We start from the raw sequence: 256,330 nt of genomic DNA, 5'->3' as shown, positions 1-256,330 counted from the left end.
CGAATTCCAATCTTCGTCTTGCGAGTTTTTCGTCTTGCGAAGCACGGTTTCCCATAGGAATGCATTGAAAATCAATCAATGCGTTCCTATGGAAACCGCCTTCAGACCAGGTCCGGGGACAGTCTGTCCCCCGACCTCTTCTGAAGGCCGGCGGGGGGCGAAAGTCTTTGCTCCCCCCCCCCGCCTGCCTTCAAAAGCCGTCCGGGATAGCGGGAAGCGCTTCCCTGCTATCCCGGACCGCTTTTAAAATGCTGGCGGTGGGGAGCAAAGCCTTTCGGCCCCCGCCGGCCTTCCTGGACCTCTTCTGAAGGCCGGAGGGGGGGAAAGGCTTTGCTCCCCACCGCCAGCATTTAAAAGAGGTCCCCGGAGATTTCCCTATGGGTTTCTGCCTCACCCACATACATATATTTAAAATCAGTGCTTTTTTCACATTATATATATATATATATATATTTGCTTTCGTAGATTTTCACGGGTACAGGAATGCAGGTTTTGGTGTCCTCGGGTGTCTTCCCGTGTAAAAGTTGGGGTGTCTAGGCGACGTTTCGACGAGGTCTCACTCGTCATCTTCAGGCTGGTGCTTTCGGCTTCTTGTTACTGGAACAGAGCAGGATCTCAATGTTTGAGTTCCTATAAATACTGTAGAGGGGGTGTGGTGTCTAGCCTCCAATGTTCTGGGCAGAGAGGAAGTTCCCAGGCTAGTGTGCCTTTTCTTCTTTTGTTCCTTAATTACTTGAGAGATACCTTGAGTGATTTCTTGAGTGAAACGTCGCCTAGACACCCCAACTTTTACACGGGAAGACACCCGAGGACACCAAAACCTGCATTCCTGTACCCGTGAAAATCTACGAAAGCATATATATATATATATATATATATATATATATATATATATATGGTACTCTCATTTTGACTCAAGAAAATCACCATTTTATAGTTCAAATTGGGGGGAAATAAATACTGCCAATGGACAAAAGTACAAAGATTCACAAAATGTTTAGGGGTATGTGTACCTCTGCGTACCCCCCAGAAAAAAGCACTGTGTAAAATCATAGAATTGTAGCATTGGAAAGGACCCAAATGGTCATCCACTCCAACCCCTGGCAATTTCATTCCTGGTGAAATCGTAAATTTGTGGAGCAAGACTCAGTTTGCTGGCTCAGTCCAGAGGCCCCTCAAGTCTGCCATGCTATTTCCAACAGTCCCCAGGCAGGGGTCTTCAGAAAACTCATGTGTCCTCAGCAACTAACATTCTGCGGTACACTGCTTCTGAGCATGGAGGGACAACTTTGTTATAATGGTTATTTTATTTTTTTAAAAGATATTTATTAAAGTTTCAAAGATTATATAAAAACAAAACAAAACAACAATACAAACAAACAAAAACAAAAAAAAACAAGTATAATTTCAATCCCTTATTTTCTTGTAACTTACTTCCCCAACTTCCTCATACCTCCCCTTTCTGTATTCCAATTTCTAATTATTAATTCAGCAAATCCTCTCCCTTATTTTTCATTTGATTTTTAGCCTTTCTTTTCTTTTTACTTAACCATTACAGCTGTAAACTACATAATTTCTAAACCAACGTCATTCTAACATTCATTAATTTTGCAATGTTTCTTAAGATAGTCCTTAAATTTCTTCCAATCTTCTTCCGCTGTCTCTCTTCCCTGGTCTCGGATTCTGCCAGTCATTTCTGCCAGTCCCATATAGTCTATCACCTTCATCTGCCATTCTTCCAAGGTGGGTAACTTTGTTATAATGGTTAATAATAATTGGAAGACCACACCCCTTCCTCGAAGCCATTTGTGGTTGGTGGTGCCTGTTAGGACTGGTAGGGAGACCAGAAGTATGTAGATGCAGCCCATAACAATGGCGGGCAGAGCCACCTCCTGATTGGTTGTAAGAAAGAAGGCGGGCCAACAGGGGCTGGTGGCTGAGGTTAGTGGAGCAGTCTGCCACTCACCTTTATGGGGCAACTTCCACCACTCAAAGCACCCAAAACATTTCTGGGTGGCTGTCAGAACTGCCTGGGCCTTGAAAGACGTAGATAGATTCGTGCCAAATGCACAGAACGGGTATTCATCCACGTTTCCCTGGCTTCAGCCTCTGCCTGAGGGCACCCAAGGTGATTCCCTTGGCTGTAACCCAAGCCTCTGGGGTGATCGTGCTCACCTCGGCCCCGGGCTGCAAACAGTCCCCAGCCCCAGCACTCTGTTTATCAGAGAACCCAGCAAAGCCAAAGATAGATCTGGTGGGGGTCAAAGAAGGACAGGTGGAGAGGAAAACCAGGAGACTGGATTTCTCCCAGCTGGGCCCAGGATTCTTCTGAGGCCCAGAGCCAGGAATAAATATGACACTGCTGACATCTCTTGTGGCTGGTTATACTCTCAGATGCCTTCCAGAGAGAGAGGCTGCAAAGCACACTATGCAGTTAAAGCACATCCCCCCCCAAGCTAAGAATCCTGGGAACTGTAGTTTGTTAATCCACAAGTCATGAAATCATAGAGTTGGAAGGGGTTCCCCAAAGGTCATCTAGCCCAACCGGCTGCAATGCAGGAATCACAACTAAAGAATCCTTATCCATCAAAGTGTGGTGCAATGGATAAGGGTGGTTTTGGTTTTGGTTTAGTATGAGGGAACCGAGGCACCAGTGCCCACCCCCATCCTTATCTATTTGCTTACTTTATTTTATCCAAACCTTCCTCCAAAGAGATTAGGGTTTCCTCCATTTGCGTTCCGTCTTCACAACAACCCTGAGAGGTAGGTTTGGTTGGGGGGGGGCGAGTAACCAGCCTAGGACTATAGCTGAGGGAGAGATGTCAGCATGAGTCCAAAGGTGCTTCCAGACTGTCGCCATTTTCAAGTGCGATTCAGGTTGCGCAATTAAAGCCAATTGCTTCAGTTTACCCACTGGCAATATATGTTTCCACGACAGTGAATCTTACTGGGATAAACAAGCTGACGTGAAGGGTTGAAGATAAGGATGATTTCCACCTTAGTCCTGGATATCACCCAGCAGGAAAAACTGGTCGGGCTGGTCAGTAGGAGCCAAAGTCCAACTGTAGAGTCATTTTCCTGCCCTGCCATTCCTCCTCCCTTGGTGCTTGTTTCCAAGCCCAAAACTTAGGCTTGGAACCTGTCAAGAACCCCAATAACAAACAGACCCTCTGAGCATACACAGAGAGCCCTTGCTTTTATGCTAAGAGCTCCACGTTGTCAGAATTTCCCCCTTACGTTTTGAGGTTATCTGTACAGCATTCGTTTAGAAAGCTGCTTTTCCTGTTTGAGGGAAGACATCTGACAAATCGAGGCTATTAGTTGGACACTAGTTTTTAAATTACCGGCAATTTATGTCTGTGGGGTGGTGTGTTGCACGTGCCGTACATTGCTTTAAAAAAAAAAAAAAAATAGGACACGCTTATGTCCCTTGAGCCTCTGGGGACAGAGTATTGTGGAAGCTGAGTTGAAGGAAGGAGCTTTTATTTATGATACTGAACCCTGTGACAAGGCAAGGAATGTGGCTTCAGTGAGGAATGAGGCAGGCTGGGACTCCTGGCTTCTCTGCCATTTACCTCTCCAAAGTACCACACAGCACAGTTTCTAAAATGTTTCTGGGGGGAATCCAGCCTCAACATTTGGCAGCCACCAAGATGACGAAGGCTGTGGAAGACCATTCCGGCAAAGTATCATGGGCACTGTGGCATACGCAGTTAAAAGCTTTGCAAAGTCACCATATCACACTAGTAGCTTGGCCTATCGCTCAACATCCAAAAAACCAAAGTGCTGCACCAACAAGTACAAAATAACCCCTCTGCAGCACTCAATGTTGTAATGTTAGAAAATATCAATCACTTCTCCTACCTGCGCAGTTATATTTCCATAAGGGCCGACAGTGATGTCGAAATCCAGCATTGCCTGAGCTCTGTGAGTGCAGATTTCTCCCGATTGAAGTGCAGAGTGTTTGAGGACAGGGACATTCTCAGGGAAACAAAAATGCTTGTTTACAAGGCTATTGTACTACCAACCTTACTGTATGCTTGCGAAACATGAACCACTTATAAACGCCATCTCCAGCTCCTCGAAAGATTCCATCAACGGTGTCTCCAAAAAATTTTACACATCACTTGGGAAGACAGGTGAACTTGAGAAATGTGCTAAGAGGAAGGCACGCTTGGCAAATCCACACTGTGATCAACTCCACAGTCACTTACGGACTCATTGTTAAAACCGTGTTTATGGAAGACAATCTTACTCAGCCACGAGTGATCACCAAAGAAAGAAGAAGAAGAAGAGATGCTTTCACAGGATCATAGCATGGTAAGCAACCTCAGAGGTCCTCTAGTCCAGCCCGCCCCGCCCCCGCCCCCCAATGCAGGACATCCGCTGCTCCAGCCTCCATGATCTGTAGCTGCTGTTTCATTGCTGGACAGCATCCATACTATACATTGAAAGCACATCACTCCCCCCACAAAAGGAGTCCTAGGAACTACTGTTGAAGCTACAGTTACCAGCACCTTTAACATACTATAATTCCCAGGAGTATTTAGGTGGTGGTGGGGTCTATGTGCTTTAAAAGTGCACTCAATGTGCTTTCAAAGTTTGGTGTGGGTGGTGTTGACAATACCAAGCTGGTCTGACTCGGAGTACAGCTGCTTCCTCTAGGAATCTTCTGGAAGCTCTTTCTTAGGTTTAATTGAAACGTCCTTTATTGAAATTTGAACTCCACCCCCATTGTCCAGCCCAGACACTGAGATCCAGCTCCAGGGGCCTTCTGGTGGTTCCTTCATTGTGAGGTTACAGGGAAACCAGGCAAAAGGCCTTCTTGGTAGTGGCACCCGCCCTGTGGAACGCCCTCCCATCAGATGTCAAGGAAATAAACAACTATCTGACTTTTAGAAGACACTGGAAGGCAGCCCTGTTTAGGGAAGTTTTTAATGTTTGATATTTAACTGTGGTATCATAATTGTTGGAAGCTGCCCAACATAGGAGCCAACTCCTAGGGGCTGTGGGGGCTTTGACCCCCACAATAAAATAGTTGAGGGGGCCAGGCCCCCAAAAGTTGATTCAAATGGTGTGTGTGCACTGTGTCATGTGATCAGTTATGTGGGGTGGGGCTTACCTTGGGCCCCCACAGTATTTTATTCAAGTTGGTACCACCTCCTGCTGCCCAGAGTGGCTGGGAAAACCCTGTCAGATGGGTGGCATATTATTATTATTATTATTATTATTATTATTATTATTATGCTTCTGCAGAGCCACAGAAAACACTTTTCCTTCATCATCTATCTGGCAGCCCTTCAGATATTTGAAGGCGGCTATCGAATTGTTTCTAAATCAGTGTTTCCCCAACCTCTAGTCATATATGTTGTTGGACTACAACAACTCCCATTCTCCCTGACCATTGGGCAAAGCTACCTTGGGTGATGGGTTTTGTAGTCCAACAGCATCTGGGGACCCAGAGTTGAACAACGCTGCCCTAATTCATCTCTTCGTCAGACTGAAAATACCCAACTCACAATTTAACACGTAAGTTCCTTTGCCATTTCTGGACACTTTCCAGTTTGCTAACATCCTTCTTAAATGATGGTGCCCACATCTGGCGCAGTGAGAGGTCTGACCAAAGCAGGATTGATCAGCCCCATTACTTCTTGTGGGCCCGATACTTCCGCTGATGCATCCTAGAACTGCACTGGCCTCTCTTTTTTTGCAAATGCATCGCACAGCTGAGTCACGTTGCTTGAGCTTGTGGCTGGCTAAAACTCCTCAGGTCCTGTTCACGTGCAAGGCTGCCAAGTCAAATTTCACCAGTCCTGTTCTCTGTGCCTCCAGGTCTTCCTGCCTAAATGCAGAAATTCATATTTATCTCTGCTGAAATTCAGGGGGGATGGGGGGTGTTTTACTCTTGTCCCAGCTCCTCGTCTTAGCTGTCAACATTTCCCCTTTTTTAAGGGAAATTCCCTTATTCCGAATAGGATTCCTCGCAAGAAAAGGGAAAAGTTGACAGCCATGCTCCTCGTGCTGTCTGGGTCATCTCAAATCCTATTTCTGTCATGGAAACCCAGGAGCATACCTAACAGGGGTGTTTACATGACAATTAATGAGCCTGAGTTACTCATGTCCATTTATTTTAATGGGCCTGTTCTGAGTATGAGTATGCTGGATACATAATGACTGATCTCCAGGGTTTCAGGCAGGAAGTTTTTCTCAGCCCTACCTGGAAACAGACCAGGTACAGTACCTGGCCAAGCATGGGCTCTGTCACTGACCTACAGTCATTTTCCTATCATTATCATTATTACTACTACTATTATTCCACCCCAGTTTGGTGGCACCTGTAGGCTTGATGAACTTCCCCTCAATCCTCTGCCTAAGTCATTTCAGCACCTGCTAAAAGCATTCCTGTTTAGACAAGCCTACACAGATGCTTAGAAAGCTGGGGCAATTTTAATCCTTTCTTTTGTATTTTAATTTTTGTATGTTTTTAAATAGTACATTTTTCTTGATTTTTACTGTTTTGAGTTTGTTTGTTTTTTTTGCAGTGTATAAATTTTATGAAATAATTAAATTCCAGGGTTCGATCTCAAGTGTCTGAGACTGAACACCCCATAATCTGGTAGCAGGTGATATGAAAGACAAATGGGACCTTAGCCCCCATCTGCACTGCACATTTAAAGCAGCATCAACCCACTTTCTTCAGTCATGGCTTCTTCCCCCAAAGAATCCTGGGAGCTATAGTTTGCTGAGGGTGCTGAGAGTTGTTAGGAAGTCGTCTATTCTCCTCACAGAGTTACAATTCCTTAGCAATCAATCTCTCATTCCAGAGAATGCTCCAGTTTGATCGGCACTCGCCACCTGAGTTTGCTATGACAGAGGGAGCAACAGTTACTGTGTGAACCATGGTTTGGTGCCATGTATTTCAGTCATTCGCTATGACAGAAGAAGTAACAGTAACAAGGGAGGGTGTTGCAGACCCTCCAAGGGTCCCTATTTTCTGGAGAAATCCCTGATTTAGAGAAGCTGTCCAGGTTTCTGATTAGATCCCGGAATGTCCCCACTTTTCCTTAGGATGTCCGTATTTTCATTGGAGAAATGTTGGAAATGTCCAAAATCCCGAGCCATCTGAAGGCAATCATGTACCTCGGGTTAAGAACTTAATTCATTCTGGAGCTCCATTCTTAACCTGAAACTGTTCTTAACCTGAGGTACCACTTTAGCTAATGGGGCCTCCCACTGCTGCTGCCGCGCGATTTCTGTTCTCATCCTGAAGCAAAGTTCTTAACCCGAGGTACTATTTCTGGGTTAGCGGAGTCTGTAACCTGAAGCGTCTGTAACCAAAGGTACCATTGTATAGGGAAGGGGGTTTTATGTTTGATGCTTTAATGGTTTTTTAGATATGTTGGAAGCTGCCCAGAGTGGCTGGGGCAACCCAATAAGATGTGTGGGGTATAAATAGCAAAATTCTCATCATGGAATGGGACGTCCCTATTTTCATCAAAGAAATGTTGGGAAAGGGGTGAGGGGCTGCTGGTTCTGCAGGCAAGGGGTGACATAACTGGGCTCCTGAGGCTCAATGCAAGCTTCCCCACAGGGGAGCCGCAGAAATAATGTAGTTGGTCAACAGAGCCATGGACTCAAAAAGGTTGAAAACCTCTGACTTAAACTGAACTGCTTTGCCTTTTCTTTTGGTCCCTGTTCCTGGCTGTTTTGCTTTGCTTTTTAAAGACTTATTTATTAGTGCTTTCTCCAGGAACCTCAAAGTGGTTTCCCATCAGCCTCTTGTACTTACCAGCCTGTGGATCCTCTAAGTGTTAACGCATCAGCAGCATCGCATCCCCTCAGAGGCCCCTTTTTACTGTTTTATTGATTGTACTATGCTCTCAGATCTGCAGGAGCAATGCATTATTATGGTGCCTTATGGCCTCGTGCCTGAGACAATATATTTCTCAGGTTGTCATATGGAAGATGTGATCTACATATGCAGCAGAGTCTGCATCTGAGGCCTGCTGGATCAGGCCCAAGCCCCATCTAGTCCAGCATCATGTTTTCACAGTGGCCAACTAGATGACTGTGGGAAGAAGGACCTGAGCACAGCAGCACTCTCCTCACCTGTGATTCCTGGTGAAGGGTATTCAGCAATAGGCTGGCCATTGTGACTAGTAGCCACATTTTCAAAAAGAGAGAGATGAAAAATATTTGGGGTCATTTTTTGGAAATCACACCCCTTTGCCCTGAAAGTCTAATCCCTGGGTGAGTAAAGAAGGCTGTAGGCACTTAATACTGGCCAAAATTCACTTTGTGCATGCTCAGAGACATTTCATTTAAGCTGCTAGACAAATCATCCCCCGGGCTAAGTACAGTTCGTACCTTGGTTTTCAGAAGGAATCCATTCCGGAAGTCGGTTCGACTTCCGAAAACGTTCAAAAATCAAGGCGCGGCTTCCGATTGGCTACAGGAGCTTCCTGAACTCAACCGGAAGCCATGTCAGGTGTTCGGCTTCCAAAAAACGTTCACAAACCGGAACACTAACTTCCAGTATGTGGCGTTCAGGAGCCAAACCGTTCGAGTCACAAGGTATTTGAGAACCTAAGTACAACTGTACTGGTATTGAAAACCAGCTTCAGATCCTTCTCCTTCCCCAGGCCACCAGGGTTAGATAAGCCAAGAATTTGCCCCCTTCTCAGGGAGAAGGAGAGGGCTGGAGAGCCCGGCAATACACTCTGTGTAGACTGCAAAGGATTGGCTGTAGGCATGAGGATCACAGGTCCAGCATCTTAGGATTTAGCCATTAATTAATCATACATCTCCATTTTGCCCCCTGTGCTTCTGGGGCTGTGGGTAGGGCTGCCATATGTCCATAATTTCCTGGATATGGCTGGGATTCGTCTGGCGAAAATGGCACCTGGGCAGAATTTTAGAAAAGCAGGGGGAAAATGTCCCGGAAACCCTGGGTGTATAGCAGCCTATATCGGAAGTATTTATTTTTGGCAATTTGGTTTAAAACTTCCATTGGGGGGGGAGATTTTGCAAAATCTTTTGTTACAGGATTTTCACTTTTTGAAATATGGCAACCTTAGCTGTGGGAGAAAAAGAAGAAGTGGGTAGTAGCAGCAACTACAGGAGAGAAGACTCAACTGCCTACACTACAGGGTTGTTGTGCAGCAGCTGGGAAAGGAAGGAGGTGTGAGAAGTTCTCCTGAGCATCCGTGCACACACAAGCACACACTGCACCTTTGTCTTTTTAAATATATATATATATATATATATACTTTATTTAGAATTCAGCAATAACAAAGGAAAAAACCACAGAAATTGCAACATCCATTCATTACAATTAACCAATTTTAACAATATGGACAGATCGTGAAGCTAAGGCTCCAATGCTTTGGCTACCTCATGAGAAGAGAAGACTCCCTGGAAAAGACCCTGATGCTGGGAAAGATGGAGGGCACAAGAAGAAGGGGACGACAGAGGAAGAGATGGTTGGATAATGTTCTCAAAGCTACCAGCATGAGCTTGACCAAAATGCGGGAAGCAGTGGAAAACAGGAGTGCCTGGCGTGCTCTGGTCCACGGGGTCATGAAGAGTCGGACACGACTTAGTCGAACAACAATAAATAGTAATAGAACAATTACACAACATCACTTTTAACTTACCGAAGTTTTCATATTACACTTTCATCTCTTTATCTCTTTCTTAACAGTGACAAAGGGGATGGCCTGTGTAGAAGAAGAAAATTCAGGTTTAATTTGTGTGGCAAGCTACACCTGTTGAATCTTCCCTCTTCTGCACAACTATTAAAGGTTCAGATCATCAGACATGCAGGAAGGAGAGAAGCAGGTGGAATGAGGAACAAACCACCAGACTTTTCGGGTGGACGAAGGGTGTGAACGAAAAGCAGGATGTAATTCAGGAGCAAATATCATTAGGTCTTTTCCAAGAAACCTGTTTGAACGCTGGGACATTCAGCCAAGGCACATGAGTGATGATTTGCATGAGCATGTGCTGAACAACATTTACCTTCCTGCTGCCCATACAGCACCTCAAGGCAAAAGAGATCAGGGTTTCTTCAACTTTATTAGCTGTGTAAAGGACTCAAGTCCAACAGGTGCAGCTTGTAATGCAAGTTGCCACTTGCTGGCACTATTTAAAAGTGCAGGATGACTGGTTCCAGTATTGACTGGTTCCAGAATATTTTAATATTATCTAAAATCTGCATAGAATACAGTCTGCTTCCATAAGTAGTGGGATTGTTTCCAGATCTTTTAATTGTATTATTGTTTGCTTGTTTGCTACTGTAGGCTATTTTGGCAGGAAAGGCAAGCAAGCACCTTCATTACACTCAAGACCAAGTCCTAAAACAGCTGCTCGGAATAAAACCCAGATTTATTCAAGACACACACAAAATCTACTTTATGTAATTTTAAACAGTGTCGGTCCAGTATACCTGAAGGATCATCTCCTCCTCCATCACTCTGCCCAGACACTGAGGTCCAGTGCCAAGGGCCTTCTGGCAGTTCCCTCACTGCGAGAAGCCAAGTTACAGGGAACCAGGCAGAGGGCCTTCTCGGTAGTGGCACCCGCCCTGTGGAATGCCCTCCCACCAGATGTCAAAGAGAGAAACAACTACCAGACTTTTAGAAGACATCTGAAGACAGCCCCGATTAGGGAAGCTTTTAATGTTTAACAGACTATTGTATTTTAATATTTTGTTGGAAGCCACCCAGAGTGGCTGGGGAAACCCAGCCAGATGGGTGGGGTATAAATAATTTATTATTATTGTTGTTGTTGTTGTTGTTGTTGTTGTTGTTGTTGTTGTTAACAGCCAACATTGAATCTCATCAAACTGCCTCAGACTGAGATACCTCACCTGTAAAATAGGGTTTATAATTGGGGCTATCAGTGAAATTTTGGGGAAGGTGGAAGAACTATTGTTCAGCACTTGTAAAGCTTTTGGACAACCGCCAGTCAGTCACAGAGTTTCCTTCCTCACAAGTGCTTAGTGTGGGGTGGGTGTTGCACTCACACACAAGGTGCTTCCCCCCCCCCCTCCAGAGTCCATATGACAACATAGCAACAAAACTACAACCCCCCTCCCACACTACCCTTTGGGGGGGGGGCGGAATCCAGTAAATTTTTAAAAAAGGAAATTTAAAATGGGAAACACCTGATGCCAGCAAACAGCTGCAATATTTAAATGGTGTGTTTGTAATATTAACACACACACACTCAGTTCAGAAGCACCCCCATTCTCCCCCATTGCCCTTCTGTTATTTTGCTATCTCCCTTGTGTCACTGCCTAGATTGTAAGCCCCTTGCAGGCAGGGACCTGCTCTCTCATTCTCTGCAAATAATAATGATATAACGCAGGGGTGGGGGAACCTATAGCCCTACAGTCGTTGCCAGATTCCAGTTCCCAACAACGCCAGCTAGAAGAGCCATTGACCCAATCCAGCAGTGCACTCCTATGCCCTTATGTACGGTAATTGCTGTCTGCAGGCTGTTTGCATCTTTTATAGACTGAAGAACCCTATTATACATGTTGATGCTGCTCTGTGCATAACAACTTTAACCTCGTTTCCCGCCCTTCCTGGTGCCGGCAACAAGCACCTCTGCTCGTTCCTACCTTGCAAGGCTGTGGCGAGGATCAGCAGATAGCTGCAATTAAAAAACCGGCCTCATTACTTGTAAGAGGCATAGTAATGAGCTTCGGTGACACAGAACTCGCAATGGGCACTGAGCAGCCTTCCGAAACGTGATTACTCCTAAAAATATACAAAGGATTACAACTCCCAAAGCAGAAAGAAGAAAGTAGGAGGGAAATAGCCGTGCAACGAAAAGAGCGGGGGGGGGCAGAGAGAGGAGGTGCAGGGGGGTCTGCATGATTTTTCCATGGGGGGGGCAATGCAAGACATTAAAGTGAGGGAAAGCAGGCTACTTTCTCACATACACACAAATTGAGGGGAAATAGTGGCTGTACACAGGGCCGAATTTAGGTTTGATGAGGCCCTAAGCTATGAAGGTAATGGGGCCCTTTATATGCCCAGCTGTCCTTTGTCAGCAACAAATTGTCACTGGGTTTTTTGTGTTGAATATATGCTGTATGAAATTTATGTACCGAATAGGTATAGAAAGCCATTTGCATATAGCAAGATATGTATTTTATCAAAGTTTTCTTTTGTCCTTTAATTTTTGGGGGGCCCCAAAGAGAGTGGGGCCCCAAGCTATAGCTTGTTTAGCTTATACGTAAACCCGGCACTGGCTGTATATGTTGTTCCATGGGGAAAGGAATGGGTCTATTTGGGGGCAGGGGATCTGTATTGGTTTGTTACATAAAATCAGTTTGATCTAGATACATAATAGCGCGTGTGCATTCTGCCTCAGTTTTTGAGGTTCTGCAAATGCTACAACTTTAGTCTTCTCTGTGGGGGGGGGGGAATCTGAGGTTTATCGTTGCGGGGGGTTGGGGATTACAGGGACACACTGCTCTGTAGGAGCCCAACTCTCTTAGGGGACGAGGTCCCTTCGCCAATAAAACATTTGAGGGGGCCGCCCCAAAGTTGATGGGCACTGCCATTCAAATAGTGTGCGTGTGCTGCGTCTTGTGGTCGATTATGCGGGGTGGGGCTTACCTTGCCGCCCCCCAATATGTTATACAAGTGAGCACCACTGCACTGCTCAGACGTCTCTGAGAAGGAGCCAATCGACGGGTGCTTCTCCCTTGCTTAAAACCCATCTTTTCTTGCTAGTGGGAAGAGGCAGGTGCGAAAGAGGGAGGAAGGGAGGGACTGATGATGGAGAGATGGAGAGATGCTGGAGCCTGGGCCCTCTCTCTCCCTCTCTCCCTCCTTCCCTCCCTTCTCCATCCGGCCCCTCCAAAGCGAAAGTCCGTCCCCCAGCGGCGGTGTCGCCGTGACGACCGCGCCGTGGCCCCGCCTCCCCGCTCGCCTCGCATCCTGGCTCCCTCCTGCCGTGGTCCGGTGCCAGGGCGTCCGTCCAGCCGCCCGCCTGTCCCATCCATCCTTCCCCCCCATCCTTTCCTCCCTGCCCAGGGCCCCGGGCTCCGGCCGCGGGGACAGCTCCCAGGCTGGAAGAAGGGCAGCCTGGAAGGGGGGTACGGCCATGGAGGAGGGGGCCTCGAGCCGGGCAGCCCCGGAGGAGGAAGAGGCTGCCGCCGCCGCCGCCGCCCCCAACCCCTTCGTCCACGAGCTGCAGTTGACCCGCCTGCAGAAAGTCAAGGTGAGCTGCGGCGGCGGCGACGACGAGCGAGGGAGGCTCCCCGCACCCAACGCGCGTTTTTCCGACGGGGCGGGCGGAGCGCAAGGGCGCGCCCGGGGGAAGGGAACAGCGGGGAGATGTAGCTGGACGTCGAGGGGTGGAAATATAGGGGGCCGCGGCGATCGGTCGGTTCTCTCTGGAAATGTGGGGTGGCGGGGGTGGCGTCGTCTAGGAAAGAACAGTCCCCTGTTGGGGAACGGGTTGCTGTGTGGGGGCAGTGCTCCGTGGGTCGAAGATGTGGGGCTTTTCTTCTGACGTGGCCTTGCTCGGCTGTGGGTCTCCTGGAAGTGAAGGGCGCTTGGAGGGGAGGCCCGTGGGCCATCCGAGGAGACCCCTGGAGGGGGCGTTTTGGTGGAGTTTTAGTGGTCTTGGCAGGGATGTTGTTTTAAAACTGCGGGCGATCTGTTCGTGCCTCCGTGGGCTGTCCTGTAGGAACTGCAGCGCATATGGGGGCTGGTGCGATTTCTTGATGGGTCTCGCAGGGAATCTTCCCTTCCCCATCCCCAGGTAGCATTATGGAGCTTGACTTATCTTTTTTGGGGGGGGGGGTGATTCTGTTGCTATGGTGTGCCCTTAGAAATGAAAGAGAGTTTTGCCAAGCTGCGGGTTGCCTTATATAGGTCTTCTGGAGTTGGGATGCCCTTAGTGGAGGGGGGGGCATGATGAGGGGGGGTCCTATAGGGCTTTAAAGGTGATGACCAGTTGTATAAAAGGGTTTTTGTGCAGAGGACAAGGCATTTCTGGGTGGGTGGATGTGTCGGCGTGTGTGTGCAAGGTTTGCCTCCCAGATTTTTGCAGTTTGGGGGGTTCCAGAAGGAGTTTACTTTGAGCTGTGTGTGACACTGGGACCCATAGATTGCCGGAGTGTTTGTGTGTGTGTTTTTAAAGGGGGCTACTGTAGGCCTGTCATGATGATGGATGGGATTCCTTGAGGGACTGGAGTTTTAGCAGGGCGAGACAGCATGGAACGGGGGTCCCGTATAAGAGGGCCAAATCGGGTTTATGGGACTGGAACAGGTCCAGAAGAAGCGCCAAGGGGGTCCAGAAGATCCTAGGGATTCCTCTCCAGTAGGATCTCTGCAGAGCCTCTAAGCTGTTGGACAGGCGCTGTTTGTTTCAGAGAGGCAGCAGCAGATTCGGGAGTGCTTTATAGGGTCAGGAAAGGGCAAGGGCTTTGTGGGGGCCGCTGCAGTGCATTGTGGGTGATTATGCAGTCCTTAGCGAGCGACAAGGTTGCTGTAGGGTCTGCCCCCTCTCCCCAAACAAGCAGGGCAAGTTTTACACATGCAGAAAAGACCCGCCCCCAAACCACTGGGGACAAAAAGTGGTAGAATAGAGGATTTCTATATAGAGCAAGTGCAGGATGCCTCCTTATGAGGGTCACTTGGGGGGGGGGTTCCCTCTTGGCTTTTGGAGAAAGGAGATGGGGAAGAACTAAAGTCAAAGTGATGACTCTCTGCTGCTTCCCCCTTTTTTGCTTTAGCCATGCGGCATTGTTGAAAGGGGGGGTGCGGAGGAGAAAAGGGAGGCAGTGGAGAATGACTGAGAGGCCTATTGAAGCAGGAGTGTTGTGCGTCTTTCCAGGGGTTGCTGCACCGGGATCTTGGTGCACCCCCATAGCGGGGGGGGGGGGGACAGAGAGAAAGAAGCCCGGTGGTTGGATTACACTGGCAGTGTGGCCCAAAAAAAGCAATACCACAGAGCGAAGGCAGCAGCAAATGATCTCTTCTTCCACCCCCACCACAAGCAGCACTTGCCGTTTGCTGTCTTCCTAGTTCTGCTTCCGTGACTCTGTATTAGCTCTCACAGTTGTTAAGACTCTCCTTGGCAACAACAGGGACTGTTTGGAGGGCGAGGGCAGGTGCCCCTCTTCCTCACATCCAGCCTTGCTGGCCTTTATTCTTCTTCTCAGCCTTGGCATGAAACCCCCCTGCCCCTTCTCCCCTCCCCACGATGGGTCGTATGCCCACTCCCCAGTATGCAAGCTCCCCCTGCCATCCTGCCCTGCAATAACTCTTTTATTATTCTATTGCTGAGTCCTCCTCCTCCTTCTCTCCTCCCCCCACTACCCGCCTGCCGCCTGGTGCTAAATATTCCCATTTGTGCTTGTCAGCTGGACAGATTTAAACTGAATTTTTCAGTTCCCATAGTGCTGAGAGTGCAGAGACACGATTGCCAAATTATATGTATAAACACACACACACACACATATCTATATATAAACCATCAAACATACATAAACAAACACACACACTTCCATGTATTTCGCTGTAGCTTAGAACTGTAGTTGGAAGGGCCCCCCAAGAGATATTTAGTCCAACCCCCTGCAATGCAGGAATCTTCTGCTCGGCATGGGGATCAAACCCAAGGCCCTGAGGTTAAAAGCCTCATGCTCTACTGATGGAGCTATACCAGCTTAAGGCAGGGGAGGGGAACCTGAGGCCCCTGTGAGTCGGATGTGGCCCTTGAGAGATCTGTGGCCCCAGCTTCACACCCTGAGAGTCTATGTCAGGGCAGAACAAGTCCTTGATCTCTGTTAAGACCACTTGGTTGTCTGGATGGGAGATAAGAGAAGGGTTTGTTGTTATTTAGTCATTTAGTCGTGTCCGACTCTTCATGACCCCATGGACCAGAGCACCCCAGGCACTCCTGTCTTCCACTGCCTCCCGCAGTTTGGTCAAACTCATGCTGGTAGCTTTGAGAAGGGTATGTTTGTAGAAATCTGCCTAAGGAAGGGCAGTAATATTTACACTTGTCATCCCCACTCACTTTTGCTTCTGTCCCTGCCTGCCCGCCCAGTGGCATTGGTCCTTCACGTTGAAACGAGGTTCCCCCACCCAGTTTAAGGGCTGGGGGTGCAGAAGGAAAAGAGAGCCTTGCTGTAGGACAGGGACAGGGGGTCAGCAAACTTTTTCAGCAGGGGGCCAGTCCACTGTCCCTCAGACCTTGTGGGGGGCCGGACTATATTTTGAAGGGGGGGAGAGAACGAATTCCTATGCCCCACAAATAACCCAGAGATGCATTTTAAATAAAAGCACACATTCTACTCATGTAAAAACAGCAAGAAGGCCCCACAAATAACCCAAAGGTGCATTTGAAATAAAAGGACATATTCTACTCATGTAAAAACACGATTCCTGGACCGTCATGATTCCTGGACCGTCCGCGGGCTGGATTGAGAAGACGATTGGGCCAGATCCAGCCCCCCAGGCCTTAGTTTGCCTACCCCTGCTGTAGGAAGAGCTGGTAGCCCACTGGCAGAGAATATGGTTACATGCAGAAGGCAACAGGATCAACCTTTGGCATCTTCGGGTTAGATGGGGGTGGGGAGGGGGACTCCCAGTCTGAAACCGAAGAGCCACTGCCAGTCAGTGTAGGCTGAGTGGAGTTTGATGGACCAATGCCTTGACTCAGTGTAATCATGTTTCCTGCGTCGTTCTAATGCACCTATCTTCTATGTGTTTACAAAGTTTGCAAAGAGGTAGGAAGGCAGATCCCTGCCCTAAGGCCAGCAATGCAGAACAGCCATCTCTAGCCAGATGTTTTGGACCATTGGTCTTCAGCTGTCATGTTGGGACCAGCGTTCGAAATTCGACAGGTGCATTTTGCACCTTGGCTATCAGCCACTTGAGACCAAGTGAGGGATGGTCCAGGTGCCAGGATGTCTTCTGACGTCTCCACCATCTGGAGGTGCATGCCTGGGGATCCTTGGGTCTTGGCTGTTTCCGCACACTAGCAACGCATCCTGTAGAAGTCTATCCGTTATATTTTATCTGCACCATCAGAATGAATTTCAGGAACCAAAAAGTCGTATTGAAAAATACAACCTTTGAGCCGTCTGGCACAAAAATGGCAACTAGGCAATCCATGTTGGCGGCCATAATCCTGGTTTAAGGAGCCATTTGGCACCTAGATTATATATTTGAATTTCTAACACTGGTTGGGACCCACTACTGGGGTTAACTCAAGGCCTGATCTAAGGTGAGCATCAAAAAAGGAGAATTTGGTTCCCAAATACATGTTTGGGTTAATTCAGGATCTTTGGCTTGAAAGAGAGAGAGAGAGAGTTTGGATTTGATATCCCACTTTATCACTACCCGAAAGAGTCTCAAAGCGGCTAACATTCTCCTTTCCCTTCCTCCCCCACAACAAACACTCTGTGAGGTGAGTGGGGCTGAGAGACTTCAAAGAAGTGTGACTGGCCCAAGGTCACCCAGCAGCTGCATGTGGAGGAGCAGAGATGCGAACCCGGTTCCCCAGATTACGAGTCTACCGCTCTTAACCGCTACATCACACTGGCTCTCATTGTGAAAAATGCTGAAAACTACTGTTTTTGCACTGCAACACCCACCAACCTTGACCATTAGACATGCTGTTCAGAGTCTGATGGGAATTGTAGTCCCAAACATTTTGAGTGGGGGCAAGTTGGGGAAGACTGGTCTGAGGTGCAGCAGACAGAAAACAGCAGAAGGGACAGGAAATGGAGGGACAATGTGCCATTATTTCAGTTCCCAGTTATTTGGCTTAAATTACAATTGGGTATGAGGATTAGGAGGTTGTGAGAAAAGCTTCATGGAAAAAGTGGAATTTTTGAGGTGGAATTTGATGGAATATAGAGTCCAAAATTCTCTCTCCTCCCCCCGCAATGAAAATACAGTGGTACCTCAGGTTAAGTACTTAATTCGTTCCGGAGGTCTGTTCTTAACCTGAAACTGTTCTTAACCTGAAGCACCACTTTAGCTGTGCCGCCAGAGCACGATTTCTGTTCTCATCCTGAAGCAAAGTTCTTAACCTGAAGCACTATTTCTGGGTTAGCGGAGTCTGTAACCTGAAGCGTATGTAACCTGAAGCGTATGTAACCTGAGGTACCACTGTATAACTGAAATGGCAGGTGCATAAGGAATGCACACTGTCTTTCATGGCTAATCTCAACCAGATCAGACCCCCATTAGTGCATATGGGGCGGGAAACCACCTTGCCAACTTCATAATTGCGCATTGATGGGGTCTGAGCAACGCTCTAGGAAAGTGATCTTGAGGTCATGGAGATCAGGCAATGAACGCAACAGCGAAAAGGGCAAATTCCCTGCTTGGGGATTATTAGAGAAAGATCTGAAAATAAAACAGGCGGTATTGTAATGCGTTTATACAGGCCAGCACATTTGGAACAGAGGGACAGAAATTATCAAAGCTGGGGGGAGAGAGAGATGGACAGAAAGAGAGAGAGACAGAGAGAGAGAGCACATCATTCCATACAGAAAGGGTAAAGCATTGGGGCTTTTGCATTAGGAAAAAATGACTCAGGTGAAGGGAAGTGGCAATGTTAAGATTTCTAAGAGAGATAGAGTGGCCTGGTTTTAAGAGTGCCTTCCTCTAGCTCAGCCTTCCCCAGCTAGCACCTTCCAGATGTTGTGGGGTTCCCAGCTCCCATCAGCCCCAGCTAACGTGGCCAGTGAGCAGGGATGGTAGGAGCTGCAGTCGATCAATACCTGGAGGGCAACAGGTTCGGGGGGGCTGCTCTCTTTGCAAGTGGCTTCAGCATGAAGAGCAATCTGGTCCAAGTCTGGATTAAAGATCCTTAAGGAAGTGAGAGCAGGAGAAGCCGGGGCACTGCCCATCAGCAGCTAGCAGCAGACCGCAGATTCATGCAGGTCGCATGGTCCTATGGCTTTTCCCTTACGCTTTCAAAATACTAGAACTAAGAGTCACCCAATAAAGTTAATGGGCAGCAGAACTGGGACAGACACCGTGCACAACACCTGAATTGTTTTTGTGGAACTCCCTGCTGTTCTGGATCCGTCTCAAAAGGGGAGGATGCAAATTTGTTGAGGAGGGTTGGTCAACCAAAAGCTGCTAGCCAGGATGGCTAAATGGAGACTTCGTGTTCGAAAGCAGTCTACCTCCGAATACCTATTCCAGGGGAGACAAAAAAACAGGAAGGGAACCATTGCATTCCATGTCCGGACTGGGAGTCACTGGGTTGGATCCAGATTTAGTTGTGTTCAGAGTAGACCCATTGAAATCAGCTGCCTTTGCCAACTATAGGTGCAGTACCATGGTGTAACGAGGACCGTGGCTCAGTGGCGGAGAATCTGCTTTGTATTTCAGTGTTCCCAGGTTTGGTCTGTGGCATCCCTGGGTGGGGGAGAGCCGTCTAAAATCCTGGGCAGCTGCTACCAGCCAGTGTAGACAGTACTGAGCTAGATACACAAGTGATTGAAAGAAAGCTTCATTTAATTTCAGCAGGTTGACACTAAATATGATGAGATGTGGATCCACCCCACTGTTGGAAGAGGGCGCTGCACTGGATCATCGGCCTGATCCAGCCAGTCTCTCCTTCTGGCCTTCACTTCTCGCCTGCTTTGTCCTGGGAGTTTTGATTTAATTTCCAAAATGAACAGCTGCTGGGATGCCGATCTGCCTGGGAGCCATTTATTGTGTGACCTGGAAGGTCCTGTTTCATTCTAAATCCTCAGCCTGTCAGGCCTTCCTGTGGATGCTGTTCAGCACTGAAGGGTAGCAGGGCGGGGACTGAATTAAATCGGCGATTTAGATTATGATTCAAATCACTAAATGAGGGAGAAACCAGTTTAAATCAGGTTTTCCAACGGTAATCCATATATATTCTTATTTTTATTTTTTAAAAGATGCATATTGATTGGTTAATCTAATCCCTAAAGCCCGTTGACAGTTAAATATGCAGGTGAAATTGCAAGGGGAAGGTGCACTGACAGAGAGCAGACTTCCTCTTTCATTTCTCCCATATTGCGTCACACTCCTGCTATGCAAACCGAAATCCAGAGTAGCTAAACCATAAAAAGAAACAACTCCCTGTAGCTTTTGTCTGTTTTGAGACAAAGGGCCCCGAATCAAGGGGAGAGCTGCTTGTTTTATGCTTTCAGAAGACATAAAGGAAACATCCTTGTTTGCTTACGGAGAGTAAATATTCACAATTTGAGAACTGAGCAAATTGCAGGACATTTTTTTTAAAAATGGGAGCATGCAAGTTCTGCCCGGGCAGGAAATATCTCCCAGTGCCGGAAGGTGCAATGATTTGTGAGTCCCCAGTATCGAGCCCATGATAACAAAGCCCTATGTGATCAGTTCCTGCCATATTTAGAGTGCTTGATCTCAAGCCTGGAGAGTGTGCTCACACCCACACTGTGTACCGTATTTTTCGCTCTATAAGACGCACCAGACCACAAGACGCACCTAGTTTTTGGAGAAGGAAAACAAGAAAAAATATATTCTGAATCTCAGAAGCCAGAACAGCAAGAGGGATTGCTGCGCAGTGAAAGCAGCAATCCCTCTTGCTGTTCTGGCTTCTGGGATAGCTGTGCAGCCTGCATTTGCTCCATAAGACGCACACACATTTCCCCTTACTTTTTAGGAAGGAAAAAGTGAGTCTTATAGAGCAAAAGTACGGTATTTAAAGCACATGGCTTCCCACAAATGAACCCTGGGAACTGTAGTTTGTTAGAGGCACCGGGCTTTGTGGGTGCATACTATAGTTCCCAGGATTGCTTGAGAGAAGCTGTGACTGTTTATGTGCTATAAATGCGCCTTAAATGGTGTGGATGGTTAGTTAAGGAAGTTCAGGGAGGAATATTTCTTTTACTGTACACCTTCTTTCTGACAGTAAGAGCTGTTCGGCAGTGGAACTGTCTCCCTCGGGAGGTTGTGGACTCCCCTTCCTTGCAGGCTTTTAAGCAGGGGTTGTATGGCCATTTGTCATGGATGCTTTAGCTGAGATCCCTGCACTGCAGGACTAGATGACCAGCTGATCCTTGGGGTCCCTTCTAACTCTGCAATTCTAAGTCTATTATTCCTGCAGCCCTGAAAAGCCATTCTGGAGGGTCTGGGGAGCTCCTGAATTGAGTGGGGTGGGGGGAAAGATCAGAAACCAGGAAGACCAAGTATTCTTAAAAGACTGGACTAACTTTTTAAATTGTTTGAGAGACCACTGTAAACAGCTGAAATCATTGGCAGGAACACAATGACACTTGTAAAGTAGCATGAATTTTGGATACAGTGGTACCTTGGGTTAAGTACTTAATTCATTCCGGAGGTCCGTACTTAACCTGAAACTGTTCTTAACCTGAAGCACCACTTTAGCTTATGGGGCCTCCTGCTGCTGCCGTGCTGCCAGAGCACAATTTCTGTTCTCATCCTGAAGCAAAGTTCTTAACCTGAAGCACTATTTCTGGGTTAGCAGAGTCTGTAACCTAAAGCGTATGTAACCTGAAGCGTATGTAACCCAAGGTACCACTGTACTATGATCATATAATAGATACCGTATGTTCCGGCGTACAAGACGACTTTTTATCCCTGGAAAATCACCCCAAAAGTCGGGGGTCATCTTATACATCAGGTATACGCACTGGGAAGGAGGAGAGGGAGCCGGTGAGCAGAGGCGCCCCTTCTGTCGTCGCTCCCCCTCCCTCCCCACAGAAGGGGACGTGGAAAGTCCTGAGCGTGGCACTTACCCGCCCACCCACCAAACACCCCACCTTAGGCTGCTGCTGCTGCTGCTGCGACGGCAGAGGAAGCGGCGGGGTGCTCACAATGCCCCTGGCGACGCTAAAACTCTATAACTCTAAAACTCTAAAACTGAACAGCAAAAGTTGGGGGTGGTCTTATACGCCCAGTCGCCTAATACACCGGAATCTACGGTAGATTAAAGTAAAAGATGCAGGAATAAAATTTAGAAATGGAACCCATGGAGGGGAGAGAAGAGGTCTGAAGGTTCAAAAGAACCCTTTTTAAAATTTTGAAATAGTTATGTTTGTTGTGCACAACTTTTATGTCAAACTAATTTAAAAAATATTTTTAAAAAATGAATTGGGTGGGATGGGGATCAGGATCTATGTGGCGGGGAAGGATCAGAGGAGGCAGGAAATTTTCCTTCCTTGAATGTCCTTAACTTATTTTACCACCCAAGCCTGATTTTGGAACGATTTCTCCCCGAGCAGCAATCCCCATTCCATACCCCTCCTGCATTGTTCAGGAGGGCCCAGCCCCATAGTGGGCTAGAAGGGAGGGGAAACTTATTTCACTTAATGTCTCTTAGGACCCAAGCCATTTCCCCCCATGACTCTTTATCGCACCCTTTGGCCCAGTGGCCTGATTTGGACATGCATTTCATAGCTTGCTAAGCCATTGTTGAGCACCTCCTCTGTGGCAGCATTCTGATCCTCCTTGCCTTAAACTACAGCTTCCTCTTATGTCCAAAATGGGGAACTGGGGTTTAGGTTGTGATTCTTATTTTCACTTACCTGGAATAAGTCCCATCGGTCTTGCATCTCAGCAGACGTGCATAGGATTGGGCTGTGAATGCATGTTTACAGCTTGCCCAGGTGAGCATTCCTCCTGGTTTGCTCACACAAAGTTGATGTGAAGGTTAGATTATATTCCGTCTTTACTGGTTAGTTTGCAGGGCGGTTATACAACAGTGAACACTGGTTCTGGGTTGTCCTCATTTGCTTGTGGGGTGCTCTTCCCTTTCATCATTCATGGACCCCATAATTTTCCATGCATTTCGCGGTCGCTTTCCAAACACCACAGAGTCTGGTTCATTTTTTCAGAAAGTCAATTTGTTGCACTCAGGCAACAGGGCCCTTTAACCCGCTTTCATTACATGGACCTAAATTTTCGGTTGGTGTTTGAATCCCTCCCACAAAATACTAACAGTCCAAAGGGACTCATAGTCTCTGGTACAGTGGTACCTCGCAAGACGAATGCCTCGTAAGACGAAAAACTCGCAAGACGAAAGAGTTTTTCGTTTTTTGAGTTGCTTCGCAAGACAAATTTCCCTATGGGCTTGCTTTGCAAGACGAAAACGTCTTGCAAGTTTGTTTCCTTTTTCTTAAAACCGTTAATACCCAGGGAATCCATGCTTCGCAAGACGAAAAATTCGCAAGACGAAAAAACTCGCAGAACGAATTAATTTCGTCTTGCGAGGTACCACTGTATGAGAACATCGCTTTCAATCTTGGTCCATGCGTGGCTTTGACTACGCATCTGCCCTTGGCCCATGGACTGAAATGCAACTGCTCCTACCTGTTTACCGCCTAGCTGCCTGGATTCTTGCTAAGGCTTGAGGGAGGTTTGGCCATTGCTTGCTTCTCTCATCTTGTGGCAGTGAGTTCCTTCTATGAACTCTGTGATGTGTTAGGAAATATGTCTGAAAGCTCCCGCTAGTGAGTTTCATTGGATGGTTCCTGATTGGTTGGTTTATTTAGACAATTTATATACTGTATGGCTTAAACACAGCCATCTCTCAGCAGCATACAGGGAGTGCCATACAATGCAAATAAAAACCTGTCAAATCTATAAAATCAGAATTTGGTTTAGCATGCCCACTGGACTGGGTGTGTGTGTGTGTTGAGGTTTTGTTTGCTTTTGTTTATTTCTTAATTAATGGGTGTGATTATTGCTTTGTTTATTATTTGAGTATGGAGTTTTCATTAATTAATTTTATAATGAATGATTTTAGAGTGTTGTTTGTGTTGTACTTTTGTACTGTTTTATTGTTGTTAGCTGCCCTGAGCCCGGCTTCGGCTGGGGAGGGCGGGATATAAATAAAAATTATTATTATTATTATTATTATTATTATTATTATTATTATTATTATTAATTGATGTTAAAAGATAAAGGGACCCCTGACAATTAAGTCCAGTCATGAATGACTCTGGGGTTGCAGCGTTCATCTAGCTTTAAAGGCCGAGGTAGCCGGCATTTGTCCGCAGACAGTTTTTCCAGGTCATGTGGCCAGCGTGACTAAGCTGCCTCCGGCGAAACCAAAGCAGCGCGCATGGAAGTGCCGTTTACCTTACCGCCAGAGCGGTACCTATTTATCTACTGGCACTTTGATGTGCTTTCGAACTGCTAGGTTGGCAGGAGCAGGGACTGAGCAACAGGAGCTCACCCCATCACAGGGATTCGAACCGCCGACCTTTTGATTGGCAAGCCTAAGCGGCACAATGGTTTAACCCACAGCGCCACCCGCGTCCAAAATTGATGTTACATTATATGAAACATTAATTTGTTATATAACACACACACACACTTTCCCCCCAAAGATATTATGTACTGTATGTCTTTTTTCTTTTTTTGCTTTATCTTCATAGTTTCCTTCGGGTTACAAGCGACTAATAAGTCAAATGAATGAGTGGGATTTCTCAAAAAGTTTTCAGTAGATGCTGGAAGTTCAGCAGGCCTGTCGTGGAAGGCAATGCTGAATGCTCATTCTAGCATTATGAAGGAGAGAGAATTGCCCAGTTCTCTTCTTGCTTCCCATTCCTGCCTTGCACATGTGGGGTGGAGCGAGAAGAAAACCACTTCAAAACAAAGGAATGTAGCAGCTTAAACCTGCTTGACTCACATCCTATTCTCTCTCCCTTTCTTGACCTCCCTGCAATCCAAACAGAAACGAGATCCCTGAGTCATTGTTCCTATCCACATTCACAGTTTACTGCTGCCTTTTTTTAAAAAAAAAAAACAAAACCCCTTCTTTGGGATCTGTGCAGTGCCGGAAGGCATGAAATGAGACCTTATTTACCACCGGGGAGAAGCTGCGCATGTCAACGTTTTCAAGTGGTTTGGAGACCTCCAGTTTAGAAATCCAGCTCAAAGCAAGGTCATTCCTGATGCTTTTCTGTCCATATATGGGACTATGGAAGAGTGGTGCACATTGGAACAGGCGCTTCCAAACCGTGTTCCACAAGCTTCCTTCTGATGGTCTAAGGAGTGTCTGTGGATTTGTGGCTGAAGGCAGGAGAGAGAGCACACCCATTGCATTTAATATACTGTATTTTTTGCTCTATAAGACTCACTTTTTCCCTCCGAAAAAGGGAGGGGAAATGTCTGTGCGTCTTATGGAGTGAATGCAGGCTGTGCAGCTATCCCAGAAGCCAGAACAGCAAGTGGGATTGCTGCTTTCACTGCGCAGCGATCCCTCTTGCTGTTCTGGCTTCTGAGATTCAGAATTTTTTTTTCTTGTTTTCCTCCCCCAAAAACTAGGTGCGTCTTGTGGTCTGGTGCGTCTTATAGAGCGAAAAATACGGTACATACTGATTTTTGACTGCTTCTTTTTTATTTTGTTGCATTGAAATCCAAATTCTGTGGAAATCAATAAAATGCAATATATAAATGACAATAAAAAACACAATTGAAAATCATACAGCATCTAGCACAGAACGTTATGATTTGCTACAACAGGCAAAAAAAAAAAGAAGGAGAAATAGTTCAGTGGTCTGTGCAGAGACTCCACAATTTTCAGATGGGGTGTGAGGGGGCAAGTTTGGAGACTACTGCTTTAGAATCCTTTGCAGTGTTCAGGGGTTCCATAGCAAGCATTTGGGGGGGTTCTCAGGCTCAGAGACTGAATGCTATTTATCAGGCCCTCAGGATGCTCCCAGACCATGCCCCCCCCGGTCCTCCTCCACATCCCCCCCCCAAGTGCTTTGGCCTGACTGAAATGTGTCCTTGAACTTTAAGTAACTCTTCTTGCTTTTCTGGATGGGAGGATAGGGACGGGTTTGTTTAGAAGAGAGAGAAAAGACATTTGTTTGCCTGGAATGTCAGCTGTTGCACAAAGCGAAGACAGAGAACCTGTGAGCCTTTAGATCAGTATTTCCCCAACTTGAGTCTCAAGCTGGTTTTTTTGGACTACAATTCCTATCATCCCTGACTACTGGCCCTGCTATACTTAGAGATGATAGGAGTTGTAGTCTAGCAAGACCCAAGTTTGGGAAATCCTTCTCTCGAGGTTGCTGGACTCCCAACTCCCATCAGCCTCTAGCCAGCATAACCAAGGGTCTGGGATGATAGGAGATGTAGTCCAACAATGTCTGTAGGGTGCCACGTTTCTCATCCCTGGTACACAGGTTAAGAGTCACATCCATTGTGCTACGTCCTGCCCCTTTGGCCTTTGGCTCCACCCACCACTGATATGTGCCCACTGTATCTCTTAACAATTTATTCCTTTTCTTTTTGTCTGCATCTGCAGTGGGTGTGCCTAGGTCACTTGGTCAAACCCAATGTAGCAGTGGTCTCAGAAAAGCCCATTCATGGAAGAGTCTGGCTGCTGCAACCCTGTATGAGTCACTGCCCTGGGCTCATCTCTACCCATTCAGGGGGCCTCACTCAGGACACATACAGAAGCACGGCTCCACTGAGAACAGCAATTCCTTTCTTTTTCATACTCTAAAAGTAAAACCCTTAGGAGGGGGGCTGTTAAGAGTTCCTCTCCTTTTATTAAATAACGATTTCTGTGTGTTGTCTGACATTTGGAAAAGCACGGCTTTATTTATCCTCCGCCCGTGCTGCTTCTGCCTTGCTGAATGCTTATTTGCCACCTGCTCCTTTCCAAAGATTGCTCTTCCATTGAACACACGCTGTAGATTTTACCGAGCTCCTTCTCTTACATACAAACACACCTGTCTCCTGCCAGATTTCTTGCTGCAGATCTGCCCACTGTCCTGCAGCCCTGGTACCATTCCATGCCTGCTTCTCCCGCATGCCTTCCCTTTGCCCCCTCCAAGCTTCCCCTCATTTCCCCTTCCCATCCTTCAGCCCTCGCAGGCTCCTTCCCTCCTTCCCATAAACAACGCAGGCACTTCCCAGGGGAAAGGTTACTAGCGGTCAGCGCAGCGCAAGTTCTTTGGGGGGTATTTATGTCCAGAGAGGCCCGAGAGGGGAGTCCAGAGTGGGACCAGCTTCTCTGCAAGCCAGGAATTCCAGAGCAACGGCCACTGGGACACGGGGTAGGGTTGTTTCCTCCTGCGGCTGGTTTGTGAGATCACACAATATTAGCCTGATTCTTTTAATAGTGGGCTGGCCAGCCTATGCTAGTTAACGGATGGCTCATTTTAATTTGCAGACTCACAATTTAAGGCTGCTCCTTTATTTATTTATTTTAATTTTGGGGTTTCCCCACCCTCTCGCTGATTATCGTCATAGGGAAAGGAAAAGGCAATTCTAAAACAATATAGACTCCACAGGGAAGCTATTTTGTGTTCCGTTCCAAACCCTTCCCAAAGTCCTGTTATAAGGAGGTTAAAAGCGACACGGGTGGGCTGTGGTCTAAACCACAGAGCCTCTTGGGCTTGCCAATCAGAAGGTTGGCCGTTCGAATCCCCTTGACAGAGTGAGCTCCCATTGCTCTGTCTCAGATTCTGTCAACCTAGCAGTTCAAAAGAACGCCAGTGCAAGTAGATAAATAGGTACCGCTGTGGCGGGAAGGTAAACGGCGTTTCAGTGCACTCTGGTTTCCATCATGGTGTCCCGTTGTGCCAGAAGCATGCTGGCCACATGACCCAAAAAGCTGTCTGTGGATAAACGCCGGCTCCTTCGGCCTGAAAGCAAGATGAGCACCTCAAACCCATAGTCGCCTTTGACTGGACTTAGCAGTCCGGGGTCCTTTATGTTTACCTTATAAAGAGGTTACTGTAATCTTTGCAACTGGTTGATTTTTTAAAAGAGAATTGAATAAAGTAGTCCTTTCCAACTTGCTCCCCCCACTCAAAAGGTTATGTACTCCCAACTCCATAACCAGTATGACCAAGGGTCAAGATGAGTTAATATATTTATTGCTGGAATAGCTCAGTCAGTAGAGCATTAGAATTTTAATCTCAGGAACGTGAGTTTGAGCCCCCTGTTGGGCAAAAGTCTCCTGCATTGCAAGGGGTTGACCTTCAGCGTCCCTTCCAACTCGGTGATTCTATGGTTCTATTGCATTTCTACCCCACCTTTTTCTCCAAGGAGCTCAAAGTGGCATACATGGTCCTTCCCCCTCCTCATTTAATTCCCACAATGACCCTATGCGGTAGGTTAGGGTGAAGGGAAGTCACCCAGTGAGCTTCATGGCTGAGTGGAGATTTGAACCCGGGTCTCCCAAGTCCTAGTCTGCCACTCTAACCACTGCACTATACTGGCTTTGTTCAACTGTTCCAGACCTAGACCCACCTCTGACTCCCAACCTGAAACTGGAGCCCCCTTTCATGTTTTCACTTTTGATTCATACTTAATAGTGCACGCCATTAATCCCAAAACGGCAGTTCACTGAGCAACGTACATACTGTTACTTCAGCATTACTAAATGAAAACTAGTCCTGCAGTGTGTCAGTGCCCAATTTGCCCTAATGGACCAGCCTTGGCTGATTTCGGGCTTTCCCACCCTTCGTCCTGGCAGAATGAGGTGGTAAAGCAGAGCTTTCCAAACTGTGTGTCACAACATGTTAGTGTGTCAGCTGCAGTGTGCAGGTGTATGGTGCGAAGGCTCCCTGTGCGCCTCCCGGAGTTAGAAAGGGGTTAGTTTAATCTCCGGTTTGCTAGTAAAACTAAATTGCTATACAGTGGTACCTCAGGTTAAGAACTTAATTCGTTCTGGAGGGCCATTCTTAACCTGAAACAGTTCTTAACCTGAAGCACCACTTTAGCTAATGGGGCCTCCCGCTGCCGCCACTGCACGATTTTGGTTCTCATCCTGAAGCAAAGTTCTTAACCCGAGGCACTATTTCTGGGTTAGCAGATTCTGTAACCTGAAGCGTCTGTAACCTGAGGTACCACTGTACAGTGGTACCTCGGGTTACATATGCTTCAGGTTACATACGCTTCAGGTTACAGACTCCGCTAACCCAGAAATAGTGCTTCAGGTTAAGAACGTTGCTTCAGGATAAGAACAGAAATCGTGCTCCGGCAGCGCGGCGGCAGCAGGAAGCACCATTAGCTAAAGTGGTGCTTTAGGATAAGAACAGTTTCAGGTTAAGAACGGACCTCCGGAACGAATTAAGTACTTAACCCAAGGTACCACTGTATTGCGAAATGATGCGTGTCTAAAAAGTGTGTCACCAACACGAAAAGTTTGGAAAGTTCTGTGGCAAAGTCTCGAAGTTATAGAGTGAACTGTACCACCTTGGCTTTCAGGTGGAGGACTGAGTTTAAACATCCCCCCTCCCCCAGTGCTAACCTCTCCAGCAACAATTCCCTGCAAGCTGAAGAGAGAAAAACGCTCGCTCTGTCTTGTGTGGGTTTTCTGCTTATAGAGGAGTCTGTGAGCAGCGCAGGGAAGCATAAAAAAAATGTGACCTGTCAGCTGCAGTTTCAGTGGCGCAGTCCGTTGTATCATCCTGCTCTGCTGCACGTGCTGAGCGAGGGCTGGATCCCACTGCGTTCAGGGGGTGCTTACCCTCAGGTTAGTGGTGCGGAGAACTGCAGCCTCAGGGCCAAAGCTCGACGCGACACTATTCGTGCAGTTAGCAATGGTGTCAGTGGCGTAGCGTGGGTTGTCAGCACCCGGGGCAAGGCAAGTAATTTGTGCCCCCTAACCCGTGGATTTGCACCCCCTAACCCTAACCCCCAGATGTTGCGCCCGGTGCGGCCGGCCCCCCTGCACCCCCCATGCTACGCCACTGAATGGTGTCTTTGTCAGTAGATATATCGGGAGAGACAGACCTGAATGGAAAGGTTCTTCTTGTTTTTAAGCAACATCCAGCCTCTCCCTTTTGCCCTCTTCCTTTCTGTTTCATTCTTCACAAACTTTATACCATTTGGCTGTTGTGGGACTTGGGTGCATTTGTGCCAAAACTGTCTGGCATGCCTGGTCCCTCGGTTCATGCTCTGTGTCTGTATTGAGTGGGGTTTGTATGGAGAAAATAAAGCTAATTTAGCTTGGGGGGCAGGGGCAGGGGCAAGGGGCAGGGAATCTGGATGCTACTTTGGCTTTGCCTTGTAAGTATATGTCTTGTCTTGGATCCCCGGAAAGCACAGATTGCCTAAGATAATGACATACCCATCTTAAGTGCAATGCAGAAAAATACTTTCCTGGTTGCTTGTTCTGCCTTCTAGCCATGTGTTTGCAGGGAACAAGGGACAACTGCCATGAAAACAAAGAGTCTCTCTGTATACAGTGGTACCTTGGGTTACAGACGCTTCAGGTTACAGACACTTCAGGTTACAGACTCCGCTAACCCAAAAATAGTACCTCAGGTTAAGAACTTTGCTTCAGGATGAGAGCAGAAATCGTGCAGCGGCAGCAGGAGGCCCCATTAGCTAAAGTGGCATTTGAGGTTAAGAACAGTTTCAGGTTAAGAACGGACCTCCAGAACGAATTAAGTACTTAACCCAAGGTACCACTGTAAATGCATGGAGCTAAAACTATATGTATATTTTATTTATTATTATTATGGTTGTCAGCAATGCATTCCAGAAGCAAGGGCTCCCTCCAGACATTCTTTCCGCTGTGCATTCATGATTATTTGTGCTCATGATAGTATGAGAGTGGCTAGACATGACCCTGCTTTCAATAGCATTTGGTCCTGCAGAGGTTTCAGGGAGGACGTGACGCTTTGCTTCTAGTCAGCGCATGTCCTCATACCTCTCTGCTGAATTCCTGTAACTTTTCATACCACAAATGCTCCAGTTTATTTTTTGGTGGCGCTTTTGTTGCACAATAGCACCGCAGGAGTGATCCTCTAGGCAGCAATAGTGCAGTGCAGTTGAGGAAGGATTGCAGAACAAGAAATAACAGGGAACACTGTGTGGACCCTCCAGTATAAATCCACCCCTAATTCACTACTATTGCAGATCCAACACGGCACACAGAAAAAACGGGATGCTGTCTTCCGGGGCTGCACTCTTGTGTGAGATTGTGGCCCCGATAAAAGCACTTTTCTGGGCACAGTGCCCCAAAACACACAGTTTGGTGTGCTGCACAAGAATGCGGCCCTGGAAAATCACTTTTGGGGGGTGAGATTGCATCCTGAAATTGCACGAGAGCACAGCTCTTAAATTGGCCGTTGTTTTCTCATGGGGAAAAGCAGTATGTTCTAGTTTGCCCAGGACAGTTGTGGGGTATGCTGTTGTGCCAATGACATGTTGCAGAATACATCTGCTTTAAAAGCACCAGTTTAGAGGGCCCCAAGTCCTATTGGGTTCAAATAAATGTGCATGGGATGGTTGCCATACCAGTAAATTCTAGAGTGAGCCTGTGTTTCCTCCTCAAAAGTAAGCTCCACGTGGGAGTTCACTTCCTAGTAAGTTTGCAGAGGATCACAGGATTTAAGACCTATTAGGCACAATCAAATATACTTCAAAGTAAACATATAGGACTGTAACATATAGGACTGCATGCTAAATCAGTTAAATTTGTTTACACTAAAATATTAATGGAGTAAGCATTTTGTTTCCCCCCTCTTTGTTAATAAAGGATGTACGTATTTGTCATAGTGGGAGCTATCTTCGAAGATGCATGCCATCCTATGTGAAATAGGGTGTTTTCAGAGACGGGGGGGGGGGGTTGCCTTTTCAGTGATGGAGCCTGCCACCTACAGATTTTTAAAGTTCTTTTATTAGAAACAATTATATAAAAAATGTGTTGCCCTATTAATCAAGAATGCTTTTATCAGAATTAATTGAAAGGGTTTTCATGGGGGTTTCATCTAGCCAATTAATTAGCTAAACATTCCACCCTACACTGAACTCTGGAGTTCTTACAGAAATTCTAAATCCAGTTTTGCAGTGTTATTTTATAGCATTACAACAATCACTAGGGACTCTACAGACTCTCTCTCTCTCTCTCTCTCTCTCTCTCTCTCTCTCACACACACACACACACACACACACACACACACACACAACACCAACACAGTGGCGTAGCGTGGGTTGTCAGCACCCGGGGCAAGGCAAGTAATTTGCGCCCCCTAACCCGTGGATTTGCGCCCCCTAACCCTAAACCCCAGATGTTGCGCCCGGTGCAGCCAGCCCCCCTGCACCCCCCACGCTACGCCACTGCACCAACACACTAATCATTAGTTCCATGATTGTGCCCCTGAAGTGTGGAATTTGTTGTTGTGCATAGCAAATTCAACATCTTGGGAATCTCTGCCTTAAGTTTTGTTGCTGTTTTGTTAAACAGAAATAAGTCTCCCGACCTTAAGACTTCAGAGAAACACTTTGGAGTGTGTGGCTGAGCACGTATCTCACAAACTGGTAACAGGAGGGCAGGTTGAGAAAGCAGATGTAGAATACATTTTTACGCTAAGGAAATATCCTGGAAACTCTTCTTAAATTGAATAACTAAGACCGGATTTCAGAATTCAGCTTCTCTGTTCGCAAAATGTGGAATCGCTCGCTCAGACAGACAGTTTTCACGAGGCTCTGTGGATTGTCCTTTTGTCAGCAAGCACGGAATCAGGCCAAAGAGGAGGAAGGATTGAAATCCAGTCATTACCAGGTTCCAAAGGGACAGATGAAAAAAGCCGGGCTGGCAGTATGGCTCACCATCAGGACACTGAATAAATCTAACATGTGCCCTGGCAGATGCCACCGTTTTGCCGGGGCTGTAATCCGTGCAAATCAGGGCTGGTGGTCCCTGCAGAGTACACGTGATTAGCCTAACTCGATGCCAACCGCACAGCCTGCCTGCAAGTCGGAGCATGAGATATTATTAGAAATAATTTCCTATGGCTCACAAAGTGAAACAAGGATGGTTTTGTTAATGAGAGGTCAGGTGCCTGAGCTGGGCTGGCGGCAGCACCCAGCACCCTTGGGTGGCTGCTAGGAGCCAAGCGCCCTGGCAGCTGCCCACCAACACTGGCACCGGTTTGAACCTGCCTGCCTGCCTCCTGCCCCTTGGCTGGGAGCTCCTCTGGTATCAGCTAGCTGGGTCAGCCACTTGCCATTGTAAGGCCCAAGTTGTTTGTAATGCAAAGCCGAACCGTAGTTTAGTGTGAGCTAGCAGGTTCCTGGAGAGGAGATTGTAGCTACTTTGTTTCTCCCTCCATTGCACTGCTCTAAGCCATGGTTTGGCTTCGCATGTTGACTGATCCTGGGCTCATGGTTCAGCTTTCTTCCAGGCTAAACATCATCCACCAGTTCCCCTGCTTCAGCTGTCTTGTAAAGATGTACAGTGGTACCTCTAGTTGCGTTCCGCTCTTGTTACGGACTTTCAGCTTACGAATGCGGCAAACCCAGAAGTGTTTACTTTCGGGTTCGCCACATGTGCATAAGCGAACTGTGCACTTCACGCATGCACAGAAGTGATCTGCGCTTTGTGCATGCGCAAAAGCGCTCGATCGCGCTGCGCACATGCACAGAAGAGGCACTCTAGTTGCGGACTTTTCGGGGTGCAAACGGCACCGCAAAATGGATTAAGTCTGCAACTAGAGGTACCACTGTATCTTTTTGCCCAGGCTTTCGCTCGACCCACAAGATTTGACTCTGTTGTTACTGAATTCCTGTTGTTATAATGCTGCCTTCCTTTTTCCTTTTTGGTATCTCAGTGTTACTATACAATTGACTCGTTTTATGTTGTATTTAAACAGATTTTTAAAATATTAAGCGGTGTGGAAACGATTATAAATAAAAATAACTGAGAGCCCTCTTGGGGAAATGCCTTGTTTCAAAATGTGGCATTGAAATTCTTGAGTAAAATAAATTCAGAAGTCTTTCGGGGGGTGTCTTCTGCAGTTTGCTTTTAGCACCCTCTACATCCCAGAGGGTTTTGCAGTTTCTAATTCCTTTTTGTTTGTTTGTTTACTTTTTCAAGTGTATTTCACAATGTTGTATATTATCATCTTTTTTATGTATGTAATCAACAAGCAACAGAGCAAAGCCAGCCCCCCCAATAATTATTCCATTTTACAGTTTTAAATCTGGAGAGATCTAAATAATAGATTTAATAAGCATATTAATATTACACCCCCCCACACACACCCTATCTTTGTCCCAGACTTAAGGTGATGGCTATCCCTGAGGCGGGTTCCTCATGCAGGGAGAAAGGCTGACCTGAGGCTGGTCTTTAGGACCTCTTGGTGCTCCCTCCGGTCTTACGATTTTCTTATATTCTCCTAAAAACAGCCCGACACAAGGGACTTGACCTGGGCTGCCTTCTTATGACGTGTCTCCCTCTGACTTTGCCTCTTTGCAGTTCTATGTGCTGGGAGCTGTGCTGGCCCCGATCCGTGTCGCTCTGGCCTTCGTGGTCCTGTTCCTCATCTGGCCCTTTGCGCTGCTCCAGGTGGTGGGATTGCCGGAGGAGACCCTCCAGGAACCCTTTTCCGGCTGGAGAAAGTAAGTAGTGGGCCCCGCTCCGTGGGTTGCCTGGGCCTTTGGACCCTGCTGTGCTCGGCTCTCCTAATGCCCCTTCCTTTTGTTTCCTGCCTCCCCATTTCTCCCCCCTTTTCAGCACAGTTTCTCACGGTTCTGTCTACTTCCTGAGCCGCCTGATGTTCTTCTTGCTGGGCTTCATGAGGATACGGGTCCGGGGTCAAAGGGCTTCACGGCTGGAAGCGCCCATCCTGGTGGCGGCCCCTCACTCAACCTTCTTTGACCCCATCATCTTGCTGCCCTGCGACCTACCTAAGGTGGTCTCTCGCACCGAGAATCTCCATGTGCCCGTCATTGGAGGTGAGTGACTCCAGCACAACAGACCAGGGCTGTGGGGAGGGAAGGGAATGGGGCGGCCTTGCAAACAGGAACCCATCGGCAGGAAGAGGTTGCTCTGCAGCCCTCTTGGAGCAATGCCTCTGAAACGAGGACCCCATCTGATTAAACATTTGAAGCTGTACTATGCCACTTTCGATAGCCACGACTTTCCCTCAAAGAATTCTGGTAGCTGTAGTTTGTTAAGGATGCTGAGAGTCATAGGAGCAAACTGCTAGGGACCGAGGTCCCTTTGCCCACACCCCAATAAAATATTTGAGGAGGCCGCCCGCCTCAAGGTTGCCATTCAAATGGCATGTGTGTGCCGTGTCATGTGATCAGTTATGTGGGATGAGGCTGGCTTCTCCCCACCCCATATTTTATTCAAGTTGGCACCCCTGCAGAGAGTTGTTAGGAGGCCCCAATTCTCCTCACAGAGCTGTGATTTCTAAAGTGTTCTAGGAAGAGCGCTTGATTGTTATACCACTTTGTGAGGGGAATGGGGGGGGGTGTCTGTTAACACTTGGTAAACTACATTTCCCAGGATTCCTTGGGGAACATAATGGCTGTTTAAAGTGGCACGATACCGTTCCAAATGGGGCCCAGGTCTTCCCATACCTAGGTCAACATTGTAAATGCTACACCCATACTGCCTCTCTCATATCCTGGCATTTTATTCCCCAGGATGGGCTGAGCCTCTTTTTTTCATGAAATAATGTGCAGGGGTTAGCAGGAACAAACCCCATGTGCTGCCCTGCCCCGTGTCATTCCTACTGAAGCAAATTTCTCCTCAGTCCGGCTAGCTTCCAGTCTCATTCCTGGGATTTTGGGGTGGGGGGAAGTGCTTCAAATTACAAAGCATATTCAGGTGAGGCGAGGAAGGTTGGTCTTCCCAATCCATTTCCTGTTCAGGGAAGTGTCCAGAGAAAGGTCTTTAAATGTAAACACAACAGATACGTGAATGAATGCATGTGGCTTCCCTGTGACAATTTGTGTGGCGCTCTCTTTAAGACAGTTTTGTATACTCATCTGATTCTCCCCAAATCTCAACTTTTTAAGGGTTTGGGGAGGGGGGTTGGCAAGGGGGTGGTTTTTACTGTTGGATAACTCCAAGTTCGTGTCAAAGCTTTGATGGCAAAGACTTTAATTTCAGCAGACCGGGTGGCTTAGGAGGGAAAGGTGCTTGGGAAATAAAGAATGCCTCGTAATGTCTGTGTCAGTAAAGCACCGTATAATAATAACCAAGGGGCTGAGAAACAATGGTGGGCGGTGGACGTCCCTTTGCTGCCTCGCTGGTGGGCTTTCGATGGGACCACCTCCATGAGACTCTCTAAGGTGTTGAGACCACACTGCGTGCCACTAACCTGGGAGGCTTGAAAAAGAGGATTGGACCAATTCATGGAGAAATTGGAGACCAATTCAATGGCTGTGCTCTGCCTCCACAGTCAGAGGCAGCAGTGCTTATGAATACCATTGGCCTAATCCAGGAGGCCCTCCTGATGTTCTTATAATAGACAGCTCTCTTGGCAGTTCTGCCACTGCCAGAAGCATGGGAAATGGCGACCTGGAGAGTCCACCAACCTCCGAGGGAGACCGTTCCATTGTTAAACAGCTCTGCCTGTCAGAAAAGTTCTTCCCGATGTTTAGTCGGAATCTCCTGCCTTGTAACTTGAAGATTACTTCGGCAGTAAAGTATTTACAGTGGTACCTTGGTTGTCAAACTTAATCCATTCCGGGAGTCCGTTCGACTCCTGGAACCGTTCAGAAATCAAGACACGGCTTCCGATTGGCTGCAGGAGCTTCCTGCACTCAATCGGAAGCCGCATTGGACATTCGGCTCCCCCCCAAAAAAGTTTGCAAACCGGAACACTCATTTCTGGGTTTGCGGCGTTCGGGAGCTGATCTGTTTGGGAGCCAAGCCATTTGGGAACCAAGGTACCACTGTACTGGGATGTGCTTCTTTTGTTGAATCTACACTATTCAGGTTGGAACAAGTTTGTTTTATTGTGTGTGTTTTTAATACATTGTTTTGCTTTTAAAGAATAAATATATCACTGTGTCACCATGACCTCCCATGGGACCCAGTGGCTAAGGGTGGGCCAGAGATCTGAAATAAGTTGATTAAAATAAAACAAGACTTCTGGGGAAGCTGGGAAGCTCTGCTAAATGGGCCTTTGGTCTGATCCAGCTGGGCTCTTCGTATGAAACACTCGTTCAGATCGCCACAGCGATTTCAGATTTAGGGAAAGCTTCCTTAGGCCAATTACCAGGATTGAGGTGTCTGGCGACGACCCAGGGATGCCCCTAAGTCCACCCCTCTCTTCCAAATCCCATTTCTCTTTCTCTTCCACCCCCACTAGCCCTGCTGAGGTTTAACCAGGCCATCCTGGTCTCACGGCACGATCCGGCTTCTCGCAAGAAGGTAGTGGAGGAAGTGAAGAAACGGGCAACTTCCCAGGGGAAATGGCCGCAAGTAAGGTTTTTACAGGAGCTGCAGTTTGCATTCCTGAGTTACCGGTTTGGGTCCCTGAGTAAGATAATCTGCTTTATTTCCCCTTCTCTTGTTTGCAGGTACTTTTTTTCCCAGAGGGAACCTGCTCAAACAAGAAAGCCTTACTGAAGTTTAAACCAGGTAAGAGCCTGTGGGGAGTTGGGCAGATGAGCCTGTGGACAGAAGTGGGTGCAGGGCATTTTAGCTGTGGTAGGAACTCTACTCCTCTCATTCATGCTGGGCAGGTAAAGGTAAAGGGACCCCTGACCATTAGGTCCAGTTGTGGCCGACTCTGGGGTTGCGGCGCTCATCTCGCTTTCTTGGCTGAGGGAGCTGGCGTACAGCTTCTGGGTCATGTGGCCAGCATGACTAAGCTGCTTCTGGCGAACCAGAGCAGCGCACAGAAACATCATTTACCTTCCCGCTGGAGCGGTACCTATTTATCTACTTGCACTTTGACGTGCTTTCAAACTGCTAGGTGGGCAGGAGCAGGGACCGAGCAATGAGAGCTCACCCCATCGCAGGGATTCGAACCGCCGACCTTCTGATCGGCAAGTCCTAGGTTCTGTGGTTTAACCCACAGCGCCACCTGGGCAGACAATCCAGCAAAAATGGGGGCACAGCCTGGGTTTACCTTCAGCCACCCATAGGATGACTTGCTTTTATTTTAATTGATTATAGTTTGTTGTTGTTTAGTCGTTGAGTCATGTCCGACTCTTCGTGACCCCATGGACCAGAGCACTCCTGTCTTCTACTTCCTCCTGCAGTTTGGTCAAGCTTTTTGTCCATGGAGTTTTCTTGGCAGTTTAGCAATTCTTTATTGTACAGTCGTACCTTGCAAGTTCAACTTCCAAAACGTTCGGAAACCAAAGTGCAGCTTCTGAAAAGGCTGCAGGAAGATGCTGCAGCCAGTCAGAAGCTGCGGAAGCCGCGCCGGATGTTCAGCTTCCAAAAATCATTTGAAAACTGGAACACTCATTTCCGGGTTTCAATTGTTTGGGAGCCAATTTGTTTGGGAGCCAAGGCATTTGAAATCCAAGGTACGACTGTAATCTTAAATGTAAACTGTGTAGGTGCAAATAATAATTTAATTTGCAGACATTTAAGTGTTAAGTGTAAATAATAACTTAAATTGCAGACATTTAAGTTTTCTGTTTACTGTTATATTCCAATGGATCATTTAATATTGCTTTAATTGATATAAGTTGTCTATTTGTAAGTTACGTTTTTATTATATATATTTTTACAGTATTGGGTCAGATTGCTATTAGGTGTGTGGCCTTTGCTATCTATTTTGCTGTTTCTTCAGCTCGCAAAACCGCCTTGTGTATAGCAATACAAAAAGGCGGTACACAAATTAAAAGTGACTTGAAAAGAATGAAACGAAGGACACAAGAGCAAGTCTTGAGGGTGTGTGTTCTTCATCCTCAGGTGCCTTCATATCTGGTGTCCCCATCCAGCCGGTCCTCATCCGATACCCAAACTCTCTGGTGAGTCTACAAGAACATTAGGGAAGGGTGGGCAGAACATCTGGTTGGCAATAATAATAATAATAATAATAATAATAATAATAATAATAATAATTTATTTATACCCTGCCCATCTGGCTGGGTTTCCCCAGCCACTCTGGGTGGCTCCCAACAGAATATTAACAACATGATCAAACATCAAACATTAAAGAGCTTCCATCCCTGACATCTCCAGGTAGGGCTAGGAAATATTCCCTGTCTGACACCCTGGAGAACTGCTGTAAGTTGGTGCTAAGCTATATAGACCCCGTGTTTTGGCTTTGCATCGTTCCATTGCTAATGTTCCTAAAGGTACTGATGGTGAGGCAGCTGAAGAGGCTGTATTTCAGTTCCTCCGCACATGCGTACAGCTGTGCACCTGAGTTCGATGCCATGACAAACCTCCCTAAATATTATTTTAAAAGTGCTTCTTTTCTTTATAGGATTCGACGACATGGGCATGGAGAGGACCTGGAGTGTGAGTAATTGACATGGGGGCATCAAATCTGGAACACTGTGTGCACTGGTGTGTGGGTTGGGGTGTGCTTGTTCTGCAGGCTGATGGGGGCTTGGTTTGTAGCCAAGCGTCACCTTCCATTTTTGTCCTTTCAGGTTAAAAGTCATCTGGTTAACAGCATCTCAGCCCTGCACAACAGTGGAAGTAGAGGTAAGGAAATGTCTCTTTTTCCTTTCCTTTCCTTTTTGCACTGCAGCGTCCCCTACTGTGCCACGCTTCCTAATGCAAAGTCCCAGATTGCCCAAACACTTTAGGATTCAGAGTCAGAATCCATAAATTCAGATTCAGTTAGCTACCCACTCCACTTCTTGAAGGGAGTAGTTTTTCAACACCCCTCATCCCCACCACTAACATGGTAGAACTCTTTTTATCATATGCAATTATGGGAATTTCTGGAAAATTTGAAGCCGTAGAGAGGGAGAAATGTTTTGCTGCTGTTTTTTTTTCTAAGGAAAACAGGGTGGAACTTTAGAGGGGAATTGAAATATATGCAATACTCATTTGCCAAAGGTGAACTCATTTTACTACTTTAACTGCATAGAATGCACTATTTAGCAGCAGGGGTGGCATGCAATGTACAGAGCAATCATAAGGATGTTTACTCAGAGACAAGGCCCACTTTTCAGTGGAGCTCACTCCTAAGTAAAGGCTCACTGAAATTTCTCTCCTACTGGAAAAATGGGGGTGGGAAGTCCTAGCAGAGTGGGGAAAGAAAGTAGGGGGAAAGCTGTGGGGTTTTTTTCCTTCCCAGGAGGTTTCGTGGACCATCACAATTCTTAATCGCATATCAGACCCACAGCAAGCCATCTCTCCCCGATTGGGCTCATAATTCTTCCTGTAATTTTCAGTTCCTCCCAGTTTATCAGCCCAGCGCTGAGGAGGCTGTGAACCCCACACTGTACGCTAACAATGTCCAGAAAGTGATGGCCAAGTAAGTATGAAGAGGGAGCAGGTCTTCATAGTTTGGGGGGAGTGAGGGACTTTGGTAGGCTGGGCATGGTGCAGAATCCTGTTTAAAGTTCTTGCTTCCCCTCAAAGAATTCTGGGAAGTGAAGTTGACCCTTCAACAATTCCTAGCACCCTTAACAGTTCCCATAAATCTTTGGAATTACCGTTGCCAGGAATCTTTGAGGGGAAGCGATGTGCTTTCTGTGGGTGGCACAGATACCAAAGAGGCCCAGAAATGAGGAGAGGCAGTGACTGTGTGGAAGAGATGAGGCGAAAAAACTAGACCCAGGCCCCAAATCAAGGGCACTCCCCTCCACTACAGCCCCACAGATTGCATGGACACAATCCAAAGTCATCCATTCCACTTTATAACAGTGTGGAAACTTCTGCTGCTTGAAAGCTGTCAGAAGCAGCCGCAGGGACTGTGAGCATTTAAACCTGAGGGAAATGGGGAACGTGGTAGCTGTAGTCAGAACAAGAAGAAGTAGCAGGTAAAATAAAGAGAAAGAGAGAGGCTTTTCTGCTAGCAGGAAAAACCCCATCACCCTTAAGCAGCTGATTCAAGTCCCTGGTGGTTAATGTCTGGGGGAGACGATCAGGATGTTTGTGGGCAGGAAGTGTGACTGCAGCATTGGCCCTTGACGCAAGTTGATGGGAAACCCCTCCTCTTATCAGACGAGGCCTCAATTTGCTACTTAGACCTCCCCCCCCCTCCTTTTCTTTGCCTCTTGCCCCTTCTCCCTTTTTTTTGGCCAGAGCCCTGGGAATCCCAGCTACAGATTGCGAGTTTGTGGGCAACCTTCCAGTCACCGTCGTGGGGCGCTTGAGAGTGGCCCTGGAACCACGCATCTGGGAGTTGGGCAAAGCGCTTCGGAAGGCCAGGTGAGAGGCCGCATTTGTGTGCAGGAAGGTTGAAGGTTCAGCTCCAAGCATCCCCAGTTAGAAGGATCAGGAAGTAGGGGCTGGGAGAGATCTTGGCTTGAGATCCCGGGAAGCCACTCTGAACCTGGTCTAGGTGAGTCTGTTCTCTAAAAAAAGAGGGCGGAGGGGCTGGGAACACACAGGAAGCAAAGGAAGATGTCTCATATCACACTCTTGGTCCATCTAGCTCAGTGTTGTAGACTGGCAGCAGCTCCCCAGTCTCTCCCAGCCCTGTCTGCAGATGCTGGGAATTGAACCCAGAACCTTCTATGTGCAAAGCAGATGTTCTGCCGCGGAGCAAGGGGCGTGCGTCACTGGCAGTAGAAAGCCACAAGTTCAAGAGTGCATGAGAGGGTCCCACATCGGGGCCAGCCACAGCATGATGGTCGAAGCAGCGGTGGTGCCCAGGATGCCACGTTGCCATTTTCTGACGGCAGCTAAGTTTCCCTTCGGTCTCCTCTTGCGATGGGCAGACATGTCCCCTCATCATCTATGGCTGAGTGAAGCATGTGGGGAAATCCAAAAGAAGGGTACAGTGGTACCTCTGGTTGCGAACGGGATCCGTTCCGGAGGCCCGTTTGCAACCTGAAAGGAACGCAACCCATGTCTGTGCCTGCGTGGGTCACGATTCGCCGCTTCTGCACATGCACGTGGCGTCATTTTGCGCGTCAGCAAAACACGAAAGTAACCCTTTCCGGTACTTCCGGGTTGCCGTGGAACGCAACCTGAAAACGCTCAACCTGAATCAAATGTAACATGAGGTATGACTGTACTTGTTACGGTAAATGTGAAAACCTTGCTTTCCTTATTGGTTCCCCCCCTTCCTGCAGGTGCCCGACAGGGGGAGTCAAGAGCCAGCTGGATTCCTTGCCTGCTGGTGCATCAGGGCAGCTAGGGCCGAAGGAGCTGGCTCATTGGCTGGGGCTGGCCTGCCCTGAGGATGTTGAAGGGCTCTGCACCTATTTCCAGCAGGTAAGTGGGAGCAGGAAGGAAAGCACAGAAGCGGTTTGTACAATCGCAAGTCAGTGTTTTAAACCCAAAATGTCCTTGAGGGTTTTGGCAGCACGGCGGTATGCAAATGTAGCAAGTACAGTGGTACCTCTGGTTAAGAACTTAATTCGTTCTGGATTTCCGTTCTTAACCTGAAACTGTTCTTAACCTGAGGTACCACTTTAGCTAATGGGGCCTCCCACCACCGCCACACGATTTCTGTTCTTATCCTGAAGCAAAGTTCTTAACCCGAGGTACTATTTCTGGGTTAGCAGAGTCTGTAGCCTGAAGTGTCTGTAACCCAAGGTACCACTGTAAACGTGTTGGGGTTATTGTTTTTTGTTTGTTACTATGGTATTTATTTTTTTGTTTTAATATTGTAAACCAGCCTGTGATCTTTGGATGAAGGGCGGCATAGAAATTTAATAAATAATAATGATGCGTTTTACTCTTTGCATTTATATCCCACTTTTTCTCCATGGAGATCAAAGTGGTTCTCCCCCTCCTAATCTAATCCCCACAACAGCCCTGTGAGGTAGATTAGGCTGAGAGGCCATGACTGGCCCAGCTTCAGCTTCATGGCCAAGTGGGGATTTGAACCCTGGCCTCCCAGGTCCTAGTCCTAGTCTGACGCTCTAACCACTGCACCACACTGCCTTTCCAAAATAGAAAGGACATGGAAAGATGTGGTATTCAATGAATATCCTGAAACAAGGGGAGATGCTTTGTGAAAATGGCTGCAAAAAGTCTAAATCACTGTTAATGTGCTCCCTGATTGGCTAAGATTGGCCATTGTGATCTGCATGGGGAAAGCCGCCATTGTCTTAGCTACGTAGGCCTAACTTGCCCTTTGTTTTGCCTGCACATAGCCAAAATCTTATGGGAAACAGAATGGGGGAAATAACAATGAAACAGGGGTGAGCTATGGCTGTGAACAGCTTCACAAAAAAAGGTGATTTTAAGGTTATCCAGCCCCCTGTCCAATTTGTCGCTACTTTTTGAGGTTAAAGTTGAGCCAGGAGAACATCTGGTTCAGTGTGCAATGCATTTAGTCCTCTCCTTCTTATATCTCTTCCCAGGATGCCGATGGCAACATGGACTCCCGGGAAGTGGCCCTAGCCCTAGAGGCATTGGAAGGAGAGCACAACCCACAAGAACTGACGTTTCGTGCTTTTAAGGTAACCATTGTGGTTGAGTTCGATGGAGAGAAAGTCAAGCTAGTGATTTGATGGAGACAGAGAAACCCAGTTCTCTGCTAAACATCTAAACAATGAGTTGGATGGCACTGGCTAGAGGGTATGGGGTGATGCCTAGCCCTTCTGGCTTGTTGCTTCCCCCCTGCATTCCACTCCCCCAGCCATTTTTCTCAGCATCTTGGTTGGGGAGAAGCATTCAGGGAGGGGAGTTCTAGGGTGGTCCCTATAGGACTTCTGTCTACGTGAAGCACAAGTGAGATTGTGAGTTTAGAAAGGGGTTAATCCAAGTGATGGACGTCATGGCTGCGTGCTTCTGTGGTCTAAACCACAGAGCCTAGGGCTTGCCGATCAGAAGGTCGGCGGTTCAAATCCCTGCAACGGGGTGAGCTCCAGTTCGGTGCCAGCTTCTGCCAACCTAGCAGTTCAAAAGCACGTGAAGTAGATAAATAGGTACCACTCCAGCAGGAAGGTAAATGGCATTTCCGTGTGCTGCTCTGGTTTCACCAGAAGCGGCTTAGTCATGCTGGTCACATGACCCGGAAGCTGTCTGCAGACAAACACCGGCTCCCTCGGCCTATAGAGCGAGATGAGCACCGCAACCCCAAGTCATCCACGACTGGACCTAATGGTTAGGGGTACCTTTACCTTTAATCCGAGCGATGGAAGACATGGCTGCATGTCTCTGTCGGTCTGGGTGGGCTATAGAACGAAAGGGACGGGGATTGGGGCAAAGTGGACCGGACCAAAGGTTTAAAGGGGAAGAGCCTCTGCTGTGGCGGGAAAGAGGGCATTATATGCAATGTTGCATTCAGAGTTCATATCTGTGTTCCTGACATGCACACCCCTCTCTACAACGCCAGCTCTTCACGGAGACAGACGGTGAGACAGAGAACAGTCGGCTTTGCCAAGATGGATTCTGCGCCATTTTGCGCCTCCTGCTGGGCACACCAGGTGCAGATGGGGCCGAACTCTATAGTCGACTTTGTGGGGACCACAGCCAAGATGGACTGACCCTTGGTGAGATCCCTCATAAAAGCGGGGCATGGAGTGTCGTATGTTGAGTAAATGAAGGGCACGTTAACATCAAGTTTTGAGGAAGAAGGGTGTTGGGTTTTGAAGACTCCTAGGAAGTGGGTACAGATCAGGGTCTCATCCACACCATATATTTTAAGCATATGGCTTCCCCTAAAGAATTCTGGGAACTGTGGTTTGTTTGTTAAGGGTGCTTGGAATTGCAGCTCTCTGAGTGGGTGAACAACAGTTGCCAGGAGTCTTTGGGGGAAGCCACGTGCATTAAATATATATTCAAAAAGAAAGAGGTTGCTGATTGGGTAGAAATGAAATGAGAAGTGTGATGTGTTGATTTTGGTCAGCTCAGCTAGGGAAAATGACGAGGAAGACCCTCTGGAAATGTGGAGATTGAGGGTTATGGGAATGATTATGGAAAAGGATTGGGGACAGCTATGATAAAGGGCAAAAAGTAAGGAGGTTGATAAAAGCTGCAGGAAGAAGTGTCAACCCCAGGGTGTCCAACATGGCATCTGTCGCTGGCGCCTACAGAGTCATCTTCTCCCTCCCTGCTGAAATTTGTTGTGAAAGATGCATTCTGCTGTAGCTGGTAGAATAGCTGCAATGTTTGTCAGCCCACAAGAGTTTCTCAGGTTTGCAAATGGGCCCATGGATCCTGAAAGGGTTTCAGCGCCTGGTCCATACTGACGCAACTTCTGATGCCAGGGGATTCTCCTACGGCTACCCATACACCACTTTTACACTGATATTCCTTATTTGTGCTTTTTATCTCGTGGTTTTTATCTTGTGAACTGCCCCGAGATCTTTAGATGAAGGGTGGTATATGAAGCTAATCAACGAAGTGAAATATTCACCCTGCTTTCCTTTTTCTCTCTTACCCAGATGAGTTCCAAGACTTCTCTCTCCGCCACCCTGACTATGCCCGCCTCTTCAGCACGTACCTGCGCCCCCCTGTGGCGTGCACTCTGTCCAAGCCTGGCCTCCCACCCACCTATGCTAATGGCGTTCCTGCCTCCCCTCCCAAGAGCAAGGCAGACTGAAAACCCCCTGAAAACTCTTTAGCCATGTGTATACAACGAAACACACACACAAACACACACAGCCATGCCACATCCTTGGCCACGCAGACCCCGCCCCTCCTGCTCGCTTGCTCGCTCTCTGCCGCCACGGTGGTTAGGCAAAGGGGGGCGGAGACACCCCCATCTCAGGGCAACCGTAACCGGGGAATCACAGCCGCAAGTTCTTTGGGGATTGGGGCTTCTCTCCGTTTATTTTAAAAGTTTTATTTTTGTTATGTTTTAATTATATCATTTTATCTTACGTTGTTGATATTCTGTTTTGTTTGTTTGTCAATGGGAAGGGAAGGACGGAAGGGTGAGATACTGTTGCTTTTCGTTTTCTTTTCTGTTTTGTAAAATATAAAAAGTGCTATTTTATATATAAAATAAATATCTATATCTCTATAATAAAAAAAGATATATGTATTAAGTTTTAAAACAAAGGTGGTTCCTGATTTTGTTTGTTTGCTAAGACAACTTATGGAAGACTGGGGGAAGGAGTTTGGGCTGTGGGTGCAGATGATGGAGGCCACAGCTTGAGTTTTAAGGTTTTTAGTTCAAACGTTGGAAGTTGGTCCATTTGGGCAAGTGGAACACTGACCCAGCATACACTCTCTCTGCTTTCAACCATCCCCTATCTGCCTGCCTTCTTACTTGCAACCAATCCAGGGACTGGCACTGCCAGTCACTGCCTCAACCAGCGGCTGGCATAATGGGACACCATCACTGCTCACCTGATCTCTGGTTGGTCGCATCGCTACTGCATGCTAGGAGAAGGAAGGGCAGCACAACAGCACTAGCAGCCACAGCGCTGTGCAAGCACGCTGGCAGAACCAATCTTGGGTTCCTGCTGGCACGTTTGCACCGCACCAACCTCCCCAACCTTTTGCCCTCCTTTACATCCCAGTAAGCAGTGGTGGTGAGCAGTGACATCCTACCTTGCTGCCTGCTACTGCTGTAGTCTTGGTGTTGCCTCTGTAGAAATCAATAGGGAGGATGGGGACAAGACTAGAATTAGTCGGCTCCTACTTGAAAATGGGTTTGGCTCCAGCTCCTGTGGGTTTCCTTGCCTTCTGCCCTACCAGCCCCAGTGGCCACCAGCCTAGTCGGCTCCTACTTGAAAATGGGTTTGGCTCCAGCTCCTGTGGGTTTCCTTGCCTTCTGCCCTACCAGCCCCAGTGGCCACCAGCCTCTGTTGAACTCAAGTGAGATATGCATGTTACGTGCCGAGGTTGGATTCAACTTGGCTATAAGACGAGAGCAAAAGGTTGCGCTGTGTCGCCAGCCTCTTAACAAGAGTGATTCTATCCAGGGCTCTGTCCAGCCTGAGACTGGAGCATTGTAGCATTATTCAGAGATGGGGAAGAGGGTTAGATTTGGGACTGGTTGCCAGCCCTGAACCTGTCACATAGCCAGGAGGTTCAGGACGATGAGTAAGGGCAGAAGTATCATGTTTTCTTCCCTTTGCTTCCTGAAGCCTGCCTGTGTAGTTCAAATAGGGGGATTTTTAAAAGCTCATGTCTCCTCCCTTCTCAACCTTAATGCTCGCCTCCAGGATTCTATCAGCTGAAGAAGGCAAATCCCTATCCCTGTTGTTTTTAAACCAAAGTGACCATTTCAAAATTTTATAGGCTTGGTAACCACTGACTGCAGGCCTGTCTCAGGCTGGAGTTGCTCTTCTGTTTTATTACACACACACGCACCCTATTTAATTTTATTTTTAAATCAAATGTATACGTTTCCACAGGTATGCAGAAACAAGCACTGCCTTCCTTTTCAATTCCAAAACAGATCGGCACAGGATAACATGAGTTCAATATTAGGCAGGCTAGTAGTCTCTAAGGTGGAGCTTTCAGAGCCAGGCTTCCAGCCAAACAAGTTGCATTCAATATCTCTTTTAATTTGCTAAGAAATTTGAACGAATGCAGGGAGGGGGTCTGTCAAGTCCCACGGGAAGCGTATCTAGGCAGATCGTGACTTGGTCAAGGTATTTCGGCGCAGTCTTTTTCCATGTTATTTTGAGTAATGGCAGGGCTCTGAAATCTCAGCACAGCTGTCAGCTGCCAAAATGGAGACTTTAAGAGACTTTACCAGGGTTTGCTAGAGTTAGCCTCCATTGAAAGAAAGGAGCTCTGCTACTGGTTGCGAAGGCGCTTGCTCCTCCGTGTACCTGAGCCATTGTTCTTTCTCTTGTGACTGTGCTGGGCGGCTGTGCTGGCTTCTGGACTCCTGTTTGGTGGGGTGGTGGAATTCTGGGGCACCTGCGCCCTCGTGGAATGCCTTGTCTTAGCACCTTGCTTCCCAGCATCCGTGGGTGAGGAGGACAGGGTGTCCCCTTGTTCCCTTGCGAGAGGTGCAAGGGCACTGTGAGGGGAGAGGCTGAGCTTGGAGGCAAGCAAGGAGGAGAAGCTAGATAGCTCCTCATCCTCCTCTTCGTCGTCTTCTTTAGCGCCATATTTAAGGATGTCTTCCACGCTTCCTCCGGGGAGTTCTGGAAGCAGGCCTTTTGCCACGGCGACTCTCTCAAGCAAATCTTCCCCTTCCCCCTTACTCGAGTTCTTTGCGTTACTCTCTGAACTGATGAGCCCCCTGTGGGCTTTAGAAGGGAGCAGATCGCTAGACTCAGATCTCTGACTGGGCTCATCATTTCCATGGCTGCCTCCACTGCTTCCTCCACCTTGTTGTAGTGGAAATGCTGCTCCCCCTTTCCCAGAACTGGCAGCCACAGGAGTGTGAGCTCCAGCTGGACTGCAGCTGCCTCCATCAGCTTCCACTGTGGCAATGTAGCCTGAAGGGTTTGGCGTGGGCTCTGGGTTCTGCTTGTCCTCTGGAAGGTTTTCCACCCAAGGCGTGACTTTGCACTGATCTGTAAGTGGCCACTGAGACTTCTGGAATTTCTCAGGACACTTCTGGATGCCTGGAGATTGAGGCTCCAGTACTGAGAGGGTGAAATATGGCACATGCTCAGAATCTGTGCCTGTGGGCTGCTCTTCAAGCAACCCTATCCGACTAGAATTGGATAAAGTCAACTTCTGTCTGTTTCCCTGGCTGAGTTCAACATGTGACTTTTTAGTTCCTTCATCTGTTTCCAACACGGGTGAGTCAATGGACTGTTGGCCATCTTGTCTGGTGGAAATTGGTTGTTTGTCTAATGATATATTATCTGCAGGCAACTGTACACTTTTGACTGATGCCGTTGTCATTTGCTTCCAGTTAGCCTCTGGCTTCTTCTGAGATTTGACTTGTGTTTCTTGGCCATTGAGGTGATTCCCATGTCCAGAGGGGCTCAATGCTAGACTGTCTTGTGCTGCTGAGCTTTTCCCACATGGCTCGATGCCTCCAAACTGAGTTACAGTTACATTAGGGGTAGGTTTTGCCCCTCTATAAATGCCTTGGGACTGGAGTTGATCTTTGGCTACTTCTCCTTGACAGCCATTTAGCTTTTCACATTCAACCTGCAGGAGTTCCTGTTTTATCTGGTTGTCTGGGTGAGATGTCATCTCATTACCTTGACAGTCAAGTTCTCTTCTACTGGAGATTTCCTTCGGCCCCCTATTACTTTGAACTAGGAGTTGATCTCTGGCCTTTTCTGCAGAGTCAACATTTTGTCCCCCATGCCCATTCAAAGTCATCTTAAGGGTCCTTTCTGCTGCTATGCGATCTCCTAATAACATTTTGTTTAGGCCTTGACGATCATGGTCGGTCCCTTTTGGATCATCTTCCTGTATTTTCCAGACAGCATGAGCCTTCTTTAGACATTTGACCTCCCCTCGTTGGATACCATCTTGTTTTCCACATTTATTGTGGGGTGGTTCTAGATTATTCCAAACCAGCTCCATCCCATTATGGAACTGTCCTTTGACAGCAAGGCTGCCTTGCCCTGTAGCATGCTGCTTGACCTTGCCTTCTTGGCCGCCATCTTGTTTTGAATGTTCCAAGGCATGGGGCCTTGCAATACCTTGCTTGGCTTTGTTGACCCCTTCAGATGTTAAGTTTCCAATAAAGTTTCCAGTAATGCTGGCATTTCCTCTTAGACCAGGAGTAGCTTCCAGTGTGGCCCACTGGCTATGAGAAGAGCTTCCATGACTTTGATCCTGGCCTCGTCCCTGTGAGTTCTGGGTTTCCTCTTCATCTGTGCTCTTCAGGGAGAGTAGCAGGTTTGCTTCCTGAGAGTCCTGGATGCCACATTTGTGAGAAGAACTCTCTGCTTTTGGCGGAAAGCCTTGTTGCTGCGAATGATGTGCCAATGGGGAACTGGTGGCTGGCACAGGCAATTCTGGCTGGTTGCTTCTAATGACTTTGCTGGTCAAAGGCCTCTTCAGGGCATGGCACGATGCATCTTCTCCTTTTCCATTACCACTGACCTCGTCCTCTTCCTCAGACTGCGATGGGGTGGAGTCAGAATGGGATGTAGGGTAGACAGAGGGCTCCCTTTCTTCTTCCGACAGCGCCAGGAGTCTCTTCTCTGTCAGCTGTAGACAGAAAGGAAAAAGGAACAATTCAGAGTAGCTATGGGGAAAGTCTTGCCAGTACTGTCTCTCAGCCCAGCCCCGTAGTGGGATAATTCTGTGCCTCCACAGCCATGTGCAGGTTCAGACCTTCCAAGTGTCCCTATTTTCCAGGGACAGTCCCAGATTTACAGAAGCCATCCTGGTTTCTGATTTGACCCCAGAATGTCCCACTTTTCCTTACAATGTCCCTATTTTCATTGAAGGCCATTAGAAGACATATTCCCTTTATAGGGAAGTTTTTAAATGTCTAATTATGTTTTAAATACGTTGAAAGCCACCCAAAGTGGCAGGGCCAGTCAGATGAGCACAGTACCATCATCATCATCATGAGATAGGATGTGCCTATTTTGGAGGGAATGAGTTCTGGTCTGCCAATGTCACTTTATGTGGCAAAAATAGGATTCCATGCATGATGGGAAATATGCTATGTCCCCATTCAGTGTTATGGTCAGTTTCCAGTTGTATGGGTAGTAACCAACACAAAATGGTTGGGACAGTCTTGACAGTGGTGAAGGGGAGGAGATAGTCCTCCAATTTGCACCATGGCCGTTATGACCAAACAGCGGCTTTCAAATGGAAACAGAAAATGAGGCCTCTTTGTCTTTTCCACATGTTTCACATACCTCTCTGCACAAGACTTCCAAACCACAGGCTGCTGTGGCTAGAAGACACAGTGGCAAAGCTGACATAACCACGGCTGCCGTGGTCTGAACTGGCCACATGAGCAGGCCAAAGCTGCAGCCTTGAAACTCCCTGTGTGTCCCTATTCCTACCCCATTCTCATTCCATGTGTTACCTGATTTGGTGTTAAGTTTAGCTCCTCCGCCAATTCCTCCATCAGATCTAGAGGATCCTGGCTTTTCTCTGGAGACAGCAAGTCAGCCATAAACTGTGGATGAATGACAGCTTCAACCTGTCGGGGAGAGGAAGGGGAAGCATCATGGCTTGTGGTATTGAGCCTGGCTGAAAAGGAGCAAAAGTCTGCATGCCCAATCCTCACCCGAGAGATAATGTAATAACTCGTTTGTTTAGAAATACTGTTAAAGATCTGGGTTAGGGGAGAGATCCCCCTAAAACCTAGGAATGAATAAATGCTAGGATATTGATTCATTGGGAAATGGATTAAAACATAAACTGCAGGGATTTCCTGGGCTGGCTTATGCAAACCAACCTTGTGAGATGAGATACAGCTAAAGGTCCATTAACTTCTTCCCCCCCCAGGTGTGAACAGAGGGATTGGGGAGGCTGCCAGGGTAACGCTGGGGGAGGGCAAAGGGTTTTATGGGAAGAAGAAGGGGAGAAAGGACCTGAAATCGATCTTGGAGAGAGGTTTCCTGGAGGTTTCCTGCGCTGCTGCCTATGGAAATGTCTATGCAGTAAGATCTGGACTCCCTCCACACAGACTGGAGGTGTAAATAGGTGAATAAATCATATTTCTTTAGGCACAACAGCCTCCACTGTGTCTTCTATTATCCAAAGGGACACAGACCCTCTATGTGTGCCCGGGACCCCATGGGCTCTTGCCATCACTCGGCAGAGAGAGGAGTAAGATGCAGGCTTTGGGGAAGTGAGGCTTTGTCAGCAGAGGAGTTTCCAACCTGCCATGGTTGGATAAGACTAAAGTGGATTCTGAATTGTAAGAGGGGAAGGGTTAGTGGAGCTAAGGTGAGGTTCAGGTGGTGGAGACATGAAGCAGGGAAAGGAAGTGGCTTGATGAATGGAGAAGGAAGACAAACTCAGCATATGGAATGTTGTGGTCCAAGGAACGGGTGTGGATTGAGACTAGCCTTCCCCAACCTGGTGCCCTCCAGATGTGTAGGACTCCAACGTTCATCAGCCTCCGACAGCATGGCCAATGGTTGGAGATGATAGGAGCTGCAGTCCAAGAATCTCTAGAGGGCAGCAGGCTGGAGGAGGACTACAAATATCGGTTTATGATAAAGATTAGTAATAAAGGGAGGAGTAAAATACAAAGCTGCTTTGGATAATTGCTTAGCAACACTCAGTAGTGCGCAAAAGCTGGGCTTGTGCTGTTATAGCTACAAGATACAAAAGTCAAAGTTGGTGGTGGATGCTAACCATGTGTTGTGTGTTTGGCTGCCACCATTTAAACATCTAGTAAGATTTACCCTGATGATAATGATCGTATTATGGCCCCCTCCAGGCATACTTTCTTATGGTGCATTCATGATAATTTGTGCCCATGATGGTATCAAGGCACTTATACATGATTGCGCTATCAATGTTGTTTGTACTTACAAAGGTTTCTGGGTGGACATACTCCTTTATCAGTACATGACCCTCCTGAAATCCTGTAAATTTTTCATTCTACAAATATTCCGGTTTGTTTGTTGGTTGTCCTTTCGTTCCGCTACAGTGCAATAATGCAGTAACACAATAGACAGCAATAATGCAGTAACACTGGGGAAGGATTGCAGAACAACTAATAAATCAGAATGATGTGTGGGCAGTCCTGTATCAATCTGCCATTAATGCACTATTATTGCATTAGTGACTTGTTGCAGAGTATACATGTAAAAAAACCAACAGCCTGGAGAGGGGCTGAGAGAAGGGCTGCAAGATTTACATTTGCTCCATTCCCACGAAGCAAACGCCACTGCTGTTTACCTTACAAACAAATTCTTCATCATCACATAACTGATCGATATACTGCAGCAGGGCAGGATCTGGGAAGGCCCCCTCTTCCTGCTCTTGGGGGTTGCTGCACACCCCTTGTTCTTTCTTCTCGTCCTCTTCCTCCTCCCAACTCGTGTCCAGGCCTTCCATGATCTCAGCATACTGGTGCACCGCCTCGGCTGGGATCTCCCTAGGCGCTCCTGGGGTGGAAGTGCTGGGCGGACGCCGCTGGCGACGCCGAGGCTGGCGGCTCTTGGAAGCTGACTTCTTGGGGATGTAGACTTTGGGGGAAGCAAGGAGATCATGGAGTCAATCCTACATGAGTACACTGGGCTAGGTGAACTCGAATGGCGCGTGCAACTCAGTGCTGACCTATCACAGTAGTTCAAATGGAGTGAAGGCATTTCCTGATGGGTCCAAATTTACTCCACTTTTGGGAGGAGATGGGCTGCCATCAGGCCCCGCTTTCCCCACCCACCCTTTTTTGCCTTTGGGTTGGCAACTGGGAGAACAGCTAGCACTCCGCCAAGAGGGCCTGCAGCAGCTGATCTCTGCCTAGGCCTGGAATAGGGAGATGGTACCCCCCCCCCAGCATATCCTTACAGGCCTAAAATGGTTGGTGACCCCTGCTCTCAGTATCTTGTTGCTAAGAGGAAGTGCTCAAAAATATGTTGGCAATGCCAGACGGTGTCTCAGAAGCCAAGGCTCATGGGGAGAGAAGCATAAACAAGAATTTGTGGGCTCAGTGCTGCTGCATAGTTCCATCCCTTAACTAGGGGAACCGGAATCAATTGCACAGCAAACAGAGTTAAATGTATTTAAATCTGTATATATATATATATATATTTGCTTTCGTAGATTTTCACGGGTACAGGAATGCAGGTTTTGGTGTCCTCGGGTGTCTTCCCGTGTAAAAGTTGGGGTGTCTAGGCGACGTTTCGACGAGGTCTCACTCGTCATCTTCAGGCTGGTGCTTTCGGCTTCTTGTTACTGGAACAGAGCGGGATCTCAATGTTTGAGTTCCTATAAATACTGTAGAGGGGGTGTGGTGTCTAGCCTCCAATGTTCTGGGCAGAGAGGAAGTTCCCAGGCTAGTGTGCCTTTTCTTCTTTTGTTCCTTAATTACTTGAGAGATACCTTGAGTGATTTCTTGAGTGATATCCTGAGTACCACTTAGGTGGGTCATTAGGTGTGGATTAGTTGCTAAAGTCTTTGTGTCTTGACCTCTTGAACTTTGTGAAGAGTTTTCCTGAGAAGATGGCTGTATTGCACTTAGTTGTGCTTTGGCTTGGCTTCGTGTATAGGGGCGAGCTGTGGTTTTGTGGCTTGTGTCAGCCAGATCTGTGTAGGGATTGCAGGGGGGTGCAGCATCCGGAGGTGCCACCATGGATTGGCTACTGGATGGTGTCAGTAATTCATCTGTGGAGAGGGTCTGGGTTTGGGTCTGGTGTGGTTGATTGGTGTTGGCGTTCTGTGTGCCTCTGGATCTGGTGTCAGTTTTTGTGGGGAGGGCTAATTTCCAGATGTCTGGCAAGCGGGATGTGTCGTCACGCTTGTTCATGTTGTGAGGGTGTTTCTCTATCTCGATGGCTTCCATGATTATTCTCTTGTGGTGATGTTCCGTGTTAAAGAGCAATTTGGAATCTGCAAAATTAATTTCGTGTCCTGTTTCTTTCATGTGTTGGAAAAGAGAGGAAGTTTTTTCTTCTTTTTTGACGGCATTCTTGTGTTCTGCGATACGTGCATTTATTCGTCTGTTTGTTTGTCCAACTTTGGCTCAGATATGTTGACGACACCTTTGTAATTTGGCCACACGGGAAGGAAAAACTGGATAGCTTCCTCACACATCTCAACAACTTACACCCCAAAATACAATTCACTATGGAAATAGAAGCCAACAACCAACTTCCCTTCCTTGACGTCCTAATCTACAAAAAACCTGATGGCTCCCTAGGACACACTATCTACCAGAAAAAAACACACACCAACCGCTACTTACATGCACAATCACACCACCACCCTGCACAAATAAACTCCGTAGCCAAGACTCTCATCTCCAGAACCAAACGCCTGGCTGACAAAGACCACTTGACAACTGAGTTACAGAATCTCTCAAATGTGTTAATTGCCAATGGATACCAGCAAAACAGGATTACGAAGCTAATCCAAAAGGAAACACCCCCCAAAAACCAAGACACAGAAGAAAACAATGGCATGGCCCTCCTTCCTTATATCAAGGGCACTACAGATAAAATTAGCAAAATCCTCCATAAACACAATATCAAAACAGCCTTTTGCACCAACCAAAAAATAGCCAATATCCTCAGAAACCCCAAGGATAAAATCCAGTTGGAAAACCAAGGGATCTATGAAATACCCTGCAAAGTCTGCCCAGCCACGTACATTGGACAAACAAACAGACGAATAAATGCACGTATCGCAGAACACAAGAATGCCGTCAAAAAAGAAGAAAAAACTTCCTCTCTTTTCCAACACATGAAAGAAACAGGACACGAAATTAATTTTGCAGATTCCAAATTGCTCTTTAACACGGAACATCACCACAAGAGAATAATCATGGAAGCCATCGAGATAGAGAAACACCCTCACAACATGAACAAGCGTGACGACACATCCCGCTTGCCAGACATCTGGAAATTAGCCCTCCCCACAAAAACTGACACCAGATCCAGAGGCACACAGAACGCCAACACCAATCAACCACACCAGACCCAAACCCAGACCCTCTCCACAGATGAATTACTGACACCATCCAGTAGCCAATCCATGGTGGCACCTCCGGATGCTGCACCCCCCTGCAATCCCTACACAGATCTGGCTGACACAAGCCACAAAACCACAGCTCGCCCCTATACACGAAGCCAAGCCAAAGCACAACTAAGTGCAATACAGCCATCTTCTCAGGAAAACTCTTCACAAAGTTCAAGAGGTCAAGACACAAAGACTTTAGCAACTAATCCACACCTAATGACCCACCTAAGTGGTACTCAGGATATCACTCAAGAAATCACTCAAGGTATCTCTCAAGTAATTAAGGAACAAAAGAAGAAAAGGCACACTAGCCTGGGAACTTCCTCTCTGCCCAGAACATTGGAGGCTAGACACCACACCCCCTCTACAGTATTTATAGGAACTCAAACATTGAGATCCCGCTCTGTTCCAGTAACAAGAAGCCGAAAGCACCAGCCTGAAGATGACGAGTGAGACCTCGTCGAAACGTCGCCTAGACACCCCAACTTTTACACGGGAAGACACCCGAGGACACCAAAACCTGCATATATATATATATATATATATATGCAAATAAAATGTATTGAAATCTGCATAAAGTCAGGTTTTCTTGTAGCAGAATATGGCTCAGAGTTGCGATTTTAAAATAAGCACCACACAGTCTCCTGGGCATAGGGAAGAATTAGCACATGGAGACCGTGTGTAAAATGAACCAGGAAGTCTTTTCCATGTGGGGTTTTATGATCAAAGGCGTACTAGCTGCCTGGGGTGAAAGCATGCCAGCCGGGGAAGCAATATAGAGTGGCTGGGGAAACCCAGCCAGATGGGCGGGCTATAAATAATTAAATTAATTGTCATTATTATTGGGAGGAAAGAAAAGGAGCTCATTAGCCATTTGCATACTAGTTCCCCATCAGGTCCTCTTCCTATTGGCCTTGGATGCTGATCCATTAGGTCAAAACGGGGCACTGCCCCACCAACCTCTGTCTGCCTTCAGCCAGCCCTCACCTGCCTGCCTTCTGACTTACAATCAATCTAGCGGGTGGCTCCAGCTGCCATCTTCCTTCTCCTTAGCCCCAGAGTTGCCCCTTGTAGAATTCAGCAGGGAGGAGGAAGTGGGGAGGAAGACACTAGAATTGGTTGGCTCTGCCGTCTTTGGTTCTGCCTCCACCTACCATTGAATTCTCTGCCTTCTGTCCTACTAGTTCCTAGGAGCCACCCCTGTTGGCCAACAGTTGGTCTAGATGGGTAAGGGTTTTGTTCAAAGTGCAGAGGATTGTGGGAGGAAGACACTACCTTGCTGCTGCCCAGACTCAGGGGCGGGGGACGGAGGTGGCTTGTTGGGTTTGGGAGCTGGGGCCTGGAACTGAGAGCAACTGGCCAAGAGCTTCATCTTCTGGATCTGTTGCTCCTCTTCTGCTTCGAACTCCATGAACCTGAGAAAGGGAAGGGCAGAAGAGGGAGGGTGAAGTCAAAATGAAGGGACCCTCTTCACCCGCTAGCCACCCATAAGCCCATATGTGGGTGGGGAACTCTTACTTTTCTGCCATTTCGTAGAAGATCATGCGCTCAAAGTTGCTGCTGTGCTCCCATTCTTGCACGGCACGGGGAACCCCATCCTCCAGGGTCATGTCGGGACGCAGGCGTGCCAGTGAGCGGAGGACGGGGCTGCAGGGGCAGGACAATGATGTCACATCAGTGAGAGCAAAGCTTCTAAAATGGGAACAGCAACCCTTGCCTCTATGGTCACACCCACACCAAAAATCTAAAGCACATTTAACACACATGGCTGTGGCATAACTGTCCTCATATAACCAGCATGCTTAAGTCTAATTCATGAAGGGGTTAAGACCATAGAGTAAGATGTGCTGTCAAGCTTAGATAGGTCACGCCCCCTCACCTTGGGGAAGGTTTATCAAGCTCAGATCGCATGGCTCAAGCAAGTTATCTTTGTGTTTCTATGCAAATAAATTAGAATCATTCACCACTTTGGAAACTAAGTTTGACAGCCTGTGTTTTCTTACTGCTGTATGGGAAAGCACATGAATCTGACCTTTGAATAAGTAAACTTTTTTAAACTTACCATACACGTGGTCTCTTTCTATGATAGAGGGGGATGTTGGAAGCAACTTAGAAGGGGATATTTTAAAGCAACCTATATTTCCACACTTTTGTGGTTTTAAATTTCTCCAAACCTGGATCTACGCATCCAGGGAATTCTTCTTTTTATTTACCATATCTTTTGCTTCCCAACAATGACTTTCTCCAAAGAATCCTGGTAACTGTAGCTTAACCCTCACAGTACTACAATTCCCCACACCCTTAGCAAACTACAGTTCCCTAGTTCCTTTGGGAGAAGCCGTGTGCTTTAAATGTGCTTTCACATTTGGGTGTAGTTCATAGCCGTTCACCACCACAACCACCCACAACTTTGACCATCATGAGATTTATGGAGCCGTCTCTAACCCCAATTTAGCTCCTTAACCTCACTTGACAGTATAGGCAGTATAGCCTAGTGGTTAAAAGAAGATGAGGAGGAGACCTTCAAATAGGTGCCAAGGAGTGTTGTTGTTACACTGGTACATGGGTTTGAATACTTTGGAAAGCACCCTTTCTGCCGTGGAGGAACCTTGAGCGGTTGTAGCAACCCCTGATTGCAATTTGTCAATACTTTCAGCTTATGAAATGAGCAGAATTAAGTGCTAAAGCTACCTCACCCCACCCCCTGGTTTTAATTATACCACTTCAGGTTGCAGGTCCTGGATTGCATGTCTACTCTAACTGAAATGTGTTTTTCACAGGGGAAGGGGCATGCATATTCAAGGGCAGTGTGGTCAGGTAGGGGGTTACTTCTTAATTCTGCTGATAAACAGGAAAAACTAGCCCTTTAGATGATGGCAGTGTGAGTTGATACCGCACTTCAACAATTTCCCCAGGGTATGAAATGGGAATTGCCATGAGGTCCTGGGTTGGCAAAGTTAGGATTAGTGTTCAGATTTCAACCAGGGCTTCAGGGTTCATAAAGAGAAACATTCAGAACTCCCAAATCCTTATTTTGTGTGCAGAGTTCTGCCACCAAACTCATTTTGCTTATGACTCAAGGCCTTCCCTCTAACTTCAACCATTCTGTGTGCTGGATTCAGTGCCTTTAGAAAACAGTGGGATCCCACATCTCAGTACCAATGATTTTGCTGTCTCAATCAATAGTAACCCAGGGCTGACCAATCCCCCTGCCAATCCTCACAGTTTGTTATCTGCTTACTATCCCCACTCTAGGTCACCCTTGTCTCCCAAACCAAATGATCCTTGCCACCAAGACCCTCACATGAAAAAACAGGCGAGAGCTTCGGCATCAGGCGTGGCAGGGAAATGGCGCCTGGCCAAGGCCTTGTAGCGTTGCCAGCGCCGATAATTCTCATAGACCCCCTTGGAGGTACAGGCAAAGGAGGCATCACTGGGAGGGGGCGCTCGGGCAGATGGCATGGCCTCTGGCACTCTCTGTTTCCTACCACTTGGCTCCTCGCCAGCTTTGGCCAGCAACACTGTGCGGATGCCGGGGCCTGCTGGCCCATCCCGACGCTGGGTGGCCCAGCCCAGTGGCATCCCTGTCAGAAAGAAAGTCTGGGTCCGGGGTATTTCCTCGGCGCCCCCCATCATTGGGCCTTCTCTTTTTAACTTGATGATCAGCTTGCTCCCCGGGGCATCGGCTGAGGTCACAAGCAGAGCTGTCCCAGGGAAGGCGGGCAGGAGCAGCGAGGGGGCGCTGGGTGGGCAGGAAGGTGGGGCAGGGCCCGGGGTGTGGGCCTGAGAGGCCATGGCCCTATGGGAGAAGGAATATGGAGCAAAGAGAGCTGTTCAAAGGAACTGGGGCCCTGTCTCTGTTTGCTCCGTGAAGTCCTGTTGTGGGATTGTTGACGGAAACGAATCGGATACAGGTCCTTCTGGGAAGTTCACAATGATGCCATTTGGTTTCCAAGAAGATCCATCATTGTTGACTCAACTCTAGGTGCGAAGGTTGAAGGATAACAATTCCAGAACCTAGACACCTTGGGGGTTCCAATAAGGGGGAGGAAGTTAAAGTTCTAACCTGCAGGTCTGATCTCTATTCTGCATGCTACGTCTGATTTCATCTTCATACTGTTTCCTGAGTATCCGCATGTGCAAGGGCTGTTAATGGATTCCACAAGGAGCAGGTGTTCCACTCAATCTTAGCATTACCTCCAACGTGGGCTGTCAACCTTTCTATTGGCTCCCGCTCCTGGGTCTTTAACAACAGCAGGATCTGCAGAGATAACAAAACAGGTGACAATCTCCATGCTGCAAAACACTTCTCTTGATGATGTCTCCAACCCACCCTATTATTATAAATAAAAATATTATTGTTGTTGTTGTAAAGATTGGGCATGATTTTTCTTGATTATCAATTGCTCATCCTACCTCTGTCTATAAACATTTGAAAATGAAAAAGCAACGGGGGAAGCTGACCAGCATCGGTCCACAACAAAGATACACACCTCTCCCAACCCACATCCCCAGAAATGATGCAAGAGGTGCTACCTGCCCAAATCCTGCCCAAATTAAAATAGCAATACAGTAGTTGTTTGTGAGGTGCTTGTTGACTTGTTTTGTGTCTGCTCTGACATCGGGCAGCAGATGCAAGCACAGGGTTATGCCACTTGAGGGCAACAAGCAACAAATCTTGACCAGTTTGAAACTGTTTAACTGCCATGGCTTCCCCTGTGGAACTTTGAGAAATAAAAGTTTTGAGAAGGTACTGAGAATCTGAGAACTGGGGAGTTGGAAGAGACCAGAAGAATTCTCTCTCAGGTGTGATGATTTGACAGAAGTTTCACCTGGGCAGTGTGTGTGTGTGTGTTTTCTGCTTTTTTTCTGCAAAGCAGGAATTGTATCCAACCAAGTTCTTTCCAGAGCAAACCCTTAGAATTGACCCATAGAGAAGGTGTCACAACTGAAAAGTCTGTCTTCCTGGTTGCCTCAGTAAAAAATCTCTGCAGTTTACGGCACAACCAGGAGGCCCTCCCCTAATGAGATTTGTGATCGGGTAAGCAAATATGGACAAACAGCCTGGTCTAACATTTGGGAGGATTTTATTAAGTCAATGCTAAAACCTTAAACCTGCCCAGCAGCATATTATTATTGCCCAGCACAGCTGCTTTAAGACTGGAGTAAAGTTGGTGTCATAGGATGCCCCATTCTTCAACCTAGCTGCTGCATCCTCCTGCACTTCTGGATTAGCCTTCAGGGCAGCCTTACACAGAGCATGTTACCACAGTCCAGCTTTGACATTAGCAACCCATGAGTCACAATGACAAGGCTATCCTTGTCTAGGCTATCCTTATCTAGGTCTGGAGGCCCTCCTAGACACTGTGACCTCTTGTGCCTCCAGCAATAAAGATGGATGAAAGAGTACTCCCAGACTATACCTTCTCCTTTTGAAGGAGTGCAACCTTATCCAGTTCTGGAAGACCTTTCCCATTCCCAGACATGTGAACTACCTGCCCATAGGACTTCCATTTTGCTTGGATTCAGTTTCAGGTTATTTACCCTGACTGCATCCAGGCAATGATGCAAGAATTGCACAGCCACACCTGACTAAGATGTAAAAGAGAAGCCCAGGCAGGTATCACCAGCAAACAGATGCCACCATGCTCGAAATCCCAAATGAGAGCTTAATAGATGTTCTTAAATTATCGCCTCCTGTTTTATCTCCCCTCTTAATTCTTTGGTTTAACTATTCTATATGGCTTGGCTCTGAGGCTTATTGGAACCCCAATGACATACAGCCATTCCCACAACTAGGCCTATCTCTTGTCCTCTCCTCTGCATGTAAAACTTTGTTTGGCCATCCATGGGCTCCTGCTTATACCCCATGCTTAACATCTGGTTTGAATCAAAGAAATGTAGAGTTGAAAGTGACCACGAGGGTCATCTAGTCCAACCCCCTGCAAAGCAGGAATCTTTTACCCAAGATGGGGATCGAACCCACGGCCCTGAGATCCCAGCACTTCAAAAACTCCTCCTTTGCCCTCTCCTGCTGGAATCCTGTGCCTGCTTCTTGACCACTTAGAATCAGGCTACTCAGCTTGCCTTTGGGCCCTTCGAGATGTTTGTTTGTCATGACAGGGAAATGCAGAGGAAAGGTTGGGAACAGCAGTTGCTTGAAGCAACGTGATCTAACCTCCTTGCAAACCTGCAAACCGATCAGGATGAATGCTCCCAAGGCGCTCCTTGTCTCAGTAGGCCACACCCTCTTTGTGATTTCACCTGGCAGGTATGTGTCCTTGAACTCTGACGATACCTGGAGGGAGGATAGATCAGGGTACAAAAATAATTCTACTTTAAATATGCAAGCCTTACATTTATTATTCTGCACACTTTTGACTCGTGCCCTGACCACTGATGGCATATGGCCCCTGGAAGGCTGCCCACAAGGTAATGTGGCCCTGAGCCTGAAGAAGTCCAATGCAGAGCTTGTCTGAGGCCCTGGGCAGGAGTCCCCAGTCAGCTGGGAGGCACCGAGCTTCTTTGGCATGACAGTGTTAAGTCCGGCAGGCCTCTGGCAGGGCCCTCTGGGTACCTGCCCCACGCCTACCCCCCAAGCACATGTACCCACCTGCCCACCCACTTCTGCAGAGGTACAGATCAGCACATTATTTGTAGAGGTGCTTTTAGTAGAGAAAGATGCAAACTTTCAATAGGGAACTCTGGGTATGTTTAGCCTGGAAAAGAGGAGACTGAGTAGAGAAAGGATAGCTATCTTCAAATATCTAAAGGGCTGGCACTTGGAAGATGGAGCAAGCTTGTTTTCTCCTGCTCTGGAGGGTAGGACTGGAACCAATGGATTCAAATGGCAAGGAAGGAACCCCAAACTAAACCTTAGGAGAAAACTTTATGACAGTATGAGCTGTTTCACAGTGCAGTGGTCTCCCTCGGGAGAATGTGAGCTCTCCTTCCTTGGAGGTTTTTAAACAGAGGTTAGATGGCCATCTGCCATGGATGCTTCCGTTGAGATTCCTGCATTGCTGGGGGTTGGACTAGATGACCCCGGGAGCCCCTTCCAACTGTACAATATAATTCTAGATTTGAGTCTAGTGTGTGTGGCTAGAGCAGATAGACTACAATTCCCAGAATGCATTGAACCAACAATGACTTCTGGAGCGGAGTACTGTACAGTATGAGACTCCGGAATTCTGAAGCCGAAAGACTACAACTCCCAGAATGCTCGGTTTCTTTACGAGCTCCTTCATTGGCAGATTAAGGCATCCTGCTGGAGAGGAAGTGGGTGGGGCTAATGTGCACGTGGGTTGTATGGAAGCGCGTGTATATTGGTAGGAGGAAGCTCTTTTAATCCGTTTGCAGGTATATTGCTAACGCTTTCATAACCCGCAGCAATGTTTCTGCAGTACTACCTCGATGAGCAAGGAAATAGGGTCTACACTCTCAAGGTAAGGATTTCACTTTAATGGCGTTTGTCTCTCCGCCCCTCCAAATTCTTAGTCCCTTTCTCCTTCCTGATGCCCCCCAAATCCAGATGCTATGCATATCAATTCTTGTTATGCTCCATCCAATACTAATACACTAATAATTTGATTATTTATACCCCACCTATATGGCTGGGTTGCCCTAGCCACCCATATCTGGCTGCAATTAATCTTCTTTCCCTATTGTTTCTTTTAAAGATCGTCATTGGTTTAAATGTGGAATTATCTGTGCAAAATCCGCATGCTACTTTGATACCCAGATCATAATTTAACATTGTGGTAATTACATGGCTTTCGTTTGTGTATCCCCCCCCCTTAAGTTAATTAAATACTTGTTTTTGGTCCTCGTGAATGGATTGGGGAGGGGTGTAGGAGGAAAAAGATTGTACGGGTCTAAGTGATCTGTTGAAATCTTAAGAAAGAGACATGTGTGAGTTCTCGCGATCATGAAAAATTGTATTTTTATTAACTTGTTTGTTTATTAGAATATAAGCACGTGGGTGGGGAATGCCTTGTTTTGATTTCATGAAAGGCACACTAGGAGTGTTGCGAGGCTCAGATTGGGAAGATGAGAAGCATGTATGTCCTTTTCAGTACCTTGGAAGAAAGGTTGGACATGAAGAAAATAAATGTGATTTTAAGATGGAATGTGTAGCTTTCAGGGCTGGTTTGGTTTTTCTAGGATTGTAGTTGCTCACATATAGACTGCCAATATTAACATACACATTTAAGCCAAGATTGTTGGGATATTGCTGTTGTTCTTAATCTCAGCTGACAGTGTTTACACACATACGTATACAGTGGTACCTCGGGTTAAGTACTTAATTCGTTCCGGAGGTCCGTACTTAACCTGAAACTGTTCTTAACCTGAAGCACCACTTTAGCTAATGGGGCCTCCTGCTGCTGCCGCACCGCTGGAGCCCGATTTCTGTTCTTATCCTGAAGCAAAGTTCTTAACCTGCAGCATTATTTCTGGGTTAGCGGAGTCTGTAACCTGAAGCGTATGTAACCCGAGGTACCATTGTACATATATATACATATACATATATATTTAAAGCCCAAGATTTTGTATGCTCACAAATTGCTGTGCCTTCTCTTCCCTGCTTTGCAGAAGGCGGATCCCACTGGCCAGCCAACGTGTTCAGCCCATCCTGCCCGCTTTTCTCCAGATGACAAATATTCCCGACACAGGATCACCATCAAGAAACGCTTTGGAGTCTTGATGACCCAGCAGCCTCGGCTCGTTGTGTAAACTGCTTGCCATCCATTCTGGTAGGGACCTCTGCAGCCCATGGAGATGAGACAAGCTTCCAGCTCCAAAGCAGCCTCGAAGACGTCGACACAAAAAACAAAAGCACCAGATCTGCATTTCTTCATTCCACTTCATCACTCAGACTTCTAGAGAGCCACTACTGATGTGCGAGGGAACTCCTGCAATCTTCAAATGAGCTTGAATTCCTTCAGTTGCACCTGCTTGCCCCCTTGATTCTGGAAATAAAGCAAATGAAATATTTCATTTTGTTCCTTTAACATAAGAATGCTGGTGGTGTTGTCTGAGTAGGAAACCTGGAATCTAGCAAAGCATCTGATATTGGGGGGGGGGGTCATGTTGTGTAGTGAATCACAAAGCAGAGGGGGCTTCTCATCTGAAAAGGGAAGAAGCACTTGTATATCTCAGAAGTGGGGAAACTAGTGCTCCAAGTGTCCCAAGCAGTGGTGTAGCAGGGGGGGCGGCTGCACCGGGCGCAACATCTGGGGGGGGCATGCTCGTTCTCTGCCCCTACTAAAATCCATGGGTTAGGGGGCGCAAATTACTTGCCTTGCCCCAGGTGCTGACAACCCACACTACGCCACTGGTCCCAAGAGGAGTGTTCATGTTCAGGGTCTCTCCTAGGAAGGCATTCCACTCCTCTTTCTGTTCCCTCTTCCACTTTTCCAATCTCCTTTCTATAGCCAGTGCTCCTCATTGGGCTCTTTTGGAGAAGATGCCCCACCCCCTTAGTTTGTTTAAAACAAAATGTGCTTCTGCAAACATCTGGGTTCTCTGAACCATGCCAATAACTCTGTCTTGTTTCTCATTAACATTGCTTTGATTACAGTCCTGGCAGCACTCACTAGCTGAGTTTGCTTGGAGAAGGAGCAAACTGATACTGCCTCACAAGCAATTCAAATCCATCACAGATGTTCAGTGGAGGATATTAGAGCAGGGGTGCCCAAACTTTTTTCAAAGAGGGCCAGATTTGATGAAGTGAACATGTGTGGGCCGACCAAAGTTGTTGAGCTCTTTTTTTAGGATTGAAGTTGGTTTTTTTACAATTTTACTACCCCACAGTTTTCGAGCTTTCTAGGATTGGAGTTGCTGGGCTTCTTTTAAGGATTTTACCCCAGGACATATGCTGCCTCAGGGGCCGGATTAAATCAGATTAGGCCCCCAAAACAAACTTTGGACATGCCTGTATTAGGGTAATATTTGCCAACCTAGCACCATCCAGATGTTTTTGGCCTACAGCTCCAATGTGCTACCTGAGGCTGATGGGAGTTGCAGTCCAAAATACCCTCAGGGTGTTAGGTTGGTGATGGATGTACTAGATGTGTGCATGACAGACTTTTTTGCCCCAACAGATGAAGACAGAAGAAATGAAGCACACAACCCCAGAACAAGATGGCTGGGTTTTTGTGTGTGTGTTCTCTCACGCCTTCTGTTCCTTAGTCTCATTTTCTTTTGGTAGTGCTTTTAAGCAAGTTGTTGCTCTCCACTTCCCTCTGGGAGGCAGTATGTAACCAATACTAATTAGCATTGGTGTTCCGTGGAGGAGAGTGATGGCTCAAATTTGAAAGATCAAATACAAGCTTATTTGCCTGACAGAGAAGAATAACAACACCAATTCCTACAGATAGACAATACCAGCCTCTTTACTGAGTGGTTTGCATGGCTGGCAACATAACTGGGCCTAATAGCGCTCCACAACCTATGTCTGTCAAGGGACTAAGCCCAGTTTGCTGTCTGCCTGGGATTGCAGATAGGTTATGAATCACCTGGCAGGTCACTTACATAGCTGCTAGGCAACACTGGGTTACAGGCTGGCTGTAAGCTATTGTGTTTCATTTATCAGTCACAGTGGGGAATCCAGCAAGGAGATCCAGTCTCCTAGCTCCCTGTGTACTATTGGACACCGCTTTCTAATCGGAGGATAGGAATTCTTGCTGAACAGAAAAGTCTTAGGAAAGGAACATGTGCAGAAAGGGAATTATTAGGGTCAGAGCATCTGGTCAAGGATCTCTCGGATGGCATTTTAATCAAGAGGTCTCAGAACCGCTTGCCTATAGTGATTGTGATGACTGGGTTAGTTCCTAAAATAGCAGGCTTCAACTTTTCCAGACCCAAGCTCACCTTTAATCCAAACATGCATTTTGGGACCCATTTCTTATTTTTTTACCACCTATTTCTATGGCTGCTGCTGTAACCAATCTTCAGTTTGGCAACGATACAGTAGTGGGTGTTTATTCACCAGTTGAAGTCTAATGATGTAAATTTAGCAATAATTGGATGCTTATTAGCAACCAGGCTAAATTCATGGTGCTGGTATCCAAAGCCCAAACAACTTCAGACCAGGGTGTCTAAAATAATATTCTTAATCATTTTTTCCCTTTTTGCATTTACTCTCATTGATTGCTTGGGGGGAAAACCCTATTTTATTTTTGATTTTACAGCACTCAACAATGAATATAAATCTACACAAATAAAATTTTCTGCAACTTCCCTTCCTCCCCTTATGAGGATTTTTATTTTTCTGTCATTTTCTTACTGCATATCTAAATAACCTTTTTACAAATTTATCCTTTATAATTCCTTTAAATTTCTTACTGCTCATGTTTATATTAATCCTGCTAATGTTTTTCGTTGTTTACAATTTGTTTTCATATATTCAATAAATCCCCCCCCATTCTGTTACAAATAGTATCACTAGATCTCTTAATCTTCCAGCAAGTTTCGCCATCTTTGCATATTCCATCCATTTTAATTACCAATCATCTCTTTCGGGGGCCAGTTCCTCTTTCCAATTTTGGGCATATATCATTGGGCAACCATGTCTGCATACAGAAATAGATTTTTTCTGTATACTAAGAAGAAAAGCTACTGTTTTTTTTAACAGATTATTTTCAACATTACCCCCATTCATTATGGATCGTTTCACATAAGGCTTTTGCAATCTTACAGGACCACCACATATGAAAAAGGTCACTTATTTCTCTTTACAATATTCTTATACCTTATATACCCAACTGATCGCTGCACTCTGCAGGAGACAGCTTTTTTCAGATAGCATCCAGGGGTTCATTCAATATGATATAGGAATAGGGCCTTTAGTGGAGGAACCTACTCCTTGGAATTACCTCCTGTTAAATATTAAACTGGCACCATCTTATTGTCGATTTGGCATTACTGAAGACTACCTGAGGAATAGCTCAATTGGTAGAGCATGAGACTTATTAATCTCAGGACTGTAGCTTCGAGACCCGTGTTGTGTGAAAGATTCCTGCATTGTAGGGAGTAGGACTAGATGATCCTTGTGATCCCCTCCAACTCTCTGATTCTAAGGTTCCTCTTTGAAGAAGCCTTTTAAGTAGATTGATTTATAAAAAATATTTACATATACTGTTCATTTAAAAGATCAGGCTAGTTTACAACAATCCTTTTCATAAAACCATACAATTAAAAAAAATATCAACTAATACTTGCAGAATGATATTTTATTGATTGTCAGCATAAGCTTGGTGGCAGTCTGTAGACTATATGGGTTGGTGGTTCAACCCATATAGCCTGGGTCAGGTTTCCTGCATTGCATCCCTTGGCATCCCTTCCAACTCTATGATTTTTAGATGTTTTCATTGCACTGATATGTTTGCTGCCCTGGACTCCTTTTAGAAGGAAGGGTGGGATGTAAATTTAATAATGAGTAAATTTGCCTGAGAGTGGGATGCTGGGAAAAATATTCTATGAGTAATTTTGATGAGCTCCTCTCCCTCGTTGCTTGTGATGTGTCTTGGACGTAGCTTGGGGGAATCTGTGGTCCTCCAGATGTTGTTAGGCTCATTTTCCTTCAGCTCCAGCCAGCATAGCCAATAGTCAGGAATGACTGGAGTTGCAGTCTACCATCCTCTATATGGGCACAGATTAGCCACTCTTGGTTTACCTACAAATACACAGTGTCCTTTTCTCATCACCGTCCTTCAAGGCATGCTAGCCCTTATGGTCAGGGTTTTGTCCTAAGAAAACGGAGTAGCGCCTTTTTCTTAATCCCAATATACCTTAATTTGTAATGTGACATTATTCAGTGACCTATAGAAGCTGCAAAATAGTTGAACACCAAAGGTGCTTTGGTAGGGCAAGCCCTGGCAGCTGCCAATTTGGGGTATCATGAAAGGGCAGAAAATTGTTTATTATTACTGCATTTTTTGCGGCAAGGGAAGGGGTACTTATGGGATTTTCTGTGTCAGGTGCCAAAATAACTTCACTTGTCTTATTGTGCATTTTAACCTTGGGAACACCATTTGCTATGAAGCCTCAGGTAGAAAACCACCTAGGCTTAGGCCCTGTGCTTTGGGGAGGCAGTTAGCCACATGTTCCTGCTGAGACGCATTTTCTGCTCCTGGTTAGCAAACATATAAGCAGGAATTCAGAGGGGGAATATTAAGCTTTCTCCCTCATTATAAATTTTATGCTCTGCCATTGTGTTACCTCACTCCATTTCCCGTCTCAAAGCCGAGATGTTTACAGCTGGTCAGAGCCCAAGGGCAGCTCTTTTAAATGCCTCTTGCTCGCTCACATCCTGCCACTGAAACCACAGCAGAAGTAGGGGAAACCAATCAAAAAGCTGTAAATGGAAAGCCTTCTGTTGTTTGTTCTCAAAAAGCAGAAGGGCTGAATGGAGGCTGTGCATAACGAGTTAACAATTTCCAGATCAGCCCCCAGCCTCGCAGTTCTCTTGTGCTGTTCAGGCTGATTCAGCCATTTTGCTGGCAAGGGTGTGTAAATGGAAATAATTTTGTGACCTCAAGCATGCATAGCGTGAGCTTGGGATGTGCAAGAAGCAGAATGCACATGACTGACTGTGCTGCAGGGTGGCAACCACCATAGTCAGGAATATTCCTTAGGCTCATGTAACCATGTCCAAAACGCAGAATCCCTCTCCATGTTTCTCCTAACACCCAGTTAGGGTTATACTCCGAGTCAATGTGGTGCAGTGGTTCGGGGAGCATAGGACTCCATTGGGCAGGACCCAGGCTCAAATCCCCAGCCAGTCTTAATGCCCACAAAGTAAGTTTGGACCACTCTCAGCTTAACCCAGCTCACAGAGTAGTTGTGAGGATAAAATGGAGGGGAGAACTGTGCTGCTTTGTGCTCCTTGGAGAAAAGGTAGTATAAAGAAGTATAATAAATAACTCAAAAAGCCAGTTTGTTATTTAAGACGTTTCAGGGCTTAAAAGCACTGCTCTGTGTCTATTCCAGATACATTTTTTATACAAGTTGTGGTCATTCTGTGTTCAGAAGAACTTTTTACTTTGATATCTAATACCATTTCATGCAGGGGTTCCTGGTCCCGTGTGTGTCGGTGGAGCACATATAACCACGCCACACCCTTCTTCTTCTTTTCCCATCAAGGGGTAGTCAGAGGGAAACTGCCTCTGGCAATGAAAGCAGAACATATCTCTAATTGCTAGCTAACCTTGATGGCTAAACCACTTTTAAAGCCATCCAGGCTGGTGGCCATGCTTATACTTTTAATATAGCAAGGAAATCCTATATAGGTCAACAACTGGATATGGTTGAACTTCTGACAAGGCGATAGGACAATGCAGATTATCAGTTTTATGGGTACTGGCGCTCATATTTTACATTTTCCAGCGTGGGTAGCTGTACTAAGCAAAAAACAAGCCAACCATCAACTGTATTTGCAGTAGCAACCTATCCTCACAGGGTTGTTTGGGATTACATGAGGTGGGAGGGAAGAACCAGGTACACGGCCTGGAGATCCTTGGGAGAGGAAAAAGAAGGTGCAATAAATATTAATTAAATGAAAACTGGAAAGTGCCTTGCGGTATCTTAACGATAGACAGCAAAAAAAATATTTTACAGCATAAAGCTTTTGTGGTGTGCAGCCCACGTCCTCAAATTCACACAACTGCAGCAGTCCATGAAAGCTTATGGCACAAATAAAACACGCCACTTGCCTCTAAAGGTGCCAAAAGCCTTATATTTCACATGTGGAGATACAGTGGTACCTCAGGTTAAGAACTTAATTCGTTCTGGAGGTCCGTTCTTAACCTGAAACTGTTCTTAACCTGAAGCGCTACTTTAACTAATGGGGCCTCCTGCTGCCGCCGCGCCTCTGCTGTGTGTGTGTGTGTATAAAGGCGCAGTCTTGCCCTGAAGCCACACTGCACAGGGCCAGCCATACAAAAAATTATTTATTTATTTTTACCATAATTTTTATTATTTCTCTCCCCGCCTTCCTCCCGCCCCCGGTTCTTCTGTGGAGAAGATGAAAGCCCAGCAACAGCAGCCGCTGCTCGCTCCTGCGCACGCGCGGGGAATCAACCGCACGGGCGAGGAGGGGGGGCACCGGGGAGGATGAGGACAAGCGAGGAGAGTTACACGCTTCGCCAACCCCACCTCCCCGCCCCCGCCCGCCCGCTGCCCGCCTCCTCCTCCTCCGAGCCGGCATCTGAGATAGCGGCAGTGGAGCTGCGCGCGCGGGCAGGAGCTAGAGCTGCCTGCAAGCTGCCGCCGGCGTCACCGCAGCGGCGATCATAACAGCGGCGGCCGAGGTGGCAGCGCACGCACGCACGCACGCGCGCGAGGGACACCTCGGAACGTTCCGAGAGCAGCAGCAGCAGCGGAGCGCGCGCCTGAGGTAAACAATTAACGGTCACTTAACTGCCGCTTCTTACTTTCTCGGGGGGCTCCCATCGACCCAGGGGCTAGTGGTGGCGGTGGCGAAAGAGACAGGGCTGCGCACGCGCAGTTTAAACATCACCCCCTCCCCAATTTCTGCACAGTGACGGGGCAGGTGTGGAGCGCACACCTCTTATGCACCTCCTTTCCCTCCCCATCTTTTCCAAGAGTTATTGTACCTTCTCACAGTGGCTCACACTTAAGCTTTTTTGGGGGTGGGGGGCTAATAATTTATGTGGGGCAGGCTTGCTTGCTAGGGTGAGGGAGAGCTTCCTCGCCCCACCTACCCTTGCCCTGCACACCTGGCGCAAGCTGGAGAGATCTTTGCATGCTGCCACTCGCACCGTTTGCCTCTCTGCCCTTGGCATTGCTCAGCCTCGCACCACCCTCTCGCTTGCAGTCCTTGGGTGCCTTCTCTGATGCGCTTGCCTCTTCGGTTGATTCGCAGAGCACCCCCCCCCTTGCCACCTCAGAAGACGTGCACCCCTTTGCGCTCTTGAGGGCCGTGCCAAATTGACATTTCCTCTTGCCTCTGGAGTTGCAATGGGTGGCGCATGCATGCTTCCAAACTTGGCTCTCCGGGAACAGTCTTGCCCTCGCTGTCTTGAACCTGCCTCCGAGCCCTTATGGCATAGCATGTGTGTGCCCAAGTGTGGGAACTTTGGGGGATTGGCGCAATACACACCACGGGGTCCCTGTGTGGAAATGACTCATCCCTGCAGTTTCAATTTTGTGTAAGACACTAGACTTACATCTATATCCACTCTTGTTTCTCCAGGACCACCTAAGAAACATAACGTTCTTTTTCACGCTGTTGGGGAGCTGCAAACCCTTGTACTAGGCCCCATCCAGGGGTTATCTTCTCATACCAGGACCTTTGAAAAGCCACCAGAAGCCTGTGAAGTAATTGTGCATTACTTTTACAAGGGACAACATCATAACAGCTCTTTGTGTTTGTTTTCAAAGTTCTTGCACTGGGACATTTCTTCTCCTTGGACTGAGATATGAAGGTTCTTTAATAATTGTTTCCAAGCCAGATTTCTAAGGGATATTAGCAATGAAGAAAACCCTCTTTCCTTGCATGTCACACTGGAAAACAAGTGGATTATTATTGAACTTTCACAAGGAACCCTCTAGCCTTTTTGTGTGCTTTGCAGATCTTTGCACTGAGATTTTCCCAGGCGGGAAGAAATTACCTCTATGCATTTTGCTGTGCCAAAAGATATTTGCCTCATAAACAAAACTTAACCGGGATCTGTGCGACAGTCTGTTACAACTCACGTTAATTCCAGGAGTTTTGCAGTGCGACCCTTTGGTAGACAAAGATTACAGTCAACGTTCCTTTAGATCCATAGGCTCCCTCTGAACAGGAAACTGCCTTACTTGCCTGACAAATGGGAATCTTCAGACTAATCACTCATGAAAATTGTTGTCTTGACAAAATCTTAGGTAGCATCTTCACTAAGTCTTCAGCTCTGCTTGTGGAAAATACATCTGATAATCATTGATATCTAGATACAAAGTTGTGTCTGACCGTTTGTGAATAAATGTGAGACATGAATCTTTCTCTTGAGAGAGAGTACTTAGTAACCCTGTTGGTGTCTGCTCTTTTGGGTGGTCTTCTTCTTCTTCCTGCTTAGCACTCCAGGCAACTCTTGATTAAAGTCACCAAGGAAGTAATTATTTCCCCCCTTCCATTCCTGCTGTCAAGATGGCTTCTGTCCGGTTCATGGTCACTCCCACTAAAATAGATGATATCCCAGGCCTGTCAGATACCAGCCCAGACCTCAGCTCCCGCTCCAGCTCCCGCGTCCGCTTCAGCTCCAGAGAAAGTGTCCCTGAAACAACCCGCAGCGAGGGTGCCAGTGACTTCTCTAGAGCAACCAGTTCACTGGCCACTGAAGCAGCTGAGCCGGCCACTGACAAGACTACCAATCCCCGCACAGATGCGGCTGAAGGTAGGTTGTCTTTGGCATATTGGGTGGGAGAGGGGACATTTGAATGGTAGAGGCAACCTTGTTAATGGAGAATTCTACCTATTACCACCTTGGGGACTTGATGGAGGTGCACAAAGCTTAAATAGAGTTTACAGCTTAGAAGTTCCAGAAAGGACTGCTCAAGTCTTGGCTGTGCTGCAGATACAAAAGGCTATCTTCTGTGATTTGGGTTATGCAAGGTGGGACTGAAGGTAGAGGGGGATCTCCTGTGGGTCTGACAATTTATGCATGTGTTTTGAATCAACTGTTTTCTAGCAGATGGTGTTTTCAGACACGAGTGGATTTTTTTGATTCACCTCTCCAAAATACATAACCTTGATGTGGCCCCTTCTTTTATGTCAAGGGCTTGGCTGTATAGCAGACAGAATACTTCACTACCAAAATTTCCTCATCCCTCTTGCTGGGAACAGCTCTTGGCTTCCTATTTTCTAAAATGGGGAACATGCAAAGTAATTCCCTCCCCCCAGGCCATAATTTCTTTCTGAGGGTATCTGTGCTTCTGCTTTGTCCAGCTTTTCAGATTATCTGTACTTCAGTTTTGTTGTTGTTTTTTTTGTGCCAGGAATTGCTGAGCAAGACTCATGGGAAATGACTCTGGAGAATTTCAGTTCCCCTAATCTTGTTGATTTCCTTGTCTCATGCATTTTAAAACGACAGAATATGTCTGAGGTCAGACTGGTCTTTGCTCTATCACCACTGACTTAGTCACATCTTCTACTGTGGAGTTTATGAATAGCAACATTAAACTATCAACAGTCTTTGTAGATTCAGCCAGATTCTGATCTGTAAGATTTACTAATCTTGTGATAGATACTTCAGAGACACTTTTTTGTTTTGTTTTTGAGATACGTGCACATAAAAGGGCATTGATAGGACACTCTATTCATTTACACACACCACACACACACACCCCAACCTTATTCTGGATTGTGTTGGTTGTGAGACAGTAGCATGATCCTGGCCCCACCCCCAAAAAAACTGAAGATGAGAATGAAGAAATGCTTCACTAGATTGTGAAATAATAAAGTTGTTTGCAGTTGATGTAAATTGGGATGGGAAAGTTTTTGAAAATGATATACATACAGTAAAATGTACCATAGGTGGAGTGAGACCTGTAAATATCAATTTGCTTGCTCAGCTGAGATTAGCAAGAATGACCTCGGGGCAGTTTGGTAGGAAAGCTTCTGTAAATTTGATTCCTCTCTATTTATCCATATTTAGCTACCCAGCTAAATGTCCTAGTTTATTGCACCTATTTTCTTGATTAAGGCAGCAATCATATCAAGATCTACTGGAATGAGCAGATTTAGGATCCAGGGGATCTGTAATTGAGTCAGGAGGTTCCCAGGACAGCTGGGCTATGCTGACATTGCTCATCCTTGGCTCAGCCAAAGGTACACCGGTATATCTCCCATCCCAGCCGAGCCAGGCCCAGTGGATCTTAAGCCAGCATAAGCCTTAAAAAAACGAGGCATTCTGGGGTAGGACTAGGGGGTAAGGGGGCACTTAGACTGGAACATAAACCTGTTCAGCTCAGTTACATGACCTGGCTACCCAGCATAAATTAAGCTGACACAAGGGTGATGTAATCAAACACTAATTAACACATAATTTATCCTGCCTTAACTTTACACCAGCTTATTGTGTGTAGGATTACTTTCTTAGGGAGAACTATTTCCCATAGCTATCCTTCCACACCATAGTCACACTTCTTCCATAGACGTACTTGTTATTCAAAGAACAAAAACAAATTCCCATTCAAATACCCTCTGTGCTGTTTCCTTCTTTTCTACAGAAATGAATGCAGTACATGTCTTATATGCAAAAAGCCTGCACTCTACCTTGCATCTGGCTTCTGTAGGCAAAAACCAAGGGAATCTGTGACTCCGCTGACGCATGGTAATAAGATCAATGGTTATAAAATTAACTCACAGGAGTCAATACTAAAGAATATTTAATATCTGGTGGCGTCCTTGGTGCTATTGCCTTGCCAGTGGCCACCTTTTTTTGTTTTACTGATTGTGCTCTTGTGCCTTTAAAACAAAGTGGACAGACAGAGATATAAAACAATGAAGGGTGTTATTATGGCCCCTTAAAGACAACAGATTTACTGTTACAGGACTAGATGGTTGGACAGTGTTCTCGAAGCTACCAACATGAGTTTGACCAAACTGCAGGAGGCAGTGGAAGACAGGAGTGCCTGCCGTGCTCTGGTCCATGGGATTACGAAGAGTCGGACACGACTAAAAAATAACAAAAGATTTCATGAACTACAGTATATTTTACCAGAATAATTGTAGATAGGTGTGAGATTGGCTCTTCTTGAGCTGATGACTTCTAGGCTCAGGAGGATTCTAGTCTGTCATGTGGCTTGGAATCCCTTCAGTTCCTAATCTTATCATGTGTCTCTGAGGGGAAGGGAAGTATGGGAATTAGTGTCTCAACCATGGGACTTTTACTTTGGGCTCTACAGTAGCATCCTGACTTGGTTAGTCACACCCTTGCCTATTATTAGAACTGATATTCCCCCAAGGGGAGCATCACTACTTTCAGGTTTTAGTTTCTGTTTCTTAGCAGTTAGGGCTAAATTATACATTGCTTTAGTCATGTAGTTTGCCTTAAATGCAGGATTTTTCTTTCACAAATAGCCACTGGAGATGCAAGCAGATTGGGGCCTTGATGTGGGAAGATAAATTACCCTTTGCCCACCGCTGTGGGTTAAGGCTCTCCAGATGGTCCTAGGCCAGTGCTCCACATAACCCAACCAGGGGTCCATTGCTACCATAGAGATAACAACATGGTCAAAAGTAGGGTGCCCATGGCTTGAGTTTTGAAAAACAGGGTCCTCAGGTAATTAGGAACCATTATCCTAGGCTGATTGATGGCTCCACCATGCTTGTGAAAGAAAAAACTTGCACTTCAGGGCAACCCTTGTAATTAATGCAACCTGTAATTTGTCCTTTGTATATGCCTGCCAATTTTGCTCCTTTTCTGCCACTATACGATACCTCATCTCTATGCATCAGTCTTTGTTTTCTAGTTTGCTTTTTTACATCTTACCTGCAAAAAAGCAATTGATCTAAAATAACCTCAGGAAACAATTGGACTCATTCCCATCAAATCTAAGAGTTGGCTTACATCATAATATCAAAATAGTATGTGGGCTTTCGCTTCACCTCTCCTTCGGTTTTAGGGCATTACTGTAAGTCTGGAAGCTTAGTTGTGGACCTACGTGCATGTATGCAGGTTCATGTGCATGCTTTAGTAGGTCTTCCATAGCTGATGGTGTTTTAGGCTGTGACTCTAAGCTCAGCCTGCACAGCTTGTGACCCAACAAGCTGGATGCAGCTCACTAGGCGTGTATTGTGGCCTGCCATATGCTCAGTATCTTCTTCCCCACTTTTTGAAATCCTAGCAGTAGAAACAGGAGATTAATGACCCCCCTCAATGCATAACTGGTGGGCTGTGTTCAGCTTGGTGGCTCACAGCTTCTGCATGTGTGTTTTAAGGACAATTAAATGAATTTAAATCCCATTACTTGCTCATTTCAGTTGCCTGATGCTCTTATACTCTTTTGCTCATTCTTCTTCTTTCTTTATTGGGTTAAAACATTGTGTCATAGGTTGCAGGGGCATTGACATGACCTGTAAATGGTCCTGACTTATATTTGAAGCATTGGACAAGGTAGCATTTAAGGTTTTGTTTATTTATTAGAAAACGTGTACCTCACCTTCTATTGCAGTCAGAACGCTGAGGGCACCTTTTCCAGTTTATTGCAGCCCTGCAATAATTGCAATATCTTTGGGATTTTCCCCCACAGGTAAATGCATTTAGGTTAGGGCTGTAAACAGTTTTGAGGCATGTTAACAAGTGAAAGTTGGTGGACCAGCTTTTGCTTCTATCTTAGCTGAACATTAATGTGCATATTTTCTCCCCTGCATATTGTCAATGTCTCAGAAAGTCTAACCCTTCAGGTTTAAGGAATCATTTGCTGGTACTACATCAGCCAATCACTATTTCCTCCCCCACTCAAACACTTGATTTTCTAGGCATCAGTTTACAGCAGTCATTTATACTCCTACCCCCTCTTCCTTTCAGATCATGTTGACATTATATGCAGACCCACGCTGTAAATGTAGGTCATCCTGCAAAAAACATGTTTTGCTCTTTGGATTTCCCCCCAATGGACAGAGTGCCTGCTGTTTTGTCATTTTTCTCTTCTGGTTAAATGCCCTATCATTGGAGACCCAACCCTTCTGAAGTTGTAAATGAAGCCAGAAAGCCTTCTCTCCCCCAAACTCCAAATGCACATGTATCAGACTAGATAAGTTGTATAGTCAGCCAGCCAGTGCTTCAGGGACTCCATGTCCCTGCCGCCTAGGCTGGTTTATCTCCTCAGAGATACCGGCTGTCGTTTTCAAATGGGAAACTGCTCTCTGCTGCTGTGTCCTTGTTGTGAAAATATTTGTGATTTGTAGAGGTTGGCAATGAGGGTGATGGCTCCTCAAGTCAAGGATGTGTGTAAAAGAAAGCTATATTCTATGTAGGTGGGAAAACAAATTCTTTAGTCTTGGTTGAGTATTACTCTCTCCCCCACCCCTGCCCCAGTACATCTTAATTTACATTTGTCAGCTCCACACACCCCCATATACTCTTGGGACTTATTTACATATGCAGAATTTGGTTAACATATAATAACTTATATAAGCATATGTACTCAGTTAGGGAAGGTGTGCACATGTACACACAGACGTTGCAAAGCTTGGTTTTCAGGACACAAAGACCCCCAGGTTTCCAGGCGCAGGTTTGTAAATTTGTATGTAAAGGTTGCTTTGTTTACTTTTGTTCTTAATTTGCACTTAGGTATGGTCCTGGATATTTCTATGGGCATTTTTCTGTCATGAGCAAACACCTTCGCCTACCATTGCTCACTATTTTTTGTATTCCGGTCCATAATACTCCCCATTTTCTCTGCACAAGATGGCTTGTGTTTAGGGAATACTCCAAGGACCCTGTTGTGCTTCTAAGAGAGGCAGTACTAATTTTATCCTGGTGGACACCTTGGGAAAGAATGGAGAGTGCCATTTCCAGTAATACAGTATGTCTCTTTGGCAGATAGGTGCAAACAGATAAGTGCTAACTTTCTTTATTAAATCTGAAAGCTGGAATTCTGCTTATTTGCCTAGCTCACATGTTAAATGCCATTTTGTCTATGACCTAATCATGTCCACACAGATTTCCCAGACAATAGCATCTGGTGTCCGTACTTCTTCTGTTCTTTGTTTATGCCAGATAACAATCTGCTTTCCTCCCCCATTTTTGTTTTCTCCCCCACTTTGATCCTGTAACAAGAAGCTCTTTGGCTGCTGCTGCCTACGCCTGTTTCATTTCATATGCTCAGCAGAACCCCAGAGTGGAGAAAGCTGTTGTTTCTTAGATGTGCACTTTAGCCCCCAATCCCTACCATTAGATCAGAGAGTTCACATGCCCCTTTGGTGCTGCCTCTTGTGAGGGGAATGCCACATCCCTGTGAGCTGTGGATAAAGAAGTATTCAAAGCACATGAAAGGTTAGCCCATCAGCCTGTAGTAACTTGGAGAATATGTCCTGAGAAGTTTATGTTTGTTTTATTCTCTCTCTTACCTATCTTACACTTCTTAGATGAATGGATGCCTTTTGTGAAATATGAATATGGTGCTGTTGAGTAAATGTATGCAAGTTTCAGCATAATTTCACTTTCCCACACATTGTCTATCATTAGATGTCATCTAGATTTTCACAAAAGAACTAGTTGCAAAATTATGGAATTGAAACAAGTCCAATAGACTGTATGTGGATGTCCTATATACCTAAGGAAGAAGGACCTACAAAATCCTTGTTCTTGAAGCTAGAAGATGAGTATGCAGGGACAAAGCTCACACTCAGCTGAAGATTCCTAACTATAGGATGCAAAGAAGTGATGATGCTCCCGGGAGGATTGCCTGGGTGGGAAAACGCGTGTAATTTGGAGGGTTGCTTTTCTTTATACTTGAACCTGCTCAGTTAAGGGTTGTCTCTCTAGTAGTAAGAACAGCGCCTCACCTTTTTGGCATGTGCGTATCATGTGTTTGGATCCAGGTATAGTTAAGAAATTGTTCTTAATGTTAGACTTAAATCTGTCTTAGAATATTTTATGGCTTTTTGGCTTTTCCCACCATGTTTTGAATGAAAAACGAATCCCTTCCCTGAGAACTTATTAAATTTTTTTTTGAGGATTCAGCATACCTTCTCCCCTCCCCAACAGACAGACTTTTAGCCTTTTCTCATACAATATACTGGGTAGACCCTTATTTTCATCTTCACAGCTGAATCTTTTTCAATTTCATAATACTGTAATAAAACTGTAGTATAGGCTTAATGCTTTGAAGGGTATCCACTGTCAAAATATACTACCTTAGGGGCAGGAAATCCTTTTTATTCCAAGTGCCACATTCCTTCATGGAGAACCTTTGGGGGGGGGGCACATACCAATGGTGTATATGGCCAGAGGTAGTAGTGGGTGGAGACAGGGATAAAACGCAGGCAGACCAATTGTTGACTTTTGTATAGCAGGCTACATTCCAGCCACACAAAATTCAGACGTTTCCACACCTAAACACATGCACACATCTCTCCATCCAGGCAAGCAAGATACATTATCAAGTTCAAGGAGTCACTGCAACTAGGCGAAAGCACCTGAGGAGGGCTCAGAGCACAACTTGTGAGGGTGTGGTTTGGGGAGGAGGCATGGCCTGAGGAAAGTGCTCAGAGTCAGATAAGGAGACCTAGAGGGCTACATTTGACCCCCTCCCCCCCATGCCTGAGCTTTCTCCTTTTCTTACTATCTTGTCTTTCTGTTTTGCCTGCCTCAGAATAGCAAGCTGAAATCAATTAATTGGATTTCCTTGTACCAGCTCCATTTGTGGTTTTTTGGTCCCCCAAATTACTGAATTGGTTGGAATGCATTTGGAGACCTAAAGGGCTTTACATTTGATGCCTCTGCTCTAATGTAACTGATGTGCTGCAGCTGATGCACTTAGGGAGGTCATTAGTAAATGAGTTACTCTGGACTTCTCCAAGAACCAAGATTACGGTCTGTCCTGGCTTTGCCTTTGGTCTTTGTGCTCCTGGATTTAGTCAGAGTGGGAAGTTGGAAGGGCAAATCTGAAACTGGACACTTAAACATTTGGTGGCCATCTGTGTATTTACTTTAGGAAGCTAGTTTGTTGAGCCATTAGGATTCCCGTGGGTTAGTAAGAACAAAAAGCTCACCTGTTGCAATCAGAAGTAAATACAGGGCCCTTTGTAGTAGTCTGATGCTTTCTGTAAAGACTCTTGGAGAACTAAATAGATAAGACAAAGAGCTTTTTAATATTCTGAACAGTAGTAGTGTTGTTTCATCATTAATAAATGGCCAGCTATAAATCCAAATGCTTTCTACAAGCAGAAGAATGACCCTACGCCTACGCCTAAAATTCTAGTATCTTAACTAGAATCACAAATGTACCTGCTGTTCTAGGATAGCGTGGGCTGGGGATGGAAAACAATACATGAACAATGTAGTGGCTGTGAATCTCACTGCTTGACATCCTTTGGAAGTAACTGTTAGCCTAACCTAATTTACAGGGTTCTTCTGATAAACAACACTCTGAGCTAATTGTTACAAATGAAACAAATAACATGATAGCTTGTGAATTGGTACAGCAGTTTTAGTGGCTTGGCTGATGTGGATCAAATAGAAATGTTGCAAATGTATATGGAGAAGCAGTCATGCAAGTGTCATGGTTCAGTTGTTGTTGTTTAGTCGTTTAGTCGTGTCCGACTCTTCGTGACCCCATGGACCAGAGAACGCCAGGCACCTCTGTCCTCCACTGCCTCCCGCAGTTTGGTCAAACTCATGCTGGTAACCTCAAAAACACTACCCAACCATCTCGTCCTCTGCCGTCCCCTTCTCCTTGTGCCCTCCATCTTTCCCAACATCAGGGTCTTCTCCAGGGAGTCTTCTCTTCTCATGAGGTGGCCAAAGTACTGGAGCCTCAGCTTCACAATCTGTCCTTCCAGTGAGCACTCAGGGTTGATTTCCTTCAGTATGGAGAGGTTTGATCTTCTTGCAGTCCATGGGACTCTCAAGAGTCTCTTCCAGCACCATAATTCAAAAGCATCAATTCTTCGGCGATCAGCCTTCTTTATGGTCCAGCTCTCACTTCCATACATCACTACTGGGAAAACCATAGCTTTAACTATACGAATGGTTCAGTAGAGTGAGTGAATTCCCCCCCCCCCCTTGTTTGTGTCACAGACTGATTTCACTGCCCAGCACACAGCAGGTACTCTTGAATGTGTCCCTTTTGTTAACATGTTGATGTGTGAGTGTTCCTGTAAATAGGCAAAATGACAAAAGACAAGACTGACTTCAGTAGACACTCAGGAAATTGTAATGGGCATCTCTTCTTCTTAGCGTTACATCCTGCTTAATCTCTTCTGTGGCCAAAACTTATAGAAAGGCTCTAGTCCAGTGTTTCCCAACCTTTTTCTGACCATGGCCCTCTTCCGACCTTGTTTCTTTCCTGTGCCCCCAATAAGTACAAATCAATACAAATCTGAGATTCTGCCCCCCCAAAAAAAATCCTGGCTATGCCCATAACCTGCCCCCCACGTCCAACTGGTAGAAAGGTAGCTATTTGAATGTTTTATTTGTAAATAGAACATGCTTTATTTATAATTTTATAATTTATATCAAATACATTTACATAAAATTCTAGGAACATAATGAAATATTGTTGAAGCAGAAAAACATAAAATCATGGAGCTGGAACGGACCCCAAGGGTCATCTTTCTAGTGCAACCCCCTTCAATGTAGGAAACTCAGCTAAAGCATCCATGACAGATGGCCATCCAACCTCTGCTTAGAAACCTCCAAGGAAGGAGAGCCCAGAACCTCCCAAAGGAGATCTATTTTCCATATGTTATAAAAAGTAAACCACTTATTTGACCCCAGTTACCTGACACAGAGGGGGAAACGTACAGATACAGTCCAAAAGGCACACAGGGAGTTCTGTATATATGGGAGAATTTTAAAAAGTAAGTGGTCCTCACTGACCTGGTGCAAAAAGATCTTGTCATCTGGAGGAGCCTAGGCTGCCTAGATAAAACACTATAGTCCCACATATCCATATCTGGGAGTAAGACCCACTAAACCCAGTGCGGCTATCTTCTAACTAGACACTGCGTTATTTACTAGATGCAAGTCAGCAGGACCAAATGACCCCGTTCGGCTAGGCGCTGTGGTGGATTTCCCCCTGCGCCTTGCAGAGCCAGGCCAACGATACCGATGGGCCCTGTGCCCCTCAGCAACATCCAAAAGTGCTGATCCACTTGGCGCTGGGGTAGATTGCCCAATGGGCACAGCACTAGCGGCAGCAACAAGCAGCTCTGGCTTGTCCAGCCCTACCCATTGCTACCCCACCACCACAGTTGCCTGACCTGGGGGTTCTGGATCATGGGCTCTACTGATCAAAATGGGAGCCTCAGTGATCACCCTCTCCCGCGGGAAACAAACCAGGACTGCTCAAAGCAAATGCACATGGCAAAAAGGAGTGCTAGGCTCTTTTGGGCTAGCCCCTTACCCACTTGTGACTGGCCAAGCAGGTAGCCAGCCAATTAGGATTCCCCCTTCACTTCTCACTTCCCTCTGTGGCCTCCTAGCCTCTTGCGCCCCCCCCCCCCCATTTACACACTTTTCACCTGGGGGCCCCTTAGTATATCCTGGGGGGCTCCAGAAGGCCATATGGCCCCTAGTTGGGAATCACTGCTCTAGTCTTTCTTCATATTAATCTAGCCTTTCTAGCTTTCCAACATTTTTCATCAACTGTAGCAGTCCAAACTGAATGGAGAACTCTGGTTGTGGTTTAATAATAAAATTAATCCTAACAATTGTAGACTCTGAGAGATTTAGACAAGCTTAGTAATTTTGTGTGTGTGGATAAGTAACTTGGGAGGCATTCATACAGTATTTATGTATATAAGTGCCAATAGCAGGGAAACGAAGGAGAATTGTGACAAAGGAGAAAGTAGGTATTGATAAAATGTTGCAAATTGATAAACTATTTTTATAACGGTAACATGTTTGGATAGGTCTGTTGTACAGTGCACATTTGACAGAAATAGAGGTAAATGAACATCAATAACTTTTCAACTTAAGAGAATAATACCCTTTTTCATCGCTGGTATTTAACCTTTGTGAAGACGCCGGTTTTAAAGTTCTGCTATAGTCATATCTAATAAATGAAAATAATAGAAAATAGCTCTATGCACTGGTGAGTGTATGACATACAGTATCTCAATTATCAATGAAAAATTAATGGCTACATTTCAGGACTTTAAATGTTGTCAGAGCTGTTGAGTCTATACCCAGGTGAAGAAAATGAAGAAAATAGTAATTAAGAAAGATATGCAAGAGAAGATGAAAATAGTTTGATATTCTGCTAAACTGCGGCAAAAAACTGATTGTGGCTACAGCCCTCTATATACATACTTGAGAATAATTTCCACTGAGTGAATGTGTACTGATGATGGTACTGATGTGGACTGATGATGGTCCAATTTTTAAAATACCAAGTATTTCTATAGCAAAAAAGGAACATTCTTCTTAAATTTCTTTTTTTCTAAATAGGTTAGTAAAAGTAGCACGGAAGGATGTTATTTACCATATTTTTCGCTCTATTGTATGCACCGGACCATAGGACGCACCGGACCATAGGAGGGGGAGAACAGGGGAAAAAAAATTTTCCCCCTTGTTCTCCCCCTCTAAAAACAAGGTGTGTTCAACGTGCGTTCACCTGAAACCTCCGGTGGAGGCTTTGGGTTCCTTTCAACCTGCTGTTTGGGGCTGGCGGGGGGAGAGCGCTGCTTCCCCCCCCCCCCGCCAGTCCCAAAGACCAGGTCGGGGAACAGCGTGAAGGCGGCGCTCCACCTCCCTCTGTCCCCCAAGCTTGTGGGGCTGGTGGTGGGGAGAAGCGCTGCTTTCCCCCACCGCCAGCCTCCAAACCAGGTTGAGGAACAGTGGGAAGGTGGCGCTCTGCCTCCCCGCTGTCCCCCGAGCTTCTGGGGCTGGCGGTGGGGAAAGCAGCGCTTCTCCCCACCGCCAGCCTTCAAACCAGGTCGGGGAACAGTGGGAAGGCGGTGCTCCGCCTCCCCGCTGTCCCCTGAGCTTGTGGGGCTGGCGGTGGGGAGAAGAGCTGCTTTCCCCCACTGCCAGCCTTCAAACCAGATCGGGTTTGGAGGCTGCTATCTGCAAACCTTGGGAGCCCGGCGGGAACTCCCGCCAGGCTCCCAAGGCTTGAGGATATCTGCCCGAAGCCCGGGGCGGCTGCGCAGCGCTCCCTGGGCTTCGGGCTGCAGGCTGCTATCCGCAAGCCTTCGGATTTCGGCGGGCACTCCCGCCACGCTCCGAAGGCTTGCGGATAGCTTCCTGAAGCCTGGAGAGCGAGCGGGGTCGGTGCGCACCGACCCCTCTTGCTCTCCAGGCTTCAGCGAAAGCCTGCATTCGCTCCATAGGACGCACACACATTTCCCCTTCATTTTTGGAGGGGAAAAAGTGCGTCCTATAGAGCGAAAAATACGGTAATCCATTATACTGGATATAGTATTTTTCCCCATATAAAACAACAAATCTAGAGTAAAAACAAGTAAATTGCAGCAAAATGTTAAGGAAGGATAGCTGGCACATGTGAATATTTCCGTCTGCTATATTAACTGTGCCAGGTCATTAGTGGGAGTAAAATGACGATAATGCTAGGTTGTGGAACAACCTGGCACATCTACGTCTTTAAAGGTACTGTCCTATACACACTTACGTGGGAGTAAGTCTCACTGAACTCAATGGGGCTTCCTTCTGGGTAGGCAAACGTGTAGGATTGTAAGAAAATATTTTTGATATGGGGAAGAAATATCTGGGATGGATGTTTTAAAGAAGTTTTTTATCATCAAGACTTACCGGTAGTTATTGCCAGGTATGTTAGTGTTCTTAGGAAGTGGGAAAGTACCATCATGACCAGATTTTAAGGATTTTATTTAAAATAATTTACCTTTCATTGTAAAAACAAGTCAGTTTACAAAATAAAGTCAATAAAATAACAACAAACCATACAAAGAGCTATCCACAGTTCATTAGATCAATACTAGGGATCAGTGCTTGGGAGTGCCAACATGAATGAACACCTGCACCATAAATAGGTGCCTGCTGTATTACCAACATATAGGATATTAATTTATGACACTGCATTCAGTATTTGCCGATACAGTTTTGATGTTACAAGAACATTAAACGAGACACATTAAACATAATAACCAGAAGTGAGAAGTGGTTAAAATAACTAATTGTGAGCAAACATTTCAGAGTCTCTTCTCAAATGTTTACACTATTTATGGTTACAGAGATATAAATACAGAAGGCAACGGGAGAGAAACTTGCAGACCAGCATTCCTGCTGCACAGTGGAAATATATTTGTGCCACAGGGGACTTCAGTTTCAACAGATGCAGCAATAAAGACAAATGTTTACAAAACAGTAAACAAGAACCATAATTAGGAGTTTTAAAACAGAACAGCACATTAGAACATTTTGTTATTTTTGAAGCCCACTGGTTTAATTTTTGCTGAACTCATGGTTCTTGAGCAATTGGAGGTAATGACATAAAACATGGTGTGACTCTGTATTTAATTTGTAATTAATAAAGAGCAGAATCTGGCCCTTGCTTCATTGAGTCCTGAGAGTTAAGAGGGTCATTGAACTCCATACCGTGGCAGAACTTACTCAGACCTGTATAGTATAGCTCCCCTCAGCATGTGACATGCTGACCTCAGTCTCCTTTCATTCCACTTCGGGGCATTAGCTTGGACCTACATGCTTATAGAGCTGGAGTAAAGATCAATGGAGGAATAACTGGAACAGCCAGCACTGAAATAGCAGAAGAAGATACAGCCAGATTATAATCAGAGGGTATATGTAGTGATTTGCAAATTGTTGGTTAGAATAACTTGCCAAAGGATCACAGGAACTTTATGAGTTCTGAATAAAGAACATTCTTTTTGGAGATATATTTTGGGCTCTAGTCTCCAAGCTGGACTTCTGACTCCTTTATGCTTTCTGAGGATGACGTTTTCCTCCAGTTCTGATGAGCTCTTTTGATCTTGAACAAATGCTTACATTTTATAAGAAGAGGGGATGTGTGGGACTCAAACCTGTCGAAGATGCATGGCACTGATATTGTAACCATCATAGCGTCAGAGGGGATTCTTATTTGCAGGCACACTAGATTCCAAGGATGTTTTGAAGTGTGCAGTGTACATGCAAGTCTACGGATCTCATATGCAACCTTAACGCTTAGTTTTCTGACCTTTTGACGTTGAACCTTGCTGTGCTCTGGAATTTGGCTCCCGAGGGTTAATGCAGTAAAAAACAACAAAGATAAAATTCAAATAATTTATTATATTAAAAAGAGAATTAGGATACCTATTAAAAAGTATTGGCACATGCTTTCATAAGCAACCCACCAATAGGCTAGTTTTAAAGATTTAGCATAAATAAAACATTGCATAGAAATACATACCATAGCTGGAATGAAGGGAAATTGTTTAGGAAAATTGATAGAAAACCAGCCATAATTTTCTCTGAAACTAGAATATGCAGAAAACAAGAAAGTGTAATGATTCTAAAAGCTGCTTTAAGAGCACAACCTCCTACAAAAAAACAAAACAAAACAAAAAACTACAGGTGTGCATGTGTGTGTGAGTGAAGGAAGGAAGGAAGGGGGGGAAGGAAAGAATCCAATTTGGTGATATTGATAAATGAACAAAGTTCATTTATCAAGTGAACAGGGAAAAGGTCTGGCAAAGAGTTGGCTTCTGAAGGTGTTAAAGCAGCTTGCAGTGTGAGCTTTTTGACTTTATAGGAATAGTGGAGAGAGAAAAAGTAATCGGCTGAGGCAAGGGTAAAGAAATAGTCTTTGGCGCTGGTGAGAAGTCCAGTGAAAAGACATGAAATGGACTGTGAGCACATGAGAGCCAGTGTGGTATAGTGTTCTTAGACTGTCAGGTTAGGACATGGGAGGCCAGGGTAAAATCCTGTCTTCCTGATAGTTGCATATGATGGTATTCAAAGTTTTTTTTAAAAATACTACCAGCCAGGAAGAGCTTGTTCTAAATTTTTGAGAATTGGTTTCTAAAATACATCTTCTGCCTGCTGTCCAGCTGGCTGGCTGGCTGACTAGTTGAAAATACATACATACATACATACATACAGGCATCATTTTATTTGTATGCTGCCTTTCCATTATTAGAACCATGTACAAGGTGGCTTGCAACATGAAAAAAACAAACCACATAATTACTAATGTAACAAAAGTAGGCATAAACAATAAATAAAATATCAAAAAGTACACAACCAAATTAAACAGTTCCCACCTAAACCATAAGATCTAAGATAAAGATACAAAAAATGATATCAATAACAGCAGCAGCATTACCCCCAAAACAAAACACCCTAAACAATACTCCACCCCAAGAGACTGTTTTGCAGCCTCAGCTTTGTAGCTGGAGTCAGTCAGTCGGCCCCAACCACCCAAGCCAGGTGGGAAAAGTCCTGCAAGACAAGGAATCATATCTTCCAGGACTCGCCAAGTAGCATATATTTTGCCTCAAGCCATTGAAACATCTTGGCTAGTTGAGGGAAGAAGGGAGGAGGGGTTTTCATTAACATTTTAGCTGATTATCTCCTGGCTTAACACTTCCAGAAGGAGTTTACAAGTGATAGGGGGATGACAGGATGGCAAAGATTTTCAGAGGAGACAGCAATCAGTAGAATTAGCAGGAAACTGTAGCCTGTACCTGAGAAAGGAAGCTGGGTTTCAGCTTCAAGAGGCAGAGAAGGAGCCTTCCTTATGGATTTCAAGTTCAAGAAAGCATTGTACCAACTGTCACTTCTGTACTAGAGCTTGAATTCCATAATGGAGGCTCCTTTGCCTCTTGAGGCAGAAACAGAGCTTCCCTTTTCAGGTACAGACTACGTTTCTTAAAGCAAAAGCTAGATTTTAAGAGTAATTTGTAGCAAGGGATTTGCCCTGAGTAATTGCATTCTAACATACTGGTTACTGGAATGAATTATGAAGCTCATTGTTGCAGTCATTAACTCAACCTTTAGGACGACCACCCTCCATGTGTTCCTCCCTGCATGCTCCTTTAATAATGCGAGGCCCTTCTCTGTATTCCTCAACTCCCCAAGGCCTGGCAGATGGCAACAAAAAGTAGGGCACACCTTGTGGAATGCCCTCCCAGTTGAGATTTGCCAAATCCTGACACTTTATGGTTTTAGGCATTGGCTCAAACCTGAGTGTTTTTAAAGGACCTCAGCTAAAAAACTACTTTCTCTGTGCCTTCACTTTGGGTCTTTTTGTTTGTTTGTTTGTTTGTTTGTTTGTTTCGTGTTTTTTTTGAGGGTTGGGAGTTATGAGTTCTTTCTGTTGCTTTTGGAAATTTTGGGTTGCCACTATGCTGGTGTTTTCTGATGGTTGTCTTAATTAATTTAATTAATTTGATTTCATGTTGTGTATATATATGCTGTAGTAAGTTGCTTTGGAGGGACGCGGGTGGCGCTGTGGGTAAAACCTCAGTGCCTAGGACTTGCCGATTGCATGGTTGGCGGTTCGAATCCCCGCGGCGGGGTGCGCTCCCGTCGTTCGGTCCTAGCGCCTGCCAACCTAGCAGTTCGAAAGCACCTTCGGGTGCAAGTAGGGACCGCTTACCAGCGGGAAGGTAAACGGCGTTCCGTGTGCTGCGCTGGCTCGCCAGATGCAGCTTGTCACGCTGGCCACGTGACCCGGAAGTGTCTGCGGACAGCGCTGGCTCCCGGCCTATAGTGTGAGATGAGCGCACAACCCTAGAGTCTGGCAAGACTGGCCCATACGAGCATAGGTACCTTTACCTTTAAGTTGCTTTGAGTTTCTTTCTTTCTTTCTTTCTTTCTTAGGTTTTTTTTTTGAAATATTAATAAATAAACCTGGTTCATTGTGTTCACCCCTGTCACCTCAAAGGAGGTGACCACGCCACACTTCTGACCAATGACATCTGGCAAAGACAGTGCTCTGCTCCCCACTCCGACCCCCACTCACTGGGTGGCATCTTTCAATTTGAAATATTTCTCTCTAAATCCATTCTGAAAGCCATGAGTGATGGAGATGATTCCAGTGTCACTGATCCTGACAAGCCTGTGCTGGGTTGAGTGTTTGCAGTACTGGCCTCACATTCCCAGTTTAGCTGTCTTTTAAGCTGATTATGGCATTGGTCCTAATCTCAGCATCTTGAAGGTATAAATAGCTTGGGTGAGATTTCTGAAAGTAGAACTGGAACAACTGGACTTTTCTAGATTGGCTGCCTGCCTGAATTATTTTAGCCCACTAGAGTGTGGTTACTTTTACTAAATGAGTATTTAGAACAGGGGTCAGCAAACTTTTTCAGCCTTGGGCCGGTCTACCGTCCCTCAGACCATGTGGTGGGCCGGACTATATTTTGAAAAAAAATATGAACAAATTCCTATGCCCTACAAATAACCCAGAGATGCATTTTTAATAAAAGGACACAATCTACTCATGTAAAAACATGCTGATTCCCGGACCGTCTGTGGGCCGGATTGATAAGGCGATTGGGCCAGATCCATCCCACGAGCCTTAGGTTGCCTACCCCTGATTTAGAGTGCTAAAGGCTATATATAAAGATATAAAAGTATTGCAGTCTCTGTCCAGTAGACTTAAAATGTACATCAGTTATACAGAGCAGGTTGTGAACCACAGATATGGCTGCTAGGTGGTTGTGTGGAGTCAGAAAAGAAGAATTAAAAAAAAAATTGCTGAAAACTTGTATCTTGAAATACAGTGGTACCTCAGGTTACAGGCGCTTCAGGTTACAGATTCTTCAGGTTACAGACTCCGCTAATCCAGAAATAGCACCTCGCGTTAAGAACTTTGCTTCAGGATGAGAACAGAAATTGTGCGGCAGCGGTGCAGCAGCAGCGGGAGGCCCCATTAGCTAAAGTGGTACCTCAGGTTAAAAACAGTTTCAGGTTAAGAACGGACCTCCGGAAGGAATTAAGTTCTTAACCCGAGGTACCACTGTACCTGGGAAGAGGCAAAAATATCTTAACCTTTCACCCACCCATTCCATTATCTTCATGTTTTTCAAACTTAGGTCTCCAGCTATTGTTGGACTACAACTCCCATCATCCCTGACCACTAGTTTTGCTAGCTAGGGATGATGGGTATTGTATAACAACAGCTGGAGACCCAAGTTAAAGAAACACCGCTTATCTTTCTTCCTCTTCTTCTCTCCCCTCTATTCTTCTTTTTCTACTCTTTTCCGAGAACTGGAGGTTCTACCCAGGATTTATAACTCCCAGATATTTTTTTCTTGGTTCAACCACGTAAATGCTGTTCCAGGAACATCACAACACCAGCTCCGATTCTCTACTGCCCACAATTCTTCTATAACCTGGGAGGATTTTCTCCCCATACTAATTGCTCAAAGCTTCTGGGAATATTTAAAAGCAACTAGGGACCCCTCTGCATTCAATTGCCATTGTCATGCAGGCATATGCACTGTGAGTCACATTATGGCTTTGGGGGAAGGCATTTTGCCCAGATTAGACAGTCTTCTGGTAGGGAGTAGGCTTGCTTTGCTGAAGTGCTTAAATTTGTTTTGTAGAGTACATTTCTTGTCCCACAGGCACCACTAGTATGGCTAGACCTAAGTCACTCCTATTCTTTGCTTTATAATTGATAATTACTCATAGTTGGATTCTTCAAGTACATGCTGGTTCCTGGCCCTCTGTTACATGACCTTTACAGCTCCTCCCAGCTTCATCCTTACCTAGTACCCTGTGTGTGGTGTTTGTAGAGTTGCCAACCAGCTCTCATGCCTGCAGGCATGTTGTATTTCCTCCCCAGCCCACAATGGAAATGTTTCTGTGTGGCTGTTACTTCATTGCCCTAGCTTAAAGGTAGCTGCAAATCAATGCTCTGGAGCTGTCTGTCTCCTATCTCACTGAACTGAAGGCAGCAGTAGAGGAGGGTATAATCCTCTTAGCACCAATGTGGTAAATATGCTTTCTGGCATGCGTACACCAGGACGCATCCACTCACATACTGGTGGAGGTGTGTCTTTCTAACACGCACACAAACCAGCACACACCCTATCCCTCCCATTCCTCAGGGGTTGCCTGTCACCTGATCTACCAACCCTTTCAGTTCTTCCGTTTCTGGCCTGGGAAGAAAGTTTTGCATTGAACATGCCTCAGTTCACCGTGACAAAGGTAGAAGATGATGATGAGGGGGAAGTGCAGGAAGGCATGCAGAAAAGAGCCAGCACAGGGCAGATCTGGAAACCTAATGAGACTGCCGGGTCAGGTAAGCAAGTTAGCTTGGATCTCTTTCTTTGAGATTTCTCCCTCTTCTCTCCCCCCCCCCCAACTTTTTACTTGGGAAGCTTTGATATGGAGAAGTAATGTTACTAGACTCTCCCTTTCTTGTCTGCTAGTAGGCAGCCTTTGTGACTCCTCTAGTTTTGTTTCCAGTTCTAGATATTGCCAGATTCCCCTTCATCGCCAGTAGCATTCCCAGTGTCTCTGTTGCTTTAATTCACATTCCTCCCACCTGACCTTCTATAATCCAATGGTAGACTCTTTGTTAGAATTCTCTGGTTTGACCTTTAGTCAAACAATAACTGAATGCCAGGGGGCTGATTACTGATGTGGAACAGAAATATAATCAAATGGTTAGAGGAGGCTATTGAGGTTTGGCGCCAGGTCTGAGCTCCCTGTTCCACTTTCGGAAGGAAATGGGGATCCACGCAGTAGTAACAAAGAGCCAGGACGCCTAGGTGCTATTTTCAGCTCTCGGATAGGAAAGCTGTCTAGAACAATAGAAAACTATAGGTTCTGATTCCCAAGCAATCTTAGGAATATCATCTAGACGTTAGAGTAACGTAGAATTAGGCAACAACATTTTCTAGTACCATAAAAAACCCTTAAAGCTGCTCTGCATCTCACCTTCTGAGCAAAGTTTCAGGATATCCCCTTCTTTATCTCTTTAGGTTTGCATTCATTCTAGCATTCACAATAATAATAATAATAATAATAATAATAATAATAATAATAATAATAATAATAATTTATTATTTATACCCCGCCCATCTGGCTGAGTTTTCCCCAGCCACTCTGGGCGGCTCCCAATCAGTGTTAAAAACCGTACAGCATTACATATTAAAAACTTCCCTGAACAGGGCTGCCTTAAGATGTCTTCTGAACGTCAGGTAATTCTTTATCTCTTTGACATCTGATGGGAGGGCGTTCCACAGGGCGGGCGCCGCTACCGAGAAGGCCCTCTGTCTGGTTCCCTGTAGCCTCACTTCTCGCAATGAGGGAACCGCCAGAAGGCCCTCGGCGCTGGATCTCAGAGTCCGGGCTGAACGATGGGGGTGGAGACGCTCCTTCAGGTATACAGGACCGAGGCCGTTTAGGGCTTTAAAGGTCAGCACCAACACTTTGAATCGTGCTCGGAAACATTGCATGTAGCTGGTGGCCAAATATCCGTTCCATACAGGTGATACCTGTGTAACATTTTCTCCTAGAGTAGGTTTCTCCTCTAGGTTTCTCCACCTTGCTGTCTTTACATTCTTTCCTATGCTGTACTGTCTTTCTGCTTTCCAGTATCAATTTTCTTGTGATTCCTATTTAACTGTATGAGTAGGAATTGCAACAACACATTTGCATTGTGGAGTGCATCTGTTTAGGATTCCAGCCAAGATACTCTGCTCTATTACCCTATTGACTGGTAGTTTTCCATCCCTGCCCCTCCAAGAGTCAGCCAGCATTCTATGACAACAGAGCATGTCATTGTTAAGCCATTTTGGGTGTGTCCCCCCATTCCCATTTTATTTATTTACTTCTGCAAATCTTGGAGTTCTGCCAAGCCTGCTGATTGCTCCCTCTGCAGAAGATGCTGTTCTAGATACATAAGGATCCACATGTTTTGTTGTTGCTTTGAGTCTTGAGAAATAAAGAAAGGGCTTATTGGTCCCAGCTTAAGAAAGGTTGTATATCTGTTCTTTTCCATTATCTTCTCCATCCCATTATTAGTAAGGCTTTGCTTTTGCCAGGTGGGAATTGGGCTGAATAGTTTATCTTCAAAGTGTTATTCTTCTCTCAGCACCAGCAAGTCCTTTGATTTGTTAAACTAAAGTTTTCTCACAGCTTTGTCTCTTATTTGTTCTGTGGATTAAAACCACTTTATGTGGATTAAAACCACTTCGTAAAAGTCTCACTGGTTTTGGCTGTGGTTTTTACTTCTGTTAGAGTGTGGTTAGAGTGTTGGACAATGACCTGGGAGACTAAGGTTCGAATCTCCACTCATCCATGAAGCTTACCTTGGGTTGTCTCTCAGCCTAACCTTCCTCACATGTTTTTTTGTGAGGATAAAATGGGAAGGAAAGAACCATGTTCACCACTTTGCGATCCTTGGGAGAAAAGGTGGTATATAAAATGGATGAATAAAAGAATGAAAGGAATCTTACATGAAGTGGATGTGATGGTGTTAGTAATACAACAAGCATTTATTTATCACCTAATTTTGCTGTTGGTCTAGAAATGGTTCACATTAGTCTGTAAAGTGGTCTGTCTCATCCTCCTGCTCCCTATCACCCAAAAAGGTAACTCACTATTATTCCCATTTATGGGGGGTTATTGAGTTGTTGTTGCTTTTATTTTGATTATGTACTTTGTGGTTTTATATTCCGATTTTATCCTGAGACCTGCGGGTATAGGGCAGTATATAAATTCAATAAATAATAATTATTTTACAAACTTGGACAAACAGCTTGCTTAATGCCACCCATTGATTTTTCTTATACTAATAAAGTAGGGATCTGAACCCAGAATGAAGCAGGACTCTAGGCTGCAGAAGATGGAAAATTAAGAACATAGACTCCAGGGCATTTTTCTTACTTAGGAAGGAATAAAGTGGCAAGTAGATTTGTCAGTTAGGAATTTCTTAGTTACAGTATTGACAATAGGCAGCAACCTACTTTAATGCTCTTTGTGTGTTCATCCTTCCTCTGTGTGATCAAATGTACTGTACTTGAATTATAAAGGTAAAGGTAACCCCTGACCATTAGGTCCAGTCGTGACCGACTCTGGGGTTGCGACGCTCATCTCACTTTATTGGCCAAGGAAGCCAGCATACAGCTTCCGGGTCATGTGGCCAGCATGACTAAGCCACTTCTGGCGAACCAGAGCAGCGCATGGAAACGCCGTTTACCTTCCTGCCAGACCTATTTATCTACTTGCACTTTGACGTGCTTTCGAACAGCTAGGTTGGCAGGAGCAGGGACCGAGCAACGGGAGCTCACCCCGTTGCGGGGATTCGAACCACTGACCTTCTGATCAGCAAGTCCTAGGCTCTGTGGTTTAACCCACAACGCCACCCGCGTCCCTACTTGAATTATACACAGTTGCAATTGAAAAGTGACATGTGAACAAGAGGTGGTACCAGTGCTACTGATCTGCCAGCTACGTAGTTGGATACCAGCCCTATTCATGAAAATATCATTCAAATTTTGTCAATGACTATGGCAATTAAAGGCTGTGCATTTTGCTGTCTGCAAAACCAGCTGCTGTGTTTGAGAGACCGAGAAATGGCATGTGCTTTTGTGTTTTTGCTCTTGGTACTGACAGTGGGTAAGGTTCTTGTGCTGCACAATGGCTCAGATGATTTGATTTAGGTTCTGTCTGAGAGAGCTGACTGTGATCTGGCAACCCAGGTTAAATAAACTCTTGGTGCCCACCCTATTCATCTTTCTGATGCTGCCTCACTCATCAAAAGGCATGGTGTTTGTGTGCTCAGTCACTCTCTACATGCACACAAATAGCTACAACCATGGGAGTGTTCAGTTTACTTTTTTTTTATTGGGGACAGGGTGTTACATCACACACTGTTCCCCCAGTGAATGCCCTTTAGCAGTTCCTTGTTGAAGAATCAGCGGGGCATAGTCTGATGCCTTACGCTTCACCCTCTAGCCTGCCAGTGCCTTGAATTCCTTCCCACCCCCTTCTCCCTTCTGGGCTTCGGGTCAAATTGAAACTCCATTCAGGCCCTATCTGCCCCCACCTTTCCTCTGCAGCTAGTAGTAACTCTGAACTATCCTGCCAACAGCTGCACCTTTCCCATCTGTTCCCTATCTGGCTTAGTTCCCAACCTTTCTCCACCAGCAGTCTCTGCTGACCAAGGACCTGATCCTGCATTTCCACAGGAGGGAGGGAAGTGTAGGTGGGCAGTCCTTCACATTGGGGAAGAGACTTTTCTTTATATGCCAGCTTATTCCAAGAGCTCATAGTAGGTTGTAGCAGCTGCTAAACGGACACAAGAGAGTCATCCTAGGTGTGCTGTTTTCACTGCCTACTTAGCCTCCTACTTGGCCTGCTATTTGTACACCTCAAATACCGTACACACATCTCTCTATATAATTTGGCTTTGTATACATAATAATAGCCATAACCAAGCAATTTCATTATTATTGTTGTTGAAAGGAGAGAGAAAAAAGAAAGAATAAAAAAGTGAAGACAAAAAACAGAACAAAAATAAGGAGAGACAGAAAAATCCCCTAACACATTAGTGTTACATAACGAAAACAAAAAACAGATTATCCAATTTAACTAGTTTTGAATATAAAAACAGAAAAAATAATCCAAATGGAAAAAGAAACAGAATGACTTCTGGAGTGGGCTGAGCTCAGTTTTCTCCTCCTCCTTTCCTATCAGCTTGACTCTGACTTGTTAATATTTTATTCAAAAGCGGTGATGACTTTTGCTGCTTCACTAGTCAATAAATAGGTGATACAGAACAGGCATAGGCAAATTTGGCACTCCAGATGTTTTGGGACTACAGCTCCCATTATCCTTAGCTAACAGGACCAGTGGTCAGGGATGATGGGAATTGTAGTCTCAAAACATCTGGAGGGCCGAGTTTGCCTATACCTGATATAGAATGTTCTCTTGCTGATTTTCACTGCTGACTGTTTATACCCCAATCTACTGGCAGAATGCCCATACTAGCAAAGCAATTATCTTCAACAGTGTATCCTCTTATAGTTAGTTAAGGGAGTAATTCAAAGCTTTGTGAGTTTGACCTGAATCTGAAATACAAAACTTTGCCTGGAACTGAATGTAGTATTTCACATTCTTTGCCCTAGGAAGGGCTTTTGCGTTAACAAATTTAGAGCGCTCTTAAATCACATCCTTGGAAAAGTCCAGAAAGAAAGATATATTCTTCTGTTCCCTCTTCACTGGGGCTTCCATTGATTTTTGGCAGAATTCGCGCAAGAGCTCATCTCTATCTTGAACATGCACAAACTTGACAATTACTGTATTTGAGGGAGCCCACTTCCTTTGCCTTTTCACTGGGATTTTCAAAACGTGTTCTATGTCAAACTGATGTTGAGCTGGCAGAGAGAGCACCTCTGTGACCTTGGGCAAATAACATTGTTCTGTCCCTCTAAATAAAATAAGAATCATAAAGACCTTTCACTACACGCACAGAGAGGGAGAAAATGTGTACTCTTCAAATCACTTTTTTATTCTGGATGTAGTGGTTCTGAATAACTATCAGCCCTTGGATCCATATTTTTTGTCATTTGCACAGATTAAGGTTGTCATTCCACACAAAAGCTTGCTTTGAGAAACTCCCTCTTTGTGGCACACCTTAAAGCATTCTAATGGTGTCGTTCACCTCTTGGTAAAATGAGTCAGAATTGAAGGGCAGGGCTTTTTGAAACCTAGAAGTTAAAAACTACTATGGATAGCTATTTTAGGGGCTAAGGTTAACCTTGGAATGGAATATGAAGGGCAGAAACAAGCCTCTTAACATTAGACCTCCCAGGCTGAGTAATGCAATCACATGCCCTCAGCATGACAATCCTAAACTCAAACCCTTTTTCATAGAATCATAGAGTTGGAAGAGACCACAAGGGCCATCGAGTCCAACCCCCTGCCAAGCAGGAAACACCATAAGAGCACTCCTGACATATGGTTGTCAAGCCTCTGCTTAAAGACCTCCAAAGAAGGAGACTCCACCACACTCCTTGGCAGCAAATTCCACTGTCGAACAGGATGTTTTCTGACCCTCCAAAGTACCAGAGTCTTAAAAGGATTTGCTCATTATTGTGCTGCTATCAAGATGGAAAAAAACAGAAGTGCACTTCTAGTCTGACCTAGACTATGTACACACATCCTTCCTGGTCGGAAATGTCCAAATCCCAGGATTCTCCATATAATCTCTATTTATCCCAGGCAGTTTGAATCCCTTTATCCAGACAATGAACAGAAACAATGCTTTCTGTGTAGGGCACTGAGTGCAGACTCAACAAACAAAGGATGCTTCTGCTTCTGAAAGTTGAATGGTGCCAACAGGACTGGGGAAATTGCCAAGACTGGGGTGGCTGACAAGAGCAAAGATAGGTTGTTGAACAGAAACACATCATTTGTGTTTGATCCCTCATCAAACAGACTTTGCTTCCATCTGTCTGTTCTGAATGATTTGCTGTCTACTCTGGCACCACCCCCCCCCCCACATGTTCACTTTGCAGGCCTTGATAGGTGTGATACACTTCACTGAATTTGCGGGCCTCCAGCTAGACCCATGGCCTTGCATCCCCCTGTTCCTCACTGCTTGCTGTTGCCCCAGAGAAAGGCACCATTTGGAGCTCTATTCATGTGGACCTTGTACATGTCTTTACATTTTGAAGAAACTGCCTCCCCACCCCTTTCTCCTCTTTTAAAAATAAATAGTTGCTTCTACCATACCTTGTCTTGTTATTATTTTTGCACCTTTTTTCCAATACCAGGCCCACCCACAAGGCATAAGGTGTAAACATGCATAAACAGTAAGCAATATAAAATATCAAAATAATAAACAATCTAAGCTGCAGCAGCACACTTGTATTACCAAAACTTATTGAAACATAAAAAATTACAAAAGTGAATGGGCTTGTGTCCTCCTTGGGAGAGCAGGTTGGGAGTCCCTTCCAATTACTTTATGAATGGTTTTGTGCTGCTGTTTGCAAGTACACAGAATGCGTGAATGGATTGGTGAAAAGCACTGCAACTATCCCCTAAATTGAATTGCTGGATCTTCCTTTAGGATTCAAGTCAATTTTAACCCCTTCCCGATTTTCCATATACCGTACTTTTTGGAGATGGAAACCCTATGCCTACCCTAAAATGCACTGTGATGTCTCTAGTCTCCTTCCCTTGGTTGTCACAATCCATTTTTAAGGTAGGAAAATGAAATGATTCAAGCAAATCAGGTTGTTGTGATTTTCCCCCTCAAAAATTCATTGTTAAATGGGTTTGACACTGCTACACCTATATATTACCAAATCTTTGCCTTCAGGGTCTGGAGTGTTTGCATTTTTATTACAAGAAACCTCTCTAGAGAATTTAAGGCTCGATTTGTCACAGAGTCAGGCAGGGAGACAGTGTGGCATTCCCTAAAGGGAATTTATTTTATTTATTATTTTATTTTATTTGTTTATTTAGTTTAAGGTAAGACTTTGGAAAGTAAAACCAAAAGTAGGGAATTAGTCTCCTGCATTATTTACTGTGTCAGGTAAGGACAAACATACATAGAATGATGTTTATCTGAATAAAAAAGATGGTGGGTAGAGATTCCCCCATAGCCCAGTCAACAGTAATAAAATTCAGAGGTGGAGAGGATATTGGGGAGAAGTCAACACCCATCTTGCATGTCTAAACTGTAATAAGAGTGCTGTTGATCTTTCCCACCACCATTTTCACAACATTGAAGGACCCCAGAGTTCCGGCCACACTACTCCCTACCCCTACAATCTTATCACTCCAGCAGGCCAGACAAGTCATAAGCTATAGAAAACCACTCTGTCCTGGGGAGGGGAGGGGATGCTAGCTAGTGACCACAAGTGACAACCACTATGCACATGAAACAAAGCTCATTCACAGAGACTGAATCAACATATCTTAATAGTGGTAGAGGGTGGGGGAGATATTGATATGATACTGTCCTGTTGATTTTGCTGGCTTCCCTTCTCAACACAAAAAATTACTCCCTTTCCCCAGTTGTCCATTACCATAAAGCCTGAACAAAGCCCGGTGGGGAAAAAGCCCTCCTCTCCCCTTTGAGTTACAGAGTGTTTTCAATGGTGTGTGGGAGGGAAAGGAGATAAATCCTTTCTATGCTACTTCTATGCTACCCCGTTGCAGCTATTCTTGTTTTGAAATCACAGCTTAATACTATTATTTTTTTACTCCTTACCATTTTTGTTGCTGATTGTGATTGCGGGGGAAGAAAGCCATTTTTGAATCTTGGGGAAGTGGGAGAGAGAAATTTTAGCCCATCACTTTATTCCCTCATTCTCCCTTTATTTTGCTATTCATTTTCTTTCCCGTTTTCTGTTTGATTTTTCAGATGTGAGTCAAACTTCCGTCACAGGGGAACAGTATCAGCTCTTAGGTACAGTATTACAGGACTTCCGTGTGTGTGCAGTATATATGTCTCCTGTGTCTATCAGTGTTGCCCATTGTTAGACAAAGGTGTATGTGCCCCATTGCTAGGGGACAGGTGAAAAATAAGTTCTCTGTGTGAATGCATGTGTGAGAAAGAATGACTAGTAAAGAAAATGGTATATGGTGTAACCATCTTATGTTGAAGGCACAAATGTCCCTGTGTGTGTGCTCTAGGGCAGACCTGTAGATAGCCACTCTACTGGTTGCCTGTGGCAAGTATTATCCAGATGAATAGAGTACTTCACAGAAGTTATTGTTTAAAAGCCATAAATTGCTAGCAAGTACAGACTTGCTGGTAATTTTTTGTAGGCTGTTGAAAAACTGCTTTAGGCAAAAACCTTCCTGGAATGCTCTTGTTCAAACTAGATTTTTATAGCATTTAATTTCAGCCTAAATTCTTTTCACCAAGGGATGGTAGCCGTCTCTCTGTTTACAGTGCTCTTCTTTGAAGATCAAGGTGACATTGAATTCAGACCTGTATCACATCTAACACTAAGAAGTGTTGTCCTAACAGGGATCTGCTTTACTTGATTGTTCCAGAATAACAACCTTTGAACTCACTGCTGTATTTTATACATTTGAGGAAGTGATCCTTGATGGTTTAAAGACAGCCAATGATCTTTGTAAAGATCAAGGATTCTTGACTTGGAATAGCCGATTGCATAAGTAGTAGCAGGATTGTTATCTCTGGTATGTCATAGTTAGTGCATTTAAGGTACCCTGGAGACATAGTAAGCAGGGGTAAGCTGCTGAAGTACTCAGGAACTCCTTGTTCCTATACACTGAGGATGCTATCTAATAATAAAAATTCAGAGAAGCCTCACACTTGATTTGAATAATGGATTCTGCATCTTTTTTAAAGAAAACCCCAGAAATAATTTCCATTAATTTCATTTGCCTTTTCCCATACACAGCTGGCCTGTTGCCATGATTTGTATGAGTGCTTTTCTCACTCCTTTCTCACTCCTGTAGCCAGAACTGGATGAAACATTTCCTGAGATTTATTATCCGCTTTGTTCTGAAAGTTGAAGGAAACAGGGTGGGGTGTTAATCCAGCACAGCCAGGTGCCAAGATTCCATGCCTCAGGGTTGTTGGGTAGGCCTCAGTAATAAATGTTGTGGTTCCTTGCTTGCGGACAAGCCTGTCTCTATGATTTACTAATTTTTTGAAGAGCACCCAGCCCTAGAGTATTCACTTGCATATCTGCATTCTGTGAGATGGAGCTGGAGGGGAGAGAGGGATGTTTTCTCATGTGGCACAGATAGATTTAGAGTTCAGGGGCTAGCATATGCTGATGGTTTAGAGAATGGGCACCAGGTCTCTGCGGTTCTGTTTCTGGATATATGGATCTGATGGGGTAGGAGAGAAATGAAGGCAGCTAGTAAAGCAGGGTACAAGTAGAGATTGGAATTCCTTATTCTCAAACTTTGAGACAGTTGGTATAGTTTTTAGCTTTCATGGTTGCACATAAACTTTGGAAAGTATGGTAAAATTTCAAAAAGGACTGTAAACAAATAAAGAGGCAGCTCAGCTTAGGCTACGTGTACAACATACATGTAAAGCACCTTCCACACACACAAAAATAATCGGAGCCATAGGTTTTAAGGATGCTGAGACTTGTAGCTTCATGAGTGGTAACCTATAGTTCCCAGGATTCAGGGTGGAGGGTGGCTTTAAATGTGCTTTAGATGCATGATGTGTACACAGACTTTGTTAGCATTTAAAACTGCTGTGATTTTTAACCTTCATTCAAGGACTGAGTACAGCTTTTCACACCTGAAGCACTTATAAGAACCTTACAGGAGGACTACAACGTGCCCCTCTTTAATTTGGAACACACCCTGTTCTTGAAAATTAACAGGCAAACAGCTTTCAAGTACATGCAATTTAAATATGCAAATTGCCATTGCCGTGGTGCTTGTTAGCCTTTTCCTTACTGGTGAATTCAAAGTATTGCATTTGAGGGAACTTTTCCTCCATATGAGGCTGTAGCACAACCATGCATGTAAGTTTGCTAAACTTGGCTGCTTTCCTGTCCGTCTGTCCTTCCAAACACCAGGGGGGAAAAGAACCTCCAAAGCTGCATGGGACTCCCTTGCCTATCCCTTCTGTCTTGGCAATGGTATAAGGCAAGGAGAAGTGAATGCTTGACAGCAGTATTACCCAGATGATCTTTCTAGCCTCAGATTCCTTATGTCTGTGTAGCGTATTTCTCCCCTAAACCCCTTGCCTGCTGCTCACCACAGACCCCACTCATATGGGGACAATAGTAAATGCCCTGTGGTAAAAATTAGTGTCAGCAACTGAGCAGGCAAGTAGCTCATGATCTGAAAAGATCTAGGGTAAAGATGGGGGAGCGACTTTTCATACCAAGTGGACTGCAAGAGTACTTTGACAGGGAACCCGTAAGCCACATACTGCCTTGTGCGTGGTACCTTCCCAAGGCCCGCTAAGTGAGGCTCTGGGCTTTGGAAAGGGGACACAAAGTCCTGTCAGGGTCCTTGAACCTTCATTCATCCCTTCCCGAATCCCAGCACCTACCTTATCTGCTTTCTGAAGGCAGTGCAAGGGCTGTGGCTGGGTGTAGGCACCAAAAAGGCCGTGATGGACTGCCTTGATCTAGGGTGTTTTTCTTACTTTTCCCACTGCCCAGTTAGAGTTCCAATAATCTAAATGTATGAACAGCACTAACTCTTTGCTGGACTACTCCTTTCCTTCCATTTGATCTCTCTCTTGTTGCAGATCCTGGTCACAAGAAGGATCCTCATAATGCCTATCTCAACAATATCAACTACGAAGATGGCGATGAATTCTTTGACAAGAATTTGGCACTTTTTGAGGTAAGATCATTGTTGGTGGGTTAGTTCTTCCTGCCTTTTGCCTTCCTTCCTTCCACTATGTGTGTCCATATATGTATTAATCGGTGTTAGATATGAAAACTAGGAGCTAAATGGTACCTTAAACCTAGGTTAGGGGCACAACAATGGAATGTCTAGGCACAATTTTTCAATAACAATAATACAAAGCTGAAAATTAATAAACTGCAGCTAAAATATTATGTTCATTTTTCACATGGTCTAGTCCTTCCCCTGCCCACTCCCCTAATAATTCTTAAGAGGGTCTCTTCTCCAGTTTCCAGAGAGTGGCTGGAAGTGGAGAGGCAGAAAAAGGTCCTCTTTTCCTTCCCCTCAGCAATTTTAATCTGAAATCTTAGGCACAGTGCTGTGCCTAGAGCTCAGAAACTGCCTGCGCTAATGAAATTCCCTATTGGAAAATGCACCTAGAACAATGGGAGTTTCAAACACTGGTTTAAATCATACCTTATAGCCTTTCATGATAGCTCTGCTCTGTTTCCCAAGGCTATGCATGGTTGTTGTTTTTAATTTCGCAAAAACACAGAAAAAGTTGCAAAGGATTGGGAACTGTGACATGGGAAACTGCATTTTGGAAATCTTACGTCTCTCTTTTATTTTTTAAAGGTTATTTTTTAACTCTCATAGCTGCAGCGATGGACTTGAAAATGTATAGGCAGGGATGATAAATCTCTGGCCCAGGGGTGAACAACCTGCAGCCCACCAGATTTTTCTGGACTACAACTCCCATCAGCTCCAGTCAGCTAGCCAGTGATGAAGGCTGATGGGAGGTGTAGTCCAACAACATCTGAAGGCCTGCAGGTTGTGCACCCGTGCTCTGGCCCATGGGCCAATCTTGACCCACAGAGGGTCCAATTTGGCCCATCAGACCTTTTTCCCCAAGCTGCACCTACTTGCCAATCAGCTGACATTACTGGGTGATGAGGTTCAATCCTGATGGAGGCTGCTTGGCTTTACTGCAGTGAATGCACTGACAATGCAGACTTCTCACCCCACCCCTGTGGGGAGTGAGCTAGCAAAGCAGGCCCCTGCAGAGAGCAGGATACAACCCTTTGCTCATCAACTGGTAATCAGAGTATTGAGTCCTGCTGGAATGAATGCATTGGCAAAACAAATGCCCCTCCCCACCAGCCCCCAGCTGATTTTGACAGGTGGGTAGGATGGCCTTGTTAGTATTTTTACTGTATTTGTTAGAAGATGTGTTTTACAAAAAATAAATTGTACTGGGGAAAGAAAACCAATATACAGTGGACCTCTGGTTACAAATTTAATTCATTCCGGGGTCCATGCACACCCTGAAAAATCCATATCCAGAGGTGGCCCTTCTGTGCATGTGCGAGTGGCGAAACCTGGAAAAATACTTCCGGGTTTGCCACTTTCGCAGTCTGAAGTTTACGTTACTTGAGAGTAACGTAACCCGAGGGTCTACTGTAATGTAATGTAACAGCTGCTAAATCTTGTGACTCCAATTAAGGTCACAGAAACGCTGAATCGTTGCTTTGTTAATTGGTTAACTCCCTTTAAAAGTGAGCCTGAATGTGTCTTTGGTAGTGATAGGAGGGGTGGGAGTTGAAGGTTGGTTGCTTTGCTGAGTGTGGAGACTCCAACAACATACTGCTGGAGGAGTGGTAAGGACAGACAAGCTATAATTTCTGCACTGCTTAAAGGAGTTTTAGAAGCAAGAAGAGCCTCTCATGGGTTCAAGAGAGTGAAATACAATGCATCCAACTCCGTATATATGTATAGTAACTTGTAATAGTAGCCATCCTGCCAGTAAAGAGTCACCTTCAGAGTATTGTGTGTGGAGTCTACTTCATCCCTAGGGTTTTGAGGGTGAAACCTCTGTATCAATCTGCATAAATCAGAAAAATAGCTAACAACCCCACAGCATCACAATGACAGAAGTTCGACAAGGGTGGCCCTGCTTACCTGACAAGGTGGGCCCACGGGGGTGGGGAGAAAGTTGTCCCACCCCTGTGGCAGAGGAAGGAGGTACAAATTGATCAAAGATTGCAAATTTGCCTAATTTAGCAAAATGTACTATACAGATTGCAGAATTCAGAATTTCTTGGCGTATAAGTTGTGGGTTTTTTTTTTTTTTAATGTTAAGGTTATACCATTTCTGTCATATTCTGCTATCCTATTCTTCATTCCCAAACTACTATAACCATGCTAATGACTAGTGGTTTTTTGCCTTAGGAAATTTTTCATATTAAGTTTTAATGTCTACTGCCATCCTTTCTACTTTGCAGGAGGAGATGGACACCCGGCCCAAGGTGTCCTCCCTGCTCAACCGCATGGCCAATTACACCAACTTGATGCAGGGAGCCCGTGAACATGAGGAGGCTGAGAATGTCCCTCCAGGCAAGAAAAAAGCTATCAAGGTAAGGAGCTTGGTGATAGTGAGATACTAAGGCAGTTAGAAGTGGTAAGCATTTGAAGGTAGTGAATGAGTTGATATCCAAAACTGAAAGGAGTTGATGCTTTCGCCATGGCTGCCCTACAACTATGGGGCTTCCCTTTCCTGGAGATTTTCCAGAACAAAAAACTGTGCTTCTTGAAGTTTAAAACACCTTTTTGTTTGAGATGGATTTTAGCCACTGGTCTTAAGGCAGCATGAGGTAAACCTCAAAAAATATTTTTGATTTCTTGACATTTTTTTGAAATTTGTAGGAGCCAGTTAAAAAATAAATACATCAGATCAAATAAAAGCCCTGCTCAGAATTATGCAAAATGTTCAGATTCCTAAGCCACCAAATCAAGCTCTGAGGTATCTGAGTAACCAGGTACCCAGGATTTTCCCCTAGTCCTATGAGCAGGGCTTTAGTTTTTATGTGTTGCCTATTTGCAATTGATTTTTAATATGACTTACTATATGTGCAGTTTGGGACGCAGGTGGCGCTGTGGGTTAAAGCCTCAGCGCCTAGGACTTGCCGATCGAAAGGTTGGCGGTTCGAATCCCTGCGGCGGGGTGCGCTCCCGCTGCTTGGTCCCAGCGCCTGCCAACCTAGCAGTTCGAAAGCACCTCCGGGTGCAAGTAGATAAATAGGGACCGCTTACCAGCGGGAAGGTAAACGGCGTTTCCGTGTGCGGCTCTGGCTCGCCAGATGCAGCTTTGTCACGCTGGCCACGTGACCCGGAAGTGTCTCCGGACAGCGCTGGCCCCTGGCCTCTTAAGTGAGATGGGCGCACAACCCCAGAGTCTGTCAAGACTGGCCCGTACGGGCAGGGGTACCTTTACCTTTACCTTTACATGTGCAGTTTAGTGCTGTTACCTGCTCTGCACTTGGTGGCTGGGTTTGTCTGGGAATTCAGACAAAGGGGTGGGGTTGTCAAAGAGAAAGATATCTGAATGCCAAGTAGCAGAGAAGTCGTAGGTATTTAAATCACGTATGCAAAGGATGAAGAGCAAGGTAGGGACAGCAAAGTGGAGTAGGTTTGGTTTTCAGAGCTTGTCCTTTTCCTTCCAGTCTCCACAGATGGGCACATTCATGGGAGTCTATCTGCCTTGCCTGCAGAACATCTTCGGGGTGATTCTCTTCTTACGGCTCACCTGGGTGGTGGGTACAGCTGGCGTGTTGCAAGCCTTTGCCATTGTCCTCATCTGCTGTTGCTGTGTGAGTTCCTCTCTCCTACTGTCTGAATCATGTCCTGGTTTAGGGGTTTTAATGTCTTAGAGAAGAAGATTGGAGTGAGCAGTCTGGACCACAGCATGGAGATGGGGGCTAAATCATACTTTGTGACTTTAGCAGGCCACAGCTGAGATCCTAATGTAAAAGTCATAAGATCCCACATGCATCCAGCTGTGTCATGAGGCCAGTGATAGATTTTATTTCCACAACTTGTCAGATTTTCTTTAGCTGTAGTTGTATCTTATGGGAAATTGCCTATTGTCCTATCTAACAAGAGTATAATTGCACAACCAAATGAATGAAAGCCCTTTAAGATTGTGTGTTTTTCTTCTAAATCCTCCTGTGGTCTTTTCTCCTCCTCAGACTCTGCTAACAGCCATCTCCATGAGTGCCATTGCCACCAATGGAGTTGTGCCTGGTGAGTACTTAATATCTCAAGAGCCATCTTCTCCCACACTTCCCTGCCCACCAAATACATTCATCTTCAAAGGCAGCCCTGAGTGCTCTCACCATCAGAACTTAACCAAGTAACTAGTTGGGACAGGTCCTTTTCTGAGGTGGTGCCCAAATGGTGGAATTCTTTCCTTAGCATTGGTATCTGGTGAACAAGTTTATCTATGTCAGATGACATTCATCTTGTCATAAAAACACAATGCCTTATAGTATTTGAGATCCACAAATCCACTGAGATCCACTGCTTTGTTTTGTGCTACGCACTGGCTAACTCAGTTGATTATAACCTGTTGGTTTGTTTAATTTCATTTGGGTGCTGTCCTGACAAAATTCTAGAAATAAAAAGTTCCTCTACAAGCAGATGTTTAGGATGTGTAGGAAGTGCAAATGATAACCCTTTCCCCTGTCTGCAAAGTCTCTTGACCTCCTACCCACTGCTTTATTTCCTCTTCACAGCTGGGGGTTCATACTTCATGATCTCACGAGCTTTGGGGCCTGAGTTCGGAGGAGCCGTTGGACTCTGCTTTTATCTGGGCACCACCTTTGCTGCTGCAATGTACATTTTGGGAGCCATTGAAATCTTCCTGGTAAGGGTTCTGCTCCCCTAAAATTAACGAGATGCAGTGCTCCATAGTTGTGAAACAGGTGCTATTCCACACAGCTATGGCCACTTCCAAGCAGCCTGACAGCCTTGAGCGGAGTGAGCACTTCTGCTAATCTTGCAAAATCCATGTTTTCCCCCTCTATCTGCTGACCTTTCTAAAAGTGACATGTGTCTCTTCCTTCCCTCTCTCAGATGTACATTGCCCCTGAGGCAGCCATCTTCCATAGTGAGGATCCCTTGAAGGAGCCAGCAGCTATGCTCAACAACATGCGGGTGTATGGCTCAGCCTTTCTAGTGATTATGGTGCTGGTGGTGTTCGTCGGTGTACGCTACGTGAATAAGTTCGCCTCTCTCTTCCTTGCCTGTGTCATCGTCTCAATCCTGGCCATCTACGCTGGTGCCATCAAGTCCTCTTTTGCACCTCCCGACTTCCCGTAGGTTATCAATATACTTGGATATGATTCATTGTGACTTCTCTTTTAATCAGTCTGGGATGTCGCAGATCCTACGAGAAGTTGTTGGAATATGTAGTTTTGTGAATGTGCATAGAGTTGTCTGTTCTGTGGAAGGGTTAGGGATCTTTGGTCACAGTTTTTTTACAAGACTGCAACCATCTCTCCATAGTTAGATAACTTCAGTTTCCCATGCCCTTGGGCAACTTAAGGGTTGGGACTCTCAAATTTGTTTCTGCATGCCTTGGCCTCTTTATAGCCTAATGGGTTTGTTCATCTTTTTGTGTCTCCTCTCCATTCAGCGTGTGCATGCTGGGGAACCGCTCTCTTTCCCGGCACCACATTAATGACTGTGCCAAGACGGTGGAGCGTGACAACATCACCCAGCACACTGTCCTCTGGGAGTTTTTCTGCAATGCTACCAAGCACCACAATGCCTCCTGTGATGATTATTTTCAGCACAACAATGTCACCGTTATCCAGGGTATCCCAGGGCTGGCTAGTGGCATTATCACTGGTGAGAGATACCTTTCCTTCCCTGTCAACAGTACACTTGGGTTTCCCCATGTTGGGACAATCCAAGAGGTGTCCTACACACTGTCTAGATAAACAGCCATTTCCCTTCCCTCCCTAATTGAGGGCCTGTGTTGTGTAGTGGCATAAATAGCAACTGGGTGTCCCTGCGACAGTCACCACCTCTTAGCCTAACCTATCTCATAGGATAGCAAGAAGAAGTTTGTAGACCACTGGAGGAAGGGTGGGATGATGATGACAGCAATAATCGTGGTGGTTCTGGTGGTAATAATAATAATGGTATTGATAATTGCAGAGAATCTTTGGAGCAGCTACTTGGTGAAAGGTGAAATAATTGAGAAACCATCATTGCATTCAGCTGATGTGTGGGGAAGCCTGAATCAGCAGTATGTGCTGGCTGACATCACCACTTCCTTTACGCTGCTTGTGGGCATCTTTTTCCCTTCAGTCACTGGTAAGAGCTACGTTGTTGCTATGTATTGTTCAGAGGTGTCTCCAGAGACAAACCGTTCCAGAAGTGTAGATAGCCAGCTTTGAATCTGGAATGCTTGTACTTAAAACACAGGTCTTTCTGTGGACTCTTGCAGTTTTCAGCAAAGCACCCTCTTTCAGCCTAGGAGTAAGGACTTAATATTGCCCCATCTGTGAGCTGAACTGGATGCAGCTTTGTTGCTGCTGTTCCCCTCTAATGGCCCCGTTTGATGCAATATTGTCTTTCTTCATATTGCCTAGCATAAGATCAACTATTTTTTTTCTTTTACATCAGGTAATAGATCATATGCAAAAATTATTCAAAGGTTCAGTATAGTTTCTTAGCAGTACCTCCTTTGGTCACAGAATTTTGTTTTCTTGCCCTCAGAAAATCTTTTTTTTTTTTTTTTTTTTTTTTTTGTCTTCACAGGAATCATGGCTGGATCAAATCGTTCTGGAGACCTAAAGGATGCCCAGAAATCTATCCCCATTGGTACCATCCTGGCTATTCTCACCACCTCCTTTGTGTGTATCCTTCCTGGCAAATGTAGGGTCAAATAAACAAGGGATGGATAAGGGTGGGATGGAGGGATTTGGTGCCTGTGTGGGAAGGATGGCTGCCCTTTTGCATCCTTTGCTGTCTTGCAAGAACATCTTACTGCTCCTTGACCATTTGACACATCAGATCTTAGCAACGTAGTGCTGTTTGGGGCATGTGTGGAAGGTGTCGTGCTCAGAGATAAGTAAGTAGTAACTTTCCCTGGTGCCACAGTTCTCAGATATAAATCAGACGTGAAATTTCTATTTTGGATTCAAATTTTAAGCTGTGTTCTTAAAAGGCAGTTATGGCTACCAACCTGGATGGCTTTAAAAGCAAATTAGACAAATTCATAGAGGAGAGAGCTGTTAATGGCTACTAGCTATTATGGCTGTGCTTTGCCTCCACAGCTGTAGGCATTAATGCTTTTGAATACCAGTTGATGAAAGCCACAGGATGGGAGAGTGCTCTTGTGCTTGAACCCTGCTTGTGGGTTTCTCACAGGCATCTGGTTGGCCAATGTGAGAACAGGATGCTGGACTAGATGCGTCATTTTGACTAAAAATGTGGGGCCCTTTTTAGGGGCAGAGTCTCAACTCTTTGGCACATATTTCTGGCCCACTCATTTCTCAGCCATGCTGGATACATGCTGTTAGCCTGGATCCAACCCACAGAAAGGAAGCTGGAGAGAAAACTGAAGCTAGAATCCTATATCTGCTTTCCTGGGAGCAAGTCACATTGTACTGACTAAACTCATAGGATTGTACTGTTAAGTTAGTTGCATCTATTCCTTTTGAAACCAATGGAACAAATGCAACTAACCTAGTTTGGATCTAATCCTGCATCTTCTGATTTCTCTGTGTGCTGGACCATTTGTTTCTGCTGGATCTTTGTACTTCTCACTATTAGCCCTTAGACAGATACCTAATGGCCTCACGTTTGCTTCTATTGGGTAGGTTTGGTGATACAGTGAAAGGGAATCTGGTGGTCGGGACCCTGTCCTGGCCCTCCCCTTGGGTCATTGTCATCGGTTCATTCTTCTCCACGTGTGGAGCTGGGCTGCAGAGCCTCACCGGCGCACCCAGACTGCTACAAGCCATAGCCAAGGACAACATTATACCCTTCCTGCGGGTAAGAGTGACAACTGCTTATTGAGTTGCTGCTGAAAAAAGCCTTGGTTTGTCCCAAGTAATCTGTTTCCTTATTCACTCTAGGTATTTGGCCATGGAAAAGCCAATGGAGAACCCACGTGGGCCTTGCTTCTGACAGCAGGCATTGCAGAACTGGGGATCCTCATTGCCTCTTTGGATATGGTAGCACCCATCCTTTCCATGTAAGTGCCATATTTATCATGGGTTAGAGTCTCTAGGAATTGTACACTGCTGAGACTATTTTCTGTTCTCCCCTAGGTTCTTCCTGATGTGTTATCTCTTTGTCAACCTAGCCTGTGCATTACAAACTCTGCTACGCAGCCCCAACTGGAGACCCCGCTTCCGGTACTATCACTGGTAAGAGGCCACACTACCTAGTGAGTCGGAGGAGGAAGGACATTGGCGAGTTCTACAAACAGACGGGGGAGAGAGGGTGCAAATTCAGACTCCTGAGTTCTGTGTCCTGTTGTACAAAATGGGTTTAGCATAAAATGAGGGAATTGGGGCTGGACTCCTGGCCCTGTGTATTTGGTATGTCTGCTGACAAGTACAAAAGGTTCTCTTGAATGGAATCCAGCACCCTGAGACTCTGGGCTCACATTTTAAACAGCAAACGAAATAAACAATAGTCTGCATGCTTTCCTCCCTTCCCCCTTTCTCTTCTTGTAGGGCACTCTCCTTCATGGGCATGAGCATCTGTGTGGCACTCATGTTCATCTCCTCCTGGTATTATGCAATTGTTGCCATGGTGATAGCTGGAATGATCTACAAATACATTGAGTACCATGGGTGAGTGTCTGTAACCTTCCAGAGCTCTAGCTTTCTAGCCCTCTTTATCCAGCCTCATACTCCACAGCCGGGGAACAGCAGGGGGAATTCCTTGCAACCACACTCACTCACTCAGTCTCCAGTTGGGTGAGAGCGGAATAATTTCCTTTTTGGAACTTTTGCTGAGATCGTGAGGGTGAAAGTTCGGTTGTGGGTTTCTGAGGCTCAGGCTCAGGAAATAGACGATTGCAGCCAGAAGTTTTGGGGCCTTTTACCTTCAGTTGCAGGATTTTTGTTTTCTTTTTGTGAGAAATGCAGGTCAGAGGGCATGAAGGCTTGGAATCATGATCCCTTTCTTTGAATGTTGAGGTTGGAAGTCACCACACCTGACCTCTTTTGTGATGCAGCCTTGTCCTCCTGCCTCCTGCATGATTGCCTTGGCCGCATTTCCCCCTCTGCCAATGCTTATGGAAAGGAGGGGCACTGAGTGACTTGGCTCTCCTTGAGCTCATTTGGCTGAACATTTTCTGCATCCCCCCCCCCAGGGCCGAGAAAGAGTGGGGCGATGGCATCCGTGGCCTGTCCCTCAGCGCAGCCCGCTTCGCCCTGCTGCGTCTTGAGGAGGGGCCACCCCACACCAAGAACTGGAGGTAGGAAGAGACTCTATGCTTCTTCGTTTTGCCATGGGCTGTGTGTGCCACATGCAGAGACCTTGTGCATGCATACGTGTATTTGTGTGCATGTGCTGTGGAGTGCTCCAAACGTGCACACAAATACGCTCTTCTGGGTGGCAGCTTGAACCCACCTGCTACTTTGCTCCTTGTATGTGCATTTTGGACTTTCTTTTCTTTCTTAGGCCACAACTGCTGGTGCTGCTAAAGCTGGACGAGGATCAGCACGTGAAGCATCCGCGCCTGCTCACCTTTGCCTCTCAGCTGAAAGCTGGAAAGGGCCTCACCATCGTGGGCTCCGTCATGGTGGGCAACTTCCTGGAGTGTTACAGTGATGCACTGGCTGCCGAGCAGGTGAAGCCCACTGCTACTCACTGGATTTCATAGGTCAAATAGGAGGTGTAGGCACTGGGGTTGATCTGGCAGTCAGGCCATCAGACTTAGAAGCCCTACTTCCTGATCCTAAATGAAGAGGACAGTTGTGGTCATTCAGGCATAATGAATTGGGATTATTCCTTTCCAATATTCAGCAGATGCAAGAAATGTATGAAGCTGACTTATACTAGTCAGACCATTGTTGTCTCTAGCTCGGTATCATTCACACTGACTAGAAGTGACTCTCCAGAGTTTTAGACAGGGATCTCTTCCTGCTTTACATGGAAATACCTAGGATTAAACTCCATTGCCGTATTAGTTCCTGCTGCAGAAACCTCCAGAATATTGATTTCAGAAACCATTTCCTCAGTAATATCCCATCTCCATAATGCCTTCGACCCTGAAGGACAAGCTTTTAAATACTTACGGTAACCAACTTAAGTGAGTTGGAGTTCAGCAACACAGGATTTCACTGTGGCAAAGCATTCACCAGGTTGGGGCACAGAGTGCTCTCCATACTAATGCCCTCCAGCAGCCTTAATGTTTCTTGTTTCAGACCATCAAGCACCTGATGGAGGCAGAGCGGGTGAAAGGCTTCTGCCAAATTGTGGTGGCTGCCAAAGTGCGAGAGGGCATCTCCCACCTCATTCAGTCCTGTGGGCTGGGTGGCATGAAGCACAACACGGTTGTCATGGGCTGGCCCAACGCCTGGCGCCAGAGTGAGGATGCCCGTGCTTGGAAAACCTTCATTGGTAAGGCCTCTCCCATAGGGAGGTGAGAGGGAGGGCTTCCTCGGTCAAGGGATCCATATTGCATTACTCTCTCTTTCTACCCTGCAGGCACTGTCCGAGTGACTACAGCTGCTCACCTCGCCTTGCTTGTGGCAAAGAACGTGTCCTTCTTCCCTAGCAATACAGATCCTTTCCCCGAGGGGAGCATTGACGTCTGGTGGATTGTTCATGATGGTGGGATGCTGATGTTACTCCCTTTCCTCCTCAAGCAACACAAGGTGCTGGCGGGGGGGGGTATCACTGGGGGAGATGAATCAGGGGGGGAAGGTAAACCGGTAGATGGGGCTGCTAACCCTCTTTTCCCACTTTAAAGGTGTGGCGTAAATGCAAAATCCGCATCTTCACTGTAGCCCAGCTGGAGGATAACAGCATCCAGATGAAGAAGGATTTAGCAACCTTTCTCTATCACCTCCGCATTGAGGCAGAGGTAGAAGTGGTGGAAATGGTGAGAGACAAAACAGGCAGAGGAAGCCAGGAGGGGTTAGGGGCATTAGTTGGTTTTTGTTTTTCCTGTGGTCAGCAAGTTAGGCGTCACATAGTCAAGGGCAGGACTTGGAAGATTGATTGGTTAATAGAGAAATGAAGTAAGGGCTTGGGCATATGTTGGATATAAGAAGCTTTTCCCTATCTACTTGAAATCATACCCTGATGCCCCCTGTTTTTTCAGTGTTCACCTGTAACTTCAGGCAAATTGTGAATTGTCTTCCTGTCATCTCTCCCCTCCCCTCCCCTCCCCTCCCCTCCATAGTAACAGGGCGTAGCTACCCAGATCTTTGTTGTATTTGTTCTCTGCCTTTCAAAGAAACTACTAGTTCTTGCTTTGTAAGCCACAACATTCTGTTGCTCAGAGCATATCTACAACTGTGCAGATTCCTAGAGAAAGGCACACAGACTAATGCATGCATCCAGTTCTGCCATTTTGTTGCACTAGGAAGAAATCTGGGCATTTTTGTGCATTCTGAATGTACCAAAGCTGGCCAGAGGACAGATCGTCTTGGCCCCACTCTGTGTATGAGTTTACACTTTCTTGTCTCCCAACAGCATGACAGCGACATTTCTGCCTACACCTATGAGCGCACGCTGATGATGGAGCAGCGCTGCCAGATGCTGCGGCAAATGCGTCTCTCAAAGACGGAGCGGGACCGAGAGGTGAACTGGGCTGGGAATAAGTGGGAAGGGAAGGGCTGAAAGATTAGCACTTCCTAGTTCCTTCTTCACTGATCTTCCTAGGTGCTCCCCATACAGGCGCAGCTGGTGAAGGACAGAAACTCAATGCTGCGGCTGACCAGCATTGGCTCAGATGATGACGAAGAGACTGAGACTTACCAGGAAAAGGTGCACATGACGTGGACCAAGGACAAGTACATGGCATCCCGAGGGCACAAACCCAAGACCTTGGAGAACTTCCAGGATCTGCTCAACATGCGGCCGTAAGAATCTGCCAAGTGCCAGGACACTTCAGCCCATTTCTGTTCACTTAACTCTTTCCTGAAGTTCTGTCCTGCATTTTATGGCTTCCAGAATCCTTTTGGATAGTAACAAATCTTATTCTTTTTTTTTTTTTTCAATCTTAGCATGCTTTGGGGTCACACTTCTGCTTCTCTGTGGCAAGACCACCTTTGACACTTTTCTTTAGGGTTAGGAGTCAAAAGAGAAAAATGTCCTTGATACTTCTTCACATTTCCAGCTGATTCAATAACCATACCATCAAATGTTACATTATTTCCACTGCTTCTATTTTGGCAGCATAAGGCATTCTGTTTGTTTCCCATCTCGTGTGTGGTCCAGACCCTGTTGGCCTCTTAGATTGCTGCAGCTGCCATATTGTATCCATTCCCTCCTCCAATCCATATGTGTCTTAGTGCTTTCTCCAGTTTTCCAGAAGCCAGATCTCTGAGCCAAAGCTTCCTGCAAGTGTACATCCATAGGCATGCCTGGTCTTGGTGACAATTTGTCTCTTCCTTCCTACGACCCAGGGACCAGTCCAACGTGAGACGTATGCACACAGCTGTGAAGCTCAATGAGGTCATAGTCAACAAGTCCCACGATGCCAAGCTGGTACTGCTCAACATGCCAGGCCCACCACGTAATCCTGATGGTGACGAGAACTGTATCCTTTTCTTCAGAGTCCTGTCTTTTGCTGGGATGCAAGACAGATTGGCGGTGGCAACAGGACTGGGGTATGTGTGTATATGAGAGAGAGAGTGCGCTATTTCCTTGACTGCCTTCTAACTGCAGATATGGAATTCCTGGAGGTCCTAACAGAGGGGCTGGAACGTGTGCTGCTTGTGCGGGGTGGTGGCAGCGAGGTCATCACTATCTACTCCTAGGGGAGCGAGGAGGGCTTCCTCCTGATAGACTCTGTTCTGTCAAATTGACATCTGCTTCCTGCCTGTCACCACCTGCAACTTGATCTCCCAAGGAAAGCAGCTATCAGTGTCACACCTCCTATGCTTTCTTTTCCCTGTGGCAGTTTGGGGTTCTTCAAATGGGGCGATTTCCCCTATTTGGAGACTAGAGTTGACATTTCCCCATGCCTTCCGTAAAGGTACATGCCGGAAACTGCATAAGCTTGTCACGAAAGGAGATTAGACTGGATTGGGCTGGGAGATGGCTGGATCTTCCCTTTAAAAAGCGTAGGACTAGTGAGGCAAGTATTACTTTGGAGGGATTAAACAGAGCAAAAACGTAGGTTGCTTCCACCTTAAGAGTTAACTACTGCTTCTGCCCTCTGGTGGGCATGACAAAAATGGAGCAACAGGGTCCTCCTACTGCAGAGACTGTTACATTTCATTGTTGAATCAAGAAGAGGAGAAATGACTGCTGCTTGGAGGACATAGAGGGAGGGAGATGCAGCCTCCATTGTGCCACTTTCTTCTGGTCAGTGCCAAAGTCTTTCTGCTATATTTCCCTTGAAATCAAGGGGAGGGACAGCATTTCGGAAGATGGAACTGACTCTTACAGTACTTATTTCATACCCTAATCCCTTGAGGGATTCCAAAACTCAAATTAATTGTTGGCTGCGTGTGGGGGGAAGAGTTGACTCTTAAGCCAGGGTGCAGGTGGCATATTGATGGAGGGACATACATAACTGTTCTACTTTCTTTTCCCTATGGTCCTCACACTCCTATCTGGGCAAGGAAGCTAGACCAATTTGCCAGGTCCTTCTCTGTAGCGTCTGGTTGCTGTTACAGGTTGAGAGAAAAAGGAGACAGCAGCCTCTCCTTTCTAAACCATAGAAAGAGAAGCAGAGCAGCAATATCTCCTGACCTTTGTAACATGCCCTCCCTGCTCCCAAGTAACTACCCTTCTCTTCCCTCAAGCCTGGGCCAGAGAAGGCTATTGTGACCCTATCTGTGTCTATACTGAGGACCCACAACTTGCTGTTTTTTGTGAGTGTTGGGAAATAAGTCCTTCCTACCCCTACAGAAGCAAACACTGGAAAAGGTGCTGTGCTGTTTTGTCCAACCCAATTTCAATGATGGATGTTTAATTCTCCTCCTCCTCCTCCCACCACTTTGCTCAAGTATAGTATGCAGGGACCACTCCTCTTGGGGGTAGCCTTAAAGCAGATTCAGCTCCAGCCTCTCCTCCACTTTTATTTTAAAAGGGAAGTTCATGTTAAGTACCTCACCTCTTATTTTGGGGGAGGTCTTTTAATTTATTGGGGGGGGGGAATGACCTTGTTTACATACAGCATCAAGTTTTGGGGTGTGATTTTTTGCTTCCTGAATTATGTAAAGAATAAACTTTTTATATATAATTCTTTTTTTGAAGTTGTGATGATTCATTATGTCGCATTCATTCAGGCTATACCCGCTATTTTTGTTTATCTGTTAACTGATTAGCTTCTGGTATATATACCTATACTTGGGTTCATTCCAGTCTGGCTATGACACTGAAACTTCCTTGGCTGCCCTGGTTGATGACATTTGCCAGAATAAAGGCGATGCATGCGAATGGCAGTGGCGGTCAGAGCAATTGTCGGCATCCCCCCGCCCCCCCCCCAATAGCTCAACAACTCTGGGCGATCTCCCATTTCCTTAATTTGGGGTCCCAAAAAATAGGGATTGTCATACACGGAAAAACACGGTAGTTATGGGAGGGTACTGTTTAGCACCATGGGAGGTGTCATGTGGTGTCTCACAGGGTTCCATCTTCACCTGCATGCTGTTTAACATCTATATGATGTTGGTCATTATCAGGAGAGCTGATCATCAACATGCAGATGAAACCTAGCTCTCTTTTACTACAAATAGTTACATATTTATACTCCATCTTTTTCTCTGACGGGACTCAAGGTAGCATACAGCTCTCTCTCCCACCAGGATGAGGCGGCAGCTGAGGTATTAGACTGGTGCTTGGAGCGGATAACAGATTGGATGTTGAGCAGTAAGTCAAAGCTTAATCCTGAAGACAGGTGTTGTGTCCAGAGTTCTCATGTCATAGGAGGTGGGGAGACTGCCTGTTCTAGACAAAGGAGATGCAGGGCCATGCCTCTGGCAACACAGAGACCCTCCCAATATTGCTGTCAAGTTAGGGACCCTTTCTGCACAGGCCTCTACATGCATAGCTTTCTCCAGAAGCTGGAACTATGCACAACTGGCAGGCAGAGGTGGGGTCTCAAAGGCATGGTTTTTCTACATACTTTACCTTTTCATCTGACTAATATTTGAAGGGGCCCCCTGTGTGCGAAACAATAGTGCCTTATTGTGAACATTTTCAAGGTACTAGAGCATCACCTCTCACCCCAAGTGCCTCATGCCCTTTTCCAGACTATTTTGGAATCTTAAGAGCCAGGAACACAGCATTTACTTGAATGTAATATGCCATCAAATCTAATGCGCACCCTAATTTCCATGACATAGTTTGGCAAAAAAGGTGCAGACTACATTCATGTAAATACAGTATGTGGAACAGAGAAAGTAGCCTTCCTTATACCAGCTCATCTAGCTCTGTACTAGCTACTGTCCTTGGCTCTCCAGCACTAGAGTTCACCTGGCACCTGTTCTTTTTCTAAATGGAAAGAGTTAAGGACCTGAATGTGTGCCATCACAAAGTATGATCAATACATGTACACATTATGTAACATGAATTTATCAGCATGTAGAGCGTCCTGTACCCATTTTCAAGAAAGCTGTGTAAACATTAAAACACATGTGCATAACACTTTTATTCTGCTTTCACCACAACGGGGAAGGTGAAAAGAGCATGTCAGGATAAGCCTTCTGCTCCTCCCTCGGCAGAGAACATCAGTCTTTCACATTCTGTCTGCATCTTCATCTGTTATTCCACATAGCACCACCATGTAATTAGGACCCAGCAGTCTTATTAGGAGCGATGGCAGATGAGTATTCTACGGTAGCAATCCAGACATCTAAAGCAGCAGTTGGTTTCTGGAACTGGGTTGGGTCATAACACTAGACCCCCACCCGTGAATTCCATGCGCTGGCCATAAAAAAAGGAAGTGTTGTCAATAAACCTGAGCAAGCATCATCATAGCTTCACGGTCCTTAAAAGAAGGCCCCCAAGCACTGGGACAAAGACTGTGTTAAACATCCTACCATCACTGCTTTAATTTTAAGCACTGAGATTTTGTAGCAATAAGAATCCAGAAGGGACTGAAGTGCTGTTCCACGGACATTGGTACAAAACATCCCCATCCCCAGTGGCGTAGCGTGGGTTGTCAGCACCCGGGGCAAGGCAAGTAATTTGCGCCCCCTAACCCTAACCCCCAGATGTTGCGCCCGGCCTCCCCTGCACCCCCCACGCTACGCCACTGCCCATCCCCCAGCCTTTTAGAGTACACCATGGACAGTTAGAACATGTCATCTGAGTGGGGAGGGAGAAGATCACCTCCATTCATAAACACGTATTCCTCAAAATGTCAGACCCTCCATACTCACCTCGGGTGGCTCAATAAAAGCTAGCCAATCAGAGGCGTGAGTTGGCAGCAGCCCCATTGATTGGCATTTGTAAACCGCCAAGGCCAACCCTAAAAGGTTGCCAATTAGGTATACCAGGCCCTGCAGGAACTTCTGGCTTGAACTCTCAAGTAACTTGAAGGCTGTGGGGACAGCAGAAAATAAGTCAGAGGCAGACCACAAACATGCAGCACAGGCCCAGCTTGCTGGCCTGTTTTCACTTCTGAATATTTAGTCAAACAAGGTAAAGTACTAACTACAACAGAGTTAACATCTGTTAGCATGTTAGAAAACTATCCACACAAGAGACAGAAAGGATACCTAGCCATGAATTTCTACCCTAGAGGGTTTAACCGTTCAGTCGCACGACAATGGATGAACCCAGTTAAGCATGTTGAGGAAAGTTAGTGAGCAGAAGGTTCATCAAGCATTAGGTATTTATACTGAAGAATCCACTTCTGAACACCCACACTTCAGATGAAACTGGCTGTGTATGAATTCTCCAGGCCTATGTATAGCATTTTAAAACAGCCTACACAGTGCATAGCATTCTCCACTTCTATTGGCGCTAGATGGTTGCTTAACTTCAATAATAGATTTGCAAGAACCCCTGAGATCTGCACTTTTTACCTGGTATGTCCAAACCACCACTACAAATGTACATTTGTACATTTTTGTATTAGTTTCTCCTAATTACCTGTTATCCTCTAGAGGTTTGCAGGGCCATATACTGTACATAAATTCCTACCACATTTATTCTTGCAACAACCCTGTGCATCTCTAGCAGATAAATTCACGCACACATACCTCATTCACACAACTGTTCCTGGATGACCATGTGCAAGAACCCTCCCTCACTGGAGGAATCCTTTAATTCCTCATGTACACTGATGCAATCCAAACCGGGAGCAGTTTTATCATCCCTTCTGTTAGTCTGTACAGGACTATTCTGCATTTTCCTCAAATTCCCAGAATGCACAGTCTTTTCAACTGGGACCACAGACAAATCCCATGAGGCAAGAAGTGAAGAAAGCTTGGGATAAAAACACAGTTGATGAAAATACACTTACTGGCAGAGATGGACATGAGTGCTTGGATGGGCCTCCAGGCCATCATACAGACCATCATAGTGGGGAAGATGGAGATTGTGTTGCCTGCCATGTACATGATAAATAAGTTCATAGGGATTTGCTTCAGGGGGCCTAGAGCGATATCCCAGCAGCGCTGAAAAGGTGGAAGAGAAAAGGAAGTAGAATCAAAGAGCAAACTTTATTCACGTTCACCTTGCCTTCTTCAAAACTCACATGAAGAGGGTATCTGGTTCCAGTGTTCTGCTCAGCACAGAATACCAAGAGATCCCGTGGAAAGCCCCCCCCCCCCCATTCTTGCACTGCACTACCTTTTCTACTAGGATACGATCCGTTTCCTGGACGCTTGTGTCTGGCACCTGCTTGTCTGAGTAGCCGATGGGATAGAGGGTGTCTCCCTGGCCACCGCTCCGGTCACTCCGGCCTCTGGCAAGAGAAAGGGATGGGTCACACCTGAGCTAAATTCATATACCTGCCAGAGACAGAGCTACCCCTGGAATCAAGCTAACTGCTAACACCGGGAGATGATATAGAGACCTCCAGTTCAGTACATACCTGCTCCCACTGCCTGGACCACTCAACTCAATGGCCCATTTGAAACGCCGTCCGCGGTTGGTAACTAGCCCCCCAGGGGTGCTCATCGCTGCCTAAGGGAGAAAAGAAGGCATAGACAGACACTAAAAGAGAACCTCAACCAGAGGTTGAAGACCTAAGCCGCTTGACCCTTCCACATACTTCCAGTGACTCCCAGGGAATCACAAGCTTCTCCAATGCACCCTGCCTCCTTCCCATCTCCAGCTCTGATAAACCAGTCATTTCTCAAGTTAGGGGCTAACACTGAAATGGAACCCAAGAGGACCCTGGGTTTGGAAGTCATGTCAGCTGAAGATTCCCGGAGTGGTTTAGGATGAATTGCAAGGTCTTAGCCTCAATTCCCTATCTCCAAAACAATGTGAAGTGCATCATATAGAATGCAGGATGAAATGTCAACAGCAGCCTAAGCCACTCTTCTCTGTCCCAATCCCACACACCTTGCACATCCTGATAAAACTATCCATTTCACTTGTGTAATAGTATTTCTGATCATCTAACAAATCCACCTTCACACTTCCCTGCTTCTCGTTTACCTATTTCTCTGTATCCTCAAATCAACTTGCCGCTCACAATCCACATAGGAATCTTACCAAATAGCCCTTTAAACCGATAAATGCCCTGTCTCCCACCTACAGACCTGATAAAATATTCAGTCTGCTCTCCCAAACTAGTCTGAGCTGTCATGGGGCCTCCCCTGACACCTTCGAAGCACCCCCATTCTCAGCTTCCCTAATAGTTATGAAAGTCTGATCCTATTCCTTTCTCAGGGTTGTCAGTCCCATTAGGCAGAAGTAGCTTATTGTGAGTGTCGTGACAGCCCATTGTTGTTGATATCTGCTGTACTATTACATGCAATGATTATTGGGGATGCGAAACGCAGGGTCTGCTTACAGATTTATTATTATGAATTATTATTATTTTATTAATTGCAGCAAAACATCTTAGGCCAGCCTGGCCCTCCTTTCAATCCAAGTCATGCATCCCATGACTGCATTCTTTTCTCCTTCTCTTCCCTTGACCCACAGACCCCATGAAGACTTGGGGAGAGGACACTTTCCGCCATCAAGCTTTCCTAAGCCACTGCTGCTAAGTATTCCAAATAACATTCTTGCTGGGTTGATCACGTATCAGCTTTTGCTCACAGTCAAGCCTGCTTGGAGGCCTGGTGTCAGGCCTAAAGGCAGGGTGCTCCAAGCACGAAGAAGAGCTCATTTTCAGCATATAATCGGCATTACATGCAGCACATTGAGGTTTGGACTGAGGTGAGGGAGAATCAAAGTAATAATTCGCGTTGTCTCATCCCCCCAGAATAATAATAATAATAATAATAATAATAATAATAATAATAATAATAATAATAATTTTCAGGGGGAGAAAAAGATAAAGGAACGATATAATATCTGGACTCGTTGCTGTTGTTACTAAGAGGGGAACTGCAGCTTCAGGCGAAGGAGCCAGTAGGGAGGGACAAAGATACCACCCCCTCCAAATCAGAATCGTCCTTCCCTGCAACAAAACCTGCTGGGCCCGCGAAACAGCCACTGAATAGGATCGCCTACCTTTGACGCCCTCGCTGCCTCTTCGGAAACGCTCTCGCCCCGCTGCCTCTATGGCCCCGGCCGCTTCCTGTTCCTGTTTCCGGTGACGTCACCAAGAGTGGAAACCATGGCAACCCCTCTCCCCAGTCATCTCGCCCTTTAGGAGACAAAACGATTCTCCAATAGTAAAAATTTTTTCCTTTGCATACGTGTGCGTGCGTGTTTATAATACGCTTCGCCCCCCCACCCAGATATGTCGCTAGACACACAAGCCCTTCTTCACTCTTCCGGGTCGACATTAACCCGCTTCCCTCGCGTTCCGCGGATGCCACCATAGAGGTTCCGAAGAGCAGAGCGGCACAATTTGGTTACCTTTCGTAAGCGAGTCTTTGCCGGAAGTCCGGGCTTCTCGTTGGTCTAGCCGCTTGCCTCCCCTCCATCTCTATGGTTTTGATTGATCCGTGGGCTTGTTGAGCGTCTTTCCCCGCCCAGCTTCTTCAGCTATGAGAGTCTTAGTGGGTGAGTTAGGAAGGGGCCTGGGCGGAGAGGGGAGCGTGGGTGGGGGTGGTCCAGAAGACCTTGTTACTGTTGCTGTTACATCATCATCATCATTATTAAAATGCAAAAGGTTTGGCTAGCTTTTGTTGCAAAGGAAACCGGGAGTTGGGTTGCTGTTTGGAGGTTGTGATTTGCAGCCAGCTTTGAGTTTCAGGCAAGCAGAGTCCAGGGGCATGAGCACCACCAAACGGGAGCCAGTGGAGTGCGTGTCCTTCCTCCAGGCGAGCAGACCCCTGAGCAGAATCTGTGGGTTTCATGTCCATTATCTCAGGATGTTGCTGGCTCTCCTTCCTGGTTGGTTTTTATGCAGAACTTGGGTGACCATCTGTCATGGATGCTTTAGCTGAGATTCCTGCATTGGACTAAATCAGGGATCAGCAAACCTTTTCAGCAGGGGGCCGGTCCACTGTCCCTCAGACCTTGTGGGGGACCAGACTATATTTTGGGGGGGTATGAACGAATTCCTATGCCCCACAAATAACACAGAGATGCATTTTAAATAAAAGGACACATTCTACTCATGTAAAAACACGCTGATTCCTGGACCGTCCGCAGGCTGGGTATAGAAGGCAATTGGTTGGATCCAGCCCCTGGGCCTTAGTTTGCCTACCCATGGACTAAATGGCCCTTCCAGTTCTACAGTTCTATGATCTGGCTACTCAATTTATTGTTATACTTTTTCCAAAGATCTCAAAGTGGTGGACATGGTCCTCTTCCTCACAGCAAATTTGCAAAATAGGTTAGTCCAAAAGACAACCTCTGGCCCATGGACACCCTGGCTGAGTGGAGATCTGAACCCACAGCCCCATGCCCAGAGCTCTTGACAATTTCACCAAAGCCGTGTCACCTAAATAAGGGGCAAGTGTCTTTACCTGGCAAGTGAGGAACAATAGCGTCTTCCACCTGCCCTGCAATGCTTGTTTTAGAGACTACCACCTTTTCTACCCAGCTTCTGAAGGAATGAAAGGGACACAATTACCGGTACCTTTCTTCTTAACTTATTATTTATGTATTAAATTTGTTAGTCGGCCAAAGGGATTTACAGTGAAGGCAACAAGCAGACAACACCCTCCACACCAGCCCCATACAATAGATACATTAAAACCAAGAGGGAAAAGAAATGCATCTCACCCACTTCAAAAAGGTCACAATTAGTTAAAGTCCAAAGCTTGGTTATAGAAGAAGGGGTTTTTTTTTTTGTTCTGGTCAGCCTGAAACAGACAAATTGCATGGGGTATGTGCAGACATGTTGGACTAGATGACCCTTGGGTCCCTTCCAACTCTATGATTCTGCAGTAAAATATCTCCATTGCCCACCTGGCTATTGGTTTGCCTCAGGTTCTCAGTGATATTAAGCATCACTCAAACAGCTAATGCATTCATCTGTAATCTTATGCATACTTATAAAGTTGGGTGAGGTCTTATACAACATACCCTTTATGCTAGGCATCCCCACACTATTTCACAAGCTGTAAGTCACCCAGAGGGGCTGGGGGAAACCCAACCAGATGGTTGGGGTATAAATAACAAAATTATCATCATCATCATCATCATCATCAAAAGTTAATTTTTAGGGTGGGAGGTATTCTGTACATGCATAGGACTCAGCTACAAGATTTGTTTCTTTGTTTGTTTTAACTCCTAAGCACATCTACTCAACAGCAGGTCCTATTAAATTCAGTGGGAAAGGTAAAGCCTCTTGATTATTTTAATATATATGTTTTTTTAACATATCATTTTCAACAGTAATTAAGCATACTTTTACATCTTATTCAAATCTTTGGCTTCCATCAATCCTGTCTGAAAATTTTCCAATCTAATCTCTCAGTATGCATTTCTTATCTTCCCTATTACATTTCAAACTCATAACCAATATATCTATATTTTTCTACTTTGTAACACTTCGTATATTTCTCCTTACAAAACTTCTTGTAGTCCTACTAGCATAATTTGTTGATTACAGTTGCTCTTCAAATATTTCATATACTTCTTCCAATATTCTGTAAATCTCTGGTCCCGCAGGTTTCAAATCCTTCCTGTCATTTTGTCCAATTCTCCATAGTCCATTAATTTCTGTAAAGCCCCTTGATTATTTGGGAGATGGTAATTTTTTGTGTCACTACCACTTTCCCTCTCATTGCCTGGTGAGCTGTCCCATTATCTCTCTGTATATAGCCATTACTTACAAAAATAAAATCTGCAATTACATTTTTTTTCATATTGAAATTAGGTGGTGGGACTGGATTTGTCGGCAGAGCCTTAACCCAGTTGCTGAGGAGCCGAGGGCATGATATCACCCTGATTTCCCGCCATCCTGGAAAAGGGCGGACTACCTGGGTATGTGATGAGGGCTTATTTTAAGCATGTGCAGAATTTCCACAATTCCCTGGCTCTGTCGCTGTGCTTTTAACCTGGGGGTGGCTAACCCTTTTCAGCCCCGAGGGCCACACCACCACCTTCCAGCTCCTCCAGGGGCCACATGCCGGCACAGTGGACGTGACCAAAAAGGCACAAATTACAATTGGCCTCCAGAACAGGCTTCAGAGAGGCGGTAGGAGGGGAGCCACAATTAGCCATCCGCTGTTCTTTTAACTTAAGGGTGGGTACCTCAGGCCAGAAGCCCAAATATGGCCCTCTGAGGTTCTCTGTTAGGCCCTTGTGTTTCTCCCGAGGCCACATCCTATCCCAGACGCACATATGCTAGGTAGCTGTAAAGTACTGGGGCCAGTAGAACAAAACAGAAAAGACAGTTTCACCCCTGGATGCCGAGTTGCATATTGGTAGAGAGAACCAATCAGGAGTGGGATGGGCAAATTTGAGTGGCAGGGGAGGCGCTTGTAGCTAGAGAGACTAATGCTACACATTCCTCCTCCTCCTCCTAGGATGAAGTTTCCCGCTTGGGGCTCCCTCCTTGTGAAGGTGTGGTCAACCTAGCTGGAGAAAATGTCCTTAACCCCCTCCGTAGGTAGGTCCCTGGATGAGATCACTCAGGGTGATTAATACGACTTTGCAGCTGACCCTGTTACCTGTATTCCTAGCTGTGGTATCAAAGCTGAGCCGAGGGGAAGGAACAAGCAGTTGATAGGATAGGCCCAAGGGACAGTTGCCGGAGGTCTAGTGGACAGAATCAATTCCACCTGATCGGTGGAGGGTGGAAGGGATTGCTCCCACTCAGGGTGGTCCAGACTGTGGGCCGCACATAGAACAAAAACTTAGCGAGCTGCTCTGAGACTTGTGTAAAAGCCATTATGTACAGTGATACAAGGATAGTTTCTTCCAATGCTGCAGGTGGAATGAGTCCTTCCGCCAGGAAGTGGTTGCCAGTCGGATAGAGACCACAAATACTTTGGCGAAAGCCATTGCAGGAGCTGAGCGCCCACCTTCTGCCTGGATCCTTGTCACCGGCGTAGGTATTTACTTCCATGCTAGCTAAAACTGTAGCTTCGCTATCCACTTGGTGGTTGCTGGTAGCAAAATAACTGTGGGGGCAGAGAGGGTGAAGAAGAACTCCTCACAGGACCTGGGGACAAGGAGGGGTGGTGTGCTGTTGGCAGTGGGGGGAACACATACGCAGGGAAGCTGGGAGGTCCCACAAGGGCAGGACATCCAGAGCTGGCTAAAGGCAGAGTGGGCTTACCAAGGATTTAAAGTGATTTTTAGAAGGGCTTAAGTGAAGGATGTGTCAGAGAGATAGAAGCCTAACAGAAAGACATGAAACTGGGGGAGAAACAAAAGGAAACAAAAGGGCCCTTCAGGATTGTCACTTCCGAAGTTAAAAGCAGTTGGGGAATTTAGGAAGCCTTAATACAGGTTTCTTGTGATATAATTATTCAGGGTTGGCTGGTTAGGTAAAATACGGGCATAAGTCAAGTCACACTATTGGTAAAAGGTGTGTCCCAACCTCAGGGTACTACAGACCCAGCCCCACCACTGAATACACAGAAGAGAGTCCTGGCGGAGACTTTGATTTCTTTTCTCGCCTGGTGACCCGTTGGGAGGCAGCAGCGAAAATCCCCGGTGACGCCACACGCCAGGTGGTAGTGAGATCTGGTAAGTTGGGGGGGGGGGGGGAGTAAGGGCCAACAATGGAGAAAAGGGCATCTTTGGAGACATGAGGTCAGCTTGGATGTGGCATGTGAAAGCCCAGAGACATGAGAGGCCGAGGGTGAGATCAAAGCTCTCATAGCCTCAGTGTCTGTGTGTCTGACTCTTGAGGCTGATATTCCTTCATACAATGTGGGTGAGAGTAGCAGGTGCTTACAGGCTCCTGTGCCCCAATTCAACTGTCAGAACTGTGGTCTGAAGGCATGATTTGCAGCGATCCCACTGAAGCCACAGGCTTGAGACCACATGGGAACTCCACCAAAACTACCATTCCCCTTTCCCAGATTCTATTAAGAATGTGCCACAAATGATTGTACACTTGAGGCAGATGGGAAGGGTAAGAATCCTGTTCTTCTTGCTGAATCAACCATCTGGCTCCAATAGGGCCAGCACACTTTTCCTCTTCGCTCACTGTGAGTGTGATTTAACTTCCAGACCTGTGTAAAGCCAAGCCCAGGAGATGCTTCTGTATAAGCTTGTACAAGCTATAACCCTGTGCAACTAACCTGCATGGCTTCCCTATAAGTGTTTGCCGTTTGCCAGTAAGCTTGCACTCCCTGAGCAATAATTTTTATTTGTTCTCCGTCTCTTTGCCTCCAGGTGTGGTGCTGGGCAGAGAGGGCGGAGCTGTTGCCCAGATGTTGTGGCCCTTTCGCCTCGGCCTGGGAGGCCCCATCGCTTCTGGCCGCCAGCCTTTTCCCTGGATCCATGTGGCCGATTTGGTAGGCATCCTGGCCCATGCGCTGGAGCGGGAGAATGTCCAGGGGATCCTGAATGGCGTCGCACCATCCGCCGTTACCACCACCAATGGGGACTTTGCCCGGGCTATGGGGTCGGCCCTCCAGCGGCCTGCCTTCTTGCCTCTGCCAAGCTTTGCTGTGTCAGCCATCTTTGGCCCTGAGCGGAGTGTCATGCTACTTGAAGGACAGCGCGTGATACCCAAACAGACTCTGGAGAGCAACTACCGCTTTGCCTTCCCTGATCTTCCCTCTGCCCTCCAGAATATTTTAACCTGACCCAGGAAAAAGTGTGTCTAGTAGTAGTACCGTATTTTTCGCTCAATAAGATGCACTTTTTTCTTCCTAAAAAGTAAGGGCAAGTGTCTGTGCGTCTTATGGAGCGAATGCGTGGTGCCTGGAGCCAAATTGCCCAGGGGCAAAAAGCAGACCATGCACTTTTTTTTTTTTTTTTTTGAAAGGGGATGTGGGTGTTGAAACAAAGCCGCTGATCGTTTGCCGATTGGGGAGAGAGATAAGGGACACTAGAGATAAAGGAGGCTGCCTGGGAGGGGGGAGGTAAAGACAGTAAACTTGCAATGGGGGGAAACAGGAAGACTAAAGCAATATAAAAGAAAAAGAGGAGCAAAAAACTGCTCCAGCTAGGGAAAAGACACTACACTAAGGCAAACAAGAGGGGAGGGAGTGTTGAAAGGAAACAGCTGATTGTTGGGATCGGAAGAGAGATAAGGGCTGCTAGCAGAGGCTGCATGGGAGCGGGGAGGTAAAAGCCCATGGATTCTCAGTATTTTTACATTGGATCACCCCAAATTCACCATCAGATCACATAGCATGTCCATGGCTACAGCCTGCACCCAAAAAATCATGCACCCACTGTTTCATGGGGCCACAATGGTGCATAAATGTGGTTACAAAGCACGGATCCACATGGATCCTCAGGATTTTTGCATTGGGTCACCCCAAATTCACCATCAGATCACATGTCTGTGGCCACAGCATGAACCACAAAAATCATTCATCCACTGTTTCGTTCAGAATATTTTTTTTCTTGTTTTCCTCCTCTTAAAAACTAGGCACATCTTATGGCCAGGTGCGTCTTATGGAGCGAAAAATACGGTAATTCCTTGGTAGATAAAATCTGCTGGTTTCCTCCCACCCCGCTGCTTTATTAAGTTTCGGTTCTGTTAGTTTTTGCTGACAACACACACAGGAAAAAGAAGCTCGTGGGCACCTTAAATATGGATTGTTGCAGACGCTTTTGTTAAGTTGTTAAGGTTCCCCCAGATCTGTGCATGTGTGTGTACACATTGTAATAAGCCATTCAAAGGCTTTTAGGTGCCTGTTTCCTTTGGCAAGATGGGGTTCAAATGACAAAAGGCACAGCCACTTACTCAGGGTGTGTGCGCGAACATGCACAAATATAAAATTTGTTTTCTTTTGTAAGAATAAAAGCTGCTGATAGTTGGAATAGCATTGTGGAAAGAGGATTTGTTTGCACTGTTGTTTGTTCTTTGGTGGAAAGTCTGCCACACTTTCTGCCTAATGTTGAGTCAGACAGTTGGTCCATCTAGCTCTGGACTGTTTACATTTACTGGAAACAGCCCTCCAAGATTTCAGAAATGGAGATTTCAAAATGGCACCTCCACCCAGACGTCAATGTACAGCTTCCCACCCCACCCTCACCTCAGGAACCCTTGTGCCACATTTTGCAGTGGTGTCTCAAGAGGCAGCCAAATCTGTGACAAAAAAATAGACAAAGTTACATCAAAGTGATGTTTGTCTGCCATCTTGATTCAAAATGGTGTCCAGTGTTCAAATGACAATGGAATCTGCTGCCCATGTTGGGAACTCCCTTGCCAAATTTGGCAAAGATATCTTGAGATGTGACTGAACCAACGCCAAAGAAAAAAACGAGGTAAGTCACACCAAACTTACATTTTGGTCCTCCATCTTGATTCAAAATGGTGGTCGCTGACCAAACATTGATGAAGAGCACTACCTCCATCTTGGAAACTCTTGTGATAAATATGATGATGATATCTCAAGAGGTGCCCAAATATAGAGAACAGACAGACAGATGCACCATTCTCATCACCTATTTCAATCACACAAGGACCAGAATAGCCACACACAAAACACAAGCAAGCCCATACGTTTTTCGTTTTACTGATTAAGGTTGATGCACAATGATTAAACAACTAAAGCTTTTATTGACTGAGACTGATTGAATGAGGCAAACGGGTGACCCTTGAGATGCTGAACTACAATTCCCAACATTCCTGCTCATTGGCCATGCCAGCTGGTTAGTTTGAGTTCATCAATACCCAGAGGGCACCATTTTGGCTGCTCCTGGATTAAAATTTTATTCAGCAATACGGCAGCAAATTTAGAACCCATGTATGGTGTAGCGGTTGGTTCTAGTTACAGATAGATAGATACGGTTGGTTCTAGAAATCATAACAATAATTTTATTTTTCACGCCATTGGATGATAGGGCACAGGCTATATGCTCAGCTGCTTGAAATCATCTGCAGTACAGCTGACCATGCAGCATATTTTGGAGAGGGCCTGTTCAATCTTTTTCTGTCTAGAAGTGCTCTGCTTTGTCTCATCTTCCACATATGCTCCAGGGGGGAGATGCTCATCATGTTCTTTGTTGTCACCTAAGAAAAACACGAGGTTGTTTCGTAAGAACTGTGTTACAGGATGATGGATTTGGTCCATCAGAACTCTTCTTAAGTTGAGGCATCTAATCATAAGCCTGCATTTTTATCAGAGCTTATATATTTCGATCAGGGCCTGTATATTAAAATGAGCTTAAAGATTTTCAAATGTTTCATGCCAGGCAGAAGACTAAAAAACCTTGGCAAGATGTTTTTCCTCCTAGACAAGGGGGTCCCCTGATTTATAGCAGAAAACAATTCTCAAAGTCGTAAAAAGGGAATTACAGGCTGAGAGCGAGGACACTGACCCTACATATTACAGAAGATAAAAAAAGGCTGAGAAAACATAATTAGGAGTGGGTAAATAGTAAAATAACACCATGTGCCTCCCATTAAAACTTGAGCCATATTTTCCTAAGGTTGAAAGGTCAAGAGCAAATTGAAAAGCAACTGGTCTGGCTGGCAGAAAGAGAGCATTTTTGGGAAGTCTTTTCTAAAGCTGTTTCTTAAACTGAGATCCTTTTAAGATTTCTTTTCCTTTTAAAAGGTTATTTATGTATTAAATATATTGGCTTAAATGTAATTATGCAAAGGATTTAAGAAATGCTAGATTCTTATTTCATATAGTTGTAAGAGTTGTAACTATCCTGAAATTAAGTCAGCCACCAGCCCAGCCTCCTGCCAGACAGGAGACGCCATCGAGCACTCCTGATATATGGTTGTCAGGCCTTTTGTTTAGACACCTCCAAATGAAGGAGATCTTTCAATGTTGATGTGAACTCAAGATCCTTGAAGATAAAAAGTTAAGATTAACCATCTGTTTTGGAAGGCAATAGGGCAAGGAGGGCAAGAGGTGAGCTGGTAATTAAGATTCCTTGTTGAGACACATGTAAGATATATTACTACTTATTTGTCATTTATAGATATAAGAATATATAGCTCTTTGTGTCCCATAAAAGGACAGAAGGAAATGGGTGTATCTTTTGTGATTGGTTCTAGCAAACAGCCAATAGGAATTTCAACCAGGCTGATTGGACAGAGGCAGCCACAGGAGGAGCAAGGGGGCTGGATTAAGGAAATATAAGTGCTGGCCAGAATGGCAGGAGGCCAGGCCAGAGCTTGGTAACCATATACCACTGTGCCTCTCATTTATTTGTCTGACAAATAAATTACTATTTTAATTTCTCTATTGCTGCGTTGAATATTTCATTCCAGCTAAGCGTTAACCACAAGCAGGGTGCTACAAAGTCAGGGGCGACTGGTTCTGATTGCCTTGCCTCAAAAAAGGATATTGTAGAGCAGGAAAAGGTTCGCAAAGGGGTTCAGAAATGGATCAAGGGGATGGGAGAAGGTTCCAGCACCTGGGGCTTATATGCATGGCAATAAAAAGCTATGCCTGGTGTGAGGAAAAGGAGCAGAATCTTTTCATTCTCCCTCATAATACTAGAACTTGGAGAAGCTGCATGTTGGAATATCTGGGATGGACAAAAGAAAGTACTTCTTCAACCAGCCCATAATTAAACCTATGGAAATCGCTCCCTCCAAAAAAACTGGTGATGGCTCTAACCTGGATAGCTTTAAAAGAGAATTAGCCAAATTTAGGGAGGCTAAAGTTATTAGTAGCTACTAGCCACAGCAACTACTTTATTTATTTATTAGATTTATATGCCGCTCTTCATCGTAAAATGCCAGGATGGTTTATAGAATAAATCACAGGATAAAAACAAGTAAATAAGTAAAACGAAACAGCAAAACAATGCCCCCTACCTTCCCACGGACACATTTAAAAGGCTGTAGAATATTAATCAGCCCAAGACCTGGATGAAGAGGAACACTTTTGTTTGGCACCTAAAAATAGATAATGAAGGTGCCAGGCGAGCTTCCCTGGGGAGAGTATTCCACAGACAGGGAGCCACTACAGAGAAGGCCCCGTTCTTATGTTGCCACCGTTCGGACCGCTTGAAGAGGAGGCACATGAAGGAGGGCCTCAGACGATGAATGCAGAGTCTGGAAGATGGGTGGTTCCTGAGGCACTGCAGTCTTGAGCCGTCTTAAGGCTTTATAGGTCAAAACCAGCACTTTGAATTGGGCACAGAAGCTAATTGGGAGCTGATGCAGACAGCGAGGTTTTTTTACCTCTTCTGCACAGCAGTTGCTGAAATCTCAAAGGTGGACTGCACTGTTGCACTCAGGTCCTGAGGACCATTGTGAGAACAGGATGCCGGACAAGATGGGCCCGGGGGCGCCGGGTATAGGGAACACAAGGGGTTTCAGGCCCCTCAATATTTTGAGGCAGGGGGCTGAGCCTCCCCGCCAATATTGAGGGGGCCGTCATCCTGTGCCGCCACTGGCGAACGCCAGCACTGCCAGGCAGTTTTTGAGTCCCCAATGTTGGGCCCAAGTCAGATAGGCCTTGGGTTTGGTGTGTATACACACACACACACACACACATCCTGGGCCAAATTGCAAGTGTTTATCATTGGTACATGAATCTCTTAGCAGCTTGGACCCAGATTCCTTAAGGGATCACCATGTTCCTTATGTGCACATTGAAGCTTTTGGGTCAGCTGAACATGTCCTTTCGCAAGTGCCACGTCATGTTGCTCCTCGGGAAGTCGATCTTGCGTGGAAGCCCATATTTTGGGACGTCCTGCCGTTTAACCTTGGGCAGGTACTTTATTATATATTTTAAGTGGCCTCCACTTGATATATCAATATCAACAAGTCTATATGGGCACACAGTTCAGTCATGTGTAATTGCTTGGAAATTATGTTGATTTTACATGTATTCTATTGGATAATTCATGTCTCTGTTTCATGTCCGTGATGTGGAGATTTTTTTTGAAAATTAAGCGTTTCATAGCATTTCTTAAACAAATAAATAGTGTGTGTCGGCATTGGATGTACAAGACACACACAAATATTTCCCCACCTGTTGAAATGATTTAATAAGGAAATATAAGTAGAGAAATAATTAATAATTGCAGTTGTACCGTACAATTCAAGGAACAACAAACATATTAGCATATCTTGTAGGAATCAAGCATTGTCTCCAGCTAAGTTTTGCTCCGAGTGACCGCATAGAAATTATTGGACCTAAGTCAGTCATGCCCATTTATTTCATGGGGCTGCTCTGAATCGGGCTAGCATATATCGGGCTAGTCTTTCAAAAACAGAAAATATCTTACTTCACTTGCCCAACTCAATTTTACCACTTGACATCTTTCAGCAGGGCCTGCAAGACAGAGCTGTTCCGCCAGGCCTTTGGTCAGGGTGCAGCCTGACTCCCTCCTTTGGCAATCTTTACAAAACTTTAGTTTATGGTTGCCATCAATTTTGATTTTAATTATTTTTTATAATGTTTTTATAATGTTGCACTACTTTAGTGTTGTTAGCCGCCCTGAGCCCGGCTTCGGCTGGGGAGGGCGGGATATAAATAAAATTTATTATTATTATTGTGTTACTTTTTTGATAATAAACTAAAAACCAAACGTGACTATATCTCAAGTCTTTACCAGCACTTCCCATTTTTAAAAAAGAATAGTACCGATTTCAAGGCATGTTTTCCCTCTGCCAACCTGAGCCTTGCTTGGCAATCAGGAGCCCAGTTCCTTATACTACTTTAGATATATCCCAATATTACCCCGACAACATTGGCTTCCTGTGCAAAGGATTGCCCTATTGGAGTCAGTTTCCCCTGTTTCTTTTATTTATTTTTAACCAATTATGTAAACCTAAAATTTAGTACAGTACAGTGGTACCTCGGGTTAAGTACTTAATTTGTTCCGGAGGTCCGTTCTTAACCTGAAGCACCACTTTAGCTAATGGGGCCTCCTGAAAAGGAAAAGAGATGGGAATATAGACAGATACCCCAAGAGGCAGATGGAGTCCTATCTATGTATACGGTGGTACCTCAGGTTAAGTACTTAATTCGTTCTGGAGGTCTGTTCTTAACCTGAAACTGTTCTTATCCTGAAGCACCACTTTAGCTAATGGGGCCTCCTGCTGCTGCTGCACCGCGGGAGCACGATTTCTGTTCTTATCCTGAAGCAAAGTTCTTAACCTGAAGCACTATTTCTGGGTTAGCGGAGTGTGTAACCTGAAGCGTATGTAACCCGAGGTACCACTGTATTTGGGGGGGTTTTTTTGCCATTCATTAGCAGAGGCCGTGAACCAAAGTTTGTTTAAATTGAGCATAGGCTCTGGCCTTGCCATTGTCCTTCCTTGGGCTGACCATGGTAGCCAACTGACACAGTAAGAATCCAGAAAACCGAACACCCCACATTTAGCTGATGTTAGCTACTTCCAGTCAACAGCCTTGTGTTGTCTGAAACCTTTGAAGGACACCCAGAGATGATCACCGTATTTTTTCCGTGTATAAGACTATGTTTTTGGGTAAAAAAAGAGGCAAAAATTGGCTGTCATCTTATACACGGATAGTGAATGCGGGGGGGGGGGGTGTCCATGTGATTAATGGCAGCAGCAAGCAGGAGTTTGGCAGCGGCGATTGGGCAGGCGATTGGTGGTTGTAGCGAGGCCAGCAGGATATTGGTGGCAGCGGCGAGGTGTGCGGTCAGCAGTGGCTGTGGCAAGCGATTGGCAGTGGCAGGCAGGCGGGTGAGCGATTGGCAGAAGTGACCTCCCCCACTCCCCAAAAGCTAAACAATGTCTTAATTTGGGGTTTAAAAAAATAGGGGCCGTCTTATACATGGGGGTGTCTTATACACTGAAAAATACGGTAAATCCCGCCAGGAATTTTAGCCCTCCATGGGAAAAAGCTGAATCATTTCAGTATGGCAGTGCCACCTGGTGGAAGCAATAGCAGAAATAGCAGGGGACACATAGACTCCATTCATACAAGCAAGTTTAATACAGAGACTGAAGAATATAGTCCAACAGGTTAGGGCGGAATTGAATTTGTTCCCAAAGCTTCACTCATAATTTTCTTCTTTAGTGCTGGGCAGTCTCCAAATGTCTGAATATTTTTGAAATGCCCACCAAATATTTGCTGCTTGTATTTGACATCCTGATGGCACCCAATGTCAGTGAGTTGAGATTTGCCACTAGTTGACCTGCAATGGCATTTAATATTTTAACACCCGAGAGTTTATGGGATTTCTAATTTGATTTCACTAGGTCATGTTCCTCCTTGGATCCCTTCCTTGGCTTCCCGTCCCATATCCACCACAACTTCCTTCTACTTACATTTGCAGCAGGAGTTGGGAACCTCTGGCGCACCGGTCCAATAGAAACCTGAGCTGTGTGAGCAAGTTTCCTAGGGGGAATGGCTCACACTGCAACCCAATCTCTGCAGAAGGCAAGCTTTGGGTCTGCTGCCTATCAGCGGATGAGTAAACAAACAAACCCCTGTGTTGCAAAATATGAGTCAGCAATATCAAAAGCAACACAATGGCCAGAAACAATAACACTGTGAAAAACTTTATGGAATAATACAAAACATCAAAACTAACAAACTGAAGTCTCTGAACGTCTCTGAAAGTCCTTAAATGAATCACGGTGCCAGACTTTACCCGGCAGAGAGCAAGCTGTGAAACTTTGTATAATCAGCAAATGTCCAATTCTGATGCCCAACTCTGAACACCGCTGAACAGTGTTTCCGGATAGCAACTACTGTTTTGTTGAATTCTTCATCAGCCAACAGTGACTACATAATCGCATGAGCACTGTTCCAGAGTATTTTTCATTATATCTATTCAAAAAAAGATTGGTTAATGAAGAAATTACATGTCTTTCTACTTGAACTAATTGGCTGGTGAAGAATTCAATGAAACAGTAGTTGTTATCAGGAAACACTGTACAGCAGAGTTCAGCGTTGGGCATCAGTTGGTTTCCTCACCCCCTGCCTCCTTGCAGAAAAACATTTGGTCACTTTGGGAGTCAAAATGGTTGCAGGACGGTCTTCCTGTGCTGCTTCAGACATGTGGTCCACATAACTATGCACTGTACATGCTTGGTTGGTACATTTATTATATATATAAGACCTTAATTTTTTTATTACACCTGAAGTAGGCAGGTGTCAGAGACTGGCTGGATGAGGACGAGTGGTGGCAGAAAGTGGTCCAGGAGATACCACATGGGGAAGGTGTTTTTGAACCAGGTTCAGACTGGTGGGACAGGGAGGAATCAACATCAGAGAGTGGGGGTGAAGGGGAGAGGCTTGTAACAACAGGCGCTGATAGAGAAGGAGATGGGGGCGTGTCTCCACGCTCTGCAATACGGTCCTGGTTCAGCTACTTCCCGTCCTCTCTCAGCGCAGGAACGTAGGGCTGACAAAAGACTGGAACAAATAAGAAAAGCTGAGTCGCAGCAGAAGAATGCACAAAGGGAGTCATAAATAGGGGGAAGAAGAAGAAGAAGAGTTTGGATTTTATATCCCGCTTTATCACTACCTGAAGGAGTCTCAAAGTGGCTAACATTCTCCTTTTCCCTTCCTTCCCCACAACAAACACTCTGGGAGGTGAGTGGGGCTGAGAGACTTCAAAGAAGTGTGACTAGCCTAAGGTCACCCAGCAGCTGCATGTGGAGGAGCGGAGATGCGAACCCGGTTCCCCAGATTACAAGTCTACCGCTCTTAACCACTACACCACCCTGGAAGAGGGGCCAGAAACTCAGCTTCTGCAACTGACTCACCAAATCCTGTGCGTGGATGCTGTCTCCCTGGTTGTCGAGCAATAAAACTAATTGTTGCCAATTCGCTTGCCCTCTTCAGATTACAGCTTCTGATAACCGTCAGCAGGGCTTTTCTGACAGCAGGTCAGCCCAGCTTAACACCAGCCAATCATAGAATCATAGAGTTGGAAGAGACCACAAGGGCCATTGAGTCCAACCCCCTGCCAAGCAGGAAACACCATCAGAGCACTCCTGACATATGGTTGCCAAGCCTTTGCTTAAAGACCTCCAAAGAATGAGACTCCACCACACTCCTTGGCAGCAAATTCCACTGTCGAACAGCTCTTACTGTCAGGAAGTTCTTCCTAATGTTTAGGTGGAATCTTTTTTCTTGTAGTTTGGAACCATTGCTCCGTGTCAATTAATGCTTTCATGGACTGAAACTGATTGGAGAATGTGGATCCTCCAGATGCTTCTAAACTACATCACCACTGACAATTGGCCATGCTGACTAGGGCTGGGGTGAGCTGGAACAGCATCATTTTGGCTACCAACAGATTAAAGCTTTATTCAGGAATCTGGCAACAAATTTTGAGCCCATGCATGGTTTAGCAGTTTGTTCTAGAAAAACATTGGTATTTTTAAAATTTATTTATTTATTTATTTCACCGACTACAGAGACGTGAAATGTTATTCATCCGCACAACAGACAGAGTTCAGCTGTAGTGCAGCCTGCTCGACAGGACTTTTTGTAGAAATCCCTGTCTGGTCTTATTCTCTTTACAGCTCTCTTGGCTTGGGCATGTTGTTCCACTTGCTTTCCTGCACCTCCTTCATTAAAAAAAGAAAACAAAATAATAGCATAGGAAATACACGAGGTCATTTCATAAGAACTTTGAGCAAGATTCTGGATTTGATGCAGCAGAACTTCTCTTAAGTCAGGGGTGTCTAAGTCCTGGTCTTCCCACGTCAAGAAGCGCTGGAAAAGGTTACCAAAACGATCAGTAGGGTAGAACAACTGCCATATGGAGAAAGCTCACAACCTATGGGGCTGTTTAATTTAGGGGAAAGGCAACTACAAGGAGATGTGATAGGGGTTTATAGCATTTTTAATTTTTTTTTTAAGGTAAAGGACCCCTGACAGTTAAGTCCAGTCACAAATGACTCTGGGGTTGCAGCGCTCATCTCGCTTTACTGGCCGAGGGAGCCGACGTTTGTCTGCAGACAGTTTTTCCGTGTCATGTGGCCAGCATTACTAAGCCACTTCTGGCGAAACCAGAGCAGTGCACGGAAACACCATTTACCTTCCCGCCGGAGCGGTACCTATTTATCTACTTGCACTTTGAGGTGCTTTCGAACTGCTAGGTTGGCAGGAGCTGGGACCAAGCAATGGGACCTCATCCCGTTGCGGGGATTTGAACCACCGACCTTTTGATCAGCAAGCCCAAGGCTCAGTGGTTTAGACCACAGTGCCACCCGCGTCCCTACTTTATAGTATTATGCATGTTGTAATAATATCAGAACTTGGGGACATCGAATGACGCTGAATATACCCCACCTTGAGCTTCTTGGAGGAAAGGAGAGACATAAATGCAATGAAATCAAATAGAAACCACATATTCCTAGCTAAATTAAGCCCTGGCAAACAGGCCCTTTAAGAGAGAAAGCACTGTTTTGGGTTACCTGAGACATCTTGAGAGTAAATGCGCAGAAGGTGCCTCTGGATATGAACTCTATGGCAACATTTGAAGACAGCCTTCACGAACTGTCTCCTACATAACTTCACAGGCGATTCTTGTGTGATGGAAGACACGGCCATCACAAGGCATAAGGGAGAGGAACCCGGCTGTGGCAACCTTCTTTGTGGTTCAGAAAGAGTGGTGCTGTAATCAGAGTGTTTGCAGGAAAGTGAGCAGCTAATCCACAAATATAGAGCTGCACTTTCTCCCCCACTATAATAGATACAGGCCATCCACTCATTTCATTAGATAGGCACCATGGTCACCACACATTTATTACATCAGCTTTGCCTTGTAATACCTTTCAATAAACACACAAGACGTAACCGGAAGTACTTTTAAATAAATAAGGTATACTTCATAGTATCAAATTGTAGATTTCGACGGAAGTCTCATAAAGTTCAATGAAAAAAGCAGAAGACCCAGTGGAACTGATTCTCTAGTCAGTTCATGCATAAGGTCCACACATGTATAAGTGTCTATTCCACCTGTGTGTTCATAGAGTCCAATAATCCACATGAAGAGTTGTTACAGTTCCACAGAATCCTTTCACAGAGTCTAAGACAAGGTTTTCCGGAATATTAGCCTTGTTTCACCATCCTAGGCTTCATCAGATCCACTATCCTGTAATATTACATATGAGCCTGTACTACTGATGAAGCCTAGGATGGCAAAACAATGCTAATATTCTGGAAATCCTTGTCTTTGTGGAAGGATTCTGTGGAACTGTAACAACCCTTCATGTGAATTATTGGACTCTATGAACAGACACTTCCGTTGAAATCTACAATTTGATACTATGAAGTATACCTTATTTATTTAAAAGTACAGCCGGTTATGTCTTGTGTGTTTATTGAGTATATTTCATGTAACCATAGGTTTGCTGTTGTTTTGGAATACTTTTCCCCATTTTTATTTTCCTCAAACAGCTACTGAAGTGTATTTATCTGGCCCTTAAGACGATGGAACCACAGCAGATTTATTGTGGGAATATGGTCATTTGTCCATAAGAGCATGGGCAAAAGTTCTTATTATTGCAAGGATGATTTCATAGTAGAAAGCATTGCTTGGAAGCATGAGCAGCGCATGGACAGCTCATGCCATCCAATGATTGGTCCACGTAGTATAACATGATCAACTGCGTGGTCTGGTGTGAGAACATGAGACTAATGTATTGTACTGTCTTTTATCTGCTGACTGAGGCAAAGCTCTCTCCTTGAATTTGCATCTTTTCGTGGACACACAATAAAGGTTGGGGCGACAGCAGCTTCTAAGAGAGCTGCGGCCAGATTTCTTCAACCCATCTCGGCGTGAGGCTGATTATTTACGGATGGCGAGCTGGTTCTCGTCATTTGGTGCCCCGTGTGACTACCTTTGGACTCCACGTTGTTTCTCATCGTCCAGTGCTCACCACACCTTTTTCATCCGCTTCGGATCCCAGTGAGCGCTCCCTGTCCTTCTGCCTTTGTGGGGCAGTCTTTTTTGGACTTCGACTGATTTCGGACTTCAGGGCTGCGGCCCTCTCAGCACTCACCGCGCCCGGCACGGGTTTCAGACGCGTCTTTCATCCATTTTGGATCCCCGGTGAGTGTTCCCGGCCTTTTTGCTATTATGGGGGAGTCTCTTTCGGCGCCACAAAAGAAATTTTTTGATGTACTTAAGTTCCTTCTTGCCAGTAACAACCTTGTTGTACTTGATGCCGACCTCAAAGCGCTTATATTAGCTCTGGACACCCACTGCCCCTGGTATCCTCAAAATGGCACTTTGAATTTAAAAGACTGGGAAAAAATAGGGCAATTTTTCCAGAACCATCCTAAAATTGATATCAAAGTTTTGCATGCCCGGTGTAAAGTCTACAAAGCTATGTCGAGCTTAACTCCTGCAAATATCCTCCTGGCTGCCTCATTGCCTGTTTCACCTGTCCTTTTGGCTCCTCCTTTGCCTCTGCATCCCACGTTGCCTTCTTCGAATCCTCCGGTTTATGTCCCTCCAAAGCCCCCACCTCCTCTGCCCAAGGCATCTGGCACCGCTTCCACCCCACTTCAAGAGGCCCTTCGCGCCGCTGCTCCGTTGCTGGCCTTTGATTCTACAACTCCTAATCTCTTTCCTGTGATTGCTCCTGCCGCCCCGGGGGGAGGCCCAGCCCGGCACGAACAGTTTGATTTGAGATTCATAAAGGAAGCTTTGTCTTCTGTACCTGATGACAAAAATGAGCGAGATGGCCGTTGGGGCAGCATCAGACAGGATCCTACAGAGCCTTCTGGACAATTTGTCGATCGCTTGTATAACACCCTTAAGCGACAAGTTCAAGACATGGCAGCCCAAGAAGTGATTGTTCGCCAGCTTGCGTTTGATAATGCCAATGAGGACTGTAAGCAAGCGCTGCGCCCTTTGATGACAACTCCCAATATAGCCATTGCAGATATGCTTAAAGCCTGCCAATCGGTGAGGACTGATTGCCTGCTAGCCACGGCTTTGTCCACCACCGTGTCTCAGAGTCCTGCCAAGGATAAAACCTGCTTTGGATGTGGTGAAGTGGGTCATTTTCATGCGCAGTGCAGATCTATCGCGCAGCAATGTCACCCCAGCACAAAGTGCCCCATCTTTGATACAGGCCAGGACTTGTCAATTTTATGAAGCACATCTTAGATCTCACACTGGCCACCCTGGGTATTTGGCAGAAGGGATTTTACGCCTGCTGAACTTCACTTCGTCTTCGCCCAAGGAGACACCAGCGCCTTGCAACCGTATTTTACGCTGTCTGCCTGTGGGAATCTGCCTTCTGACCTCTACCCGCCCTGCAGCTGGAGACATCGCCATATTGACGTGCCCTGGATGGAGTCACCTTCTACAGCTGTTCCAGTGTTTCCCAGCACGTTGAAAGGCCATCTTCGTATCTACCGCATTGGCCCCCTTCCCCCTGGGAAGCCACTTCAACCACCAAATATCATTACAGTTTTGCTGCCTCTTGCTTGGGAAATGAGCCTGGCTTTGAAGGATGCCCTCACTATACTGGCATCGCTTGGGTTTTACCCCCCATATCTCTTCTTCTTCTCTCCTCCCTCAGGAGTCCTGCCCCATGGTGTGTTCCCCTGAGCATGTACAGAAGGCTGTCTTGGAACTGTTGTGGACTCTTGGCAGGACAGGGGGTGAGGAGGTTTCAGTGTGTTCCAGTTGTTTCTTTCTTGTGCTTTGGCATGGTTCCCAGACAGAGAGCAAGTTGCAATGTGGTTCTTTAGCAGGGCCTGAGAAGACCCTCTACCTTGTTGCAATCCTTTTGGTTACAGCAAGCGGGATATGTTTGGCTAGTGCCTTTCAGCTGCTGAGAAAAATGATTTTGAAATAAATGTCAGAAATAAGTGATGTAGCGCTTAAATTTTAAAAAAATGTTTTTAGATATAATCCTTGCTTCCTAAGATGGAGTTTGTGCCTTGATTCATTTTCATTGTTGTATGTATATATCTGATCGATTGACTAATATCTCTGCTACTACTGATTATATGGAACAAATGATAGCCCATAATCCTTTGAATCCACCCGAAGGTTTTGATCCATGGAATGGTTGTTTTCTTGGCTACCTAATAGAACATGGTTAAGAAAAATTTTGCTAATTGTACTAATGGTCCCTCTTATAATATAAACAAGAAAAGAGGGGATGTGGGAATATGGTCATTTGTCCATAAGAGCATGGGCAAAAGTTCTTATTATTGCAAGGATGATTTCATAGTAGAAAGCATTGCTTGGAAGCATGAGCAGTGCGTGGACAGCTCATGCCATCCAATGATTGGTCCACGTAGTATAACATGATCAACTGCGTGGTCTGGTGTGAGAACATGAGACTAATGTATTGTATTGTCTTTTATCTGCTGACCGAGGCAAAGCTCTCTCCTTGAATTTGTATCTTTTCGTGGACACACAATAAAGGTTGGGGCGACAGCAGCTTCTAAGAGAGCTGCGGCCAGATTTCTTCAACCCATCTCGGCGTGAGGCTGATTATTTACGGATGGCGAGCTGGTTCTCGTCAATTTATGACTTTACAGGGTGCCAGCAGAGGTGTTAGTGCATATTTGTTGCCAATTATTTTACTTTTATTTTTGCATTGTATGTGGTGTGTGTCCAGTGGAGTAGCGTGGGTTGTCAGCACCCGGGGCAAGGCAAGTAATTTGCGCCCCCTAACCAAGGTAGGGGCAGAGAGCTGCTATTTTACTTTTATTTTAGTATTGTATGTGGTGTGTGTCTCACGTTGCAAAATGCAATCCCTCCTGCGTGAGAGAGCAAGTGAGCATTTGGGTGTTGTTGGGAGAGGCTATACACCTCTGTTTTGTTGCTTGGACCAAAATTGTAATCTAGGAAGATGATGTGATGGTTCTTTGTTTGTTTTAAAATTCAAGCAAGGATGAAATCTTGCCTGTATTAAGAGCCCCTCCAGGCTAGTGGGGTTTTCTTTGTGTGTGGCTGCATCCTGCAACATGTCATTGATACAATAATTGTGCATTAGTAGTGGATTTATACCGGGCAGCTGACACAATATTATTTACATTATTGCTCTCTGGATCTTGCTTTGAAGAAGAAAAAAGAGGGATGAAACAGATGGGGGGGGGTTCTTATTTTGGGGATTATTTTTTTTTAAAAAGAATCTGATATGAAAAGAAAGGTTGTACAGCACAATCAACAGGCGGTGAAAAGGCAGAAATGTAAAGGTCTGAAATTGTAAGTCTGCCATTGTAGTTGTACAGTTTAAGCGACAGCTTTTTTTCCAACCAGAACTCGCCGGAACTCAGTTCCGACACCTCTCAGGTGGGCACCATTGCCATTCTCAACTCTTCCTAGAAAAATGGCACTGGTTTAAGGACTATTAAACATACCAAATATTAGCCTATCCTGCGGGAACCATGAGCTACATCCAACTAAGTTGTACTCATAATGAACCCATTAAAGTTAATGTACCTAAGTCAGTCATGCCCATTAACTTCATGGGTCCGCTCTGAATAGGTACAGCATTGGATGCAACCCAATGTGAGTGTTATTTACATATTTTTTTATTTATTTTCAATGCCAGATTATTAATATTTTATGTATATATATGTATGTGTGCGTATATATATATATGTATGTATGTATGTATATGTATATGTGTGTATATGTGTATATGTGTGTGTGTGTGTGTGTGTGTGTAATCTTTCTTAACTTGTCCCCAACTTAATCTTGTGTTATTTTTTTCCATAATAACTGAAAACCAAACCTGATTATACCACACCTCTTACAAATTATCACAGAAGGCTTCCTATTCTGATCATTCATGCTAGTATTAATTGGTATTGGAGCTTTTTTTATTTATTTAAATGAAATCAGTATTTTCTTCATGTGATCCATTCCACCCGTCTCCCCAACAATACTAGAGAGGCCACACAGGCCCTCCAAATGTCCCTATTTTCCAGGAACAGTCCCAGATTTATAGAAGTCATCCCAGTTTCTGATTTGATCCCAGAATGTCCCACTTTTCCTTAGGATATCATCAGAGAAATGTTGGAGGGTATGGAGTTATGAGACCCCTGAGCTAAGGAGATCAGCAACTATGCAACCTCTTGAAGACATCTGCAGGCATCTCTGTATAGAGAATTAAAAATAAAAATGTTTTTGTGTGTGTTTATATATACTCCCTACAGCATTAATGTCTCACATCAAATATAATTGATCTGTAGGAAGGATTTCATGATCTGAAAACAGAAACGATGTATCAGGTATGTGTTTTGGTAACCTAAAAATATTTAATCAAAACAACAACGCAGGGTGTGAAGTATATAGTCCCACCCTTTATAACTGAATCACATTTTCATCTTTAATGCCGGGCATTGCTCAAAAACTTTCCAAATACCCACCCAATATTTCTTGCTTGTCTTTGCAATAAAATATTTTCACTACATGCAGGAAGTCCCAGATTCAAGTCCCAGCAACTGCAGACATGGCTGGGAGAAGCTTTTGGCTGAAACCTTCAACAGCCGCTGTCTCCCTGGGCAAGCAATACTGGCCTAGATTGGCCAGACACAGTATAAGGCAGCTTCTTATGGAGGTATTGTACAACACATAACACCTCTTCACCAGAAAACCTCCCTTCTGCACCACCTGTGCAAACAACTAACAAAATTACGGGCCCATTTATAGGACACATTTCCTTTCCTCCGTTCACAAATCTGTTATGACTAAGATGTCCACCAGGCTCATGAAAGGGCTTTTGCATCTTCTATTGCGGTTTTATGAAAAGCCTTCTGCCTTACTCCCTCCACAAGCCCTTTTCATTACTCGTAACACTGACGCTTCCCCCTTTGCATGCACTCGCTCATGATAAAACACGTTGAACGCCATGAGGACGGCCCATCTTGGATGGGGAGGTTTCAGGGAACGAAAAAACCGGCGGTGAGATGTCTTTGTCATAAACAGAGGCATCCTTTGCTATAAGCAAATAATAAAACTGGCTCTTTTTCATGTCAGCAAATGGCTGAACTGCCTACTTGGCTCACAGGAAGAAGAGACTGGAAGCACCCTCAATTCTAGACCCACTGGAGTTGGGGAAGAAGAGGCAGAGGAAACATCCTTCTGTGTTATGCCTGTCCCACGAGTGGTTAACTTTTGACCCTCCGGGTATTACTGGACTACAAATCCCATCCTCCCTGATCACTGGCTATGCTGGCTGGGGTTGACAGGAACAGGAGTCCAAACAATATCTGGAGGGCCACAGATTACCCACCCCTAGGCTGCCATTCCATATTTCCTACATTGCTCCCGTTTCCTTGTCTTTTTTTTTAAAAAAAGATTTTTATTTATAATTTTCATTTATAACAAATAAACATTTCAAACGGAATAAAACAATCCTTACATATAATACCTTGACTTCCCTCCCCATCTTTCTGCGGTTCCTTAAATTTACTCTGGTCAAGTATTAGCCGCAAGATCATAGATGAGGCAGCAAACTATTCTCTCGTCACTTTTTGATTTTGGATCTATCAACAGCAGGGAGGAAAGTATGGCTTGTGGACAAGCCTCCCTGTGTTAATAGTAGCACGATTAAGGGCCCTTCCGGACATTATTTTTATTGTGCATTCTTGATGATTTGTGCTCATGATGGTAGCAGGGTGAGTACGGTTTGTGCCTGCAGATGTTTTGGGTCAGACATGCTGCTTCATTTCCTTTTTTAAAAAATAGATATTTATTTGGTTTATCAGATTAAAATGTTACGGTCACATATCCAACATACAACATAAAAACAAGATTCCAAGGAATCTCGTGGACTTCCCTCCTCCCCTTTTGTGGGTCCTATTGTTAATCATTTCCTCCTGCATCTTTTATAATAATCCAAATCTTTTACCTCTCCATTGTATCTAAAATTCCCCATTAAACTACAAGTGATATTCCACCCTACTAATAATTTTAACTGTTTACAATGGTCTTTAGGATAAGTTATAAATTTTCCCCATTCCTTATTAAAATTTTGGTCTGCCTGATTTCTGATTATTCTAGTCATTCTAGACATTTTGGCATAATCCATCAACTTGAAATATACATAAAAAATAAAAATAAATGTCCAGTAGCACCTTAGAGACCAACTAAGTTTGTTCTTGGTATAAGCTTTCATGTGCATGCACACTTCTTCAGATACGATGGACTTCCATTTCATGTGGCTCAGTGTGGTGCCTTCCATGGTTCTAGATTCAGGTAGGCAGCTGTGTTGGTTTGACACAGTCGAAATATATATAAAAAATAAAAAAATTGTCCGGTAGCACCTTAGAGACCATCTAAGTTTGTTCTTGGTATAAGCTTTCGTGTGCATGCACACTTCTTCAGATACCAATGAAAGCTTATACTTCTTCAGATATGCATACGAAAGCTTATACCAAGAACAAACTTAGTTGGTCTTCAAATGTCTTCTGAATGTCAGGTTCCATAGTTGTTTATCCCTTTGACATCTGATGGGAGGGCGTTCCACAGGGTGGGCGCCACTACTGAGAAGGCCCTCTGCCTGGTTCCCTGTAGCTTTGCTTCTCGCAATGAGGGAACCGCCAGAAGGCCCTCGGCACTGGACCTCAGCGTCTGGGCAGAACGATGGGGGTGGAGATGCTCCTTCAGGTATACTGGGCCGAGGTGGGTGGCTTCTTCCAACAACACCAACACGCTCACTTCACACACAATGGAGGAGTTGTCATTTGCGACGTGAGACACACACCACACACAATAAAAAACCCATTTATCGGCAGCAAATATACATTAACGCCACCGCCTAGGTTTGCACCCTGTAAATTTACAAATCTGTTGCGATTCCATCATCGTAAGGGCTGAACAAATACACTTTAATGATCATGGTAAAACAAGCATGGGGGGAAAATCCCCCAGCACTTAGGATATTACAAGGAAAAGCTGATGTAATACATGGTGACCTTTGAAGTGTGGTGACCATGGTGCATATCTAATGGAGTGAGTGGATGTCCTGTATATATAATAGCTGGGGAGAAAGTGCAACTCCATATTGTGGGTTAGTTGTTCACTTTCTTGCCACACTCTGATTTGAGCACCGCTATCTATCTGAACTATGAAGAAGGTCACTGCAGCCGGGTTGCTCTCCCTATGCCTTGCGATGGCTGTCTCTTCCATAGCGCAAGACTCACCTGTGATACTGTGTGGGAGAGAATTCGTGAGAGCTGTCATCACTGCTTGTGGTGGAGTCCATATTCAGAAGCGCCTCCTGGCCATCTACTCTCGAGATCTCTCAGGTAACCCCAAAACCGTGCTTCCTCTCTTAAAGAGCAGGTTGAACAGGGAATCAGGCAGAGGGCCTTTCTGGTAGTGGCACCCACCCTGTGGAACGCCCTCCCATCAGATGTCAAGGAGATGAGTAACTATAGAACCTTTAGAAGACATCTGAAGGCAGCAGCCCTGTGAGTTTTATTATGTTTTTATATACGTTGGAAGCCACCCAGAGTGGCTGGGGAAACCTAGTCAGATGGGCAGGGTACAAGTAATAAACTTATTATTATTAATTCTTAATAATTTAGCTAGGACAATGTGATTTCTATTTTGTTTATTTAATTACATTTCTATATTCTCCAAGGAGCTCAGGTTCCAGTGTAATGAGAAAGGGAGAAAACAATTTATCCTCTTTTTCTACAACATGCAGAATTTTATGCACCTCCATCATGTCTCCTCTTACTTGCCTTTTCTCTAAATTTAAAAGCTGCAAATGTTGTAACCTTTCCTCATAAGGGAACTCTTTTTGGTCACCTTTTCTAAGCCCTTTCCAGTGCTAGAATACCCTCTTTGAGTTGAGGCGACCAGAACCGTTTGCCCTTGACTTAAGAAGAGTTCTGCTGGGTCAAGTCCAACACTCTGTTTGAAGTTCTTACGAAATGACCTTGTGCTTTTCCTTGTGTTTTAATGAATCAGATCAAGGAAACCACCTCCAGAACGAAGATGTGATTTTTGACCAAGCCAGGGGAGCCGTAGGGAAAAGAGGGCTTCATTCCGTGGAAAGAAGACAGAAAAATCCCTCTACCCTCTCCATAACATGCTGCACTGATGGCTGTACTTTAGATGATCTCCGTTTGCTGTGCTGACATCTCATGTCTCTGTACGCAGTGAAATGAAAAATTAAATAGCATTGTTTTCTTGAACAAACTGCTAAACCATGCGTAGACTCCAAAATTTGTTGCTGGGACCCTGAATAAAGCTTTAATCCAGGGGTAGCCAATGAGCTGCCCTCCAACTATCGTTGGACTACAACTCCCATCAGTCCCTGTTGACATGGCCAATGGTCAGCAACGATGGGAGTTGTAGTTCAGCATCATCTACGGGGTCCACATTCCCCCTCTCTACCTAAATCAGTTTCATTCAATGAAAGCTTTAGTTGATTAACCCATGTGGGTCAATTTTAATCAGTGAAATGATAAAATTAAGGGCTCACTTGTGTTTTGTGTGTGGCTATTTTCATCCTCATGTGGTTGAAATAGGTGAGGAAACTAATACAGAATATTAAACGAAGGTTGGCCTCCTGATTTTTTGCTTTCGATAGCTTTTGCTTGTTAAGTCTCTCTATTCAATGTGGGTTGAAGTTTGGCTTAATTCTGAAACTGTTAAACCATGATCTCCTAGTTAAGGAGAAAATGGTAAACCATAGTTTACGGAAGCTTCCTAGTTTATCGCTTCCTGCTGCAAAGGGCAGAGAGGTCAGTTTATATTTCAGTCTTTTAAGACCTGGATGTTGTTGGGATACTGCCAGGGAGACAAAGGCCATCATGCCCCCACGCTGTCTCTGGACGATCCATCGATCTCCCGTAGAAACGCAGTATCAGTCAATTAGTGACACAAGCCTCAGAAATAGCTTTCTACATTCCAAGGACTGGTGCACACTCTATCAGCAGAGTTCGCACAACGAAAGATGCACTCAGGAGAGCATATTTACAACTTTATTCAGCGTTGGTCAGAACAAAGAAAAAACATGACTACCTGTCTGTGTGTTCAGGCACAGAGAGAAAACAACAGCTAGATACAAATCAGTAACTTCCTGTGAGCAGGAAATACGCAGACTGTGACTCAAACAACAGCCTGCTCCCTGTTTAAGGTGGAACGGAAATATCTTAGCAGATGTAACCATGCTCAGCTTCATGTGCATATGCACCTCGGCTCCCTGAAGGTTGAAAGTTACAACATGCCTCAGGATGTAGGACTAGCCAGCAGTCTGGGGTCCATGATCAAGAGGCAGATAGTACAGTATCCTAGAGGACATAAGAGATAAAGAAACAGGCAGATAGACAGACAGAGGAGATACTAGCATAGGTCCAGGGCATGGAGAAGTCTAGTTGGACAGGAGACTTTCAGGACCATGGACAGATCACTGGGTCTGAGCAACTACAAACTGTCACTATTTTCCAGGGCCATCCGGATTTGTCCGTATCCCTCCAATTTCCTTCAGGGAAATCCAATCTTTACTACTGAACCAGAGCAAATGCCAACTAGATCTTCTCTGGATGGATGTTTTGCACCGATTTGTCACTGAAAAAAGTGGGATTTCCCAGGGAAAGCTGTGAGGAAAGGGCAAAACTGCCCAGACCCCGGCTTAGAAAGCGAGGGACAAGTGGGAAACTGCCCGAACCCGTGCTCTCTAGACAAGGGGCAAGTGGCAAAACACTGAACAGAAGTTGATTTGGCATTCTTGAGGAACAACCTCCCACACAAAAGCTGGAGTTTGTGGAGTGAGGATCGTAAGGGGAAAATGCACTAGGAAATGTGGAATAACAGCTTCCTGAACCTAAAAGGTAAAGGTAACGGACCCCTGACAGTTAAGTCCAGTCACGACTCGGGTTGTGGCGCTCATCTCGCTTTGCTGGCCGAGGGAGCTGACGTTTGTCCACAGGCAGTTTTCCAGGTCATGTGGCCAGCATGACTAAGCCGCTTCTGGTGAAACCAGAGCAGTGCACGGAAACGCTGTTTACCTTCCCACTGGAGTAGTACCTATTTATCTACGTACACTTTGGTGTGCTTTCAAACTGCTAGGTTGGCGGGAGCAGGCACTGAGCAACGGGAGCTCACCCCATCACAAGGATTCGCCAACCTTCCGATCTGCAAGCCCAAGAGGCTCAGTGTTTTAGACCACAGCGCCACCTGCGTTCCGGGACCTAACCTCCCTGTAAACAGATCTGAACAAATGCTTGGTCTAAGCTCTCTGCAAACAAATGCCCAAAATGAGCAGGATCTCTAGAACAAACCCCAACCTCAAATTATGCCTCTCCTTCCAGGCCCTGACTGTCTTTCCTCTATTGCCTGGCTACTATAAGAACCGAAGAAGAGAGGCCTGCTGAATTAGGCCAATGGCCCATCTAGTGCAGCATCCTCACAGTGGCAGACCAGATTCCTGTGGGCAGCTCAAAGCAGGACCTGAGCACACCAGCTCTTGCGATTCTGTGCAATGTGCGTTCAGAGGCACCCTGTCTCCAACAGTGCCCATTAGGGCTGGGTGATATCTGGCTTTCAACATGGTGATATATCACCAGCTAAGCATCACGATATACTGATATATCACAGTGTCTGAAATAAGGATGGTGCTATAGAGAGGCATTGGCTGGCTTCGCGGTTTTCCCCACACTGTGATTTTTGCATAGTGCACACACCCTCACAGACGTCGTGATTCATGATACATTGCCAGGAGGAAAAACAATGAAACCAATATGACAATATGGATTTCAAACTGGTTTGGGGAGGAATACAGCCGTACCTTGGTTGCCGAAAGCCTTGGAACTCATACGTTTTGGCTCCCAAACAATCAGAAACCAGAAGTGAGTGTTCTGGTTTTCTTTTCTTTTCTTTTTTTTTTAAAAAAGGTAAAGGGACCCCTGACCATTAGGTCCAGTCATGAACGACTCTGGGGTTGTGGTGCTCATCTCGCTTTACTGGCCGAGGGAGCAGGCGTACAGCTTCCGGGTCATGTGGCCAGCATGACTAAGCCACTTCTGGGGAACCAGAGCAGAACACGGAAACGCCGTTTACCTTCCCGCCGGAGCGGTACCTATTTATCTACCATACTTGCACTTTGACATGCTTTGAACTACTAGGTTGGGAGGAGCAGGGACCGAGCAACGGGAGCTCACCCCATCACGGGGATTCGAACCGCTGACCTTCTGATCAGCAAGTCCTAGGCTCTGTGGTTTAACCCACAGCACCACCCATGTCCCTTCCAAGTGTTCTGGTTTTCAAATGATTTTCAGAAGCCAAATGTCCGGTGCGGCTTCCACAGCTTCCGATTGGCTGCCGGAGCTTCTGGCAGCCAATCAGAAGCCATGCTTTGGTTTCCGAACTGTGTGGAGAGGTACTTCATTTTGTCTTGCCTTGAATTTCTAACATCTTGCTTTGCTGAATATTCTCGAGTTCTAGTTTCATGAGAGGCTGGAAAGCATTTCTCTATCCACTTCCCCCGCAGCATGCAAAATTGCACCCAAGGCAGCTGCGTTGGCACGTGGAGGGAAAACAAATTCAAAACCTCTCTTGCATGAAATTGGTCACTAGGTGGCACTAGAGTTTCGGACTTGCCTGGAGCAAGGTCGGGTGGGTGGGCAGTGAGTTATGAAGGGGAATTTCCCACAGAAAAGGAACAGCGTCATCTGTCAGCCCCACATCTGGTTTGGTTTGCCACATTGTCAGTGCGCAGAAGAGAGGGGACTCCAAAGAGACCTCAGCTGTCACTGGTAAGAACGCTGGGGTGGAAAGTAGAGGGCCCAGAAATCTGGGGTGATGGCAAAAAGGGGGGTGGGGGTGGGATTTTCGCTCCTCAGAAGATTGGCTGTGTTTACGGCTGCCCAAATTTGATTCAAGGTTTTCCCCAAACCTTAGCTTTGGGGCCTGTTTCCAGTGGCCTTGGAGTAAGAGGAAGCGAGGGAGCTTCTGTGCATGTGCAAAGCACATGGGCAGGGGGCAAATTCAGGGAGGAAAAGGTTATCAATGGCTTATGAGCTTTACCTCCACAGTCGGAGGCGTTGATGCTTCTGAATATCAGTTGCTGGAAGCCACAGTGGTGAAGAGTGCTCTTGCCCTGGGGTCCTACTTGTGGGTTATGTACGGACCTCTGTTTGGCCTCTGTGAGAACAGGATGCTGGACCAGATGGACCACTGGCCTGATCCAGCAGGCTCTCCTTATGTTTCCTTCCCTGGTGACAAATCCCAGAATAGTAGCCTTGTAGGGATGCGGGTGGCGCTGTGGTCTAAACCACTGAGCCACTTGGGCTTGCCAATTGGAACATCAGTGGTTCGAATCTGCGCGACGGGGTGAGCTCCCGTTGCTCTGTCCCAGGTTCTGCCAACCTAGCAGTTCAAAAGCACACCAGTGCAAGTAGATAAATAGGTACCGCTGCGGCGGGAAGGTAAACGCATTTCCGTGCAATCGGGCACTTGCCACAGTGTCCTGTTGCGCCAGAAGTGGTTTAGTCATGCTGGCACGGAAGGCTGTCTGTGGACAAACAGTGGCTCTCTCGGCCTGAAAGCAAGATGAGCACCGCACCCCATAGTCACCTATTACCATGGGTGTAGCCTAGGGGGTAGGGAGGGGAAGCTGTCCCCCCCAATCAATAAAAATAAATAAAAATACAAAGCAAACTGAGGTTCTTGCTCCCCCAAAAGACCTGCTCCCTCCTCCCAAAATCCTGGCTACAGCCATGCCTTTGACTGACTTAACTGTCCAGGGGTCCTTTTCCTTTTTACCTAGTACAGTGGTGCCTTAGGTTAAGAACTTAATTCGTTCTGGAGGTCCGTTCTTAACCTGAAACTGTTCTTAAACTGAGGTACCACCTTAGCTAATGGGGCCTCCTGAGGCCGCCGCATGATTTCTGTTCTCATCCTGAAGCAAAGTTCTTAACCTGAGGTACTGTTTCTGGGTTAGCAGAGTCTGTAACCTGAAGCGTCTGTAACCCGAGGTACCACTGTAGTCTTGTTTTATCCGTCATAGTGCAGACAAAAGAAGAGCCTTGCAGGACTTTAAAGCAGAGAAGGAACCTCAGGTGAACTCCATTTCCCCAGGGCTTCTCCATCCAGCCCTCAGGACACGGCCCCCCCTTCCCCGTTGGTTCTGCTTCAAACCCTCCTTCACTGTTGTTGCCAGGAGAGAACGAGTCCTTGAACTCAGATAAGGCTGCTTGGTTGCCTGGATGGAAGAGAGGGGTGTGTGACTGTGTGTAGAAACAAAGGAAAAGTTCACATTTGTAGTTCCTCCCACTGCTGGCACCAGGCCCCTGGGAAGTTGCCTGGGAAGGACTGCGTCCCCTGTGTTGATAAAGGTTCCCAGCTTCTGCTTTAGAGATTATCAGCTTTGTTGTGAGAAAAGCTTTTGTGGGATAGATGCCAATGTTGTGAGAGCCTGCGTGTGTAGATCGAGTAAGCCTGGTTCTGTGTTTTTAGGCCTCATTTCAAGCAAGGCTTTTCCCTTCCCACTGCCGTGTAAAATTAGCATATAGGGGGACCCTGTTAACATGCATTCTTGCTGCCGTTGTGGGTGGTCATTGCACTTATCCAGTAGCAATCAGAAGCAATTTCCCTCCCTGCAGCCAGCATCTCTCTCCTCTGCCTGCCTGTATCTGCTATGACAACTGAACAGTATGGGACTTAATTTTAAGCAAGCATGCAAATGATTGGCCTGTTAGCTCTCAGAAGTCTCTGGGCTTATCCACACTTAACTTTTGCCCTGTTTTTTCTAGGCAGAGGTCTGTGTTTGTTTGTTTGTTTGTTTGTTTTCTCGTGAAACCCAGCCATGTAAAGCTGAATCAGAGCAAGCATCAATTTGAATTTTCTGTGATAGACATTTGTTCCGAGCTTTAAAGAGTGAGCTTTAAAGAGTGGGTTTTCACGAGGAAAGCTCCGGAGCAAAAAAAGAAAAGAAAAGCAAAAAGCAGGGGGAGCTCAGATATGGGTCTTGAAATTGTGGAATGTGGTTGTGGATAAGTACTCAGAAAATACTTTTGTGTTTCTGCCACATTCATTGTGGGGCACGCCATGAGAAAGAATGGTGTTAAAGAGTCATAGGTTTGAGCCCCACGTTGGCCAAAAAGATTCCTGCATTTCAGGGGGTTGGACTAGATGACCCTCAGGGTCCCTTCCAATGCTACAATTCTATAAATTAAAATGTCTGACCTCAGGGCAGTTCACAACATGAAATTGCAAAATACAAATGCATCCATTTACGCATTTGCCATGAGATGTCGCACAGGAAGCAATTCATAAATGGAATTAAGTGAACAAAGAGATACCTAAGACCTTCCAGGGCAGAAGGTGTGACTGTTAAAATAACGTAGGGGCTGATGGAGGTTACTGTGCAGTTGTTCGAAAGCACTCTGCCCATGCTCAAGCATACTCCTGAGCCTCATTCTTCCTTCGCATGTCCCAGGGCTGAACCCCTGATAATGAAAATAGTGTCTGGGACCTAGCTGTAGCTCAGTTAAGCTATAGTTGCAGCAGAGTTAAACTATAGAATTGGTTCCCGCAAGAGCAGGGTGGATTTGAATTAAATCAAATCAATTTAAATCACGATTTAAATCACTTGTCAGTAAGACTTGATTTAAATCATTTTTTTTTTTTTTACAGAAAGACTCATTTTTGCATATTTAAAACCAGATGGTTTCATTTTTGGGATAATAAATTTTCAGAGTAGTTTTTACAGTTATATCAAAAATTACTGATTTGGTTATACTATTAGAAATACATTCACAGATAATTATGAAATTATTGTGAGGTTTAATAAATTAACTGTTTATATTTGGACAACTTTTCTGCTTTACTTTATTGGAAGTAATAATTTTCTTAATAACAATTTAAACAATTTATTTAACTAAAACAATAACATTATAGCATATGTATGGTGGTGCTGTGGGTTAAAGCCTCAGCGCCTAGGACTTGCCGATCGAAAGGTCGGCGGTTCGAATCCCTGCGGTGGGGTGCGCTCCCGCTGCTCGGTCCCAGCGCCTGCCAACCTAGCAGTTCGAAAGCACCTCCGGGTGCAAGTAGATAAATAGGGACCGCTTACCAGCGGGAAGGTAAACAGCGTTTCCGTGTGCGGCTCTGGCTCGCCAGAGCAGCGATGTCACGCTGGCCACGTGACCCGGAAGTGTCTCCGGACAGCGCTGGCCCCTGGCCTCTTAAGTGAGATGGGCGCACAACCCCAGAGTCTGTCAAGACTGGCCCGTACGGGCAGGGGTACCTTTACCTTTACCTTTATCCATATTTGTTAACTGATATGGATTTTTTAAAAACCAAAACCTTAGACCCAGTTTTAGCACACATGAAAAACGTAAAGCAAATCCTTACATCCTGATGGAAAGCCTTTGGACCAGGGGTCAGCAAACTTTTTCAGCAGGAGGCTGGTCCACTGTCCCTCAGACCTTGTGGGTGGCCGGTCTATATTTTTTTTTGGGGGGGGGGATGATGCAAGAGCACCATGAGCCCCGGTGGCTGTTTACCTGTGTCTTGTGAGAGGCAGGAGCTGGCAGTGGCAGTGGAGGGACAATGAGTGGTGCGCGAAAGGGGCTCTGGAGAGGGGCTGCTTAAAATGGTGGCTGCTCGAGCGCTGCTGCTGCTGGCACGAACAAAGCCCAGCCCCCTTCCTCCTCTAGGCAGGGCGGGGAGAAGCCAGGAGGAGGGAGGGAGGAGGCGCCGGCGCCATGGGAGGGAGCGGGAGGAAGAGGGGAAAAAACATACACGCTGGCGATCCATGTGGCGATTCCCGGACCGTCCGCAGGCCGGATCCAGAAGGCATTTGGGCCTTATCCGGCCTGCGGACCTTAGTTTGCCGACCCATGCTTTGGACTATAATGTAACTTAAATAGAAAACTATCTTTTTCTTAGAAAGAGTTTTTCACCCAAGGCATTTTATTTTTAAAATCCGATTTAATTTTTTTAAAAAAATCTGATTTAAATAAAAAATCTAGTTATTATTATTTTTATCCACCCTGCACAAGAAATAGTGATGGTTGCCAATTCTGATCGCTTTAAAAGATGATTATACAGATTCATGAGAGACAAAGCTATCAACAGCTGCAAGCAAGAATAGCTGTGTTCCAGCTCCACTGTCAGAGGCATTATGCACCTGAATACCAGTTCCTGGGAATGTCAAGTGGGAAGGCTGCTGTTGTGTCCAAGTCCTCCTTCTGGTCTTCTCATTGGCATCTGATGTGAGAGCAGAATGCTGTGTCAAATGGGTCTTTGGTCTGATCCAGCATGGCTTTTGTGTTCTCAGACGAAGCCCAAGAAGTAAACAGGTGCCTAAGGCTGTGCACACACCATTCTCCCCACTAAAAAGAATCCTGGGAACTGTAGCTCACCCACAACGGAGCTACATTTCCCAGCACCCTTAACAAACTACTTTCCCCAGCATTCTTGCGGGAGGGAGGAAAACGTGCTTTGAATGTATGTTGTGTATGCAGCTGAGGCTAAGTTTTTGTGGTAAAAAGGGGGCTGTTTGGGTGCTGCACCAGGGGCAACAGCAGGGACCCTCGGAATCTGCTTGTGGTCTACATAAACAAAGGTGAGAGGCTCCCCATAAGTAGCCCAAAGTGGGGGAACATGAATGTGCAGTACAGGGACTGTTAACAGAGAAATCTGAGGGCTCGCTTGGACAAAAAACAAGGACACCAGCCAGGAATACCAGAGCAAAACAGCAGCCAGTAGGCCGGGTTTTTATTGAAGACTGTCGCGACAGGACACCCTGCCACAAGGTGAAACAAGATGGAAGCCCCGAACAAAAGAAAACCCAAACTTTTATTAGCTGCTAATCCCCACGTTACACCCCCCCAACTACATCACTAATACATCATGGTTACATCATGAAAGGGGAGGTCTGGGGGCAGTAAGCTGAGCGTCCTGGACCCTGCCCCATGGTTCCCCTTGCCCTCCACCAAACACCCATCATGTGTAACAAAAGATATATTTACATTTCCCTGTTTCCCAGCCAGGTTAATCACATCCTTTTGTCTTCATCTGGGTTTGTTTTTTTCTGGAATGGCTACCTGTCTGGCACTCAGGTATCAGGATGCCAGAAATTATCACTCAGGCAGAGGGGCTGCTGAGGAGCTGAGCTCACATGTCTATATGAATTTCTGAATTTTCCCCTGTGAGCCAGTACACAGATACATTTATCAGTGAATTGTTACATTTTGGATTGTGCTGCAGAGGCCCTTTGAATAGATAGGAAAAAACTGTGATGAAGTGTTTTGTGGGGACAAATCACAAAAGTCGCAAAAGTGATTGTGCTGATTCTGGTAGTAGGCTGCATGTGCATGATATCTGCTGGAGGGGCAACCCCCCCAAAAAAAAAAACCTATACATGAATTCCTGCAACAGGACATACTTTTAAAACAGCAGCAAGCTCCAAGCTTAACGTGTCAGAGTTTCCTTTCACTGAATTAAAAAAAAGAAAAGGAAAAGACTGAGACAATGGTTACGACGAGAGAAAGAAAGGAAGGGGAAAAAACCACAACCCCAAGCCAGCTGAGTGTTACTGCTTGAGCCACACCTACCTCTTGGCCAGAGGATTTTGCAACCTGGAACTTCCCCAGTGAGCTCTGGGTCTGTAGGGCAAAGGCATGTATCTGCGGAGGTGTGGGTGTACATGGGTGGAAGCCAGGAGCGAGAAGAAAACAGTCCATGGAACACAGCCTGTCCTTACTCCTTCCAATAGTCTCCAAGAGCAGGGCATCCCTTCCGTGTTCCTTTTATCAGCCCCGCTATTAACAATGTCCAGGTGCAAGAGACATTCCTTCCGTAGCCAAAACAGCACCACCCACGTACAAGGGGGCAGATAGTGGCATGAAACCTTAAGGTTACAGAAGTAAGAAAGGAAAAAAACCTAAAACCCACCTAGAGTACAGGCACTGCTGTTTTTCTAGAAAAAGAGGTGCCAGAACTCACCACGAATGCCTCTTTTATAATGACAATGGCATCTGCCTGAGAGGTGATTGAACTGCTCAGTTCCGGTGAGTTCCAGCTGAAAAAAATCCCTGAATACAAATCGAAGGGAGGGGAAAACCCCGAACATTGCCCAATGAGGACTGAGCAACAGGGGTGCCCAAATGTTTTTCAAAGAGGGCCAGATTTGATGAAGTGAACATGTGTGAGGGCCAATCAAAGTTGTTGAGCTTTTTAAGGATTGAAGTTGTTGAGCTTTTTTTTTACGATTTTACCCCAAAATTCTTGAGCTTTTTATACAATTTTCCCCCAAAATTCTTGAGCTTTTTATACAATTTCCCCCCAAAATTCTTGAGCGTTTTTTTGAGCCTTTTGGCAGATTTTACCTCAGGAAGTAAACTGTCACAGGGGCTGGATTAAACCGACTGGTGGGCCAGATTAGGCTCCCGAAAAGGACTTTGGACATGCCTGGAGTAAGACAAAAGAGTTGACTAACTGTTGGGGACAGGTGGGGACTGGGTGAGAGGGACAATGGAGTACCATGGACATTCAGGAACAGCAGAGCAGGGCACTGCACACTGCAACATTTTGTTGCAATTACCTCTTGATATTACTTTCTCCACACATTTTAGCTGGCCTCAGTAGCCAACCCAAGTGGTATGGTCGCCAGGGTCCTTCTCCTTTCTGCAAGTGTGTGTATGAGTGTATGCAGGGGTTACCCCTGGCTCTGCACTGCACCTCAGGAATTTCATGTTCAGAGCTGGAGAGGGGAGAGTGGTGGACCTTTCCCACAGTCACAGGCATGCTTTCGAGAAGTGCTGCCCCCACCCCTAGCAGCATGGTGCCAGTGTGAGGGTGATAATGCCCCCCCACCTGACCCTAAGACAAAGAGGAGGCTTGTCACATGGCTGAGATTTGATTGGGTGGGGGGGCACTTAGCAGGTGGCTCTGCCCACCTAAACATTTCCCATCTTGCCCTTTTGCGACCACAGGGCAGGAAAAGGGGAGCAGCCGGCAGAAGGCTTGCAGGTCTTTGATGTTCAGAACTCAGGAATTAAACAACAAGAAGAATTTTCTGGGGGCAAGAGCTGTTTGTCGGTGGAACGGACTCACTCAGAAGCTGGTGGGCTCTCCTTCATGGGGAAACTTTTAAACAGAGGATGTGTTACGAGTGTGTACCTGGATTCACACATGCGCAGCTGACACTCATGTTTATTCATGTGCACACTGCTGAGAGGTCTAGGATCTCCTGCTGGAGTTATGATGTGCGCTTCTTGTTATGGATGTGTGCGTCCACAAGGAACTCTCACACAAAGAAAGAAAGAAAGCTTGGTTTATTATAGAAAATAGGAGTGACAAAATATATAAAACTGCTGCTTTGGATGGCAAAGTTGCAGTCTAAGCAGGCAGCAAATTGCAACACATACACACCTCGATTAACGAGTAAAATATTCCCTAACTATTCTAAGAGGTCTACAGAAATGTGGGCATGAACTACAAGACCTGTCCTTAGCGCTGGGATAAGCGTTGTCCTGTTGGAGCCAGAAGAGCCAAATGATAACCTTTGAATCTAATGGCTTTTTAATATCTTTTTGCCAGGGCATGTCAATGGAGAGGGGAAGGGGGGCTGTGAAATGAGCGGTTCCTACAATTTCCATAATCCCTTCCAAGACTTTCCTGCCTTTGTTCTCACCTTGACCATCTTCAGTCATCCTGTTCTTGCTTGCTTAAAAAAAAAAGGGGGGGGGGGATGAAAGACTTTTGATAATGGTAATGGCAATCCCTTGTCTGAGACCTGCCTTCAAATCACCATCATTGTGGGGATGGGGATCTCATTGTGTGTCCTGTACTACTTGACAACTCAATTTGCATGTGTCAGATGTGTGTGTGAACTCAGGATATTCCTGAATGCCTTTCATCTCTCTCTGGTTTTGGTTGCCTGCCTATTTGTTTCTGGGTTCGGTGTAAGAAGTGTTAATGATCTTAACCATTTAGAAGATTAGAATTTTAGATTCTAGTCCAACTCCCTGCAATGCAGGAATCTTTTGCCCAAAGTGGGGCTCGCTCATGCTGTAGCTTCAGAGCTATCCCAGCAGAATTTAAAGCCCTGGTCCCTGGTTTGGGACCAGGTTACATGCACAGAGGCCTTTTTGCAGTATTTAGAAACATAGGTAGGGCGTTGCTTGAGTTGATAGACCATTGGTCCATTCTAGCTTATGCCTGCCAACACTGACTGGCAGGGGCTCTCTGGCGTCTTTCAGACAGGCTATTTCCCCCAGCCCTACCTGGAGGTGCCAGGGACTGAACCCGAGATCTCTTGCGCGCAAAGGTCGTGCGCCACCACTGAGCCACGACCCCTTTCAGCAACGGTCCTTCCTCCTCCAATAATTTCTGGTTGCGCAGAACTCTCCCCATACTCAGAGGCCGGCTATTCCTCACAGCTCCCTCTCCTAGGGAAGAGAGGAGGAGGAAGACCCCCCCCCCCCCGTCCCTGAATTTCGCAAGTAACGCGCTTCGTATTGCAAGGGAGGAAGTTTAAAAACTTGTACAGGAAGCTTTTTGCAAAGTGAAAGCCCTCCTTCCTCCCTGGACCGAGACGCGCCGCCCAGCAGGGAAACTCCGCGGCTGCTCAGGCGTTTCCGCATCGCTCCAAAATGGAAGCTGAAACTCGGGTCGAGAAGCGATGAGAAACAAAACCAAAACCGAGACGAGGCGAGAGATGGGATTGGCTGGATCCTCACCCTCGGCCCGGCGTTGCTGGGACTCCCTCGCCGACTCCAGCGGGTAGGAGACGGAGGAGAGCTGCCAAGTGTCGGGGAGGCGGGTGAGGAGGGGTCAGGGGGATGGGTTTCCCGGGATCGAGGGGGTCTCCTTGGAAAAAGGAGAAGCGGGGCAGGATCCTTCTCCCTGTCACGAGTGGGAAGGATCAGGCGCGGAATCGCCCCTCTGCCAGAAAATGATTACATGGTGTAAAAGGACGTGTAGCTATGAATTTTAAAAAGGGGTGTGTGTTTTGGAGGGGGCGCATTCAAGAGGAACATTTTTTTTTTTTTTACGCTTAGGGCGCAACAGGCGCTTGGTCAACAGTGCGCAGATTTTTAGGCTGGGAGGGAATCGGTTGTAAACAGTGGGCGCTGTCAGAGGCAGGAGAGGGTTTTCCAGGAGCAAAGCTCGTTCCGTTGTTTGCAAGGCCCTTTCTGCGTGAAAAGGCATGTCACGGGGGGTGTGAGCTTTTGTTTACGTACATCCGACTGTTTCCTGCCTCGGTGTTTTGTCTCAAAGCTTCTTTGAGACAAACCAGCGCTGTTGTTTTGCCCGATGGATGAGCCGCAGGATTTCACTTCGCTTTTAAGGCTTTGCTGTCCGTTTAAATATTCAAGCTCTTCTCTTTCCGCTGAAGGATAGATTTCACGTTTATTTTACAAAATAAAAATGGAGATCTATGTGTTTTCCCCAGGGAGAATAAATTGTGGCTTTAAGGTGCCGCAAGGCTCTCTCTTAAAGTTTGCCTACAACAGGCTAACTAGCCTTTTGCTCCGGGTAGACATTGATCCTTCTGATATTGGTTGCATTTATGTCCTGTGGCGGTTCAGATGTTGTTGCAATCAACTGTCCCCATCCCTGACCATGGGTTAGACTCGTTGGGATTGTTGGGAGGTAGAGTTGAGCAACATTGGAGGGCCACAGGTTTCCCCCCTCCTTGACTTAGATGTTGTTTCATCTTTTAGCAATGTTTCCTTATACTGAGTCACTCTATTTTTCCATTTAGCTGACTCAGCGATTCTCCCGCTTGTTTTAGACAGGTGTGTCCAGCCCCACCTGGAGAAGCCGGGAATTTAAACTGAGACCTTCTGCAAACAAAGCAAACTGCTTCCATTGAGCTATAGCTCTTCAGCATTTATTTGCGAGCACAACAATTTCCTATAACCCCTGTCCCTCTTATGTTTCCCTTGCTCCGCATTAAGAAAACTTTATTTATTTGCTCCATTTTTGGCTCTCACGCTTCTCTATTTTATCCTCACGACAACCCTGTGAGGCAAGCTAAGCTAGGAGTGACTGGCCCAAGATCACCCAGTTAGTTTCGTGACTGAGTGGAGATTTGAACCCGGAGCTCCCTGTCCAAAACTCTATACCACACTGGCTATAGGGACGTGGGTGACGCTGTGGTCTAAACCACTGAGCCTCTTGAGCTTGCTGATCAGAAGTCTGTGGTTCGAATCCCTGCGATGGAGCGAGCTTCTGTTGCTCTGTCCCAGCTCCTGCCAACCTAGCTGCTCAAAAGCATACCAGTGCAAGTAGATAAATAGGTACTGCTGTGGCGGGAAGGTAAATGGCGTTTCCATGAGCTCTGGTTTCCGTCATGGTGTTCCATTGCACCAGAAGCAGGTTAGTCATGCTGGCCACATGGCCTGGAAAGCTGTCTTTGGACAAACGCAAGCTCCCTCGGCCTGAAAGCGAGATGAGTGCCGCAACCCCATAGTTGCCTCTGACTGGACTTAACCATTCAGGAGTCCTTTAACTTTACCTTTACCACACTGGCTCTACCAATAACAATTTTCTAATCAATTCTGTCCAATCCCTGGCTTCTTTCTAGTGTAATTATCTGGCCTGCCCTCACTACAGCCCTGTAGGGTCAATCATTAATTAGTGTTCCCTGTTTACACAACGCAGAAATGTGAGAGCTGGTTTATGCCTTATTAAGAAATTAAGAAATTAGGTACATTACTGCCAGTACATACCCCCCGCCCCGTTCTTTGTAACAGGACTAGAAACTTAATTTAAAAAGTAAAACCCAAAAATTCAGGAAAGAAGCCCAGAATCTATCTGTGGGACAAAGTCCGAATACTGTATTGACTATTAGTTAACTTACTATATGCACATCCTGCATTGTTGAACTGGCTTAGGGCTTGCAGTTCATTCCTTCCTTTTCCACCTGTGGCCTTATTCCTAATACACAAATGCTGATCAGGGTGGCACATTAGAACCAAAGACACCACTGGCCCAGGCTGCTTTCCCTATATTTTTTCAGCTTACACTTTCAAATAAATAGTTTTTGGCCCTCTGGATTGCGGAGAAGTAAGTAAAGAGGTATATATAAGCTGAGACCCCCCTGTTAGTCCTGCCGGCCGATGTTGGGCCCATAAGTCCAAAGGCACTGGATTGGTTGACAAAGCCCTAGGTGCCTATTTTTAATTTTTTTATATATAAACATAAAGTTGATTTTATGTATGCATTTGTTATTGACTTAAATTGCTAGATGCCCAAGAGGAAAATTGCTTGGGTCTCTCTCTTTGTATGTGTATTGTATAGTACTTTTGACCATGTTTATCTTTTGGTTGGGACGCGGGTGGCGCTGTGGGTTAAACCACAGAGCCTAGGACTTGCCGATCAGAAGGTCAGTGGTTCGAATCCCTGCGACGGGGTAAGCTCCTGTTGCTCGGTCCCTGCTCCTGCCCACCTAGCAGTTCGAAAGCACGTCAAAGTTCAAGTAGATAAATAGGTACTGCTCCGGCTGGAAGGTAAACGGCGTTTCCGTGCGCTGCTCTGGTTCGCCAGAAGCGGCTTAGTCATGCTGGCCACATGACCCGGAAGCTGTACGCTGGCTCCCTCGGCCAATAAAGCGAGATGAGCGCCGCAACCCCAGAGTTGGTCACGACTGGATCTAATGGTCAAGGGTCCTTTACCTTATCTTTTGGTCACAATATTTCTGGCTGTGAACCTCTTGGTTTTGCTTCTACAATATGCAAAGCAGCCCTTTTACATGTTGCTTCCACTTACGCTCTTCCCCATGTTTTAAAATAAAACCAAGCACCAGACCTCGCTATCTCATAGCTCAGGGCCATGTCAGTTCCACACTAGAAACGTATTAAAGGACTCTAGCAAAAATGCATGCTTCAGGTAGGTCAAAGGATTTGGCAAGTCATGCATTGCCTAATTCCTCTTGCATTGCATTTTTAAACAATCCTATTTTTTCGTGATTTTTTTTTTTACATTTTTTATGTAGTTATTTTTTCCCCACAATTCATTCTGAATTTGCTAACCTTGGAACGGCGTGAAAATGTTATTCTGCAGCTTCTTGGGCTTTTGTGGGCCTGGCTACTTCTTAACTAGGATCTTGGTTGCTTTATAAAAAGAAAATCAAGAAGAATTGGAAATAAAGGTCTCTAAGTATTGCTTTGCATTCAGTTCCACATTCTGTGGATTTTCTGTGTGCCGCTGAATTGCAGCTTGCGTTTTAGCTCCTGTGAATCTTGTGCTGATGAGCCAGTGTGGTGTAGTGGTTAAGAGCGGTTCGCGTCTCCGCTCCTCCACATGCAGCTGCTGGGTGACCTTGGGCTAGTCACACTTCTCTGAAGTCTCTCAGCCCCACTCACCTCACAGAGTGTTTGTTGTGGGGGAGGAAGGGAAGGAGAATGTTAGCCGCTTTGAGACTCCTTCGGGTAGTGATAAAGCGGGATATCAAATCCAAACTCTTCTTCTTCTTCTCTTCTCCTCGTCTGCTGTCTTCCTTTACCTGCAGAAGTTGCATCTTCTCCCTTGCTGCATTTCAAATTCAGATTTCGTCCAGAACCTTCCTCCCCCCATTCAACCTGTGCTTTTGTTCCACAGTTCGTTATCCACGTAACGGCCTGCCTCATCTCCGGAAGGGAAACGTGGCCCCGCGGCCGGTGGTCGTGATCTCCCGCCATGACGAGCAGTGGCAGGACCCTGGACGAATTTGCCGTCTCCGAGGAGGTGCGGGAGTTGGTGACCCAGCAGCGCCCCAGGATCGAGCAGCTCTTTGGGGTGGAGCTGAATGTCCTGGGGGTCCTGGGGTCGGCACAGAGCCCCAGCGAAGACCCCCAGGGAGAGAGGAAGATCTGGCTGCAGCTGCAAGGATGCAGAGAGAATTTGCAGAGGGCAAAGGTGCGAGAGGGCAGGAGCGGAAGGGAGGGAGGGAGACGGTAAGGGCTTCTGTGGGTCTCCATGAACTAGCCCAGGTGCCAATAAACTTTTTCAGCAGGGGGCCAGTCCACTGTCCCTCAGACCTTGTGGGGGCCGGGCTATATTTTGGGAAAAAAAATTAACGAATTCCTATGCCCCAAAAATGGGACGCGGGTGGCACTGTGGGTTAAACCACGGAGCCTAGGGCTTGCCAATCAGAAGGTTGGTGGTTCAAATCCCCACGACAGGGTGAGCTCCCGTTGCTCGGTCCCTGCTCCTGCCAACCTAGCAGTTCAAAAGCACATCAAAGTGCAAGTAGATAAATAGGTACCACTCCGGTGGGAAGGTAAACGGCGTTTCTGTGCACTGCTCTGGTTCGCCAGAAGCGGCTTAGTCATGCTGGCCACATGACCCGGAAGCTGTACACCAGCTTCCTCGGCCAGTAAAGCGAGATGAGCGCCGCAACCTCAAGAGTCGGTCACAACTGGACCTAATGGTCAGGGGTCCCTTTACCTTTACCTTATGCCCCACAAATAACCCAGAGATGCATTTTAAATAAAAGCACACAGTCTACTCATGTAAAAACAAACTGATTCCCGGACCATCTGTGGGCTGGATTTAGAAGGCAATTTGGCTGGATCCAGCCCCCGGGCCTTAGTTTGCCTACCCATGGACTAGCCTTTGGAATCCAGGACAGAGACGCCACCCACTGGTCCCTTCTGCTGTTAAAATAAGCACCTAGCACATCTGGAATATACGAGCATAGGAAGCAGCCTTATGTTGAGTCAGCCCATTGATCCAGCTAACTCAATATTGCCTGCACTGGTGGGCAGCAGCTCTCCAGGTTTTGGGACAGCCCTATGTGGAGATGCTGAGGACTGAATCTGGGATCATCTGCTTGCAAACAAGATGCTCTCCCACTGAGCCACAGCCCTTCCAAAGCACGTGGCTATATATCACCAGGAGATTGTGAGGAACAAGTCTGGGACCTTCTACATGCAAAAGCAAATGCTCTGATGTTGATCTATGGCCCCTTGTAAAGAGCAGAAGTGGGCATTATACCCTGCATGGGAATGCCACCATGGCAAAACTCCCCTGCAAAGGTCATATCTTCCAGCACCATTGTATTCTTATGTACACAGGCCTTCAGCTGCTAATGACAGGGAGTGGAGAAACTCACTATGTCATAAAACCACCTTGCATGGTATGTGTTCCCAAAGGTGGTGGGGTGGAGGGGTTGCTCATCATGGAGATACCAACTGCAATATCACATATGCTCTATTTTCCAGGAATACATCAAAGGTCTCTGTGCGCCGGAGCTGAGTGAAGAGGTTTACTACCCCAAAGACATGCAGTGCATATTTCTGGGAGCCCAGGGGTTGTTCCTAGACTGCCTCACCCAAGGGACATCTGCCAACCTTACTTTCCTTCGCCCTGGCACTCTGCTAGTCTCTGGCTTGGCTGAATCCTTCGTCATGGCGCAGAGCCGGATCCAGGACTTTGTGGAAAAGCACCAGAAGAACCTCAGGCTGCCCGAGGAACAGGAGACCCAAGTCAAACGGGCCTTCCTGGAGCTGGTGGAAACCTACAATGACAAACACGCTATGGACCTCTTGATCCTTCCCACTTCGGTCAAGGAGGAGTTGCTAAGTTTGGTGAAGGAGATTCAGGAAGAAGCTGGGGAGCACAGGCAAAGGAACGGATGTTGGGCACCAAGCCTCGGGCAAGACCATTTGGTGGGCTGGGAAACTAACATGGGTGGTGGCGGCAGGCCTCAGTCTCCGAGTAAAAATACCTTTGGCTTGCCCATGGGACTCAGTAGAGTCCAAGAACAGAGTAGAACTGGAGACTCTACCATTGATTTGCCTGCAGGCTTTGCTAGGCCTGAAGCATCTCCTCACAAGTCCCCACAAGAAGCTACACAACCGCAGTACTCTGTCAGGCTTCGAGATGTTAGGACTGACTTGCCTGTCACGGTTGGTAGGCCTCAAGACCAAACTCTACCTCAGGTGTCAAGGGGTGACTTCCCCAGAGGCTTTGGTGAGCCTGAATTCCCCAGTAGGCCTCAACACAACCTGTCTTGCTTGAATGGTCCTCAGGGTTGGCCTGAGGTGACAACCCCTATGAGGCCAGCACTTCCCAAGAGTTCCCCTAAACCTATTCCAAATGCACAGGCTCGGTTTCTTCCTGGTTATGGAGGCCAAGCTGAGTCTTTGCAGGATCGTCACGAGGGGAAGGATGTTCTTTGTGCAAGGGACTCGAGCCCTGCCAGCTTGCCTGAGGAAACCAGTGAAGAGGAGCCATCGTCAGATGTCCTGTTGTCATCGTGGACGGAGAAGGAGTTCAAAATGAGACTGAACTTCTTTAAAACCATGGGCTATGAGGAACGGGTGGTCAAGAAGATACTTTTGGAGGGTGGGGTATGTGAGGCACCTTCAACTATCCTGGACAGGGTCCAGATGGCAGAGGCGTCTCAGAAAGAAGGGGTTGTCCTCCCTCAGACGGAGCCTGGGGGAAGAGAGCGCTCTCTTTCTCCACCAGAAAAGAACCAGGATGAAAATGAGTATCTCCGGGAACTCATCAAAGCAGCTGCTGCCAACTGTGGCCACTCGCCAAGCGAGATCCCCACAGAGATACAGACAGGAGCCCCATTGGCAGGTCTGCTGAGGCGGCTCAATGAGAAGGGGGAACACCAAGAGGAGGCTGAGGCTGGAATTGGGGCCTCAGCAGCAAAGCTAGAACATGGAGGACACCTTGGTGCCCGGAGGGCAGCCATCTTGAATCACAGGGAATCTTCGCCTCAGAGGCCTCAGGAGAGAGGGGGGAACAGTGGGTCCCCTTTCCACGAGGGCGTCAGTTTGTCCCCAGTCAACCCAGAAGTTGCTGCTTTCTCTCCTTCCCCCAGTGGTCACCTGTTCTCGACGTCCGATTCTGAGGGGAGCCAGTCGGCAGAAAGCAGCAGCTTAGGGCTCCCCCACCAAGGCTCTGTTCCTACAGTAACTGGAGCCCAGCGCTTTGAGGAAGCCCTCCAGACTGAGTTCAAGCTCAAGTTGACCAACACGCCAGGGAAGAAGAACCTACGGATGATCATCATTGATGGCAGCAATGTGGCCATGATGTGAGTGGTGTGTTTGTAGGGTAGCTCTTTAGTATTCATTCGGAGCAAACAGCATTTTGGGTTTTCCCCAGATTGCCTTTTGTTCTGATCTATCGCTAAAGAATGGTTTTTCCCTTTGAAAGGAGCAGGGCAAGGGGAAAACTGCTTGGATCTGTGCCTAGAAAGTGTGGGTCAAGCGGAATACAGCTTGGACCCATGCTTTTTACGCATGGCCCAAGCAGAAGTTTTCCCTTGATCTGCTGTGTATCTTGCTTCCTTTGCTGGGATAGCCAGTGGATTCACCTAAGCGATTCTTCTTATAGTCCTGCCATTTTGAGTGTCATCTTCTGTCCTCGTAGGCACGGTCTGAACCAGTTCTTCTCATGCCGGGGCATCGCTCTGGCCGTACAATATTTCTGGGACCGTGGGCACCGGGAGGTGACCGTCTTAGTACCTGCACATCGGATGGAAGAAGACTCCAATGTGAGAGGTGAGAGATGGCTGGCTCCCACCTATTGGGTGAGAACTCAGACGATATTTTTTTTGGGGGGGCAGTGCTGTTGCTTTTTAAAAGCCATTAACTGATTATTTGGATTGATCTGTGTGTTATTAAGAAAGATAGGGTGATCTGCTTTTAATTGATTCAGAGACAAGTGGCCTCAGGCCCCCCGCTGTCAGAGGGAGTGAGCCTCTGAAGACCAGTTGGTGAGAATCTTAAGTGAGGAGAGTGCTGTTGCATAGGGCTTCCTATGGGCTTCTGGTGGGCCACTGTGAGAATAGGATGCTGGACTGGACGGACCTTGGTCCTGGTCCAACAGGGCTCATTGTATGTTCTCATGTTATGCTCCATTCTTAAAAGAGACATTCCCTGCTATTTCCAAGATCAACTAGAACACCTCTTCTAAGATGGTGCCAGATGCATCCATTGAAGCTTTGAGTGCGCATAAGTATTTTCATTAAAAATAATTAGGGATGGGGGAAACCTATGGCCTTCCAGATGTTATTGGGCTCTAGCTCCTATCAGTTCTGAATATTGACCACCCTGGACTGAGTTGTTGGTGGCTGGGGTCCAACAACATTAGGCGGTCTAGAGATTTCCCCAGAACTCATGCCAGCATGAGAGTTTTAATCTATCAACATAGAATCATAAAATTTGAAAGGGACCCCAAGGGTTGTCCAGCGTCCCCCCTGCTATGCAAGCATTTGGAGGGCACTAGATTAGGGAAGCCTCCCCATACTTGGGGGAAGAACATCTGCCTTGCATGAAGAAGATGACTCCAGCATTCAATCCTTGGCATCTCCAGGTAGGACTGGGATAGAACCCACTAAGGTCGATGGACCCAATGGTCTTGCTCGGTTTAAGGCAACCTCCTGTGTTCCTCATGAAAGCCATCTACCTACTGAGGTCTAAGTCTTAATTGGAATCAAGGACACTTACTTCCAAACAAACATGGTTGAGATCAGGCTGCAACTGCCGCAGCCCCAATAAGAAATGAGGAGTCATTGAATGTGATGTTGGCGTCTCAGCTTCAATGCAAGTATCATTCCTCTTTGTTTTTTTCCCTCTCCCTTTTCCCCAACCACAGAGCAGCACTTTTTGATTGAGTTACAGAACCTGAGCATCCTCTCCGTCACGCCGTCACGCAAAATAGATGGGAAGGGCATCGTGCCGTACGACGACAGGTCAGCGGAGCTCTCTGAACTTACCATAAAGGCAATTCAGCGTTTCTCTGTATCAGACATAACACAAGTTCGCCTGTCGGCACCGAGTGGCTGTTCCCTGTGTGAGCGATCTCCCTGATCTCCCCCTGCCGTTGGTCTAACTCCTGCGAGATCATGGAACGTTCAGCTAACATTTTAAATATTGGTGGGGAAGGAGTGGAATGCTGGAGCTCAGTACAGCTCTGCAGGAGAGACGAAAGGTCTGTTTGGTCTGAGAGTTTAGCCAAAGGTTGGACAGAATTGAGGACCCACTTTTGTTTTTGGATGAAACACCAAGGTCCACCCAAAAAAATCAAAGGAATGACATTGGGGGCGGAGCCAGATGCAAAGTGGTGCTGGGGTGGTGGTGGAGCCAATTATCTGCTGCGCCCCATGAGCTCATGCACTGTGATGCATGTATAAATTCAGATCTTCACCTGCGTTACTACAGAACAAGAATTCCAACTGGCCAATTTGTGTGGGGAAGAGAACTCTTAACTCAGGCATAGGCAAACTAGGCCCTCCAGATGTTTTGGGACTACAACTCCCATCATGCCTGACCACTGGTCCTGTTAGCTAGGGATGATGGGAGTTGTAGTCCCAAAGCATCTGGAGGGCTGAGTTTGCCTATGCCTGCCTTAACTGTTGTTAAAACAACTGGGTGTCAGAAACCTTCAAGCATCGAATCTCCTTCCTGCCCAGACCTGTTTTAGTCAATCAGAACATATCTGTTCACTTGTTTAGTCGGTGGAAGGGTTTGATCTCTTCTAAACCGATCAGTCAATAAAACATTGCTGTTTCAGTTTTTCGCTTTCTTCAAGGCGAGCGGTGGTGGGTTTTTTGCGTATGGCGGAAACTGATGAAAATATCCTCTCTCTTTCTGGTCTTTTTTTTTTTTTTTGCTTCAACTTGGACCTTCCCTGGGATTTCCCCCAGGTTGGGCTTTCCAGATGTCAAGTCACCGGATATCGCTATGCTTTGATGAGGTCACAAGTATGAGGGTTTGGGGCAGAAGTAGGAAATGACTCTGCCAGCAGATGGGCCCGGGGTGGGGGTGGCAGGCATGATTTTTTAGTCATGGTGTAACTGACAAGATATGAAAGGGTGGTTATCACAGAAAGGAACTGAAGCATGTTGTGGCTACCAAGACACAGAGTGAAATTCTGAAGTGATGTCAGTCACACCACAGAGAGTGATATTCCAGAACCAAATTCTCAAATGTGTTCCGTTTCCTTGGTATATTTTTATCCTTTTTGTTCCGTTATTTCCTCACAACAATCCAATGAGGTAAGTCAGGTTGAGAAAGGGGGCTAGGGATGGGGGAAGCTGTGACCCTTCCAGAGTACTGCTGCACTCCAACTCCCATCAGCCTTAGCCAGCATGGCCAAATGGATGATTGTAGTCCGGTAACATTAGGAGGGATTTGAACTCTGGTTTCCCCGGTTGAAATCTAACACACTAGCTACTGTGCCATCCTGGCCTGGAATGGAAGATGACATCATTGCAGTACGTTTTCCTTGGGTTCCAGTTTTTGTGTAAACTTGTAGCTTTATCAGTAAGGAGATCAGTAATGGCAGACAAGGTTCCTTGAAAGATAGCATTGTTTTCTTTTTGTTGATCTGCTACACACGCACACATGCACAAAGTTAGGGTGAACCCTCGGTTTAAGAGAGACAGCCGATGTCTAAAAGGCTTTGCCAGTGACAGCATTAAGCCCAGCCTCTGTCCCAGAACCCTTTGCAACATGGCTGTGGTTCTGTGGCAAACCACTAAAATTTAAAAAATATTCTATTTGACAGGTGTTTTCTTCCCTTTCTATGCCCGCAGGTTCATGCTCAAACTAGCGGAACAGACCAACGGCGTCATCGTCACCAACGACCAGTTCCGGGATCTTGCGAAAGAGTCAAAGAAATGGATCCGAATCATTAAAGAAAGGTGCTGTGGGAATTGGTGACAGAGTAGCCCTCTTCTCTTTCCTTTTGACCCCTCTCAATTGTGCTGGGCTTTCACCCTCAGTTGAGCAGGGCTGGGGAGAGTGGGAAAAGGATGCCCACCTTCTCTGGAGAGCTTTGGTTGCTATTTGATCTGTGGCTTGGGAACTGGGTAGATGGGGGAATTTGAAGAATTGTACTCTGGCCCCTGGGCTTAAGCAGAAGGGCTGCAGTTTAGTGGTGAGAGGCTCATTCCCTGGCATGTCCAGAAATTGCTTTGGGGAAAAACAACAACAACCTGCCTTGTTGTGTATTTTACTTACGTATTGGTTTTTATGTTGCAAACTACCATTTTGGCACAGAAGTGACCTGTTAATTAATAAATGATAAAAACAACACCAAGGTAGATGAACCAATAGCCTAAACTTGTACACACCACACATTTAAAGCACATGACCAAAGAATCCTGGGAATTGTAGTTTACCTCCTCACACAGCTACTTTCCCCAGCACCCTTAACATTGTTCAAACAGCTGAACTGGCCTCCCAGAGCTACAGTTCCTGGAGTTCCCTAGGAAAGAGAGATGATGGTTCAAACACTGGGAATTATAGCTCAGCACATGTAATGAACTACAGTTCCCAGGATTCGGGTGTGTGTGTGTGAGACCATGACTAATGAAATGGTGTGTAATAATGAACCGTGCAGATGTGGCCTGAATGCCACTTCTTCCTCTAGGCAATAGGAAGTGCCCGTCAAACTGGTTTGGATTCGGGGCCCCTTGCCTTAATACATCTCATCCATCTTTACTTTACCCTTCTTGACTCTCTCTTTTTGTGTACCATCCAGCCTTCTGCAGTACATCTTCGTGGGGAATATTTTCATGGTTCCCGATGACCCCTTGGGACGAGACGGGCCCACCATAGCAGAATTCCTGAAGAAAACCCCCAGGTATGCACCCACACGTGGAACAAGTGATCTAGCTAAGTGGAGTTGGGAAAGGCATTTAACATGTTAAAAAGTCTCCATGGACCGCAACAAGCAGCTGTCCCTAGGAAAACACCCTTTGTTTGTGTCCTCCGCTTTCCAACCACAAAACAGAAGTATATATATTTCAGTGCATGGGGACACTGCTCCATCTTGTGGCCAGAGAAGTACGTGGGATGGAGCTAAAACAAACCTGAGTGAAAATTATACTGCTGCATATCCTTCCAAGTTCAGCTTGATTTGCAAAAGGGTTCAAACGGCAGTTGATATTTTATAATAGCAGCATTGAGTTTTAAGATACAAAAGGGAAAAAATAGGGAGTGGAAGGTAAACATAGTCAGGTCTTGGATATTTTATATTGCTGCATAATAGCCAGGGGCAGCTCTTGGGACAAAGTTAAACCAAATGGCAACTGGTCCCAGGGAGGTTGATTCCGTAGGCCTCGCTTTCTCACCTCTCTGCCTGAGGCAGTTATGAGGAATGGTCAGTTATGGAGGCAGTTCTGGGAGGAGAGGAGCTAAATAGCAGTTGGGTCTCAGAAAAGTCAAGGCAGTGGGCCTTGCTTTTTTCTTTTTACCTTGCCCTCAAAAGCTGCCTTGTTTAATGGCCAATGATGGAGGCAGCTCTGGGAGGAGACGGTCAAAATGGCGGGTTGGACCCTGTGGCAGAGAACGCCTCATTGTCTTGCCCTGGTGCCTTCTGCAACATGGGTTTCTCCCCCCCAAGACTTGAACCTTTTACAGTGGTACCTCTAGTTGCGGACACGATCCGTTCTGGGGTGCCATTCGCACCCCGAAAAGTCCGCAACTAGAGTGGTGCTTCTGTGCATGTGTGAAGCACGCAGAACGTTTCTGCACATACAGCGTAACCCGGAAGTATACACTTCCAGGTTTGCCACATTCACAAGCCGAAAAGATGCAACATGAACCTAACGCAACACGAGGTATGACTGTAGTTAAAAGGATTGTCTCCACCATCTAAACCCTTCCTGAAACCTGCTTTATGTCCCTTCACCATTGCAGGACCAAGGCCCCAAACTGCCACTCCTTCGCTGGCCGGTCTGTGCCTGTGCCTGTCCCCGTGGGCCGTGCCTCGCAGACAGAGGTCCTTCAGCTTCGAGACAGGAAGCCACCCGGAGGGTTGCTTGTGGATCGAAGGAAGAGCCATAAACAGAACTCGCCAGAGGAGCAGCTCCGGCCCAAGGACGAGACCGAGCGGCTGAGGAGAGATCTCCTGGAGATCTTTGTGGGCCACGACAAGAAGGTTGATTTTGTGCTCATGCGGGAGCCTTGCTGCCATGACCTCAACAAGCTTTCGGAGGCGATACTCAGCCTCAATTTCTGAGCCAGAAAACTTTTGTTGCCTCCCAAGGGGGTTGTGCATTTATCCATGCAGCTGCATCCAGAATGGGCTCGCCCTCGCTGGTATGACTGGTTTTTAGCGCCAGCTGTCTGTTCCTGAGGGATACAGAAGAACCTTTTGCTACCTAACACCGCGTGGTAGATTATTTTCCCTCAGAACTCTCTTAGTACGAAAATCACAGAGCCATTGGTGGTTCTCCTCATTAGCCAGTAGCAATAATGATCAGTTCAAAAAGCACCTAACATTAAGGTAACTCAGGGTTTAAGATACTGCGTGCCGGGGGGTAGCCAACAGTCCTGCTTACTGGATGTTGTTGGACTCATCCCTGACCATTAGTTGTGCTGGCTGAGGCTGATGGGAATTGGGAGACCAACAATATTTAGAGGGCACCATGTCGGCAAGTCCATATGGCCAGCCGAAGCTACACAGAGCAATACGGCCCTGCCCTTCAACCTTCATGGTTGGGCAAGTCTTCACTGTGAATTTAAACTGCTTTAACTGTCATGGCCTCCTCACACTACCACAGAATTGTGGGAAATGTTCCATGAGGTGGATTCCTGACAGCATTCATAAGCCTCCACACAATATTACATCGCCTAGGAGTCTGTGGGATAAAAAAATAACATGGCAGTTATATTAATTCCAGACCAACTTAAGATGTCTTAGGGTTAGTCCAAGGACAGCTCCTTGGAAGGCCCTTGTACACCTTCCAAGTTACGGAAGAAATCATAATGCGACACGCAAGGGCACTTATTCATAAACTGGAACTGTTTTAGATGATGTCTTGGGCTGAATGAAATGTCTTTTTACCGTTTAAAGAATCTGTCCCATAAACATTCTTGAGCACACTTCCTAAATTTTAAGACAGTAAATATATATACATATATAATATATATACTATATATACACACACACACACACACACATTCTGAGATTTTAATTTCTTAAATTTAAACCCAACATGTAGATTATAGTGTGCTCTTTCAGTTTGAGATAACAAATTATTATTTTCATATATATATATTTCCTTTAAAAAGATGAAATGAAAATTCTTCTCCGTTACTTAGAAAATGGCAAAATATCCAATTCCATTCCCAATCAAGGAAAAGAAGAAATTTTGTTTTGTTTTCCTGGGATGTTTTGTTTTTACAAACAAAGCTGGACTGTTTTTAAAAGCTAAAATAATAAACCTGTTTTCTTGACCTAGCTACATGTTTGTTTCATGACAGAATTTGAAATTTTACAGGATTCATAAAAATAATTATTAAAAAAATAATAAAATACAGTGGTACCTCGGGTTACATATGCTTCAGGTTACAGAGTCCGCTAACCCAGAAATAGTACCTTTGCTTCAGGATGAGAACAGAAATTGTGCTCCAGCGGCATGGCGGCAGCGGGAGGCCCCATTAGCTAAAGTGGTGCTTCAGGTTCAGAACAGTTTCAGGTTCAGAACGGACCTCCGGAACGAATTAAGTACGTAACCAGAGGTACCACTGTATAGACACCTAGGAGCCCTCATACCAGACAATGCTCAGGAATTCTAAGAAAAACCTGTGCTTAAGATCAGGGCAGTTTTGAAAGCTTCAGCCTACCATCTTCATTCAAAATGATGTCAAATTTTATCCACACATAGCTGACAACCTGCTCCTTGATTTCAGGAACAAACATGCACAACTTGGTTATGTTATCTTAAGGGGAGGTGCCCAAATGCTTCCTTCCACTCTTTTGTCTGGCCCAAAAATATTTATCCTGCACTGGCAATCCCTGGGTCAGATTCAGACAAGTGTTCTTCCTTCCTTTGCTTCCTGTTCATCCTGCGATCATTGCCTAAGAGAATGCCAGCCACCAGGACAGTTCTTCAGCGGCACATTGTCCACTACTAGGGACAGCATGCAAAAAGCGTGAAGGGGGAGCACCCTGGAATTCCTCAGCACAACACAAGCAAGGACACCATCGATATGCTCTCCACCCACAACTTTGAGGGCATTCGCTTTCCATGCAAGAGGCCCCAATTTCAACCCCCAACAGCATCTCCAGGGTCAGGAGAAACCATGAAGAGCTGCTGCCAACCAGCATCAAGAGTACTGAAGTAGATGGACCAATGGTCTGGCTTGGTATAGGACAGCTGCCTGCTTTCCTCCTCTGAACAGGGAGCTTCTGAGGCAGCTTTCTAAGAACGCTGTCTGCAAACTGCAGCATGCTCAGAAGCAGCTGCCCCAAGACCTTCCTCACCCCAGTGTGGGAAGGTGGAGAAATCAGAGATGTTTCAGGGCCACCAGATACTCAGCATTCTGTAGCTTTCCAGTAGGAGTCTCTGTAACCCAGAGGGGGTCAACAGGAGCAGCCACATACCTGGCCCCACGGGATTCTGGGTACTGCATTCGCTTCCCGTCTCCTGCAGCAGACCCCGTTTCTCCAAGCATGGATGATTGCCATCAACTGCACCCGGTGTAAGCTACTTGCTTTTGAAGGACAGTGACCTAAGCCTTCTCATGGGGAGAATGTAAATTGGGGTTGAGGAAGCTGGCAGCCTTCCATATGCTGGCTCCCAACTCCCATCAGCCCCAGCCAGGATGGCCAGTGGTCAGGGATGATGAGAGTCCTCTGGAGGCCCCCATATCGTCCATCTCATGTAAAAGAGTTGGACTGTAAGCAGCCAAGTGCTGCACTTTATCACACACTAACATCTCCTTCCTTGGAGGTTTTTAAGCAGAGGTTGGATGGCCACCTGTCATGGATGCTTTAGCCGAGATTCCTGCATTGCAGAGGGTTGGACTGCATGACCCTTGGGGTCCCTTCGAACTGGACAATTCTATGGTTCTAAGACTTTCTGAAAACAAGTAAGCAAGCTGGCGTCATCCTCTGAAGAAGCGAAGCAGAGAGTGAACAGGGCACCAATTGAGCACCAAGACTTAATGTTGTTATCATTTATTATTATTTGAACAGTAGTGGTTTCATGACCTCCACCAAGTGTGACACAGGCCCCTTCTACATCAAGAGAAGCCCAGCAACTTGTTTTACCGCCTGTGAAATGGGTGTAACAATGAAATAAACAGGAAGCACAGCTGGGGCAGGGCAGGGAGCAAGCAAGCAACGCTCTTGTTTTATGCACAAGCCCAACCAAACAAACATCAGATTCTTGTCGCTTAGTCCTTGCATCAAGAATCAACCGGTGGCAGAGGTATATGGGTGGGTGGCGAGGGGCTTCGGGTGACCTTCAGGGACCGGCAGTAGAGGAGGGGCTCTTTGCCCAACCCCAGCTGATAATGCCACCAGTACAGCTTCTGACGGGGTTGCAAGATCACCCGCAAAGCCTCTCCTTCCTCAGCTGCCTCCTCCCACTCTTCCTGCTCCGTCCGAAGCCCCAGACCACCATAAGCGACGGGGAGGGAAAACTGGTGCTGGAGAAGGGAGGCGGCCAAAGACTCCGGATCCAGAGATCCAGAGACGCGGTATTTCTGACTGAACGCCAGCTTTGAGGAACCAACTTTGCGGGTGATTTCGTGGCTGCTGGGCATGGGCAGGTCTGTGGCGTTGGAGATCAGCTTGAGGCATTCCCAAGCGCCAAAGGCAGCCCCGTGGGTGTGGCCCAGCCCCCCAGGAAGGAAGGAGACCACGTCAGGGTGGACGGAGAAGGTCTCCTTGGGCCCTGCCGCTGCAAAAAGGTAGCCACAAAGGCCGTTTTCTTCATCCATCCTTAAGCAGGCGAGGTGGCTGGTGTCTGCACCATAGTAATACAGTCCGTTGAGAAGTGCTGGCTCCAAGCAGATCTCCTTAGCGGTGGCCCCAGTGGCCAGGTCGGCCACGGATAGGACCACTCCACGTGTCAGGAAAAAGATGAAGAACCGGCCCTCGCAGAAGGCATAATGGTTGCCTCCTTGGCAGCTGGGGTGCAGCGGGAGGGTACTGGAGGGCGGCTCGGAGCTCAGGTCAAGCACTTTGCAGAACGAGTCCCCACGGAGGAGGTAGATGGCGGAGCTGGTGGGGTCCCCCACGTAGTGGTCCGCACCGCGGCAGGCCGGGTGCAGATCCCACACTTGGAGGTCCTGCCCCAAACGGAAGTCGAGCGCTTGGAGGAAACAACCCAGGTCCGAGCGGACGACGAAGAAACCGTGGCGGGTAGCAAAGATGTCTGTGCCACGGGAGTCTGCCCGAGGCACAATGGCAGCCATGGATGTCCCGGGGCAGGGAGATGCGGAAGAGGTTCTTATTGACAGGTGTTAAGAAATACAGGTTAATGGAACCTCCAGGTCCAGAGGCAATCGATCACGAAATGTGAGTTGCTGTTGCTGGTAGAGAGGGAAAGGGAAATGAGAAATACATGTTCAGTTATACAAAGCAATGAAGTGACCCTTAACTTAGGGCTGGGTCCTGCTGTGTTAAAAAAAATGTGACATTCTGTGCCAGTGGCATCCAAACTACATACACCTCTGTTGAGAACATCTTATTTTGCATTATTTTCTGCCCCTTTAAAAAGCAACAATGATATAGCATAATTTGTTCTGATTTGGCTCTAAGGTGCTGTGCAGAGCCCAGTGAAATGTCATTTGATTATTACCCACCTGAGATCTTGGATTTCTTCTGCCTGTGTGCTTTCTCAATGAAATCTTTGCAAACCTGTGGGCCACAAGCTCATGTGTGTTTGCAGTTACACTTATATGTAAAGCTGAAATTCTCAGAAAGCTAGATTCTGCACCTGAGCCCACCGTGTAAGGCCCCCTAACCTTACGGCAGATTCAAGCGGGAGATCATTACCCTACATCATTCAACAAGTTCCTACTGAATACTTGAACAGCCTGCTTTGTCCCTAAGGTAATCTTGTGTACCCCTGTGTCTAGTTTGATTATGAGAAATAGGGCTGGCGTTCGAATCTCAAATCCAGATAGGTGTGCTTTGTTGTATCTGCAAACACTGTGCCATGACAGATGTTTTAATTTCATTTTCCTTTGGAAGTCAGCCATAATTTTTTCCTAGGGCATCTCCACTGTTTACATAACTTTAGTATGCATTTGTGCCTAGGGCCTCGTTTCCCAGAGATTTGGCTTGTTAGCAGCACCTGACTGGACAATGTTATATGCATATACTGTTAAATGTTCCCCTGCCTAGATTCATAATGCTGTTGTGGCAATTTGAGTTGCAAATACTGAGTACGCTAGCGATTATCTATAAATCTCAACAAGACAGCTCAGTTGGTACAGCATGAAACTCTTAAGGGTCGTGGGTTTGAACCCCACATTGGGCAAAAGGATTCCTGCATTTGCAGAGGGTTGGACTAAATGGCCCTTGTGGTCCTTTTCCAACTCTACAATTCTGGGATTTCATAAGCAAATAGTGTGTACAAGCTGAATACTGGGAAAGGTTGCAGCTCAGAGGCAGAACATCTGCTTTGCATGCAAAAGATCCCAGGTTGAACCCCAGCATCTCCAGGTAGGAATGGGAGACAAGCCCCAGTATGAAACCCTGAGGAGGTGCTGCCAGTCAGTGTAAACAATACTGACCTAGAGAGACAAATGGTCTGACTCGGAATTAGACAGTTCCTTGTGTCCCTGTGAGATTGCGCTTTTAAGAGGCTCAAAACCGGGGATCAAGGAGTGTGGTTTGCAATTCAGGCCCCTTGGGGTGGGATTATTCTCAGCTATGGAAGACCAATGACCATTGGATGTTTACAGGCGCCAAGTGTCCTATTAATTAACGAGATCTGGCACAAGAAGCAAAAACATAACAGGAAAAGCTTTCCCTGTGCTGTAGGAGGTCAGGGATAACATCATTGCCATTATCCTCCTCCTGCCTCTCTCCATATCACAAAGAAACTGTGCCAGAATATTAAGAGAAAGTGGCAATCTTAAGAGAGAGTGTGGCATGGTTTCTTAAGCTGCAGAAGGCTAGGACCCCCCAGATCCAGAATCCTGTGGCATTTCTGCAGGCCATAGGAACGGTGCATGAGGGATTCTATTCCTGCAGGGTCACTCCTTGTGGGCGGAACTGGGCCAGGAACCCAGGAATCCTGGGCTTCTGTCACAAGGGCTAAATCCCAAGCCCAAGGCTTTATTTTCCACAGAGCAGGCTGAAACACGAGCTGTGAGCACAGAGTAACTATCACAACAAGTTAATGATAATCACAGCCCTTCTTCCACTTCCCAATGCAAAATTAAGTGTAGTGGAGCTTCAAGAAGGAAGATATTCTTCTCCCCTCTAAAGCCCCATTCCAATCATTCTGCTGGGAGGGAGGGGACGGGGAAGGAAACTAACGTGCTTTTAGGAGTGATCTAATAATTTTTAGAAACCACCTGAAGCTCCCCCCCCCACCTTTTTACAATCAAGCCGGGGATAGCTTTCATGAAAACAAAACAATCAAATGACATCACCTCTCTCTCCTTCTCTTTCTTTGCCCCCCCCCCCCGACTAATTTTCAAAAATTAAAGGATTCGGCCTTTCTAACTCACGGTTGTTAGCACCATCGCCACCATGCCCCCCATCCCCAGGTAGGAACACCTAAAACTTCTCACACACCCCCATGGCACCCCGCTGCGTGGTGGAGGCAAAAACAAACAAACACACAACACAGCATGAGAGGAAGCCTGCAAGCGAGTGACAACAAGCAGCAGAGGTCGGTTGGAGCAAATGCAGCTGCAGAAAATCCTCACCTGGTTTGCAGCCTCTCGCGCCAATTTCACCAGGGCGCAGCGGCTTCCCGGACTGCAGTCGCTGACAGTCGGGCCACTGCAGCTTCCCGGAAGAGGCTGGCGGAGAAGGCCGGGCTCCTCGGCTCCTCCCTCCCGAGGGGGAGGAGACCCAAAACCAAACACTGTAAAGCATGGGTAGGCCCGGGGGCCGGATCCGGCTCAATCGCTTTCTAAATCCGGCCCAGGAATCAGCATGTTTTACATGCGTAGAATACGTCCTTTTATTATTTAAAATGCACCTCTGGATTATTTGTGGGGCCTGCCTGGTGTTTTTACATCAGTAAAATGTGTGTTTTTATTTAAAATGCATCTCTGGGTTATTTGTGGGGCATAGGAATTCATTCATATTTGTGGGGCATAGGAATTCATTCATATTTTCCCCCAAAATATAGTCCGGCCCCCCACAAGGTCTGAGGGACAGTGTTGTAAAGACAAGGAAAGTTTGTGCGTAGGCGGGTGGGAAGCGGAGTTTGGGTCAGGGAGGAGGGTTCTTTGAAGGACGGCCTCTGTTCCGACAGCTTCCATCCCAGGAGGAGATCTAGGGGGAGATCTGCTCCCCCTTCAGCAGATCTCCGCCTAGATCTTCTCCCCCTTCAGGATCTTGGCGTGAAGCGAAGCCGCGGAGCTGTCCGCGCCGAGCATAGGCGCAGGGGGGCGTGCAAAAAAGTTGGCCACCCCCCACGCCACACCTCCCATCTTTGGGCGCCGCCGGAGAGAGGTGGGGGGAGTCTACGTAGTTCGGCTTGGGGGTGGGGGGAGGGCGGCAAGTTGGTATGTGCCACTGCCCGGTTGTGTGTACGTGGGCAAATTCAGGTGGCAAATTCAAAAGTGCAGCGTCCCTTCGCAGCCACGCCCCTTCTGAGGTTATACAACCGGCTGAGATTATGCAATGATTATTAGGCATGTGTATTGCAACAAACGAGACAGAGCTCCACGCTGCCTTTCAGTTAGAGCTGTTATTTTCGGTGCAAATATACGGGTGAAAAACTTTGAGCTTCCTTTCGCATGTCTTAATTTGTGTTTTCACCGCGAAGTTCCACCATACGCAACAGAACTTTCACTCGATGCTCTTGAGAACGGAGCACTCCCTGTTTTGAGGGTTCCTGAGTACTTAGCTTTGGAGCATGCAGTGGGCATGCTAGGGTGCTGGAGACAGTGACCCTGCGGCAGAAATCCAAGGCTAGAATGGGGGCATAGAGGCTGGCTCAGTTTCCTCCAGTGAGCTTGAGGGCCCACACGAGTTCCTACCCACCCACTCCGGTCATCCTATATTTGCATCTATGCAATTAAAGTTGCATATGCAAACTTGTGTCGTGAAACAATACCTCAAGTGTTTTACATACCAAGCGACGTCCCCTTGTTTTAGCTTTAGAAATGTGCAACTCAAAGGCTGGAAGACAAGTCAGCCCCACACAATGCTCTGTAACACAGTCATAGACCACAAATTCATTCTTGTATGGTAAAACACCGGCATAGGGACAGTCCCCCCCTACCCCAATAAAAAAAAGAAAGCCACTGTCCCTTTCTCTGGTAGTTTTGCTATTCCAGGGTCCCTGGAGTTCATTTGACCCCTAGATGAGCTTGTAAACCAAGAAAATCTTTAATTAAAAAATACATTAAAAATAAATAAAGCTGTCAATCCCCAACCCAGATTCTTAGGAATGCATATGAAATAAAGCCAAGGAACATCAATATATAATCAGCATTTATTAATCATCATCACTAGGAATCATAAAACACAAAAAATAAGGAATACGGCTGTATTGTGGAATCATCAAATGCAGAGGTTCCTCACTGTCAAGGGAGGTGCACTCTGCACATGTCCATGTCATGTATTTCTGGGGCTCTGAGCTCCTAATTAATTTTTTTTGTGCTATTCCTCTAATTTTTTCTACGCCTGGGCCTTTTCCAACCCAATTTCAACCTATAGGTGTTTATTCACCCTCTGGATAAACCCGCCAACCCTATAGAGTCAGGCCTGTCACTCTGGACCACTCTGCTCTAATTCCCTGCATCAAGGCTGGAGGGGTGGGGAATCTATTTATTAAAACAACCACAGAAGGAATTCTCAATCTGTAGTGAGATTTGATGGGCCCTCTATTCAAGCAAGCATTAAAAGCATTTTATTAAGCTTTTGTACACACACACACACACACACACACACACAGCACCCCCAGGAATTCTTTCCAATCAGGGATGAGGAACCTTTAGCCTTCTAGATGTTGCTGGACTGCAACACCCATCAATCTTGACCACTGGCTGGGGTTGATGGGATTTGGTATCTACTAACATTGCGAAGGCCACAGGTTCCCCCATGCCTGGTTTGTTTATTTATTTAAGCATTTATCAGTTGGTAGTGTACAGAAATACATCTAAGGGGAAAAGGGTGGAAAGTAATGGGGAGCTGGAGCCAGCTGTTATTTAGGATGAAGAAGGCAGGGGGACCTTAGTCGGTGGGTCGCAGTCAAGAGTGACCTCAATATCCCTGCAAAACAAGATGACCTCCTTCCCTAGCCCTAGCTGATACTGCCACACATAGGCAACATCTTCAGGCTGTAGTATGAACTTCAGGGTTGTCTCCGCCTCACGGGCTTCCCCCCATTCCTCCTGCTCTGTGTTAAGGCCCACACCGCCATATTCGGTCGGTAACGCAAACTGGGCCTTGGCCAGCGCCATGGCGACGGAGCCTGGCTCAGGAGAATCTGGCAGGGCTGCTGCCACCCAGCTGCGCCCGACGTCAGCCAGCTTTTCTGTGGCGCAGCCCACTTTCCGGGACACTTCCTGTAACCTGGAGACAGGGATGTTGGAGTAGTTGTGGAAAATGTTCAGTAGTTCCCAGGCCTTGAATGCGTCCCCTTTGCTGAGGCCGAGACCTCCCGGCAAGAAATTGAGGACGCTGGGGTGGAAAGAAAAGGCTTCTCCGCTGAAGTTATCCCACAGCTGCCAGTAGAGGTAACTGCGATGGCTTCCCATCTTCTCGTTGGACCACTGATGGTGTCCTGGCTGCGCGTCTGGATCTGGTTCCCCTGTGGTCAAGTCCTTGACTGCCGTCATGGTGCCCGGGCTTAAGATTATGCCAAAGGAGCCACCAGAAACAACGAAATAATGTTGCCCAGCGCAGCAGCTGGGGTGCAGGCGGCGGGGCTCTCCGCTGGGCTCGGTGTGAAGGTTTGGGGTTTCCAGGAGTTTGTTGTCCCGGATGACATAGATGGTGTTGTGCCAACGGGAGCTGAAATAGTGTTCGCTGCCGCGCAGGGAAGGGTGCAAGGGCCAGAGCTCAGCGCAGGGTGAGGTTGGCAAACCGGAGACGAGCAGGTAGCAGTTCAGATCAGGGCGAAGAATCACATCTCCTGCCCTGGTGCTGAAAATGTGGACTTTGGGGACTTCCTTCTGCAGAACCATCGCAGTCAAGACCTTCAGGGGGCAGAGAAGGTAGAGAATGAGAAAGGAAGTGACTTCGTTTTTAGAAATACTACTACTACTAATAATAATAATAATTTATACCCAACCCCACTGTGGCTCCCAACAGAATTAATGATGTTGATGATAACAACAACAACAACAACAATACATCAGACATTAAAAACTTCCCTAAACAGGGCTGCCTTCAGATGTCTTCTAAAAGTTAGATAGTTGTTTATTTCCTTGTCATCTGATGGGAGGGCATTCCACAGGGTGGGCGCCACTACCGAGAAGGCCCTTTACCTGGTTCCCTGTAACCTCATGTCTCGCAGGGAGGGAACCGCCAGAAGGCCCTCGGAGCGAGACCTCAGTATCTGGGCTGAACGATGGGGGTGGAGACACTCCTTCAGGTATACTGGGCCAAGGCCATTTAGGGCGTTAAAGTTCAGCACCAACACTTTGAATTGTGCTTGGAAACGTACACCTCTCTCTGTCTTGATTAAATCTATTCCAACATAATTTATACAATTGGCCCACTTAGCTCAGTGCTGTCTACTCTGACAGGCAGGGGCCCTCCAGGGTTTCAGACAGGAAGTAACTCCCAACGCTTCCTGGAGATTCCAGGGATTGAACCCAGGACCTTAGACATACAAGGCCGGCGCTCCACCACTGAGCTACCATCTAAGATTGTGCTCCCTCCTTCTCACACACAGTCCTCCTGTTACAAAAGTTCTGAACTGCATCAGACTTTCACATGATGTGAGCAAATTCATCACCCAATAAACCAAAAATTTATTTGCATATTGGATGTTATACTAATGGCACAATGAGCAATCACCTCCAGGTTTGGTGTGTGTTGCAAAATTCCCATTAACAGCAAGCCAGCAGATCTGTCGCCTTGTAATCTAGTTTGCTCAATATGCATTTGAAATATCCACCTTTCCCTTCTGTGCAATGAAGAGTTCTGTGAAACCAGGAGGCCTGCATATTCCTTTTTCAGTTAAGACAGTCCAATAGAAAGATTTTGCCCACCTCCAATTCTTTGCAGACCAATACAGTACAGCCCACTAGGTACTTAACAGCCACACTTTCCTGCCACAGATTCATAGTTGGCATGAAATAAACCCCTCTATTGAGGACAATGCATATTTTATTTTGCCAATAAAGGGCTGAGTGCCCTCATTCAAAAAAAACAACACACTTTTTTTCATGGCAGGGCTTCTGTATGCCTCCAATGCAAGGCAGAAATTTAACAGGTGCAGCATTTGAAGACAAAGTGGTTGGGGAAAACATCACCTGTTCAGTTTTTGCCTGGCATGTAATTGTTTAAAACACAGGCAACCTCCTAGCAGCAAACCCTATGCAATCCTAGCCCCACCCATCTGACAATTATTCAGTATATTCTATAACACCCCCATCTCCCCTTCCTTTTCTATATTCCACCCCCTTTCCCTCCATTCCATATGCTCACAGCTCTTACGCCAGGCGAGTTGCAGTCGGAGAAATTCTGGGTTAATGCAAGTCAAAAAGGCTTGTTTATTTCTAAGGGCTTTGGCTCCTCCCCTCTCAAGTGACCCCGCCTCCCGAAGCCTCTCTATGCATGAACTCAAAGCTACCTCAGCATTTGTCTCCCGCAGATCGTCACTCATTCTTCCCTCCCCAACTACGAAGTGGTGACTCCCTATAGGCTGGCTCCAAGATTCCCCCTTTCCTCACCACCCAATTTTCTTGAGAATAAGGTGGACTTCCTTATCTGCTTCATTCATATGCCAGAGGGTTGCTATCAGAGTTTTGCACAGAGCTGGTCTGTTGTGACTCTGATGTGTGTGGTTTTCCCCTAAAAACTGATGCACCGCTCATTCCTCCCATCCCTGAGCCTTGTTGGTCTTCAGTGGGGACCTGCTAGTCTGGGGCTGATGCAGCAAATCTCTCCGTTTCTATTGGAACCCCAAACTTTACCTAGGAGTGTGTTAAGTTGTGGGTGAACATATCAGACGACATAGCAATTCTTCAAACAGCTCTTGTTTATTCACAGGCCAGAACAGAACAGAACTGAAGGGTTCAGCCAGCCTGCTTATATAGAGCTCCACTACAACGCAACTGTAACCACTTTCTGTAACTATCCAATCACTGAACGTCACTTTCAATCCCTATTTGCTTATGTGGACCTGAGTGAAAACTATCTACAGTATCCCCCCGCTGGCCCAGGGTGAGAACGTCAGTACATAACAGAGTGTGTTAAGAGGCATATGAACAATCTATAAATGGAACACACAAATTTCTAATGCAGGGAAATGGATAGTTTCAGATTATGACCAAGAGGAGGCGCAGGTTCAACAAGCCACTCAGTCACGCAACTCTCTGGTTGAACTTGGGCCAGCTAGGGTCTCTCAGCCAGGCCAACTTTGCAGGATCATGGCAAAAGAGAGGGGTGCTCCACCAAGCTCCCACCTGCAAGGATTCTATCATCAAGTTAGTCATCTGAGGGAAGAACTGTGTGTGGCAGCAACTGCCCTGTTCTGGATGTTGTTGCCTGCTGGGCTCTAGGGTCTGATCTGGGGCAGGGAAGAATATTTTTGAGGAGAAAATGTTCTTTATCAAGGGGAATCAGCCAGAACTGCCGCTGATGTTGGTTGCAGCTTTGAAAACTTGTGATCGAGTTTGCTTTCTCCCTCCCACTGCTTTTTTCCTCAGGTGTCATGTACGGTATTTTGAGACTGAGCCTGAGAGAAGGGACCATCTTAAAACTGATTTTTATAAGCAGCTCTATGAGCCTCTTTTGGCTAAAGGTCATGGGAAGCAGGTTTGTTGTGCAAGAACTCCAAACTGCACTACCTGTTGCAATAAATGTAAATCTGCCCTTATTCCCTTATGGGGGACACAAGAGCCCTTATAGAGTCCTTTGCAGGTTCTCTATCGGTCGGAGAAAGTAACAGAGGCCAACCAGAGAATATTGAGAAGCAAAGCAGATAGTAAACCTGATCTTTATTGAACCGTTGCAACAGGGTGCCCCCTTCACACGCAGGAGAAGGAGGAGGACCCAGAACCAAGGTGTGCCCGCCCTTATATATTTTAAATTCTTTGGAGATTAGAATGTTTGTGACGCTTCCATGACATCACGGCACTTAAACAATGGCTAGGAGCTGCACCCTGAGAAATTATTTACGAACCATCTTTTAGGCTATTATCTGGATTGGGAGCAATTTCCACCATCCCTCATTAAGCTTCCTCAAGAGGTGGCAGGATTTCTTCATCCTTTGGCTTGAAATCCCCGCTCAGATTGACCCCAAATTTCTCACGGAGCACCACTGGGATCTCGTTGCTCTGCAGGATGGTCTCTGTACGCTCCTCTCCCTTCTTGGAAATGAGACGCCAACCCATGTAGGTGAGGCGCCCGCCATTTTCTTTCTGCAGGGAGCAGAAGGATTTGCAAACGAATATGGAGCTGGGCGAAGTCTGGTGATACAGACACATGCCCGTAAAATCGTCCAGTTTCTTCTCCTCGAGGGTGAACTGATATAAGGGCCTCCCCTCCTTCCCAGAGACTTCTCGGCGTTCCAGCACCCAGATGTCCCCATGGAGGCCCAGCCAAAAGACGCCACCTTCCTGGACCTGCTCCACAGAGGCCTTCAGCTCTAATGGCTCTATGAAACCTTCACCAAAACCCACGTCACAGAGCAGCTGGCGCCCACCCAGCTGCACCAAAATCACCATGTGGTCCAACGGGGGGCCGTAGCAGCCGGTGAAACGGTTCCGGACACGCCCGGCCGCAGCTTTGGCATCAAATCCCAATGCCTGCAGCAGCCACAGGAAGAGGCCATTCAGCTCAAAACAGAAGCCACCTCGATGCTGCTGGACGATCTTGTTGTAGAGGGAGGAGACTTCCAGGACAATGGGCTCCCCGGAATGGATACTGAGGCTCTCGAAGGGCACGGAGAGGAGGTGGCACCGGTGGAGGCTGCACAGGGTCTCCAGAGAAGGCTGCATGGGGCCCTGGTACCCGATCCGTTGCAGGTAATGTCCAATGTCCATTCTGGACTGGACTCAGGAAGTAGATGAGGAAGGATGAGGAGGTAGATCGGGGTTCCTATTCTTTCTGCTCCCAGAGTTCACAGGTGGGAGACCTTTTCCACACAGAGGATTATATTGCCTTCCCTGCAACCTTCCACATGTGTAAGGTGGAAAAGCAAATGTGAGCAGAGCCAGAGATGGAAAGGGGCAGAATTTATTTCGCTGGCTGGTTTCTGCACACACTCCTCTCTCTGTGTGGCAGCCTCACATGCAAGAAAGAGGTATTAAGTAAGCAGAGTTCAAGTGCACATTCCAGCGAGGTAAAAACCCGGGGAGGATCCTCACCCCTGAGCTGCCATGAATGGATCTTCCGATTCTTCACATCCTGCTCCGAACCCCATTCCAAGCTCAGGGAACCCAGGAATCCTGGCTCTCACCACATTCCTGCTTGCTGGCCTGGTCTCAGCTCAACTTCTCTGGAAAAGCACCTCGGTATGCAAAAGCCAGCACTTGTTTAGCTATGTGGAAAGAGAGAGAGAAAGGAAATGAGGGATATCATGTGACCACACATTCACAAGCACACAGATACAGACAGAGCACCTCCCACTGCCTCCTGTTTCAACTCTCTGGCAGGATCTTAACCCTTGCTAGCCTTTCTCCAATTAAATCCTCTTTAGGAATTAAATCAAAAGTATAGCATAGCCATGAAAGTGGTGACTCTCTTTTTCTCTTTTTCTCTCTTTCTCACCCCACTCTCCACTTAAAATATTTTCCCCACTTCTGTTTCAGCCTTTAGATGAGTGTGGAATTAAATGCAGGCAATTAAGAAAACATACCTGAAAATGATTTACAGATGCTATTCAGCTCTGAGTAGACTTGTTAAAATGTATAAGACTGAATCAGATTATTGCTGGAGATGCAACGAGGCTGAGGGTACATTCTGTCATATGTGGTGGACTTGTAAAAGAGTATTGAGAAATAATTTATAATGATTTTTTTAAAAAATGTTTAAAAGTTGTTTCCCAAGAAAACCTGAGTCCTTTTTGTTGGGGATAATTCAGATGGAAATTCCCAGGTGTCAAAAAAGATTATTTATGTATGCCACTACTGCGGTCCGTGTTTTGTTAGTTCAAGAATGGAAAACAAACAACGAAGGCAACTTAAGCTGATGGAATATGCGCAGCTTGCAGACTTAACATATAGAATAAGAAAACAAGAAGAACATACGTTTAGAGAAGACTGGAAAATGTTTATTGAATATATGGGTGAAAATTGTGTACATTTGAAAACGTTGGCAGCATTAAGATAAATTCAACAGTGTAAATAAGTTTTGATGGATGTAATAATGGAATATTGAATGGTTTAGTTTATGTAAAATATGCAGGGATTTATGGTATGCAAAATGAACCATGGAAAGAGGAGAAGGGAAGTCACTGATATTTTAAGGTTGTTTAAATGAATATTCTAAATAGAAATATTCTAAAATAGAAAAACTTAATAAAAATATATAAAAAGAAAAGAAAAGAAAACATATTTCTATAATGCTTGATTGATGGTCTTCAATTTTAATTTTATGTGGTTTTTAATTATATACAGTACATGCATTTTTATGCCCACTTTACCACAATAGCTGCCATTTTGTACACAATACTTGGCTTCAGACCTGCTCCTGTAAAATTTGGAGGCTTGAAAATTATGACGGGTGGCTGTGTTTTGGTTTGCATATTGTTTCAGAAAGTTCAGATTTGGTAGGTTTGCCTTCAGCGTGAGCTGAATCAAAATTCTCCACTATCCCTACTCATGGCTAATTAAGCTTCTTTGGCCATGGGTGCATCTAATCTTTGCCACAGTTGCATCATCTTTCAAATACGTCCTGAGCATAAAAAGCACCATTCCCAGATGACAAAGGCAGAAGTCACACACAGGGGGATTTAAGTGCAATAATTGGTTGTTTATAATCCAGATGGAAATAGGGGAATGGTCTTTGGGGGCAAGTTGATGGATCCCGCATGGAGCAGAACTAGAAAGTTTATTATCGCACCGAGCTCTTAAATAGATGAGAGTAATACATTAGGCAAGGAGCCATGGAAAGAAAGCGTTCATTCTGTACTAAATTCATGGGTCAACAATGGGCCAGTAGAATCCATGACTGGAAACAGACGGTGGTCTCCATCCCTTTAGAAGGCTTTAAGAACTCGTCATAGAGATATCTTGAAGGAGCTTGAAGCTTAGTGAATCCTGGCAGTGCTCGGCGACATTCTCCAAGGTGCAAGGTGTGGTGGTCTCAGGTGGGCTGATCCGAACGCAGAACTTGAATGAAATAAAACAGTGCAGTGACTGCCTCTTGATCCTTACATTTGATCACCTCTCTCTGTTATATGTCTGCTTCTCTTCTATGCCACCCTTCTCACAAAAATGGTTAAAAGTAAAATTAGTTTTGTGGCTAATGTCCAGGGCTGCGCAACCACTATACCTTAAAGAATTCTGGGCGCCACAGTTTACACCCCACAGAGCAACAATTCCATTAGCAGAATTCGAAGGGGGGAAATGTGCTTCGTAGTCTAAGGCACCACTTTTGAGGATTCCAGCCCATCCTTCTTTAGAGCATTTCAAACTGTTGAGTCCATTGTATCTCCATCATGGGTGGGAAGACACATCTCACAAGTTTTGCTCTCTAGTGTGAGGGATGCAATTGTCTTGCAAGGAACTGGGGTTGATCTGAAGTGGCAGCTTTTCAAACTGTGTGCTGGAAGAACCCTGCAGTTCTTGAGAAGCATTGCGAGGTGTGTGTGTCTATTCATGGGAACATCTGTCAACAGCAGATGAGGTTCCCTGAAAATGAGATCTCCCAACAATGCTGCTGATCCTCACCTTGCAATGTGTCATGTGCATTCTTGGTTATACCCTCAGGTCATGGGTGGAAAGGGGTAGCGGTGAGGCCCGAATGGGTCTGCTCAGTGTGCCTGGCATGAAGAGGGTGTGCACCTGAGAGCAGGCATCTTCAGCCCTTTCAGACTCATTTTTAACCCCAATATGCACTTGGGAACAGATTTCTAAGTCATTTACCATATACCTGCATGGTAGTAATGCTCGAATCACCACAGGGGATTGAACCCAGGGACCTTTTGCACGTAAATCAGAGCTACAGCTTTTCGTCACATCAATGTAGGAAATACAAGTCCAAAGTAGGAAGGATTCCTTGAAGGTCTCATTTCAAGCAACATCTGATGGGATTCTTATTGAGTGTAAAAAGTGGAGAGTAGAATCTTCTTGGATCTAGCCCCCTCCTCCATACTGCTGTGCAGCACACCAGCCCTCCATATGTGTGGCTTGTGAGACTCACGTGATCCCTTTACAGTGGGATCCAGGAGGAACCAGGATCGGTAAATCAGGTCTTTAATGTGTACTAGAAATCCACACCCAATCCAGACAGTTGCTATTGAAGCGTCCTTTGGTTACTGCTTATTCCCTGCAAGTCTTACTATCTAAGGCAGGGTTATACAGGGAGGGAGCCACCTAATACCTGAGGCAGGAAAAGCCAATATGGTGCCTCCAGATAGTGTTGAACCACAGCTCCCACCATTCCTGACCACTGGCCATGCTAGCTGGGGCTGATGGGAGTTGTAGTCTTGACAACATCTGGAGGGGATAACACTGGCTATCCCTAAGTTAAAGGGTCACCTTAGAAGTTGTTCCCAGTTTGATTAAACATGTTCTTAGGCTCACACCTAGGTCCCTGAGGAACAAGAAGTTCCAGAGGTCCATTGCTTAGACCAGGTTAAGTTTCCTGCGAAAATAGATCACTGAAGGCTTATGGGATTGAGTAATGATTGTGTTTATTTACAGAGTGAACTTATTTACAGCTTGAACTGTCCAACAGCACATCCCAACTAGAGAAGCAGTCAACACTCCTAAATACACTTTCCAAAGGTTACAGAGCCTTAAATGAATTTCTCCTGGGTTGCTTCCACTTGGCCTGTTGAGCATTTGTCCTGATTTGTTTGCACAAAGTTTGCAGGGAGGTTAAATGGCCACAGCTATTTATTGAGCATTCGATCCGTCTTGTCCGCGGGATGTTTGCATCAAGAAACCACATGTTTCTCCCTTCACTTCCCTGTTTGCAAAAAGTCCATTTTGCAGTGAAGCAGCTTTGCTGCACTGGTGATAAATCATCTTTAAGTGAACAACCTGAATTTGCCAGAAACGGCAATGGCCTGGGAATGCCCTCAGTCTCACTTCCCCATTCAAACAGCTGTTTCTTTAAAGAGAGAGAGAGAGAGAGAGAGAGAGAGAGAGACCTAGATTATGCCACCCTTTCGACTATGTCATACTTGAAAGGGGAACATATGCCTTTATGTTCCATTCAGGAGATTTGGGGAAGTCCTTGCTATTGAGATCAATCACCAGCAGCTTCCCTAGCAACAGATGTACTTGGCAACTTGGCAACATACAATTAACAAAGTTCCATCTGGCTGTGTTATACATCTGCTGTCCAGATGCCCAGTCTTACAACAATACCTTTTCCTCCCCTGTAGAACCTTACTCTAGAAATAAGCATCAGGTGGTGGGGCGGCAGGGGCGGGGAAAATACCCCACAGCCCTACAGATTTGCAGCATATCCTATGATGGGCACTGCTGGGCTAGCTCCCATGACGTCAACTAAACATTCACGGCTTCCTTGCTCGGGAGCAGTTCTGCAATTTAACGAATGCCTCTGGCTTTCTCCCGCTGCTCTAAATTAACATGGTAAGGAAGTTCAGTTGACTTTAACTGATTTGTTTGTCTGCCATAGAAGCTGCAAAACCTGGAAATGCTAGATTCACATCATGGATGAAGAACCTTCCCTTATGGAGAAGGACCATGACTCCATGTGCTTTGCATGCAGAAGTTCCCAGGCTCAATCCCACCTCTTTTGGGCAGGAGAGCTGTTGTCAGTCACTGCAGGCAGCACTGAGTTAGATGGACCCAAACTCTGATTCGGTGTAACACAGCTTCCCGTGTCCCTGTAACTTCTGTTAACTATAAAAGCCCATATTTTTATCTCAGCTTGATTAAATGATCTGCCCTATTGGAACCACACATGGTCATGGATTTGGGGGTGGAATCGTTGCTTTCCGAATTCTACACACATCATAAAAGTCCTAACTTCCGATGCTGAGTGGTTTCTGTGGAATTTCAAATTTCACTTCAAGCCGTCACTGCTTCCTGTGGGAGTGAGTTCTGTAGTTTAACTAAGGGCTTGTCTGCACTTACCCCTGGGAAAGCCTGCTGCTTACCACTGTCAAGCGGGTTTTGCACCAGACTGATGTTTGCTCTAATTCAGCACTAAATAGTGGGTTTCCCACGGGGAAGCAGCAGGGCAAATGGAAAACTGCTTGGACCCAGGGCCCCCAAAGCACGGGACAAATGAAAAACCACTAAGGACAAGCAGAAGTGTAGATGAGCCCTATGCATTGCATGAAGAAGTACTTTTATCTGTCCTGGATCCTCCAACATTCAGCTTCCTTGGACGTCCAGAAGATCTAGAGTTATGAAAGATGGAATGTGGAGGGGCAAAATCAACCAAATACAACACAAATATACCAGCCAATCCTGTCCAGTTATGGCATCTGGGAACTTGTTAGTTAACCCCCTCCCCCCGTTCCTCTTTTCTCTGCAGGATGCAAGACAGAACATTACCTGGGAACTACACCATGATCACCCAGGTCTACCTGGTGGGACTCACCAGCCACCGGAGAACACAGCTTGCCCTCTTTGTGATTATCCTCGTTGCCTATCTGATCTCCATGGCGAGCAACCTCCTCATCATCCTGCTGGTCCAAATGGACTTCCGCCTCCATACCCCAATGTACTTCTTCCTCTCCAACCTCTCACTCTTGGAGATGTGCTTCACCAGCACCGTCGTGCCCCAGATGTTGGCTCACCTGCTCGCCGGAGATGGGAGGCTTTCGTTTGGGCGCTGCGCCTTCCAGATGTACATGGCCTGCTCTCTGGGTTGCACCGAAGGCCTCTTGCTGGGAGCCATGGCCTACGACCGTTACATGGCGATCTGCTGCCCCCTGGTGTATGCTGTAGCCATGAGCCGGGCACGCTGTTTGATGCTGGCGGCCATCTCGTGGGTAGGAGCCTTCCTTCTCTCTGGGCTCATCACAGCTTTTATCATGCAGCTCCCATTCTGCGGCCCCAATGAGATCAACCATTTCAACTGCGAGTTTGTCATGGTGATAAGGCTGGGATGCACTGACACGAGCTTCACAGAGGCCATCATCTTAGGGGTGGGGGTTTTCATACTAATTGTCCCTCTGGTCACCATCTTGATCTCTTACGGACTCATCATGGCGACTGTTGTGCGCATGAGCTCGGGTGAGAGCCGGAGCAAGGCTTTCTCCACGTGTGCCTCCCACCTGATGGTGGTCACCATGTTTTATGGCTGCCTCATTGGCCTGTACATGAGGCCTCGGTCAGGGACAGACCCCAGCCATGACAAACACGTTTCCATCTTTTATGTTGTCATCACCCCTCTCCTCAACCCGATCATCTACACGTTGCGGAATAAGGATGTCCATGCCGCAGTGGCTAAAGTCTTCAGGATAGAGCTGATAAACACAAGGCCTGAGTGGTCTTGAGAGGCAGCATTGTGTTTAGCAAACTGTGGTTGTCCAAACAAATCTATGATGTTGAAGGATGAACAGGACGGAGTGGGAGAACTCACTGAAGCTCATAGATTTATAGGACCTCAGAAAATCTGATAGAAAGTATCTCTTGATCTTCTATATTTAGCAATGACAGGATAATTCAAGGACCTGAGGGGAGGAGCAGGGATTGGGGTGGTGATGGTGAGAGTTGCACAAAGAGCTGCCTACCATTTAGTTTCTGGTGTTCCAATTGGGGTGGGTCCTTTCATTCCAGACTAGCACCAAAGGGCTTCTTAAGAACTGACCTGCCTTAAGCAGAGAAAAGAACTGGCTTTCAAAAGAAGCAGCAGAAGAAGAAGTTCCTAGTTGGAATCATGTCTTTACCATTGTATTATATATGTTATTTATTCTCTCTCTCTTTTAAATGTAATGTGTTTTGTGATGTTTGCCTGAAACACAGGCAAACTTTAGAATGCACCTTTTTTTCAATGGTTTTTATTGGATTTTACATTATATTTAACACAATTTTCCAGTAGTTTTAAATTATTTTACAATTCCACCACATATGAAAAAATGTACCTTCCTTTTCTTTACATTTCCAACACTTATTAGAGCTTGTTCTATACATATTTGCCATTTGTACAGGTGTAATATACAATCAGTACATCATCTTCATATAATTCTCTTTTAACAATATACAGTCAGTAAATAGTTCTTCCCAGTAAATAGTAAATAGTTTTTAGGTTTTTTTAGTCAGTAAATAGTTTCCCCCAGTCTTCCATTTGTATGTTGTGTCCTATATCTTGTGCCCATTTAATCATTACAGATTTAACCTCTTCATCTTTGGCCTCCCATTCTAACAATAGATTATACATTTTCTTTAAGAGTTTATTATTATCATTTACAATTTCTCTTTGGAATCTTGATATGGTATAGCCAAATCCTTTCTTTTTGTCATTTAATTGACAATGTTGCAGCCAATCATAAACATATTCTCTTATCTGACCATAATCCTTAAGTTTTAATTTGCCTTCTCTTTCTACCAAAAGCTGTCAGTATGTAGGCCATTTTCCTTCTATATTTGTCCTTTTAATTGAAATTACTTCTGTGGGGGCCACCCACCATGGCACATTTTTTGTTCTAATAGGTCTTTATATATTTCCCATACTTTAATTAATGATCACCTAATTGTATGATTATGAAATCCTTTATGTACCTTCCCTTTATTATACCATAAATATGCATGCCATCCAAACTTTAGAATGCACCTGGTACTGGCTGCAGGCCAGAATAATGTTTGGCAAGTTATGCTCCTTTGTTGCTGGAAGGTTCTCGCAATTTTCCTAAATTAACCTCTCGAGACCCAAGATATTGAGGTAACTAGCAACAAACTGATAATGATCCAGAGGTAAACTCCAAAGAGATGAAAGCAATCCCTATGGTGTGCATCCACACTCTTCATTGTCTTACTGACCCTCAGAGCTTTGGCAAGTTCTAGGGGGAGAAAGCAAAACCCAATCTGTTGTTTATCTTCTTTTGATAAGAATAGACAAGAATGGTTGCTTTGAAAGCTTTATAGATTTGCTTGGTAGCACTTATGTCAAGGTGGTTGAAGAACCAGCACTTAGTGACAGTGTACTAGCATTGCATCCGAAATATCTCCAATATCTATAGTTAAAGGACCTGCATGAACAAACCTGAAAGGGCATCTATATGAGGCTCCAGAAAGCAAGATCCATAGAGCTAGACACAAAGGGCTTTTTAACTAAGAGTAAACTCAGGGCTTTTCCCCCCCAGCCAGAACTCACCTGAACTCAGTTCTGGCACCTCTTGGGTGGACACCATTGCCATTATAAGAGAACAAGGAAGGTGTTTATAGTGAGTTCCAGCACCTCATTTTCTAGAAAAATAGCACTGAGTAAACTAGCTCCAATCCCTATACTATACTATACTATACTATACTATACTATACTATACTAGCATCCAGGGACTTCACTGGAAGATGCCAGGCATGATAATTTCCTTCTAAACTCTTCCTAACTGAGAATATAATGGGCAAAAATAACCAGCTAAGATGTCCATTTCTAACCAATACTACAATGGCTTATTGTGTCTGTGCCCATGCAAAGTCTATAATTAGTTCTGGATGATATTCGGACCTGGACATTTCACAGCTTGGAAAAGCTACAGGGTTCCAGATTTCAACTTCAAGGAAGAAGCCATTAGACATTTGACAATGAAGACCCTGCCTTGGGTGCGGAGCTTTCCAAAACTGTGTAGAGAAACATTCCATCAGCTGCCCTCATTTGAAACACAGGTTTTCTCCTGAAGTCACTGACAGTCTCTAGGAACCTTCTGTATGATTTCCCAACATTTTGCATTAGAGAACTGCCTTAATTAATCCAACTCCTAATGCACACCTTCCTATAAGGCAGTGCCACGCAGGAACCCGTCAAGCAGGAACATTTTGGAGAGGCGCAAAGGTAAGATGATATTCTGTGATAAGGATGTTAGACAGGTGCTCTAACCCACCCATTTTGCACTTCCCCAACCAATTTCCTTTAAAATTTGTAGTTTTCCGAATTCTGTTCATTCTCACCTTCCAGTCACTGACACTGTGGGATTTGCTATTTTGAAAAGTTACAGATTTTAACACATTTGGTCACATATGCGGAATATCAGCAATTCTGCCTCTTCCCTTTTAATTTGTTTCTAGTTTCTTGCCTGATGTATCTAATCCTCCCCAGGGAAGCTTAGGAAAGACCAGTTCTGTTGGTCCACAGCAGGGATGGAGTACCTTTGACCCTCTCAACATTGTTGAATTTCAAAGTCCATCAGCCTCAATATGCATGCTCAATGGCCAAGGAGTTGTAGTTCAGTAAGGTCTGGAGGACCAAAGACTCCCCACACCTGGTCTACAGTAAAACCTGGCTGTACACAGTGCTGATTGTGATGTGGGAGAGTGTGGAGAAGAGAAAAGAGAACCTCCTATTGGCATAACTGCAATGTTTAGTTTCAGTGTAGATCTTAAATATATATTGTGTAGCTAAACCTGCTTGGTATCCTGTCCAAGTTGACAAGTTGCCTCATTGGTGTTTTTGGTGTTTTTTTAAAGGCAATATTTTATATTCTATAGATTTCAGGTCTTTTGACATGTCCCTCAGCACCTCTTTTCAATCCAGCCATTGTTGCCTTCTCTGGTGGGTTAAACCCTTATATCTCATGCTGTGCACACACCTGTCCATTCAACAGTTGCCATGAACAGGGAGTCCTGTTAAAGTTCATTTCCTTTTTGCTCAAAACATTTGCTCCTGAGACGCATCTGGAGAGACAATGCCAAAATTGATTTAAATGGCTTCCTACCACAGCTTCATGGGACGTGGGTGGCGCTGTGGGCAAAAGCCTCAGCGCCTAGGGCTTGCCGATCGAAAGGTCGACGGTTCAAATCCCCACGGCGGGGTGCGCTCCCGTTGCTTGGTCCCAGCGCCTGCCAACCTAGCAGTTCGAAAGCACCCCCGGGTGCAAGTAGATAAATAGGGACCGCTTACTGGTGGGAAGGTAAACGGTGTTTCCGTGTGCTGCACTGGCTCGCCAGATGCAGCTTTGTCGCGCTGGCCACGTGACCCGGAAGTGTCTCCGGACAGCGCTGGCCCCCAGCCTCTAGAGTGAGGTGAGCGCACAACCCTAGAATCTGTCAAAACTGGCCTGTACGGGCAGGGGTACCTTTACCTTTACCACAGCTTAGAAACCTGGGCAGAACTATTGCAGATATTAATACTGTGAAGTTTGAAATGACTGGATCCATAAAAAACTGGGTTCTTTTGGAATGAAACATTGTCCAGACCCATTAAAATATTATTCAAAATTTACTTGCAGAACATTCTTCAAAAACAGAACAAAAGCATAAACGATACGTCCATACAATATCTTGTGCTGTCCAGCGCAGGCTCAGCATCTTAGAAATTAAGCAAACTTATAATCAAAGCTGACAAATATAGCTCTGTTTCTCACACACAGGCTCCATGGCCTGCATCCCAGCCCCCAAGACTGTGTGCCCTTGGAGAGCAAAGAATCCGGCCACCACCCTTCCAAGATGGTGAATTGGCAACTCAATAGCCTCATCACATGATCAAAGGTTGCATTCAGTTTAGAGAACAACCAACAGTTAGGTAATTATCAACCCATTAAAAAATTCAGAGACCACTTAGAAAACTACTGTGGAAAAACCACAATGTTAGCAATACACATCTCGCCATTCTCCATGTTAAACCTTTGTTTACACACATAGGCATTCCCATTTCAGCATCAGTTAAACAACTATACTTAACAAAAGCATCCAGAAATAGCCCTGTTTGTCATGGGGTCTCTTGCTGCTGGAGGTTCCCCAATCCTGGTTTAAGAATTGCATATTAATGAAGTAAACGTGGCAAAGGCAGTTTCCTTGCCATTTTCTGCTTCTTGGCTTGTAAGGTGAGAAGCAGATGGAGCTGTTGTCTCTCTCTAGCTGGGGCTTGTATGGTCTGCAGGCACACTAGACCTTGCTGAAGCCAAGAAAGTCTGGGTCAGGCCTGTGCCTGCATGAGTGATCACATGTTCCATCACCTTGGGCTGAATAATGGAAGAAAGGCAGGTTATAAATGGAACAATTGAAATAAGCAGGGCTTATGTGCTTTGAGATAAAACCTTCCAGAAGTTGTAGTTCCAGCCAGCCTAGCAAATGGTCAGGGGTGTTGGGAGTTGTAGTCCATCAGTATCTTGCTGCTGAGATGATTATGCAAAGTTGATTGGTTTGGGATTTGTTCTAGTGTTGCAGGAAGTGAAACATCACCTGTTTTTAAAGTTGTCCCATTCCCAGAGAACATCTCTGGTTTCTCAATGTTGCCCTTTCTCTTCAGGCAGGAGACTGGAATGGGGTTGGCGAACCTCACCACTATCACAGAGTTCATCTTGGTGGGACTAACCAGTCACCGCAAGACACAGATTCTACTCTTTGTGGTCATCCTCATAATCTACTCCCTCACCATTATGGGGAACCTGGTGATCATTATGCTTGTGTGGGCTGACTCTTCCCTCCACACACCCATGTACTTCTTTCTAATACAGCTGTCAGGCCTGGAGATCTGTTACGTCACCAGCACCTTGCCTAAAATGTTAGTTCACCTCCTTTCCGGCAATGGGACCATCTCCTTTGCCCATTGTGCTATCCAGATGTACATTGCACTGGGCATGGGCGGCACGGAATGCCTTCTCCTAGCTGCTATGGCCTATGACCGCTACCTGGCCATCTGTCACCCCCTGCTGTACACCACTGCCATGGGCAGGTGGCGTCAATTGGAGCTTGCCTTAGTCTGCTGGATGGGTGGCTTCCTCCTGGGTTCAATAAACGTGGCCTGCACCTTCAGGCTCCCCTTTTGCGGTCCAAACCGCATCAACCACTTCTTCTGTGAGCTGCCCGTGGTGCTGAAACTTGCATGTGCCGACACGCACATTACACAAGCCATTCTTTTTGTTGCATCTGTGCTGGCCCTGCTAATCCCCGTTTCTGTTGTCCTAACGTCTTATGGACTCATTCTCTCCTCAGTGTTGCGAATGCGGTCAACTGCCCGACGGCACAAGGCCTTCTCCACCTGTGCCTCTCACCTGGTGGTGGTCACCTTGTTCTATGGCACTGTCATGTCTATGTACATGATCCCCCAGTCAGGGTCAGCTCCTGACCGGGACAAGCAAATTGCAGTCTTTTATGTTGTGGTCACTCCCTTGCTCAACCCCATCATTTATACTCTGCGGAATAAGGACGTTCATGGGGCAGCAGCCAAGGTGCTTGGAAGATGGAGCTTTGAGCAGCGAAACTAAATGTTGCCTGTGATATGAATGGGGTGGCTCAAGTGTTGGTATTCACCACATAGTTACACAAAGAGGTGGCAGATATTTCTCCCTCCCCCATCCCCTAAGCAGTGGTTAGATCTTTCTTAACATCTCTCGGTTATGATAAAATGGGCCAAAGATTTTAGATATAATATACAAATGGATGATTGGATTAAATTATGGAATGAAAATATGAAATTTACTGCATGTACAGCGTTAAAAGAGAATATAATGAAAATGATGTATAGATGGTACATTACACCAGTGAAACTTGCAAAAATGTATAAAACATGTAAAAAATGTTGGAAATGTAAAGAAAAGGATGGCACTTTTTATCATATGTGGTGGGAATGTAAAAAAGTGAAGAGCTTCTGGGAACTGGTTTATAATGAACTGAAAAAAATGTTGAAATATACATTTGTTAAGAAACCAGAGGCCTTTCTTTTAGGAATTATAGGAAATGAAATAAATAGAAAAGATTGTAAACTTTTCCAATATGCAGTAACAGCGGCGAGAATACTACTGGCCCAGAACTGGAAACAAGAACAATACCAACAATAGAGGAGTGGAGAACAAAGTTGATGGACTATGCAGAACTGGACAAATTGACAGGGAAGATCAGATATCTACGAGATCAAAAGTTTATCGAGGACTGGAGAAAGTTAGTGGACTATTGGGAAGATATAAGTGATAGAGAAACAACGTTAGTGGCATTTAAAGAAGCTCTGTAAAAGTCAAAGAGATATTGCAAAAAAAAAAAAAAACAGCAACAGGTTTTAAATGGTTTTTTGAAAGGCAATAGTGAATTTAAGAACTGTGTACTTAAAAATCAAATTTGGATGATTGTCAGAGAGGCTGAGGGAAGTCCAAAATTGGAAAATTTGTTAAAGTTGAAAATGTGATATGTTATATATTTTTTTCTGTGGAAACTAATAAAAAATTATTTTAAAAAAATAGATCTTTCTTAACATCTCACATTGATTTTAAATCAATTAAACTGAATTAGCTCCTCCAAATTTTGAGTGGTCCCCTTATGGGGACTTCTATCCATGGAATTTGAATTTTTATTCTCCAGTGATGTGAGCAATTCATATATCTAAATATGTTATGGGAATTCTCTATGGAAATTCCACCCATTATGTCCTTTTGATTTTGGTATGTGATATCAAATCCATTCTGATTGTTGTAATTTTATTTTATAACCTTCAAATTTGGCAAAATAATTTAAATAAATTTAAAGCAATTTCAAATGGCTTACCAGGATCCTTTAGTATTAATACATCATTTTCACATACACTTCCACCCCTAGAGTTTTCTGTTCTTTTCTAATTGCTTCTGCAGGTGGATTTGGTGAGAAGCCAGACAGTACCGGAAACCATGAGAATCCTTGCTTTGTGCCTCACAAACATAGCTCCAACTGAGAATTGTAGAATTGCAGAGTTGGGAGGGTCGCAAAAGGCTCATTTAGTCTGCAATGCAGGAATTATAGCTAAAGAATGTCCATGCAACCTATGTCTGAAAACCATCAATGAAGGATAGTCCACAACCTTACTTCTCTGATAGTACCTTATTAATGCAGATTGTAGCAGTTAGATCAGAATAAATCAGCTTAACCCACAAGATTAAGAACTGTAGAATTCAGAACACTTACACTATCAGCATTCTAAATTGTGCAAGGAGACTTTGCTCATGGAACAAGCTCCATGGTGAAGACCTTTGGACTCCAACATGTAGCAGGTGGTGGGACCAGGCAATGGGGAGTGATGGTGGCGTGGGGGACGACACAGGATCAGCCAATAAAGAAATACCAAAATTCTTAAATAAACACCAAAATTAATACAGTAGATACAGCCATGGACGCGAGTTTTACCTTTGTACAATAAGTTAATTTCTACACATGCTAGTGTGCCTCTCTATATCCTATTAGGCTATCTGAAGTTATGATTTTTTATTATGTTTTAATCATTGTTGCTCTGTAATGTGTTTTTGGGACACGGGTGGTGCTGTGGGTTAAGCCACAGAGCCTAGGACTTGCCAATCAAAAGGTCGGCGGTTTGAATCCCCGTGACAGGGTGAGCTCCTGTTGCTCGATCCCTGCTCCTGCCAACCTAGCAGTTCGAAAGCACGTCAAGTGCAAGTAGATAAATAGGTACCACTCTGGTGGGAAGGTAAATGGTGTTTCCGTGTACTGCTCTGGTTCACCAGAAGTGGCTTAGTCATGCTGGCCCCATGACCTGGAAGCTGTACGCTGGCTCCCTTGGCCAATAAAGCGAGATGAGCGCCGCAACCCCAGAGTCAGCCACGACTGGACCTAATGGTCAGGGGTCCCTTTACCTTTACTTTTACATTCTTCACTGTCATCAATAAACTGTTGGCTATGAAAGGCTACAGCTTCTACTCTGCATCAGAAGTCCCTGGTTCAATCCCATATATTTTCAGCTGTGCCTGGGAACGTTCCTATTCTGAAATTCTGGAGAGCTGCCGACGCTCAGCGTAGACTTGATCTAGATGGACCATTGGTCTAACTCACTATAAGACAGGTCCCCATGTTCCTACGAGAATACCTTGCATCATAAAAGCTAAATAAAAGGTAAAACCTATGGATGTGCATTTAGATATACCCAGTTTGCATGCATTCAAATAATAGAATGAGGAATATACCAGTATTTTGTTTTGTTTTTTAGATTAGAATGCATAGAACTCTATGTTGAATCCAGCATGGACTTGTCTTTCCATATTTCTATGCCAAGAGCTTGAATCCCCATGAGGTTCAGGAAATAAACAACTATTAATGGCTCAGAGAAAGGCACCAAGGGAGTCCCTGTGGTGTAGCTGATTCATCTTAATGAATCTCAAGCAACAGAAAAACAATGCAAAAAATCCTAGAGACAATAAGAACGATGCTGTGCTGTCTAGCTTTTAATGTCGGGATTAGGCAGGCAGTCAGGCAAGCCAGGTTGTGGTGAACCTCACCTTAGAAGGCATTGAAACTTGGTTGGAGAATCATCCACAGTCTGGTAAAGCAAGCAAGACCTTTGTCTGTGGTCCCTGGCATCTCCAGTTAAAGGATCCCAGTTCATAGGACAGGGAAGGACAACCACCTGATGTCCTGCCAACATACACACAGCTTTCTCTTCAGGATGGGAGGCAGGGAGAAGATGAATTTTCCTGTTTGAGATGACTCTAGATGTTCACAGCACTGATTGGACTTTGTATCAGTCATAGATCAACCTGCCCCACTTGCGCAGAACAGGGAGGCACAGCACTGATTGGTTGGGCCATGTGTTGACCAACCAATTTGATTCTTTAAAAGTGGGAGAAATCTTTAACAAACAAGCGCTAAATAAGGCCAGAAGATTGCGTGTGTGAGAGAGACAGAGAGCAAGAGAGTGAGAAAATTCTGTGGCCCAGCAGGAAAGCCAGTTGGAGAGAGGAAACAGCTTTAATTTAGGAGCCAATTGTCAGCACAGGAGCAAAAGCAGGAAGAAGCAGATTTTGGCAGAAGGCAAGAATGCACACAGTGGCTCCTGTTCTTTTTCAGTCTGTACCTAGCATTATCTAGGAAAATCTACCTCCTTCTTGTTCATAATTCTGGGAGGAAGTAAACCGCAAGACATTAGTCTACTGAGTACCCTGCAGCAAGCAGTTTTTCAAAGCAGCTCTTCCTCAGTGGAAGCCCCTTAGGGAGAGGTAGAGCAGGTTTTTCCTTGAGATCACTGAAAGTTCATTTGGTTGTTCAACGTCTCACATGAGAAAGCTGATTGGAACCCACTCAGCTATAATTCACAGTTGCACAAGAATGAAAAACTCCTTTGAGGTTGCTGAGGAGCAACAAAGTGAAGTGCAAAGGTAAGATCATATTCTTCAACTTGGAATTGGGATTTTGCCTGTGTGTGAATGTTGTGCATATCTATCTATCATCTCTATCTATCATCTATCTCTCTGCTAAAATTTATCCCCATATCAATAACTAAAATTAAAATGAATGTGTGGCAATGTATGATAAATAATAAAATGTGAGAACAGAAAAACACACACCACACAATAAAATTTGGTTAGAAATCTGGACAAAGAAAGCAGTACTACCAGCTTTAAGGAAGTAAGTAATGATCCATACCTCTCAAAATCACTGTTTTGCCACAGTCATATTTGATCCATCATTTGATAAAAAGAAAATGGTCACAGTCAGGAATTGACAAAGTTGTCTATCAAACTGACGACACCCAAGTAAAGAGGGTTGACTGGATGAGGCGAAAAATTACAGATATAAGACCTGTGTAATCATGCTTTACTTATCTTAACCCTGATTGCACATTATGGGTGAAATTCAATTAACTTTTATTCTGAGTACCTATATTGATATTAATGAACATGGCCAAGTTAGGCTCATGGGTTTCCATAGGACAACAAAAACTAAAACAGCACCAATGTTTGGCTGTTAACTCAATGTGAACTCATGATTTAGACTATATCATGGGTAGGCAAAGTAAGGCCCGGGGGCCGGATCTGGCCCAATCGCCTTCTAAATCCGGCCTGCGGATGGTCTGGGAATCAGCATGTTTTTACATGAGTAAAATGTGTCCTTTTATTTAAAATGCATCTCTGGGTTATTTGTGGGGCATAGGAATTCGTTCTCCCCCCCAAAAAAATATAGTCCAGCCCCCCACAAGGTCTGAGGGACAGTGGACCGGCCTCCTGCTGAAAAGGTTTGCCGACCTCTGATATTTATAAACCAAGCTTTGCATGAACCTGGTTTAAGCATTGCATGTTAATTGGTTGACACAATTTTATTGCCTTGGAAGGTGACAAGCAGATGGAGCATGTGTCACCCAATTCATGCCTTGTAGAAAGTTTTGCGTTTATTTGAAATGAGACAAGTATGCACACACGGGGTTGGATTGGTTGGTTTGGGGATTAACTGACATTGTGATGTGTAACACATGGCTTGCCTTAGACTCATTGTTGCCCTTTCTCTGTAGGAAAGAGGTTAGAATGGGGGACGAGAACTTTACTTCGATCAAATATTTTGTATTGGTGGGACTGTCAAATGACCGAAGGACACAGATTCTACTCTTTGTGGTGGTCTTCATCATCTACTCTCTCACCGTTATGGGGAACCTGGTGATCATCATCCTTGTCCGACTTGACTCTTCCCTCCACACACCCATGTATTTCTTCCTGACACACCTGTCAAGCCTGGAGATCTGCTTTGTCACCAGCACTTTGCCCCAGATGCTGGCTCACCTCCTGTCTGGAAACGGAGTCATTTCTTTCACCCACTGCACTCTTCAGATGTATATTTCGTTGTCCCTAGGTGGTACTGAATGCCTTCTTCTCAGTGCCATGGCCTATGACCGCTACTTGGCTATCTGCCACCCTCTATTATATGCTAGCATCATGGGCTGGGGGCGCCAAGTCCTGCTTACTTCACTCTGTTGGGCAGGTGGCTTCCTCCTAGGTTCTATAAATGCAGGTAGCACTGTTCGCCTCCCCTTCTGTGGCCCCAACCGCATCAACCACTTCTTTTGTGAGTTGCCGGTAGTGCTGAAGCTTTCATGTGCTGACACGCACCTCACAGAGGCTTTCATATTTGTGGCATCCGTACTATTGCTTATAATTCCTCTGACGATTATCCTTATATCCTATGGGCTTGTTCTCTCCTCAGTGTTGCAAATGAGATCAACCACTGGACTGCGCAAGGCCTTCTCCACATGTGGCTCCCACCTGATCGTGGTCACCTTGTTCTATAGCACCGTCATCTCTATGTACATGATTCCACGGTCGGGTTCAACTTCTGATCGTGACAAGAAAATTGCTGTCTTTTACATTGTGGTCACCCCTTTGCTTAATCCTATCATTTATACTCTGCGAAACAAGGACATTCATGGTGCAGCAGCCAAGGCGCTGAGAAGACTGGCTATTTTGCAAGAGTTGAGAGTTGCCTACTAGTATGAATAATGTGCAAATGTTGCCCAAACATTATGTGTGTTGTAGCTAAAAGCGCTGGCAGCATTAAGATAAATTCAACAGTGTACACAAGTTTTGATGGATGCAATAATGGAATACTGAATGGTATCGTTTTTGTAAAATATGCAGGGATTTATGATATGTAAAATGAGCCATGGAAAGAGAAGGGAAGTCATTGACATAAGGATGTAAAATGAGTACAGTGGTACCTCGGGTTACATACACTTCAGGTTACATACGCTTCAGGTTACAAACTCCACTAAGCCAGAAATAGTACCTCGGGTTAAGAACTTTGCTTCAGGATGAGAACAGAAATCGTGCTGCAGCGGTGCGGCAGCAGCGGGAGGCCCCATTAGCTAATGTGGTGCTTCAGGTTAAGAACAGGTTAAGAACAGGTTAGGAACGGACCTCCAGAACAAATTAAGTACTTAACCCGAGGTACCACTGTATTTTAAATTGTAAAATAGAAAGCTTAATAAACTTATATACAAAACCCCCAACATTTCACTTGTTGTTGTTGTTGGCTTGCATTGTCTTTTTTCCAATTTATTTATTTTTTCATTTTCCAAATTATTACAAATTAAACCAAATTAAATTATTTAAATATTTTTTTAAAAAAACCCTGTTCCAAACATATGACCATCATCTCCTTGCATAGCCACATCATTTCTTATTTAGAGTCCAGTTGACATCCTTCACTTGCCATTAAACCATTCTTCCAGTTGGTCGCTTTTTTGCCTTACAGACAGCACCTCTGTTACATCTTATGTGTAGTCCTTCATATACATTATTTTCATATACATTATTCTTTGCAGACAATGTCACATTCCATTCCTCCCGCTGTTTACAGACTAGTGTATGAGCTGCATCCATAAATAACTGACAGAGTGAATATCCAAACTCCATCATGAAAATTTCACTCTGGAGTTCTTCCTCAGCAAACAAGATCTTTCCTCAAATTCAATCTCTTTGCCAGATCTGTTCAGCAGCAGTTCATACTTTTTAAACAGTATTTCTCCAACAGCACGCCTAGTCCATTCAGCCTCAGTTGAAGGGGGAGGGCATAGTAAAACCTTGTTAAATTCATTGTTGAGCATAAATCAAAAGCCTTCCCCCTCTTCTCTGAAGTAAGAAACAGAATAACAAGGGAGGACAGGAAAAAGGAGACCATTTGAAAACCATAAGAAAGCACAAAAGCACCTTGTCCCCCCCGTCCTTTCCCATCTGTTGTAAGGATTCTCAAGCTTCAAGGAAAACATTCAGATACCTTCAAGGAGCCAAACCCAGTCCTTTTAGCAGTTGACTGATTGCAGCCTATTAGCATATGTTGGATCAGGAGCGCCTCTTGATTAATGCCAATTGTCCAAATTATGGAGCAACCAACCACAAATCATGACAGAGACGGAAGCTCATCCATGGGAGGGACACACTCCCAGGTCACACCCGCTCTGCCTTTCAAGGTGGCAGACACAGGCTTGAGCGACTGCAGGCCTACTTCACCAGTTCACAGGCTAATTTCCCAAGGCCTCCTCCTTCACTGGCCCTACTCTGCACCCTCCTATACTTCCTTTTCCAGGCTGGAATGCATCCATAAAGTGTGATGCAACATCCTCCTTGCTTTATATTGCTGTACACAACTCTGATATTTTGCAAGAAAGCTGCAAATAAGTCTTTTAAAATCAACACATAATATGGAGTCCTGATATAGGGTTGTTTTCAAACCACATCTGCAGTTCTATACCTACTTTGTTCACCTCTGATGGTGGACGCAGTATCATTTTCTACATTACCAGTGTTTGGGGTATGAATGCCAATAATTATTTACGCAAAATGTTGCCTCCCATGAACATGAGGAAGCTATTGACCAGCTTGTGGAAAATCCAGCTCTTGCAGGAATCTACATATTTTTTTGTGTGGAAGGGAAACTGGGTGGGGGGGGACATAAACCCTAAAAGAACCTGACACGGAGAGAGCATGCTTAGTTTTCACAGACTACTGAGTATTTGTTGGTGGCAGGAGAGAAAAGATTAGGTGGAATGCAGTACAGTCATACCTCGGGATAAATATGCTTCAGGATAAGTATTTTTGGGTTGTGCTCCACGGCGACCTGGAAGTAAATGAGTGCGTTACGTCCGGGTTTCGCCACTTGCACATTCGCAGACGGTCAAAATGATGCCACGCGCATGCACAGAAGTGGCGAAATGTGACCCACACATGCACAGGCGTGCTGTCGCATCTTACCTTCTGTTCAGGATGCGAATGGGGCTCCAGAACGGATCCCATTCGCATCCCGAGGTACCACTGTATTCTAGTAGAGGACATGGCATAGCTAGGTTATTAGAATATTCAATTCCATTCATTTCTTGGGAAATCTTTCCCTTGTGTCTTGTTAATCGCTATGTTAAAAGTTTCAAGCCCAAGTGGCTGAAGGTAAAGGTGAATAATTGTTAATCAGCTGAGGAACCAGAGATACAAAAGAAATTGGAGCAGATCCAGTGTGGAAGATTCACAGTCTTTATTAACTTAATGAATCACAATGCCTTTGTAAAATGGCAGGGAGAAATCATTCACCACTGCTGTCTCTGTTTTAAACCTGAGAAGAGTTAGGTAGTGGAATAAGCTAGGCTGTGATTAACCCTCATTTTGGAAGACTTTCCAAACTTGCTGGGGCAGCACCCAAGAAAAGTGCTGACCATATTTATATTCTTTTCCCCATAATTGATTAAGCTGTCTCAATCTCTTGCCTCAGGAGAAGCTGGATTTTTGCAGGGCTGGATGACTGATAGGCCAGGACCTTGAGCTGGCTAGTAAGCCACCTCATGTTCCCCACAAGACAATGTGAATGTGCAAATGAGAGGTGGGGATAATCTATATCTCTAAAGTGTCCAATGAACATTTAGTCAGATAACCATAACAAGCACTTGTGTGCATAGAGAGAAGACTATTGGAACTATATCAAAGAAGAGATGCAAGCAGCTGCCGTTCCAGAATCTGTGTTTCTGTAAAAGAGAGAAGGCAGGGAGAGGCAGATCTTACTCCAAAGCAAGAGCCCTTTCCCTGGCTCTCATTTGTCTGCATGCAGCCCCAGCTGAGTAAGATTGTCTTCCATAAACACGGTTTTAACAATGAGTCCGTAAGTGACTGTGGGGACCAATTCTGGATCCATATTCCTTCCACAGTGGGGACATTGGTTTCCGGGTAGGAGTTGATCATGGTGTGGATTTGCCAAGCGTGCCTTCCTCTTGGCACGTTTCCCCCTTGTGTCCTGAGTTTGAGTGTCTTCAAAGCCCATTAACCACCATTCATCCTCCAACCGCCTACAGACACTCACATAGGACATTCATTGGTTCTGTTTTAAAGGAGAGGTAGAACTGGGTATCATCTGTAAAAGAGAGAAGGCAGAGAGAGGCAGATCTTACTCCAAAGCAAGAATCCTTTCACTGGCTCTCATTTCTTTGTTCGTCTGCATGCAGCCTCTGCAAGGGAAACCAGCAGCTGCATGCAGCTTTCCTATGAAGTCACCAGTATTACAGTGAACGTCCTTGCTGGTTTTTTTGCAGCGCTCAAGAGAAAACTATTCAGCTTTCATATGCCTTAAGAAAACACTGCTGCAAGAGAAATTTCTTAACAGCTGCTGGTGAACCCTGTGCAGCATATAAAGGTCAGATAATATTGAGTAATTTGTAAGTCAATTGGTGGTGGGGTGGGGAGGAAACCCCTAACGTTTGTGGGCACTATCTTTTCTTGAAAAGTTACTCTGCTGTATGCAGAGAATTATATGTAGTTTTGGGTCTGTAGTTTCTTCTTTAAAGGGGTTCCTCTTTCTTTTTTCTTTCTTTTTTAAATTTCTCAAAGGCATAACTCTGAAATTCATTTATGCTGTGTTTGGGAGAACAGCAGCCATGAAGACTGGTCAGTTAGTTGGGTATTTCTATTGTTTTATTCTTCCTCCCCCTTGGTTAGTCGTAATGTTGTCCTTGTAAAACTTATCTAAGAGGAGGTTGGGGACAAAACTAGAATCATTTGGTCTCCTATTCCTGGTTCCCCTGCCTTCTACCTTATTAGACCAAATCACCACTACTATGAATGTGGAACCATTTTCTTTCCTCTCATACCCTTCCACATAACCCAAATAGACCCTCAAAGAAAATAAAACTCTCATGTGTTTCTTTATCATCTCATGTGCATAGTTCTTTTTGTAAAAATATAAAATAAATAAATATATCCCAGTGCAGTTCTTGCAACAATATACCACAAAAAATAACGAATGCACAGAACTAAAGTCAATGTATCAGTGGGGTGTTGATGTCACTAAACAAGATGGTGTCCCAGCACTATGATTTCTGTAACACAGGCACCCCCCAAACTCAGCCCTCCAGATGTTTTGGGACTACAACTCCCATCATCCCTAGCTAACAGGACCAGTGGTTAGGGATGATGGGAATTGTAATCCCAAAACATCTGGAGGGCCAAGTTTGAGGATGCCTGCTCTAACATAAATAAGTAAATAAAACCATGAACATCAAGAAATATATACTTTTATATAAATTTATACAGCATTTATTGTAAGAAAACCCAAAGTGGTTTACAAAAAATATATAAAACAATAAAATTATCTATACTTCAATAGATTGTTAAATAAAGAATAAACAAGCTGTTCTCACAATCACAATGACTCATAGACATGCAGTAGTGAAATGAAATTCAAATTAATGGGAAACTAAAGACACTTGCTGGGATTTTTAAAAAAAATGAAATTGAGGCTCATGGTTGGTTAACGGTTTGACCCCAGTCTTGTAGGGCCCCAAACAGGGCTATACTTATGGTTCTCAGATAATTTTTCTTGTCTCCCCTGTTGCCCTTTCTCTGCAGGAAGGAGATGAGGATGGGGGAAGAAAACGTCACTTTTGTGAAAGAGTTTATATTGGTGGGATTCTCCAGTGATCGAAGGACACAGATTCTCCTCTTTGTGGTAGTCCTCATCATATACTCCCTGACCATTTTGGGGAACCTGTTGATCATCTTGCTTGTGTGGGTTGAGTCTTCACTTCACATACCAATGTACTTCTTCTTGAGCAACTTAGCAGGCCTAGAGATCTGCTATGTCACCACCACCTTGCCCCAAACGATGGCAAGCCTCGTGTCTGGCAATGGAGCCATCTCCTTCACCCGTTGTATGGCACAGATGTACATCACATTGTCCCTTGGATCCTGTGAATGCCTTCTTCTAGGTGTAATGGCCTATGATCGCTACCTAGCTATCTGTCATCCTCTAATATATACTAGTGTCATGGGCTGGTGGCGACAATTTCTGCTTGCCTCAGTCACTTGGGTTGGTGGCTTCCTCCTTGGTTCTCTAATGGTTGGCAGTGCCACTTCTCTCTACTTCTGTGGCCCGAACCGTATTGACCACTTCATCTGTGAGATGGCAATGGTGATTAAACTTTCATGCACTGACACCTACATTACAGAGGCCGCCATCTTTTTGGCAGCTTCACTTGGGGTCATCCTTCCTCTTTCAGTTATCATGACCTCCTATGGGTTTGTTATCTCCTCAGTATTGAAAATGAGGTCAACTGCTGGATGGCGCAAGGCCTTCTCCACGTGTGGCTCCCATCTGATTGTGGTCACCTTGTTCTATGGCACTGTCATCTCTATGTACTTGATTCCCCGGTCGGGTTCAACTTCTGATCGTGACAAGAAAATTGCCATTTTCTACCTTGTAGTCACCCCTCTGCTCAACCCTATCATTTATACGCTTCGGAACAAGGATATCCATGATGCAATAGCCAAGGTGTTGCAAAGACTGGACATTAAGCAAAAGAGTTGATCATTGCCTACTAGTATGAATAATATGGAAATGTTGCTTGAGCATCAGGTTTTGGCACAGGAGATACATATCTCCTGGGACATGGAGCTGTCTCTTTGTCAATGACCAGTAGCTGTTTCTGGAGCAGGAGCTTCTGAGAAAGTTGTACAGCAAATTTATGCCATTGATTTATTTATTTTATGCCCAATTTTTCCTCCAAAGAAGTCAAGGTGGCATAGATGGTTCTTTCATTCCCCATTCAGAACAACTCTGCGTCCTCTGCAGAGCACCATATTGTCTTCCTATGCCCTAAAGGACCAACCCAAGAAAACTCTAGACAGCATGGAACTCTTAGGCCAGGAAAAATCAAGGAGAACCAAACAGCTTCTGTCCTCAGTGCCAGCTCCTTGACTTCCTAGTCCTTTCACGGGTCATTGTTCACAGCCAAATCTTGATAACTTCTCTCTTTTCTGGAGCAAACACTGCTGCTGAGGAGATCTGAGCACCAAAGCCTTCTGGAAGTGAGACAGGGATGCTGGGAATTCCCACCAGATCCTCCTTCTGATTTCAATATTTTTCTCCCCCCCCCCCCACAACAAAAATAATTTTCTCTTTATTGGGACACCAAAGCCAAGGTACAGTAGCCAAGACAGAGGGCTGTTTTCAGATTTCATTTGCAATGCTATACCCACTCAGGGCTTACCCACACTTCTGCATGTCCCATGCCTACAAAGCACAGGTTTGGAGAGTTATTAAGGCATGCTTTAATATCTTGTTTGTGACCCATCACATCCCAGGCCTGCAGAATTGCATTGCTGATGCCCTTTCTTGGTTCCCGGTGGAGTTATTCTGGGAGCTGGAACCCAGTGGATTCTGTGCGTTCTATGGAACTTTGGAATTTGACAACCCAGTATGCCATCACTTTTGCCATAGTGGGTTTAGGGCACTAGGCGATCTTACTAGCAGCACCTGCAGAAATTCAAGTATTTTAGGGCCAAGCTACATCTTCCCTTCACAGTAGTGAAGTTAGCAATTGAATTTAGGTGTGTATCTTAACTTTTGTCTCTTCAAAGAAGAGATGAGGTACAGACATTGCTCCCTTTTGGTACCAACTCAGTCTTCTCTTTAAAAAATAATCTCACGCTTGTATTCCCAGGTAATTAAATATATTTGCTTCAACTCTACAATTGAATATACTTGATTATATTGCCTTATTTTTGTATTCCCTTGTCAGGTGATATATTCTATATGTGATTGATTAACCTTATTTTTCCCCTCTTCTGTAACCCTGAACTATATTGGCTTAAGTAAAGAAATACATTGGCTAAAAATAAGATACTGAGACTCTTCGCTAAACCGTCAATATTATGTGTGCTGATATGGAGGGTGACCATAGACACCCCCCCCAACATAGTACATGATTCTGGGATAATCTAAGAAGCTACGCCAACCATTGAACCAAAGGTTTTGATACATAAAAGATCCTCTTAAAGTTTTATCCGGAAAAGGGCAATATTAGTCACAGATGCCATGCCAGATAGGACATTGTGGATGGAGCTTAAGAAAATAGTTTGACCCTCCCAAAGGGAGAATTTCAACTATGTGCTTGCATAGAAAGGGAATTTATGGAGAACAGAAATGGCTCAGAATATTAATAAAAGATTTGTTTTTGGAGAGCGGCACTGACAAGGAGAATGTCATATTTCTGAAGTCATCTAGGGAGATTGAGGGATGCGGGTGGAGCTGTGGTCTAAACCACGGAGTCTTGCCAATCAGAAGGTTGGCAGTTCGAATCCCTGTGACGGGTTGAGCTCCCATTGCTTGGTCCCAGCTCCTGCCAACCTAGCAGTTTGAAAGCACGTCAAAGTGCAAGTAGATAAATAGGTACCGCTCCAGTGGGAAGGTAAACAGCGTTTCCATGTGCTGCTCTGGTTTCACTTAGTCATGCTGGCCACATGACCCGGAAAAACTGCCTGTGGACAAACACCGGCTCCCTCAGCCTGTAAAGCGAGATGAGCGCCGCAACCCCAGAGTCATTCGTGACTGGACTTAACTGTCAGGGTTACCTTTACCTTTACCTTTAGGGGGATTGGGTTGAAGGAGAATGCTTACACAGTGGCAGAATCTACCTTCACAGATGCTTTAGGAGGAATTCTGGACCCTCCTAAATTAGAAGTGGGTGAATGCGAAGGCAGATCAGGTACTCATGCCATCCTTGTCTGGCACAAATGCTTGCAAGGCCGACAGGGAGTTATAGCTGGTAGCAGCAGCTCATAATGGAACATGCTCCCACAATGGTTTTAAAGGAGGATTGGACAGATTCATAGAGGATAAGGATACAGTATCAATGTCTGTATTACATCTCCATTGTCAGAGTCACTGTTCCTCTGGATACCAGCTGCTTGGGAATTGCAAGTGGGCACAGCATAATTGATAAATCTGGACTGGGCCTGGTCTGGTGTGCACCCATTCCAGTTCACCCCAGAGCCAAATCCGGATGGCAACCTGCAAACTAAAAATCTCTGAAAATGTCCCCTTTCTGAAATTATGGAGAGCAGTTGCTACTCAGCATAGGTGACACTGAACTAGTTGGACCAATAATCTGACTCAGTATAAGGCAACTTCCCAAGAGCATACCATGCGCCCTAAATGCTAAGGAAAACATGAAACTCACAGAGACGAATTCAAATATACTCAGTTTGCATACATTCAGATAACAGAATGTGAAATGTGCTTATTTGTTTTTATTACAATGCATACAATTCTGATTCAAAGCCAGCATAGAATTATTCTTCCATATCTGTGGTATGTTAAGAACATGAAGCCCCATGAGGTTCAGGAAATAAACACCTATTAATGGCTGAAGAGAAGAAAGGCACCAAGGGAGTCCCCGCGGAGTAGATGCACTGTCCTCATTACCATAATGAATAGCAAGCAAGGGAAAAAGAATGCAAAAAGTCATAGGGAGACTACAAATACTGGTGTGCTGTCCAATTTCTAATGTTGGGAATAGGCAGTCGAGCAAGCCAGGTTGTGTTGAACCCCACCTTAGTAGGCATTAAAACTAGGCTGGAGGATCACCAAGCATCTGGCCAGGTACTTGAAGAAGCATATCAGAAGGAGAGCAAGACTTTTTCTGTGGTCTATCAGTGGTCCATCTCCAGTTAAAGGATCCCAGTTCACAGGACAGAGAAGGACAACCACCTGATGACCTGCCAACATAACATATAACTTTTTCTTTAGGATGGGAGGCAGGGAAAACATGCATTTTCCTGTTTGAGATGAATCTAGATGTTCATAGCACTGATTGTTTGGACCTTGTGTCAGTCCTAGACGCCCCACTTGCTCAGAGCAGGGAGGCACAGCATTGATTGGCTGGGCCATGTGTTGCTGAAATTCCCCCACAACCAATTTGATTTCAGAAAGGTTAGCAGAAGCAAACTGCAAGTAAACCACAAGGCATTAGACTACTGAGTGCCCTGCAACAGGCAGTCTTTCCAAGCACTGAGTGCCCTGCAACAGGCAGTCTTTTCAAGCACAGAGCTGCCCTCCCTCAACAGAAGCTCCTTTAGGAGAGATGCAGCAAGTTCCTCGTTGAGATTACTGACAATTCCTTTGATTGTTCAACGTCTCACGTTAAGACAGCTGACTGGAACCCCTCAGCTATCATTTACAGTTGCACATACCAGTGACATGGATAACTATTTGGGGGCTGCTGAAAAACAACAAAGAGAAGAGCAGTGGTAAGATCATGTTCTTCAATTTGGAAATGGGATATTTGTGTGTGTGTGTGTGTGTGTGTACGTGTGTGTATGTTTGTGTGTGAATGTAGCCTATTTTCTTGTTTTAATGGATATTGTGAAGAAGGGCTACATACATACAATGGTGGTCTCCCTTAAAACATCTATTTTATCCCAGTAAACTATGATCTCCAGGGGTGTCAACTGGAATAAGATATTGGGTAGGGTTGGTAAGCTGCACCCTTCATAATTCATCACATGACATGGTGTATGCACACTATTTGAATGGTAATGCCCATCAACTTAGGGCAGGCATAGGCGAACTCGGCCCTCCAGATGTTTTGGGACTACAACTCCCACCATCCCCAGCTAACAGGACCAGTGGTCAGGGATGATGAGAGCTGTAGTCCCAAAACATCTGGAGGACTGAGTTTGCCTATGACTGACTTAGGGGGTCCCAGTCCCCTCAAATATTTTATTGGGGGAGCCGAATGGGCCTTGGCCCCTAGGAGTTGGCTCTTATGATTTTTTTTTAATGAATTTATATACTGCCCTATACCTGGAGGTCTCAGGGCAATTCACAGGACAAAATCAAAATATAAAACCACAAAAACTCTGATGTGAAACCATGGTTTGAACTATATTTGCCAACTATGGCCTGTATGACTCAATGATAAGCAGTGTGTGTTACCTGGTAGCCTTTCTTATTTGAAAGTGACACACAAATGGAGTGAATATCTCTCTATTCATGCCCTGTGGGAAGCTTTTCCTCTGTTTGGAATGAGACAATTGTGCACTTGCAGTCTTGGATTGGCTTGTTCTGGGATCAATCCAATATTGCGATGAGTGGAACATAGCATGTTTGAGACGTTCCTGAGCGTGCTGCTGCTCTTTCACTGTTTCCCTTTCTCTGCAGGGAAGAGGTCAGAATAGGTGATGAGAACTTGACCTCTATCAAATATTTTATATTGATGGGATTCACCAATGACCGAAGGACACAGATTCTACTCTTTGTGGTCATCTTCATCATCTACTCCCTCACCATTATGGGGAACCTGGTGATCATTATGCTTGTGTGGGCTGAATCTTCCCTCCACACACCCATGTACTTCTTCCTGACAAACCTTTCGGGCCTGGAAATCTGTTATGTCACCACCACGTTGCCCCAGATGATGGCAAACCTCCTGTCTGGCAATGGTGCCATCTCCTTCACATGCTGTATGACACAGATGTACATCACATTGGCCCTGGGTGGGACTGAATGTCTTCTTCTCAGTGCCATGGCCTATGACCGCTGCTTAGCTATCTGCCATCCTCTATTATATATCAGTATCATGGGCTGGGGGCGTCAAGTCCTCCTTGCCTCGCTCTGTTGGGCAGGTGGCTTCCTCCTTGCTTCGATAAACGTGGGGAGCACCCTTGGCCTCTCCTTCTGCCATGCCAACCACATCAACCACTTCTTTTGTGAGCTGCCGGTGGTGCTGAAACTTTCATGTGCCAACACGCACCTCACAGAGGCTTTCATATTCTTGGCATCAGTAGTATTGCTATTAATTCCTCTGACGATTATCCTTATATCCTATGGGCTTGTTCTCTCCTCAGTATTGCAAATGAGATCCACCACTGGACTGCGCAAGGCCCTCTCCACATGTGGCTCCCACCTGATCGTGGTCACCTTGTTCTATAGCACTGTCATCTCTATGTACATGATTCCACGGTCGGGTTCAACTTCTGATTGTGACAAGAAAATTGCTGTCTTTTACATTGTGGTCACCCCTTTGCTTAATCCTATCATTTACACTCTGCGAAACAAGGATATTCATGGTGCAACAGCCAAGGCACTGAGAAGACTGGCCATTTTGAAAAAGAGTTAAAGTTGCCTACTCGTGTGAATAATGTGCAAATGTTGCTCAGACTTCATGATTATTTGCATTGTCTACTGGGTCATGAAGTTACTTCTTTGTCCATGATGAGGAGCTGCTTCTGGTTCACGAACAGGCAAGAGAGTTCTAAAACAAATTTATATAACCTTTTTATTATATTTCTACCCTGACTTGCCTCCAAAGAATACAAGGTTTTATATTGCATAATACAAGAATATTTAATGTTTTTGATATTATACAACAATAACACAACATAATATATTAGGAAAGATCACAATAAAATAAGGTGGGGGGAGGGGAGGAAAAAAAGAGGGGAAAGAAAAATACTGTTATCATTAGTTTTCTAATGAAGTTCAATAAATTGAGTGTAGCATGCAATCTCAAAGCCTCCCAGCAATGCATATGGATTTATATTTTCCTGTACCTTACTACCCCAATATACAATAATAATAATAATAATAATAATAATATTTTTTTCAACAAACTGATCATAATCCTGTCTGCCTTCTCTCACTTGAATCTTTGACACAGACTAGCAAAAGAGTTAACAAGCTGACTTCAGTCTTGTGGTTCAGTGGAGTGAAGTAGGGGAATCAGCAAAGGATTTCAGGATGTGGCTGGGGGGACAGTAGGTAAGATGTTCATAAGACTAGGTAGTACAGCAGAAGACTAGAGTACAGCACTGGTGACCCTCAAGCATGGGTTATGGATGAGGTCCTCCAGGGAGCTATTGGTTTTCTTGAGGAAAACCCAGCTTTTGTGTGCTCAGACCCAGAGACCTCCCCCCTAAATAAATTAATTCACAATGGTGGTGCAGCTGGGCAAGAACGATTTGCTGGAAGCTCCCACTTGAGCCTGTGGACCCGCATGCAGGAGGACTTGGAAGAGTTGAAGGCAGCTCTTGCTGGACTCAAAACGTTTTGGTCGCAGTTGCTGAAGCGAGGTGTGGTAGCCGATGCCCAGCTGACACCGAGAGGCCCAGGAGGCGCTTCTAGAGCGTTGTGGTCAAGAAGGTTCTGGCGGGATGGTGATCCATCACCTGGGCATTACCTTCTGTGATGCGTCCCTTTACAGACTTGATGGGGTTCATCTGTCTGTAATTGGGAATGATTTGTGGCTGACCTCCATGTCAGGGGGGATTGGTTGCAGGTGTGAGTGGTTGGTGGCGAGCGCGGTGCTCGTGTGGCGGATAGGCTCTGGTTCAGATGATAGGTATGGGAGAACGCTCTCACCATCCCTATGTGAAGGTTGTTCTGTTAAAGGAATCCAGGGAGTCGATAGTTTGGTTAACCCCTGAGAGGGGGTTGTGCCCGTGCCTGAGTCCAGGGGGACATCTGGGTGGTGGAGATAGCCTGTTCCCGGCTTTCCGCTTATCCAGGTGTTCACCCTAGGTTGATCTATGCTGGTGCCCTGGGTCGGCGCTACCTGCAACGGTGCAGGGAGCTAGTTGAACCAGAGCCTACGCAACCACTCACGTGCTGTAATCAATAAAGTTATGGCAAAAATTCTGTCAAAAACCAAACCAAAATTTGAGTTTATTTAAGGGGAGGTTTTCAATTCAAAATCCTTTATTAGGCATAACACACCACACATAAATAACATAATACAATATAATATAAAATAATAATACAACGCAACATCATCACCTACCATTAACAACCACTAAGTCCCCTTATCATGGCCCATTCTTTCTTCATGGACAGCTCTTAAAAATTCGGCCGCTATTAAAGTAATTTGATCATCGCTGTCCGCCAGCATGTCCTGAACAGTTGGTTGAGTAAAAGTCTGTTTATTGAATTTTAGGGCCTCATACAATTGTATTCTGGCATAGCTGCCAAAATCACAGGAGAAGAATATATGTTCTAAAGTATCTAGTTCCTTTTTACTGCATTTGCAGAGACGCTCTGATTCTGGGATAGCTAAATATCTTCCTCTCACGCCGAGGGAAACATGTTAAATCTGGCCAACATAAACAGCCTACATGATTCATGTTTCTTCAGATTTGTCATGTATCCCTTTTGGAAATCTCTACACAAAGGGAGATTTAAGTGGATAGGAGAGCAGGTGCTATGCTTTGCAACCTCAAGCATGGCGAGAACACTTTTTTCTGTGACGGTCTTCCTAATAATTTCCCATGTATCTTTGGGATCAGCGATTTCAAAATCAGTTAGATTGAGCCCTATAGAATCCAGTTTTCTCTTACATATCAATGATAGATTGTAGATTGCATTATCACTTAAAAGATCGTAAAGTAGAGAATTAGGGGATAGGGCTCTATAATTGAGGAAGATCCAATATTTCAAGGTCCTCAGCCATGCTCTTACTGATAAAGGCAATATTCCCAGCTCACAACATATTGTTTCATATTTTACTGAGTTTGCAAGTCCTAATAATGACCTCAAAAGGGAAGCGTGAAATTTATCCGACCTCTTGAGGTCGCCTGAAATCCACACTGGTGTGCCGTATAGAAGTTGGGCACAAAGTTTCATATCAATCACTTGCAATACAGCAGGGATGTATCTGTTTCCCACTGGAGAAAAAAAATAGGATTTTATATGGTGGGCAGTCACTTTGGCCTTAGCTATAGCTGCACATATATGTGTATTCCAATTCATATTATTTTTAAATGTAATTCCCAGATAATTGAAATGCTTAACTTCCTGTATTAGATGTCCATTAATTATACAGCCTTTTGGGTTCCCTCTCTTTCTGAATTGCATAATCTTTGTCTTATCATAATTAATTTTGAGATTATTAAGAGAGCAGTAGTTTGAAAAACTCTTGAATAATTTTTTTAAACCCAAAACAGATAGTGAAATAATTACAGCATCATCTGCATAAAGTAGTAAAGTGAGTGGGCAATTGTTTAAATAAGGAGTATGAGTGGTTGCATTTGGAAGGAATAATGGTAGGTCAGATAAAAAAAGATTAAATAGGGTGGGGGCCAAGATACAGCCTTGCCTAACTCCTCGATTGTTCAGAATAGGACCTGCAAGTCTACCATCTTTTGATACTTTAATATATATTCGGTTATTAAAGTGTAAACTTTGGATCAGTGTAAGTAAATACGGGTCAATACCAAGATGTTCTAGTTTAGACCATAGTTTGTTGCGGTCGACCGAATCAAAGGCACTTTTTAAATCCACAAATGCCACAAAGAGTTTCCGCTTATTTCTCATGACATATTTATCCACAAGATGACTTAACACTAGACACTGGTCAAGAGTTGACGAGCCTGCCTTAAAACCAGCCTGCTCTTTACCAGGTAGGCCTTTTGTCAGCATCCATTCTTCCAATTTAATAAGCAGAGATTTAGCATAGATTTTGCTTATGCATGGTAGCAAAATTATAGGCCTGTAATTCTCTTGGCAATTCCTATCACCTTTTTTGAAGATCGGAACTACTATCGAGTTGTTCCACGACTTAGGTACACGGGCTGAGTGATAGATAGAATTAAAAATGGGTACAAGTTTAATGGCCCACCATTCTATATCTAATCTCAACAGATCTATTGGGATGCCATCCATACCAGGTGATTTCCCTTGCTTAAACGAAAGGATTATCCTCTTCATCTCCTCAGCATTAATTTGAAATTGTGTGGTTTTTGCCAAAGAAACTTTAAAATTTTCCTTTTTACAAACTTTGTGATGATAAAAAACAGCAGTAAAATGTGAAATCCAAGCCTCATCACTTATATTAGGGAACTCAGTGGTATCTTTTATTGAGAGAAGTGACCAAAAAGTTTTAGTATCTTTAATTTCTAATGCAGTGACAATTTTAGACCATTTAGCTAGTGCAAACTCAGATTTTTTTTCCAGGAGCATGTTCTTAAAAACATTTTTCATTTCAAAATAAGTCTTCCAGAGCCCTTGAAAGTTGGTCATATAGGCTTCTTTTAGACAAGTTCTCAGTTCTTTCTTATAGTTAATACAATCTTTATCAAACCAATTATACTTATTTAAAGGTTTATTGCTGGACTGAGGGTCTAAAAAAGAAGAAAATAGTTCCAGGATAGTGTTATAGTAACAATCACTATCCTCCAACGGCATCAAATTTTGGTTAGCCGCAGGTTCCAGAAGAGCTGGGTTATTTTCAAATACTGCTAATAGATAAGGGGAGGTTTTAAAGGTCTGAACACACAACAGGTCCAAGTTATGCTTTTCTTTGGTGTATTTTTATGTGTGTCCAAAGGACTTTACAACTAAAAGGTGTGGAAACTCAACACCATATCTGTATTCTTTCCCCCATAATTGATTGAGTTCTCTCCATCTGCTGCCTCAGGAGAAGCTGGATTTTTGCAGGGCTGGATGACTGATAGGCCAGGCCTTTGAGCTGGCTAGTAAGCCACCTTATGTTCCCCACATTTCTCCACTTCCCCAAGACGATGTAAATGTGCACATGGGGGGGGGAATCTATATCTCTAAAGTGCCCAATGAACATTTAGTCAGATAACCATAACAAGCACTTGTGTGTATAGAGAGAAGACTATTGGGAGTATATCAGAGAAGAGATGCAAGCAGCTGCCGTTCCAGAATCTGTGTTCTTGTAAAAGAAAGAAGGCAGGAAGAGGCAGATCTTACTCCAAAGCAAGAGCCCTTTCGCTGGCTCTCGTTTCTTTGTTCGTCTGCATTCAGCCCCAGCTGAGTAAGATTGTCTTCCATAAACACAGTTTTAACAATGAGTCCGTAAGTGACTGTGGAGGCCAATTCTGGATCCATATGTCCTTCCACAGTGGGGACATTGGTTTCCGGGTGGGGGTTGATCACGGTGTGGATTTACCAAGAGTGCCTTCCTCTTGGCACGTGTCCTGAGTTTGAGTATCTTCAAAGCCCATTAACCACCATCCATCCTCCAACCTCCTACAGACACTCACACAGGACATTCATTGGTTCTGTTTTAAAGGAGAGGTAGAACTGGGTATCATCAGCATACAGGTGAGCACCCAGCCCACCCCCCTGATGATCTATCCAAACAGCTTCATATAGATGTTGAAAAGCATAAGGGAAAGGACAGACCCCCGAGGTGCTCCACAAGTGAACACCCAAGGGTCCAAATACTCATCCCCCAACATCACTTTCTGGATGTGGTCCAGGAGGAAGGAGCAGAACCACTGCATAACAGTGCCTGCAGCTCCCAACTCCTCTAGACAATCCAGAAGGATACCATGCTCAATGGTCTCAAAAGCCATTGAGAGATCCAGCAGAACAAGGAAATAGCTTTCTCCTCTGTTCCTAGCCTACTGAAGATCATCAACCATGGGAGAGATCACCAGAGGGTTTGGTATAAGTGGGATTGCACCAAAATAGATGGGAGGAGGCATAGGGGTGAAAACAAGGGTGTGAAATGGGGCTACATAATGTAAAAGAGAAATGGCTCCAGAAATGGAGTTGGGATGGCGAAAAACGAGCTTAATAGGAAGCTCTAGGGCACCAGTTCTCAACCTGTGGGTCCCAGATGTCATTGGACTACAACTCCCACCAACCCTGAGCTCTGGCCTTGTTAGCTAGGGGTGATAGGAGTTGTAGTTCAACAAGTAATCTTAGTTGCAGGGCTAAATGTGCGGCTCTGCTCCTGAGTGACTCCCAAATTGCCGTACACATGAATAGTGCACAAACATGGCTCATGAACAGGTATGGAAGGGGAAAGTGATTTTGAGAGGAGATCCAAGGGAAAGCTGGGAAGATGGCTCCTAAAAGTGAGGGGTGTGGCTACCACCCCACGTGGGTAAGTAATTTGTGGTGACACTCTGTAGAATGTATTTTTGGAATGGTGGACCCCTCCCTCCCAGACTCATATATTACTATTTTATTTATATTAGGCATTATTATGCTTTTGAATGGACTTCCGGAGGCGGCGCAAAACGGCAATGGCGGTCCTCTTTACTCTGTGAAGAGGGGCTCCGCGAAAAAGGGTCGTCCGCTGCAGCAAAGCGGAGACCCATTAAGAAAAACCACAGGCAGAGCGAGCCTGTGGCCGTAGGACTCGGCGGGCGCCAAAAGCCCCCCCAGAAACGAAGAAGGGCTCCGGAACGTGAAAGGGGGAGCGGCGCTGTGAGTTCATCGCTCTTTTCGTGGAAGCAAAGCCGCGCTGCTGCTGATGATGAGCGCTGACCTTTCTTCTTGAAAACATCGAAATTGGCTGCAACATACCCGTGAGTAAGGGGAACTAAATATTGGACTAAAATTCAGGAATTTGGCTGAAAATGGGAGGCGAGTAACAGGAAGTCCGTCTCCCGATCTTGCTAACTAGATCAAAGCAACGGCTCAGAAGTGCGCTGAAGCGTCCAAAAGGGATCGTAAAGGCAAAACAAGGGCGCATTGATAGACTTTGTATTGAAAAGACAAGTGGGAAATCTTTGTAAAATTTGTGGACTTTATTTTTGGAACTTTCTTCCTAATTTGGAGCTATGCGGAGCTAAAAGGGACAACCCAGTTGTCGGACTGTCAGAGCGCAAAAGAGAACTGTCAAACTGCTGATAATGTTATTGGAGTTTAAACTGTTACATAGACTGAGATATTAACACTTAGACATTGTTGCTGGGACCCTTCTTGACACCTTGTGGCCTTTTTCCAAGAAATAGAAAGCCCGGGGGACCTTCCTTTTGTGCTCTGGAACTACTAAGATTTAATATAGGGAATATAAGAACTTCAATGGCGGAAAAGAATTCTCTCCTTCCTTGAAACTTTGAAACACCCCCCCCTAGAGGATTGTGGAGACATAGAGGCCTGGGAACTGTATTTTATTGTGACTTTCTGTGGTTTAATTGTTTACACTCTGGACTTGTCTGACTCATGGAATAAAAGATAATTTGACCTTGAACAGAGGCAGGTGTGGAATGAGCGGCTCAGGGAGAACAAGAGCAGCCAAAGCTAAAGAAAAAGAAAAGAAACCGGTGCAACTTGTTCAAACAACCCTAACTCATCAACGTAGATCATCTGTCCCAACTGTGCTGACAGCACAGGAGGTGGAAGTTGAAGAGCCTGCTGCAGAAGATATGGCAACTGGAGGATCTGAAACAGTCCTGAAACAAATTTTGGAACAACTGGCAATTTAAAATCAAAAAGTGGACAATCAATCATCAAAAATAGATCAAGCTACATCCTCTATTAGTAAATTATCTGATCAGGTTTCCCAGCACACTCAGGCAATTGAGAAATTGCAAGGAGCCACGGCTGAAAACAATAAACTAGCTGTGGAAGCCAGTCAAAAAGCAGAACAGGCGAACAAAAAGGTTGATGAGCTTAAGGGGGAAGTAAGGCCTCTGAAAAGACAGGTAGGGGAACAACAAGCCTACCTGTCATTGGTTGAACTGAAAAGTAAGGAAAATAATCTCAGGTTAAGGGCCATCCCAGAACTGGAGGAAGGAAATTTAGAGGGATTCTTGACACTTTTGTTCTCCAAATTCTGGGGGATTGAGGAAGACAAGGATTTCAAAATTGTGACGGCTTTTAGACTGGGAAAATCGATAAAGAAAGACAAGTCCAGAGACTGTTTGGTTATTCTGAGATCAAGAGAGGAAAGAGACAAGATACTAGGCCTTCATTTTAAAAAATCTTTGGAGATAGAAGGCAAAAAGGCTGAAATTTATAGAGACATACCTAAACATCTTTTGGATCTTAGGACCACTTACACAGATCTGACCAAACTGCTGAGATATAACACAATTCCTTATAGGTGGGAGTTTCCGCAAGGACTATCATTTACTTACAAAGGAAGGAAAGTAAGAATTAAAACACCTGAGGACCAGCAGAAGTTCCTACACGACCACGAGGAGGACCTCCAGAAAGGAGCTGCAGCTTCTTGGCCACCACCACCACCGGGACCATCTCCAAAACCTACACCGTCTGGATCTGGACCAGCACTACCACCTCCGGGACCGGAGGGAAACCTAGACACCCCATTGTAGGACCCACCAATTAGACCAGGATGTCTTTGCAGCTTCTTAGTTGGAATATAAATGGTGGAAATTCTCCGGAAAAAAGAAGAAAAGTATTTCATATTTTGAAAAAAGAACAATTGGACATTATTTGCCTGCAAGAAACACATGTGACAAGGCTCCACAGAAAAGTGCTAATTAACAAAAGATTAGGCCAAGAATTTATTTCTTCGGATAAAGTCAAGAAAAGAGGAGTGGTGATATATGCAAAGGAGAGCCTGTCACCGAAATTTTTATTTAAAGATGAACACGGCAGAATTTTGGCGATTGAAATCCAGACACAAGGAGAAAAATTTTTGATATTAGGAATATATGCCCCAAATGAAGGAAAATCGGAATTTTTTAGGAAGCTGCATGAGATTATGCTGGACTACTTAGATTACAACAACATCATCATGTTGGGCGACATGAATGGGGTTGTGTCTGTAAATATGGATAAGTCGCAAAGCGCTAACATAACGAAAGATGGTAGACTACCTAAAACCTTTTTTGAAATGACTGACAATGTGGACTTAATTGACATATGGAGGGTTAAGAACCCCCTAGGAAAAGAAGGAACTTTCTTTTCTGAAGCTCATCTGACATGGACACGAATCGACCAAATATGGATAACTAGAGGACTGGCACCCAAGACTAGAAAGGTGGAAATCTGCCCAAAAACCTGCTCCGACCATAACACTTTGAAAATGGAACTGAGACTAAATACAACCGGATCCTTTAGATGGAAAATGAATGACACCTTACTAAGGGACGAGAAAATTGTTAAGAAGGCCCAAAAAACCTTAAAGGACTATTTTGAGATAAATCTAAATACCACTGTGGAAAAAAGAACAATCTGGGACGCAAGTAAAGCAGTCATGAGAGGGTTTCTAATACAACAAAATACGATCAAGAAAAAGCTCTGGAATGAAAAGAAGGAGAAGATATTGGAAAAAATAAGAGATGGAGAGAAAAAACTAAGATCCAGGCCCAAGTCGAAGGAAGTGCTGAGAGAAGTGAAATTTTTCCAAGCACAATATTTGAAATTGATAAATCAAGAGGTGGAATGGAAAATTAAACAAATGAAACAAAGATCTTTTGAATCAGCAAATAAGTGTGGGAAACTGCTAGCATGGCAGTTGAAAAAGAGACAAAAACTCAATACAGTTACAAATCTAGAGATTGAAGGGAGAATGGTTCAGAAACCCGAGGAAATTAGAAAGTGCTTCCAGAGATATTTCAAAGAACTTTATTCACAAGGGCCACAGAAAGATTCGGAGGTGGACCAATTTCTTAAAACCAACGAATTACAGAAAATACCTCAGGAAATGAGAACAACCCTGAATAGTAATATCACACAGCAAGAAATTGAAAGTGCCATTCAGAACCTCCAATTAGGCAAATCTCCAGGCTCCGATGGACTTACCTCCAAATATTATAAGGTTCTGAAGGACTATTTGATACAACCTTTGTTGGAGGTCTGTAACCAGATTATGGAGGGGAGGAAGGCACCGGAAACGTGGAAAGAAGCCTTCATCACATTGATACCCAAACTAGAAACTGAAAAGACCCAGCTTAAGAACTACCGCCCCATCTCACTCCTAAATGTGGATTACAAAATTTTTGCAGACATTTTGGCAAGTAGGTTTAAAAAAGTGCTTAATGAAGTGATCCATAAGGACCAGGCAGGCTTTCTCCCTGGTAGGCATTTGTTTGACAACAAGAAACATCATCGACATTTTGGAACTTTTACAAACAAATCTCAACACTAGAGCGGTGTTAATCTTTATTGATGCGGAGAAAGCCTTTGACAACATTTCTTGGATGTTCATGAAGAAAAATTTGGAAGGGATGGGAGTGGGGCGGGGGTTTGAAAATGGAATAGAAGCAATATATTCAGAACAAAAAGCCAAATTGATAGTAAACAATGTGGTGACAGAGGAGTTTAAAATTGAAAAAGGGACACGGCAGGGGTGCCCTCTATCCCCCCTATTGTTTATTTCAGTTCTGGAGGTGCTATTGAACATGATTAGAAAGGACCGGTTGGTACAGGGAATTGAGGTCGGAGTGAAACAATATAAATTGAAAGCATTTGCAGATGACCTGGTATTAACATTACAGGAGCCAGTCTCTAGTACTAAAAGAGTGTTAGAATTAATTTCTGACTTTGGTCGGGTGGCGGGATTTAAGCTGAACAAGCAAAAAACTAAGGTTTTAGCAAAAAATTTGACAACTACAGAAACAGATGAGTTCCTGAAAGAGACAGAACTAAATGTGGTTAAAAAAGTAAAATACCTAGGGGTGTATCTGACCTCCAAAAATTTGAATTTGTTTAAAGACAACTACGAGAAATGTTGGTCAGAAATCAAAAGAGATTTGGAAACATGGTCAAGATTGAAACTTTCCTTGTTGGGCCGAATAGCAGCTATAAAGATGAATGTATTGCCAAAAATGTTATTTTTGTTTCAGGCCCTACAGATCGTGGACAAGGTGGAATGTTTTGGAAAGTGGCAGAAGGATATTTCTAAGTTTGTTTGGCAGGGCAAAAAGCCCCGAATAAAGTTTAAAATATTAACTGATGCGAAAGAAAGAGGGGGATTTGCCCTGCCAGACTTGAGGTTATATTATGAATCTGCAGCCTTCTGCTGGTTGAAAGATTGGATCTTACTGGAAAACACTGATGTCCTAGATCTGGAAGGGTTTGACAATGCTTTTGGGTGGCATGCATATTTGTGGTATGACAAGGTTAAAGTGCACAAATTGTTTAAAAACCACATTGTTAGGAGAGCAATTTTGATGGTCTGGACAAAATATAAAGACTTATTGGAGAGTAAGACTCCGAGGTGGCTCTCACCGGTGGAGGCCAAGGCACGTAAGAGACTTAACATGGAGGCCAATTGGCCTAAATATGGGGAAATAATTGAAAAAATTGGAGACAATTGGAGGTTGCAGAGCTTGGAAAAATTAAAAAACAAGGTGCGAGATTGGTTGCACTATGCACAAATTCAAGAGGTTTTCAAAGTAGACAAGAAGGTTGGATTCCAGGTGGAAAAATCGAAACTAGAGACAGAACTGCTAGAGCCAAAAAGTAAACTACTTTCGAGAATGTATAACCTGCTGCTTAAATGGAATACTCAGGATGAGACAGTCAAATCCGCCATGATAAAATGGGCGCAGGATTTGGGGCATAACATTATGTTTGAAGACTGGGAAAGGTTATGGAACACCGGAATGAAATTTACGGCATGTAGTGCCTTGAAGGAAAACATTATGAAAATGATATACCGGTGGTACATGACCCCAGTCAAGCTTGCTAAGATATATCACCTGTCTGACAATAAATGTTGGAAATGTAATGAGGCGGAAGGGACATTCTTTCACCTCTGGTGGACCTGCCCGAAAGTGAAGGCCTTTTGGGAGATGATTCATAATGAACTAAAAAAGGTACTTAGATTTACCTTACCTAAGAAACCGGAGGCCTTTCTCCTGGGCATGGTGGACCAGAGAGTGCTTAAGAAAGATAGAACTTTTTTTATGTACGCCACTACAGCAGCAAGGATCCTGATTGCAAAGCATTGGAAGACACAAGATCTACCCACACTGGAGGAATGGCACACGCAGTTGATGGACTATATGGAACTGGCCGAAATGACTGGCAGAATCCGAGACTTGGGAGAAGAAACAATCGAGGAGGATTGGAAAAAATTTAAGGACTATTTGAAAAAACATTATAAGCTGTACGAATGTTAAAAGATGCACCTTTTAGGAAATTCTAGCTTCAGCAATGATAAATTAATGAAATGGAAATTAAGGCACAAGAAGTCAGAGGTAGAATAATGAAATAACTTTATTGTGTTTAAATGAAAAGGTACATGATTTGGGGTATAACACATTTGATATTAGGTAACATGATAAAATGAAGGATACAATAAGTATTGAAACAAGGTAACAAATTGCTGATGTTCTGTATTACAGAGAATGCAGGGTTGGGAGGATGTGGGGAAGTCCATTAGATTTGATGGAAAAAAGAACATGGAAATTTGTAACTTTTCTATTTTATTTCTATAATCTGTTTTCTGTTCTTTTTTCTGTACTTTATAAACGCAATAAAAAATATTATAAAAAAATATTATGCTTTTGAATGGCTAAATTAGGTTAGCATATTTCTATTGTTTTGTTTGCATTGTACCGTTTCATATAATACTGTATGAATTCATTTTGTTTTCATACTTATTGATATTATGATATTCCCTATACATTCCTAATATGAATGGATATACTTATTGATCTGCTTTAGGCACAATTTTGCAGGAAAGTGGCGTACAGATCAAGGGATGAATGAATTGTGTGTTACATTCTTCATCACAACTTTCTGTGTTGAAAAGTTTGGAGAATGTTTCCCCCCTCTGCATTTTGCTATGTTAATTGCTTGGGACCCAGAAGGCCCAAGAAACAACAAGCTGTTAATGATCCACAGAAAACCACCAAGGGGATTGCAAAATTTGCAGAGTATCTGCAGAGTAAAATAAACATCTTTATTTTCTCACTGGGACCCCAGACCTTTGATAAATTGCAAGGAGGAAAAAGCAAGGATGGTGTTCGCCTTCTGATACCATAAACATAGGTAGATGGAAAAGGTGGCTTTGCTTAAACACAGAGATCTTCAAAAATTAGTTGGCGGAGCCCTATACAGGTAGCTTAAGTGTAAGAGCACATGTTTTGCATGTCCAATGCATCTGGCATTAAAGGATCTCCGGTAATAAAAAGACATCTACCTGAGGTCATGGACAGCTGTTGCTAGCCAAAGATGGAAAGATTTCTAGGCTAGATTTCCTGTTCATCCAATTCAGCAGAAAGTCATTTCTTTCAATATTAATCTTATAGACTATGGAACTCATTGGAAATGTGGACTGTCCCATGCTTTTTGGGTGTGTGGGGTGTTAGTGCAGGGGTGTTAGGGGAGGTGGGGGGGACATGTTGTCTTCCTTCTGGGGTAGTTTGTCTACCTTTGGTCCCCACCCTGCACTCAGTTCCCATCTGTGGCTCCTAGAAGCTGTCACTGTCATGTGACAGTGGCTACAACCCAGGAAAGGATTCAACTGGCTGGCTATAACAGATGAGGATCGCCGATGGGTCTCATACCCTCAGTGCATTAGGGGCTTCCCCTGCACTTGAAGACAGGCTCTGGTGGATTGAACATACAAGACCAATTATGGGTCCAACGGTCAAGAAAACACTTACTGCATGTGCAGCAGAGGCAAAGAAGGGGCAGATGGGGCTTGTCAGCCTGGGAAGGCAGCTCTTCTAGGGGAATGAAAACTCTGATCTAACCTGCCACTGCCTTTCTCATTCATGAGAAAGACTTCAGGAGTAAACCCCGAGGAAAAATCCATATTCAATGCCTTGCAGGACACCTTTGAGAGAAGTAAAGGCTAAGGAGTAAAGCCTGCAGAAATTTGGAGTAGAGTCCATAAGACGGCTGGATGACCAGGTGCCTTGTATGCCTCCTTCCAGCAACTCCTGCAGCCTAGCTGGTGCTAAATTTATTGCTCTGCTTCCTTTGGACCACATCAACAAGGCCAAGAAAATGGGGGGTCTTCTAGTCTGCGCAACCCAGGACCTCCATACACACTGCCTAGGCTTGTGCCCCAGGAGGTCTCTTTGGTGCTGCTAACACAGTAAAACCATGCGGGAAGCAGGAGTTGCGAGATACCAGCCACAGCAGGTGCTGTGATTCTCCAGCAGTTTGACTTCACCCACGGAAGCACAAGAAGAACAAGAACAACAAGAAGCTTTTTGCTCTTTAAACTGCAGTGTGAACACCCCTTTCATCAGAAGCCTAGATGTGATCACAAGCAGACTTTGGAATTCTGAACCCAGAAAGCTCCACTTTTCCTTTTCCTTGATGCTTTTCTCGCATGGTGTAGACACTTCCCTTTGTTGAATAGTTGTCAGTTGTTAGTAAGGTGAGACTAATGAATTTTTACTGCTCTTCTTACATTTTTTACTTTGCTTCCTTGTATCTTCTGTTATGTAATAATGTTTTCATGATTTATTACATTGTGATTGTATCTTTACTGTATTCTTTACCTATAGACATGCTGTTTTTGTTTCTTCATTAAACCACCTTGATCTTTTTGGAAAGGCAGGATATAAATGTTCCCCACTCCTAGTTTTCGTGGCTGGGATGGACTTGTGTTCTTTAGGTCAGGTGTGAGGAAACCTTTGACCCTCCAGATGTTGCTGAACCACGACTCTCATCACCCCTGACCATTGGCCATGTTTTCTGGGGCTCATATAATTCAACAACATCTGGAGGGCCAAAGCTTCCCCACACTTGACCTAAGACAGAGAGGGAAGTAATATTGTCCAGGATGAGCCACACATCCTGTAGCTCTGGGGAAGCCAATGTACTGCCTTCCATTTGTTGGACTAGAACACCCAGCATTCTGACCATTGGCCATGCTCACTAAGGCTGATGGTAGCTGGAGCCCAGCAACATACGGAGGGCACCATGTTGGCTACCCCAGCTGTAGGTGGTATATATCAAAGAAGTTTTAGCTGAGAGCTATAAGTGACATCAAGTGGTGTCATGTCACTTCATCTATTACAGTGGTAACTCGGGTTAAGAACTTAATTTGTTCTGGAGGTCCATTCTTTACCTGAAACTGTTCTTAACCTGAGGTACCACTTTAGCTAATGGGACCTCTCGCTGCCGCTCCGCGATTTCTGTTCTCATTCTGAAGCAAAGTCTGTAACCTGAAACGTCTGTAACCTGAAGTGTCTGTAACCCGAGGTACCACTGTAGGTCTCTCCTGTAGCAGACTTATTATTTCAGTTTTTCTTTTTAATCTGTTTTTCGTGTTGTTGGGTTGGTACTGCAGTCTAAGAAATGTCTGGCGTAAATCCTTAAGTTGTGAATCTCTGTCTGATGGGTCAGATAGTATTGCAAGACCTACCTGTAAACAATGGATTTTGTGGTGTGTTCTGGGTGGAAGCTGGAATCATAAAAATATTACAGACTTTCAATAAGAAAGTTTCCAATATAAAGTGGTCATTACAGTGGTACCTTGGTTCTCAAATGCCTTGGTTCTCAAATGCCAAAAAGTCAGAATTAAGTGTTCTGGTTTTCGAACGTTTTTCAGAAGCTGAACGTCTGATGTGGCTGTCAGCTATTGTTTCCGGGGCACCTGCACCAATCAGAAGCTGCGCTTTGGTTTTCGAACATTTCGGAAGTCAAACAGACTTCCGGAACAGATTAAGTTTGGCACTTTTGTTTTTGCTATTTATTTTGCAGTTTTGTCTTTGATACTTTTCCAATTAATTTGTTTTTGTGACTGTGTGGAACCCAGTTCAGCTACTGGTTGATTGATTGTGCGATTGTGGAAATGAATTAAAAAAACTACCCATCCAAACAATGACTATCATCACTGCAGGTAAGATTTTTTTAAAAAAAATATATATTTTTATCATCTACGTACGATACTGTCTTATTTATTTTGTAGTAGAGTACATTGATTATTGCTTTCATTTTATGGATCATTAGATAGTAAATTTCATGTTAATTTGCTGTTTTAGGGGTTGTTTTTAAGTCTGGAACTGATTAATCCATTCTGCATTACTTTCTTTGGGAAGCGCTCCTTGGTTTTGGAATGCTTTGGTTTTGGAATGGACTTCTGGAACAGATCAAGTCTGAGAACCAAGGTACCACGTTATAAGTCCATTACATAGTCTCACAATAGTATCTGTTTTCAGAAATTGCACCTGTTCTGTAAACTGGTACAGGCTCAGGTTGATAGTGGGGATGAATACTGTTGGTTCCTGGTGAAACCAAGTATGTGTATCTCATGGGAGAAAAAACTACACCATCTCTGTTTGTTTGTTTTTTAAAGAAAATGACTGCATTCATCCTAACTTCGCTTTGCTTATTCTCTCCATCCATCCATCCATCCATCCATCCATCCATCCATCCATCCATCAATGTAGGGGGAGAAGCCAGAATGGAGGCTGAGAACCTCACTTCTATTACTGAATTCATCTTGGTGGGACTCACCAGCCACCACAAGACCCAGATTTTGCTCTTTGTCATCGTCCTCAACATCTATTTGCTTACCATTGTGGGAAACCTGGTGATCATCATGCTTGTTTGGACTGACTCTCACCTCCACACACCCATGTACTTCTTCCTGACTCACCTTGCAGCGGTGGAGATATGTTATGTCACCAGCACTTTGCCCCAGATGCTGTTCAACCTCCTGACCAGAAATGGTGCTATTTCTTTAACATGTTGTGCACTCCAGATGCATCTGGTATTGACCCTGGGTGGCACTGAATGTGTTTTGCTTGGTGCCATGGCCTATGACCGTTACTTGGCCATTTGCCACCCCTTGCTTTATGCCATCCTAATGGGCAGGTGGCGCCAACTGCAACTGGCTACGGTTTCCTGGCTAGTAGGCATCCTTCTTGCAACAATCAATGTGGGCTGCACTTTCAGCCACCTTTTCTGTGGCCCCAATCGTGTCAACCACTTCATCTGTGAGCTACCTGTGGTGCTGAAACTTGCATGTGCCAACACTCACATCACCGAGTTTGTGGTTTTCATGACGGCTGCTATCATCCTCCTCGGCCCTCTTTCTGTTATTTTGACCTCATATGGGCTCATTTTGTCCACTGTACTGAAAATGCAGTCAGGCTCTGGCAGGCAAAAGGCCTTCTCAACATGCACCTCTCATTTGATGGTGGTCACCGTGTTTTATGGCACTGTCATCACTATGTACATGAGACCTGGGTTGGGCACAGCCTCTGATTTTGACAAGAAAATTGCAGTGTTTTATATTTTGGTCAGCCCCCTGCTCAATCCTATCATTTACACCCTTAGGAACAAGGATGTCCATAGGGCAGCAGCTAAGGCTCTGCAAAGATGGGGTTTGAAACACAATTGAGTGTCACCACCTTGCTTAAGTGGACATGTTGACTAGGAGCTGCCAGTTGCCTTTTGGGGCACATGGGACTATTTGCAAAATGGGCAAGCTGTCGGGTAAACCAATAAGACCACCTTATTGCCATTGCATTTGATTCTCAGAAAATTTGGAATTGAAATTTGTACCACTGCCTCCGTTTGCCAGATCCAGCTCTCAGCCCAGAGGAGTAGATTGGAATGGAAAGACTCAAATTGACCTTGATTACAGCTGGGGCAGAACTGATGACACAATCTAAGGATGGATCTGTATATCCAGCAGAATGAGATGGGGAACGGGATTTGGCTTATACTGGGTCAGTCCAATGGCCAATCTTTATGTATATGAGATCCTGGTCAGGGGCAAGTCCAAATCATGACAAGAAAATTGCCATCACTTCTCAACCCAATCATTTATACCCTGAGAAACAAGGATGTCCATGGGGTAGTGGCCAAAATGCTGAAAAGAGGGTTTTGGAAGAAAACAGTATGGCTGTTGATGTTCTGCTTCAATGTTATTTAAGGGTCGCATTGGTCTGATTCAGGGGTGTCAAACTCAAATTCATCGGGAGCCGCATCAGCAGTTTGGTCACCCTCAAAGGGCCGTTTCGAGTTCGAGTGTCTTCAAAGCCCATGACACCTTTAACAGCTGGATTAAGTAAAACAGAGCTTCTGGCTCATGGAACACTACACCTTGATTTCATTTGAATACATATATGAATATAAAAATTGTTTCCTGTTTGGCTTGGTGTTTAAGTTACACAAGATGTGCAGGTTTTAATTTTTCTCATTCCCCAAATTTTAATCGAGCATTTGTTTGGATTTTTCTCCCTTTGCTACCTACCCTAAACCTTTGAGGAGGGCGGGAACTGATGGCCGGACCCTGTAATAACATTGAGGGGAAAATTGGATGATGTGTAAATACCTTAAAAAATAAACCAATTCCTTATCAGCTTTTCCCCCATATATAAATTTTTGCAATGTGCACCCTGCGGAAGCCATGCCTGACGTTATTTACAAAACATGCACTTGCGTATCGAATTTGCTTTTGAATCGCGAATCCCCAGAGGCGGAGGATGCTGTTCATTGGGCAGTGCGGAAACCAGCCTAAAGAAATAAATAAAGAAAAGAAAAGCAAAAGCACACTGCCCCGAGTATTCTCAGGGCGCGCTCCCGAAACACAAGCGTGCTCTCGGTCTCCCTCTCTCCAACGCGCGCGAAGCCAGCTCTGCCCTTCTCTGCGTTCCACCTCGCAAAGGCGCGCTGCGCTCCCGCCGGGACTTATTTCACCCCTGCAAGCCCGAAAAGAAGTTGAGAGCAGCAGCAGCGGCCTCCCATATCCAACCCCGCCCTCGCTGTGTCAAATAAGTCTCGGCTAGGTAGCTGGAGGAGGGGGAGGCCTGCGCCTGCGCAGAAGGGACCCGAGGTGCCCTGCGCGCACGCCGCAACCCAAGCTTCCCTCACAGATATATATAGACCAGACTACACGGGCCACATGACGAGGTCTGGCGGGCCGGATTCGGCCCGCGGGCCTTGTGTTTGACACCTGTGGTCTGATTCTTGCGTTTGGCATTAAAACAACGTATCAAACCTCTGTTCAGCCTTGAAGACCAGAAAGTGGCTTCAGGTATGATGGCTTATATCTCAAGTTGGGGACCTTTTCTGGGATGATAGCATACTCCAACCTCTGCTCTTTGGGAAGTGTTGGGCAAAGAAGGGAAGAATATTAGCACAGTGGCAGTAGCTCATGTTTTCCACACACAAGTTCAACCCCGGGTATTTCCAGTCACAGCTGGAACCCTTGAGAGCTACTGCCAGTATGGCTTAGAGCAGCCTTCCCCAACCTACCACGCTTCTGATGTTTTGGAGTACAACTTCTATCAACATATCCAATGGTAAAGGAACTGGAGAGACCAGGTTTGGTAAAGCTTTCTGCAAAACTTCTCCCTGATGGATGTGGCAGTTCTTTAAGTGCTGCCTGTCAATCAGAGCCTACCTGGGTTAAAGGTAAAGGTAAAGGTAAAGGGACCCCTGACCATTAGGTCCAGTCGTGTCCGACTCTGGGGTTGTGGCATTCATCTTGCTTTATTGGCCGAGGGAGTCAGTGTACAGCTTCCGGGTCATGTGGCCAGCATGACTAAGCCGCTTCTGGCAAACCAGAGCAGTGCACGGAAACACCGTTTACCTTCCCGCCAGAGCGGTACATATTTATCCACTTGCACTTTGATGTGCTTTCGAACTGCTAGGTTGGCAGGAGCAGGGACCGAGCAATGGGAGCTCACCCTGTCATGGAGATTCGAACCACAGACCTTCTGATCGGCAAGTCCTAGGCTCTGTGGTTTAACCCACAGCGCCACCCGCGAGAACCCTTAAAAGATGGACTGCTGCCAACACTGCCACTTGTCCCTTAACCTTCATCTGACATGCAATGCTGCTTTTGTTTCTTGTGAGGAGGCCAGAAGCCTGTTTGTAAGGCACTGCAATAGGATACGTAGACATGAAGTAAATTGTTTTCTTTATGTTCTTAAAGCATCTTTCTCCCAATTCCCTTTTGGAACTTAATAAACTTCTTCACATTGACAGGTGTGGTTCTCTGTGTTTTTTGCCAGGCTTAAAGGGTCACTACCCTTTCACACAACTAGTATTTGGTTTCATACTTCATATCCACATCAGTGGGGAAAATCAAGCCAGGCATAAAATGTTATAGTTGCTGACTGGAAGTTAAGGGTCGTGCACTGATCAGAATGGAAAGTATGGCTGTTATAAAAGTTTGGCAGGCACAAATGGTATTGAAAGTGGGACATATGTGATCACTCTAATAACTTTATGAACTCAAATCATCATGGATGTGACATAAAATGATGTCTGGTGGGGCCCTAACTTTTAGCTTAATCTACCTCACTGGGTAGTTGGTAGTTCAAAAGAGATGAAAAGTATGAAAATGAGGCTGAAGATTCTGCCTGATTAGAAGAGAATCCTTATGGGTGCAAATAATGTATTTATTCCTCTTCATGCTCCTCCCCTATTTGATAATAAATTATTAAATATTTCTGTATATGAAAAACATAGGAAATGCACTGTGAATACTTTTCAGTATGCATGCAACATAATTTGCTTAAAAACAATGATCCCTACTCAAACGCTTTCTTGCTTTGGAATGTACACAACCTCACTTGTGGGCTAAAAAAAATGTAAATTACTGCCTTTCTTTATTTACACCATCTTTGTTACCTTCTTCCATTTTTGCATTTTAACTGCTTGCAGCCCAAGAGAGAAGGGACTATTACAAATCCAGAAGAAATCTCCAAAGGAATCTGAGGAGTCTCTGTGGAGTGGACTCACAGTCTTCATTATCGTACCAAATCCTCAGTCTCTTGATGTGTTCAAGGGGAAACAGCAACAGCAGCCACCACCTCACACTTAGAACAGGCAGCTGAACAAGCCAGATGATTTTCATTCTCCCATTTAAAGCATTAAAAAAAATGGCTGGGGTCCAAATGGATTGGAAAGCAGGAGTTTAGCGGAAAGGCATCTCCTTTAAGTGGCAATAGGTCATTTGTCTGGAGATTGGCTGCCAGTCGAGATAGCCAATGCTAGACTTGAGCAGACACCTCACAGGTAGGGCAGTAGAAGATGCTTCAATCAAATTTGCAACACCACAGTTATTTGATGGACCAGTCATCTAACCTGATGCAAAGTAGCTTTCCTCCCAACTCTAGAGTTCAGGGACTCTAAAAATCTAGGCATCACGATTTCCTTCCAACCTCTTCCCAGTGGAGACTCTAACAGACAGCAAGCTAAGGGTCAGTAGCATCCCTGATGTATGTGCTACATATGTTTCTTTGGTGTGACTCCCAGTGTACTTAAAGATCAGAGTATCTTCAGACAGTTCTTGCCACTTTAAAGCTAGTAAAATCTAGATTTTCCCTGCCTCCTATTGGAGGGATTAGCCATGAGAAGTGTGGCCACCACAATTGTGCCACAGGCATCCATTTCAAAGCAGCACAGAGAAGACCTCCACCAATAGCCCCTTGGCACTGCACAATCCATCTTTGTGAACCTTCTGTATGTTGTGTTAGAAGCTTGACCCTAACTCAGCCAACTGTTGTACGACTTGACATAAACTCACCACATCAGGAACATCTGGGAACAGCATGAAGGTAAGATTATATTCTGCAGTTGGAGGGGAGAAAAGGAACTCATTTCACTGTTTAAGATGAAATTTACCTGCTTGGTAGTACTATCTGCTTCAGAATTCTATGATTCTAGTCTGTCTTGTATGATCGAGTTGTGATTCCTGCATTTCAGGGGGGTTGGACTCTCGTGGTCCCTTCTAATTCTGCAATTCTATGATTCTTTGGTATGTCACTAATGTTAATATTTTCCACCTTGAAAGCTTGTTACTTTCAATTAGTGCTGAATGAAAGGGGGGTGTATGATTTGTTTGGACATGCAACTTTTCATCTTCCCTTTTGTTTTCACCTTCAGGAGGGTTCTAAAAAGATATCCTTCTATTCAGTTTCTCAATTTTCACTTATTTTCACTTCTTGTGAGAGAGACAACGTACTTCAGTGCAAATCTCAAGAAAATTAACTTTGGAATCTTCTCATAATCCTGTTTTGTTCTCACTTCTCTTTTTCCATGTGAGAAACTGGTGATTGGTGCCCATTAATACTCTTAGGGCAAAAGGTAGGGAGGGCAATGGTATATGGAGCCAGGGCCAATGACAGGCAGATCCAACTAATTCCAGTTTTGTTCCACCCTTCTCTCTTCTGCATTCAAGGAAGAAGATGACAGGTGGTGCTGGTTGTAAGCAGGCAGGCAGACAGGCAGGTGCAGACTGGCTGAGGACAAAGGAAAGTAAGCTGAACCCTTGGTATAATTGTTGAGTTGGAGGTACAGCTTTGCCAAACCTTTTGGCACAGTTTTTTTACCAGCATTTCATGATAGGCCAGTTGCATAGAAACACAACATTCAGAAGTTGCTGAACTGAGATAGCTCAGAGACTCTTAATCTCAGGGTTGTGGGTTTGAGCCCCACATTGATTCCTGCAATGCAGGGGTTTGGACTAGACGACTGTTGTGGTAGGGTTGCCATATTTCTAGAAGTAAAATTCAGGACGCAATTCACCTTTTTTTTGGAAAATGAAATTCAAAGTTGTTGAGCTTTTCTTAGGCAAGCAACCTCAAAATCCTGGACATTTCATCGATTCCCACCCCCATCCCACATCTTGTGGTCCCTGCCAATTCTGTGATCCACCATTCGATGTTCTTGGGGCAGTAGGCTTATATGAAACAAATGAAATCTTTCTACCCTTTAAATCGGGGTTGGGGAACCTGTGGCCTTCCAGATAGACCCAGGCATGGGAGTAAAGGCTCTTCGGAATCTGAGAACTGTAAAGGGGACAATGTGGCCATGCAATTAAATAAAACCCACAGAGATGCATAGTATATGTGCTAATGCTTGTCTCAGTACTTTAGTACTCGAAGCCCCACCACTAGGGAAAGTGTGCTCAGGCAGCACATTATGAGAGTGGTGACAACACCCATCACCCTTTTTCTTCCAAGCCACTGAATGTGTGTGTGTGAACTTTACAGGCTTGATGGGGTTCATCTGTCTGTAATTGGGAATGATTTGTGGCTGACCTCCGTGTCAGCGGGGTTAAGGGATTGGTTGCAGGTGTGAGTGATTGGTGGCGAGCGTGGTGCTCGTGTGGCGGATAGGCTCTGGTTCAGGTGATAGGGATGTGAAAACACTCTCGCCATCCCTAAGTGAAGGTTATTCTGTTAAAGAAATCCAGGGACTCGATAGTTTGGTTAACCCCTGAGAGGGGGTTGTGCCTGTGCCTGAGTCCAGGGGGACATCTGGGTGGTGGAGATAGCCTGTTCCCGGCTTTTCGCTTATCCAGGTGTTCACCCTAGGTTGATCTATGCTGGTGCCCTGGGTCAGCGCTACCTGCAACAGTGCAGGGAGCTAGTCAAACCAGAGCCTATGCAACCACTCACGTGCTGCAATCAATAAAGTTGTGGCAAAAATTCTGCCAAAAACCAAACCAAAATTTGAGTCTTGTCTGAATTTATTTAAGGGGAAGGTTTAAAGGTCTGAACACACAACAGGTCCACGTTATGCTTTTCTTTGGTGTATTTTTATGTGTGCCCAAAGGACTTTACAACTAAAAGGTGTGGAAACTTAACACCATATCTGTATTCTTTCCCCCATAATTGATTGTGCTCTCTCCATCTCCTGCCTCAGGAGAAGCTGGATTTTTGCGCGCGCGCACACACACATCATATACATATATATGAATGAGTAGGCTATGAAGAGCAATCTTAGGTAGATCGACTCTAAGAAAAGCACCACAGAGTTCAGTTAGCTTTAGAACGGAAGAAACCAGGGACAGATGAAAACAGGAATTGGATTACCCAAATCTGGAGGGCCCCCCAAAATAGAAACTGTTAAGTGGCCACTCACACCTCACAGTGAAAAAAAAAAGACCCCAAAAAGGCACCACCCCAAAAAGGACACATGTTTGCATTGGTGTTATATGCTGAATAAGTCTTGCCCATGTGAGCACTGGCTGCTGAATTCTGCACCAGCTGAGGTTTCCAACACATCTTCAGAGGCAGCAGTAATCTAACCTAGAGGTTACCAGAGCATAGATGGTAGACGTTAGGCTATCGCCTATCCCAGATAGGGCCACAGCTGGGCCACCAGCTGAAGCTGATAAATGCACTCTGTGCCATGGAACATAACAGGCAGCTTAGAGGGGTTGAATCTAAAACAATTCCTAGTTATTTGGTTTCCATTTTTCAGGGGGGTTTTCCTGCAAAAAAGGCAGCAGTCCTTCCTCCAGATCTCCACTGTCCATTACGGACTGGTATTGTATCTAAACAGTTTTGGTCTGTAACTTAAAATCTATACATTATCTTTGTTGACCTTGCATATTGCTGTTTCTTCATCTTCAATATTTCCCCCCATACTTCATGTGCATTTAGAAGCAGGGCTGGAACTAAGTGTACAGTCAAGTTTTCTTATAGGTGTCTTGTTTGTCATTATGTATTTTTGTTTAACTGAAATGTTTCAACTGAAATAATAAAAGGAGCAATGCTAGCCATGCCTACTCAGATGCAAGCTCTATAGAATAAAGTGGGAATTACTCCAAGGTAAGTGGGGTTGGGATTGCAGTCTAAATCTTTCTCTTCACATAATCAACATCATGGTCCAAATTGTATCACATGGTACCTTGGTGCACAGAGCTTAAATTATTTAAATCATCATGCAAAAGAATAATACCTAAGGATATTTGAGAGTCAAATGGGGGGTGGTCCTCACAACTAAGAGCATTCACCTGCTATGTTGTTGTTGTTTCAGTTTCAAATTATATACCAGCCTTTATCCCAAGGATCCCAAGGCAGTGTACAACATTAAAAGCACATTACAGTTCATCAATGATAAAACATATTGTTTAAAAACATATTAGAACCTCCCTTCTGCTTTGTGAGAGAGATGATAGTTTATGGTTGTCCCATTGTGCCTGGTCTCTTACATTTGTCCTTTCTCTACAGGGAGGAGGCAAGAATGGAATTTGAGAACCTCACCTCCGTCACAGAGTTCATCTTGGTGGGGCTCTCCAACCACCGCAAGACACAGATTCTCCTCTTTGTGGTCATCCTCATATTCTACTCATTTACCTTTTTGGGGAACCTGGTTATTATCATGCTGGTGCTGGCCGACCCCCGCCTCCATACACCTATGTACTTCTTCCTGACTCAACTCTCTGGCCTGGAGATATGTTATGTCACCTGCACTGTGCCCCAGATGTTGGCTCATCTCTTGTCTGGGAATGGAGCTATCTCATTTGCCCGTTGTGTGACCCAGATGTACCTTGGGCTGTCCCTGGGGAGCACTGAAGCTCTTCTGCTTGGTGCCATGGCTTATGACCGCTATGTGGCCATCTGCCAGCCCTTGGTCTACGCTGTTGCCATGGATAAGTGGCACCAGTTGCAGCTTTCCTCAGGCTCCTGGGCAGGTGGCTTCCTGCTCTCCCTGATGAATGTGGCTTGCACTCTTCGCTTCCCCTTCTGTGGCCCCAACCTCATTAATCACTTCTTTTGTGAGATGCCAGTAGTGTTGAAACTTGCATGTGCTGACACCCGTGTTACGGAGGCTGTCGTTTTTGGAGCAGCTGTGATTATCCTTCTAGTGCCCCTTTCTGTTATCCTGACCTCTTACGGACTCATTCTGTCTTCTGTGTTACAAATGAAGTCAGCTGCAGGTCGGAGCAAAGCTTTCTCTACATGTGCTTCCCACCTGGCAGTGGTCACCTTGTTCTACGGCACTGTTATTTCTATGTATATGAGACCCAGGTCAGGGACAACTCCAGACAGTGACAAGAAAATTGCTTTTTTCTACATTGTGGTCACCCCACTTCTCAACCCTATCATTTATACCTTGAGGAACAAGGATGTCCATGGGGCAGTGGCCAAATTGCTACAAAGAGTGTCTTGGAAGAAGAAAGGATGAATGTTGCCATCCTGCTTATTTGGCTTGGATGTTATCCAAGGGCTGAGAGGGATTGATTTTTACGTCTGGCATTCACATGTCATATCAATTCTCTGTTCAGTCTTGAAATCCAATTAGTGGTCTGTTGGGCAAAGAAGGGAAAGATAGTAGTTCATGTTTTGCATACACAAGGTCACAGATTCAGTCTCTGGTATTTCCAGTTACAGCTGGGTTCTTTTCTGGAACCATGGATTGCTACTGCCAGTATCGTGTAGAGAGCCTTCCCCAGTGGCGTTTTGGAACTCCCATCAGCCTCCCATCAGCCTCAGCCATAATGGGTGATGATTAGGAATAATGGCAGTCTATGTCCAAAACATCTGGAGAATACCAGGTTTGGGAAACTTGTGCAGATGACAGATAGATAGGTAAATGATCAGACTTGGTGGAATAAGAAACAAGTTTTATAATATTGCATAAAAAGTTTTTTATAGCAAATTATTTGTAATAACAAGAGACTTAGAGGGAGGGGTCACAATGTCCTTGGTCCCAACACCTTTATCTCAAAGCTGGGCTATGAAGGATCTCCATCTGAAACAATGGAGAGCCATTACCAGTTAGTGTAGACAGTACAGAGTCTGATGAACCAATGTTCTGGCTTGCTATAGGGCAGCCTCTTATTTAATGGCCATCAAGAAGAGGCCATCAAGTCAAGGAGGCCTTAAAGTAGGAAAGACACTGGCATAAAAGAAGAAAAGTTTTGCATAGTTTCTAGTTCTATACATGGCATGAAACTGGGCAGAATTTCTAAATCAGGCTGTTGGCAAACGAAGGAGGTTCAAAAAGCAGACAGAAGCTTCCAGTTCCATAGAGTAGTCAGTCCATAGAGTAGCCAGTGTGGTGTAGTGGTTAAGAGCGGTAGACTCGTAATCTGGGGAACCGGGTTCGCGTCTCCGCTCCTCCACATGCAGCTGCTGGGTGACCTTGGGCTAGTCACACTTCTTTGGAGTCTCTCAGCCCCACTCACCTCACAGAGTGTTTGTTGTGGGGGAGGAAGGGAAAGGAGAATGTTAGCCGCTTTGAGACTCCTTTGGGTAGTGATAAAGCGGGATATCAAATCCAAACCCTTCTTCTTCTTCAACATTTTCCCCATCTTGTATTGCCAACTGAAAAAGGTGGCATGTTTTTCTTCAGCTTTGCAGAATAAAGTTGTAAGTTGGTATCCTTCCTGGTGGATAGCCAAACTCCACACCATAGTACTTTTACGGGGAAAGGCAAAACAGGGTCTTCATGAAGATGTCATGCTAAACCATGTCTTGCTTTTTTAAAAAAAAAAACCATCTGTAATGCACGTCCATGTGTTCAGCAGCACCTATCCAGCCTTAGAAGCACCCGATTTCTCACCCAGGGCTGAGAGTGACAAAAGGAACCTCTAAGTGTGTGGTGCCTGTTAGTACAAGTGTGCCCACCAGTAGCTCCAGCGGCAAACAGAGGAAGGATGAGTAAATATTCCCTGGAAAATCTGCACTGCTGGAGAAATTGATTTCAGCTTATGTAGTGCGAGAACAAGGATAAGGTGCTTGGAGGAGGTTTGGCCCTCTTGATCCTTTCATAAAATAAACCAGAGGAGACTGGCTGAATAAGATCAGGCTGTGCTTCCTACTCATCATAGCAAGTGGTGCTAGGCACCTTGAAAGTGGTAATCATGCACCCAAGGCTTTGGGTCCGAGGTGTCCTTAAAATATATGGTGACACTTGCTCCCCACCCAAAACTCAGCAGTTCAGCCAATACCAGCAAGCTTGAAGTCAGTGCCTATCAGCAGATCAGGACTAATTTGAAGCCAGTGGCGTAGCGTGGAGGGTGCAGGGGGGGCGGCCGCACCGGGCGCAACATCTGGGGGTTAGGGTTAGGGGGTGCAAATCCAGGGTTAGGGGACGCAAATCCACGGGTTAGGGGGCGCAAATTACTTGACTTGCCCCGGGTGCTGACAACCCACGCTACACCACTGTTTGAAGCTGGTAATATGGACAATAAGGATGGATATAAAATATAGATTATGTAATAATGTGTACAGTGGTACCTCGGGTTAAGTACTTAATTCGTTCCGGAGGTCTGTTCTTAAACTGAAACTGTTCTTAACCTGAAGCACCACTTTAGCTAATGGGGCCTCCTGCTGCTGCCATGCCACCGGAGCACAATTTCTGTTCTCATCCTGAAGCAAAGTTCTCAACCTGAGGTACTAATTCTGGGTTAATGGAGTCTGTAACCTGAAGCATATGTAACCCGAGATACCACTGTAGTTGAAAATGTTCACATTGGGACCCATGGAAGGGATGGGAGGTGTCGTGAGATTCAGAGAAATCTCTTTATATGGATATGTATTTGGTATTGTTATAAACTCATTTTTGTAAAATCTAATAAAAGTCAATTTTTTAAAAAGGACTGATTGGCAACTATAAATGATAATGTGAAACAATGATTTGAATTGGATTGAAAAAAATGGGGTGCATTACCAAGATTTAAACATTGCATGTGGATTCAATAAAGCATAGCTAACACAATCTATCTTTATCTTTACTGTGTACATGATGAAAAGAAGAAGTGGTTCTCCCTCAAAACCTTTTACATCAACAGAATAGGGCTACAAAGTTCAGGAGGCATTTCAAGCCCAACAATAACTAATATCACAATTAGGGGTTATTAGTTTCTAATGCCTGAATTATTTCTTCTCACCAGTTGCTCCCTGTTGTTCAACTCAGGTTTAACCAAAATGATATAGCATTTAGGGGCAAAAATGCAGCCCAGTAACCCAGCGCCAGAGGCCAAGATGGAGAAGATCTCCACAGCTACCATGTATTTCCCTTTTGTGCTAAGGTAAGTTGGGACAAAGGTCACCCAAACACTGCAGAAGACCAACATGCTGAAGGTGATAAACTTGGCTTCATTAAAACTGTCAGGTAACTTCCTGGCTAAGAAAGCTATTGTGAAACTGACAGTGGCCAAGAAACCCATGTAGCCTAGGACTGAGTAAAACAAGATGGCAGATCCTTCATTACATTCCAAAACAATCTCTTCAGCCATTGTGTGCATATCTACATCTAGGAATGGAGGAGAGGTTGCTAGCCACACAGTGCAAAGAGTGGCTTGAATGAGGGAGCAGGAAAGAACAACAGAAGCAGCCAGTCTTTTCCCTATCCATTTCCTCATAGTGGACCCTGGCTTGGTGGCCATGAAAGCTAGAACCACAATAATGGTTTTGGCCAAAAGACATGAAATTGCAACGGAGAAGACTATGCCAAAAGTGGTTTGTCGAAGCAGACATATCACTTTCTCAGGTCGGCCAATGAATAGCAGAGCACAGAGGAAGGAGAACAGGAGGGAGATGAGGAGAGTGTAGGTGAGGCTCCGGTTGTTGGCTTTGACTATGGGAGTGTCTTTGTGCTGAATGAAGATTGCCAGCACCAAAGCTGTGATGGAAGAAAGGGAAAGAGTAAAAGCAGCTAAAGCGATCCCCAAAGGTTCTTCAAAGGACAAGAAGCTGATATTCTTTGGAACGCATAAATCTTGGCCTTTGTTTGGATATTGACCATCTGAACACATCAAACAGTACTCCATGTCTAAGGAAAGAAATATTTTTTTCATTGCAGTGAAGTTTGCATTCAGTGCACTACAGAAACATCTCTTTAAAACTGAATGAGAACTGCTAGCTCAAAATCAGTTCACATAATTTTCAAGCAATGTTACTTTTTCTTTTTTTTAAATATCTACACAAAGCAATGATTTAAGAAGAATCCAGAATTTAGGGGTATGAAGACAGGAAAGGTAACCTGAAGCTCGGTAGATGTCTGGATTTTGGTTAATTTTTTCACCAAACTTTTATTAGACATTACAAAAAGAATTAGCATAACCTCCATTCTGATGTTTGGATTTTTTGCAATTATTTTCATTTGATTTCATTTTGTCCTGGTGAAATTGGGTGCTGTGCATGAGAGCACACTTGCCATATTCACTTGCCATATTATACTCTATCCACTCACGTGAACTATTCCTTTTAAATATGAAGTAAAACTATGTCCTAGAGGGAAAAATAATATGGGCATGACTTCTCTTACCTGTCTGGTTTGAAATCTTCCCTTCTGGACATAGAAGGCAATCATAGCAGCAAAATGGCATCCCTTCTTTCTTTCTCTTGCTATAACCTGGTTGACAGACATCATTACACCATGAAATGGGTTGTACCTGTATAGAAGTGAAATTGGTTAATGTCTCAGCATTTAGGCCATATATTTCTTTGGTACTGGCATGGCAAACTGGTAATACTTTAGAGAGGCCTCCTGACAAAGCTTTCATTAAATCATGTCCACATATCAAGATGGTGTTGCCTAGGGTTTTCATATGCCCTCTTTCCCCAGTACAAGTCCTCTTTTTCATGATAAGAGTCGTCATAGTAATCCATAGTTAGAAGTAGAAGTCGGCAAATGCGTCCTCTTTTTTGCTCTTCGAAACATGACAACCCTAGAATGCCTGTACGGTGGTACCTCGGGTTACAGACGCTTCAGGTTACAGACTCCGTTAACCCAAAAATAGTACCTCAGGTTAAGAACTTTGCTTCAGGATGATAACATAAATTGCGTGGAGGTGGCGCAGCGGCAGCGGGAGGCCCCATTAGCTTAAGTGGTACCTCATGTTGAGAACAGTTTCAGGTTAAGAACAGACCTCCAGAACGAATTACGTAAGTTCTTAACCCGAGGTACCACTGTAATCACAGTTTTTAGTACAAATGGCAATCATTTTAGTCACATCCAATTGATGTGTGATTGATGATGCACAGATCCTTTTGGAACCAGAAGGCGGCAGGACTGGGGCAGAACTGGGGGTGTAATGGGGCAGGGCACACTTATATGCACTCCACTGATGCACATGGGGGCCTAATGAAATGGTCTCAGCCTGTATATGAAAATAGTTCTCAAGGAAATATTTCTACTCCCTCTGTGATTTGGCCAGTGTCTTTTCATCAGAACACTTTAAACCTCACTTGACAAATTTCTGACAGCTTGACAAAATCCCTCATGTTTGCTTCATTATATGTTGCTTATTCTTTACCATGTTGTTAGTTTCCCCATTCCTGCACATGCTTGGAAGTAAAGTGTGCAATATTCAATAGGGCATCCTCCTACTCACCTCTGCATAAAATTACAGAACATGTGTGTCACCCTGGGCCTACAGACTTCACATGACCCTTGGAGGTCTTCAGTGTGATATATACATGGACACACACCAAGGCTGTCTCCTACTCCATTCCTCCCAGCATGTTGTCAAACTTTGCTCCCTCCCTGCAAAGGGGGTGGACTGAGGAAACACATAGTGAGATTCATTGCAAACATCTTGCAACTCACAGAAACAGTGTTCCTCACGGTTGGGCTTGTGATGGGGAAGATGGCACATGGGAAGAAAGAAGTTCCAAAAATAGCAGAGCCCACTAGTCAGAAACTCAAAACATGCCTTTTAGTGTGTCTTCCCCTGTTCTGTAGAACAGCCTTTCTGTCAAGACATGACTAGCATCCACTACCTGCATTTTCTGGAAACAATTGAAGATATTTATGTTCTAACAAGCTTTCCATGCTTTCCAAGCTGGATGAATAGTTCTGTCAGGGGTGTCCACTTTGTACTGTTTTTAAATGTAGCTATTATTTCTGTGTGCTGTTTTAAACTCTTTAAAAAACAGTTTCCTTGTACATCACCTTGAGTGCGTGTGGAGGAGGATTATATACAGTGGTACCTCAGGTTACATACACTTCAGGTTACATACGTTTCAGGTTACAGACTCCGCTAACCCAGAAATAGTGCTTCAGGTTAAGAACTTTGCTTCAGGATGAGAACAGAAATTGTGCTCTGGCAGCGCGGCGGCAGCAGGAGGCCCCATTAGTTAAAGTGGTGCTTCAGGTTAAGAACAGTTTCAGGTTAAGTACGGAGCTCCGGAACGAATTAAGTACTTAATCTGAGGTACCACTGTAATTGTAATAGAATATGCTCACCTCCATGTTCTTGTCCTCTTCAAAAGTGTGCATGAGTATGCGCAAACAAATGACTGTGTGTGAACGAGCATGGACCCCCAAACCATGAATCATCTGTACCTGGTTAAAAGCACTGGGCCATCTGATGCTATTCACAGAAACGTTCAATTCTTTCTCTTTGGAAGCAATGGGGTCTATCTCTGCAACCTTGACTCTCAGGAAGGACAGGTTTGGAAATGTGACCCAGCTGATAATATCAAATCCAGTGGCCAAGTATCCATTTTGGTCAAAGGAAACTTCATCCCTGGCACTGTTGTTAAATGAGACTCCTCTCAGATAGTGCTGAAGCTGAATCAAAAGAATAAAGAGAATACCATTTCCCCCCCACAACAGTCCCTTTAAAAGTCATGGTGTTGCTACTCCTGCAGCCAACACAGACACTGCTTAGCCAAGAACCATTTTGCCCAGAGTTGTGGGGGGTTCTATCTTTCAAAAATATATATTTTAACTTCCCTCTGCCATTTTGTTGTACAATTTTAAATTTATCCTAATTTGTGTTGTCATCATCACAGCCAATGGGTGATCTCTCTCTTGCCTTTGCACCATGGCTTTCTGATGGGGGAGCATTCCACTAGGCTTCACTGCCACGGGCAAGTAGGCAGGAAACAGGGAAGTGCCTTAGAATAGAATCATAGAATCATAGAGTTGGAAGAGACCACAAGGGCCATCGAGTCCAACCCCCTCCCAAGCAGGAAACACCATCAGAGCACTCCTGACATATGGTTGTCAAGCCTCTGCTTAAAGACCTCCAAAGAAGGAGACTCCACCACACTCCTTGGCAGCAAATTCCACTGCTGAACAGCTCTTACTGTCAGGAAGTTCTTCCTAATGTTTAGGTGGAATCTTCTTTCTTGTAGTTTGGAACCATTGCTCCGTGTCCGCTTCTCTGGAGCAGCAGAAAACAACCTTTCTCCCTCCTCTATGTGACATCCTTTTATATATTTGAACATGGCTATCATATCACCCCTTAACCTCCTCTTCTCCAGGCTAAACATGCCCAGCTCCCTTAGCCGTTCCTCATAAGGCATCGTTTCCAGGCCTTTGACCATTTTGGTTGCCCTCCTCTGGACATGTTCCAGTTTGTCAGTGTCCTTCTTGAACTGTGGTGCCCAGAGAGCCTTATTGGAGGGCTGCCCCTGCCAACACCACGCATAATTTTACACACACCTACCATGTCCCCACTTTGCTTGCCTCACCCGACCAGACCAGATCTTGTAATCAGTGCTATTTTTCTAGAAAAAGAGGTGCCAGAACTCACCATGAACACCTCCATCACTCTCTTAGAATGGCAATGACGCCCAACTGAGAGGTGCCAGAACTGAGTTCCTGTGAGTTCCCCCTGAAGAAACACCCTGCTTGTAGCCTTTACTCATAGGGGTGTTGCTCCAGTCCCTTGACCATTTTGGCAGTCCTTTTCTAAGCCTTCTCCAGTTGAGCAATATGCTTTTTGAGGTGGGATGACTGTAACTGTGCATGACATTGCAAATGTTTATTTTCCATCTAGATGCCTAAAATAGAATTCACCTTTTCTTCACAACTACAACCTGTTGGTTTCTCCCCATTTATCTATGAATTCATAATGTAAGGAGGGAATTTAAAAGAAATGAAGGTCATATACAAAAAAACTTATACACTCCCCCCTTATATTCTCTCTCTCTCTCTCTCTCTCTCTCTCTCTCTCTCTCTCTCAACACAAACGTACACACAGTGTCTGCATGGCTTAAGGACTGTTGTTCCTCACACAGATATTGTGAGCCAGTGGTAGCTTTGAAAGGGCTCTGAGCAGCATGCCCTAGGGTATCTACAGCATCATCCTGGTTGGTGTCCCACAAGGTTAGCAGATTTGCTGTGCATGTTAAATGGGAACTAGAACAGCACTGTTAAGACACCAATGAAGTAGTCAACACCATCTTAATTTTCCAAGAAAATGTTGGGGTCCGTAAGCACTCAGTGGAACTTAACTTTATTACTGCAGCTGCTTTAACCAATGCTTTTTATATTATGTTCTACAATGTACAAAATGAAGCAAAACAAGAGAATGAACACTCCTATATTTTTTGCTACAGACATTACCTGCCATGGTTGTTGATTCGGAAGCTTCCATCTCCTTCTTTCCACTGTCACTCTGTTTTTTAATTTGGAGGACCGCATGGATTGCAAAGCATGTGCCACAGCATAGACTGCATTGTACATGCTGTAACTGTGGCCAGTCATGCTCATGTCAAAAACAGATCCAGGAAGTGCTTCCAGTTTCTCATCCCCGGTGCAGACCTCCCCACTAGCATGATCTCCATCAGAGGTGGGGAACTCACAGTTGAATGCCTTCTGCCAAAAGATCTTGAGAAAACCATCTCCTTTTTCCAAATTGGGATTTTTCAACTGAAGAAATGTCTGGAATCCTGACACCTCCTTTGAGTGAATCGCCAAGGACATAGCACCGTGGATTACGTCTATGTCGAAACCTCTTTGAAAGGAAAGTGAAACGAACTCCATACGACCTATCATAATCCAGATTTTACCTGCTGTCTTCATTGGTGTGTCCACAATGCCTGAAGTAACAGGAAACATTCTCAGAAATATCATGGTTTGAATTTCGCCATGTACAAGCACAACAGTGGCAGTGCTCCTCAAAATAACCATGTATGTTTCCATCGTATTCTCCAGAATTTCTCCAAAGTCAGTTGCAAAATGTGCCAGTTTGTGATAAAATTCAATAAATGCAAAGCAGATGCCGCTTTGGGAAAACTTGGGAAGAATGGCTTGGACAACCCTTTCTCCGCTGTCAGCATGTAAAGTAACTATCCCAATCCAGGTCCATTTGAAAAACAGCAGCAACTGGAGAATCCCAAAATACTGGTGGTACCAATCAGGGAACAATTGCAGGAAGAACGCTCCTTGTTTTTGATCATTCGTCACTGCAGCAGAGCCATATCCAAGCTACATGGGAAATAACCAGAGAAAATAGCAACAATCTATTTCCAAAACTCTGTTCATTTTCATTCATTCATTCATTTTTTTGTTTAATGCTTTTTATTCGATTTTTCATTTGTTAATTATTTACATATTCCAATCTTTTTTTTATTTTTACATATACTGTATACATAGTTAAACCAAACAACATCCATAATTCTTCACCAGTGACTTCCCACCACCTCATTGCAGCTTCTTCTCTCTTATTTTTCTATTAACAATAATGTTGTTTATCTTTATTATCTTTTTATTACATAATATAAAACTGATCTATGTGAATTTTGACTTTGTGAAATTTATTCGAAACATATCAAGGGTATGATTTGTGAACAATGTTTTTCCAAATATTCTTTTGCACTTTTCCCACTTTTTAAAAAAGTTTTTGGTTTGGTTGTTGTCTAATTGCTGCTGTCATTTTTTGCCAATTCCATATACTCACACAGCCTGTTTTGCCATTCTTCCTTTGTTGGTATCTTATCCCCTTTCCAGTTCCTAGCGATCAACATTCTAGCGGCAGTTTTGGCATACCAGAACACCTTTTCCTTATCACTGTGGATACTGGTTGTCAGAATGCCCAACAGAAAGGCTTCAGGGTTCTCCCCTGAATGTTTGTCTTAACATTTTTTTAAACTCATCATAGACAGTGTTCCAAAATTTTATTTGTATTCTACTTTGCCACACACTCAAATCATGCTCAAAGTGGCATGCAAGAAGGAAACGGAAGCATTTCAAACAAACACTACAGAAACTACCGTATTTTTTGCTCTATAAGACTCACTTTTTCCCTCCTAAAATGTAAGGGGAAATGTGTGTGCATCTTATAGAGCGAATGCAGGCTGCGCAGCTATCCCAGAAGCCAGAACAGCAAGAGGGATTGCTGCTTTCACTGAGCAGCGATCCCTCTTGCTGTTCTGGCTTCTGAGATTCAGAATATTTTTTTTCTTGTTTTCCTCCTCCAAAAACTAGGTGCGTCTTGTGGTCTGGTGTGTCTTATAGAGCGAAAAATACGGTATTTCATAATCCAACATAACATAGTAAAACAGAAATATGGTAACAAACAACCCCTCCCCCCTTACATTTCAACGCATTAAAGACAACAAGATTTCTTAAACACCAGGCAGTATCCAGAAAAAGGGAGCTTCACAGTTTCACCTTTCCTAGAAGCACCCCTCCCATGATGTTGCTCACAGTACTTCTTCTGCAGCAGCTTCTTATAAGTGGCAGGTCAGAACTGCCTCTAGTTTGCTACTTTCTGTCTCCAAAGCCTGGCTAAAAGGCAAGGGAAGCACAGCTGGTTTGTTAAAGTCTTATGCTCCATGCGCAAAACGTACCTGTGGAATCTTGTAGATGGAGAGAATGTCTGCCATGAAGAAACACACGTCTGAGTTAGGACCCCCAATGACAGCTACTGCATTACCCTGGAGATCACAACTGTAGTTTGGGATGAATCTGCCCCATGTAGAGAGAAGTTCCATAGAGGCCAGATACATCCTACTTGCCAAGAATTGACTGTTAATAATGTGGAAACCCACGGTGAGGTTGGATAAGATCTGGCCACTTTCGTTGATCTCCGTTACAGCAAATGTGAGGGCCACAATGTGCTGGTATATCTGCGTCATAAATCTGCAAGGTATTTAAATAAACTCTCAGAATATTTTTGCTGCAGAATATGCCAGCAGCAAAAGATGTTTCACTCATATAATGAACTAAAATATATTTTATTGCCCTCAGTTCCAGGACGTTTGATGGAGCATTGGCACTTTGACCAGGACATTTGTCATATGAACGTCACTTATTTGGAAAGTATGCACGGACACTTCTATGCAACGTTAAAAACCCAACTTTAAATGTTTAGCATATTATTGAATCTGGCTTCAGAGGCCTTTGTGTGCCTCCCTGAGACATTTGGAGGACGGCAACATGAGAAGAGGCCTTTAACATTCCCCCGCCATCACCCCCCATATAGCAATTGGGGCTTTAAACAAACAGCTCCTCATGGTGCCAATGGAAGCTTTTTTATGTCTATTTGCAGCATCTGCAACAAAACATGTCTCTTCTGTACAGCCACAACAGGCACTGTAACCTTCCAAGCATTTGACCACACCCACAAAGGCACACTCCTCCATTGTCTCCTGAGACAGATAGCATGGGGTTGCGGCTGAGGAGAGAGGGGTTATCCTTCTGTTTCCCACATGTTGTGATTTCCCTCCCCCAACAATTGTTTCCAGTGGAGAGATGAGGTAATTTGAGAGGTGAGAATGAGAGAAAAATGGGGAGAGGTGGGAAATCAGAGTGGTGGTGTGGGGCAGTTCCACCTACTTTTGTCAGCAGACACCATGTGTGGTGCCCAATAGATTTCTCCCAAAAGATTATGGCTGCCTCTATCTAAGACCTCCTTCCTCCTTCTCCTCCTTTCAACCTGCAGGGTGAACATTCTACTATCACTAAAGCAGCCTCCCTTTCTCCTTACAGATAATTAAATGGTCAGTCCATGAGCACTTAGAAAAGGATGCTTTGATTACTAAGACCCAGCATAGGTTTCTCAAAAACAAGTCATGCTGGACAAATCTCACTTCTTTATATGATAGAGTTACAAACTTAGTGGATCAGGGGAATGCTGTGGACATAGTGCATCTTGATTTCAGCAAAGCTTTCAACAAAGTCTCCCATGGGATGAAGTCACTGTTAGATGCATTTGTAGCTAGTTGACTGACGCAACCAGCTGCACAAATATAAGATAGGGACACCTGGCTTGTCTGTAGGACATGTGAAAAGGATATATGTGTCTAGTACAACACAAGCTGAACATGAGTCAACAGTATGATGCAGCAACACAAGAAAAAAAGGGGGGAGCTAATGTGATTCTAGTGAAGTCTAGTGCCCCAATCAAGGGAAGTCATAGTACTCTTCTATTCTGCCATGCTTATATCACACCTGGAGAACACAATTTAAGAAGGATATTGACAAACTGGAATGTATGCAGAAGAGGACAACCAAGATAATCAAGGGTCTGCAAACCAAGCCTTATTGGAAAGGAAAGGTTGAGGGAGTTGAATATGGTTAGTCTGGAAATAGAGAAGACCGAGAAGAGATATGATAGTCTTTTTCAAATATCTAAAGAACTGTCACATGGAAGATGGAGTAAACTTGTTTTCTCCTGCTCTGGATGGTAGGATCCAAACCAATGGCTTTAAGTTACAAAAAAAAAAGAAAGAAAAAGAAATTCTGACTAAATATCAGGAAGAACTCCCTGATGGTAAGAGCTGTTTGACAGTGGAACAGACTCTGACAGAAGGTTATAGGTTTTCCTTCCTTGGAAATTTTTAAGCAGAGGTTAGGTGGCCATCATTTGTGCATCATTTCATTGAGATTTCTGCATTGCAGGGGGTTGGACTAAATGATTGTTGGGGTCCCTTCCAATGCTACAATTATATAATTATATGAACTCAGAGAGAATGTTCAAGGAAAAGGCCCCCTGAATGTGACACAAGAGCATCTTAAACACTAACCATTTATTATGGCACATAAGCTGGGGTGGTCAACATGGTGTCCTCCATGTGTTAGACTACACTCTCTTCCTTCCTGACCACTGGCTAGGCTTGCTGGGCTGATGACAGTTAATGCCCCACAGGGACACGGGTGGTGCTGTGGTCTAAACCACTGAGTCTCTTGGGCTTGCTGATCGGAAGGTCGGCGGTTTGGATCCCCGCAATGGAGTGAGCTCCCGTTGCTCTGTCCCAGCTCCTGCCACCCTAGCAGTTCGAAAGCACGCCAGTGCAACAAGATAAATAGGTACAGCTGTGGCAAGAAGGTAAACGGTATTTCTGTGCGCTCTGGTTTCCTTCATGGTGTTCCATTGCACCAGAAGTCATGCTGGCCACATGACCCAGAAAGCTGTCAGTGGACAAACATCGGCTCCCTCGGCGTGAAAGTGAGATGAGCACTGCAACTCCACAGTCGCCTTTGACTGGAGTTAACTGTCCAGGGGTCCTTTACCTTTACCTTAATGCCCCACAATACCTGGAGGTCACCATGTTGTCTACCCCTGGCATAAACGTTTGTGGACTATAGTCCACCAGAAAATGCTAAGCTTTTACCATAATTAATCAGTCATTAAGCTGCCACAAGACTCCTTATAGTTGCTGCTACCCCTCTGGAAAATGATATAATTAAGAATCCAGTTGCTTACATGGGGTCATCAATAAGTTCATGAAGCGGGTGCCTGTTGAAGTCCACAGAGCTGGACAA

The 256,330-nt window shown here is 45.3% G+C and overlaps 16 protein-coding genes and 1 long non-coding RNA gene across 35 annotated transcripts; 12 read left to right on the top strand and 5 right to left on the bottom strand.

Moving 5' to 3' along the window:
* Positions 1–12,795: 12,795 nt before the first annotated feature.
* LOC310828836 (lysophospholipid acyltransferase LPCAT4-like) lies at positions 12,796–45,801 on the top strand. Its single transcript, XM_083706762.1, has 14 exons — positions 12,796–13,239; positions 34,207–34,349; positions 34,465–34,685; positions 37,061–37,173; positions 37,272–37,332; positions 38,623–38,681; positions 39,143–39,177; positions 39,312–39,366; positions 40,065–40,147; positions 40,921–41,046; positions 41,916–42,057; positions 43,155–43,253; positions 44,132–44,288; positions 45,183–45,801. Exons 1-14 carry the CDS (start codon positions 12,811–12,813, stop codon positions 45,338–45,340), a joined length of 1,881 nt encoding a protein of 626 aa, XP_083562888.1. The 5' UTR covers positions 12,796–12,810; the 3' UTR covers positions 45,341–45,801.
* Positions 45,802–47,237: 1,436 nt separating this feature from the next.
* LOC310828762 (uncharacterized protein) lies at positions 47,238–61,521 on the bottom strand. 5 transcript variants are annotated; one of them, XM_083706547.1, is made up of 7 exons: positions 61,457–61,521; positions 59,345–59,539; positions 56,797–56,925; positions 56,554–56,693; positions 52,498–52,787; positions 50,666–50,782; positions 47,238–49,830 (listed from the first exon to the last, which is right to left on the bottom strand). In XM_083706547.1, the coding sequence occupies exons 2-7, from the start codon at positions 59,413–59,415 to the stop codon at positions 47,494–47,496; spliced, it is 3,084 nt and encodes a 1,027-aa protein (XP_083562673.1). In that variant the 5' UTR covers positions 59,416–59,539; positions 61,457–61,521; the 3' UTR covers positions 47,238–47,493. The 5 variants fall into 5 exon arrangements, with proteins under 5 accessions (XP_083562673.1, XP_083562674.1, XP_083562676.1 ...); XM_083706548.1 differs by lacking the exon at positions 61,457–61,521 and adding an exon at positions 60,207–60,528; XM_083706550.1 differs by lacking the exon at positions 61,457–61,521 and adding an exon at positions 60,387–60,476.
* Positions 61,522–62,559: 1,038 nt separating this feature from the next.
* On the top strand, positions 62,560–64,270 carry NOP10 (NOP10 ribonucleoprotein). The gene is made up of 2 exons (XM_083707273.1): positions 62,560–62,723; positions 63,871–64,270. The coding sequence occupies exons 1-2, from the start codon at positions 62,670–62,672 to the stop codon at positions 64,009–64,011; spliced, it is 195 nt and encodes a 64-aa protein (XP_083563399.1). The 5' UTR covers positions 62,560–62,669; the 3' UTR covers positions 64,012–64,270.
* A 6,064-nt stretch (positions 64,271–70,334) lies between these two features.
* Positions 70,335–116,442, top strand: SLC12A6 (solute carrier family 12 member 6). Of its 10 annotated transcripts, none has more exons than XM_083706555.1 (26): positions 70,335–70,675; positions 71,495–72,674; positions 99,268–99,312; positions 102,109–102,206; positions 104,492–104,623; positions 105,710–105,856; positions 106,235–106,289; positions 106,781–106,911; positions 107,121–107,362; positions 107,683–107,897; positions 108,210–108,368; positions 108,816–108,914; positions 109,071–109,128; positions 109,880–110,054; positions 110,138–110,256; positions 110,333–110,431; positions 110,744–110,863; positions 111,388–111,492; positions 111,699–111,867; positions 112,445–112,640; positions 112,728–112,897; positions 112,993–113,124; positions 113,721–113,828; positions 113,925–114,109; positions 114,656–114,789; positions 114,918–116,442. In XM_083706555.1, exons 2-26 carry the CDS (start codon positions 72,428–72,430, stop codon positions 115,007–115,009), a joined length of 3,432 nt encoding a protein of 1,143 aa, XP_083562681.1. In that variant the 5' UTR covers positions 70,335–70,675; positions 71,495–72,427; the 3' UTR covers positions 115,010–116,442. The 10 variants fall into 10 exon arrangements, with proteins under 10 accessions (XP_083562681.1, XP_083562677.1, XP_083562684.1 ...); XM_083706551.1 differs by having other exon boundaries at positions 70,345–70,675; positions 113,910–114,109; XM_083706554.1 differs by having other exon boundaries at positions 70,452–70,675; positions 71,683–72,674; positions 113,910–114,109.
* Positions 74,689–83,177, top strand: LOC310829143. The gene is made up of 2 exons (XR_014557189.1): positions 74,689–80,519; positions 80,988–83,177. It is a non-coding gene; the product is annotated as an uncharacterized lncRNA (long non-coding RNA).
* Positions 116,443–117,833: 1,391 nt separating the features above from the next.
* EMC4 (ER membrane protein complex subunit 4) lies at positions 117,834–121,988 on the bottom strand. Its single transcript, XM_083707206.1, has 6 exons — positions 121,845–121,988; positions 120,247–120,338; positions 120,003–120,117; positions 119,674–119,827; positions 118,586–118,746; positions 117,834–118,127 (listed from the first exon to the last, which is right to left on the bottom strand). Exons 2-6 carry the CDS (start codon positions 120,330–120,332, stop codon positions 118,092–118,094), a joined length of 552 nt encoding a protein of 183 aa, XP_083563332.1. The 5' UTR covers positions 120,333–120,338; positions 121,845–121,988; the 3' UTR covers positions 117,834–118,091.
* A 243-nt stretch (positions 121,989–122,231) lies between these two features.
* Positions 122,232–128,690, top strand: SDR39U1 (short chain dehydrogenase/reductase family 39U member 1). The gene is made up of 6 exons (XM_083707099.1): positions 122,232–122,342; positions 124,612–124,718; positions 125,264–125,346; positions 125,670–125,791; positions 126,288–126,431; positions 127,086–128,690. Exons 1-6 carry the CDS (start codon positions 122,327–122,329, stop codon positions 127,499–127,501), a joined length of 888 nt encoding a protein of 295 aa, XP_083563225.1. The 5' UTR covers positions 122,232–122,326; the 3' UTR covers positions 127,502–128,690.
* A 22,691-nt stretch (positions 128,691–151,381) lies between these two features.
* Positions 151,382–174,811, top strand: KHNYN (KH and NYN domain containing). Of its 3 annotated transcripts, none has more exons than XM_083706615.1 (8): positions 151,382–151,477; positions 164,283–164,579; positions 165,887–167,715; positions 168,054–168,184; positions 169,281–169,377; positions 171,223–171,330; positions 172,173–172,274; positions 173,333–174,811. In XM_083706615.1, exons 2-8 carry the CDS (start codon positions 164,361–164,363, stop codon positions 173,652–173,654), a joined length of 2,808 nt encoding a protein of 935 aa, XP_083562741.1. In that variant the 5' UTR covers positions 151,382–151,477; positions 164,283–164,360; the 3' UTR covers positions 173,655–174,811. The 3 variants fall into 3 exon arrangements, with proteins under 3 accessions (XP_083562741.1, XP_083562742.1, XP_083562740.1); XM_083706616.1 differs by lacking the exon at positions 151,382–151,477 and adding an exon at positions 160,187–160,497; XM_083706614.1 differs by lacking the exon at positions 151,382–151,477 and adding an exon at positions 160,189–160,457.
* A 1,773-nt stretch (positions 174,812–176,584) lies between these two features.
* Positions 176,585–180,423, bottom strand: LOC310830589 (uncharacterized protein). 2 transcript variants are annotated; one of them, XM_083710369.1, is made up of 2 exons: positions 180,317–180,423; positions 176,585–177,961 (listed from the first exon to the last, which is right to left on the bottom strand). In XM_083710369.1, exon 2 carries the CDS (start codon positions 177,842–177,844, stop codon positions 176,831–176,833), a length of 1,014 nt encoding a protein of 337 aa, XP_083566495.1. In that variant the 5' UTR covers positions 177,845–177,961; positions 180,317–180,423; the 3' UTR covers positions 176,585–176,830. The 2 variants fall into 2 exon arrangements, with proteins under 2 accessions (XP_083566495.1, XP_083566496.1); XM_083710370.1 differs by lacking the exon at positions 180,317–180,423 and adding an exon at positions 179,171–179,371.
* Positions 180,424–182,043: 1,620 nt separating this feature from the next.
* Positions 182,044–185,416, bottom strand: LOC310828931 (uncharacterized protein). Of its 3 annotated transcripts, none has more exons than XM_083707016.1 (2): positions 185,374–185,416; positions 182,044–183,769 (listed from the first exon to the last, which is right to left on the bottom strand). In XM_083707016.1, the coding sequence occupies exons 1-2, from the start codon at positions 185,404–185,406 to the stop codon at positions 182,777–182,779; spliced, it is 1,026 nt and encodes a 341-aa protein (XP_083563142.1). In that variant the 5' UTR covers positions 185,407–185,416; the 3' UTR covers positions 182,044–182,776. The 3 variants fall into 3 exon arrangements, with proteins under 3 accessions (XP_083563142.1, XP_083563144.1, XP_083563143.1); XM_083707018.1 differs by lacking the exon at positions 185,374–185,416 and adding an exon at positions 185,238–185,373; XM_083707017.1 differs by lacking the exon at positions 185,374–185,416 and adding an exon at positions 185,229–185,361.
* Positions 185,417–186,840: 1,424 nt separating this feature from the next.
* On the bottom strand, positions 186,841–188,327 carry LOC310828990 (arylamine N-acetyltransferase, pineal gland isozyme NAT-10-like). Its single transcript, XM_083707124.1, has one exon. It carries the CDS (start codon positions 187,787–187,789, stop codon positions 186,977–186,979), a length of 813 nt encoding a protein of 270 aa, XP_083563250.1. The 5' UTR covers positions 187,790–188,327; the 3' UTR covers positions 186,841–186,976.
* Positions 188,328–190,424: 2,097 nt separating this feature from the next.
* LOC310830606 (olfactory receptor 2D2-like) lies at positions 190,425–194,554 on the top strand. Its single transcript, XM_083710396.1, has 2 exons — positions 190,425–190,551; positions 193,428–194,554. Exon 2 carries the CDS (start codon positions 193,429–193,431, stop codon positions 194,392–194,394), a length of 966 nt encoding a protein of 321 aa, XP_083566522.1. The 5' UTR covers positions 190,425–190,551; position 193,428; the 3' UTR covers positions 194,395–194,554.
* Positions 194,555–199,311: 4,757 nt separating this feature from the next.
* Positions 199,312–200,256, top strand: LOC310830404 (olfactory receptor 2G3-like; the record flags this gene model as incomplete). The annotated part of the gene is made up of 1 exon (XM_083710190.1): positions 199,312–200,256. One exon carries the CDS (start codon positions 199,312–199,314, stop codon positions 200,254–200,256), a length of 945 nt encoding a protein of 314 aa, XP_083566316.1.
* A 4,941-nt stretch (positions 200,257–205,197) lies between these two features.
* On the top strand, positions 205,198–206,217 carry LOC310830582 (olfactory receptor 2D2-like; the record flags this gene model as incomplete). Its single annotated transcript, XM_083710363.1, has 1 exon — positions 205,198–206,217. One exon carries the CDS (start codon positions 205,198–205,200, stop codon positions 206,215–206,217), a length of 1,020 nt encoding a protein of 339 aa, XP_083566489.1.
* Positions 206,218–211,114: 4,897 nt separating this feature from the next.
* LOC310828734 (olfactory receptor 2G3-like) lies at positions 211,115–212,065 on the top strand (the record flags this gene model as incomplete). Its single annotated transcript, XM_083706465.1, has 1 exon — positions 211,115–212,065. The coding sequence occupies one exon, from the start codon at positions 211,115–211,117 to the stop codon at positions 212,063–212,065; it is 951 nt and encodes a 316-aa protein (XP_083562591.1).
* A 4,613-nt stretch (positions 212,066–216,678) lies between these two features.
* On the top strand, positions 216,679–217,744 carry LOC310828735 (olfactory receptor 2J3-like). The gene has a single exon (XM_083706466.1). It carries the CDS (start codon positions 216,756–216,758, stop codon positions 217,656–217,658), a length of 903 nt encoding a protein of 300 aa, XP_083562592.1. The 5' UTR covers positions 216,679–216,755; the 3' UTR covers positions 217,659–217,744.
* A 23,876-nt stretch (positions 217,745–241,620) lies between these two features.
* LOC310828934 (olfactory receptor 2D3-like) lies at positions 241,621–243,291 on the top strand. The gene is made up of 2 exons (XM_083707022.1): positions 241,621–241,701; positions 242,104–243,291. The coding sequence occupies exon 2, from the start codon at positions 242,117–242,119 to the stop codon at positions 243,059–243,061; it is 945 nt and encodes a 314-aa protein (XP_083563148.1). The 5' UTR covers positions 241,621–241,701; positions 242,104–242,116; the 3' UTR covers positions 243,062–243,291.
* The last annotated feature ends 13,039 nt before the right edge of the window (positions 243,292–256,330 follow it).

Source organism: Podarcis gaigeae, assembly GCF_964106915.1.
Source record: "Podarcis gaigeae genome assembly, chromosome: 13".
NCBI classification, from domain to species: domain Eukaryota; kingdom Metazoa; phylum Chordata; class Lepidosauria; order Squamata; family Lacertidae; genus Podarcis; species Podarcis gaigeae.
Note: the sequence above shows the minus strand (reverse complement) of the source record. Positions and strands in the feature narration are given on the sequence as shown.

Bases quoted from the DNA above. Each gene is read 5' to 3' on its own strand.
- LOC310828836 (XM_083706762.1), top strand. From the start codon at position 12,811: ATGCTGGAGCCTGGGCCCTCTCTCTCCCTCTCTCCCTCCTTCCCTCCC. The intron at 39,178-39,311 runs GTGAGTAATTGA...TTGTCCTTTCAG, and splicing joins GCATGGAGAGGACCTGGAGT to GTTAAAAGTCATCTGGTTAA. The intron at 42,058-43,154 runs GTAAGTGGGAGC...ATCTCTTCCCAG, and splicing joins TCTGCACCTATTTCCAGCAG to GATGCCGATGGCAACATGGA.
- LOC310828762 (XM_083706546.1), bottom strand. From the start codon at position 59,073: ATGGCCTCTCAGGCCCACACCCCGGGCCCTGCCCCACCTTCCTGCCCA. The intron at 52,788-56,553 runs GTAGTGTCTTCC...CTTCCCCCAAAG, and splicing joins TGAGTCTGGGCAGCAGCAAG to TCTACATCCCCAAGAAGTCA. The intron at 49,831-50,665 runs GTAACACATGGA...TTCTGTCTACAG, and splicing joins TAAACTTAACACCAAATCAG to CTGACAGAGAAGAGACTCCT.
- NOP10 (XM_083707273.1), top strand. From the start codon at position 62,670: ATGTTTCTGCAGTACTACCTCGATGAGCAAGGAAATAGGGTCTACACT. The intron at 62,724-63,870 runs GTAAGGATTTCA...CCTGCTTTGCAG, and splicing joins ATAGGGTCTACACTCTCAAG to AAGGCGGATCCCACTGGCCA.
- SLC12A6 (XM_083706551.1), top strand. From the start codon at position 72,428: ATGGCTTCTGTCCGGTTCATGGTCACTCCCACTAAAATAGATGATATC. The intron at 110,432-110,743 runs GTAAGAGGCCAC...CTCTTCTTGTAG, and splicing joins CGCTTCCGGTACTATCACTG to GGCACTCTCCTTCATGGGCA. The intron at 113,125-113,720 runs GTGAGAGACAAA...GTCTCCCAACAG, and splicing joins AGGTAGAAGTGGTGGAAATG to CATGACAGCGACATTTCTGC.
- EMC4 (XM_083707206.1), bottom strand. From the start codon at position 120,332: ATGAGCACCCCTGGGGGGCTAGTTACCAACCGCGGACGGCGTTTCAAA. The intron at 119,828-120,002 runs GTAGTGCAGTGC...CCACCTTTTCAG, and splicing joins ATCGTATCCTAGTAGAAAAG to CGCTGCTGGGATATCGCTCT. The intron at 118,747-119,673 runs GTAAGTGTATTT...CTGTCCCCACAG, and splicing joins ACTCATGTCCATCTCTGCCA to CCTTCAAGTTACTTGAGAGT.
- SDR39U1 (XM_083707099.1), top strand. The intron at 124,719-125,263 runs GTATGTGATGAG...TCCTCCTCCTAG, and splicing joins GAAAAGGGCGGACTACCTGG to GATGAAGTTTCCCGCTTGGG. The intron at 125,347-125,669 runs GTAGGTCCCTGG...CCAATGCTGCAG, and splicing joins GTCCTTAACCCCCTCCGTAG to GTGGAATGAGTCCTTCCGCC.
- KHNYN (XM_083706615.1), top strand. From the start codon at position 164,361: ATGACGAGCAGTGGCAGGACCCTGGACGAATTTGCCGTCTCCGAGGAG. The intron at 164,580-165,886 runs GTGCGAGAGGGC...TCTATTTTCCAG, and splicing joins AGAATTTGCAGAGGGCAAAG to GAATACATCAAAGGTCTCTG. The intron at 167,716-168,053 runs GTGAGTGGTGTG...CTGTCCTCGTAG, and splicing joins GGCAGCAATGTGGCCATGAT to GCACGGTCTGAACCAGTTCT.
- LOC310830589 (XM_083710369.1), bottom strand. From the start codon at position 177,844: ATGGCTGCCATTGTGCCTCGGGCAGACTCCCGTGGCACAGACATCTTT.
- LOC310828931 (XM_083707016.1), bottom strand. From the start codon at position 185,406: ATGAGTGACGATCTGCGGGAGACAAATGCTGAG. The intron at 183,770-185,373 runs GTAGCTTTGAGT...TGCCCCCTGAAG, and splicing joins TGCGGGAGACAAATGCTGAG to GTCTTGACTGCGATGGTTCT.
- LOC310828990 (XM_083707124.1), bottom strand. From the start codon at position 187,789: ATGGACATTGGACATTACCTGCAACGGATCGGGTACCAGGGCCCCATG.
- LOC310830606 (XM_083710396.1), top strand. From the start codon at position 193,429: ATGCAAGACAGAACATTACCTGGGAACTACACCATGATCACCCAGGTC.
- LOC310828735 (XM_083706466.1), top strand. From the start codon at position 216,756: ATGGGATTCACCAATGACCGAAGGACACAGATTCTACTCTTTGTGGTC.
- LOC310828934 (XM_083707022.1), top strand. From the start codon at position 242,117: ATGGAATTTGAGAACCTCACCTCCGTCACAGAGTTCATCTTGGTGGGG.